Source organism: Sarcophilus harrisii, chromosome 3, assembly GCF_902635505.1.
Source record: "Sarcophilus harrisii chromosome 3, mSarHar1.11, whole genome shotgun sequence".
Taxonomy (NCBI): Eukaryota; Metazoa; Chordata; class Mammalia; order Dasyuromorphia; family Dasyuridae; genus Sarcophilus; species Sarcophilus harrisii.
In genome coordinates, this window is record NC_045428.1 from 465,973,391 (window position 1) to 466,205,090 (window position 231,700).

Below are 231,700 nucleotides of genomic sequence, written 5' to 3' on the forward strand. Positions count from 1 at the left end.
CTTGCTCCAGGATATTTAGAGTTTTCCTATTGCCTTTAGGAGATTTTATGTGAATAGAAACTTGATGTAAAGAATCAAGAGCATAAAAATCCAGAAAATGTTGCTATTGAATCAACTCAGGAGCATTTTCCACTGATATTAGTGTTTAACACACACTTTAAAACAACTCCAATAAGCTTAGACAGAATTGTGGTTAGGAAGACCTTGTGCCATCTTATTTATTGGATGGAGTTTCCCTTATTGAGAATTCCTTACATTTATGGAATCACAGGCCTAGTCTAAAAACTATACATAAGTATGAGTGTTTTACAAATTAATAACAAATTATGAAAAGTTAAATAATTTGTCCTAGGCCCCAATGCTAGGTTGTCACCTAATTCTTAGCATTTCCACTAATAGGAACTTTCTGAAATTTTGATGCACAGGAGACCCATGATACAGAAGGGAGACAGTCCTTTGTCCAGTGACAAGACACACCATTAGTATAATTTTACATTGGTAATATAGATAATAGTAATAAAGTTGAATGAAGGATAGCTGAGTTTCTGGGAACATAAAAATGCCTTTGCAAGCATTTTAAACAGAAATGGTACCTATTGGATTGAAAAGTACTTTCTGTCCAATAATTCATTCTATCATGGGATAACTAATCCCACTTCTGTTGTAGCTGAAATGAAAAAGCATGATGAAGTTGTGACAATGAATCCCTGGAGTTCACATCTAAAGGTTACCTAAGTAACTTTTGCATTTCTCATGGATGGGCTTTGTCCTGAGGCTTTTCTATTCTTTTATCAAATGCCTTCTCTGAATTTGTACAAACCTCATTAAGTTGTCATGCTGTCAAAGGAGAATGATCTCCACTTCTGAATTAACAATATGTTGACTTGGAAAAACATGACTTTCTCTTATGAGTTGTTATTGCCAATATCTTCAGTGAAGTGAGTCATGCTACTTTGGAACATGTCCCAAACAATAGAGAATCTAATTAATCATTGTGCTATACAGCTTGGAACTGAATATTAATGTTAAATATAAACTTAGCAAGACCTGTATTTGGATTTTCAGTCCCAACTACTTCATGTTGAACAATGCATTATTCTGTGGTAGCGCCCGATTCTCATCCTATAATTAAACTATGTTTTTTTAAGTATTAAAATTAAATTCACCAAACATATATTAAGATCTCATTTGTGGAAAATACTGTGTACATCACTGTGAAAGATACAAATTTTGGCTAAAACTGAGTTTCTGTCACCAAGGTCTTATAGGGCATCACAACAAATACACAAACAAGTAGAGTGTAAATAATAAATACATAAGAAAAGAATTGGGCACTGTGAGAAGTCTAAGTTGAATATTAATAGAAGGAAATTTAACATACAAGAGGGTGAGAGGAATGGGAGGGGAAGGCTATTAGAGACATAGTAAATAATGTAAAAACAAGGACATGGAGGTGAGGAAACATGTCATATTAGGGACAAAGCACATAGTTCAGTTATAGTATAATATAGACTAACTGGAAGTAAGTAATAGAAGATTAAACCATAAATATAGAATGATACCCAAACACACAGAGGGAGGAAGAGAGAAAATACAAACACACACACACACACACACACACACACACACACATATATATGTAAACACATACATATAGCATTTTTGTCTATATAGTATAAATATATAAACTATACATAAATACATGTACATATACACAAATATATATTTTTATAGACACATGTATTTAGGTGAGAAGCAGTATGGTATAGTTGTTAGAAAGTCATTCTTAGTCATAAAAAAACCTAGTTTATGTTTACTTTCTAATATATCTAGACCTGTGATTCTTGCACCTACTTCCCCCAAGTAAATCTACAAGATTATCAATGACAGGCAAGTTTGTATATTTCTAATAGCAAAAAGAATTTCCACATCAAGGAGGCTGCCACATCAATGAAATCATACGTCTAGATGAGATACACACACATGCCAGCACATGTACATTCATGCATGTATATTTAAGTTTGGACATACTGAAGTTAGCATGTTGGTTCAACATCCAGATGGAGATGTTTAATGGGTAGTTGATAATACTGGACTGGAGTTTCAGGTAAGAGTTTATATAGGGCTGGAAAAACAGACTTGTGAATCATCTTCATAGAGGTGGAAATTGAGCCCATGGGAGAATATGAGGTCACCAGGAGAGAAGACCTAAGGCAGGACCTTGGAGGAACATTTACAATTAGAGGAAGAGGTGATGATCTAGCAAATGAGACTGTAAAGGGGTCAGACAAGGAGAGGGAAGGAAGAAAATAATGGACTCCCCTTTATTTGATGTATTTATGGGAAGGCTGAATGACTGCCTAGGAAAACTACCAAGGGAATTCTTGATTAGTTGCAGCTTGAACTGAATGGTCTCTGGGGTCCCTTTCAACAATGACACTGCATTTCTGATTGTGCTATTCATTGCCACAGAAACAAAGGAATTGAGGATCCAGGAACACAGGGTGGTAATGGTTTGAAAAAACTGATAAAAGGTCAAAGACAATAAAAATTCAGAAAAGACTACTGAGCTTTTGCAATTGAAATCATTTGTGACCTCTGAGAGAGCAATTTCAATATAGCTGTCAGGTCAGAGGCCAAGTGTAGGGGGCAGGACCTCTGAAAAGGTATACTTAAAGCTTAGTATGATTGATTTAATCCTACAATAAGATATTAACTCAGTTGAATTGATGAAATAATTGGTTCCCTAGTGATATATTGATTGGCTTATACTCAGTATGATGAATTGATTTAATTGTAGTAGAGTGTTTAGGAGGTCAGAGTCAGACCAAAGAGGGAACAGAGACTGAGATGTGTAGACTGCTGACTGGCTGACTGACTGAGACTGCTGATGCAGACTGAGAGACTGAAGGAGACAATAAAGACTTTTGACTTTATTCCTGACTATTCTTGTGGTGATTATTCTGCTGAAACCAAGGCCAATTTGAGAGAGCTAGCCAGAACGTTATATTTTGGTGTCTGAACATGGATGTAAGGATTTATATTCAGCAGCTTGACTGACATCGATCATGAATTCAGTGGAGAAGTCCCTATGACCTGGAAACAGGGTAAGTACCAAACTAGACAAGCAGGAAATTTTGGTAAGGGCTAAACTAGTATTTCAGTTGAAATGGGACAAATGCTTAGAAAAAAAAATTTCCCCACCCCAAGGGAAGTGTGTAGAATGCTAATAAAGAACCAAGGTTTGATTGTAACTTGGAAGCAAATCATTGAACTCTTAGAAACATGACAGTGCACATCTTCTTGGTTCTCTAAGGAAGAAAAATTAGATCCAGATAAGTGGAAACTAGTGGGAGAGCAACTGATTGAATATTACAATGATAATGGTCCTGATTCAATTCCTGAAAAAAACATTATATATGTATATATATATTGTGTGTGTGTGTGTGTGTGTGTATACATACAACATAATGCAATTGGTTTTAAGGAATTACCTAAGTATTAGAATAAAGAAAAAGGAGAAAGAGCAGAAGGGGGATAGTATTGACAAAATAGCTGAAAAGCATGAAGAATAAAACAAGAAAGGAGTTAAGTACAGTACTGATGAAATTAAAAAGAGGGATAGTACTGACAAAAATAACTGAAAAGCATGAAGAATTAGACAAAAAATGAGTTAAGCACAGTACTGATGAAATTAAGGAATGTGGACTTCACAGCAGGAGACATTAGGGCATTACCCATCTCATGACCCTCCCTCAATTTCCCCTTCATGGGTGGAAGGAAAAGGAGGAGGGGGAAGAGCAGTGACACAATCAGCACCACCTATGCAGCAGCTTTGTCCACTCCCTATGACAGTTACAAAAGGCACTAGTTTAAGCTAAAAAAGGATAGCATACATGTGATTTAAGAATAAAAGCATACCTTGTGATTGAAGAATTTGATCCTTCAGGTCAAGCCAGAAGAAGATGCACTCCTTTTGATCTGGAAATTATCAAGATCTAAAAAAGGGTTGCACTCAATATTATCTTATGTTAAGATGGTATTAGAGAATTTGGCTTTTGAAATTTTAACCCCTAGTGATTGGAAATCTATAGCAAGGGCATATTTAGAACCTGGACAAACTTGTTGTGTCTTTTGGAGTATAGTGAACTCTGTAGAATACAAGATCATTGAAATAGGCAAACTGGAGTTAACATACCAATAACTTTGATCAACTAGCAGGTATAGGTCATTATGCAGACACTTTAGCATATTAATTACCCTTTGATAGCATATGAGTAAATTGCTGCTGCTGCTATCAAAGCATGGGGCACCCTCCAAGGAAAACAAGATAGAGGGAAAGCCTTTGGCTGATTTCATGGAACATCTGTTGACAGCTGTCATATAGCGGGGAAGCCTTCTCAAAAACAGAGCAAGGTCCAAATGATCCCTTTGCTGATTTCATGGGACATCTGCAGACAGCTGTCATACCAATTATTGGTGAAAATGCAGCAACAGGAATAATGATAAAACAATTTTCTAGAGAAAATGATAATGAGGTTTATAGAAGAATTATACTAGAACTACATAAAGATGCTCCTTTAGAGGAGATCATTAGACACTGTGCCACAGTGAGCACAAATGCCTTTTATACCCAGGCTATGATGCAGAACATGGGAAGATAGGGTCTCTTTTGGCAAGGGACTTCCAGAGAGACTCATCAATGCTTTCAATGTGTTAAGTAGGGCATTGAAAGCTCAATGTTGGTATAGAGATAGCGTGAAAAGACAGGGTGAGAGAATAAGACCCAAAAGCCTATGTCCAAAATTCAACAGAGGCTTCCATTGGGCATCAGAATGCAGATTGATTCAGGGAAACAAGAGATAGGGCACAGCTCCAGGGCCCCAGGCAAAAACCAAGTGGGGCATGATGGCAGCCGAGGTTACACCCAGAGAGTCTTTAGAAGCGCAGTACTCAGACATGACCAATCAGCCGAGAAGCAACTTGATGGGAGAAAGGGATTACATGATCAATTAGTCAAGAAGCAATCTGATGCAAGGAAGGGATTACAATTGGGGAGAACACAGGTTTAATAACCCAACAGAAGGGCAGTGTTCAGTGCAAGCAGCTCCAATATAATCACCAATGTGGACAGATACAGAAACTGGTGAATGGAAGGGACCACGTAGGTTAACACTTGGGGGAGAGGATTTGCTTGTATCTCTACAGATGGAGAAGGAATCAGTTGGGTGCCAACAAGCCATATTCACCTTGTCTATCAGAGAGAGACAGAAAAAGAGGAAAACCTCAAAACAAAGGAGAAAACTCAAGAAACATCGGGTGATTCCATCTCTGACTACATGTGCCACTGAAAAAGCATGATTGTTAATCCAATGTATATGGCAATTAGTTCATGAACATCAAAAATTGTTGATAATACTGTTATAGAATTTCAAAACCCATAGGAATTATTGGATTCCCCGAGATGAAAAATTGTTGATAAAACTGTTGTAGGACTTCAAAATCTGCAGGAAATCATTGGATTCCCTAACACATGATGAGACTATTGCAGGACTTCAAAACTTGCAGGAATCATTTGATTCCCTGACACATGAAGTAATGGATAATAGATTGGTTTTGGACTATCTCTTGGCTGAAGGAGGTGTATGTGTGATTGCTATTTATATACCCTCCATCTAGGACTTCTGAAAATCTTTTGCAATACTATGTTGATTCATATTGTTTATTATATCGCTATTGATTGTTACACCACACTGAGCCCTCAGCTGTGGGGAGAGCCATCACTACTAGCCTATGTTATATTACTATGTGCTTGTATAATAACTCCCATGCTGATGGATTTATGTATAGCTTTTTTAAGTGAGACCCTTCAGAAACCTGCTAATAAAATCTGGTTTGATTCTCCATTTCCCTTTGGTATTTTCATACCCTCTTTCTGAGAAGTCAGGGAGGGCATGATTACCTCCTTTTTGGGGTTCTTACCTCACTGAGAAGTCAGGAAATAGCATGACCACCTATGTTCTGAAACAAAAGAAAGCAGGAGATATAGAGGGCAGGAACTCTTAAAAGGTATACTTAAGGTTCAGTATGATTGATTTAATCCTACAACAAGATATTAACTCAGTGGAATTGATGAGATAATTGGTTCCCCAGTGATATAATAATTGGCTTATACGCAGTATGATGAATTGATTTAATTGTAATAGAGTATAGAAGAGGTCAGAGTCAGACCAAAGAGGGAGCAAAGACTGAGATGTGCAGACTGCTGACTGGCTGATTGACTGAGACTGCTGATGCAGACTGGGAGACTGAAGGAGACAATAAAGACTTTTGACTTTATTCCTGACTATTCTTGTGGTGATTATTCTGCTGAAACCAAGGCCAATTTGAAGGACCTCTAGAGAGCTAGCTAGAACATTACAGCCAAGTGAAAGTGGTTAATGCAGTAAGTGAATGTTGAAGAAGTGGAGGTGGCACAGCAAATGTAGATGGCTTTCAAAATTCAGCAGTAAAATGAAGACATGTTATAGTAACCTGAGAGGATTTAAGGGTTAAGGATTAGAGATACCAGAGTATATTTGTAGGCATCAGAGAAATCAAACTGGAAATGGGTTGGACCAAATAGCTAAAGAAATGTGTGAGAGGAAGTTGGAATCAAGAGAATAAATAAAGAGGAGCCCTGATGAGAGGAAAATTAATCAATTCTTTTGAGACTGAAACAAAAACAGAAAGAGAGAAAAAGTAGATAAGGGAAAAGGATGAAAGTATTAATAACTTCCATGTTCTTCATGAAATAAGAAGCAAAGATATCTAACAGAAAGTTTTTTTTCAAAGTACAGATTATAATATACAATCAATGAAAGATTACAACAATTTCTGAATATCACTGAAAACCAAGTTGACCCCAAAGAAGTTGAATTTTATTCAATAGGACATGATGATATTTGAACAAAAAAGTGAAGTGCCCAACTCTATGCAATAGAAAGATTAATCTAGTAGTGGTGCATGGGATGGATTGGAGAGTAATAAGCAAGCAAAGAAGCAAGAAATTCTATTAGAAAACTGTTGTATTAGTACAGGAAAATGAAAATGAGCAACTACCTAATGAGTAATAGCAATGAGAATAGATTGGAGAAGATTAATCTAAGAGAGATATTATGAATGTATAATTATATGTAGATAACTGATTGAATATGACTAGTGGTGGAAGGTGAGGAATAGAAAAGAGTAGGAAAGATATAACACTAAAGTTTTTAACATACAACACTGTGTATAAATGATGGTGACATTGCCAGAACCACTAAAATTAGGAGGATCAATCTGTTTTGAGTGAAAGATAAGAAATTTGTTTTTAGATATATTGAATTTTATACGCCAGAAAGATATTTATGTGAAAATGTCCCATATCTTTGGAGGTGTAGGTCAGGAGCTCAGGAGAAATGTCAGAATTGTGTGTGTGTGTTGTGTGTGTGTGTGTGTGTGTGTGTGTGTGTGTATGTGTGTATGGAATCATCTGCATAAAGTGTAACTGAAGTTATGGAAGCATATTAGATTACTCTGAACGGTCTACAATACTTTGCACTTAGTAATTATTTAGTAAATACTTTTTATTCATTGATTTCATAGAATTGAGAGGAGGAGGAAAACAATGATAAGAATGATAATAGGAAGTAAGAGGAGGATGAGGAAGAGAAGGAGAATGAGAAGAAAGGTCAAGAATAAAAGCATTGAGGATCACTGCCCTTCAGGGGTCCTAAGAGATTATGGAGATAGGACAGTAAGAGGGAGGGAATGGGTAAAGAAAATTTTAAGAGATCAAACAGTGCCTTGTGAAGATTTTTATTTCCCCTATTTTCTACCCCTTCCTCAATTCAAAACCCACACCATAGTACTTAATCTTGAAAAACTGGAGGTGAGTAAATGGAACACTATGGCCTGAGAAGTAGCAAGATAGGTTAAAAAATGATGCTCAGTTTCTCAGCAAGAAAAAGAAGGGTCAGCTATATAATGCAATGGATAGAGCACTGACCCTGATGTCAGGAGGGGTCGTCAGGAGGACCTAAGTTCAAATCTTGTCTCAGGAAAAAACATGTCCTAGCTGTGTGACTCTAGGCAAAGCACCTAGCCCCAACTGCCTTGCAAAAAAAGGAAGGAAGAGGGTCAAAAAATGATGATTGGATTCTGCTTGGGACTATAACTTTGGATAGCTTTGATTTACACTGTGACTTGGAAAGAAATATATTAATCACCAATCACAGTAGCAGCCAACTGAGTCATATTTAAAGAAAAGACAGTAAATCTGTTTATAGTTTCACTCTGAATCCCCCACTACCTAAATCCTCACTTGACTAAACAAACATGGAATCTTGGCATAGCATTTAGCTAGAAGAATCGCCTGTGATAACTATTAACAGGCACATAGCAAGGGGCAAAGAGAATTTTTGCAGTGACTCCTGCTAGGGAGAATAACCATAGAAGTAGAAAATTAGGGGATGGTTTCCAATAATTGAGAAAGGATTAATAAAAGCTAACATGATTTTATCACCTAATTCATATTCTCTGTTGACAGGATTACTAGACTGGGAGAATAAGGGAATGTTTCAGAGTTAGTATATTTGAATTTCAGAAAGCCATTTAACAGTCTTTCATGGTGTGCTTGTAAATAGGAAGAATAAGTAGTAGTAAATATGTGGGTTTGCAAATGATTGAATGTCACCAATTAATAATTTTATCCAGATTGATCTCAACTTGTATGGGGGGGAATGTTTCTAGTGGAGGGACCCAGGCATCTGTAATGGACCCTCTGCTGTGGACTATTTCTACTAAGGATTATTTTTATATGGATGATATTCTAATTAAATTTACAGATAAAACAAGGCTCAAAATACCTACAATTTTGGAAGATAACAGAATCTAAAAAGATATTAACAGACTACAAATCTAGTAGGATGAAATTTAATAATGGTAAAAGTAAAGTTTTAACCTTAGGTTCATGTAACCAATTGCATAAGAATTTAAAGATGAGATGTAACTATGCAATAATCTGTATGAAAACAACCTAGGAAAACAATCTAACAAAACTTAGAGCTCAATACCAAACATGGCAGTCAAAATGAGAAGTTGAGCTGCATTGGAAGAAGTACAGTGTACAGAACATGTAAGGTGATAGTCCTACCATCTTCTACCCTGCTCAGATCATATGTGGAGTAATTCATTTAGTTCTTTTTTTATTCATTTAGTTCTGAGACATTTTCAAGCTAAGATGCAGCTGACAGGTCAAAACTAAGAGAATGCAGGACTTGGAGACTATAACATAAGAGGAAATAAAGGTGTAAAAAGAAGATTTTGAGACATATACTGACTCGTCAAGTAGGTGAAAGAAAGATTAGACATGACCCTGGAAAACAGAAGTAGTAAAGATGTGTGGAAACTATAAAAATGGCAAATAAAGTCTAAATGTAAAGAAATACTTCTAATAATTAAGGGAAAGGGACTAGACCTCTGATTTCATTGCTATAGGAAACTGTCACATGAAGAAATTTCCTATACTAATGTTAGTTAGCCATTTCTCTGCAAATTAACGTCTTAGAAAATTGTCTCACTGAGAGTTTAATTAACTTTTCCAGAGTCTCATGGACAGATAATATATATGAGAGGTAGGACTTGAATTCAGGTTTTTCCAACTTTGTAAATAGTTCTTGATCCCTATTGTTGTTGTTCAGTTGTGGATTCTTTGTGTTCCCATTTTGGGCATTTTCTTGGCAGATACTGAAGTGGTTTGCCTTCCTCTCTCCTTCCTTTCCTTCCTTCCATCTTTTTTCCTTCCTTTCTTCCTCCCTTCCTTCTCCAGCTCATTGTTGACCCACTATACCACTCTTCTAATTATCAAAGTTACTCAAAAACTTTCTAGAGACCTAATGATTTCCCCTTTTGTGTATTTTTTAAGCAGAGCCTGGAGAAGATCTTGTTAAGAGTAATGAAAGAGGGATTTTTATTTAGGTATGTTTTAGACTGAATAGTTCTTGAGGTTTCTTCTCACTCTGAAGTTCTATGAATTTTGGGGTCTTCTCTTAGATAAACAATGTCTCCAAATTAAGAGAGGAGAGAGCAATCAGAACAGGGTAATTGACTACATGAAATGTAACTGTTGTAACAATTAATAGCTAACATTTGCATATTGCTTATTACATGATGGGTACTGTACTAAGCACTGTATGATTATTACTTTATTTGATCCTCATAATTGCTCTGGGAGATAAATACTATTAATATCCCTACTTTACAGATGAGGAAACTGAGGCAAAAGTTTGAAAAAGTTAAGGTCAGGCTTACATAGTTAGTGTCTAAAGCTGTGTTTGATCTCAAATCTGCCTGATTCCAGGCCCTGCACATTATTCACTGTACCACATGGTCCATCATAGACTTTCAGAGAGGCTTGCTATAAAGAGAAACTTCCTAACAATTTAAAATGGTCTCAAAGTGGAATGAACTCTCTCAAAAGGCAATGAATTTCCCTTCATAAAACAGGATCATTTTAAAGGTAAGAAAACCTCAGATGGTCTTCAGTTCAACTTTCCTAATTCTATCTCTATAATCCAACCTCTATCCAAAGTGGAGGAATTCCTTTCAGACTCAAAAGCAAAGATTCTTAACCTTGTTTATCTCTGGGTCCTCTGGTGAAATCTCTGGACCCCTTCTCAGAATAAATAAAATAAAAATTTACAAAGAAAACTAATTTTATTGAAATATGACTATATAATTATTTTAAAAAAACATTATTGATTCTAAATTAGGAATAACTATTAAGAATCTCTTGGATAGGGAGTCATCTATTTCTCTAAAGACTAGTGGTGACAGGGACTTCATTATTCCCAAATCAGTCAACTTTATTGTTGGATAGCTCAGATATTAATTCAATCAAGAAATATTTATTAAGCACCTATTATATGCCTCGCACTGTGCTGAGTACAGGAATAGTTTGAGAGAATTTATAATTTCCTCATTATAATTTATTATTATTATTACTTACTACTGAGTATACTATTCCTTACTAATCCCATGTGAGAAAATACCACCTACTATTACAAGTTGGCAACTTCTGTGAAATTTATACAAAATCTGATATCCTTAGAAAGTAGCCCAGAAAGCTGAAAGATTAAATGCCTTGATCAATATATGTCAGTTAGAATTTGAATCTAAGTTTTCCTAGACTCACAACTAGCTCTCTATCCACTATACTACACTGTCTATAGTGGGGATATAAATGCAAAAGTAAGTAACCTTAAGAAGTGTGCATTCATGACTAGGCAGACAGTCACAACATGTTTACAGATAATAAATACAAGATATTCACTTTAGGGAAGAGTAGTACTATCTGTGATTTCACTGCTATAAGAAACCTTCAGTGAGAAAATGTTCTCAATGAATACTGGCACATTCTCTGCAACTTATATTCTTGGAGAATTGTCCAGCTTTACATAGCCACATTTGATGGATCAGAGTTGGGGTCGGGGTGTGCTGGGGAAGTTTGTTAAATTTTCAGTGTAAGCAGTTATATCTTAGAAATTAGTCATCCCAACAAATCAGGGTTTGATTTATTGATTGTATTATTGGTTGCCTCAATTTTAAAAAAGTATTAATGAAATGCAGTGTAAACGTACATACATCCCTTCCCTTCCCCAACCCTACTGTTAAGCATTTACCAATATACCCTTGTGTTGCTCTATAAACATTTTACTTGAGCTCAGCAGGAGTGCAATACAAGACTCAAGGAATTCATCACTGAATAGAGGGCATCACTGTAGTTGGCTCCGTTGGATAGAGACTGAGTCTGGACTCAGAGAGAACTGAGTTCAAATTTGGTTACAGACACTTACTTTGTGGCCATGGAGCAATCACCAGTATCTTTGACAAGGAAACAAGACAGCATTGGTCCCATGGCTTAGGGAGTCACAAAGAGTTAAACAAACTTAACAATGACAACTGGAGGTAAACAATAATGATAGGCATTCACAGAGTATTTTTAGATTTTCAAAATTCTTTATAACCTTTATTTCATTTGCGCCTCATGGCACCTGGATGAGGTCTGAATCCATCTCATCAAGATGCCTCACATTATATTTCCTAAATTGAGTTGAAATCTATTTTTCTATTGAATCTGTCTTCTGTCTTTTCTATATTCCTAAATCCAGTCTCCAGGGCCATGCATAAAAATTCCATTCCACTTACTCCATGACAAATCTGTAGATATCTGAAAGCAGTGCTCTGCAACAGGCATTGATGGAGAAATACTGGAATTGAAATTGGAAGAACTAGGTTGAGGTCCAAAAAGAAACCATATGTAGCTAATTTTATACTTGAGATAAGAATATATAAAATGATGTTCCTTATGTGAAATACATATCCTTCTCTCTGCATTTTAATGTAATAGCAATTTAATAGAATTTCTGGCCTCACCATTTCATTAGAGTGTTGGGGATAGAAGCCAATTTGCAAGAAATTGTGGTGACAATCAGTAGTAAGGAAGTAGAGACATTGAGTATATACAACTTTTCCATGAAGTCTGGCTTTTTAAAGGAAGCAGTAAATGGGAATGGAACTAGTTGAGACATATGGGTCAAAAAAGTATTCTTTTGATTATATCCCAAAGAGATTATAAAGAAGGGAAAGGGACCTGTATGTGCACGAATGTTTATGGCAGCCCTCTTTGTAGTGGCTAGAAACTGGAAACTGAGTGGATGCCCATCAGTTGGAGAATGGCTGAATAAATTGTGGTATATGAATACTATGGAATATTACTGTTCTGTAAGAAATGACCAACAGGATGACTTCAGAAAGGCCTGGAGAGACTTACACGAACTGATGCTGAGTGAAATGAGCAGGACCAGGAGATCATTATATACTTTAACAACAATACTATATGATGACCAGTTCTGATGGACCTGGCCATCCTCAGCAACAAGATCAACCAAATCATTTCCAATGGAGCAGTAATGAACTGAACCAGCTATGCCCAGAGAAAGAACTCTGGGAGATGACTAAAAACCATTACATTGAATTCCCAATCCCCATATTTATGCCCACCTGCATTTTTTATTTCCTTCACAAGCTAATTGTACAATATTTCAGAGTCTGATTCTTTTTGTACAGCAAAATAACGTTTTGGTCATGTATACTTATTGTGTATCTAATTTATATTTTAATATATTTAACATCTACTGGTCATCCTGCCATCTGGGGGAGGGGGGAGGGGGTAAAAGGTGAAAAATTGGAACAAGAGGTTTGGCAATTGTTAATGCTGTAAAGTTACCCATGCATATATCCTGTAAACAAAAGGCTATTAAATTTAAAAAAAAAAGTATTCTTTTAGGATTGGTGAGACCTAAACATTGTTACAGGTATTACAAAGGAATCGATGAAAAGAGAGTTGCATGAAAGAGAGATAATGACTTGTGGAAGAGAATTTTGGAAGATGTAGGAAAGTAGGGGCACAAAAGGACAGTGTTAGATTTAGTAAAGAATTATCTTATCTTTCCTTCTCAAAAGTGAATGATAATTGAGAACTTTATAGGCATTAGGGAGGAGAGTTGAAAAAACTTTAATGTTCTACAATATTTTAAATAGTAGCCTATAAAAGTATAAACCTCTACTTATCTAGAAATAGCTGGGTGATACAATGGAAGACCTGAGTTGACCTGAGTTCAAATCCAGACTTAAAACCACAGTAGCTAGATGGAGACTGGAAAAGTGGTTTAATGAATATTTGCCTCAATTTTTTCATCTGCAAAATGAGAATAATAATAATAGCCTTTGGTGTTACTATAATAATCAAATGAGATAATAATTAAAAAGCTCTTTGAAAACCTTAAAGCACAATATAAATACCAGCTCTGTATTTCTTGTATAAAATGTATATAGAATATTTGTTAGCACTCAAGAACTTAGAGCTAGAAGGAATAAAAAATCAGTCCTTAGAAATTAGTCCTTCATTTTGTAGATGAGGGAACTGAGACTCTGAGCATTTAAATGATTGCCCAATGTCACACAGGTAATAATGAGCAGAACCAAGATTCAATTCTTGATCTTTTAATTTCAAATTCAATGTTCTTATTAGTTGGAAAATACAAGACTAGTTCTATTGAGGTTTATTATTAAGGTACTTTGACTTATGTACTAGGACTACAATTTTGGTAAACAGTGTTTCTTGGAAATGGATATGGATACCTGGAGATCTGTTCTTTTCAAGTGTATAAATAAATACATAAATGAAAGGAGAATCAAAAGTATACAATACAATAAATTACATACTTCTATGAAAAGAATACTTCCATTAAAATTTCTAATTGGTGTCTCTGTTTTGCAATAGAGTTCCAAATAAAACAAAGAAGAAAATTTAAATAAATACAAACTAGATATAAATAAAGGATTTTCTCATTAAATTCAGCTATTGTCCATATCTGCTTACATTAACTCTGATTTTTCTTTCTACTTTAAGGAAAATAAAACTTTATTTTGTTATGTTCAAGTAACAAGAGAGAAAATTCAGGGGACATGATAAAAGGCTTTAAATAATTAAAGGAGTCAAAGAGACAGAGCTTATTTTGCTTTGCCTCAAAAGGCAAAAATAGGACACATAGGTAAAGTTACAGAAAGACAAGTTTCAACTCAATCTGAAGACTACCTTTTTAATAATAGTTTTTTTTTTTTTTTAACTGAATGGCCTTCCCTTGAGAAATTATGAAGAAGCCATCACTGAAGATCACAAATGGAAGCTAAATGATTAGAATTACAGAACAAAAGGATTTTAGAGTTGGCAGCATATATTATAACATACTTGATAAGGAATCATATATCTTCCATTTGAAGATCTCCATTAATCTTTAATTTTTATAATTTTTTTCCTGATATCCATCCTAAATCAGTCTCTTTGAAATATCTATCCATTGCTGCCCATTCTGTCCTCTGGGACCAGAACAAATTCCCCACATGATAGCCCTTGAAATACTTGAAGACATCTATCATATCCCTGCTGAATCTTCTCTTTTTAACACTAAACAACCTCTTTTATTTCAAAGGATTACTTGTCAGAATTATTGTAGATGTCACTTCTGAATATAATGGACATCTCAAAAGTCTTAATGTAATTTTATGTTATTAAAAACTTAAAACTGCTTTAAAAATACTAAAATGTTGGGGGCACTATATTTTGAGAATTTTCAGTTCATATTCTATATTTTAAAAAATGAAGTTGATTCATTAATACTTAAATGCATTTGTAATCAACTTATGTGGTCACTCTCTCCAATGTATGTTACAGAAAATAGACACCTAATTACATCCAGACAATGATTTATTTAGCATGGCATGTATGTCATTGCGGAAATAAATTGAATCCTAGGCTCTAGCACAAGGATCTGGAGGCCCATGGCTCTTTGGCCTTTATACACTGTAATGGGCTGAGGCTTGAGTTGATGCACTGAAGTCCCAAGCACATGAGGCTAAATAGTAACTGGACTATACTCTGTTAATATACATACTTGGAGAAAGAATGGCCCCTGCCCACTCTCTGTGCAAGTCCTGATGTGTTGTATAGGAAATGAAGATTTTGGTGGGTGGAGGCAGGGAGACAGGAAGAGAGGTTGAGAGAGACTGCTGCCTGGGTTCTATGCTAGTGGTTGCTGGTCTCACAGCTTCTGGTCTGGCTAGCTTCTTAACTCAACTGCACACATTGCTATCGCCAATTCTCTTCCACCTCCGATTTTTCTTCACTGAGAATAAAGATTGACGATTTCTCCCTAACCTGAATTCCTGACTCTTAAAATACGCGGTCATCACAATACACTTTTTGCACAGTACAAAAGGGGAACAGGAATACATCAATAAAATTGTGACTGGATCAGTGCTTGTGCTAATGTTTTGTGATTGGGGAATATTACAGAAAACATTTGTAGGACAGGAAACTCAAAGGCATCAGTACTGAGAATTGAAACAGATAATCACAAAATTGAGAGCTAGTCACAAAATGTAGTAAGTATGTAGTAATACAATATACAATTATACTACAATAAACTGAACAATTCTCTGGTTTGTACCTATGGCTCAGGGAATCCACTGGGTCTGCCACTTGCCTTAAAAAAAATTAGATTTAGCCTCAGACATTGAAGGTGGGAATGATCTACTTGTACAACATTAGAGCACTTGGCTTGGGTAGAGCTGACCATTCTAGAAAAAAAAAAAAGGAAAACAACAAGTAATAAAGACTTCTAACAGGAGTATAATTCCCAGGGCAAGCATGATTTCAACAGGGGGAAAAAAAAAACCCAATATAACTATAGTTTTAGGAGGGTTTTAGGGGTGTTAAGTCTTTTGGCAATGAAGTTCAGGACTCTGGAAAACAACTCCTGTCCATCTCTTTAATACCAGTCATATGGATCAGGGAAGATTTATAAAGATATTTCTTTGACCATCTTCAGGTTCCAGGTCACTTGTGGAGATTTTCTAGGCAATGTTGCTAAAGCCTGCTAGTGAAAAGACTATAATTTAGCAAAACATAACATAATCAGATTGGCTTTCCAGTAAAAAAAAAAGCTTTTCCAGCTTTTCCAGTTCAGGGGTGAAAACGAAATCAGAAAAAAGATTATAAGAAGTCTACTTAATTAGGAATTTATAATTCACCTGAAACTTCAGATAATTTCAGTTTTTACCTAGTTGCTTAGAATAAGGAAGTTGACCACAAATTCATATTAAAATAATAAGATCTTCCATACGTGCATCCTATTATGGTAACTAAGAGATGTTTTCAATCTATTAATGAATTATTTATTAATATTAACTATTAATGAACAGATTTTTTAGTATTGTAAAGACAAAATTTTCACTGTTCCCCTGTCCTAATCATAGAATTTTACCATAAAAAGTAAAAGGAGCTCTTGACAATGGTACTTGGGTAACAATGCATAGTTATGACAATATCAAGACTGTTCCTTTCAGGGCACAGATTAATGTGTCCTAAGCCATAACAAGAAGAAAATTCCCTTAACTCTGTTAGAGTCCAGGCATCAATTCTATTTAAAAGCCAGCTATGTAGAAAAATTCAAGGTTATTCACAGCATATAAGAGACAAGATTGGAATTTACCAAGTGGGAAAATTTTACTGTTTAGAAAGGAAATAGTACAATGGGGAAACTGAGTCAAGAGAATACTATCTTTGCCTATGCAAAGTTGTCTCCTCAACTTCCCTATATACAGACATACAACTGTAGCAATTTATTTTAATTTAGTGGTTTATTTCCCCCAGTTACATATTAAAAACAATTTTTAACATTCATTTTTAAAACTCTGAGTTTCAAATTTTCTTCCTTGCTCCCAATATAGGGTATACATGTGTAGTCATGCAAAACATTTCCATAAAAGTCAGACTGTAAAATAAAACAGATAAAACAGCCCAAAACCAAACCTCAAGAAAAATAAAGAAAGCAAACAAAACAAAACAAAAAAAAGCATGTTCCAATTTGTATTCATCAGTTTTTTCTGTGGGTATGGATAACATGTTTTTCCATCTTAAGTCCTTCAGAGTTGTCTTGGATCACTGTCTTGCTGAGAATAGCTAAGCTGTTCACAGCTTATCATTTACAATATTGCTGTTACTTTGTATATGGTACATTTCACTTTGCATTAATGTTAAGGCCTTCCAGGTTTTTCTAAGGATATTCTGCTCCTCATTTTTAATACTACAATACTATTTTAACATAGTCATATACTATAATTTGCTCATTCCTCAATTGATGGGAATTCCCTCAATTTCCAATTCTTTGCACCCAGAAAAGTACTGCTATAAATATTTTTATACACATAGATTCTTTTCCTTTTTGTTTTTTTATCTCTTTTGGGATATACACCTAGTAATAGTATTGCTAGGTCAAAGAGTTTTATAGTCCTTTGGAGCATAGTTCCAAACTGTTCCACAGAATAGTTGAATCAATTCACAATTCAACCAATAATGCATTAATATCTCATCCCCCCCTCTACTGTAATAGTTCTTCTACCACACTCCTTTTGTACAGCACATGACATTCCTTTTGTATGGTGGACTATTAGCTTAATGACAGTTTAGAAATTATACCTGAAACCAAAATTCAGAACAAATCAAATCACAAGATTTTAACTCAAATAGCAAAATTTTCACTAATCAGAATTTCAGGCTAGGTTATTATTATTTTTTTCATGTTATAATAACAGCTAACAACGAACATGTCTTATGAACTTATGAATTTGTCTTTCAATTAAAAATTACAAATTCAATCATAAATGAAGAATAATCAATTTTGGAATTTCATAATACACTCAAGAGTCCCAGAAAAATACTGAGTATACTGTCTCCAGAACAACACATTTATATTCATTTTCCTAAGGCAAAAATGAAATCTATGACTCGAAGGTCAATTGGTTCAAAGATGTAATCTCAATAAATACTATTTATTAACAGATACAATTTCATAATTTTAATCAGTAATGATCAAATAATCTCAAACGAAACTCAAGGTCTTTACTATATGCAAACTTGTAAATTACCCCACTCTGACTGGGGGAGTTCCAGTTTCTCAAACTTTAGTACTTTAAAAGTTTATAATATATTGTCAATAGGGCTGATAAAATGTAATGAGAATAGAAAGTCTTAAGGAACCTTACAGATAAGGATAACTAGAGACCTTTGCTATTTTCCTTCCAACAATAAATAATTATTGTCCATTTTAAAGCAAAATATGTCCCATGAAGTATTCACGTTTTTCAGACATTTTGACCACATCCTTTTTAACAGCTCAATTCATAGTCTAATAGCATCCAGATGAAAAAAAAAGTTACTTTTAAAAAGCATTTCTGAAACAATGGTTTCTGAAATTTCACAATATAAGGAAAATCAGAAGCATAACAATAACAAGTAATATTGTGAATTTTTAAAAAAATAGAACACAAACCTTTCTAATAGTCAAATAATATTAATTCATTTAATGCATTTTCAAATCCTCATATAAAAAATCATCCATTTTATCATTTTTGGCACTCTATACTGGTTTCATTGAAGACTAATTTGGAGTACTTAATATGTACCAGGCACTGTGCTAAGCATTTTACAATTATTATGTTATGTGATCTTCACAACAATCCTGGGATGTTGTGCTATAATTGGTGCTATTATTGTCTCCTTTAAAGATTAGGGAACTGTAATAAACAGTTAAGTAGCTTGCTTAAGGTCCCACAGCAAATAGATTTCTAAGATTGGATGTGAAGTTAGGATTTCCTAATCTGTTTTTTTTCTTATTATATTAGCAAATGTATTTTGCATTAATCACAATTATCCAAATAGAAGAATGCATCTGACTCTAAATAACAGCACATTATAATTTAGTTTCAAGACAGATTTTGATCAAATCAAATCTAGATCTATAATATCTAGTGGTAATCATTCAAATCTCAGATTTTCCAAGGACCATTAGCTGCCAGAACCTCAAATTTCAGAGCCCACTACCTTAATTTAGATAATTTTCAAAGATTTATATTGACATTTTCACCTTCTTATAAACCTTTTTGGTTCTTTTAAAATCACCCAATGAACCTAATTGATTCCTATACTCAACCAAACCCTGTCAGATATTTTAATAGGATAGATAAAGTACACAACTCACTTTCCCCTGAGATACCTATTATTTCTTTTTTTAAAAAAATTCTCCTAGTTTTAATTCCCCAAAGCCCTGAAGAGGTGACAGAGGAGCTCCATATAGAAGTCTCACATTCCCATCTTCCTCCTTTGGAGCCAATTAAGAAATAAAGTTTGGGATAAATCTTTTGAATGGTCTTTCAAGGATAGAGTGTTAGTTATTCAAATTATTTTATGCTACAAATTCATTTTTGTGATTTTTATTTGGTAAATGTTGTAAGTTGATAGAATAGCATCTAAAAATTGCTAACAAACATTTCTCTAAAAGTTTTTCAAATAAAAAAAAGAAAAAATTAGTTACAAAATTCTTCTTATATCAAGGGAATCAAACCCTTTTCAAACCTCTTTTCAAAACTCCAAGTCCTTTATTTTATTTTTATAATAGCTTTTTATTTTTCCAAATACACACAAAGATAGTTTTCAACATTCACCTGTGTAAAATCTTGTGTTCCAAAATTTTCTCTTTTCCTTCCTCCCTCTCCCCTCTCCTAGGCAGCAAGCAATCCATTGTAGGTTAAACATGTGTAATTCTTCTAAACATATTAACATATTCATCATACTGTGCAAGAAAAATCAGATCCAAAGAGAAAAAAAGAAAAGGTGAAAAAGAAAAAAAAGCAAGCAAACAAACGAACAATAAAAAAAGTGAAAATACTATGCTTTGATCCACATTCAGAATCCATAGTTCTCTCTGTGGAGGCAGATGGCTTTCTTCATCAAAAGTCTATTCAAATAACCTTTAATCACCCCATTGTTGAAAAGAGCCCAGTCTATCACATAAATTTGTTATTTTTTTGTTCAATGTTTTATGTGGTCTATTCACTTCAGTTAGCATCAGTTCATTTAAGTCTTCCCCAAGCTTTTCTGAAATCAGCCTGCTCATTATTTTGTATAGAATAATAATATTTCATTACATTCATATGACATAATTTATTCAGCCAATCCTCAATTTTTCAATTTCTTGCCACTACAAAAAAAAAAAAAAAAAAAAAAAAAAGACTGCTACAAACATTTTTGCACATGTAGGCATTTTCTCCTTTTTTTATGATCTTGGGATACAGAAACCCAGTAGAGACACTGCTGAATTATGTAGAGTTTTATAGCCCTTTTGGGCATAGTTTTAAATTGCTCTCCAGAATGATTGAATCAGTTCACAGCTTCATCAGCAATGCATTAGTATCCCAGTTTTTCCCATATCCCCTCCAACATGTATCATCTTTTCTTGTCATCTTAGCCATTCTGAGAAATATGAAGTAGCACTTCAGAGTTGTCTTAATTTGCATTTCTCTAATCAATGGTTATTTAGAGCATTTTTTCATATGACTAGAAATGTCATTAATTTCTTTATCTGAAAATTGCCTGGTCATATTTGACCATTTAGCAATTGGGAAATGGCTTGTATTCTTATAAATTTAAGTCAATTCTCTATATATTTTAGAAATGGGGCCTTTATCAGAAACACTGATGTAAAAAAAATTCTCCTAGATTTCTGTTTCTCTTCTACACTAGGTAGTGTTTTGTTTTGTACAAAAACTTTTTGTGCCTCTCCAGGAAACAGCATTTACCTAGCAACACCTGCTTAGTTGCAGTATTCAAGGTTATTTTGACTTGGCCTTGAACCTCTCTAAAATGTTAGCCAGAAGCCTGGTGAAGACTAAGGAAGAATTAGGAATGAGTGTGTTGTGCATGTATAATTAATCAGGATGGCAAGAAGGTATAGCTATATAGTCATTGATTATTGTGTCTTGTGAACTTTACCTGTTCCCCTGATTCACTACTTTTCTTAACCAGTACCAAATGATTTTGATGATGGTTGCTTTATAATATAGTTTTAGGTCTGGTACAAGTCCTTTATTTTCAGTTTCCTTTATTTAGTGCAAACTTCAACTTTTTATAACTTTCCACCCATTGTCTTTCTGTCTCTCCTTACTTTAAATCTCATTCTTGTAATTTGTTTTCCTTCTGATGGACTTTATCTAAAGCCTACCAACTTTGAAACTAATCTTTCATTTTACAATGATTCCTCATTTTTATTCATCTTTACTATTAAGTTCATTCATATTTTTTCTCAGTAACATTCTAGTCTAACATTTCACTGCATCGCTGTTTTACATATGTTCTTATATAATAATAATTGCCAAACTTTGCATAGTCTATTTTAGTTTAGGTGACTTAACCAGTTTATTTAAACAATTAAATTCCATTGATTCATTACAAACTAATTTCAGTTTTGCTTAATAAGTGAAATCAGCTTCTACTAAAATAATACATCTAGCATCCCCCAAGAACATGAAAGAGGGATATGTACTGCTTGCACCTGATTTTATTCCCAACTGAAAACTTCCAAAATCCATTTAAGTATTACTATAATTTGAAAATTTGCAATTAAGATATTACATTTCAATTAAAATTAAGCCTCTAATTAGTTTATAATGCCATAATGTTCTACAAACAAAGGGGAAACCTTTCCTTCCTTATCTTGTGTCTCTTTATTTTTGTTATTTCAAACCTGACCCAGAGTTGGAAAGGTAGAGATAAAGGAAAAATTTCAGTAACATTTTCTTTATCTCCCACTGGATGTTTAATCAAAAAGTCACGAAAGTTAAGTCTTTGATGAATATCATTAATAGCTGGGAAAACTCTTTATTATGATGAAGTATTCCCCACCGAAATCCTCCAAGGTAAAAAGACCTCATTTGTATTTAGGAACTTTTGAAGCCCACCTCATTGTCTGCACCACCCCCTTCCTGGATTCCACCAGAAACCTCTCTTTACTTCTCTGATTATTTCCTGCAAAAGTGATTTCTTAAGAATACCACAGTTTCTCTCTCTTTTTTTTATTCCATTATACCTCTGACGAGGCCTTCTTAGAACTCTGTTCTTAGACATTTCCCTTCTGTGTGGGAAGTACAGTACAGATCCTAGGCCATGAAAAATTGTCCTAAGGAACTCTCTGCCAGCTTCTCAGACTTTCTTTTCTAAATGACAAGTTTTCCATGACTCCGGGCAACAAGAAATCTCCCCATTGTGCCTCTATCAAGGTTCTCTTACCTTCTTTGAAGCCTCAGTTTGCTCATTAGCTTTTTGTATTTTCTTTTGCATCACTCTCAATGTTTTTCCTAATTTTTCCTCTATCTCTCTTACTTTATTTTCAAAATCCCTTTTGAACTCTTTCATGGTCTGAATCCAATTCTTATTTTTCTTGGAGGCTTTGGATGTAGGAGCTTTGACTTGGTTATCTTCTTCTAAGTGTTTGTTTTGATCTGTTCTGTCACCATAGTAACTTTCCATGGTCAGAAACTTTTTCTGTTGTAATAGGTAGAAAACCTATTACTCAGCTTTTAATTCTTTGATAAAATAAGGTTCTGTTTCCAGGGTGGAGGGTGCACTGTCCTAAGTTTTAGGAATTTTGTGCAGCTATTTTCAATAAACTTTCTAGGGACCTGATCACAAGCACTCTTTTCTGCCCTGGAATTGTTAGGAGTATCTCTGACCTACTGTAGCTGTCAGATATACTGTGCTAAAGAAACAGAGTCCTGCTTTGCTGGCTCTGCAGTGGGGCCTGGAGCTGGGACTGGGGTTGTGCTGGTACAGCCTGTGCTAGCATTATGTGCTGAGCTCCCACCCTGATTCCACAGCCCTATTCTGATGACCTTCCAAGTTGTCTTTAGTGTCTCTGGACTGACAGGTCTAGAAATTGCCAGTACTACCGCTGATTCACAGGTCTCTAGATCAGATGCTACTTTATTTGTATGGGGCCTAGACTGGGGTTGCTGAGTCCAGGTCAGAGCCAGGACTGCATGCTGGACTTCCACCCTGGTATCGCAGACCTTTTCTGATGATCTGCTAAGTGGCTTTCAGGTGAAAAATGTCCTATTCCATCTTTTGGGATGTTCTGATGTTCTAAAATTTATTTAGAGTCATTATTAAAAGGAATTTTGGAGCAGTTTGAGGGAGAGTTTAGGTGAGTTCATGCTTTTACTCTGCCATATTGCCTCTGTCTCCTATCTCTGAAGCCTCATTCTGTAGGAAATTTGGGAAGTTATAGAGATACAGGTTAGATAGTCCTTTGTCAAAAAAAAAAATCCTTGGTAGAAATAATACCAGCATGTTCTGGGCTGTTCTGTGGGCAAATGTCTAAGGAAATTCAGAGTTCTTCTGCCAAAATTCTTACTGAAAAGAATGACACTCAAGAACATAAATAGATAATTTTCAGGTGAAAAAATTAAAACCATTTCTAGTCATATGAAAATTCTCTAAATCACTTTTGATCAGAAAAAAGAAGCTGTGAACTGATTCAGTCATTCTGGAGAGCAATTTAAAACTATGCCCAGAGTTGTTCTAAGACAACTCTGAAATACCATTACACACCTCTCAGACTGGCTAAGATGACAGGCAAAGATAATGATGAATGTTGGAGTGGATGTGGGAGAACTGGGACACTGATACATTGTTGGCGAAGTTGTGAACTGATCCAACCATTCTGTAGAGCAATTTGGAACTTATCCCCAAAGGGCTATCAAACTGTGCATATAATTTGACCCAGCAGTGTTTCCACTGGGCTTGTATCCCAAAGAGATCTTAAAGGAGGAAAGGGACCAGCATGTGCAAAAATGTTTGTGGCAGCCTTGTTTTTAGTGGCTAGAAACTGGAAATTGAGTGGATGCCCATCAATTGGAGAATGGCTAAATAAATTGTGGTATATGAATATTATGGAATATTATTGTTCTGTAAGAAAGACCAGCAGGATGATTTCAGAAAGGCCTGGAGAGACTTACATGAACTGACGCTAAATGAAGTGAGCAGATCACATGGCAACAAGAAGATTAATTCTGATGGATGTAACTCTTTTCAACAATGAGGAGATTCAGGCCAATTCCAATAGACTTGTGATAAAGACAGCCATCTGCATCCTGAAAGAGTACTGTCGGGACTGAATGTGTATCACCCTACAGTATTTTCACCTTTTTTATTGTTTGCTTGCATTTTTTCTTTCTCAGTTTTTTTCCTTTTCGATCTGATTTTTCTTGGGCAGCATGATAATTGTGGAAATATGTGTAGAAGAATTATATGTTTAACATATATTGGATTATTTGCTGTCTGGGGGGAGGAGATGGAGGAAAGGGAGGTAGAAATAATTGGAATACAAGATTTTGCGAGGGTGAATGTTGAAAACTATGCATATATTTTTAAAATAAAAAGGTAAAAATAAAAATACTTGTTTATATTCAGACAATTATTTATTTAGCTAGGCATGAAAGTACAGAAATAAATTGGGTGTAAAGCTCTTGGTCAGCACAAGGACCTGGCAGCTCATGGTTTTTTGGGTTTTTATGCAAATTTTACATAGTACAAGGGGGGAACAGGAATTTATCAGTCAAGCTGATTAGTATGTACTAATGCATAGTGAGTGGGAGTTTTACAGAAAACACTTGAAAGACATGAAACTGAAAGATATTATTGTTTAGAAGTAAATACTTATAGTCATAAAAAAGGATCACTTTGGCTTAACATGGCTGAGATTCTAATTAATTTCATTTTATAGTACTCTTATTCATGTCCTCCCATATCTCTCATAAAGTATTCATCAAGTTCTAAAGGCCTTCCTTTAGATTATTTAAATTTGATATATATATATATATATTTTTTTTTTGCTGAGGCAATTTGGGTTAAGTGACTTGCCCAGGGTCACACAGCTAGGAAATAAGTGTCTGAAGCTATATTTGAACTCAGGTCCTCTTGATTTCAGGGCTGGTGCTCTATCCACATACCAACTAGTGGCCCCCCTCTAGATCTCTTGAATGGAGCATGGATTGTACATCAGTTATCCTTTGCCCTTACTACATCATTAATTCACTTCCTTTTCCTTTCATATGTTTTATATTCTAACTCCTGAGCAAGTCTTCATTAATATTACTTTACAATATACTTAGACCTACCATGTGCTTTTCCTTTGATGTTTGAGTCAAAAATTTATTTCTCCCCACCAATCAATCAATACCCAACAAGCATTTACTAGTTATCTTGTAAGTGCGATGCACTTTGCTAAGTATTAAAGATAAAAGACAAAAGCAAAATTATCTATATCTTGAAGAATTTAATATCATTTTGGGGTTATTAAATAAGTGTGCACATTCTCATTTATATATTTATATGTGTATATATATATATATATATATATATATATACACATACATATATACATATACAATATAATTTGAAATGAGATGACATGTCCCAGGAGCTGTGGGAGGGGATAATTAGGAAAGCCTATTTGACAAGAGTGCTGAATTTGGGAAACAAGGGATTCTATGAAGTAGAAATTAGAAAAGAGTATGTTTCAGGCATGAGAAATCACCTGTGCATATTTTTCTTTTGTAGCATGACAAATATGGAAATATGCTGAGAAGAACTGTACATGTTTAACCTATATTGTATTGCTTACTGTTTTGGGGATGAGGGAAAGAAGGAGGGGAGAGAGAATAATCTAGAGAAGAATGAAGATGAATGTTGGTAACTATCTTTGCATATATTGGAAAAATAAAACACTATTTAAAAATATATTAAAAAACCATAAGCCTAAAAGAGGAAGAAGAAATAAATAGTGCAAAGGCACAGAAATGGGAAAGAGAAGATCATGTGTAAAAAAACAGCAAGAAGGATAGATTGCTTGAACCTTAGAGTGCTTGAGGGGGAGTAATGTATAATAAAACTGGAAAGGTTAATTGAGACCACATTGTGATCTGTATTAAATACTAAACAACTGGGTTTTATTTTATGCTAGATATAATAAGAAGCCCTAAAACTTTTGGAGGAGAGCAACTTGGTAAGACCTTCATTTGATTTTTATTTTTATTTATTTTTAGTAGCTATTTTTTTATTTTTGCTTTTTATTTACAAGATATATGCATGGGTAATTTTTCAGCACTGACAATTGCAAAACCTTTTGTTCCAATTTTTCTCCTCCTTTCCCCACCCTCTCCCCCAGATGACAGGTTGACTGATACATGTTAAATATGTTAAAGTATATAAGGTCTTCATTTTAAGGAAAATACTCTGGAAGCTGTGTAGATGATGAGGTGAAAAAGATAGATAAAACTTGAGGCAGGAATGGAAATAGTCAAGGCAGGAGATGATGAGTATCTAAACTAGAAATTAGCTATGTGAGTAGAAAGAAGCAATATATGTGAGATGTCTTAGAAGTAGAAATAACAAAATTTGACAATTTAATGGATAAAAAAGATAAAAAACAATGAAAAGTCAAGGGTAACATTAAGGATGTCTTCAGTCTGTCAGAGACTGAAGAACAGACCCCAATCCAGTGAAAGACTGAAAGAATGGAGAAGTCCTCAACAGAATAGGAAATTTTTAAAAAAGAGTTGGGTTTGGAATGAAAGAAAATGAATTATCTTTTGGCTATGACTTCCATGACTCATATTTATGCAACATCCATAAGAGAATATTGGTATTAAAAATAAACATTTGTTTCTGGAAGAAATTTAGAGTCATGAAACACACTGCTCAGTTTTCTAATTGGAATCTATCTATTCTCATATTCCAATGTCCTATTCAAGAGATATGTGCTGTTGGCCTGGATTTATGGTTTGTCCATCTAGCTTCTTCAAAATAGGTGTTTTTATGTATTCTTCTAGGCTGAAAGATTTTATGTGGTCATGAATTTCATGAAAATGGCTATGCAAAGTCACATGTCATCATTACATTATCATCTTCAAGCAGGAGCATCTGGACATCTCGTTTCCTCCATTACAATGATATTTGGTGAGCACATGCTCACTTTTAGTGAGCATATGTCTCCCTGTTTATGCCTTGTTAATACTGGAAATCAGATTATTGCAAAAGCTGTCTTTTGTTCTATTTCTAAAGAATACACTTTTTTTCTGGGGCCAAGATGGTGGATTAGAGGCAACTCAGCTAATTCAACATTTTCCTTCAAACAACCTTAAAGTAATACCTCAAATCAAACTTTGGAGTAACAGAGTCAACAAAAGATTTGGATGAGATATTATTTTGGTGAAGAAAGCTAAGGAGGTTGTCAGTTACATCAAAGTGGAAGTCTGTCCATAGTGCACACACCTGGAAGTACATTAGCAGCCACAGCATCAGCATCAGCCCAGGGGTCTCTTAATCTAATGATAGTAAGGGGATCACACAATGTCAGAAAGAAATCATAGGGGACCTTTTGCCGACACTGAATACACTTTTGATTGGCAATTTTATTGCTTATATGCAGTTGTAGATCACAATTCCACGGTGAAGCACTGAGCATCAGTCACAAGGGAGTAGGGGCCGTGGTCCCAGTTCCAAGGCAAAAAGAGTGATATAATTTGTGGCTGTAGAGGACTAGATAACCTTCCAGAATAAAGACCAGAATGCATTCCAGGAAATCAGTGACTATACTTCTTCCAAGATCACATACCTTGAAAGCACCAAAAACTTGCAGACCCCAAGAACTAGCTCTGAAAAGAAAAAGCATAAAAAAAGTCTGAAGCTGGTAACAGTGCCTTCTCATGCCCAGGTGAGTGGAACCCAATTTTAAAATAAAGTCTGAAGTAAAGAAATAAGCTAGAAAAGTAAACAACGGGGAAGGTGGGGAGAATTTGACCATAAGAAAGTACTACGGTGGCAGGAAAGACCAAAACCGAAACTCAGCAGAAAACAAGGTGAAAATAGACACAAAGTCTCAAAGAAAAAGAAATAGTTAATTGGACTCAAGCCCAATAAAAATTTTCTGGAACAGTTAAAGAAAGAGATAAGAGTAGTAGAGGGACAAAATGGGGAAAGAAATAAAACATAAGATATATGAGAAAATTACTAAAAGAGAATTGACATATTGGTAAAAGAGGTATAAAGAATACTGAATAAAACAAAACCTTAAAAACAAAATTGGCTTAATGTAAAAGAAGCACAAAAATTCACTGAAGAAAAAACTCCTTTGAAAGCAGAATAAGCCAATTGGGAAAGGAGGCACAAAAATTTACTGAAAAAAAGAACTTCTTAAAAAACAGAAGTGGCCAAATTGGAAAGAGGAAAAGGTAAGAAAGAAAAATCTCATTGAAGAAAATAATTCCTTAACTAATGATTCCTTGAGACATCAAGAAACAATAAAACAAAGTAAAAAATAAAAATAGAAGAAAATGCGAAGAATCTCATCATAAAAACACTTGATCTCAAAATAAAGGAATGATAACTTAAGAATTATTGGACTCCTGAAAGCCATGATCAAAAGAAGAACCTACCCATCATATTTCAAGAAATTTTCAAGGAACATTGCCACAGTTTCTAATATCCAGAAGATAAAAATAGAAATTGAAAGAATCTACCACTTTCCAGAAAAGGATATCAAAAAGAAAATTCCCAGGAATATTATACCCAAATTCCAAAGTTCTTAGGTGAAGGAGAAAATGCATTAAACATCAAAAAAGAAATGATTCAGATATTGTGAAGCCAAAGTTAGGATTATACAAGATTTAGCAACTTCAATTTAAAGAAACAGAGGTTTTGGAATATGATATCCAAAAAGGCAAGTACACTAGAATTACAACCAAGAATAACCTACAACTGATTATAATCCTGTAGGAGAAAGATAGATATTTAGTGAATAGAAAATTTTTAGTCATTCCTGATGAAAAGACAAGAGCTGAATAGAAAATATGACATTCAAACACAAGATTCAAGAGAAACATAAAATAGTAAACATGAAAGATTAATCCTGAGTCTCAATAAAGTTAAACTATTTATATTTCTATAAAGAAAGATGATCCATGTAACTTCTAGAAATTTTATCACCATCATGGCAGTTACAGAGAGTTTAAATAGAAAGAAGGCAGAAATATGTCAACTATTTTGTAATGATCTCTAAAAAAATAAAGGAGTAAGAAAGAGGATGCATTAGAAGAAGGGAGAAGTAGAATGGAGAGAATTTTCTCAAATAAAAGAGGCATTCAAGGACTGCACTTTTAAAGTGGAAGATGGGCTGGCAGTCAATGCTTGAACTTCATTTTCTTTGGAATTGGTTCAAAGAAGTTATTTATAAAAATGTAATTTACCCATTAGGGAAATAGGAGGAAAAGAGGATAAGAGAAAGGGCAGGAATAATAAAAGAGAGGACAGATTAAGGAAACCATAGTTAGAAGCAAAATAAACTTTTAAGAAGGGACAGAATTAAAAGAGAAAGTAAAGAAAAATGAAATGGAAGAAAATGGAATGGAGGGAAATACAATTAGTAATCATAACTTTGAATGGAATGGGATGAGTTCACTCATAAAACAGAAATGAACAGCAGAATGGATTAGAAATCAGAAACAATTATGTTGTTTCCAAGAGACACACTTGAAATACAAAAATACATATAGAGTTAAAATAATGGGCTAAAATACAATCTAATAGGCTTCAGCTTAAGTAAACAAGGCAGAGATAGTGATCATGATGTCAGACAAAAACAAAAGCAAAAATGACATAATTAAAAAGAATAATCAGGGAAATTACATTTTGCTAAAAATATCACAGAAAACAAAGTAATATCAAACATTTTTACATCAAGTTTCTCTGACAAAGGTCTAATTTCTTGAATATATAATGAGTATAGAACTGAGTCAAATTTATAAAAATGAATATTTCTAACTTGGTAAATGATCAAAGGATGAAAGCAGGTAGTTTTCAGAAGAAGAAACCAAAGCTATTTATAGTCATATGAAAATATTCTAAATCATTTGTTTAGAGAAAGAGAAATTAAAACAACTCTGAAGTACTACCTTACATCTGTTAGAAATGGCAAATGCTGGAAGGGATGAGAGGAACAGGTACACGAATGAAATGTTGGAGCAGTAAACTGGTCCAATCCTTCTGCAGTCCAATTTGGAACTAAGCCTGAAGATATATAAAACTGTGCACACCTTTCTACTCAGCAATACCACTCCTGGATCTATATCCCAAAGAGATCAAAGAAAAAGAGAAAGGGCCTCTAAACAAAAATATTTATATCAGCTCTTTTTGTAGCAACAAATAATTGGAAATTGAGGGGATGCACATAAATGAGTTGTGCCATATGATCGTGATGTATAACTATTGTGATATAAGAAATGATGAGGGACTGGTTTTGGAAAAACATGACAAGATCTATATAAACTGATGCAAAATGAAGTGAGAAGAACTTTGTGATCATTATGTACAGTAGCAGCAGTGTTGTAATGATGATCAACTATGAAAGATTTGGCAACTCTGATCAATACAATGATCCAAGCCAATTCTAAAGGACTTGTGATGAAAAAAATGCCAGAGGGATAATCAATGAACTTTGAGTGCAAACTGAAGTTTATTTTTTTCACTTTATTTTGCTTGCCTACTTTTGGAAACATAACTAAGGTCGAAATATGGCTTGCACGATTTCACATGTATAAATGATATCATAATGATTGTCTTCCCAGTGAGTAGGAGAGGGGAGAAGTGGGAGGGAGGGAGAAAATTCGGAATTCAAAACTTAACAAGAAAAGAATGTTAAAAAAGTAATAAATGAAAAATTCTTTCTCAAAAAATAGAAAGGAAAAAGAATATACATCTCCTACTAATGTAGAATGCATTCATGTCTTTCTGTTTCATTCTTTTCCATGTTTTCACATAAATCCTCTGAAGGTTATAAACCCAATTAACACACTGTATTTCCCTTTTTTAAATGTATCTTAGCATATCAATTTTTTGTCCTTTATTACCTTTAATTCTTAATATGTGATCTCCTCCAGGAATCTATGTGTATTATACAGTTTGTTGCACCAAAATTGTTATTGGTAACATGGCCCAGTTTTTTGAAACTTAATTCAATTGACCACACACCTTTCCAATGTTCTTTGACTTCTATGTAATTTCAAGTTCTTCAGAAACTATGGTATTTTCAGTCACATAGTATCCTGAGAATCAGCTCAAAGAGATCTCAAAACCCATTGAGTCCACTACCTTCATTTTACAGTTGACCCTAAGACCCAGGTAGGTTGAGTGTCCTGTCACAGGTAGAAAGCATCTGAGATGGAAGAATATGTATATTAAGAGATGGGTTTTGCAGAGGAAAATTATTGGGATCATTGAAAACACTCTGAAGTAATTCTTCCCACTCACTTGTAGACATAGCTCATCATCTATTTGCAATTCTTGTTTAAAATAAAATTGTACTCTGATGTTTCATGATGGCCTGGAGATGACATTGAGTTCATAAATGCTCTGATACTGGCCTTCAAGCTCTTATGGATCTTATAAAGCTAGGATGGATGGATCTGGCAACAGACTATTATTTATGAACCATGCTGGTGAAGTACAGAGATGCTTATCACCAGGAGGCTGACCACTAGGAGATTATATTTTTCTGGCCATGGCAAGTTTTTTTGGGGAAGACAATTTACCTATTTATCAAGAGTTAAGCTGAATCGTATGCTTGTGCAATGTAATCATGTAGTGAGTCAATTCAATGGAATGTGGGGTCAAATATAGATTTTATGTATAGTATAAAAGCATTATTTTTTTTCCTTTTATGATACAGGTCTGAGAATTTTATAGGCTAATTCCATAAAAAGAACAGAAAGCTAGTTTTTTTTCTTCCTATTGAATAACATAAAATGGTTTCTCTCAATACTGTACTGAGATGTATGCCCAATGTTTTGTTATAACTACATCAACTTACATGCCATAGAAGAAGTAACAAAGGAAATATTCTTTGTTCTATTTATACAAAGAGAAGATAGAATAGCATCATGATGAGTAGTTTCATAAGACAGAAAAAAACCTCAGAAAGAACAAAACAACCGAAACAGTGATTTTTCTTCAGCCTGCATATCTTTATTTTTTTTCTCTGATTATTCAATAGTGACACCAAAGAGAATAAAACTCTGCTACCTCATTGAAATAGGCACTACATTTTTTTACTAGTACTATAAAAGTCAGGATGTTTATTCATGATTGTATGTGTTTACGCATATGTTTGTATATCCAGATAACAGCCTTTAGTGAATATCAAGATAACTTATTATAAGCAAGCTGTCAAGTATGATATCCAGAGTTACAAAAGGAAAAATTCCATTACTTCTTGAATTCTTATTAGTTAAAAAAAAAAAAAACCATCAAACAACAACAGTAATAATGTCTGACTACATTAATATTCAAATTTGTGTTCAATGTACATTATTCCAATGAAGGAAATCTCTGGATTTCATGAATAATTATGTTATATTCTTTGAAAATTTTCCTAATTAAGGCACAATAGATAGTGCCTCCAACTACTTAGAATCAGTCATTGTGAGAAAATAAAAGCAGTAGAGAGTTGCTACTGAAAGCTTTTCAAAAGAAATAGTCAGAGGAAGCTAATATAGCCAGCTGTACAGAGCTGGGTATAAATGTACACTCATACTCACAGAAAATTGGAGTTCACTAAATCAAAGAAACTCAGTCAAACTCAACACCTTATTTCTTACTAAACTGTAGAAGTAAAGACAACTAGATTGGCAACTTGAATGGATATGTAAGATGGGAGAATAAAGAATCAAAGATATTTTGTTTGCTTAGTACCTTTCTCCTTTTTGCTACCCTCCTCTGAATTTGGTATGATTCCTATTTTTTATCCTTTTGAACTACTTCAAAGCAGTTTATTGTCTCTGGTCTTCAAATTCTATGACCCAAATTTTTGATTATCAAACTTGGCTGTTTTACACAATGATTCTGCCTCCTACCTGTAGTATTTCAATTTGTGATATTCCAAAGTAGAAATGTTAGATGCTAGACCAACCTCTGCACTACATAGGGTTTGTTGGAAGGGTAGAGGTGAAATCTCAAAAGGAATATTTTAAAAGGGAAGAAGAAAAATAAACTCAACAACCAAACCTTTTACTGACATTATTAATTACTGAATTTCAAAGTAGGGAAGGCATCTAGTCTTATTCATATCTGGACATGAATCCCCTTTACAATAACCCTGACAAGTGATCATTAGATTTTTTTCTCAAAACCCTCCAGTAATGCAGAAGCCACGGCCTTTTGGGGCAGTCTTTTCTACTTTTGGACAGCTCTAATTGTTTAGAAAGTCTTTACTTACTTAAACTTAATTTTTTTATAACTTTCACCCATTGATTTTACTCTACCCTCTGAGACCAGTTAGAGCAAGTTTCATCTTGAAAAACAATAATGTTCTCTAATATCTTTTTGTCTTTAGATTAACATTATTATGTTCTTTAAACAATCCTCATGTGGCAAGATCTTAAAGCCCTGAGTCTTCCATATTATGAGCAGTGGTTAGTGGATTAGGTACCATATTGCAAGTCAGGAAGACTTCACTGAATTTTTTTTTCATACAATAGTTACATGACTTCTGCAAGTCACTTAATCACCATAAGTCTAAGTTTTCTTAGGAAAAGGGACTAATATATCACAGGATTGTTGTGAGAATAAGATAAGATAATATTGCCAAGTGTTTTGCAAACTTAAAGCACTAAGTAAGTTTCAGTACCATTATTTATCTTGATTGCTGTCGCATTGGCAATTTTTTTCCTAATGGGGCACTCAAAACTAAACATAATACTCAAAATGTAGTCTAATTATGGCAGGATACAGTGGGCCTATCACTTTACCCTTAATCTAGATACTATTCTTCCCTTGGTGTAGCCTAAGATCCTTTGAAAAGTTTGGCTATCTCCATGGACTGTTGACTCAGGTTGAACTTTCAGTCCACCAAAACCCATGTCTTTTTCAAAGAAATTACTATTTGCTTATTGAAAATATTTAAATAAACATTACCTCAGGTTTCTATTGTATTGACTACTGTATTGATTCTAAAATGTAATTGATTTTACCATGTATTAATTTTATAATTGGGGTTGCATCTGCCACATTGCTCTATCCTTGAGTTGAGCTCAGGAATTTTGTTTTTTCTTTGTTAGTTTAAAGATACAATTAAAAGAAAAAATATCTTTCATACTGATAGCCCCTAGGATACTTGTACCATGCCCAAAAGATATGTTATCTGTCCTTAACAGTCCATGTGAAATTAGGGGAAATTTTATATCTCCCAAGGAGATGGCAAGTCTGAAAGTTTTGATTCTTTAACAAGAATTAAATGATGCAAACAAATACCTCAGAACAATAAATATTCCTTGAATTCAGAAAAGGGTGTGATTATCCTCACTTAAAAGCCATTTTGCCTTTTTTTTTTTTTTTTTTTAGTATAACCAATTATAATGTTCCACAAGTACCAAGACTGCCTTCTTTCTTGAGTGTTAACAAAGCATTCTCCTTTCTCATTGGAATCATGGCTTTAGTAAGTTGACCAATCTGACCCTTTTTGTTAACAATTAAACACATAGCTGTTTATAAACTGATTTCGTTCAGAATATATACCTCAGTTTGCTTTTATTAAATTTAATTGAGATAACCATGCTTCTTCCATCTTCTACTTAGAAAAATGATTTTCTGAACCCAAGTGTAAGACTTATTTATGCCTATTAAATATCATCTTATTAGACAGAGTCCATCCTTTTAGCCTAGCCATTGTCTTTTGGTATTTTGATTCCATCATCTGATGTGTTAAATAACACTCACCTGCTTTGTGTTATCTGCAGATTTAATAAGCAGGTCATGCATATGTATATTCAAGTCATTGATATACATTTTAAACATCAAGGGGCCAAACACAGATTCACTGCTACATGGGATAATTCTCTAATGGTGATATTGAACCACTCATGATCATTATTTGGGCCTGGTCCAGTTAGGGCAGGTAGGTGGTATAATAGAGTGTTCAATCTAGATCCTGGGAAACTGTTACTTTACTTTGCTTGCCTCAGTGTCCTAGTCTGCAAAGTGAGCTGGAGAAGGAAATGGCAAATAATTCCAGTATTTTTCCAAGAAAACCTCAAATGGAATCGTGAAAAATTGTTGGTTTTGAATCTAATCAACTAACTTATGACATTTTATTTTGCCCACAAGAAAAACATAATTTACCTTCCTAAAAATTTAGCAAATACTAAATACTTTGCTAATATTCAGATAAATTAACTAGATTTACATTTTAGTGATTGTCAAGAGATGTATTTCTATCTAGCTTTGAATTATATTGATTACTAGTGATCATGTCAAAAAAAAAAATAAAGGAAGGTTAATATGGCATGACCTGTTCTTAATGAAGTCATCTTGGTTCTTTGTGATCACTGATTTATTTTGCCACATATTCACCTTTAATAATACATTCTAGAATAAAATCAAACTCATTGATCTATGGCTTGCAGACTCCTGCAACAAAATGAACAATAGATTTGGAATCAAAGGATATCAATTTAAATCTCAACTCTTCTATTTACTACCCTATGTCACCCTGGGAAGGCTAGATCTCAATTTCCTCATCGATAAAATGAGAATTGGACTAGATTACTTTTAATAGTTCCTTTCAACTGTAAATCTATAAATCTATGATGATCTCTCTTTCCTTGACAGAAAACTAAAACACTGGCCTTTCTCTAATTCTGAGTTTCCTGTTCTTCACATTCTTTCAGTAGTCACTGCTTCAGTAATCACATATGGTAGTTCGGTATCTTTAAATGCCAGTTTATTTGGACAAAATGATTTAAATATATAAAAGTCAATTAGGATCTCATTACTATTTCTACTTGTCTTGGGTAACAATTCAATCATAGAATTTTTGGATTTTAAAAGGGAATGAGTACTCAGCTGATCCTACCCATACCCCAAAATGAATTCTCATTACAACCTACTTTATTATTAGCCATTTTTCTTCTGTCTTTTATGGGTCAAAGATAATTCTTTATGGGCAAGAAAATAGACTTAAAACTTCTAAAAAAAAAAAGTCTGAGCAGCTTTGTCCATTCTGTCATTTTTTATCACTTTTCCATTCCCCCCAATCAGTGACCCCCTTCTTCCTTTTATCCTCATCTTGTTTCCATTTACCTCTCCCTGAACCCTACCTTTTTCATTAATCATAGCTTTCCTTGTTAACTTTAATTTACTCTGAGCCATAGCTTTCTCAACACTTTTCTTACAAGACTGTTCTATGCTTATATATTAATTCTCCACAACTTTTCCTTGTTTCCATTTTCCATGTCTTTGAAAAAATCCAAATGGGTAGTTGAGTTCTGAAAACACTTATGCAGGTTTCTGTATATAAATCTCACTTTCCCTTATCCTAATTATCTTACTTTTCATTCTTGACAGCTTTCTATTTGAGGATATATTTGTAAATATTTAACAATCAGCTCTGAAAAATGTACACATGACACACTTTTAAATATAATCTGCATTATTACTATTTTTCTCCATTAAGTCCTGATTTGTAGTTTTTCAATTTCAGGGATGTAAATGCTCAGGTTGGAAATTTAATAAACTATTCTTGTGAGTTGGTATTAGCTAGTTCCATCATGTCCTTGTTTCTGTCCCTCTTAGGCAAACTCACTTTGTAGTTTCCCATAAGATTATAAATATGTTCTCCCTAAAACCTCTGAATTTTCTTTCCCAAAATTTAGGGTGCATGTCAAGTTAGGTCTTGCTTTCTTTTCTATCTCTATGATATATTCTAATAGAGGATGACCAGAAGTTTCCATTATTTCCATTTCAGTAGTCAAATTTTCCTAAACTTATTAAGAAAGGAAGAATAACTCAGAAACTGGTAAATTAAAGAAATCTGTATCAGGTGATAGAAATAGCCTCAAAAGAGGAAAAGCTTCTGAGTGTTTAGGGCAATGGAAAGATCTGTATATGGCAATGGGGAGGAAAGAATATTTCACCTGCCCAAAGACAGGGCAGAGGATGGAAGATATGAAAAATGAAACAATGTGGATGAGAAATGAAGGCAAGGAATGTTGTGTTTGGGGGAGATGATCAGAATTCAGTGAATATAAGAAGCTTGTGGGATTATGAAAAGACCTAGAAGAAAGAGTGGGTAGCTTATGATAAAATGAAGATTTCAGAGAGCATAGTAGAAGGGGCAGAGGAGGAAAGGAACTGGGGAGGAGTCAAGTTGAGATCAATTGGGCTGATAGCATAAGGAAAAACAATAAGGAAAAGGTGGTTGTTTTTGCCTTAGCAGACAATTCTGAATCAGTGGATCAGGGAAGAGAATGTAGGAGTTTTCCAACCATGAGATGAAGTAATAACTACAATTTTTGACTGAAGGCATTTGACTTCAGGATCTTGGTTCAAAAGAAGTCGCTGTTGGTACAGGTGATACTTGTACATGTAAATACAAGGGTGTTGATACTTGAGGAAGCAAATAATATGTACTAAAGATCCGAATCAGTAAATTCCTGATGATTAGGCCCCCAGGGATTAAGATAAATTTATATGCTCTACCAGTTCTATAATCTTATCCAAGCACACAACCAATGGAGAATGAAGGGGATTCTAATCCAGGATACAGGAAGAGGAGAGTGCAAGGAGGTATGCTTCTTCTCAGCAGTGACCCAAACAGTATTCTATGATCTACAGTGGAGGTGTCAAACACACTGTCCACATGTATGTGCATTTATACTCACACAAACATGTATAGGTTTTTTTAGGATTGGAATCTAACACTTCTGTTCTTGTACAAGATCAAATCTTAGAAAAACTATAAAATAGGCAGTTATCTTTCACATCTTCACCTTTCGCTTTTCACAATCATAATCTCAGAGAAAGCCTTTTTACCCTTTCAAAATTTATTGTAAAACAAAGGTTGGTAAACTTTTTTCCCCCCAAGGATTATTTGGATATTTAAAACATCACTCATGGGCCATACGAATTTGAATTTATAAAACTCAAGTGTGTGTGGGATTGTTGGACCTAACTTTCATATCATTATTGCCTGAGGTTGCCTTACCTGTGGGTGGGACATTCCTCACCCCTACTCTAAAGGAAGGCTCTGATAATAGTAACTGATACCTCCATTGGATTATTTGTGTCTTAAATAGTCAACTCTAATTGTGTATTCAAAGATTATCCCTGGGGGATAAAAAAATTAGGCAATCCTTTTAATAGGGCAAATAATTGTGGGGCTTAGTATTTCCCAGGTACCAGTGGAATAGTGATACACAGTTAAGTGGCATAAAGGATAGAACACTGAGCTTGGAGTTAGGAAGACCTAAATTCAAATCCTGCTTCAGACACTTATTAGACTGTATAATCCTAAATATATCCTTTAACTGCTTAGAACCTCAATGTTCTCATCTGTAAATAAAGCAGAGGTTAAGGGGGTAGATTTGATGACCTCTAAGGCCTTATTCCAGCTCCAAATCTATGATATTAAGTAGTCTTCTATTTTGCTGTTGACAGTCTTGCCCCTAGCCTTACCTTTAATTGTAGTAATAATAATAATAATAATAATAATAATAATAATAATGGCTTAAATCATATATATGAATTAGTAAAAAAAAAAAAAGTATTTATTTAGTATTTACTGTAAGTCAGACATTGTGCTAAGGCCCAGAAATACAAAGAATGGCAAAAACTGTCTCTGCCTTCAAGGAGTTTATATTCTAATGGTGGAGATCACATATAACTAACTATGTATAAAAGATATACACACTATGGAAGATATACACAACCTCATAAATGGTAGATGGAAGGTAATCTTAGAGGAAAGGCACTAACATTAAGGGGGACTGAAAAAAAAATCTTCCTGAGAAATAAAATTCTTCTATTAATCCTACATTTGTATAAATTCTGCCCATAGATCATAACTCAAACATATGGGTAAAAGGGACTTGCTCAATATTTCTAGCATAGGGACTAGTGAGAATTCATATTGAGTGAATGAGTATAAATGACTTTAAGCTATTCTATGATAATATATTAACTTTTTTCATGCTCCATTTTCCCTTCTCCAGATCAAGGATAAAATGTGAACCACTTGAGTTTAGGTGTGATTTAAGAATATGATTAAGGTCTTCAACATAATAGAAGATTTTAAGATAAGCTTGGAATGATCACTTCTCTTTATTCAGTCATAATAGAAGAACTTTGGAACACTCACTAGAACTCATAACTCAAGCTAGCACTTAGGTTTTTCCTACTCCTGACTTAGAAATTTTTGTGACACTGTATATAGGTATATTTACTCATAATAAATCATAATTTCATGACCCCCACATTGTTAGGAGACCCCAATGGAATTGGAAACCACAGTTTAAGAAGCTGGGATCTATGCCACTTTATAGAATACATCTAAGAAATTCATTTTGTCAAGAAATGATCAAAAGTTGCTTTCTATAATTTAAATGAAATGGATATAGGAATAAGTATTAAATGAACAATTGTATTAAAATAACAAATCAGTGTCAACATTAAGAAAATGAAAAGCAAAAAACTCAAAATATACTAGGGGGAGGCAATAAAACTAAGGTGGATTTTCGTTTTTCAAAGACATTATGTTCATATACACAACTATACTTTTACTACTATTTCTGAATAGGGAATATTCATAATTTTTGTAATAGGAAGTTAAGTTACATTTTTGCCTGGCCCTTTTTCCTGTTAAACCAAGGCAGGTGGTAACCGAGAGGAGCTGATGAGCCACAGGGGCCGTCTGTCCCTTCTTTATACTTTAGCTTAAGAGCCGGAGCTGGTCTGGGGGACCCCAAGAAGGCCCCCAGCATGCGGAGTGAGACCTGCTAGAACCAGGGGCTGTGGGACAATTGCCCCCCTGCCCCTCCCTCCTTCGGAGTGTCCCGGGGCTTCTAGGCGCCTCGGACAGTCCGTTCCTCCCGGGAAGGGGTAGGGCACGCATTGCCATAGCAACCGGGGGCGCCTCGGGAAGCCGCGGGAGCGGTGGCGGGCTGAGCCAGTCGGAGCCTGGCCCGTAACCGCCGCGGCCGCCGCCGCCACTGCTGGTGTTGCTCCGGCCGGGCCGGAGGGAAGGCTGGAGAACAGACGGGCCGAGCCTGGCCGAAGAAAGGACAGCCTGGGCCAGAGCCGGAGCCGGGGCCGGGGCCGGAGCCGGGGCCAGGGCCAGGGCCGGGGTCGAGGTCCGAGTCAGGGCGCGCTACCTAGAGGCTCACGCGGAGAGGCCGGGACCGTGGCGGGCTAGACCGACTTTACCCTTCTTCTTCTCCCGTCCTTCGGACAGCCTAGAGCTCGGGGCAGCCAAGGTATCTGGACGCGCTCCTAGGTCTAAACCAGCTCCCTAGGGGCTCCCGAGCGTCTCCGCTCCTCCCCGCCCTCAGGAGCTGGACAGGGACCCAGCCGGATAGGGACGTCCCAATCCCGGCCGGACCCCTGGGAAGCTGAGGACAAAGTTGGGAACTTCGTGCCAGTGAGGTTTGGGAGGTGATGCTGATGGAGCTTTGGAAACGTATAATTTGGACTTAGCCCAGGCCAATTAATGATCATCCTCCTCGTCCTCTTCCTCCCTTCTTTTCCCTCCTCGTCCCTCCTCCTTTCTCTTCCTTCCTTTCTTCTCCTCCTTAATACTTCTTCATCTTGGTCCTCCTTCCTCCTACATCTTCTCTCTTTCTTCTCCACTGTCTTCCTCTTACTTTATTCTTCCTCTTCCATCTTCTTCTCCATTCTCTTTTGCCTTAATCCTTTATTTCCTTCCTCCTTCTTCTCCCTTCTCTTCTTCCATCTTCCTCCTCTTTGATTGTCTTCCTCCTTCCCTATTTTTCCTTATTTCTTTTCTCCTCCTCTTCCTCTTCTTTATAGTTTTTTAATATATAGAAAACTATATATAATATTCTTAATTTCTTAATAAGCAGCACTTAGTGATATATTGCATTGCCTCACAAATTTAAATATACATATATGTATATAGATATACATGTATACATATACACACATGTAATGCTTGCTGGGACAAACAACTCTGAAATAAATAGGCAGTGGGTATTTTTAGAGTTAAGGGGCTTAGGTGACTTCTGAAGTCAGCTCTGAGAATGAACTTTCAAAAGTTGTAACTTTCAGTGACTATAGTGTACTTGAATTTGGACTCATATCTCTTGAGCCCCTTAGGTCAGTGTATTGGAATTCCAGAAGAAGAATAAAAGAAGTTTACATGAAGCTAACATAGCCTATAAGCTTTTATTAACCAATATATCAATAATAGCATTTATATAGCATCTTAAGGTTTGAAAAGTGCTATACATATTTTATCTCAGGTGGTCTGATATTCTAGGCACTGAGTATATACAAAATCAAGTAAAGTTTAGACCTTGCTCTCATAAAGCTAATATTTTATGGAAGTAAGTAACATGATAAATACAAAATAGTTAAATAGTTGGTGGTTAGGAAGGCAGGCACCAGCAGTTGGGGAAATCAGGAAAGGTATTTTATAGAAGTTGGTGCTTGAGTCTGTGAGGTAGAGTATCTCAGGTGTAGGGATGGAAATAGGAATATGTGTGTGTGTGTGTGTGTGTGTGTGTGTGTGTGTGTGTGTGTAAGAGAGAGAGAGAGAAAGACAGAGAGAGTATAACACAGACAAGTCCAATTTGTATGGACCATAAAATATGGTAAGGGGAGTACAAGTATAATAAAGCTGTAAAAATAGATTGGAGACAAGCTGTAAAGGACTTTAAAAGTCAGAGTTTGTATTTTGTCTTTAAAGCAGCAGAGAATCACTGCATTTTATTGAGAAGGGAATTGACTTGGTCAAATATGCAGTCAAAGAAAATAATTGTGGCAATTGTGTAGAGCTTAAATTAGAGGGGGAAAGACATGAAACAGGGACACTAATTCAAGCAGGACAGCAGTAATATACCCAAGAGGTGATGAGACCTGAACCACTGAGGTGGTAGCTGTGTGAATGGTGGAGGGGGAGGGGGTCAAATGAAAAGATGTTATAGAGTTGGTAATGACAAATTTTGCCATGATATGATGGCGGCAGGAGGAAGATGTGTCAAGGAGAATGAGACATTGAAGATAAAAATGAAGTTAATCTAGAAGATTGGAAGTCTTGATAAAAATAAAAAAGTCTGATGAAGCATTTGGGCAGAAAATTACTGACTTCTGTTTTGTTCAAATTGACTTTGAGATGTCTCTGTGACATCTAGTTTGAAATGTCCAATAGGAAGTTAGTGATGTAGGATTAGTGATGCGGACTAGAGTTCAGGAGAAAGACTGGGACTGAAAATATAACTCTAGAAGTCATCAGCATAGAGATGATAATTAAACCTATAAGAGCTGGTGTGGACATTAAGACAATAAAGAAAGAGAGAAGGACTCAATGCCAGAGCTTTGAGGAATATACACAGTAAGGGATGTGATAGAGATAATGAGCAAGCAAAGGACTTTGAAAAGAAGCAATTAGAAAGGAAGGAGAAAATCCAAAAGAAAATAGTATAATGAAAACAGTGCATCTAGAAAAAAGGTGCAGCACAAAGGTCAAGAAGTATGAGGACTAAGAAAATACTATTAGATAAAAAAAATTAAGATTGTTGGTAACTTTGGAGAGAACAGATTCTATTTGCTTGATAAAGTTGAAGGGAGGCAATTAAGGTAGACAGCTTTTCCTAAAAGCTTGGTTGGGAAAGGAAGTGGTATAGAATGTTAGCTTGAGGGAGGGGATAATAGAGTCTAGTGAAAATTTGAGGAAGACTTGAGCATGTTTGAAGAGGCAGTAAGAAAGAAATCAATAGCTAGGGAGAGATTAAAGAGTAAAAGCAGAGTAAGGGAAGGAAAGTGAGAGTGCAAGAAGGTAAGTATGATTGAGATTACAGTCTGATAGAGAAGATTGAAGGGAATGAGATGAAGGATACAGAGAGTTAAATGAAGTCACATAACAGTTCTGTTTTTAATACTATATTGAAGAGAAACTAAGTCACATTTTCTAAGGAAAATTTTAAATGAATAAGTTTGCCAAGAACTAGCATTTCATGATTTCTAGATTAATAAATATTTTAAACATTCTAAATTATTTTCTCCCTTTCTTAACAGGTTAAAAGATCAAGAAACCTGGGTAAAATGGAGTCACGACTTGAGATAGAGAATCCAGATCAGAATCTAATGGGGTGAGTGCTGAAGTCTTCTTTTGCAGTTGAGAAAGTTCTACTTCATAATAATAAGAGCTTACATTTAGATTACAGTTTAAAAATCTACAAAGTCTTTTTCTTCAGAATAGATCACTAAGTGGTATAAGCTATCCCCACTTTATACATGAAGAAATTGAGGCCCAGAGAGATAAACTAACTTACTCATGCACACAGTAAGTGACAGAGCTGAATCTTAGGCAAACCAAACTCTTTTGGTTTCAAGTCTAGCGCTTAGTTGTTTGGGATTTTATTAAAGGAGAAGCTTGATTGTAGTGAAAAAGAATAGTGATCTTGACCTAGGGAGACCTCACTATATAGTCTTGGCTTTTCCACTAACTAGTAATAAGACTTTGGGGAAATTAATTTAACTTTCTCAGAGCTTCAGTTTCCTTCATGTGTAAAGTAGGGATAATACCAATACTACATATCTTATGAGGCTGAGATGAAAAGATTTATAAACTACAAAGTATCATACAGCTGTGAAATACTTTTAAAATAAGGAGACCACAAGTTTTTTCACTGACCAGAATATAGCACTAAGAGTGAATGTTTGTTTTGTATGTATGAATATAAATATATGCACATGTGCTTCTGACATATATATTATTCTATAGAATACATGTGTAATATTAATTATATATATATATGAAAATAAAGTAAGGAAAAAAATATCATTATTCATCTTCCTGGCCTGAATTCTTGCTTTTCTCTTTCTCTCCCTCCCTCTCTTTCTCTGCCTTTCTTTCTTTCTTCTTTCCTCTCTCCTTCCCTCCCTCTTTCCTTTCTCTCAGTATATACCTTCATAAAATTATATATATATATGTAGGTAGATATATACACACAGAGATATAAATAAATAATTATGCACATATGTGTAAAAAGAGAGGGAAGAAAGAAGAGGAGGGAAATCCAGGCCAGAAAGGTAGAAAACAATGATAATGCTTTTTTCAAATTCAAAACAATTTGCAAACAAATCTAAAATTCTCTTGGGAACTTCAAACATTAAATCATAGAGTTGTTTGGAACTGTGGACTTTGATTCAACCATGTACTATAATTTAGCCAAAGATATAAAGACATAAAAGACTTAACCTAGAAGCACTTTGCCTGATCTTCATTCATTAGTCTCTTACCTGGGTGCTTGGATTTATAATCTCTGGCCATGACTAAGAGAATGTCAACTTGTCCTTGAGTCAAGGCTTTCTAATGGCCTCACTTTAGTAGAAAGGAATACAGCTGGCTATGAGATGACTTAGAAGATAGAAAGCCCAGAAGCTCAGAAAAAACTTGGCAAATGCACATCTAGCAGAGATTATCAACCAACAGAAATAATGAACCCAGCAGTGATCATGAGACTAATATAGGACAATATACCCAGAGATATTGAAATCGCTAGAGAATTTCAGCAGCCTTGAAGCACTGACGTTATTAGTTTTTAGGACAGTGCCTATGTCCTGGACCATACATGTCCTCCATATACATGCCTTCCATGTGTAATTTCTAGTTTTATGTGTTCTTACTTTATTGGTGGTGGTACATAACCTGTGGGGAGAGTGTACCCCATGTATAAGAAAATGGCTAGAATCTTGTCTTGTCACTTTCTTTGCTTCACTGTTTGATTAAATGGCTTTTGTTTCAATTGATGTGTCCTCTGCTTGATAAAAGGATGCTGATGTGGGAGCATATGAGCTATGGCTTTGAAAGGATGCTTCCAACCTGAGATAGCTTATATGGGAATAGAAGAAATTCCTTAAAGGCTATAGTAATTCAAGTTTTGGAGTTAAGTTTAAATGGAAATATTTCTCCAGTTATTTATGATAAAACTGCAAATCCTGTTTGTTAAAATCAACAGATATAATTCTTTATATTTTTTAAACAAGTGTAGTTTTATCTCCATGAGATCTTAAGATTCCAAAGTATAATTTGCTGCTAGATTATAACAACTTTGCCCAGAAGTAACTTTTAGTGTAGGTAGTTGGGATAATGACTTACTGGAGACCTTAAGCCCCTTTCTTCCTAGCACCTTTTTATTATTCCTCAACTCTGCCTCTATTTTTGGAGATAAAATTAACAGAGCTGCAGGTATGAAATGTAAGGAATGATGTGTTGGGAACAACCTGTGTAGTATTCCCAGTTCTTAATTCTATCAGTATCAATTCTATCAATATCAAGTATCTACAATTGCAAGGCACTGTGCTTGGGATAAAAAGGAAAAATGAAGCAATACCTTTTAATTGCTTACACTCTATTAGGTCATTGGTTTAGGAGGTGTCAGGGATGATCTCTAGCACACTATATGTATTAAGGTTTATAGCTTGAGGTCTTTCAGATGAAGAAGCTAAGTTTCAGTCTGAGGGGTGGGGAACCCCAATCTGGATCTATTGCTATCTGCCTTATTTCTGGCTACCTGATAGGATCTAGTAACTAAATATTTGTGATTTACATGTATATGTGTGTATGTGTTTGTGCGTGCGTGTGGGTATATGCATGTGTGTGCGCTCTATTTCTCACCAAAGTTCTGTAAAAGCAAGTTGTGAGATGAGAGTTGTTGTTAGAGGTCTCCAGAAGTACCTGCTTCACTTTCAATAAAAGTTGAGGTCAAAAGGAGTCTAAGAAAGCTTATTTGAGCTAAGTCTTGAATTAAGCCAAGGAAATAAAGAGGTGGAGGTAAATGGAGCAGAGTGTTACAAGTATGAAGGACAACCAATACGGAGACGTGGAAAGAGGAAATAATAGCACATGGCGGAGACTTGGTCTCTACAAGGAAGAGGCCAGCTTTCTACTTTGAGGAAAAAAGAACATAATAATAAAAAGATATAATGCCATGATTATATGTCATTGCATGTTCTGAGGTTTGTAAACATTCAGTGCAATCTACCAAATCCTCTCCATCCTAACTAGCATATAATGAGAATTGATTTGTAGAATGATAATTTGAATGCTTATTATGGCAGTAAAGTTGGCCATTGTATTTTAGAAAGGTTTTCAACTACAGTAATTGAAAGAAAACAGAGTATTCATTTAAACAGAATATCCTTTTCCCTGAGCTCTCTTAATTATTTTACATCACGAAAATCTAGAATTCAAGGTATTTTTATGCTGGAGTATATATCATGAAATGATACTGAAAAGCAAAGTGGGATAGTAAATATAACTCAACCCTTAGTAAATACTATAATTGCCTAGATAAAGTGGAGAAAGAAGTTCTAGCAGATGTGTATTTGGACTAAGAATCTCTCATTATAAGCCTGTAGGATGAAAGAGCTCCTATAGCTTTCTCCCATTCCCAGAAGACATAGGAACTCTGATATCATTCAATTAATGTTCATGAAAATACAAACATACAAGTATTGATGGTTTCATATCATAGTCAGAATGTTGTGACACCGACCCATTTTTTTGCAAAAATAATTTTCATTTCATTCTGTTTGTTTTTCCCTCCCCCTTTGGCATTTTCATTCCATTATTATAAGGGAATTCACTGGGGAAATGGGAAATAATTCCATTGTAAATCTATTGGTCACATTCTCTGCAATTTACAATTTTTTAAAGAAATTTCTGGCTCACTGAGAAATGTCCATGGGTCACACAGCACATGTCAGAGATGGAACTTGAAGCCTGGGTCTTTTTGGTTTTAAGGCTGGCTTCTTATGCTTTATCCCCTCCCTCTCAACAGGAACAGATAATTTAAAAATTTTTTTCTTTATGATTAATTATGCCAGAGCATATATTTTTGTCAGAGCAAGGGATGCCTGAATGAAAAATGTGTATTAAGCAATGCTGGAGAAAACATTCACATAGATAAGGTAGAACCATTTAAATATTTTAATATAACAAATTAAGTATCACATTTCTTCAGATACATGTTTCTGTGTAAAAAAGTGTTTACATTTAGCCTTGGAGTCAGGAAGACTTGAATTCAAATCCTGCACTAGTCACTAACAAGTTGTGTAGCCCTAGGTAAGTCCCTTAAAGCTCTTTCAGCTTCAGTTTTCTCATCTGTAAAATGAGATCTGTAAGTGTAACCTCTATCTTCAGTGTTATTGTGAGGAATGAATAAGATATTTATAAAGTATTTTGAGAACCTTAAAGTGCTATATAAATGCTAGTGATTTTACAAATTATACATAACATATTGTAATATATTTCACTAACCTTTAACTGAAAGTTATCATTTCCTGCAATTATAAAAGCAGACAAAAAATATTATTATGAGAAAGGTCAATAGTTTTCACCAGAATACCAAAAGGAGTCTTTGATACACACACACAAAAATTAAGAATGCTTGGTTTAGAGAGGGGGGAGGAGTAGGTGTCCCAGAGGAGGATAGAAAAAAGATATTTAAGAAAGATCCTGCGATGAAGACAAATGAGTAGGCAGAGAATACCACAACAGAGCAGTATTAGGAAAACCCCCTGGAGGAATAGTGTTCTGGAGGGGCTGGTAAACAGCATTACCCTGGAACAAGATGAAGAAGAATTGAGTACTGAGAAAAGACCATAGGATTTAGCTGCTTGAGAGATCATTAGTCACTTTGGAGAGAATAGTTCCATCAGAGTGAAGGGGATGGAAGTCAGTTGGCAAGTGGAGAAGTCTGAAGGCAAGTGGCGTCATTTTTTATGGGGAGTTTGGCAATGAAAAGGTAGAACAATATAAAATGATAACTTGAAAAGATGGTAGGGTCAAGTGAGACATTTTTCGGGATGGGGAGATCTGGGTATATTCATAGGCAACAGGGAAGGAATCAGTGAATAAAAAGAGAAAATTAGAATAAGAGATAGATTTTTGTGTAATTATGACTGAGCTTGGCATGAAAAAAATGAAAAAAAAAGTACCTTCTTTAATTAAAGATATAGATATTGCATGTGGTGTTGATGTGGCATTGATACATTGATTATTAGTATTAGTATCAATAATTAAAGTATTAGTTTTTGAAAAAATCTTTGTTAAAATGCAAAGGTGTGCTTGGAAGAAAGCATGAATAAATCTTAAAAAGAAAAGAGAGAAGGAGATGATCAAAAAGGACAAACTCACTAAAGAGCTAAGAGGAGATGGCTCATGGGGAGAAGAAGTAGAGCAGTTGGCTTTGGTAAAGAAGAACATCACTCCTTCTTTCAATACTGAAGCATAGGAGAGAATGAGGATGATATTAAAAATAAGACCTGAATTCTGTTTTACAACCATTCAGAACAATAAGGAGAATATTAGTTGGCCTTTGAAGCATCAGGAAATTAAAATTGTTGTACGTGCTGTGAAATATTCCAAGGAAAGTCCAGTCCTATCTTCTGATTCAGTTCTGGATCATTTTGATTCATATTTTCAAAGCTTATCTATGGTTTGCAAATTGATAGATATGGGAAAAATTAAATTGCATTTAAGTATCATTTTAATTGCTTCCAGAACTATTATCTATATATACATTTATCCTAATATCATAGATTTCTCATCAGAATATTTAGACTTTAGAGATCATTTAGCTCACATCCCTCATTTCACAAATGAGGAAACTGAGACCGAACATGACATAACTATTCTTATCAGAGCCAGGACTGGAACACAGTTCTCCTAATTTCTAGATCAGTACTTTTCTCACTACACTACATTTTGAGAACTTGTTTCTTGGTTATGTGATTTGCCCAGTGCTATCCAGTAGCAGCTAGATGCAACAGTGTATAGAGTACCAGTCATGGAAACAGGAGGACTATCTTGCTAGCTCTGTGATGCTGAACAGGTAATTTTTACCATTTTTGCCTGAGTTTCTCATCTATAAAATGAGCTGGAGAAGAAAATGGGGAGCTGCTTCAGTATATATGTCCAAAAAACCCCCAAACCAAATGGAATCACAAAGAGTCAAGACATAACTGAAAATGACTCAACAACATACTCATATTGAATTTACTGTTGAATATAATAGAAGATGTTGGGCAAGGTCTAATTTCTGAAGACTGATTTCCAGTCATCCAAGTAGATTTTCTTAATCAAATAGAGAGTTTTTTCTTAAGTAATTTATATTTTCTAATTTATTAAACATTTTTTTCTGATTTTATCTAGTCAACCTTTCAATCCCCTCTTCCCCCCGCCCCCCCCCCCCCGATTTTCTCTAGTTTAGTCTATCTCTTTATTTTTAAGTCGTGATCAAAGGTCTTTGGTAACTGTTGCTTTACTATAGTTTGAGATCTAAAGGCACTTTTCTTTCTTCATTTCTATCTGCTTTGAGTATTTCCCTTGGTATATTTTGGTTCCTCCAAATGAATTTTGTATTGTTTTATGGAGTTCTATAAAATATCCTTATGTAGTTATACATTATGTATCATAAATATATATTAGTTTTAGTTATAAATAATGGTTATAGCATTAAAAATGAAAATAACTTTGGTAGTATTTTCATTTTTACAATATTTGAATAGTCCCATTATGATTATTCCACATTCCTCTAGTTATTTAAGTTCTTTATTTAAAGAAGCATTTTGTAATTAAATCTGTAAAAGTATTTTGTGTGCTCAGATTTATCACCAAATATTTTATACATTTTGTAGTTATTTTGAATAGGATTTCTATTACTACCTCTTAGATTTTATTACGATTTATGTAGGGGGTTTTTTTTCCCCTGAGGCAACTGGGGTTAAGTGACTTGCCCAAGGTCACATGAAAGTGTTAAGTTTCTGAGTTCACATTTGAACTCAGATCCTCCTGATTTCAGGGCCTCTGCTCTATCCACTGCGCCACCTACTTGCCCCTTTTGTAGTTATTTTGAATAGGATTTCTATTATTACCTCTTATATTTTGTTATATATAATTTATAATGTTATTATGATTATGTGTATTATCTATGATCTATACAGATATGATTCTATAATCTGCAATTTTGTCAACACTATTGTCTCAGTATTTGCTGATTTCTTAGACTTTTCTAAGGTTATCATCACACATGGAAAACAACATTTTTTTCTACTTTTAATGAACTTACATTCACATTTTTAATATGAAGCATATTTAATATGTATTATGTCTTATTTCTTCATAATGGTTTATTAGGTCCTTGAGGATATTTTATTTTTTTGAGAAGCAACAGAATCTAATAACTTGACTTCAAATCCTCTCTCTGACACTTAATAGCTATTGAACCATGAACAAATTACTTAAACTCTCTGACCCTCAATTCTCTCATCTTTCAAGTGTGTATTATAATGTCTATAGTATTTGTCTCTCACTAAAGTTATGAAGCTTAAATGAAATGATTTATGTAAAGTACTTTGCAAACTTTTAAACACAATATAAATAGCAGTGTAATTACCACCTTTGTATCTCTTCTAGTACTTGGCACATAATAGGTGCAAAAACAAAAGTCTGTTGAATTAGTGGAAAAGGCTAGTCCTTTAAATTTGAGTGAAATTAAATTAATCATGTTTTTCTTTGGGCAGAGTGCTATGGGAAATACTGAAAGCGTTTTTTCCCTGAGTAGGGAGATAAAATAAATGTACATAAAAATTCATAATACAAGATAGTAAGTTGATAAGTCTTACATTAGTACTGCAAACAGTTTGTGTTAGAAAGATTCACAGAAGAGAGAAACCACTATGGGGTGACATGTTTGGAAGGCCTTTAAGGAGAAAATGACAGGAGCTAGTTGTGAGATATGGATAAGATTTGTGTAATTAGAGAAGAATAGAGTGCCATTTAGGCAGAGTGAATAATGTTAGCCAAGTGCTGGTATGGGATTTTGCAAGTGGTGGTTGTTGTTTTAATAGGATAGTGGATAGACAAGTCTGTCTAGAATAGAAGGATTTGTGTAGGATAGTATTTCACCATGAGTTTTGAAAGGTGGGAGGACAGAAAAGACACACTCTTCCCCTCTTCTTGTTTTCAAAAATTCTTTGTTATAAGATACTGCTTTCTGGGGTAGAGCAGAAAATGAAATATAGGGGAAATCTAGGCAATGGAAAGAAAATAAAATATAAACAAAAAAACAATTTTTTTATTTATATCAATACAAATCCTTTTTAAAAGAAAGGTAGAGAACAATTGTAGAGGATTCAGAATGCTAAGCTAAGGAGTTTAGACTATCCTAGAGAGTGGGATGTCACAAAGGTCTTTTTTTTGAGCAGGAATGTTCATATGAAAATGGTATTAAAAAAAAAAAACCTCAAGGTGATTAATACACATGATTACTTGGAAAAGCAAAAGATTGAAATCAGCTAAGGAGCTCTTAAAAGTGTGTTCAAAAAATACATTCATAAGGTGATAATCTCAGCTGGGGAATGGTAAGTGATGAATCAGTGAGAATAGAAAGGAAGGAATGGACATGAAAAACCTTATAAAGACAGAATCAATAGGATTTAATTATTAGATGATGGAAAAGAAAATGACACAAAGGCTTTGGAGAAAGTTAGTAAAAAGAGGAGATTCCATTTGATAAATGGTCAAAGGATATTGAACAATTTTCAGATGAAGAAATTGAAACCATTTCTAACCACATGAAAAGGAGCTCTAAATAAATATTGAACAGAGAAATGCAAATTAAGACAACTCTGAGATTCCATTACACACTTCTCATATTGGCTAAGATACCAGGAAAAGATAATGACAAATATTGGAGGGGATGTGGGGAAACTACATTGTTGGTGGAATTGTGTACTGATCCAACCATTCTAGAGAGCATTGGAACTATGCTATCCAACTGTGCATAACCTTAATCCAGCAGTCTTTCTACTGGGTTTATATCCCAAAGAGATCTTAAAGGAGGGAAAGGGACCCACATGTGCAAAAATGTTTGTGGCAGCCTTTTTTGTAGTGGCTAGAAAGTGGAAACTGAGTGGATGCCCATCAGTTGGAGAATGGCTGAATCATTTATGATATATGAATGTTATGGAATACTATTGTTATGTAAGAAATGATCAGTAGGATGATTTCACAGAGGCCTGAAGAGACTTACATGAATTGATGCTAAGTGAAATGAATGGAACCAGGGGATCATTATACACGGCAACAGCAAGATTATGTGATAATCAATTCCGATGGACATGGCTTTTTTCAAAATAAGATTATTCAGGCCAATTCATAAATTGTGTAATGAAGAGAGCCATTTATACACAGAGAGAGGAATGTGGGAACTGATTGGGATCACAACATAGCATTTTCACTTCTTTTGTTGTTGTTTGCTTGAATTTTATTTTCTTTCTCATTTTTTTCCTTTTCAATTTGATTTTCCTTGTGTAGCAAGATAATGATATAAATATGCTTGCCTATATTGGATTTACATATATTTTTACCATGTTTTTAAAAAAGAATATAATGGACTTCTATTGTGCAATAAGAAATGATGAACAAAGAGATTTCAGAAAATACTGGAAAGACTTGTACAAATTGATTCAAAGTGAAATGAGCACAATCAGGTAAACATTATATACATTATCAGCAATATTGTGAGATAATTAATTATGATTGACTCAGCTCTTCTCAGCAACTCAATGATCCAAAACAAGAAGAAAAATGCTATCCATAACCAGATTAAAAAACTGAAGGAGAGGAGTAAGGAAGGAGGAAGAATCCAAACACTGACCTAAAAGTTGTGGTATCCAAATCTCAGCACTGACACTAATATATTTTGTTTTCCTTATTTGCTTGACCTGAGACACCATGATACAAACTTTATTTCTCTCTTTAAAATGGCAGACTAAGACTTGGTACAATGCTTAAAAAGCATCAAGTATTTACTTCATATAAAACCTGTCATTAAATGCTGAATAGGCATTGCTTTGTTTTGATTAAATATATATATATATATATATATATATATAACTATATATGTATATATATAGTTAAGAGCTTACATATTAAGACCTCTCCTAGTTTGAAAATGTGAAAATCTATGAAAAATTGATGAGCAATACAATATATATCTGATGCTAAATTGTATAATATAGATGACTAGATCTTAAGTTAACAGAAAAAAATCATGTCTTATTTAATAATACTTGTATTCTTTTTAGTATTTAAGATATTACACATATACTATGTTGACAGGAGATCACACTTCTTTTCCCTGCTATATTTCTCCATCCCCTTGAAGATCTCATCCATTGCTAGAATTCTGATTTATCTTCATGGTTTCTAAATCTACATCTCCACCTTTGACCTATCTCTTGTATTTTAATACCAAACTTCAACTTTTTGTTGGGAATTTTCACTTGAATGTCTCATTGTTTCTTCAAATCCAATATGATCTCATCATATGATCATGGAATTTAACTTAAAATGAGACTTAAGAGGTCATTTAGTGCCATCCTCTTATACTATAGATATATTATATCTATAATGGAGAAGTAGCATATGTTGCTCACCAAATCAGTAGCAAATTTCCCCCTCCTCAAATCACCTCTTTTTTTCCTTCCATATCAACAAAAAACTGCAGGAGTCTCTAGAAATCATAATCGTCAGAATGACTAAAATGCTGAAAGAGGAAAGGAGAGGGAATAAGTATTTATTTAGCATTTATTCAATCCTGGTTGGGCAGCTAAATAGTATATTAGATAGAACCCCAGACCTGGGGGTCAGGAAGACCTGAGTTCAAATCTAGTCACAGATCCTGACTAGCTGTATGAACCTGGACAAGTCACTTAGCTCTGTTTGCCTCAGTTTCCTCATATGTATTGAACTTCAGAAGGAAGTGGCAAATCCCTCTAAAATCTTTGCCAAGAAAATCCCAAATGGGATTATGAAGAATTGATACAACCATGTTAGAATTAAGTTATATCATGTCAACTCAGTGGAACTGATTAGACCAGTACAACCTCAGATGCTCTGCCCCAGGTCACATAGTCTGTTTCAATATTTGGGGTGGATTCTCTAAATTTGTACATCTTGCAATTTTCTTTGGGTTTATTTCAATTCTGTTTTACTCATATAACACGGCATTTTCTCTGATGAGGACATGCTATGCTGGGTGGTCGTTTGCCAGTGTCTTTTATGTCACACAATCATTTCCATAATTCTTAAGAGAAACCTTGAAAATGTCCTTGTATTGTTTTTTTCTGACCACTACATGAGCACTTGATATGTGTGAATTCCCATAAAATAGTCTTTCTGGAAATCTTATGTTTGGCATTCAAACAATGTGGCTAGCCCCATAAAGTTGTGCTCTCTGCAGTAGTTTGAATTCTTGGCATTTTAGTTCAAAAAAGGACCTTGGTATCTTATTTCTGCCAAGTCGTCTTCAGAATCTTCCAAAGACAATACAAATGAAAGGGATTCTGTTTCTATGTATACTGTTCAGGTTTCACAGACATACAACAAGGAGGGTCAGCACAATGGCTCTATAGATCTTCAGTTTGGTAGTATGATACTTCTCCTTTTCCACACTTTCCTTTGAAGCCTTTCAAACACTGAGCTAACTCTGGCAACTGTGTGTGTTAACCTCGTTATCAATGTGTACATCCCTGGAAAGATCCACACCAATCAAAACTTCATTTGCTGTAACCAGTGGTCCCACATGTAGATGGTGTGCTGCTGGATGATGGAATACCTTTGTTTTCTTGGTGTTAATTGTTAGATCAAAATTAGCACAACCACCAGCATAATCCATACTTTGTTGCAACTCGGCTTTCAGAGTTTGCATTGAATGCACAACCAGTGCAAACAAAAAATCATGCACTAATACTCTCTTCACTTTAGTCTTGTCTTTTGTAGCTTTTTCAAGTTGAAGAACTTACCATAAATGTGGTAGCTGACTTGATGTCCATGTTCATCCTAATTGAAGATATTTGATTCCAAGACTGAAAACATCATGCTAAAAAGCATGGGAACAAGCATACAACCTTGTTTAATTCCATTGATGACTGGGAAAGCATGAGAACATTGTCCATTATCCAGAATGCAGGCAAGCATGCCATTGGAAAATTGACATAAATATGTATGAACTCCAGATGATAAAATTTTGATATAATTTTCCAAAAACCCTCCCTGACAATATCAAAACTTATAGTATCAAAGGCCTTGATTAGCTATTAAAAGATTGTGTTCTGCTCCTGGCATTTTTCCTGAGGTTGTCAAGCAGCAAACACCGTATCAAGTGTTTTCCTGGTCATATCCAAAACCACACTGGCTTTCAAATAGATGACCATCTTACAAGTGAAGGATCAACTGATTAAACTAACTGGAAAGAATCTTGCTGGCAATCACTGAGACCACACTGGTGGTTGTCACAGGACAACCTAGTCCAGTCCCTTTATTTTTATATAGGTGGACAATCGAGGCATCCTTGGTTCCTGGGGGATATCTTCCTCTTGCCATATAATACAGAAAATTTCAGTCACCTTTTGTATAAATAATGTCCCTCCCCATGTAAACCTCAGTTGGAATAGAATCAGCACCTGGTGCTTTGCCACATGGAAGGAGCCTAACTAATGGCATGCAGAACCTCCTTTACAGTTGGAACTTTAGCTAAGGAGGTACTAACTTCAACCAGAGGTAAATGTTCAATGGCTTCGCATTGATTTTGATAACCATCTGCTGCACTATATGTAAAGTCCAGACTAGTTCTCTGGAGGACCTCAGAATTAACCCAAGTCCTTGGTCTTAGTGGAGGAGAGAAGGAGGCAGGAGGGCCACATGGCTGGTCAAAGATGGAATCTGGGATCTGGCATCTGTCTGTGGCCGAGAGCTGTGGCTGAGAGAATGTTCCCAGTTGTCCCAGCCCTTAAATACTTTACTATGATTACATCACTACAACACACTGAGCGTGCGCAACCATTACCCACCATAAGTACTTTGCTGATCTAGATTTAAGTACATTTTTTCAGAGTTCCGGCCCTCTACAACTATGGAAATGTTTAGCCTATCTCTTTAAGACCATGTCTTTAACACTAATCAATGTGGCTCCATCAGCATTGAGTAGTTGAGATGTACCATACATCTTTGGCCTGTAAATAGCTTTCAACACATCATAAAAGTATCTTAGATTGTTACTATCAGCATGAAACTAAATTTTATCTGCCTTCTTACTGAGCCAAGAAACCTGAGTCTCTCTGAGTTTTACTAGAACTTAATTTTTTTATGGAATTAAATGCTGCCTTTCTTGAAATGGATAAACTTGCCTGTTGATACATCATATGGCATTCTCATTGTTCACTTAGCAGACTCTAAATTTCCCCATCGTTTTCATCAAACTAGTCTTGATGTTTGTAAATGTTCTGACTTGAATGAGCAAATGAAGTTCTGTTTACCAAATCTTTGAAAGTTCCCTACTCCTTTTCTTTTCCACTGTTGTCAACTGTGCATTGGTTCAACTTTCCCCTCCCAAGTTGGCAGCAAATGGTTGCACTAAGTGCTCTAATCTGTTGACATTTATTCTTCTGATAGTCATTTTCCCTTGTGGTCTCTGCTTTTAATTATAATATTTAAGTTGAGGAGCTAAGTCTGTGATCAGTCCATTACTCTGCACTATACATTGCCTTCATCATTCTCACATCCTGTCTGTCGTCGTCTTACTTATTTTATAATCTATTGTAAAATTTTCATACTTTTTTGATGTTTCTACCTCAGGGTGGAATTCCTATCTATCAAGGTATTTAGACCAGGGTTGGATAAGTAGATAATTTTTAGGACACCTTTTCTAGCCCTTTCCATACACCTGGAGGTTTGAACCTTAAAAGGCTGCTCAAATAATCAGTGGGCTGCCAAATCCCATTGCTGCTTCCAGTGAGAAGATGACCCTATACCCCGGGCTGCTGTGTGCAGGGTTGTGACTACAGCTCCCAGGGTATCTGCACCTGCTACTTCATCACTTATCTGCTGCCATAGGATTTTGAGGGTAGGCAGAAATGTTAAAATGGGACGTAGGAGATCTTTTGAATCACGTATAAATTGAATTAAAGTGCGGCAGAGTTACAGGAAGTCATCAGCATCTCTCTTCCAGACAGAATCAAGACAAGTAGTGATGATCTGAGTTGCAGTGGATGCCCTTGGTTACTTCAATGACTGACCGAACTCTAAGCACTGCAGGGTATCCACTTCAACTGTCTTCATGGCCATTGAAACAAATTGTTCTCATTCACCCAATTCATCAAGGGAAATCTTCACATGCTTGGTATAGACATTCCCTTAACTCACTGATAGAATCCCTTGGCTACTCTCAATCTGGTTTTAGCCCATCTGCCAAAATGGTTTTCTGGGGACTGTACATATTCTTGGAGTCATAGGTGAGAGTTAGGTAGAACAGGTAGACATCAAATGTGGAAAGTAGCCCCTCAAAAAGGTTGGCAGTCCTCACACTTAGATGTACTAGTCTTTCCTGAACATAACCTACATTCCACAAAAGAGTTAGACACAACTGAACAATATAAATGCTCCAGGAAACTTTGCTGATTACTTTTACAAATCTTATTTGATCCTTACAATTCAGAAGATAATTGCCATTATTATTATTATTTCTGTTTTAAGAAAATTAAGACAAAGAAAAGTCAGATACCTTTCCCCCAGTATCACATATAGTGTCTGAAGTAGGATCTAAAGTCAGTTTTCTTGACATGATCTACTTTTTGTCAAAGTACAACTTTTTCTGGAAGCTCTCTTACCCTTTGATTCCCTGTAATACCACATTATACACTACATTCCTTTTCTGTTATCTTTATTGGCATTTCTCACTGTGAGATTTCTTCATACCTTAATCATTAATTTTCTTCTTCTCTTTCTGTATATGTTTTACCCTTAAAGAATTAACAAATTTTCTCACCAACAATGGTTAACCACATAGATGAATGACTGTCACTATTCAGCTTTGCATCTCCTTTGATATCTGTTTTATCTTCAGTTATTCATGGATATTTCCATTAAATCATCCTACTGTCACTTCAGATGAATATGTATAACACCAAATTTTGGGATGGATATTGGATAAATTATCTACTCAATAGGTATTCATTAATTACCACTTACTGTGTGGAGAACACTGTTGTAGGTACTGAGTGGATAAAATTGGCCATTATCTTCATAAAACTTATATTTTAGTAGACTTATGATCCAAATGACTGTAAAAGTCAGCCAACAAGCATTTCTTAAGTGCCACCTATGTAACCAGGCATTGTGGGGATAAAAATAAACATTCAGTCCCTGCTTTCAAAGAATTCACATTTTAATGGGGAAGCCCACATGTAAAACATTGTACATATATATCATCCCAGAGAGGAGGCTCCAAGTGATGGGTGGAGGGTCTGAAGGAGAAGATTTGGAAAGACATCCTACAGAAAGTGAGATTTGAGATGAGTTTTGAATAAAGCCAAAGGGTAAAGGGGAAGAAAGAGAGAACCTCTTTTCAGGGTTCAGGGGACAGTTAGTGAAAAGACACAGAATGAGAATGCAATGTTGTATGTGAATATAATGTAATATTGTTTTGTTGTAATTTCTTTTTTTCTTTTTTATTGTTACAGTTTTTTATTTTCAAAACATGCATAAATAATTTTTAATATTCATACTTGCAAGACCTTGTGTTCCAAATTTTGTTCTCCCTCCCACTCACTTCCTTAGATGGCAAGTAATCCAATATATGTTAAATATGTGCAATTCTAATATACATATTTCTGAAATTATCATGCTGTACAAGAAAAATCAGATCAAAAAGGAAAAAATTAAAAAGAAAAAACCCCACAAACAATAAAAAAGTGAAAATAACTGTGTAGTGATCCACACTTAGTCCCCATAGTCTTCTCTCTAGGTACAGAAGTCTAGCTTCATCATAAGACCATTGGAACCAGTCTGAATCATCTCATTGTTGAAAAGAGCTATGTCCATCAGAATTGATCATCATTATAATCTTGATGTTGCTGTGTGCAGTGTTCTGTTGGTTCTACTCACTTCACTTAGCATCAGTTCATGTCAGTCTCTCCAGGTCTCTCTGAAATTATTTTGCTGCTCATTTCTTAAAGAACAATAATATTCTATAACATTTATATACCATAATTACTCATCCATTTTCCAACTGATGGATATCCACTCAGTTTCCAGTTTCTTGCCACTACAAAAAGGACTGCCATAAACATTTTTTCACATGTGGGTCCCTTGCCTTCCTTTATGATCTTTTTGGGATACAAGCTAGTAGAGACTTGTGAATCAAAGAGATGTGCAGTTTGATAATCCTTTGGCCACAGTTCCATTTTGCTTTCCAGAATGGTTGAATCAGTTCACAACTCCCTCAGCAATGCATCAGTGTCCCCGTTTTCCCACATCCCCTCCAACATTCATCATTATTTTTTATGTCATCTTAGCCAATATGAGTGGTGTGTAGGGGTACCTCAGAATTGTTTTAATTTGCATTTCTCTGATCAATAGTGATTAAAAAAATCTTTTCATATGACTAGAAATTGTTTCAGTTTCTTCACCTGAAAACTATCTGTTCATATCCTTTGACCATTTATCATTTGGGGAATAAATGGCTTGACTTCTTATAAATTTGAGTCAATTTTCTATATATTTTATAAATGAGATCTTTGCCAGAACCCTTAAATGTAAAAATTTTTCCCACTTTCTTGCTTCCCTTCTGATCTTGTGTGCATTGGCTTTGATTGTACAAAAGCTTTTTAATTTATCATAATCAAAATTACGCATTTTGTATTAAATAATGTACTCCAGTTCTTGTTTGGCAACAAATTACTTCCTTCTCCATAGATCTGAAAGTAAACTTTGCTCTTCTTAATTTGCTTATAATATATGATGGAATGTTGTATGTAGAAAGACAGGGACCAGAAAGGTAGGAAGGGATTAGGTTCTAGAGAACTTTATAAACCAAACAGGATTTTATATTTGATCCTAGAAGATATTTGTTCATAGTTCCTAAAGAGGATCAAAGATATCTCAGAGTGATATCTTGATTTGCACATGAAGTGGATTTAAGGGAGGGAGAGTGGCACATGAAGCCTTTAGAGTTTATTGAGAAGAGTAGTTGGGGGTAGGGTGGTGATTTTTTGAAAAATACATAGTTAGGTGGTTTAAGATCACGTTGGCAGTCAAATGAAGGACAGACTAGAGTGACAATAAACTATAGAGGCAGGGAGAACAAGTAGCAGGCTATTAAAATAGTCCTGACTTGAAGTAATGAGAGCCTGTACCATTGTGGTGATTGTATGACTGGAGAGAAGGGGACATAATAGGAGACGGATTGTGGTGATAGAAATATCAACTTGGCAACAGATTGGATATGGGGTGGTGGGGTTAGAGAACTGAGGAAACAAAGATGACACAGCTTTAGCCAGCCTAGGTTAACTGGGAGAATGGTGAAGCCCTTGACATTACTGGCTCATCTTCTGGCTTATTCCATCTCCACAAGTTGGTTGCCTGGATCCCTCAGCATGATAATATGACTGAATTTAATTCTCTGTGTTTAGTATACTTCCATCCCAGAGGAGCTGCTAAATTGCACAGTGAATAAAGCACTGGGCATGGAATCAGGAAGACTCATGTTCAAGAATTCAAATCTAGCCTCAGTCACTTAGTAGTTGTGTGAACCCTGGGCAAATCACTTCACTCTGTTTGCTTCAGTTTCCTTATCTGTAAAATGAGCTGGAGAAGGAATAGCAAACCATTGCAGTATCTTTGCCAAGAAAACTCCAAATGAGATTATGAAGAGTTAGACACAACTTGAACATTACCAACACACTAATTATTCTCCCCACCCTGACTGTCATTATTTAAATTTCACTTTTCATCCTTTACTACTTATTCCTGTAATCCAAGCTCCCCCTTCCTTCCTCTGTGAGTTGAGTGCCTCAGAGTATTTCTTTCTTCCCCAACTCTGGCCTTGTATCATATTTTCCTTATATGATCTATTCATCTGCTCCACCTCAGCTGCATACAGAGATGGTCATTTTGCTACTACTTAAATAATCTGTCATCTTTTCATTTTTTCTTCTGTTTTATTACTTCTGGCCCTGTTTTCTATCCTAACCATGATTGCCAATTCCTCCACCCCTCCATGTTTTCCCAAGTTACCATTTCATCAATTGCCTACATTCTCCTTTCTTCCCCATGTTGACTCTTTGGTGAATCATTTCAATTCTACATTATCCTCTACTCTTAAATCCTTTGTTCCCTTGTGATATCACTGATCTTTCCCTGACAGGCCCACCCTTTGGTCTCACCAACTGCTGTTTTTGCTCTTATTCATGTGCTGTTGAATGAAGAGAAAAATCACAAAATTTTACTCTACCCATACATGCATCTACTATCGATTTATTCTGTAATCTTATATGGATCCTCATTTCAGCAAGGCAATCATTTTAGACCGATCTAATTTTAAACTGTCCAACTTTCCAGATCTTTTCATCGCTCCTCAAACCTTCCATGACTACTACTTTCAGTTTCTTAGTTGAGAGTCTTACCTAACATTTTACTGAAAATATTGAGTCTATTCACCATGAGTTCTCCCTTTTCCCTTCCTGTCACATCACTTAGATGCCTTCCATTGCTCTCTATTCTTATATTTGTCTCATATGAAGCCATTCTTGTCATGGCAAACTCTTTTATATGCATATGTGACCAAATTCCATCCCATATTTTCTTTAATCTCTTCCCATTTGCTAGTTGTTTCCCTGATAACCTACCTACAAATACCTCCTTGGCTCCCCCACCAATTAAAAAAATCCTTCAAACTGAAAAAAACCCAGATGTCACAGTGATTGTTTTGATATCATCCTCACTAATTTATCAGTTTAGCTTTGTTTTAGATATATAGGTATATAGATATATCTCTGTGTGTATAATACTATGTCTCTTAAATGTTTTCTAATTGGAATTTTGTTTTTTTGTTAGTCTATTCTCCCCCTCCTCTTTAAATGTGGCTTCTTTTTCTTGATATTTAGAGAGATTTTTTCTTTACCTTTGTCATTCTGTAGTTTTATAATTATGTGCCAGAGTAAGTCAAAGTTAACATTTATTTTTGCTTGTACTTCTACTTAAAGTAGTCACTGTTTTAGTCTGCAGTGGAAATTTTTCTCTAAATAGGTCCTGAAATACAATGTCTAATATCTTTTGTGGGAGGACAGAATCCTTTTGGATACCCCTTAATCTGATATTTAAACTTCTTGTTTGTCTTCTATATATGTTTGTTCTACAAATCCTTATTTGTTTTACCAGTCCTATTGAAAGGCATTTAATAGCAAAACTATTACTTGTTGTAGATGATATGATGGTATATTTAGAGAATCCTAGAGAAGTAACTAAATATTACTTGAAATAATTAACAACTTTAGCAAAGTTGTAGGATATAAAATAAAGACACATAAATCATCAACATTTCTATATATTACCCACAAAGCTCAGCAGCAAGAATTGGAAAGAGAAATTTCATTTAAAATAACTACATATACTATAAAATATTTGGAGTGTCTACCTGGCGAGAGAAATCTAGGAATTAAATGAACACAAAGATACTTTTCACCCAAATAAAGTAAGATCTAAGCAATTTGAAAAAAGAGACACTAATACATGGTTGGTGGAGTTGTGAACTGATTCAGCCATTCTGGAGAGCAATTTGGAACTATGGCCAAAGGACTAATAAAAATGCATACCTTTTGATTCAACAGTATTCCTAGTAGGTCTATATCCCAAAGAAATCATAAAAGAAGGGAAGAGATTTATGTGTACAAAAATGTTTGTAGCAGCTCTCTTTGTGGTGGCAAGAAATTGGAAATTGAGTGGATCAATGACTGAATAAGTTATACAATATGTATATAATGGAATACTATTGTTCCATAAGAATTGATGAGCAGGCTGATTTCAGAAAAGAAACAAAAACAAAAACTGGAAAGAGTGATATTGAATGAAGTGAGCAGAACCAGAACATTATACATAGTAATAACAAGATTGTGATTATATGAAGTTTAACTATGATAGTTTATCCAAGACAATTCCAATAAACTTGAGTTGGAAAATGCTGTCCGTATACAGAGACTAGAACTATAAAGACTGAATGTGAATCAGAGCACAGTATTTTTGATGCGTTTTGGTTGTTTGTTTTTTCTTTCTAGTGGTTTTTTTCCCTTTTGATCTGATTTTTTCTTATACAACATGACAAATATGAAAATATCTTTAAAATGATTGTACATACATAAACTATATCATATTGTTTGCTGTCTTGGGGAGGGAAGAAGATAAGGGAGGGAGAGAGGAAGAAAAAAATGTGGAACACAGAATCTTCCACAAATGAATGTTGAAAATTTACATATAATTGGAAAAATAAAATATTAAATTGAAAAAAAAAAAGAAAAGCATTTGAACTGCCTATACAGTTATCTGTATAACTTTTGTATACATATGGAATCTCAAAATTATCTATGATTCTAGTTTTTCTAAGAGTATATTCAGTATCTTAAGGGTAAACACCAGTTTTATTGTTTTTCTGTAGTAGCCACAGTGCCTAAAACTAAACTGAGCACATACTCAGTAAGTATTCAATAAATTGACTGTTGAGTCTTGAAGTAATATGAGATTACATTTATTATTATAGTAGAAGCCTAAACTTTGGGCTTATACAGAACAGGTTTGATCCTGGGGCTTACTCTCAAAATAGCACTTTCTCTTTGTCTGGCATTCCCCACTCTGGAATTAACCCTGGGAAATATTTTTCTTTACCATTTGTATCTTCCAGTTCCCACAGTTATTTAGGTACACAGAAATGGCATAGGCCTGATTTAAACAAAGGAATACAGAGATAGTAGATGCCATTTAGAGAATATGGGTTTTTGCAATCTTCATTTCATGTGATTTTAACTGAAATCAATCCGTTGGGAAGCATTTATTAAGTACTTTATATATTATAGACATTCGTTAAGGTCTGGAACTAAAATGTCAAAAGTGAAACATTTTTTGCCCTCAAGGAACTTACAATTTAATAGGAGTCAACATATACTTAAAATTTAATAGTAGTCAACATACACACATATACTCATTTACATACATATATAAATATATAAACATGGTTTATGAAATAATTATTATTCAACCCCCAACTTAATTTTCCACTTTAAAAAAAACCCAAAAACATATCACTCTAAAAATCTGTGATCCAATCCCACTGGCCTAACAATACTGTGCTCTGTACAGTATTGTCTCCCTGCCTTTAACCTTCATTCTTCCTTCCTCACCTCTGCTCCTTGAAATCTCTGGTTTCCTTCAAGACTCAGCTCCACCGTTACCTATTATCAGTAGTTCTGGAATCTATGAACTTCAAGATGTGTGTACATATGTGTGTATATGTATGTGTGAGAGAGAGGTGGGTACCTCAGAATTGTTTTAATTTGCATTTCTCTAATCAATAGTGATTTAGAACATTTTTTCATATGACTACAGATGACTTTAATTTCTTCATACACATACACACACACATACACATACACATATACACACATACATACAGAGACAAACAGACAGACAGACAATACAGGGTAACTGGGTGACACAGTAGATAAGAATTCCAGGCTTGAAGCCAGAAAGAATCTTCTTAGTTTAAATCTGGTAATAGATACTTACTAGTTCTGTGGCCAAATCCTGGCCCTTCCCTAATCTAAGGTTTCACTTCTTTTTTGTTCTTCCTTGAATTATCTTTATCTGGGTGTGTATACACATGCATATAAAATATACATAGAATATAGAAAGAATGTAAGCAGCCTTAGAGCAGGGGCTATTTAATTTTTGTTTTGTATCTTTTAACCTCTAGCAAAGTACCTAGCACATAGTAAATAGTTAATTTTATTTACTCATTTTTAAATGTCTTTGAAATAGTCCCTTATAGACCTGTATGTGCCAAAATGTTTGTGGCAGCCCTGTTTGTAGTGGCTAGAAACTGGAAATAATGAATGGATGCCCATCAATTGGAGAATGGTTGGGTAAATTGTGGTATATGAATGTTATGGAATATTATTGTTCTGTAAGAAATGACCAGCAGGATGAATACAGAAAGGCTTGGAGAGACCTACATGAACTGATGCTAAGTGAAATGAGCAGAACCAGGAGATCATTATATACTTCAACAACGATACTGTATGAAGATGTATTCTTATGGAAGTGGATTTCTTTGACAAAGAGACCTAATTCAGTTTCAACTGATCAATGATGGACAGAAGCAGCTACACCCAAAGAAAGAACACTGGGAAATGAATGTAAACCGCATTTTTGTTTTTCTTCCCAGGTTATTTTTACCTTCTGAATCCAATTCTCCCTGTGAACAAGAGAACTGTTTGGTTCTGCACACATTTATTTTATCTAGGATATACTGCGATATATTCAACATACATAGGACTGCTTGCCATCTAGGGGAGGGGAGTGGAGGGAGAAAGGGGAAAAATCAGAACAGAAATGAGTGCAAGGGATAATGTTGTAAAAAATTATCCTGGCATGGGTTCTGTCAATAAAAAGTTATTATAATAAAAAAATTAAATTAAAAAAATAGTCCCTTATAGTCCCTTTCATAAGTTTGTATTATTCATTCCTTGTCTTAGAAATGTAATTTGTTTTTTAGTAATAATATATTTAGAAAAAATGTGTTTCCTATCACTAGATATAATTATTTGTTTTCAATAATAGAACTGTACTGATTTTGAGGTTTCAAAAGTATTTTGGAGTTCCTAACATCATCAGATGATATCTAACTATATATACAGAAATATTTTACTTTATATTATTGGTCCTGTTCACTAGTAGCTTTTATAAATAGTGTACCATTTGTGACTTGAACAAATGAGTGAAATTTATTTCCTAATTTTAGCCAAAAAAATTGGTTTTAAAGAAGAATATTTTTTTTCAAAAGCCACCAAATGCTTTGACCAATGACAGCATCCTTAGAATGAATATATACTTTACAGAGTGACTGTTAAAGGGCATTCTTCCTTTCAGTATATAATAGCTGATATTTTGTTCCTTTGTTTTTTAAACCAATCCTAATCTCATTACTTTATGATCAATTCTTAAACATGTGTAAACATAGCATGAGTTGGGTTTTCCAAGTGATATTTCCAATTAAAAAGGCATTTAAATGTGTAAGTCTTTCTTTTTCCCCTTGCTAAAGTAATTTTTCTATGTGAAGCCTTTTACTTACATTTTGTTCTAGGACTCTTTACTATCTTCATTTCTCTCTCCCACAGAACTTTGTCAAATGCTTTCTTTAAAAAATTGGACTTCACCTGTCAAATTTCCCTTCTCTCTTAGTCATCATATTTTCAAAGAATTCCAGCAAATAAATTACATGTTTTTTATTTTCAAAACATGCATAGTTTTCAACATTCAGCCCTGCAAAACTTTGTGTTCTAGATTTTTTTCCTCTCTTCCCCCCACCCTCTCCTTTACAGAGCAAGTAATCCAATATGTTAAATATATGCAATTCTTCTATATATATTTCCACAATTGTCATGCCACACTAGAAACATCAGATCCCAAAGGAAAAAAAATGAGAAAGAAAACAAAATTCAACAACAAAAAAAAAAAAGGTGAAAATAATATGTTGTGATCCACACTCAGTCCCCACAGTCCTCTCTCTGGATGCAGATGGCTCTCTTCATCTCAAGATCATAATGTTAAAGGCCGATTTTCCCCTGCTCAGTTTCAAAAATGGGTAGTTAAAAATTTGTGCTCTTCTCTGTTCTCTCATAACCCTCAAAATGTTTATGACCAATGTAGCATTCTTCACATTATAAATTTTAATAGAACTGTGATAATTAAAACATTTATAAAAGCTTTGAAAAAGAGAAAGACTCTGTTCACCAAAAATGTTTATAGAAGTACTTTTATAGTAGTAACGAAGTAGATGCAAAGTGTCCACCAATATGATTCTATATGTTTATGAAAAGTGGTGCCACTGATGAATTCAAATCACTTGGCCCAGATAAATTAACATTCCCAGGTACTGAAATCATAAGTGTAATTGCTGAGCGACTATCAGTAATCATTGAAAAATCATGGAAACTGAGAATGGTATCATAAACTAGAAGAAGGGCAAATATTCCAGATTTCTAAAAAAACTAGGGAGGAGAGGAACCAATAGGATCAGCAAACTGTAGGCTAGTGAACTTGACTTTTGATTGCAAAATGAATTATTGAAGAGATAATTAATGAACATTTACAAAAGGAGGAAGCCACTGCAAAAAAGATGGATGTCTTGATGTAGTTCCAAAAGATTCATAATGAAAAAAATGCTACCCACTTTCAGAGAGAGAGAGAACTGATAAATGCTGAGTGCAAATTGAAATATAATTTTATTTTCTTTATTTTTCTTGGTTTTTTTTTTTAAATATGGCCAATATCAGACACTTAACATGTCCTAGCTGTGTGACTCTGGGCAAGTCATTTAACCCCCATTGCCTCAGCAAAAAAAGAAAAAGAAAATATGGCTAATATAGAAATATTTTTGCATGATTTCACATGGATAATTGATATATTACTTGCCTTTTCAATGGAGAGTGGTAGAGGGTGGTAGGTAGGGAAAGTATTTGGAACAAAATGTTGTTAAAATAGTTTTTTTTTTTTTTTTTAAGAATACTTACATGATAATATTTCCTTTTTCTTAAAGTTATCATACTAATAGATCAGGGAAATGTTATAGGTAAGTGATATCAAACTCTTAACAGAAACAGAGGGAACTATTCCTAACAATAGGGATCCCTGTGTTTCTCAGTCTTCAACTTTTTTTGATGACTTCACAGCATTTAGCACCATTGACCACCCTTTCCTACTGAATACTGTCTCCTCTGTGGGTTTTCATAATACTATTCTCTTCTGTCTATTTTCCCTCCTACATGTGTGATTGCTTTTTCTTGGGTTTCCTTTGCCTCTTTTCCCTCTTTTACAAAAAACAATTATTGATTTTTTTGCATTACAAAAATGTACAAATTAACTTCCATTCCACAAAATGTCTCTCAACAAATTAAGAGTTATAGTGGGTAAAATATTGGGCCTGGAGTTAGAAAAATTCATCTCTCTGAGTTCAAATGTGACTTTAGACACTTGCTAGGTAGTTGTCATTTAACCTTCTTTATCTCAGTTTCCTTATCTGAAAAAATAAGCTACAAAAATGAGTTGGAGAAGGAAATGGCAAACTACAGTATTTTTGCAAGGGAGAGTCAGATATAACTGAAAATGATTCAGCAACAACAAAGTAACACAAGTAAAAATAATAATAAAATGATCTCATCTGAAAATGAATGCAGTATTATTCATCTGTAATATCTTCCCATCTTTCTTATTTTTATATGAACATAAATATATTTTCTCTCCTTCCCATCCCCAAACTCCCTGAAAAAAAATTCCTTATAACAATAAGTCAAGCAAATTCTCTCAAATGGCTATTTGTGTATGTATGTACACACACACACACTCTCACACACACACACTCAACTCACACACACATATATATATACTTGATGTTGCAAAAGGTGTGTATGTGTATATATATATATATATATATATATATATATATATTCGATGTTGCAAAAGAAAAGTGAATTTAAGAAGTGATTGTATATATGCAAATTATATACACATACACACATATATGCAATTATGTAGCAACATCAAGTATTCAAATTATTTTATTAATAACCTCTTTAATTTTTGCAATGGCAACTGTACACATTTGTTTGGCAACTGTACACATTTGTACCCATGTGCAGTAGGAAAAAAAAGAGGCATGATGGGCACAGGTGTGTGGAACCGCTGACAAATTAGTTAAATATAATGGTTCTAGGATGGTTTTTAGGGCAGTGAAAATGATGACAATGAACAAGCTCCCAAGCTTGTATTACTCATAGTTTCCAAGCTTAAAAAGTGGCTTGGCATAATTGACTGGTTGGAGACATTGGGGCTGTTGATCGATCACTATCTTCAATCATAGCCTCAAGGTTATGAGCTCTCCTCTGCCTGTAATGTTTCCATATTCCAAGACCTTTAAGGATCTCAAATGGTGCATGTAGCAGACAATGATGATGGATTATTTCAAGCTGATAAATTATTCAAGTTCACTATCTCCAAAACTATCCACCATCTGTGAAGGACAGAGTGGGAAGTGATTTTGAGGACTTCACCAGATCTCTGCATCTTCCAACAGCAGGTGCCAATGTTTCAGAGAGTTACCAATGTAGAAAGATTTAAAGCAGTATTGTATACAGCACAATGTCCTCTCACTGCCTTCTGACACAGTGGAAGATAAGATCCAGGTTTAAAAATGTTTTATTTGCTGTACAGTATTTATGATACTACAAATTTCATGTTAAGAAAAGTGAATATTGACTGAAACAAATTTTTTTTCATTGAGATGTTATCACAAAAGGTCACAGAATTTTAAGGAATTTTGCTAGTAAGAAAAATGTTTTACATGTTACCAGTTTTATTTTGTGTAATGCATTTTGTGAGTTTCTTCATGATTACCATGTTATGAAAAGTACATATTATCAGAATCTATGATTTTAAATAATTATATGCAAAAAAGTATATTCAGCAAATTCTAGCAAAAAGTTACAGGTTTTGGTGGTCATGGAAACCTAATTCTTATAGATTCAATGCGTCAGCATTTACATATTTAACTTTTGTGTCATTTTTAGGGAATTTTACCTCTGTTAAAGTTGATGATTAACTGTATGTGTGTCTATATATAGATACACATATACAAATATATGTATATATACATACACTCTCTCTCTCTGTATATTTACATATATATATATATATATATATATGTCTCATTCTGCATCCTAAATCTATCACCTCTTTGTCATGTTTTTATTGTTTTATTGTTGGTTATCTAAAATCATGAATGGTCACTGTATGATCAATAGATCATTGTTCTTATAATTTTCAAAGTTGTTTGCTTTTAGAGTGATGTGTTATATAAATTATTTTGGTTCTGGTCATTACTTTTTCATAAGTCAATAAAAGTCTTCAAAATTGTTCAATTTTTAATAAGTATAGTAAACTAAGGGCAGAACAATTTATATTGTAACATAAGTATTACAGAAAGGTATCTATTTTTTTCCATAAAGTGTTTCTCCTGGTTACGTCACCATGGTTCATTTATCATATATCTTAGTTTCTCCCCTGAACTCCACATCATCAATTTCCTTTGGAATATTTCAGACTGAATGAATTCTCTTTTCCCATAAATTTATCCCTATTCTAAACTTTCTATTCTGGTGAGAATACCAACAAAATTCTAAGCTATTATATACTTCTTAACCCAGTTATCATCTTTGATTCTTCACTCTCACTCAGTGAATTTCAATCCAGGGTTATCTCCAGTAATCTTGATCTCTCTCTTGCCACTGGGACCCAGATGGTTCTGAAGGGGAAAGTGAGGCAGGTAACCTTTCACAGCTCTCGCTCACTGAAATCCGACTTCCTTGTGTATCATGGAATCACTCCCTAATACCATGGTCCTCTTAAAGAACGAAAGACCAACAAACAACAGTTACCAAATCTTGTTGCTTCCACAACATCTCTCTTATATATCTGCTCTCTCCATTCACACAGGCCTTTATCACCTCTTGTTGGACTATTAATAGGTTTTTTAACTGGTTTGCCTATTTAAATCTTTACCCATTTGAATCCATCTTCCACACAGCCACCAAAGTGATTTTTCCAAAATGCAAGTCTGATCATGTCAATTTCCTCTTTAATAAACTCCAGTGAATACTCCCTTTTGCCTCTAGGAACAAATATAAACTGATTTGCTTTGCACTGAAAGCCCTTCACAAATATCAGCTAGAGTAGTATATGGGATAGAGGATTATACTTGAAGTTAGGATTAATGAAATTTGAATCCTTATTTAGATACTTATTAGCTGAGAGATTATAGGCAAGGCATTTAACCTCTCTCAGTCTCAATTTCTTTATCCATAAAAGGTGATGATAATAGGGCATATGAGAAAGATACATTAATGCATAGCATCTATACCTACTCTATATAATGGTTCTTAGTGAATAAATCAGAGGATCTCAATGCTAATAAAAGCAACATTTTTAATAAGCAAATAATCTATTATGCCACTTTTCCTGAAAGATGGGATTGACAAAACAAAGCACACATTTAGAAAGCCAACTATGTTGACAAAAATGATCAGCAAACCAGGATGCAGAAGAATAATTTCATGATCTTTCAAATATTTTAAAAGTCTATTCTATGAAAGGTTATACAATGCTGATGAAACTATTTTGTCAATGTTTGCTAAAGTCTACCTTAGTTAGGTTCTGATGGATTAACCTATATTTAAAGAGAGTAATTCAAGTTTAATATTGCTTCAAGCTTCCATAAATCAAAATCTTTAAGTAACAAAAATGAATTTCCTGTAAGTAAAGGTTTAGCAAACTCTTGAATGAATGGACAAATTTATTTCTGATTAACTTCATCATATTTTTGTATTTGCCTTAAAAAATATTTCAGACCCCTAGGTTCACCTTAAGCTATAGCAAGGTTGTTAGGTTCCTTTTTCGTGGAATTCTTTTAGTGATAGATAATTATAGAGTAGGATTTGAATTTGGTGTTTTTTTTACCTTCTTCTTGATTTAATATATGTACCAGAGTGTTATTCAGAATATGAAATGTTATGCTTGAGATAATTAGTATACTTAGCTTTTAATCTTGTTAAAATATTTAAGATGCAATTTTTAATGTTGATTTACTTAGATTCTAAAGTCAAACATAATGAGAAATGAGAGAAAACTGTGCAATATATTTTGGAAAAGTTTCCTTTGATTAAAGATGAGGAATGTGTAAATTTTCGGAATAGGTTACCAAATTAGCACCAATTCTCCAAGTGAATCTTTCTCACAGATAGAATGTTGATAGTAAATTATTGTCCACAAATAATATGAAATAGAATGAGTTAAAGCTGTGAGGAAGTAAATATCATTACCTTAAGTAGACAGTGCAGAAATAATAGATATTTTGAATACTGACAGAAATAATAGATATTTTGAATGCTGATGATACTAATAATTACCAAAAAGACTTTCTGAAGGGCAGAAAGAAAAACACTTTCAAGAAGAACATTTCATTCTGTGATTCAGTAATTAAAATTTTCATCAGGTATTTGGATATCTGGAGGGTCCGATAGGATTAATTATTGAATCAAAAAAATGACATTTTGAAGTTTTGAAGCTGAGGTTCCAGGTGTACATGAGTACATTTTAGGAGGACCATGAACTTGAATGGGGAAAAATTACATTTTTATTTTTATCAACCTTTAGCTGTGAAAGATAGCATTTTCCTCATTGATTTAAAAGCATTATTTCAGAGAAGGAATATGTCTTCGAGTGTTACCAGACTATCTAAGGGTAATTCACGGCACAAAAAAAATGTTTTAAGAACTCCTGATACAGAATGTCTCCCAAGTCAAGGAACTTGTTTGCCTTATTTTTTTTAAAAAAAAAGTTTATTTCATCACGTCCTTGTTGGGACTAGCAAGTCTTGCTAGAGAGAGAGCTATGACTGTCCATATTGGAAAGTTTGTACTTTGTAAACATTAAAACATTGTGTAAATGTAACTCTTGTTAAATGTTTACTGTCTCAGCTTACTGAATAAGAGAGTACTTCCAATCTATTCATAGGCATAATTCTCCCTGGCTGATAAAAATAGTGATGTATTATCTAAGATTATTCCTCTGTTTTGCTGTTACTACTGCTGTCTCTGGTATAACAAAAGCTCATATAGAGGTCAGAAATCTCACTGAGTCAGTCATCCATTTAATGCCTTTTTTACTTAAAGATACCAAAGAAAGGTAATATTCACAGTGTTCTAGAATGGATAAAATACTCTAATTTTTCTTGAGTTATCTCTAATAACTGGGATAACTGGATAGGGCTGTTCATCTGAGCCAAGGCAGCTACCTTCATATCTACAGTAGAGGCAGTAGGAAAGGAAGAAACAGTTCTGGAAGACAGACATATAAATGTGTTATTATTGATGTTATTTTTATAATCATTAATGTGATTGTTGTTTATACAGATTGAAGAAGAGCCCCTTAGTCCTGTTCAGTGATGACTAAAATAAAGGGAAGAGGTTTGTTAGTAGACTTATACACTGCAGACTTGAAGTCTACATTACAATTCTGAATACATAACATAGAAGGCAAGAGTTAAAAGATAACAGAACAGTCTCTTCTTAGCCTCAGTTCCCTTTCCCCAAACAAATGTACATATTTAGGATTAGAGGGCTTGAGAATAGAACCTTTTAATTATTTTTTTTTCTCTTAAGATTGGAATACAGTGTCCAGATGAGAATATATACATACTCTTTCCTCAGATTGAGTTACTCCAGAAGTTCTTTTGTAGATTCTTGATGTTTTGTTTTTTAATATCCTGTTTTATCTATGTCACAGTGAAGTTGACTGGTACTGACTTATTTTAAACAAGTTTTGACTAATGACATCAAATATTTATCAGTTTGCTATCATTGGGGAAGCTATTAGATTGGTAGTCAAGATATTTGGGTTTTAGCTTTGATTATACATGTTACCTCCTTTTCCTGATCTATAAAATGCTATATTTCATTTATAATAATAAGATCTAGAAGGAATCTTACTGATAATCTAACTGTTTTCCTCATTATGCAGATAAAGTAAGGCCTAGAATCTAGACAAGTTTTAGGCTCACCACAGATTACTCAGATATAGTAAATAAGCATTGCTAAGATTCAAAATTCTGGGTAAATATTTTCCTACTAAATCACACTGGCTCTTTTTACCTTTAAAATTCTATTATCCTAATTTCATTCAATATAAGAAAATGTACAAGATGACTAATTCAAGTTCTACCTTTTTCACAATTAGCATTTATACTTATAACCCATTTTAGGCTTAAACTCATCTAAAAATTTCACATTAATAATCTGTAGTTCTGAAATGAGCTTTAAGTTGGAAATAAATTGCTTTCCATATTTATTATTTGCTTAGTGGTAGAATATTTTGAGAAAATAATAACTGGAATTCCAAGAATTGAAATTCTTGGAATAATGCAGTAATTACTTTTTTCATGTTCACACTTAATCATTTTATAGTTTATTTTAAAATTTTTCTTTAATTTTTAGATCTTCTACATGTGAGGCTGAACTTCAGGAATTAATGGAACAAATTGACATCATGGTAAGCAACAAAAAGATGGATTGGGAAAGAAAGATGCGGGCTTTGGAGACAAGGTTGGATCTTCGAGATCAAGAGTTGGCAAATGCACAAAATTGTTTGGATCAAAAAGGTCAAGAGGTACTTTATATATATTATTTATATCTATTAATAAGCTGTTAACAAATCAATAATTCACAATTTTTATAAAGTGTTTATTATATAAGAACAAATGTTTGTTAATCATGTTATTTTTTTAGTTGTTTTAATTTTTTCAGTTACTAAAAATCTGCCTTTTCTCTCTCTGCCCACTCCAACCCCAGTTGAGATCAAAACTGAAAAAAGGAACAAAAGAACAGAAACCCTGTTGCAAAAAAATGTATTATCAAAGAAAACTTAACTTCTGCATTGACCATCTCTACCTTCTCTTTTTCAGTTTCTGTTTTTTTGTCTCTTCATATACATATACACATACATACTTATGTATATGATATGTGTGTGTGTGTGTGTGTGTGTGTGTGTGTGTGTGTGTATAATCTCCGAGTCTTTCACCTCTCTATCAGGATTTGGAAAGCATGTTTCATGCTTTAGTCCTCTAGAATCGTGTTTTGTCTTTAAGTCTCAAAGTTGTTCATCTTTTTTATTGTCATCACATAAATTTTTCTCCTGGTTCTGTTCACTTCATTCAGCATCAGATTATAGAAATCTTTCCAGGTTTTCTGAAATCATTCCCTTCATCACTTCTTAGAAGTACAATATTATTCCATCACATTTACATACCACAGTTTGTCTAGCTATTCCTCAATTTATGGTCACCTTCTCATATTCCCATTCTTTGTTACCTCAAAAAAAAGTTATAAATATTTTTGTACATCCTTATAGTTTCTTTTGCTTAGAACCAATCCCTACTTTAATCTACTTTTCCTCTAATACTCCCTCCCTTTCCTATTACTTTATTGAGTGAAATGTATTTTTTAGCCTCAACTATATGCAAGTATGTAAGTATTATTTTTTTCCTTTAACTAGTTCAGATGACAGTGAAGTTCAAATGGCAATCATACTCTCCCCACCTTTTCTTCCTTGTTTATGTAGACTTCTACTTGTACACTCCAATTATATGAGATAAATTTCCCTAATCTTCATTTCATCTCTGCCTCCCCAACAGTGTCTCCCTCTCTTTCCATTTTCTTTTAAGATCATCAAGACATAATAGAACTACTCCCAGACCTTCTAATTAGACTCCTATGACATCTCATGACAGTAGAATTCAAAGGGATCACATGTATCATGTCTCCAAAATAGAATGTAGGCAATTTATGCTTGCTCACTACTTTTTCATTGTTCATTGTGTTTACCTTTTTTATGTTTCTCCTGTATTTGAACTTCAAAGTTTCTACTCAGCTTTGGTCTTTTATGGTTCTTAGAAATCTTCTACTTCATTTTTTTCCCTGTAGGAATGTACTCAATCTTGCAGAATTAGGTTATTCTTGGCCATAAGGCTATATCCTTTGTTTTCAGAATATCATATTCCAAGCTTTCAGCTCCTTTGTATTGGTGGCTACTAAATTGTGTGTGTCCAGACTCTTACAGATTTGGTACTTAAATTTTTTATTCCTGGCTGTTGTACATACTGTTTCTTTGACCTGGAAGCTCTGGATTTTTGGCTTGAATGTCCTCACAAGTTTTTCATTTATGAGTTCTTTTAGGAGCTGACCACTAAATTCTGACTATTTCTACTTTACTCTTTAATTTTAAAAGACTAGGGCAGTTTTTTAATGACTTCTTGGAATATGATTTCTTATTTTGATCATGGTCTTCAGTTAGACCAGTGATTCTTAATTTTTTTCCAATGATTTATTTTCTAAGTTAGTTGTTTTCACTGAGAACATTCTATATTTTTTTTCTATATTTCCAGCCTTTTGACTTTGATGTAGTATTTCTTATTGTCTCATAGAGTCATTGGTTTTTTAATGGATTCATTCTAGTTTTCAGGGAGTTTGATGTCTGGGCAAGGCTTTGTGCATCTTGTACCAACCTGTTGATTTCTTTTCTAATTTTTTCTTCCATGGGTCTCATTGCTTTTTAAAATTAACTTTTTAATTTTTTTGTTTCTGTGAATTATGAATTATGTCACTTTATGATTTTGTACCCCATGCTGTTTTTTTTTTGTTTGTTTTTTTTGCAGTTTTGCTCATAGATGTATTGAAGTAATTCTTTTTCTGGATTTGTTTCTTTTGTGGGATTCTTTTTTAGTTTGCTCATTCTTCTGGATAATTTTATACTTTGGACTTGATATTAAGGCTAGACTCTGAGCACTTTTTGGAAAGAAAGTCTATATTGGTCTTATTGCTGCTTTCTTGGGAGTATTGAATATTGTGTTATTTCATGATCTTAGAGATAGGCTGGGACCATGCAAACTTTCAAAGCTTCCAGAGTAGCCTGATCCAGGGGCAGAGTCTAATCTCTTTCCTATTCTGAAATCTGCAAATTCTTGATTCAGTTTTGGTTGGGCATGAGTTAACAGTACACTACTACAGGGCTCAGCACTCTCAGCCAACTAGAAATTAATGCTGGTTCAGAGTGATAAAACTGTGGGCTTTCATTTGGTCTGAGATTCCTACCTTGGTTATTTCCCTGCTAGGTTCAGACCAGGCTAGAAGTTGAAACTGAGATGCTGATCTGCTCTTTGCACCCTACAACTTACTTCTGTAATTGCTTCTCTTCCTGTACACTGCTCAAGTTATTGCACCTGCTCCTTACCTACTGACTGCTCCCCATTACCTGAAGAATTAGGTCCCCTTCTCAGTCTACTCTGAGTCTATAACCCAGAACTGAGGAACACATGACAAAATTGTTAACTACTATACAAAGTATCAATGCTCTAGTTTAGGTACAAGACTTCTCTATTGTGCTCTCTTAGCTAGACCCCAATCCCCATTGTTGGAAGAATTTTATCTCCATGTGCAGAATTAGGGAAGATGACTCATGGTGACTTTTTTTCTTGGATTTCCCAATCAAGAATTAAATCAGATTCATTTTTGAGATCTGTTTCAAGGAATATAGGAGAGAAATTTGCTTTACCCTGCTACGCCACTATCTTACCTGTACCCCCACCCCTAGTCTGTACTATATATCTATATTTGTTAATGTTGTTGTTGTATGTGTATATATATATATATATGTAGATATATATACACACACACACAAACACATATATATGAGCATATATATATATGTGTGTATGTATGTATTTTTCCCCTAATTACATGTTAAAAAATTTTAAACTTTGTTTTAAGTTTGAATTCCAAATTCTATTCTTCCTTCCTCCTCTCTCCACTTTCTGAGACAAGTAACCAGATAAAGGTTATACACATACAATCATGTAAAATAATTCCATATTACTCATTTTGTACAAAAAGAGTCAAATAAAAGAAAAAAATAAAGTGAAGATGGCATACTTGTCTGTATTCAAACAATATCAGTTCTTTCTCTGAAGGTGTATAGTGAGTTTCATCATTAGTTTTGGGGCATTATTATCTTTTATCATATTATTGATAATAGCCAAATTATCCACAGTTCATCAAACAATATTCCTGTTCCTGTATATTTGTCATTAAAAAAGGAGGAAGGAGAGAGAGCATTTTGTGAGTAAAGAGAGCAGTTGAAGTTCCATTGGTGATCAATTGGAAATTTAAATCTAGGGTTAATTTTAATGACTAATTTTAAATGTGATGATAATGAGATTATACTGAACTTTTGTAATATATCAGCATGATATCATTCTAATAGCAAACAGCAGAGATATAATAAGATATAAACCAAGCTTAGTTTTTAAGAGTATAATTATTACTAACTTGTTTTGAAAACTGTATTACAAATATTTAGCTTGTGTTGATACAGGAGTTACATTTGACTTTCACTCTTTTTTTCAATTACTTCTCTTTTGCACATTTCCTATCCTATCAGACAAAACACAGCAGAATATTCAAATTATTATCTTGATACAGGTGGGGTTACTTCGACAGAAATTGGACAGTCTGGAAAAATGTAACTATGTAATGACTCAGAACTATGAAGGACAACTTCAAAACCTTAAATCTCAAGTAAGAAAACTTACTGCTTTCCTGTCATTATAAATTCATATAAATTTCATTAAAATCAGCATTATTTTTATCATTAGCAAAATTTGTCTGTCCTATAGTACTTATAGCCAATACCACATCGTTTAGCATGTAATTGTTCTTTGTTTCATGCCCCAATTTGTCAGCTGCATATCCCAATGCAGGTATAATGATCCTTAGGATCACTAAAAAATTGCTGTGATGTTTAAAATATTATCTTAGTTTTAAAAGCTTAAATTAATACATCTTACTAGGGAGTGAATTGCAAATAGGACAGGATAGTACTAATGATGTTTGCTACCCCTTAACAAGTTTGAGTTTGCAAAACTAACTTAAACAGTTGGTTAATTCCTTCAAATCACTATGCTTGGAATTTAGATACATGTTTTAATCCAATTAAACTTATTTAGTTCTCTAAACATAGAAATCAATTAAAATAGAGTATAAAAATTTAACTACTCACTATAATGACTAAATTATAAACAAAATCTAGATAGATAATATGGATCAATATTTTTTAAAAATATAAAAACCTAAATACAAAATTTTCTTTTTTTCATCTTATTTTTATGTTTTCTCACAATACTTAACTATTTTAATCATTGCTTAATGAAACTGGCTTTTGTTTTGTTTATTTTTTCTCATAACTTATCTTACAACTTATATTAAAAAGCCTCATACATCGTGATAATTTACATCCAACTTAAACTCTCTGTTAAGATGAAGAAAAACAATTAGGCATAAGTCTTGGCTACTAATTCTTTGTTCAACATTATAGACAATGATCTGTCCTACTAGTCCCCCATTTCTCTTCCATGAAGGAGGAAATGTTTCATTATTAAAAATGTCTATGAAATGTCAAACTTTCTAAGATGTATCATTATAACTATTCAGTAGTCAAAGATACTAAACTCTTCTCAGGGCAGCTAGTGATTTTCAGCCTTGGGCCTCTGCATTGAATTCAAAGATCCCATTAACAAGACTGTAATGAAGAAATGGACTTCCTTTGGCCAATGAAATTCCACCACTTTGGACATAATGACCTGAAGACTTTCTCTTACCCTTTCCTATGCCACTTTTCAGTAGTTCACATAAAAAGTGGTATGTGATATGAACTACTTGTATTATATTTTACATAACATTAAAAAAGCATGAGGAAAAATTCTTGCAAGTATTTAGATCACTTAAAAAACCATTGGTCTAAAATTGTTAGTAGATAAGTATCTGTGTTTTAGAGGCGCTGCAGAATACATGGTTCACATTGTATCTCACCAGAGGATATTAGCCTTAAAAAGATGTACTTGTTTGTCACTTGGCACATCTGAAAAATTGTTGAAAACTAAGGATGTTTCCAGGATCTAGTGGCTTTATTGGAAATTTATCAAAAATAATACTATCTTTTCAATGTCTCAACAATTTCATCTATGTGTATGTGATTGAGAAGAACCAAAAAAAGCAAAACAGAAGGATTCAATTATTGAAATGGGACCTCATCCTCCTTTTAGTAATTTGTTGTTCTACAAATTCACCAACATTGCCTTTGGAGATATAAAAAAAATCTTTTATTTGCCCAGGAATGTCAGCCTAGAGCCTAAAGAGTATCTGGAGGCTCGATAGAGTTTAGCTTTACAGAATTCTCTGACAAAGACATTCATTATCCATTCTATCTATTGATATTCACGACTGAAGTAGACAGTCAGAAGAATCAGGATTAAGTCTATAGAGCTTGATTCCAAATGGAAATGGACAGTAATTGATTGACATATCTAATAGGTACTGTTCCATGCTGCCAGTTAAAGATGATCACTGGCCAACTGTGTTCAAGGTGCTTGGTTTGTGGAAGAAGACAAATATTTTAGATGCAATTGTGCTATGCCATAGTCCCTATGTGTCAGAACCTAAGTGATTTCCATCACCATGGAAAAAGTGATGATGATCTATGTGACATGGAGGGATCAGAATCATTCACACACAAGTGAAGTTGAGAGACTGAGACTTCCTTTAGTCAGAGTGGCTTTAATAGATGTAAATGGACTGAATGATTTTTCCTAATTGTCCTTCAGTGATTGATAGTGAATGTAGTTGTAGAATAAGGTCTATAAAAAGGGATATAGGTAAAGAAAAAAAAGGCATGATTCTCTGAAAGCCAAACTTAGGTTACCTAGAGCACTATGCTGTTGAAGGATTGGAAGAAGTTGAAAATATTACTGTATTGAACTACAATTTATTCCTATAAGGGGAATGAAAAGGCAGTTGGTACAATCCAAAGCTCTACCGCTACATGCCTATTTAAAACCTCTCTGATATTCTAGACAATTGGTCCAAGAGAAAACTCTATAGAGTTTTTTTTGCAAAATATTGGTCCAAAATATTGGTCCAAGATTGAAGCAGATGTATATGAGAAATGTGAGATCTATGTTCTCTATATACAAAATAAAACACTACCTTTAGTGCTTTCTAGAAGAACTTCAAGACATTGGAATTGATCTGCATAAATTTTGTATCTATGGGAGCAAATAGAACAAAAACAGCATCTTAGTAATTGAGCCACTTCAGCCAATATGAACCTTCCTAAGGAGAAATAATAGTACTTCCACGGTAGGCTAGTACTGTTGAAGTATTTCTTTTAAGTATGCCTGCTAGGATTTATTCTGAACAAGGTCACAATTTTGAGAGCAAGTTACTCAAGGAAATGCTGTATTTAGCAGGAATCAAGAAATATAAAAGAAGAAGAAAGCATTTGTACACTACTTTGGTACCCTGAAAACTGAATGGAAAGCTCAGTGGCTTTTTTTAAATACATGAAAAATATGTCACAAAGTTTGCCCAATGACTGATTATTAATCTTGTTTAAAAGTCAGTGACAGAATAATAGAGACTTCTAACTAGTAAGGATATTGTTTGGGTGAGAGATCAGTTGAAGGCTAGCTACCTAGCTATGACTTCAGTTCACAAGAACTTAGAGAGAAATAGGTTGTACTACCCCAATGGCATTATGTTTGAGTTTGCTATGAGGACATCCAAATAATGAACATATTGCAATCCATTGCACACCATATCTTGATATTCAGAGAAAACATAAGGCCAGTGAAGAGCTATCACATTCCAAATAATTAAAATATATCACAGCCTTTTACTCTTTACATTATCATTGAAAAATAGGGATGGCAGTGATATTTTCTCTACCACTTGCTGCTTTTAGGGAAACTAGTTATGTTCCCTGATTAAAAAGGAGGACGTTGAGGAATAATCAGATTTCAAGAAGATACCATTCTTGACCCTGCTTTCAAAGTGATCTTCAAGTATAAGTCTGACCATATCACCTCTCCCCATCAGAACACACCTTCATGCACACACACACATATATATTCAATAAACTCCAGTAGGTCCCTTTCACTTCTTTGAGCAAAATCAAATGCTATGGTTGACATTTAAAGCCCTGAATACCTTGCCTATCCTCCTAATCTTTTCAGGTTTCTTACACTTTAGTTTTCCACATGCTCTTCGAAATAGGAATGCTGTTCTCTTCTCCCAAGAACACGCTTTCTCCTATTATGGAATTTTCTCTGACTGTCTGAAATGGCACATCATCTCTGCCTCCTGATTCCAAATATTGTCGAAATTCCACTTTGAATAGGAGGAACCCTTTCTCAATTCCCTTAATTCTTAATTCTTAATACTGTACTCCTGTATAGTAAATATTTCTCATTCATCCTCCACAAGGCTTACTGAGGAATAGTTGTTAGCATGTTTTCTCTCTCATTAACTGTTGATATTCTTGACAGCAGGGACTATTTTTTGCCTTTCTTTGAATGTTCAACACTTAATACAGTACCTGGTAGATATAATGTTTAACAACAATGACTTTTATTTATTGACTTCATCAGCAGCTATAGATCTAATGATCATATCTATGTAGGTAAATCCTAGATCCAGTCTAGGTTTTTTTTTAAAACCTTTTTTTAAGTTTAATGGTATTTTATTTTTCCAAATACACGTAAAGATAGTTTTCAATATTCATTTATGTAAAGCTTTGTGGACTAAAATATTTTCTTTTTTTCTTTTACCCCTCCCTCCTCAAGAGTGCAAGCAATTTGATGTAGGTTTAAATATGTGCAATCCTTTCAAGCATATATCCCTGTTTATTAGATTGGGCAAGAAAAATCAGACCAAAAGAAAAAAAAATCATGATAAAGAAAACACACAAACAAACAAAAAGGTGAAAATACTATGCTTTGATCCACATTCAGTCTCCATGATTCTCTCTCTGCATGCAGATAGCATTTTCTCTATTGGAATTGCCTTGAATCATCACATTGTTGAGAAAGAGCCAAGTCTATCACAGTTGATCATCACATAATCTTGTTATTTCTGTGTACAATGTTCTTCTGGTTCGGCTTGCTTCACTCAGCATCAGTTCATGTAGGTCTTTTCAGGCTTTTCTGAAATCTGAAAGTCTGCTCATCATTTCTTATAAAAGAATATTTCATTCATATACCATAATTTAGTCAGCTATTCCCTAATTGATGAGGATCCACTCAGTTTCTTGTTCTTTGCCTCTATAAAAAGAGCTGCTACAAACTCCTTTTCCCTCTTTTATGATCTCTTTGGGATACAGATCAAGTAGGGACATGGCTACACCCAAAGGGTATGTATGCACAGTTTTATAGCCTTTTGGACATAGTTACAAATTGCTCTCCATAAAGGTTAGATCAGTTCACAATTCCACTGACAATGTATTTTAGTGTCCCAGCTTTTCCATGTCCCTTATCAACTTTTATTATTATATTTTTCTGTAGTCTTAGCCAATCTGTTAGGTATGAGGTAGTGACTCAGAATTGTATTCATTTGCATTTCTCTAATCATTATTTAGAGTATTTTTTCAAATGACTATAGATGGCTTTAATTTCTTCATCAGAAAATTTTTTGTTCATATCCTTTGATCATTTTTCAATTGAGGAATAACTTGTATTCTTAATAAATTTGAGTCAGTTCTCTATAGTTTAGAAATATGGCCTGCATCAGAAACCAGTCTTTTTCTTAACCTCTAACTTCAGATTACCAATGTGGACTATGGGCATCGTTACCTCTACCTGTTCCAAAGCAGAACTTGTTATTTTTTCTTCCAAATCCATTCCTTTTCTGAACTTCCCTTTTATTGCTGAAAGTACCATCATCCTTCTAGTTATCTAGCTTTGGTAACGTTAGTGACTTCTCATCCCACAAATTCAATCACTTGTTCAATCTTGTTTCTTCCTTCACGACATCTCTAGTTTATATTCCTTTCTCTTTATTCACATAGCAACCCTTATAATTCAGACCCTTTGGGCCTGGACTATTGCAATTGCCTCCTGATTTTTTTTTCTGCTTCAAAACTCCCCTTATTGTAACTCACCCTCAGCTGCTAGAAAAATTTTCCTAAAATACAGATATGACCATGTCACCTTCCTGCTCAGTAAACTCCCAAATGTCCCATTTTATGTCTAGGATCAAAACAAATTCCTGTCTTTAAAATGCTTCATCAAATGGCCCTTCCCTACATTTCTACAGTCGTTACATAGTACTCCTTTCCCTTCACTCTACAACCTAATCATACAGGTCTATTTACAAGTCTTCATACAAGATTTCCTCCTGTTTCCATGCCCTTGAACATTTTCATCCTCATGCCAAGAATGCTCTTTCTCCTCATATCTCTCTTAGAATCCTTGGATTCTTTCATTTGCTATAGGAGACCGTCCTCAGGAGACCTTTCTTAGTCTCTTTAACTCCCATTGCTTTCCCTGCCAGTGTTACTTTGTATCTGTTTTTCAAGTGTCTTGTGTAAATACATGCATATACATATATATGTTCATGTTATCTCCCCTGATAGAATATAAATCTCCTGAGTATTTATGTTTTTGTATTTCTAGTGCCTGGCTGATGTCTGTTATAAGTCTTTTATTTGCTTGTTGATGGATTGCTCACTATAGAACTTTGAGCAGATGTGTCCCTCTTTTTTTGTCCAAATATTGTTCTTTTTGTTTTACTGTTAAGTGCTCTTAGAATTTTAGGACTAAAATTAATTTTATATAGTGGTATGTTGGTAAGTATATAACAACTAACTCCATAAAAATGGATATATGACACATTTTTACATTTTTAGCTCTAGGGCTAAACAAAACTGGTCCCTGTTTGGTGACCCCTGATCTAGACAATCACCAGAACCGTAAATCAAGTACTATTTGGAGCATTTATAGATTTCGTCAGTGTAAATACTTATACTAACAATTAATAACTAGCTTTTTAAAGCCAATTATAGCTGATTTTAGTACAGTGTTTGTCTTACCCAGTCTTTCTGTAGGCCTTTCCCCCCCCCTTGCCACTGTTATTTTGTGATGTTACACTGACCATAATCATTTATCATCTTCTTCCTTAGCAGCTTCTTCCCTAACATTTTTACTAATGATTTTGCTTTAAACAATGGTTGTCTTTATGCCCTCTCTCTAGTTAGCAGGAGAACTGCTGAGGCAGTTTCTGGGCATTTTTGGCTTTTCATGGAACAGGTATTTTTATATAACTTTAATTTCTTTTAAAAATGGAGTAATCAAAATCAATGTATTTTCCATTATCCATTTCTCATTTTCTAGTATCAGCAACTTGTTTGTATAAAGCTGCTTAAATCTTTTGCAATTGCATGAAATATATTCTTCTCAGCTTTATAATTTCTTCTAGTTTGATATTGATTTTGTCTAAATCAGGTTCTCAGACTTTTTAGTCACAGAACCTATTAAAACACTTAAAATCATTGAGGAGTTTTTGTTTATGTAGGTTCTTATGAAAATAGTTTTGACTTCATGGATTCCTCCAATCTCAGAATTTTGATTGAAAATACCAGCAGTTATATACTTTGAGAACCTCTATTCTTAATAGTGACAATACTTCATACAACTAGCTAATTAATGACTTCCATAATGGTAATTAGTCCTGTCTGTTAAGACACTGTCTACTTCATTTTCTGTGATGTTGTTCAGTGCTCATCAGGTCAGAGACTTGACATTGACTATTTGGATATATTGTAGTGGGGATTTCTTGATAAGTTCATCCCGATGGTGGTCACTGAGGGTACCTTCCATACCTTAACTTTTGTAATTCTAATGCCCTTAAGTACTAATTTTGAAGAAAACACTCAATTCTCAATAATGCTTCTGGGGAAGTTTACACTTTGGACTTCTTAATTATATTAATCTGAACACTGTTTTCTAACATATTTTTCATTATGTCTCCCTGTGCCTGCCTTTACATTGAAGTCATCAAGTAGCAGTGTATATGTTGACTTGTTTGAAGTATAATATTCAAATTACTTTCATAAGTTTTCTTCTCCTTTGTCCCCTTGTGCTACTCTTGTAGAGAACGTTCCAGGAATCAGAAATCCTGTTATAATAGCAATGCTCAAGCTTTCCTAACTATTCTCCAACATTGGGTAACCAGTTCTTTCTAAATGAATATTAATATGGTAAACATTATCCCTGTACCACTAAAAGGGGAAAACAAATCCCAAGATGTAAGTCCTGTATATTTCTATGGGATTTATTGAAGCATATGATGAATAGGGGATTCAGGGAGCATGAGAGTTGCCAAGGGCTTCTTGGCAGGTGCTTCCAAATTTCAGAGTATATTCTTCTGGGCCTTTAGCATTTCTGTTCCTCTGCCAATACAAGCACCAGTATCTTTGTGAGGAGAGAAAGATAATTCTTTGGCAGCAAAGCAATTTGAGGCTGGATTGCTCTTGATTATGTAGAGAGAAAAATTCCATTTCTGATGTCAATCCTTATCAGTAAAGTCTTTGATCTACAAGTTTTCTTGAAGATTTATGAGTGTTCATTGGCCAGGGAGCTTCCTTCTTGGGACAATTTTTTCCATATTTGTGATTGATCTCTGGGACAGTTCAAGCTTGACATAAATTCAAGACACTCAGCAGCTTCGGATGCAGACATGTTTTGGAAAAAATCTATGATGGGTGATTCCTGAAATTAATCTAAGGAAGATATATAGTCATTGACAATAGGAGATGATGGTGGTTATCTCAACATTTGGTCGAATGTACTGGGCTTGGGTACTAATAAGTTTACTGAGAATGACCTTGATAGAAGATACTGTTACCTTAGAGAAAGGGTGGCAGAGCAGCAAAACTTGGAAGAAAAGAATTGGAAGAAAGGCATTAAAAAAAACCCAAATGCGCTTTTGACAGGCAAATTTATGAGGGGATAGTCAGCTATGCTTCAAAGAAAACTATTCTTAACATGAAGGTAAAAAAAATTATGGTAAGCTATACTTTAGACAGTAGGAGTTTCTGAAAATGGGCATCCCATTTTCAATTTCAATAGTAAACAAATAATAACAATATTTGTTTGAACCATCACTTAGCCTCACTTTTTTTAGGTAGAAATTCATATATCAGCAGCACATTTAACTATGAAGTCACAATATTAAAAATAAGGTCTTGAAAAAAAATAAAACCCAAAAGACGCCTTTGCAATAGATATTAAGAGTAAATAGATATGATATTTTTCATGGTATTCGTTTTGCCCATGAGCACTAGAAGGCTAGTATCTTAGGAAATTATATTTTCTGTTGTCTTTGGATATGATATGAAACTCCAATTTTTTCATTTATTTTTCAAAACAGAACCTCTGAGTTGCCATTTGATTTAGTTACAATTTATGTTTCTGGTTTTGTCTCTAATAAAAATACCTATATATTCTCAGTAGTATTCCAACTCATTAATCATTGGATAAGATTTCACATTTAGAATACTCACAGATAATTTTTATAGAAGATCTAAAGAGTATAATTTTTATCTTACTCTGTCACCTTTTTCACTAGTTGAATACTGTTGTTGAAGAAGTCAAAAGGGACAGTGCTCTCTATTCTACTTTTATCTTTTTGTTCACTCCTCTTTAGTCGTCTTTGCTCTTTTATCTATTCTCTGCCCACTAACTTTGGGGGTCTCTCTATTCTATATGACTTCTTTTTTCTCAAATCTCAGTTGGTGATCTCACCTATTCTCTGAGGTTCAGTAATCATTTCTATCATTCCTAGATCTATTGTGCCTAGTTCTGATCTCTCTCATTGCTTATGGGAATTTCTCAGCTATTTCACCCCAAATTGATTATATTTCCCTACAAATTCATACTTATTCTGAAATTCGTTATTACTATTGAAGTTACCATCATCCTTCTAAGTCACTCAGATTCACATCTGTTTAATTCTCCCTTCTTCACACTCAGTTATCCTATATATTCAAAAGCTTGCCAAATCTTGTTTCTATCCCCACAACATCTCTCATAAATGTTTTCTCATTCACACAGCCACCTCTTAGTTCAGGCTCTTATAACTTTTGTGCTCTTGTCATTACAGTAGTTTTACAATTGATTTCCCTATCTTCAATCTTTATTCAATTCAATCCATTATCTATACAGTTGCCATACTTCTTAAAGTATAGGTCTCATCTACTAAGTTCCTGTGATTCCTTATCAACTATAAGAACAAATATGAACTCTGCTGTTTGACATTTAAAGTCTTTCAAAACTTGGCCTGATATAGTAGATGAAGCAACTGGACTTGAAGTCAGGAAGATCTACCCATACACTTATAAACAAGTCACCAGGGCAAGTAATTTAATCTCAATCTCCATTTCCTTATTTGCAAAATAAGGGAATAATCTTATCCTTCCCATAGGGTTGTTGTAAGGATAAAATGAGAGCATTTATGAAGTGCTTTCCAAACCTGAAAGAGTTAAGCATTATTATTATCTTTCTAGTCCTTTTGCACATTTAAAAATATGCAGTATTTTCCAGCCAAACTGACTTTGTATTCCTCATGTATGGCTCTCCATCTTCCCTTTTTTGTGCCCACAGTTCCCCATGTCTAAAGGTCTCTCCCTCCTCACTTCTTATTCAGAGAATCCATGATTTCATTCAAATTGTAATTTCTATGGGAACCTTTTTCTAATGGGCAGTTATTAATATTTCCCCCAAATTATCTCATATAGATTTTGTATACACACACACACACACACACACACACGGCCCAAAATTGTATCACACCGATTTTTTTCTCCTTGGTCTTTGAAAGCAGGAACTTTTTTCTATTGTCTTTGTATTCCTAATATCTGATACATAAGAGGAACTAAATAAATATGTATTAATTGATTCATTAATTCAGAAGCTACATAAACTGCATTACTATCATCAAGGTCAGCAATGATTTACTAATTTGCCAAATCCAGTTGCCTCTTCTGACTCCTCATTAACTTTTCTAAAGCATTTTATATCATTGATCACTGGCTCTTTGATATTCTCTCCTTCTTTATATCCCTTTATATTAAACTCTTATGGTTTTCCTTTTACCTTTCCAATGACTATTTCTTTGATGTCTTTTAACACTGCTTCTCCATCTTCTAACCCTCTAAATATGAGTATTATTTAAGGTTTTCTTTTTAGATTTCTTGATACATTCTCTTTTGAAATCTCAGTTGCTAAAGCATTATTATTTCTATGCATGTAGCTCCCAAATATGTATTTTTATTCCATACTCTTTCCTGAGTTTCAATATGTAACTTAAATTGCTTGCTGGACACATCTACCTTGTTATTTCACTGAAACCTCAAACTCAACATATCCAAAGCTGAGTTAGGGTAACATTGTGTGTTAAGGAGGCATCCTCATTTGTAGAAAAAATTCAGGAATCATAGTGGGGAAAATAGTGGTGAGCAATTGGGTGAAGATCAATAGAAAGAGGGAAATAGCTAATTTTGTCATCAAAAGTAATACACACTCCCTAAAAAGGAAAAAGAAGCAGTAAATCAAGCAAGCTTGATGTACAGAGTTTTATGATATAGTAGTGGCAGAAGACTTTAGTTACCTAGATATCTAATGAAATTCTCTTTGTCTTCCAAAACAGAATTATTAATTACTCTCAACATAATAATTCTTCAAAAAGTTCATTCAGTCAACAAACATTAAGTGCTTCTAACCTCATTATTCCACCAAAACTTCTCTCTCCACAGTAAAAGTGATTTCTTAATTGCTAACAGTAACCCTTTTTAATCTTCATTCTCCTCAATCTCTTTGTAGTTTTTGACAGTGTTGATCACCTTTCTCTTTTGCTTGTTTTGTTGTTACTATCTTTAGTTTAGGTTTTCAGGACATTATTCTCTCCTGGCTCGCCTCCAGTCTTTTGCTGGATTCTTATCCAGATCATGCCCTTGAGCCATCAGTATCTCACAGGGTTATGTCCCTGTCTTTTTCTTTTTTCCCCATATACTATTTGATTTAGTAATCTCATCAGTACCCATTTAGTGATGATCTTTATTCTGATGATTTTCAGATCTAGCTAGTCTGCTTCCACTTCTCTGCTGAACTTCAATCTCACATCTCCAACTGCCTTTCATCTCAAACTGGATGTTCAGTAGATCTTAACTTAACATATCTAAACTTAAACTCAACATATCTAAAATTAAACTTAGTATTTTTCTCTTCCCTTCCTTCTACATACCCTGTAGAGGGTATCACTATCTTCTCAGTACCTCAGATTTAGTCTTAAGTGTCTTCCTCAGCTCTTCATTATTTCTGTCACCTCTCCAATATTTAACTTCTTGCCAAGGACTACCAAATTCACCTTTGCAACATCTTTCAAAATACATTCCTTTTCTCTTTTCTGATTCTGTCACTACTTTGGTGTAGGCCCTCAATCTCATACCTGGATTACTGTAATAGCCTGCTAGGGATCTGCCTGCATCAAGTCTTTTCCCATTCTAATTCATTCTCTGTTCAGTCATCAAAATTATTTTCCATATCACCTCCTTCTTAATAAACTCCCTAAAATTTCCAGGATCAAATGCAAAAGCCTCTGTCACTCAAGTTCCTTCATAACCTAACCCTCTCCTATTCTTTACAGTTTTTTTTTACATCTTATTATCTACCATGTATTCTTTTGTCCAATGATACTGACTGTTCCACAAACAAGGCACTCCCCATCCCTTAGTTCTAGGCATTTTCTCTGGCTGTTCTCCATATCTGTAATATTCTCTTTCTTCATCTCTATCTATTGGCTTCCTTTCAGTCCCAAACTCCCATCTTCTATAGAAAATCTTTTCCAACCCCTCTTGAGTATTCTAGGACCTTCCCTGTTTAATTATTTCCTATTTATCCTGTGTATAATTACTTTAAAATGTATTTGCTTGCTTCCTCTCTCTTCTCTCACCACCTTACACTGTGAGCTATACAGCAGCAACTCTTTATGCCCCTCTTTTATTCCCTCAGTGCTTAACACAGTGGCTAGCACTTAGTAGACATTTCATAAATGTTTCTTGACTTACTGACTACTTATTATATGCCAAATATTGTGCTAAGTACGAAGTAAAGACATTTTGTGCAAAAAAAAAAAAAAAGGTCATATAAGATATATAAAGTGTAAGCTTTTTTTTTTGCACAAAAAAGGTCATATAAGATATATACAGTGTAAACTTTTTTTTTTGCACCTTTTGCACCTTTTTTTTTGCACCTTAGTGTAAACTAAAGGTAATCTCAGGAGGGAGATACTACCAGTGGAGCATGGGTGATCAGAGATTTGTAGAGGGTCAAAGAGATTGGAAAAGGACTCCTACAGAAGGTAGAATCTGAGCTGAGTGCTGAGAAAAACTAGAGTTATAGTTGAGAAAAGCAGAGCCTTCCAGGCATGGATAATAGACAACAAAAAGCCAGAGTTGGGAGGAGTATCATGATCACAAAACAGCAAGAAAAAAAGCTAGTACTGTTGTATTGTAGAATATGTATATTGCAAGAAGTCTGAAAAGGTAGGAAGGGATTGGGAAGCCACTTGAGGTCACTGATCAAGAAAGTAGCATAGTCAGAACTACACTTAACAAAAATTACTTGGACAGCTGAGTGAAGGATAGATTAGAGGAAAAAAGAGACTTAAGGATCTTAAAAAAGACCAACTCAAAGGCCATTGCAATGGGTCTAAGCATGAAGTAATGAGAGCCTACATCAGGATAGTGGTAGTGTCAAAAGAGAGAGAAAGGGATTTATTTGAGATATGCTGTGAAAGTAGAAACAACAAAACAACTGTTTGGATAAGTGAGGTATAAAAAAATGGTCAAAGATGAAATTGAGATTGTGAGACTGTATAACTGGGAGAATGGTGGCCTTCTGGATTTGATTCTCACCACCAGGGTACTAATTTCTGGAATAGAAATAAAGGTAATCTTGGGGAGAAGTGACCATTTCTTCTTAGAATTCTTAGAATTTGATCAAGCAAAGAAAGACTAGATCTCTTTTGGCAGGTACTTTTGATTTGAAAGGAACAGATTTCAAATGATTCAGAGAGAAGGATAGGATCCCATGGATTAAAGCTGCAGAAGTCATCTGGTTGTAAAAGGAACAAGCATTTATTTAGCACCTATTATGTGCCAGGCTAAGAACTGTGCAAAGAACTTTACAGATTTTATCTCAACTGATCCTCACAACAAACCCAAGACATAGATGCTATTAATATCCTCATTTTTACAGTTGAGAAAGCAGATTAAGTGAGTTGTCCAAGGTCACACAGCTAATACGTTTCTGAAGCTAGATTTCAGTTCAGGTGTTCCTGACTCCAGATCAAGTGCTTTATTTACTGTATTACTTAGCTGCATCCTGTCACACAGAACCTGTCTGAAGAAATTAATGTGTGCACTGAGAATTCACCAACCAACTTAATTTTACAAGATTATAAAAGAGGGAACCAAGGAAACACCCAAAATGGTATATCCATAAATATGGAATTATCTTACGAGAACAGGGGACAAGGAAGTCAGAAGCGATAGAACTTTGCTTCAGGTGCATAGGATGATGCTAACCAATAACCACAGGGCCGTGCATTTTTATTTGTTGTTTTCTTTGTTCAATACAATGACCTTTGCTTTGGAGACATAGAGGGCTCTTAATGAATTCAAGTAACCAGCCCCACGTAAGCTTCATCCCTCAAGTACCTAAAAACTTGATGTGATTCCTGAGTGATTGCTGAAGGTCTTTTAATGATATTTGAAAGATTGAGGAGAACAGGAATGGTATTCACAGGACTAGAGAAGGGAATTTTTAATTCCCCATTTTTAAGAGGAGCAGGGAGAAGAGGAAGAGAGTGAGAGAGAAAGGGAGAGAACTGTATAAACTATAAGTCAATAAACTTGGGGAAATAATTTTTGGGGAATTATTTCAATTCTTGGGGAAATAATTAAATATTACTCTTGGATTCAAGAAAGATTAAAAAAGAATAAGTAGAGAGCAGTTGATCTCAAAAAGATACAGAAATTTTGGTGATATGAGATGAGTTTACATAAGTTGATGTGAGTACAAAGTATAATCGTCCCATATACCTATACCTTCTATTGATATTATTGGATAACTTGCTATGGGATTTTCTTTTGTTCTCTTCTACTTTTGAGTATGTATACATATATTCTACTGCCACATCTAGAATCAACTTGTTCAATGTCAGTATTTAATGACATTTTTTAAGGGCCGACTTAGGCCTATCACATTCCATGATTCTTACCTTTCCTGTTTCATTTAATTGAATGGAAACCAAAGTTCCATCATTGGAACTGAAATAACCTAGAAATATCCACCATTTTTTCAGAGTAAAATCAAAAGTTAAATTTTTTTCTGAATATATTACAAGCTAGTTTTTCCATAGATCTAGTTATTGAAATAAAAATTGTTAACACAAGATGGCAGTAAACAAAAAATTTTTCAAAATATTGTTTTAAATATTATGGGATTCCTAAAATATAGTTTAGAGAAATTTGAAGGAACATTTTACAATGATCATTGTTACAAGTTAATGGTGTTTCAGATTTATGTCAAAGCTCAATTGTGTTCAGCTTTAGTAACTTAATTTCAATAACTGGTTCTTGGTTAATACATTGAAATGCTTATGCTTTGCAGGATTTGCCAATTATGACAAATTTTTAAGTGCATTTGAAAAATCAAGCCAATTTATGGTAGGGATAGCAAATAGACTTTAAATATTAATATTTCCTTTTATCGATAGTTTTCTAAACTGACAAATAGCTTTGAAAAGCTGAGATTGCACCAAATGAAACAGTGCGGGACTCTTAAAAAAGATGAAATTCCATTTGAATTGAGCAACATAAACCAAAAATTAGAGGTAAGATATATGTTCATAATTATCTTCATTTATCTTAAAGATTGATTTTTGTTGTTGGTTGTTAACATTGAATGTACTATATGGAATAGCTTGCTTATGGATGGTAGCAAACATCATTCTCAATCAGTTTTGCTCTGAGTATATTCTTTTTAGTGTATGTCCCTTTGGTGAATTAGAACAGTGATTTGATATATACTTCTGAATATTATCAAACCATTTTTTCAGAACCAAAACAAAAGTTCTTGGAATCAGTAAATATGGAATATACTTCAGAAATATTTAATTAATATTTAATTAATCTCTTCATGTCTGTGTAATCATTGGGTACTGAAATTTTAATGAAGATATGTAACAGTTTTTAGGACAGAATTTGGCTTGTAGTTTTTTGAAAGATAGTAACACTTCACAGTATTTGATAAATGAAGCATACCACAATATTCATGAATTGATGCATTCTGTTCCCCTAAAATTTGCATATGGCTCTTCTACCTTGCCAATTTCAATCAATATCTATAGCACTGGTATGGCTAATGAGATTTCTCAAATATTTGCGAATCATTGAAACCTTGTAGAGAAATGATATATTCAAATATTTGTGTGCTTTAACTGAATGTAATATATTTCAAAGAGAAACCTCCAATACTGCTTTTCAAAACATTGTTAACATGGTATAATCAAACTATGATTAAAGAGCATTTCTCTGCTAAAACATTATTTGACCACAACAACTATGATGTTTATACTGGTGTTCCTATGGACACTTATAACATTATTTTGCCTAACATTGTGTTTTTCTCCATGCCAGTGATTTGTGTTAAATGAGGTATATCCATTGATAAAGATCAATTAATTGTGTATTTGGCTAAATAAGTCTTACATAAAAGAATTCAATAGACATAAACTATAAATCATCTGAAGCAGACTTTTGAAATTAGCTTTTTGAAAGCTTTTTAAAATTTGACTTTATTTTACTTCTGGAAGTCCTGTTTTCCTCACAGAATCATAATCTGGAACCATAATAAAACCAATGGTAAAAGATGGTAAACCATTTTCACTTGACATACATTTGTCTAGATGTTAGCCAGATAAATTGATTATAGAAACAGTTTATATATTTCTATTTGCTTATAACTACTTACAAAAGTAATTTTTTAGGGCTGAGCTTCTGTGGGTTTAGTATAAATCTAAATACACATTTTGTTTGGAAATATCTATTTGTACCACTAGGGGAAAGGGATTTATTTAATTGGTGTAGGGAATTCCTAGTATGTAAACTCCCATAAACTATGGAGCTTCTAGCCACTTATCCTGGAATTAGTTTTTTTGTTGGACCCTTGCTTCCAATTCAATTCAGTAAATATATATTAAGCATCATAATGTAAAAGCCACTTGGTCACTTGTAGGATTACAAAACTACTGGGCTAAAGTCCTGACTATGGTATTTGGAAGACTGAGGGGAGCAGAAAATACTTGGTGGCTTACAAGTCCTGTAGTATGGACATTTCTAATCTTTTTCATAATTTCATCCTCTTAGATATCCCTGTATCATGATTGCTTAGGATATGAATTTAGCACAAAGCTAACTAGGTGATCTCTAATGTTTACCAATGCTCATCTTCCTGCTGAATTATAAAATGTCCGAGCTGGAACTAATTTTAAAGTCTGGTCTAACTTACTGTTGTTTCCACTGATTCTTCTGATTCCTCCTTGACAGCAATGTACAGGGGAGGAAACAGACCTAGAGAAGGGAAGCTCTTTCCATAAAGTTACCCAGTTAGCTACAGCAGGAGATCATATTAGAAAAAGAACGTCCTGATCCCCAGTAGCTCCGACTAATGTGAAAGTCAAATAACTTTTAATTAATGTCTTCATTTGTACAAAGTTAAAAATTCTACTGACATAATTAGGTGGTATTTCTATCTTAATTATATCTAGATAAATATCATTTCTATTTTATTCATAATGTTGAAAAAAATACTTAAGATATATAAGCTCCAATTCTGTCAGGACTAAAGCATTTATTTTCCAAGGCATACTAATATTTATCATAATTCATTGAAGAAAATATAATCACCTTAAAAATATTTATATTTTTAGGCATGTAGTTGACGAAGCACAGCTCTTCTTTACTTTGTCATAATATAAGCATTTAATAATAACCATAAGGAAGATTTACAATGAACTTTCATGTTTATAAATTACTTAACACTCATGATCTCATTTGATCTCCTATAAAGAACCACAGTTATTTTATTATTCTCATTTACAGATAAGAAAATTGAGGTTAATGATGGTTCAGTGTTTTCCATGTCTAGGCTCATTCTACAAGTCATGAGGCTAAGTGAATGGTCATTTTAGGGAGCTTGTGCCCAAATCTTCCCTGGAAACTTCCGGGGGCTTAAAGTACAATATGACTCAGTAAATGAGCTTTAGGGAAGATGACCAGAAGCAGCCAAGAAGGTTACCATTCCCAATGCCCAAGCAGTGAGCCATGTTGTCCTGGAAGCCCTTGCAAGTTTCCAGGGGGAGATTTGGGTGGGCACATCATGGGATAACCTCTCCGAGCTCGTTAAGCCTCCTTACACTAAGTGGTATCAAAGATTCAAACTCGGGTCTTCCTCAACTTCAGATCTATCACTTTTCTCCCTAACACATGCTGACTCCAAAAAATCCACTGAGATTTTAATGGGACTTCTTAAAAACTCTGTACTATTCAATTTGAAGGTGTTTGATAACAACAGTGATTTGTATTGGAACTTGTGGCTATGTGAAGTAAAATGGACCAAATTTTATTACCTATTATCCAAAATAATTCATTGAAAACTGTGAAACACCTTGTTCTTTTTCTAAGTGTGATATAGATTTCATTTTCTAACTCAGTATATTGATTCTGCAACCAAATTAAAGTAGTGCCAACATATGTAATAGCTGAACCAAATTGTAGCCCTGACAATCCAATCATTTCAGTCATCTTCATGATTAATCCCAATGATTGTAACCAAATGGACTGTGTAGCAAACTACACCTATTAAGATAACCAATATAATCAGATCAGTCATGCTGCAGACTGGCCATTTTATGTATAATTTAGTCTATAACCAGACACAGTTACTATGGAGTTTGTTTCTACCATATCGTTGCTATAGTTTTATTTCCAAATTTTAGCAGAAATGTTTTAATTCTAGAAAGTGGAAACAACTGTAAATGTCAACCCATTCATTTAGCCCACAAGCATTTATTAAGCACCTACTCAATTGTCCAACACTGGTATAGGTACAGTAGAAATTTTTTTTAAAAAGACATGGTTTTTGCTTGTAAATGGTTTATACTTGATTTAGGGAGATAAGATGTTAGGGCCACCACCAGAAAAAAAAATTTGTGAAATAGGTGAAATTTGTCTAATAGTATCTAGCCGATGTTTTCCAAAAATTTTGCAGGATGTGAATAGATGACTATATACTCTGTGAGCAGAGAAAACTGCTTGGCTAGTAAATCAGTCTTTCCCTATTTAATGGTTCCTTCTCTACAGACACACTAATGCCTCTCTTATTTTTAAATTTTCACTAGATTTTAAAATTCTTCTACTTACTATTCTATATTTCCCTTCACTTTCTCCCCTTAGCTAAACTACTCAAAAAAGGCATCTATCTATACTAGCTGTCTTTTCTTCTCTCATTCCCTTATAAGCCCATTCTGGTTTGGCTTCTGACCTCATCGTTTTCAAATGAAATTTCTGTGTCTAAGGGATCTCTTCCAGTGATCTTTTAATTGTCAAGTCTAAAGGACTTTTCTGAATCCTCTTCTTTACACTGATAATTTTTTCTTCCAGAATAATTTCCTTTCTCAGGATTTCTCCTCTATATTTTACTATTCTTTCTTATTCTCCTTTTACTGGACCTTAATCTATGTTATGTAGTCTTTTTTTTTTTTTTTTTTTTTTTTTTGGTGAAGCAGTTGGAGTTAAGTGACTTGCCCAGAATCATACAGCTAATATTTAATGTCTGAGTCCGGATTTGAACTCAAATCTTCCTGAATCCAGGGTTGTGCTCTATCCACTGCACCCATCTTGCTGACCCCTATGTTATGTACTCATATGTGGCTCTGTCCTGGGCTCTTTTCCAAGATTCTGTTCTGGGCCCTCTCAATTGGTGATCTTATTAATTCCCATGGATTCAATTATTGTCCCTGTGCCGATAATTTCTAAATGTGTATATCCAGCCCTAGTCTCTTAGCAACTGATTATTGGATATTTCTAAATATATGTCTTAGAAGCATTTCAAACTCATCATATCTAAAACAGAACTTATTTTCTTCTCCCCCCAAACTTACCTCTGTCTGAACTTTTCTAGTACTATTGAGGGCAGCACCATACTGTCACTCAGATTCATAATCTTGATGTCATCCCAAGACCTCACTTTCACCCATTTATCTAATCAGTGACAAATCTTGTTTCTACCTCCATGACACCTCTTACATTCTCCACACTCACACAGGCATCTTTCTAATTCATACCCTGCTCTCCTTGCCTTATATCTCTCCCCACTCCAACCCTTCCTTTACACAACTACCAAAAGGATTTTGCCAAATTGTGGTTCTGATGATGTCAACCACCTACTCAGGAAACTTAAGGGATTCTAGGAACAAATACAAACTCCTTTATTTGGTATTTTAAGTGCTAAACAACTCGACCACTTCCAGTGTCACCTTTCTTCTAGACTATTCCCCCTCTAGACTATTCCCCCTTCTAGACTATTCCCCCCCAAAAAAATCCCCCTCTTCCCCCCATGAAGCCTGTGGTCCCTCACATTGTGCTACCTGGTATTCCCCTCCCACAATACTCCTGTTTCCTATCTCCATTCCCCAGCCATCTCATATGCGATGTGTTCTCCCTCCTTATTAGAACCCCAGAATTCTTTTTAAAATCTAGATTTAAGTACTATCTTCTCCATGACTTCCATGACTCCCAGTTTTAGATACCTTTCTCTAAAAGTTATCTTGCATCTATTCTATTTGTATTTTGTATGTGCCACTTTATATATACATACATACAGAGAGAGAGAGAGAGAGAGAGAGAGAGAGAGAGAGAGAGAGAGACTCCCATTAGAATATAAACTGGTTTTTGCTTTTAATTTGTATCAACAATAATTAGCACATAGTAAGCACATATTAAATGCTTGTTGATTATTTACTAATAAGGAATCACAGTTTGGCCCAAGAGAATTAGGGTGCTTACCCTTCTTCTCCATTAAGAGAGATCATTTGTTCTAAATCCATACAGATGATCTGGACTAGGTTCAGTTCTAAGGCAGTCTGGTCTTTTTTTTTATTTATAAGTTTTTTTTGATTTGCAAAACCTTTACTTTAGTGCCCTGGAATGATTTAACTTAAACTTGAGTTTTGGTTCCTATTTCAAATAGAACAGTATAAAATATGAATCAGGTATGAGACAGATATATATTTCCTACACAAAAAGGAAATGCTAAAATACACAAAGATATAGCAAGCACTGACAAGAATTTAACAAACAGTAACTTGTAACTTTTAACTATTTTTACAATCTGCCAAGAGATTGAGTCATATACATGAAAACAAAAAGCAGTTTGTGGGAGGACTGAATTAAGTGTTGCTATATCTCACCTCAAGTACTGTCCCCAGACTTCCCTGTCCATGTCTTCTGCCACACTATGCCAGAAATTGAGTTTATTGAGTAGCCAATGGTCATTTTCTAAAAGAAACACAAGACTAGTTATTTGTCTATACAGCTTTGACCAAGCATTCCATGACTGTCAAACCCTTGGACTCACAGGGTGACTTCCAAGCTTGGCCATGTTCATCTTAGTATCAATACTTGTTCACCTAAGATCAAGAAAGAGCAAACATTAAAAAACCACAACCTCAAATCCAGGATCAGGCTTTTTTGGGCAGGACATGGGCTTTAGCCATTATGTGATCACATAATAGCTGGGGCTTCCTTCCCCTCTCATTAATACCTCATGGGCAAACCCAGAAGGTACATAATGTCACCTGAAAAGCAGAAGAAATCAAGGATTATGGGCAGAGTCACATATCTTCACTACTCCTTTTATTAAAGGCCCACTGAGTCATTGGCTTTTCCAATTCAAGGACTGATAAAGGGATTGTTTGATCAAAGTGCCAAACTCATTCAGCATTGATCTGCTAGAAACAGAAAGGTAAGCTCCGCTCATGCTCTGTGTAACCATTGGTTACAAATGATTGAAATCCTAGCATGATTAAATGATTGAAATCACAAGTATGCTTATTGTACTTCAGTTCAAAAAAAGTTCTTTGTCCTCTCATCTCCGTAGTTGTTGTTCTTCTGACACTTTCCCTTCATTGGTGACTTTTAAAAATATTTTTCTCCAATTATATGTAAAACAATTTTTAACATTCATTTTTTTTTTTTTATTTAAGTTTGAGATTTTCTCCCTTTTCTCTCTTGCTTCCTAACCTCTGTCATTGAGAAGGCAAGCAATTTGATAAAGGTTGTATGCAATCATATAAAATATATTTTCATCTTAGTCATTATGAAAGAAAATAGACCCAAAAAACCCAAGAAAAATAAATAAAAAGTATGCTTCAATCTGCACTCAGATGCCATCAGTTCTTCAAAATGGATAGCATTTTTCATTATAAAATCCTTCAGAACTGTCTTGGATATTTCTGAGAATAGCCAAGTCATTCACAATTATACAGTATTGCTATGTTGTATACTTTATACAAAATTCTCTTGCTTCTTCTCATTTTACTTTGCATGTAAGTCTTAAGTTTTTCTGAAAGCTTTCTGCTTATCACTTACTATAGCACAGTGGTATTCCTTCACAATCATATACAGCGATTTGTTCACCCCAGTCCCAGTTGATGGATATCCCTTCAATTTTCAATTCTTTGCCACCTCTAAAAGATATGCTGTAAAAAATTTTGGACATATTTTTGTCTTTTTGAGATACAAATAATGGTATTGCTTAGACAAAAAGACACGTGTGTGTTTGTGTATATGTATATATAACCATACTATAATAAGTATACATAAGTATGTCTTAACGGTAGCTTGCTTGGGGGTAATGAGAGAATGAAAGAGGGAAAAATAATAAAGATGTGCAGCAGAGAACCAAAGAACAATTTACAAGTAAAAAAGTAATGGAAATTCATGAATATAATTTTTTCTACATATATATATATATTTTGATCTGGTAATTTGTTATATATTTTGAATTCTCCCTTGTGTTTTATTGGGTACATGACAATATTCTCTTTTGTTATGCTTTATTTTGTTTTGTTTTCCTTTTCTGTTTTTCTTTCTTTCTTACTGTTTTTTTTAAATAAAATAAACTCTTGGAAAATAAAAAAAATTCCCAATTATGATTACTAATTGTCTATTTCCCTCCATCCTATTTTCTTTCTCTTTATCTCATACTCTCTCTCCTTGCATCTTAGCCATTTTCAAAAATGTTTTGTTTCAGACTTTTGCATCCCCCAATCTGCATTCCCTTCTATCAGCTCCACATTTCCCTCCTACTTTTCTGTATGGTGAAAACTTTCTGTACCCGAGTAAACATATTCATCCCTTCTTTGAACCAATTTCTATGAGAGTAAAGTTCATGCACTCCCATACTTCCCCCATAATCCCTCCACTGTAAAAGCTCTTTTGTATCAGATAACTTACCTCATTTTACTTCTCCCTTTTTTCTTCCCCCAGTGCATTTCTTTCTCATCCCTTTATTTTTTAGATAATTATCCCATCATATTCAAGTCATACCTGTGCCTTTTGCTATACATACTCCTTCTAACTACCCTAATAAAAAGAGAGTTTCTGGGAGTATCATTTTCCCATGTAGAAATAGAAATAGTTTAACCATATTAAATCTTTGATTTTTCTTTCTTGTTTACCATTTTATCCTTCTCTTGAGTCTTGTTTTCAAAAGTCAGGTTTTCTGGTCTTTTTCATAAGGAAAATCCTGAAATTTTGAAACTCCTGTATTTAATTGAATATCAACTTTTCATCCTGAAGAATTACACTTAGTTTTGCTGAGTAGGTGATTCTTGGTTATAATCCTGATTCTTTTGCCCTTCAGAATGTCATCTTCCAAGCCCTTTGATTTTTTTAATGTTGAAACTACTAAATTTTGTATTATTCTGACTATGGATATGATATTTCAATTGTTTCTTTTTGGCTGCTTGCATTATTTATTTGCTTTTGTGTTATTTCCTTCTTGACCTTAAAGCTCTGGAATTTGGCTATACTATTCCTGGGATTTTACATTTTATGATCGCTTTCAGGAAGTGATTGATAGATTCTTTCTCTTTTTATTTTATCCTTTCATTTCAGAATATCAAGGCAATTTTTCTTGAGAATTTCTTGAAAAGTGTCTAAGCTATTTTTTTTGTTATCATGACTTTTAGGTAATCCAGTAATATCTTTATGTTATATTTTCTGGGTCTATTTTCCACATGAGTTGCTTTTCAAGTGAGATATTTCACATTTTCTTCTATTTTTTTCATTCTTTTGATTTTGTTTTATTGTTGATGTATGTAAAGTCATTGGCTTCCATTTGCCCAATTCAAATTTACTTATTTTTATTTTTTAAATTTTGTATCACTAATTTTATTCTATCAAAATCAAGAATTTAATTGTATCTAATTTAACTAGTTTTAAGATTATTTTATTTAAAATACTTTTCTCCAATTTCTTTTTCAATTTTTAAAATTTATTTTAAGTTAGCATGTACATTCATTTTTTATTTATTTCCATATGAGTCATGTCAGGAGAGAAATAACAAGACAAAAGGGAAAAATCAAAAAAAAGAGAGAAAGTATAAAAATAGCATATGTTGATCCACATTCAGCCTCCATAGTTCTTTCTCTGGATGTGAATGGTGTTTTCCATCCAAAGTTTATTTTAATTGTCTTGGATTGCTGAATTGATGAGAATAACCAAATTTATCATAATTTATTGTCTCTTGTTTACTATGTAGAATGTTTTCCTAGTTCTGCTTGCTTCAGTCAGCATCAGTTCATGTAAATCTTACCAGGCTTTTCTAAAAGTAGTTTGTTTATCAAATAGAACAACATAGAACAATAATATTCCATTTCTTTCATAAGTCCACAACTTATTCAGCCATTTTCCAATTGATGGGCATCCATTTTCCAATTCTTTGATACCATAAAACAAGCTGCTACATTTTTGCACATTTATGATTTCTGCTGGATCAAAGGTTACTTTTTTTTTGCTTTCCAGAATACTTGGATTAGTTTATAACTCCACCAGCACCCCATTAGCGCATTATTTTTTCACTTCATCTCCAACATTTATCATTATCTTTTCCTGTCATTTTAGCCAGTCTGAGAGGTGTGAGGTGTGGTACCTCAGAGTTGTTTTAATTTGCATTTCTTTAATAGTGATGTAAAACATTTTTTTTTCAAATGACTATAGATGGTTTTAATTTCTTCACCTGAAAATCCTTCATATCCTTTGGCCATTTATTAATTGGTGAATGGTTGTATTCTTATATATTTGAGTCAGTTCTCTATATAGTTTAGAAATGAGGCCTTTATCAGAAACACTGGCTGTAATTTTTTTCCCCCAAACTTTTGCTCCCATTCTAATTATTGAATTGGTTTTATTTGTACAAAAAAGTAATGTTTGGGCTAGCTTTCTGGAGGTCCTTCGGATGGGTCTTGGTTTCAGCAGGATAAACACCATGATCAAGAATAGAGACTAAATTCTTTATTCTGGCCCAACCTTGATCTTAGTGCAGGAGGCATGAGGCTGGTCAGAGATAGAATGTCTCTCTTCCAGTTCTTCTTAGCCTTTTATATACCTTATCATTACAGCATACTGATTATGTGTGAACTTAGAGAACCATTACATCACCATACTAAATACTAAGTATATATGTGAACTAGAAAACCATTATCTCATCAATTGCACTAGTTAACACCTTGTTTCAAGTATACTTCTCCAGAGTTCCAGCCCTCTACACAAAAACTTTTTAATGTAATCAAAATGATCATTTTGCATTTTATAACTTTAACAGTTTCTTCTTTTGTCATAAATTCTTCCTCCCTTCTCCAAAGATCTGATCCGTGATAGGTAAACTATTCTTTGCTCTCCTAATTTGCCTTCTTATCAAATGATAGATTATTTATAGTTATTTATTATTGTGTCCCTAATCTATTCCACTGATTCAACCAAATAAGGAGACTAGTTTGGTAAAATTGTTATTTTTATTATATTAGCTTGAGTGATTGATAATTTTCCAGTTACTTAGGTTTGGCTTTATTTGTGTGAGAAGTGTTTTATAATTGTGCCCATATAGTTCCTGGGTTTGTCTGGGCAGGTAGATAGCCAAATACTTTATTTTGTCTACAATTATTTTAAATGGGATTTCTCTTTTTATCTCTTGCTCTGCTGGGCTTTGTTGGTAACATAGAAATGCTAATGATTTATATGGGTTTATTTTATATCCTGTGATTTTACTAAAGTTGTTAATTATTTCAAATAGGTTTTTTTTGGTTGATTCTCTAGAATTTTCTAAGTATAACATCATATCATTTGTAAAGAGTGATAGTTTTATTTCCTCATTGTTTATTTCCTCATTGTCTATTCTAATTCCTTCTATTTCTTTTTCATTTCTTATTGTTGTTTCTGCAGTTGTTTTCAGAGGTAATTTGAGTACCAGTAAATTTTTGGTTCTTCCAAGGTAATATGATCTAGGAAGAGGTGTGTTTACTATTTTGCTAACCTGCACTCTAGTCTGGAGGCAACTACAAGCATCCATTTTCATCTTGCAATTGTAACCAGGGTGCCAGCTCCCCTGGGGCAGCAAGCTCTGGTATACTAGTGCTGCTCTTCCCTCACCCTGAAATTAAGACCCAAGATCAAACCAGAGTCCTGCCCCTCACGGAAACCCTGTAAACTCCTTCTGATCAGTTGTCTGACCAGTGGACCTTATTATCTCAGTGGACTGAGAAGTTTGGAAACTTACTGCTACCACTGATTCAGTTGCTCCCAAGAAACAACCTGTTCTGGACTTCTCTTCACTCTCATCCCAGTGTAACAAACTTTTTCTGCCAATCTTCTAAATTGTCTTGGGCTGGAAAATTTCTTCACCTCATCCTTTTGTGGGTTCCATTGCTCCAGAATTTTGGAGGCATTCTTTAAAAGTGTCTGGAGAGAGGTTTTGGAGAGAGCTCAGATATGTCCCTGCCTATTCTCTGTCCTCTTGGCTTTGTAGAAGGTTGCCTAAACTTCCATTTCTTAGATACCTCATTTTTTCGTTAGGCCCTTAAGAGTCTGATTTCTGTATCATCACTATATTGCAGTGGTGTCCTAAAATCAAATGGCCCTTGTAATAACAACCAAATGTCTCTTTTTTCAATCTTTGTCTTCCTTTATTGCTCTGAAATATTTGTTAACATGGTAACTAAATAATTCACTGGACTCAGAGAAGCAAGGTAAATAACTGAAATGTTTTGTTGTGAATAATCATGCCACAATTCTGGCACATGATTGTGCTTCACAATCAGAGGAAAATGTGATGTGTCTCTTTTTTGTCCTTTTCTCTCACTCCCCTGGAAGTCTCATGTACTACAATTATGCTTGTTATCTACTCCAAAATCAGTTCATCTAAAGGTGTTGAACTAATGATGATTTAGTAATTCAGTAATCCTGAACTGCATATCTATGGAAACATTTTAGGACTACAACATTGCTCAAATATTTTTCATTCATTATAGTTCCACTGGCACCATAGAAACTTTCCCCGCCTTGGCCCATCAGACTGAAGGAATTAGTAGAAGTTGAACCCAAAGTTCATGAAGCAAGCTGTGTTTGCAAAAGTGGTTTTTCTGCAAAAGTAGCTTCTTAGTTTAACAGTATCTAGTCTTCCACTATTACAAGCAGGGGCATCCATCTCTCATTTGAACCTACTTTCATATCTTTTCTCATCTTTAATGGGTGATAGAAGACACCAACTTTCTCTAGACAGTGTAATTTTTAGAAGGTAAAAAAATTAGATAAATTCATATGTAAATAAAAGTATTGCTATTCAGATTTTGTAATTTGCACTTATTCACTATTTTATTAGTATCCTGTATATACAGAAAAAATGAATTAAAGTGACAGTCTTATTTTAAAAAAAATTACATGATAAATTTTTCTTAATAAAATTTTGTTTCTGCAACATATTTTCCATCAAAATGATTTACTGAATTATTTGTAACTAGCATAATTATCAGAGTTTTTTAAAAATAATTTCAAAAAGTTATGTTTTATGCATGGATTTACAATTGAATCTTAAAACATTTTATGTGTGGATTTAATTGAATAGGACTTCACTGGATTTCAGACCCAGTGACTCCTAGCTTTTTTTCCCTACAAAAACAAAAACAGAGATCTGATAGTCATTCTAGGTAGAGAAGAATCCCCTATGCTTTCCTTTATTCATGGAAGATCAAACAAGTAGCATGCCAGTGAAAATTATTGAGCACTTATTTTGCTCAATACTATGAGGAAAAACAAATAAATGGGATATGGTTGTTACACTTAATTTTGATCTAATAGGTAAGATAAAGAAATATATGTATGAGAAAGGAGAATCATGTTTTCTCTGCCTTACACACAAATAATGACAGTTTGAAATAGAACACAAGTAGTGCAAAACAGTAGTACAAAGTTCTACAGAGTTATTAATAAGAGAATAAGCCAGGGTGATCAGGGGAGGTTGCATGAAGAAAGTTAACCTGATGCTGAGCATGGAAAGCTAATCTGATGCTGGGCTTTGAAAGAGAAATTTTATCAGTAGGTAAAGGATTAGTGGGGGGAAGGGCATGGATTCTGGGATTATGGAGCAATATGAACAAAGACATAGAGGTAGGGAAGCAATAAGACATATTTTGGAAATGGACCATTGGATTTATGAAAGGAATACCAAATTTAAATAATCAATTTTTTTTCAGTAGACAGGAACCAGTAAAACTTTTTGATGGGAAAGAGAAAAGACATTGAAGTTTTACTTTTCAGAAAATAGAATTGTCATGACAGAATGAGTCATTATGCAATTTGCCTCAAATTTATCATTTCACAAAACTTCTGTTTATTCCTTTTTTTTAAAGGAATTTAGAGCAAAATCCAGAGAATGGGACAAGCAAGAAATACTATATCAGAATCATCTGGTTTCTTTAGATGCCCAACAAAAATTATTATCTGAGAAGTGTAATCAATTTCAGGTACAATATTTAAGCAGATCTTCTGAATTAAAAGACATTAAAGGTTAAAACATGGCTATCATTTATTACTTAGCATGTAATTCATTGAGTTTGATACCACTCCTCTATGTTATTCTCTAAATCTAATTTATAATAAAAATACTGACCCATGCTAATAGAAGGAGTTTACTTATTTGGGAGTTTCCTATACCAATAAGATTGCAATCTAGTTATCTATTCTCTTTGTAATCTTGTGTCAGAATTTTCTGGGACAAAAAGTATTCCTGTACTCTTTGATATATTTTCCAATTTTTTTTGACTGAGAAGTCAGGAGAACATAATGAAAAGATATTAAAGAATAGAAGTGCAAAGTATTCATAGATGCAAGAAATGTTTTGAAAAATCAAAATAAAATGTGGTGATCTATTAGATATTGAATAGAAGAGAGGGAGAAGTCAATGGATAACTCCTAAGTTTTAAGCCCAAGTAATTGGAGGAAGTTATTAGTTGGCACCATTAAGTTAAAGAGAGCATTTTTGAAAAGGAATTGATTTAGGTATGTATTCTGTTTTAGGGTAGGGTATTGGAGTATGAGAAACTTTATTTTAGACAAGGAAACTAATATTGGGTTATTCAGATGTGGAAAAAATCTAGAAAATATGTGGGATTAGAAATGTCAGGCTGTGGATCTAAAATTTGGAATTATTCTCATAGAGATTATAATGAATCTATCGTGACATATGAAATCTCTGAGTAAATGAATTTAAAGAGACAAAGGCAAACTGCCAAGGACCAGACCATAAAGAATAGTTACATTAAATTGGTAGGAAGAGTAGTAGAAGACAAAAGAGTTTTCAGATTCAGAGTGATAAGAAACTATAAGGTCCAAGAGAAAATTTTGAGAAGCGTGATAACCTGTTTCCTTTGTTGAAAGAGGGTTAAAGAGATGGTGAACTTTTAAAATTTAAAAGTTTGTTCTGTTAGGAAGTCATTGATAACCTGCTAGAGCACAGAAGAGTGAGTGGTGAGAAAATACTATTATCATTATAGGCCAGTTATTGAGAAGTTTATTAGTAAAAATAAAGAAATTAAATTATGGATATAGAATAGTTATCAGAGCCAAATGAAGATTTGTTTGTTTGTTTTTCCAAGATGGAGATAATTATGAATATTAAAGGGAAAGAAAAAAGAAAGAAGAAAATAATGGAAAGGGTAATGTTGAAGAGAGAGCAGATAAGGGAACAAAGTATTAGAAAAAAGAGAAAGGAGAGACAATAGACAGATTAAAGCATTACCTTTCAAAAATAATAAAATTGTCAGAATATTTTATCTAATAATTTTTTATACTTTTTATATTTTTGTCAGTTTAAAGATGTCTTTAATTTTTGTACTTTTTCTTGTCTTACAGAAACAGGCACAAAGTTACCAATCTCAACTAAATGGGAAGAAGCAATGCTTAGAAGATGCCAGTCTTAACAACCCTGAAATTGCTCGGTTGACCTGTGAACCAGATATTGGTAGTGACACTGTTGAAAGAGATGAATTCATTATTGAAAAACTGAAGTCAGCTGTGAGTGAAATAGCAATAAGTAGGAACAAATTACAAGATGAAAATCAGAAGCTCCTGCAAGAACTGAAAATGTACCAAAGACAGTGCCAGGTGAAGAAATGATTGTTTTTGTTTTAACTCATATTAACTAAAAACTAAATAAATGGTGACCTCAACAAAATCAGAAACATAGATTGGGAAACTACTTTTAGAGAGCATGTGTGCATATGTGTGATGTTTACACACGCCTGAGAGGTCATCTAGTCCAACCTATACCTGAACAAGAATTTGTTTCACATCAATATGTATACATGTGGTCATATAGAACCTTATGACTTGAAAATGGGAAGACGAACCCATTATCTCTCTAGATAGACTAATCCAATTTAGGGCAGCAAAGATTATTAATGTCTTTTCTAACTTCAGGCAGAAAACAGTTTGAAAAAGAAATCATAGAAACAAGAAAGCACATAACATTTTCAGAGAAAATTGAGTAAGCCAGTTTAAGAACAGCACGTTAGCCACTGTACTACACTGTCCCATGTTTTTGCATTAAAATTGGATAAATTCCTGATGGTGGAAGGGGAGGAACTATCTAGACTCAAAACAAAGTTCAGTACTTTTGGTAAATTTAGAAATAAATGCCCAGAATAATATTTGTACTACTTTAGTCATTTCCTTTCTAAAATGTAGGTATTTTTTATTCATGCTTTTTAGTTATCCTCAAAGTAGATCCACAATGAATAACATTCAGATATTTATAACTGGATTTTTGATATAGAATTTAAAAATTACTTGTTCCCTATGTCATCTACCAGTTGGATTAAAAAATTTGAAACTATTTTTATTAATTATTTTTAATATTCTTTTAAAATTTTGAGTTTCAAATTTTCTCCTTTGTTTCCATCTCCCTTCCCCACCCACTGATGAGGCAAGCAATATATGTGAAATCATGGAAAACATTTTTATATTAATCATATTTTTAAAAAGAAAAATAGAGGAAGTGAGAAAAATTTACTTCAATCTGCATTCAGAGTTCATCAATTCTCTTTCTGGAGGTAGATAACATTTTTTCATCAAGAGTCCTTTGGAACTATTTTGGATCATTATATTGATCAGAATAGCCAAGTCTTTCATAGTTGATCATCATTACAAAATTACTATTACCATGCATAGTGACCTCCAGTTCTTCTCACTTTACTTCATGTTTTTCTAAAACCACCTTCTATCATTTCTTATAGCACAATAGTACTCCATCAAAATCATATACTACAATTTGTTTAGTCATTCTCTAATGATGAGCATCCCCTTGATTTCCAATTCTTTACTACCACAAAAAGAACTACTATTAATATTTTATACTCCTTTTTTCTTTGAGGGATGTAGACCTAGTAGTGGTAGATTGTTGTATCAAAGCCCTTTGGGCTTAGTCTCAAATAGTTTTCCAGAATAGTTAGACCGGTTAATTCCTCCACCAGGAGTTCACTAACACAGCTATTTTTCCTTCATTCTTTCAAGCATTTGTAATTTCTGGTAGGTATGAAATGGTACCTCAGAGTTGTTTTAATTTGCATTTCTCTTATAATGCTTCTAGAGCATTTTTTCCATAAGATTATAGATAGCTTCTGTTTTGGAAACTATCTATCCTTTGACAATTTATCAATTAGTCATTTACTTTTATAAATTTGGCTCAGTATATAAACTCAATATATGAAGTCTTTATCAGAGAAAGTTACTTTACGTTTTTTTGATATTACTTCACTGTCATTGATACCATTTAGCAAAATGAAGTTTCCATGATTATCCCTTTTAATTGTCTTATTTATTTTTGTTTTGGGTTTCTCTGAGGTCATGATCACTATCCCTGTCTTGTTTACTTCAGTTGAAGCTATTAGATTCTGCTCCAGTTCTTTATTTTAACTTTGCATATGTCTTTCTGTCTTAAGTGCATTTTTTGAAAACAACATATTGTTGCATTCTGGTTTCAAATCCAGTATATTCTTTGCTTCCATTTTATGAGTGAGCTCATCCCATTCATATTCACAGCTATGATTACTGTGTTTTCTCCATCTCATTTTCTTTATTCTTCTCCCTTTCTATTGTTATCTTTTCCTTCTCAAAATTTTATTTGGCTTCTAACAATTGCCTCCCCTAATAATTCCCATTGTTCTGCCATTTCCAACCTTTCACTATCCCCTTTCCTTTCTTCTTATAAAAATGTAAGTTAAATTTTTATATACACCTAAGTCTGTATATATTCTTCCTTCTTTGTACCAATTCCAATAAGAATGAGGCTCAAGTATTGCTCACTACTCTCTGTTCCATTGTCCAGATCCACTGTAAAAATTTGCTCTTGCATGCTTTTTTATGTGAGAAAATTTTCCCAATCTACCTCTTCTTCCACCTTCTCCTAGTGAATCCTTCTTCTCACTTTTTAAAAGAGAGCATTCCAACATAATCAATTCATACTTATGCCTTATATTATTACTTTTTAATGTTTACCTTATTCTTCTCTTAAGTCTTGGTTTGAATGTCATAATTTCTATTTAGCTCTCTTCTTTGATCAGGAATGCTTGAAAGTTCTCTATTTTATTAAATATTCATTTCCTACCTTGCAGGATTATGCTCAATTTTGCTGATTAGGTTATTCTTGGTTCTAATTGTAATTCCTTTGCCTTCTGTAATATCATATCCTAAGCCCTGCATTCTTACACTAAATCTTGTGTAACTCCTGATTGTAGCTCCAAGATATTTGAATTATTTATTTCTTGCTGCTTGAAGTATTTTCTGTTTGACTTGGAAGCTCTGGAGTTTGGCTGTAATATTTTTGGGAATTTTCTTTTGAGTATCTCTATTTGAAGTCAGTGAATTCTTTCAATTTTATTTTACCCTCTGGATCTACAATACTGTGGCAATTTTCCTTGATAATTTCTTGAAATGTGATGGTGTCTTTAGATTATCTCTTCTTTATCTATTTTTGGGTTAGTTGTTTTACTAATGAGATATTTCAAATCTTCTATTTTTTCATTCTTTTAACTTTGTTTTATTTTGCTTTGATGTCTCATGGAGCTATTAGTTTCCACTTGCCCAATCCTAATTTTTAAGGAATTATTTTCTTCGCTGAATTTTTGCACCTCCTTTTCCATTTGGCCAATTCTATTTTGTACTCTGGTCTTTCCCCAGAATGTTCCTCTAATCTCCTGCAGCCTCCAGGGATAACATTCCTCTTTTCTTAGGAACTGTGACCAGCACCCCATTCCTTGTGATTGACCACCAATGTTCCTCAGTGCCCCAGAACTGTGCCTCAGAACTGGGTGTATGAGCAGTAGAGTGGCCAATCAGTATCGACCATATCCAATGCTAGCAAAAGGTCTCCTGTGAGGTCTTTCTGACCAGTTTTCCAACCCCTTTACTCTCTGGTTTGAGAACTCCTGAAGCCACTCTTACCACTGTTGTTGCTGCAGCATGTCTGGGCTCCAGATAAGCCTTTACCCAAGTGCCACAAACTTCTCTTGTGTTTTCTTCCTCTTTCACCGGGAAAAAAAAAAATTAGCTAATTCCAGACCCTTGAATAATATGTAAATGAACATGATAATACTTGTTTACAAAACTCTCCATAGAGGAAAAAGTTATGTGAATACAGAAGATGTGTTCCATATACATTCTGATACAGGAGGAAGTTGAGATTTGATCAATTTCTTAAGGAAGAATCTTTGTTGGAAAAAAAAAAAAGATATGTTGTTGGTGTCTCTGACTCAGAGCATATCCTTCTAGGTTTCATCCTTAGTAGCATATTTCTTAGGATAGTCATAATATTTGTTATGCTCTGCTAGTTATGTCTTAAGTGACAAAAATCAAATTATAGAAAATGGGTGAAAGAATGCTTAGGTTCATATCATAAAATAAAGTATTAACTCAAGCAAGAAATGGAGTTATTTGCTTTTTTAAAATGAAGTTCAAAGAAAGCCCTAAAACCTGTACTTTTCAATACATGAGTAAGAATGAAAGCACTTAAAAAAATTATGGCAATGTTTGACTATATTCTTAAACTAGAGAGTGGCATTTTTCAAAGAATGTCATCATTAATCAGTGCTCTTGAAGAATATGGTCTTTCCTATATGAAGAATAAGTTTGTCTTTTCTTGACATTTGGCAAACAACTCAATAATTCAACAGGATTCCCCTTGGTATTACTGCTAGAAATTCTGGTTTTTTCCTCTACCCCCTTTTTCTTGCATCTGCTCTTAAACCCTCTTTAAGCTGTTCTGTGGCTTCTCTTTTATGGATCAGTCTATAATTCCTTTAATAAGGTTTTGAGTTTCTGGTTTTAAGTTTCTATTACCTATTCTTTTCTTATATCTTCCCTTAGCTACTTAAAATACTCCCAAGGAGGGTGGGCATCATCTGCCAACCAGGCCTATAGATGCATGCATGTGAATGCACATTAGCAAAATAAATGTTGTTGTCAAACTTTTTTTTCCTTTTCTTAAAACTCCTAAAATACTTAAGACGTGGGTATATTTTACTAAGGGGAAAAACTCAAGGTTTTTGCCACGCACCTCCAAATGTTGAGAATAGTTCCTCAAATTGCATTATTTCTATGGAGGAGACCCATCTTATTGCTGAATCTCCTTCCATCCTACCACTCTCTTTGCCAAATCCCAAAACAAATCCTAAATTTGTTTTTCATTTTCAGTCTTTAATTTATCGTCTAGGTCCTGGAAGACCAGCCAAAACCTTTCTTTTCTTCACTACCTAGAGTCCATAGATGCTAAGAGTTTCCATAATTGGACATAATTTTCTAACCTCATATAATTATATAATTTTCTGATCTTATTTACTATCTTCAGTCATTAGATTTTATTTTCTTTTTATTGTAGGATCTCAGTTGTTCAAAATACAGGATTATGTCTAGTTTCATTAATTAAAAAAAAAACTACAAGTCATTTTACTACTATGCTGTCTCCTCCACTCTCCTTAATAATAAATTTCTATCATTCCCTGTTGAGCTTGCAAAGCAAGAAGTTCCTACTTCAGTTTCAGCAGCTTCAAATCAGATTAAGTTTCTCTTCTATTTCACATTCTTCCGAGTTTGGTTCATTTTAAAACCACCCCCCCTTTCCTCAAAATGTTCTTACTGGTGGAAGACAGCTAATGTGACCTGATTGTGGACTGATTCACAATTTGAAATGGTAGTTATACTTCTTTCCCCATTTCTGAGTTGATATTTTTGTAATAAGGTCATCCCCTGAACAAATTTTCTTAAAAACACTAGTCTTAAAATTTCTCTTTAAGCTTTGAGGAACAAACCTCAAACAATAAAACCTCAGAACATAATAAAATCTTGCACCATCCATCAAAATTTTGTTGAGTTGCATAACATATTCAGAAATGCATAATTATATTTTTAACCATTGTGAACATTTGGGAGAGAATGTAGTACATCTGAACAAATTTAATGCATAGAATGTCAGCATTGAAAAGGATCTTGGAAATCAGTCATCATTCAACCCTCATATTCAACCCTCAAGTGAATAATAACTTCTCTGACACCTTGACAAGTGGTCATACAACCTCTGCTTGAAAGTGTCCAGTGACAGAAAATTCATTGTCTCCAATGGTAGCCTGCCCAGGCTTTCTTAAAGCCTATGGCAGTTAATGCAGGTGGAAGTGACAGCAGAAGGAGTGCTGCAGGCAAAAAACCCAAGCCCCATAGATTCAGTGGTAGTTTAGGAAGCAGCCAAACAGGGGGAAAACTTCCCAGTTGATGGAGGTCAGCCCTGGCAGGCAAATAATAGAGCATAAAACTCATAAAACAAAACACTCAAAACACTTCACCCTTTCCATCTTTGACATCTTATGACAAATTAAACCTATGTTCTTTGTTTACTTTTTTGGCCTACAAATTGGACCTCCCTTCAAACCAGTCCTACCTTATACCTTTTATTCAGCATTTCTTGTTGTGAAAGTACTTCAGGCCTATTTTTCCAGGTCATTTACTTGTCTACCCATATCCTCATTTTGATTGGTATGTATTCCTAACCTCTGTCTACACTGGGATTCTCTCCCCATCTTTTTTCATGCCCTACCTCTACCTGCCCCAAGTAAGGGAGATTAGTCAGCACTATGGACCAGTGCTCTCTCCTGAATTCAGCCCCAGTAAGAGTCAGTGTAATTCTGTCACACTACCCTCAACTTTCCCATTTTCGGGGACAGGAAACTGAAAACTATGATGAGAATACTGTCAGAGCTTTCAAATATACAGGTCCAATATACCCTGTACCTTGAACTAGGCAATCCTGTGGCAGGCAGGATGATCACATTGCATGAAGATGATGTCTGATTACCAGCCTAGCTAGCTCTCTTCACTAGGAAATAGAACCAAGCTGCTCAAGTCTACTCCCAAGAAGGTCTTTCATTGGACGCTGGATTTCCTGGGCTCCCTGATTAACTGAAACTCTCTTATTGGTGTATGCCCAGGTAACCTTTCTGATATCCTATCTAATGTGGCAAGTCATCAGTTGGGTTAATTCTAAAATGATAAATGACAACGCCATTCTAACAAACTTCCAGAGCTTTCTATAAATGCCATGAAGTTCTTCATGCTATGAAGGTCTTACTTTCTGCACAAATAATCAACCAATGACCCACTGACTGTAGTATGTCATGGCTTTTACTTTGTGTCTTCTAAATCCTAGACACTGTGCTAAAAGCTAGAGGTACAAAGAGAGGCAAAAGACCTTGAAGGAGCTTACACTCATTAGGAGAGACAACAAGCAAACAAATATGTACAAACAAGCTAAAATACTTGAAAAATAGGAAAGAAGCACTAGAATTAGTGGGAAAGGCTTCCTGTAGAGGGAAGTTGAGACTTCAATGGAAGCAAGAGACACCAGAAGGAAAAGATGAGAAGAGAGAGTATTCTCGGGATGAAGGACAGCCAGAAAAAAAAATATCCAGAGTAAAGATATGTAGTGTCTTGTTTGTGGAACAGCAAAAAGACTAGTGCCATTGGATCAAAAAATATATGGGAAGATGTAAGATGAAAGAAAAAATAACACGGTAATGGGGGGGGGGTAGGTTATAAACATAAAACAAAGTATTTTGTATTTGATCCTAGTGGTGATAGGGAGCCACTGGAATTTATTGGGGGCAGCTAGGTGGCACAGTGGGCAGACTACCAGATCTAGATTCATCTCACCCTCAGACACTCAATAGTTGTGTGACCCTGGGCAAGTCACTTCACTCTGCCTCAGTTTCTTTCCCTGCAAAAATGAGCTAGACAAGGAAATGGCAAACTGCTCTAGTATCTTTGTCAGGAACACCCCAAATAAGGTCAGAAAGAGTCAGGCACAATGAAAAAAGCACAACAGTAGCAACAAGAGAGTTTATTGAGTATGGGAGTGACAGGGTGGTTTTAAACTTTGCATGGAGGATGGACTGGAATTGGGAGAAATGTGGGCGGACTCACCAGCAGACTGTCGTCTAGACATCAGGTGATGAGGACCTGCATCAGGATAGTGGCATATCAAAGTGAGAAATGGGGGCATATTTGAGAGAGATGGCCAAGAGTGAAATTGTCAGCCCTTGGCAACAGGTTGGATTATGGGAGGGAGCTGGTAAAATTGAGAGGAGTCAAGAATTATGCTTCAGTCTTGAGCTTGGGGAACTGGGAGAGTAATGGTGCCCTTGAAAATAATAAGAGAATTTGAAAGGGAAGATGATAAACAGAGGATGATAATGTTTGGTTTTTTTCCATCAAGATTCTTAGAATATAGTAAGACAAGAGTGGAACTTTAATGACTTGCTTTGTGGCAAATGCACGTACTGAGTCAGAATTATGACCCAAGAAGGGAGTTCTGACACCCCTCCTAACTCAAACTTCCTCGTTTGATTTCCTAAGGATTATACCCCCAGAGCCTAGCCCTTAGTTTGTCACATTTTCAAGTGTCTGGAATATGACTTTCTAGACAGAGGATAAGGAGGATTTCATAAGCAACATGATCCCACTATCTAGCCACCTAGCCAGGGAGGGGAGACATATTAGGCAATATCATTGTGAAGGGTTTCAATTGTTGTCATTTTATCAGTCATCACAAATAAACTCAAGTTTAGGTATCCAGATTTTCTGTTTGGATAATGGAGAGCGAGTCCCTGAGCCATGGGAATCTCAGACAAATAAGATGATTACTTACATGGCTTCCGGAGATGAATAGCAAAAGACTGAAACCATGATATAGAGTTATTCAAGATGAAGTGGGTTCAGTGGGAAGAGAGATTCTGAATCTAGTCAAATCAAGTGTATTTCTGGACTTTCTGGAATTAGATCATTTGGAGATGAAGGATAAATAGAGGGGGGAGAGAGATTTAGTGAAATGTTAGAGTGCTGCTTATCTTGCAACTCCAAATGTATTTCTCTTCTGGAAAAGTCCTAGTCCTAAAATGATGCCGAGTATGGAGGACTTTAGGATTCTAGAAAAGTGGGACCTACTAGAGAAGAAGGAAAGTTGCATTTGATTGTTCTGTGTTGTTGGGATATCTTTGTGTTTTCTACTTTTATTTATGATGATCTATGAAAATTTTGCATTTTTCTATCATCTGTGGGGTAAAATAAAGACTGTCCTATATGTCCTATACCTAACAAATACACTGGCTACACTGAGTTTCTTATAAGATCTAGAGAATTTTTTTTACCATGCCAGTTATACTCAGAGATTTCCCCTTGTAAAGTCTTGGTAGAAACATAATGAGCCAATTGAAGATGATAGAAAGATGACAGAAAAATCATATAGGATAAATGAGGGGAAGACATAAGGTCAAAGATTGCTCTGGAATATAGTATCACTAGTTGGATATCAAGAAGCAAGGAATTGACATAGTGAAAATGTTGAGATCAGTTCAAGTTTCATAATATAATGAAAAGAGACAAAAGACCTGAGTTCTGCTTCTTACTATCTTTGTGACCTTGGTCACATCACTTTAATCCCTTTAGGTCTTTATTTTTTTCCATAAAATGAAGGTTTTGATTCTACACACACACACACACACACACACTTATGTATGTAATATTTCCACCATTCCTTCCATTTTAAATTCTATGATTCTTTGATTACATTTACTCTGTAAAAGACAGAGTTTAAAAAAGATCTTTAAAAAAGATAAGTAACAGTATGAGTAATGATATCCAAATAAGGGAAGGATTTCCTAGAAGATAACATTTGGTTTATATAATTTCTGTGGCTCAACAGGTTGAAATTATTTTATTTATAAGTATGTTTAACTTTATTCTTTACAATACAACTTATAAACAAGTTATTCAGTGCCTTCTTTTTCTCTTCAAAGTATATTATACTTGTATTCTAGATCTTTATGGAAATAGATTTAGAACTAGAAGGGACCTTGGAAGCTATTGAGCTCAACCAAGTACTTCATTGTAAAGCTGTAGTGCCATATATAGTAACAAAGCCTCTCTTTGAGCTCATATGTTCTGATTCTAAATGAAGTGTCTTTTCTGCTGCACCATACTTTTGTGTTTTGGGATCCATGCAATTGGAGTGGATAAGGAGGGGAAATGGAGCTAATGCTCTGCTGTAATTCAGTACAATTAAGATGTAGGATCAGCCTCTCCACCTCTTAACCCCTACCTCCTGGATCAGTTAATTACTGCATAAACTGATATCCTGTAAACTGACATTAACTGCAAAAGGACTATAGCTTTATTTGGATTTGGGATTGAAATGAATAGCAAATAGCTTTTTGGTTTGGATTAATATATAGAACCATGCCATTCAGACTTGGACATCCCTAAATTTTTATATCTTCAGGAATTCAGTTATTCAAAATCTTTTGGATGGGGAGAGAGAAGAAAGGATTAAGGAAGTAGGAGAGGTGGAAGTGTGTTCTTACATGCTTTAGTCAAAGCCATTCTCCAGCATTTGAACTGAACTTCCTGTTTACATAAACTTGAGCATAAGGAACTAGAGAGTTCCTAGAAAATATAAGTGTCATGATTGAGAATAGAGGGTTGGTATGAATAGAATTGTGAAAGACAAAGAAAGCATACGAGTAGAGGTAAAGTACAGGGTTACAAAAAATCTGTAATAATTTTTGGAAATTATGAGCTTCATTTTATCTGTTGATTTTCAGCCCTAACAATATGCCTTACAAATCTTTGGCACTTAATGTTTTAGTTGATGAATTTTTGCCATGGAAAAGGCTTTTAAGGAATTAAAAGATAGTTCACCCCCCCAAATTACCCCAGGCCCAAAAATATGCTTTGTTGTTGAAAATTTCAACATAGGAGTTATCCTTTTCCAAGTTGGCCCCTCTGCCAGTTACCTGCAACCAAAGAACCCAGTATTGTATGTTGTGGAGGGAAATGAAGCTAGACATGAAGACAGTTTGGTCTTGTAACCTGGAAAGCATCAAACACTCCATAATTGTGTAGACCCATGAACACCTTCAATGTACTAGAAAATTCAATTAGCAACAGATAAAATAGACACTTCTTCAACTGGTTTAATTTCTCTATACTATACATTCAGACCACCAAAAATAGTAAGCAAATGTCTTGTTATGGAAGCCGGAATACCTACCATCACCCTTACCCTCCCACAAGCCTCCTATGCAAACAATATCATATATAGATAATTCTTTAGTAATTAAGCTGGTCTGACAGAACCCATTCTCAGGTCCAGCTGTCCACTAAACAAGAGAAGTCATTCTCTTCCCTGGCGGTGATGGGATCAACATTCGGTGGATTGCTTTGCCTTTGATCCCCTTGAATGCTTAATAAGCAGTCCTGAGATTACCATGACAGCAAGCATATGAGGCACACAGGGTTATTCACGACTCTCCACATTATCACATGGTAATTCTCAGGGTTCTATCTCAGACATGTGAGCTGGTTCATTCCTGTTTAGTTTTCATTCCTGTTTAGTGAAGAAACTGCCCAGGCTATTACAACTATTTTTAATCTCTCTATGTCCCTGATCAACAGCAATGATGGAATTTTTCACTAAGGTGCTGCCCTTTCTGGTTTACAGTTCCATGTTGATGGCAGTGAAAACCCTCATGAAAATGGTTCACTTTATCTAGCTCCCCCAAAGTACTAAGGGAGTCTGGCTTTCTCTCATGGGAACTTTCCATCTGCTCAGTATTCTCTCTCATCTCAGGCCATCCTGCGAGCCCCAATTTGTTTTGTTGTTGTGGTCCTCTTTTCCCTGATATCCAAGTTAGGTTTTCTCTCTTCACTACCTATTCCTACACCCCATTGGCTATTTACTCCAAACCAGTAGCCAGTTTAAAAAGACTTAGCAAACAGGACACTAGAGCCTCTTTGTCATTAGAAGTGCAAAGTAACTTCACTTAAAATAATTTTTTCATTGTTTGCTCACTTGCACACACACCTACTATGATGCCAACAGTAGACAACTGCATGAAAGCACTGGAGGCAAACAAGTACAGGGTGATTTACAAGATCTAGGGTCAACTTGGTTCAATGGAAAGAGTCTTGGATTCTGAACAGAAAGACCTGGGCTCAAGTCCCAGTTGTACAGTTTACCATCTGTGTCACCTTGGACAAATAGTATAACCTTTCTGGGCCCCTTATCTATAAATGGAGGGTGCTGGATTTGAGGCTTTTGAGGCTCCTTCATGTATTGGATCAGTGCTGTAAAACTGAAATACAAAGAGAATCCCTGCTGGGTACATATTGCTTTATAAAACTAATCAGCACTGAGCTTTATTATGTTTTTATTTATGATGTTAAATATTTCTTAATTGCATTTTAATCTGGTTGCTGGCTATACTTATGAGTCCTGCCTTTGATAAATCTCCTGCAAGGAAGAGAAATGGAAGAGAAATGAACGGACCCTGGAATGAGGAAGAATCATCTCTTAAGTTCCAATCTGGCCTCAGACACTCACTAGTTGTGTGACTCTGGACAAGTCATTTAACCCTGTTTGCCTCAGTTTCCTCATATGTTAAAAAAATGAGCTGGAGAAGGAAATGGCAAACCAATCCAGTATCTTTGCCAAGACTACCCCAATGGGGTCACAGTGGATTGGACACAACTGAACAACTTTATGTTCAAGACACTCTGCTGAATGTTTTTACAGATATTATTTCATTTGATCCTCACAACAACCCTAGAAAATACGGGCTGTTATTACAGTTGGAGAAAGTAAGGCAAATAAAACAAAGGCTAAGTGACTAGGGTCACACAGTGTTGGAGGCTGGATTTGAATTCAGGTTTTACTGATTACAGGCTCGGTGCTCTATCCACTGAACTGCCTATAGCTACCTATAAATTTAAAATCTTATGATCTCTAAAGTTTCTTCAAATTCTGAATCTATAATCTTATGTCCTGCACATCCAAAATACCTAAAATAATCAAGCTGCTCACAAAATCCCATGGAAAACTTTGTAAGTAAAAGATCAGATTTGACTGAGTTGTGATATTTCTGGAATGACTTTGCAAGTAGTTTGAGCAGAGAAAGAAATTTTCATTCAGAAGGTCATTGGGTTTAGAATTGGAGAATTAAAGAACCTTTAGTCAAATGTTTTAATTTACATATGAGGCAAAATGAAATTGGAGAACAATATCAGTAATACATAATTCATAGGATTGTGGCAAGGTCCGAATATAATTTTCTATGTAAAGCAAACTACATATATATATATATATATATATATATGTACATATACATATATACTTATTATAGACAAATCTTAATAAATTATATATTATGATATAATGTCAATTATAAAACCCCTTAAGGGTAGCTAAATGGTAAATAGATAGAGTACCAATCTAGCATCAAGAAGACTCATCTTCATAAGTTCAGCCTCTGACATCAGTTGTGTGACCCTGGGCAAGTCATTTGCCCTCAGTTTACCTCATCTTTAAAATGTGCTGGATAAGGAAATGACAAACAATTCTAGTATCTCTACATAGAAAATCCCAAATGGGATCATGAAAGATTCAGACAAGACTAAACAACAGCAATGTAGCCCTTTATCAGAAAGGGGGCTAATAGAACCAGATTTCCAGAAGATGGGACTGAAAAATGACTGGAATTAGAATTACTCTTTTTTTCTGCCACAATTCAAACACATCTTGAGTTTGCAGTCTACTAAAAGCCACAGATCTTTTTTTAAAAATTTTAATAATACTTAATTTTCTCAATATAGTTTTCAACATTAATTTTTGTAAGACTTTGTATTCCAAATTTTTCTCCCTCCCTTCCTTTACCTTCTCTCTACCCAAGACAACATAATCTGATAATAGGTTAAATCGGTGCAATCCTTTTAAACATATTTCCATATTTGTCATGTTGTGCCAAAAAAAAAATGAGACCAAAAGGGAAAAAAGATAAGAAAAAAAATAAATAGAAAAGGTAAAAATACTATGCTTTAATACACATTCAATCTCCATAGTTCTCTCTTCATGAAGATGGCATTTTCCATCCCCAAACAACTAAAATTGTCTTGGATCACTGCATTATTGAGAAGAGTCAATTCATCATAGTTGATCATTATATAATCTTATTGCTGCTGTGATCAATGTTCTCCTGGTTCAAGCCACAGATATTTTTTAGAAAAACGTTTGTGTTTAGTCATTTCTACCCTTTCTAATGATAATTATTTTTTAGAACCCAAATATGGGACTCTACATTTCCCCTTTTAAAACTCACTTTATTGGATTTGCTCTTATGTTCTATCCTGATTTTATCATACAAATTATTGGAGATACCTCTCAATTGTGCTAGTCCCCAATTTGGCGAGTGTGATACTTGTTAGCTTTAAGTCATAGATATGGATATTAAACAGTGCAGGGGAAGCCTAAGTACACTCTTCTAGAGACTTCCTTCCAACTTGATATTAAACCACTCTTTTGAGTCCACCTGTGCAACTATTTGAATCTACCTAATTATATCTCATTTTCTTATTTGTGATGGCCAAACTTGAAATTGCATGAGATAATTTATCATATGCTTAAGCCTGGGTAAATAATTTTGAGGTCATTCATTATCAGTCTAATAACTATTAAGAAAAAGAGGCAGACACAGAGGCAGAGAGACAGAGACAGAGACAGAAAGACAGAGAAAGGGAGGAAGAAAGAGAGGGGGAGATGTTATCACTAGAGCTAATACAAATTAAAACTATCCTTTTTCATAATACGTTCTTTAAATTTGAAAGGAATTGAAGTCCAGGTCAGTAATCGTTAATTTTCAAAATGATCTTTTCTCCCTTTTTTTGAATAGTGAGACCTTTGCCCTTCTCTAAATCTGAGATACTGCTTCTATCCTTTATAATCTTTACCATGACACTGACCATGGTTCTGAAGCCATGCTAGTCACTTCTTTCAGCACTAGCAAGTTGTTCACCAGGACCTAGTAACTTGAGTTCATCTAGGGAAGCTAATAACTCTCTTATTATAACCCTACTTAACTTGATATCAAGTTTCTATGATATGTTTTTATTGTCTTTCTTAGATTTGAGAGGCAACATAATATCTTAGTGGATAGAGAAAAAAAGAGACTCCAATTTCCACTTCTGATATATCCTGTTAGACTCTGGGCAAGTTCCTGGTAGTCTCAAAAAAGATGGGACTATGGCCTACCTCCCAAGGGGGCTAATCATGAGGCTTATCTTCAATAAAAATATACTTAATATAATCTTCTCACAGTCCTCTCTTCCTCCACCTCTCTTCTAGGTTTAATTTCCTATCTTCCCTCATTCTTTACTAGGTATTGGCTTCCTAAAGGCAATTATAGAGGGGACAGAGGTATAAGCAGAAAATCATCTGAACCCTCATAGTAGAAGTCCCATAAAGTGCAACTGAAAAAAATCCCACCATTCCTTATCCCCAGATCACCTTGGGGCTTTGGCAGGTATATCTTGGAGAATAAATGAGTTCTAGCTCTCAAGCAATGATTTTGTAAGAGTCTTAACCTCACTTATTTTTATGTGGGGTAGGACAGAGTAAATTATTCAGGATAATCAAGCATGAATGGATTGCAATATATGTTACTAACTTTATTACATTCTCTTTCCCCCAAAACTCATCCATCTCCCAAACTTTCCTATTTCTATCAAAGTCACCATCATCCTCCCAGTCACCCAGGTGTTGGTATCTTTGGCATAATCTCAATATCAAGTTCTGTTCCTCATTTTCACCCCACATACCTAGGCACTTGCCCAATCTTCTTGTTTCTACCTTCACAACATCTTACATCCATATTGTCTTCACCATTTATAGGGCCATAATCCAACTTTAGGCCCTCATCACTTCTCAAGTGGTACGTTAATAGTTTCCTGATTGTTTTCCCTGCTTTCTTTCCTCCAGTATGTACAGAGGTTTTTCAAATCTAAACTTATTTAACTTATTCTTGCTTCTATTTTTCGTACATTTTTGGTTGGTCAGTGAGTTCCTTGTGAAAATCTATATTGGTCTTTTTTAGATATCACTCCTCCTCTTTCCCCTGGCAATTTTTTTTTATTCAAGGAAGTAAATTTGACCTGACATCATTGCAACTTGGTACAATGAGATGGTGACTCAAATATAGCTCTGGAAGAATAGAAAAGGATAGATAAAAGAGAAGAGTATAGTAGCATTTTAAATTTACAAGATATAAAGAAACTCAAGAAACAAAGCAAGGAATCATGGTAGAGAACAAGTACATAAAAATCACAGGAGACAAAACAGAAGTGGTTTTGTTAAAGTATTTACAAAACATTTGGATAGAAATAATAAGTTTAGGAACTAAACCCATGCAGCAAGTACTTATTAAATGCCCACACTGGATGGTGGGGCTTAAAAAAAAAGAAAAGCCAGTCCCTATCCTCAAGTACTTTTCATTTTATTGGATAACAAACCAGTTCACAAGTTCTAATGAATGAAGCTACCATGTGCACAAAAACTTCATCTAAATTTTTAATATTTCTTGGGTGTAGCTTTCAACTTGCCTCTCTATCAATGAGCCAATCATTTGTCCCTCACTTTAACTATATTACTAGTCATATTAGTAAAACATAAAGTCACATCTTCGTTGCTATGTCACTATTTAATTCATCCCCAGGCCTTTTTCATGTGGTCTATTATTTATCCCTAATATTCTCTATTGTCTGTATTTCTTTTCATCCAAATATAAAACTTAACAAGTATTCCTATCAAGGTGTTGATAACTAGGTATAGTTCACAATGTCTAACCTTTTTAGAGCTTTTGGATCCTAATTTTATCATCCAGTAAATTGGCTATCCTTCCCAACTTCAAGGCCAATTCACAGATTAAGAAACATTTGAGGCCATCTATGTTTTCAACTTAATCCATTAATAAACATGTTGAACACTAGAGGACAAAGGACAATTCCTGGGAGTACTCCACTATGATCTACTTCCATGTTGATGGTAATCATTATCATCATCACCAATATTAATATATCCCTTTAATTTGAAGATTCATATATATATAAACTCATTTGAATCCCCAAATGACCCTTAGTACTTTCTTAGATATTTCTTCTACTCTGATTAAACTTTCTTCCTTTCTCAATCTTGACTACATATACTTAAGTCAGGTTAAGCTTCATACTGTTCTGTGTTCTTAATTCCTTCTCTCTCATTCTATAATCCCCTTATCCCTTGCCAAACTTTAGCTTTAAATTCCTCCTAGCATTTGCTTCCTCTATGTATGCTGTGGTATGGATCCAGAAGTCACATAACACTGCTTAATGCATACATTACAAATTCATGTTGTCTTCAACTTCAACTGAGCTCTCACTGAAGCAAGGCAATCCATTTAGTCTTCCCTAATTGCTCTCTAACTCCCTGCAGAAGCTATTCCAAATCTTCCTCTTCCCCTTTCCTCCTTACTTTTCCCTATTTACTCAAGTGCTTTTCTTTCTACCTTAGAACATTCCCACATCTTGCTCAACTTCAAAAAAATTTAACTACATCCTACATCTTCTTTCAAATTCACATAACCATATTACCATCTACCCCAAATCTTCCCTATCTGTTCTAAAAGGTTATTGTAAAAGACTTTACTAAGTGCCTTGCTAAAACCTAGGTATATATTATATCTATGACATTTTCCTCATCTTCCAGTCTATTAACCCTGAAAGAAAAAGGAAATGGGGTAAATTTGGCATGGCCTGTTGTTGATGGATCTATAATGACTCTTATTAGCAACTTTCCCTTCTACATATTCAACTTCAGTTAAATTTGATTCACCAAACATATATTAAGTCCTTATCCAAAGGAGGCTATTAGGTGATGAGCAAATGTTCTAGCATAGTATTTTTATTATTAAAGCTTTTTGTTTTCAAAACATATACATGGATAATTTTTCAACATTGATTTTTGCATAGCCTCGCGTTCCAAATTTTCCCCTCCTTCCCCCTACCACCTCTCTTAGATGGCAAGTAATCCAATATATGTTATACATGTTAAAATATATGTTAAATCCAATATATGTAAACATATTTTTACAATTACCTTGTTGCACAAGAAAGATTAGATCAAAAAGGAAAGAAAATAAAATGCAAATGAACAGAACAAAAAGAGTGAGAATATTATGATCCACATTCAGTTCCCACAGTCCTCTCTCTGGGTGCAGATGGCTCTCTTCATCAAAAGATCATTGGAACTGGCCTCAGTCATCTCATTATTAGAAAGAGTCATGTCCATCAGAATTGATCATTGTATAATATTGTTGTTGCCATGTACAATAACATAGCATTTGTTTAAAAGATTTTATTATTAAAATAATTTAAATGTTGCTAGCCCTCAATTTTATTATCTTTAAAATAGAGATCTCCAAGGTTCTTTCTAGCTCTAAAATTCCATGACCTTTGTAACTTATGACGTAGGGCTTTTCTAATGAATTAGGAGACCTGTTTTTTAGAAACTCCTTTGTCATCAATGTATGACTGAGGGCAAATAATTTAAATATTCTGATCCTCAATTCCATCATCTTTAAAATGATGGGATAGATCTACATGATCTTTAAGGTTCTCTCTAGCTCTAAAATTCTGTGATTTTTATCCCAGAACTTTAGCAATACAGAATTCTTTAAAATCTGATTCTTATTTAACAAAAATGTTTAACAGTTCATTTTTAAAAAAGTGGATTATGAAATATAAAATTATTTTAATATATTCCACAAGATCATGAAATCTTAATATTACCATTAAATCATTTTGGTTTTTTATTTAGACCATGGAAGCAGGACTCTCAGAGGTAAAAAATGAATTACAGTCACGTGATGATCTCTTGAGAGTTATAGAAATGGAACGATTACAGTTACATAGAGAATTATTGAAAATAGGAGAGTACCAAAATTTTCAAGATAATCCAAAAAGGTATGTTCTTTAATTCCAATATTTATTTTTAGAGGCAATCATTAAAGTCATAGTTTTTGTATGTTTCTTTGGGATTTATTTGATGTAAGAATAAAAAAAATCCATCTGCTAATTTATATGCTTATAGATAATACCATATTGGTAATTTAAATATATATATATATATATATGTTTAATATTAGAGATTATACAATATTGGTAATTTAAATATATATATATATATTTAATAGGGGGCAGCTGGATGGTGCAGTGGATAGAGCACCAGCCCTGAAGTCAAGAGGACCAGAGTTCAAATCTGGTCTCAGACACTTAACACTTCCTAGATGTGTGAACTTGGGCAAGTCACTTAACCCTAGTTGTCTCAGCTGGGGAAGTCACTTAACCCCAATTACCTCACTACACACACACAGACACACACACACATATATATATTTTTAATAGTTGGTTATTTAATCTTCAGTTTTTATTAAAAATGTTGGATTTAGCCACTAGATATTAGAATATATCTAAACACACATTTCATTTTAGTAACAAAGTATCTCAACATCTTTTTTTTTAGTGGGTTTTTTTTTACTTTTTGTATGCAAGTTGATTAAGTAGTAGCAATTTTTAAAAGATTTTATTCCTGCTACCCTATAATTACCAATCTTTATTTCACAAATGCTATTTTGATTTCAGCCTTTATATCCATTGCCTTGCCATGTCACACTGAAAACTCATTAGCTTTTTACCTATTTAGAATCATACAATTATGTGGATATACCAGGTTATACAGAGAAATTTGGACAACTAAAGATCATAAAATGTTTTTACTTATGAATAGGTAATTTAACTGCTTGATTTACATTTCTCTGATATGTTGATTCTCATTAGTGCCTTTTCTCAGATTGAAAAAGTTAACCCAGGATCAAAGTTAGGCTTTTAAGAATAACAGTTACATGGTAAAATGGTATTTTTACTGAAAGTTCAACATTACATTATAGAGGTAGTAATTATAATTTACATACCATGAGAAAGATAGTAAAGATCAATCTTACTTATAGTTTTGAAACACGGATGAACTTTTTGATAAACTATAGCTCCTTGGACAAACCCTGAGGTATCCTCAATATTAAATGGCAAGATGTAAAAATTATGTCCTGGAATAACAATTTACCAGTATAGAAGGAATTCTATTTAGTCTTTGCAACAAATTATATAATGGTAATTTATCAAACAATCAAATAATCCATTTATTTAGTGTCTTATATGTACATCATAGTCATTCATTCCAGCATTATCTCTAACCATGGAATCAAATATTTTTTTTGAGGAAAAGTTGAGGTAACTGGTGATGTTTATTTATTTGTAACCTTTTGTAAATTTAGTATTTTTAAATTTCCCCCCAGTTATATGTAAAAACAATTTTTAACATTTGTTGAGTTCCAGATTGTTTCTTTCCCTTCCTCCCTTCTCACCTTACCTCATTGAAAATGCAATGGATTTGATATAGGTTATACATGTGTATTCATGCAAAACATTTCCATAATAGTTGTGTTGTGAAAGAAAACAAACAGCAAAAAAAAAAAAAAAAAAAAAAAAAAGCCTTCAAGAAAAAAATTTTTAAAGTATGCTTCAATCTGTATTCAGACAGCATCAACTTTCTGGTTATGATAGCATTTTTCATCATAAGTCCTTCAGAGTAGTTTTGGATCATTGGATTGCTGAGAATAGCAAAGTCATTCACAGCTGATCTTCCCACAACATTGCTGTTACTTTGTACATGGCACATTTTACTTTGCATCACTTATGGATGCCTTTCCAGATTTTTCAGAAGGTATCCTGCTCTCAAATATATTTTGTAAGCAAGACTATGACATTGATTTCAAAGTGTTAGTGATATACCCCTTATGTTGCTGATTTTCCCTTAAAAGTTTATTTTAGATTTATCATTCATGAAAGAATTTGAAGACATATTTGTATTTTCAGTCTAGAATTCTGAAGATTATTTGCATATTTTTACATGTTTTACATATTTTAACATATTTTAAATTAACTGTATAAAATAGTATGTTTAAATGCTCTTAGCATAGTGCCATATATGCAGCAGGTGTTTAATAAATGTTTGTTGATTGAGTAATAGTCAGAAGACTGGGCTTCTTGCTCTATTTATGTGACTATGGGCAAGACAATCCTTTGGGGCCTCAGTTTTCTTCCTTTTTTTTAAATATGCATTTGCTTCACTATTTCTGAATTACATTTAAAATGTTTTTAACATTCTTTTTTAAATTTTGAGTTATAAATTCTCTCCCTCCCTCCTGCCCTTTCTATTCCTTGAAAAGGCAAACAGTATCATATTGATTATACATGTAAAATCATGTAAACATATTTTTATATTAGTCATGTTGCAAAAGAAAACACACACAAAAAAATCCTCAGGAAAAATAAAGTGAAAAAAGTATACTTCAGTCTGCACTCAAAAGTTTATTAATTTTCTCTTACTAAAAATGGATACCATTTTTTATCATGATCCTTTTGGAATTGTCTTGGATCATCATCTTTTACAGTTAATCAATTTTCAATCTTTATCACTGTGAAAAGATCTGCTATAAATATTTTTGTACATATAGGTCTTAACTTTTTTCTTGGATCTCTTTGCGATTATGGACATAAGCAACAGTATTGCTAGATCAAAGGGTATGCACAATTTTGTAATCTTTTGGACATGATTTCAAATTATTTTTCAGAACAGTTGGGCCAATTCACAAACTTTATCAACAGTGCATTGGCTTTGGTGACCTGTTTTCCCATATCTTGTCCAGCTTTTGTCATTTACCATTTTTGTCATGTTAGTCAATTTGATCAGTGTGAGGTGCTATCTCAGAATTATTTTGATTTTCATTTCTCTAATCAATAGTGATTTAGAGCATTTTTTCATGTCAATGGTTTTGATTCTTCTGAAAACTATCTGTATTCTTTGACAATTTATTAATTGTAAAATAGCTTTTATTTTAATAAATTTGGCTCAGTTTCCCTATATAGTTAAAAATAAGGCCTATATCAGAGAAATTTGTTGTAAAATTTCTTGCCTGCTTTCTAAGTTTGATTACATTTGTTTTACTTATACAAAACTTTTTCTATTTCATGTACTCAGAATCATCTGTTTTACTTCCCATAGTTCCATCTTTTTTTTTATTTGGTCATAAACTTTTCTCTATATATAATATGACAGGCAAACTTTTCTTTTCTCACTTAAATTACTTATGGTATCACCCTTTATGTCTAAATCATTTGCCCATTTTGACCTTATTTTGAAGACACTGGTTTATACCTAGTTTCTGCCATATTTTTTCCCAATTGTCCCCAAAGTTTTGCCAAATGGTAAGTTCTTGCTCCCAAGGCTTGGATCTTTGAAATTATCAAATAGTATATTATTATGATCATTTACATCTGTATATTGTGTACCCAACCTATTCTTCTGATCTTCCAACTCTTTCTTAGCCAGTAAAAAGTTGTTTTGGTGATTTTTATTCAGTCATTTTTCAGTCATGGTCAATTCTTCATGACCCTATTTGAGGGTTTCTTGTTAAAGATAGCAGAGTGGCTTGCTAGTTCCTTCTCCAACTCATTTTATAATTGAGGAAACATAAGTAAACAGGGTTAAGTGACTTGTCCAGGGTCTCACAACTAGTAAATGTCTAAGATCAGATTTGAGCTCACAAAAAGGAATCTTCCTGATTCCAGGCACTCTATGTATGGTAGCCCTGTGGCCACAAGTTATTTAACCTTGTTTATCTCAGTTTCCTCATCTATCCATCACCTATGATCCTACTTTAAATTCTTCCCTTTACAACTCATCCCCATGAAGTATTCAACATCCTACGTGTGAATAAGTGAAATATCTTTTTATTGCCTGTAAATACTGATTATGTTCATGAAAGCACTATGTATATCTAAAAAACTTTACTAGTGAATGAGGTCTGGATGTTCTAGAGTTTGAATTCCTATTGCAAATGTTTCCAAAGAACTACTGAATTTACCCTACAAAATTGTTACTAAATACAGGTCTTCAATGCATCAGCAGATTATGACTTCCCCTGATTTGGGCTACTATGAAGCAAATATAATAATGGTAACGGCAAATCAGGTTGTTTGACCTTTATTCATTATTTTATTTTAATTTGAAGGCTTGAGCCATCTTATTCACACATCCTCAAAGAACCAGAAAGAAAAAAGAAAGAACTATTCTCCTTGACAGCTGACCAGGCAAATCAGGAAAAGGAATTGAACAAGGTAAGAAAAATTAGTTGAATTTTTGAAGGTAGGTCAAGATGTCTGTCTCCCTCACATTGAAAGCGGAGAAGATTGCTTTTATTTCTTCCTTCAATTTTCAATATTTCTTCAAATTATAGCCTACGAAGTGTCTGCTTCCAACATTTCTTTGTCTCTTTCATATATGCAGAAAAATAACATAGCACATCTTTAGCTACTCATTTCTTAGCTTTAGAGAGAATACTCAGGGATACCCATAGTCTCCTGCAAAACCATGGGACAAGTACATGAAACATTCATCCAGAGATGATGTGCTTCCATTTAAGGGAATAGACATTCTCTATTACCCTTCTGGTAATTATTAACTTTCTTTCTTGTGTCATGGTACATTGCTTCCTATTCTGTACTCTGAGATCCAGACAAACATCTCTCTCTCAGTTCCTCTGATTCCATTTCTCTCTACATCCCCTCAGTTGCTAAAGCCTTTATTGCTTGATTACCTTACATATTTAGATTCATGGTTCTTTTGTATATGTTTGTACTAGTGCATATTGTCCCATTACTCTGCTCCTTCTTGCCCCGCCCCAAACTCAGAATGTTAGGGAGTTTTTCTTCTGAAGAGTAGGGATTGTCTCCTCCTTTGTACTTGTATTCCCCATGCCCAGCAGAGTGCTTAGCACATAGCCAGTTCTTGATAAATACATGATTGATTGATTGATAAAATAGGGATAGGCTTCTCCCCAAGGGTTTATAAAAGCTTAATCTCTGATCTTTGGTACTAAGATTCAGGCATGATATACCTTGTTTTATGATTTTAATTGGCAGTTAAAAAAATAACTGGAAAAAATATAGCATAGCACTAATATCAGAACTAGGCCTCCATTGAAGTCCCTGTTTTAGGCTTCTTATTGATTTCTTGAAGACTCTGACATTGGAGCATAAGTTCTTTTTTATTATTTAATTTTTCCTAATTATATGCAAAAACAATTTAAACATTTTTTTTTAATTTTGAGTTTCAATTTTTTTCCTTAGCTATTGTCCCTTCAGCCCCTGCAATTTTACATAAGTTATAAGTATACTGTCATACAAAACACATTTCCATATAAGTCATGGTGTGAAAGAAAAACAGACAGGAAAAGAAAAAATGAAGAAAAAGTGTGCTTCAATCTGGAGCACAAGTTCTAGAAGTTTCAACTATCCTTTGGCCATAAGCTTGGTAAATGATGTGTCTATTATCAGAAAACCAGCCTCCCCAAAGAGCAGGGGTGCCCATCATCAGAGTACAAGAAGCACAGTGACTCTTAAATACTAACAGTATTTAAGCTAGTAATGGAGGAGGTTAGCACACTCTATTGTGGGCCTTTCCAAGTCATCCAGTTTCTCTCAACTGAGCTCTATTGCATCCCATGGTTCAAAAAAAAAAACAAAAAACTAGTGTATATTAATGCTAAGCTACACAGGAGGATTTTTAAAACTTTTGATGAGAGAAATATTGTAAAATTGGAGGGAGGCAAATTGTCCCAATTCTTCCAACTATAGGACCCTAGGCTTGACATGACAGGCTCTCAATTTGCTTGATTTGATTTTTATTTGATTTTTAGGGATATAGATTTGGCTGAAGGACTTCTGAGATTCCCTGAAAGCCAAAATACAGATTTTTGAGCTCCTAAATAGTATCTTTTATATTATTTTCTGGTAAAAGTTATTGTTGGTGATATACCATTACCCATTTTCATCCACCATATAGCTCTCCATTGCCTTTTGGGTCACATACAATTTGTTAAGGTTTTTTTTTTTTAGGGAGGCAGGAGAAGCAATCAGGACTAAGTGACTTGCCCAGGGTCACACAGCTATTATGTGTTTAAGGTCCTATTAGAACTCAGGTCCTCCTAACTCCAGAGCAGGTACTCTATCCACTGTGCTACCTAGCTGCTCCCACATTGTTTTGATTCCTTAAAAAATGTCAACAAATGCGCTAATTTTTAAAAAATGTAAAAAAAATTAAATAAAAAAATATTGCTGGTATACCCTAACATTCCATTTGGTAAAGGTAAAATAAGCAAATTCAGGTGTGGTTAATCTGATTCTTACATTCATGGAATTAAGTAGGAAAATAAAACTTAGGGTAATATAAGATCCTATTGATATAGTACTATTTGTTATTGAGACAAAGATTATGATGGTCAGATCCCTTTATATTCTTGGAAAATACTAGATAATCCAATAATATGCAGGAAAGATAACAAATGAATTTTTTAAAAATAATTTTATCTTCCATGAAGTAACTAGTAGTAAATTTGTATTCTTTCATAGTTAAACCAATTCTAAAAAACTCTTTCTATGTTGTGTTTTATTTCTAATTTCAATTCTCAAAATACAACTGCTCAAAGTTATTTCATTCTGAAATAAGCATTTTCAATAAGACCTAAAGTCATTTGCAACACGAGTATATTAATCTTATTTAGAAAGTAATTTTAGGGGCAGCTAAGTGACACAGTGGATAGAGCATTAGCCCTGAAGTCAGGAAGACCTGAGTTCAAATATGATCTCAGACACTTAACACTTCCTAGCTGTGTGACCCTGGGCAAGTCACTTAAGCCCAATTACCTCAGCAAAAAAAAAAAAAAAAAAAAAAAAAAAAAAAAAAGTAATTTTGCCATATAGAGGAGGTTACTTTTCAATTTTCATGTTGTGAGAATAATATAAATAATATGGTACTTTTTATACTACTGCATTCCTTTTTATAGCTTAAGCATTTAATTTAAAAAACAAATATATGAAGGTAAATTCAATAAAACGTAATATTTTTATTAGTGAGGTAGATGGTAAAAATTAATCCTCTACCTTTTCTTCACTGCCCTTTTTTACAGCTTATATGAACAGCAAGAAATGATCATAAAAGAGCTTTTTATTCTTATTCTTTTTCTTTTTCTGGATTTTATTGATTTCTCTTTTATATTATCTACTAGAGAGAGGTATCAATGTCCTTCATAAGCCCAAAGAGAGTAATAAAGTTTAATTAATTGATCCACCCCCTCCCCTGGTTTCACCACTTTTATCATTTAGCTTCTTTTTGTAGGACCTCTCCCCTTATAAAAACCCGAGATTATAGGTTTAAAGCACTTAACACAATCCGTGCCTGTCATGACAAGCTTAATGAAAACTTGATTTTTCTTTCCTTCTTCCCATCCCTTCCCAGAGATAAAAAGTCTTTTTATTTTTTTCCCTTACTCTCAGTATAGTTGGGGTTTTTGAAGTTAGACAATTTACAGACAAAACTGATGATGGTTCAGTGATTTGGAATATAAAATACAGTAGTAGAAAACAGAAGGACCAAGGACTGGACTGCAAGGAGTCCCTAGGTCTTATGTATAAAGATTCTGGGCAAACAATATGCAGGCTAAATGGGGAAAGGAGGTTGTTAGGGTGAGGAGCAAAGTTAGTTTAGAATGAAAAATCTTTGTGCAAGGGATCAACACCTGGACACTTAATTTATTATAATTTATAAATGAATCTTAAAATGAGATTAAATTCTTTTAAATATGCACTTTGTTTAATATATTCTTAAATCTAATTTATTAGACATGAAACATGAAAATCAATGTGATGCATTTAATCACAAACATGAGACATATTTTTTCTTTTCTTGAACAAATCAGCTACAGATAAGAAATAATCTTTATCAAGAAGAACAGTCCCCCAACTCTGAGCAGGAAAGAATGAGGACTGAAATCTCTGATCTGACAGAAGAGCTTCATCAGAAGGAGATCACTATAGCAACTGTCATGAAGAAAGCCGCTCTTCTGGAAAGACAGTTAAAAATGGAGTTAGAGATAAAAGAGAAAATGTTAGCAAAACAACAGGTATGCAGAATGTCAGGGTCACTCTAGGTCATTCTCTTCCATCATAAATATTAGAATTTGTTATTAACTAAAAAAGACATTTAATTTTGTGCTATTAATTTCATTTGTGCCACTATCATATGAAAGTAATACTAGATACAATAAAAAAAAATCTTGGAACATAAAAAACAATTGAATTAAATTCACTAATGTGAAGTACTTTCCAATAATTAGTTCTTTGTTTACATCCTGTAGCTGTGTTCAAAGATTTGCTGATTTTGATTTCTCTATTTTTATTAAAATTTCTAACTTTTAAAATAATCCAATCAATCATAAGATTTGTTTTATTAGATTTCCTCCCTTGCTCCTGCTCCTACACTTCTTTATAGTGTTTTGTCTTGTTTTGCTAAAAATATTTTAAAAGTGAATATTAGTTAAGATTTATTGAATACCCAATGGGTAAACAATGATGCTCAAGGAAACAAGAAAACTTTGAAATTCCACAATTAACTATTGATATTATAGTAAATAACTTTAAAATGTTGTTTACTTAATATTAAAATCCTTTCAGCCTCTCATTCCCCTTTCAGTTACATAATGAAAACTCAGCTTTTTCTATGCTCCCCTCCCCAAATTCAGCAGCTTAAGAAGGATCTTCCTACTGAATTTGTGAAAATAGGAGGTAGTCCAAAGAAGAAATTGAGACACTTAAGAAAAGTCAGGTTATTAATAACATAGTTAATTATCATCAAGAGTACCATTCTTTATAAACAAAAATAAGACATATTATTTGCTTTGATCTAGATTTTAATAAAGTGATTCAACACTGTGAAAAGGAATGCAGAAGCTGATATCATTATGACCTTATTTAAAAAACAGATTTAAGAGAAATACAGTAGGAAAATATTATTGTCCTAAAGTAGGTCTTATAAAATAAAATAATTCAAATTAAGAGATAAAATTCTCGAGGAAAGCAAGGAAAGTCAGAACAACAGAACTTTAAAATTTTATATGGTAGGGTTTTGCCATATAATGTAGTTGGGTTCAAGAGACAAAAAGAATATGAGGGTGAGATGACTTTGTTAGGTCGCAGGATTAAAGCAGAAAGAAACCTTAGATATTGAGCCCAGCATTCTCATGTCAGACCTGAGAGGGAGAATGGATGGCTGATAAATAACAAAACCAGAATTTGGACCTTTGTCCTTTGATCCCAGATCCATTGTCTTTTCCATCATATCTCTGTGCTTTCCCATAATTTCACATCTATTAGAAAAGAGAGGTGACATACAGAAAGTTTAGACTAGAAGAGTAATAGAGAATCTTATGAATGTTTAGTTTTTATTATAGAATTAATCAGGAAAAGGAGGTAAGGTGGGAGCCAGTGAAACTGTAAAAGTAGGGCAAAGGGAAAATGTGTTCACAATGTAACAGGAGAACCTTAACAAGTATATTCATCTTGTTTCAGTTGTCAGATATGAGATATAAAGCTGTCAGATCTGAAAATACACATCTGAAAGGAATGATGGGAGATTTGGAGACTGGAAGATATCTGGTAATTTATTAAATGTGCCACACTCATGGCAGTTATTCAGTGTAATTATGTATATCTGCCTATAAACATTCTACAGAGTTATAAGTTATGAAGAGATGATTAAGGTTGCAAATACTCTTGCACATTTGGGTCTTAATCCTCATTTAGCTTACTTTTCCTTATATGCTGGAGGATTCATGTTTTTCAGTCAAGGAGAGGAAAGAAACCTTCCCTGCCTCCATCTTCCTTATTCTCTTCCAAGACTGGACTGATTTCTGGTCCAAGAATAGAATTGCAGAGCTCTGAGCCTTTCAGGTTTCTACAGCAAAGACGTCAACTCAGGATGCTTTTATTACATTTATTGCTGACTACTAAGGTTTTGTTGATTTTGAAACCCAATAAAGGAAACCATTTTATGGTATAAAAGTGAGAAATTTTCATTTGCAATCTTTTTTATGGTATTCTAATAAGTAACAATGGATTATTAATACTCTAAGAACCACCTTAGATGTGAATTAAAAATGTGTATCCAGTTGGGAAATACTACTATCATCACAATAACAGCAACCAGTCTTAAACTGATTTCTTAAAACTTGCTACCTTTAATTTCCATGACACTTCACTTCACCAAGACTCCTCCAATACTCTCCAATTATTCTTTTGTCTCTTGTTTCCTCTTCCTTCTGCTCCAGGGATATTCCACCAAGACTCACTACCTGGTGGGGTTCTTATGAGTATCAGATGAGATCAGATATATGTCAAAGCATTTGTGACTTAGTAAACATAACATTATTAAGGTTTAATTCTTGAGTCTCTGCTTTTTCTTCTCTTTACTTCCTTCTTCAGATCCAGGCAAGGTTCCATTGATCATTTCTCTATGGGTGACTCCAAAATCTTATGATTCCAATATTTGCCTTTTAGTTAAATTCCAAATTCACATCTCCAGCTTGTCAATGGAACATTCCCATTGGAAATTCATTGCCACATTACAACATGGGCTCTAGCAGAAATAATTTTTCTCCTACTTAAACCAGTTCACTTTTCCAACTGGAAAGAACACTGGGCTCAAGAATCAAGAGATCTGGATTCTAACTGTATGGCCTTGGCACACTCATTTTACCTTTTCTATCAGTTTCCTGTTTTGTAAAAGAGAGATCATTGTATCTGCTTTCCATAACTATTATGGTTGTTAATGAAGTAATGCATGTGTGAGTGCTTTCCAAGCAATAAAACACTATATAGATGCAAGACATTATTAAATTGATGCTTTCCTTTCCATACTGCTACCAGCCTAGTTCAGACCTTTATTGTTTACAGCTGAATTACCACAATAGCTCTGTCTGTTTTCTTTGCTCATAATCTCTTTCCTTCTTGAGCCTTTCTTGTCTTTACCTACAAGATTAATCTTCCTTAAAAATATATCATTTCAGTTCTCTCTGATCAAGATCCAATACTAGATCCCTATTGTCTATTATAGAAAGTCTAAACAGGAACCTGACTTCAACTAACCCATCCAGTCTTATTTTTTCTCCATTATCAAACACATGCCCTTTGATTTAGTTAGATTTGATCTTTTGATTGTCCTGTACATGTGTAGCTTTTTCTGTATCCAGTATGACCTTCTCCACAAAATGTAGGATGATTACTATAAACCCATCTCTTCATTCTCTGAACTTCTCTAGGAGTTAGTCTACATTACATAATTTAGCACTAAATTATATGCAATCTTTTATTTTTTTCTAAGTAATTGTTTTACATACATCCATTTTTGTCCCCTATTATGACTGAAGAGTAGAGACCATGGAAACCATCTTAAATACTTCTTTTGTATCACCCCATCATACCTGTGACAGAACTTAGAATGAATAGACTTAATTGATTGATATTAACACTAAGATTACATAAATAAAAATATTAATGAAGGACATTATTTATGTCATTCAAAAGATTAGCGTAAAAATGATATCAAGTCTCATAGCCTCCTATATCATATAATTATAATTTATATTATACTATTTATTGTTGTATTATTCATATAAATTTTCTCTTCCCAATGAGATTATAAACTCCTTGAGAGAAAAGGTTTTGTATTTCATTTCTTTTGAATCCCCAAATAAAAATGGGTGAAAAGAAGTTTTCAATACTTTAAGTACTTTTCTGTGTTAAAATAATACAATTTAATATTTAGTCTTTTGTGAAGTAATTGTAATTGTTAAATGGAAAATACTAAATAAAAAAAATACTAAAAATCAAACATTACAGTTGGGAATTTCAAATCCTGTAAAAATGAGTCTCAAAATACTTACGTAATTATTTTTAGGTCATTTAAGATATGTGATAGTTGACTATTATTAAGGTAATAATTATGTCATATTTTTCTGGTTCTAGACAAGTGAAGTTACTGATGTTAAGGTAGGCCAATTTTATTTAACTATGTATGTTAAGTAGCTTTAAAAAATTATTCTACCACGTATCTTGCAGATTTACACTTTAATAATAGGAGTCAAAAATATCTCTATCATACAGGAACTTATGGAATATTTATAAGGCACTAGATACTTAAGTTAAGTCCCATTTCCCTATGGGCAGTGTAGCTATAGTCACTATTCAATAGTTTTACTTTTTGTTTCAGAGAGATGCTTAGAAAAAATAATAGAATCAGTGATGCCATATAGTTCAATCTGTGACTGTTGTGCACAAATTTTACTGTAAAAAGAGATTCTACTGGCTTTACTTCTCCACTCTTGGCAGATAACCCACACAGAATCAAGTTCATTATATTAGGATCCTTTTTCTGTGGGTCTCTATTTGTACAAAATGCTATTATCTCTTAAGTTTCATTAGTTAAGAAAGATACAGTAAAAACTCATTAAATCAGATCCTACTGAATTCACACTTTGCAGGAATTTGAGCTTTTGCTAGGTTGGTTTACTGTTGCATTGATGACAAAGTTTGTTAAGCAAATTAATAGTATGGCAAGATGCTAAGGGATGCTAAAGCTTAAACTATTCAAGAATATAAACTGCTTTCAAGTACATTTATTTCTGCTAAACACATATATTTCCATGCTAATAACTGATATAAATATATTTGTAATGCCAGTTACAAATCATTCATTAGAACCAATCCTAAATGGACATTTGCTAGGTGCCATTTTATCAGAAATAAAGCTGCATTTCTCTTTCTTTAAAGTTTGAATTTTATTTGCTTCACTTATTCAAACTGGTCTTCTCCCCAGTTATTCCTAATTAATAAATAACCAAATCATTTTTGGCATTTCTAGAACAAAGACATTTCCATACCATATTAAAGAAATCATCCGAAAATTATTTGGGTACTAACTCTGCATGAAAAGCTACTTTGCAGAATTTTTACTGTAATGAAATACAAAAAAAAGTCTATGAATTTATACAATAATTCTTCAGAAATACTGGTCTGTTTATTTCTGTATATTTTCAGATGATTTTAATCTAGTTTGCGAATACAGACAAAGTTTTTTTTAAAAACTAGAGAACAATTCAGGAGCAAGAATAAGAAAGTTCTAAGTATAGACCAATTATATTCTCAAAGAAAAAGAAATAAATTTTCATATGTACTTCACTACTTTGAGGCAGCATATTATTATGGAAATACTACCAGATTTGGAATTAGAGGTTCTAATTCTACATCTGATACTTATTGTGTGCCCTTGTTTAATCCCTTTGGATCTCAAATTTCTCATCAGCAAAATATGGTTATTGAATCATGGGATTTCTAAAGTACCTTTAAACTTTAATTCTATGATCTTGTCATAGTAATAGTAGTCAATGGATTTGTAATTTCAAGGTTCTAGATATTTTCTCCAATGATGAAGATCCAAACCTCCACCATCTTTCTCATCCTATATAGCTCCTGTTTATGTTCTCCCATAAATCTAATTATAGAGGTGAGGCTCTACCTAACTTGCAAGGGAATATTCTTTCAATGTCTTAACATTTTTTAGATACTAGAGTAAATACCAATTAGATACCTGATTCAATACCTATCAGAATTGCCATATGTTTTTCTATTCTATTTTTTCTATTCTATTCATTTTCTATTCTATTTTCTAATATTTTCTGTTCTATAATATTTCTATTATTTCTATTCTATAGAAAACTATTCTATATCACATATCTTTGATGTGATATCTTTTATATTGTTTCTTGTATGCAATTCATCACTGCTAATATTTGTAGTCTATTTATGCCTACCACATATCTCTCAATTGCCCTTTGGAATATACACAACTTTGATTCTGAGGAGATTGTTATTTATATAAATCACAGGAATATTCCATGATTAGAAGAATTTAATGTATTTTAACATTGATATATTGAGATTTGGGGGATCAATGAAAGTATGATATGATTTTCCAGATGCAATCCAACCTTCTCATTTCCTTTTACATAATTCTTGATACTTCTCATTCAATCTGCAGCATTTGTCCAATATTTAACATATGTGTTCATCTCTTAAGGTATGTACATGCATACATATGTATACAATGATATATATATATATATATATATATATATATATATATATATCATTATATACCAGTTAAACAAAAACACATGTATACATATAAATTATGTCCCTAAAATCTTAGTGCAGTTTTAAACTTATCAAAGCATAAGCATTAATGTAAAGGTTAAACAAAGTTTAAAATTACATTAATACTTCTAAGGATAAAATATATGAGTATATGTGTATTATATACATATGAATTATTCAGGATGCTACTTATATATATTTGCATATTATAATCTGGACAATACACAATCCTCATTCATTTAGTTTTTCTTGCATGAGTTGGTAGGCCAAACAATTAAAGGATCATGATTATTATTAGAGGCTTCATACAAATAGCACAATGTCATCTGCATATAGGAGCAGCCTCATTACAGGGAACCTTCTATTTGGATTCTGTGCTGGATATCCTCTTTTGACGCGCATGGAATGTGTCTCTCTTTTTTCTGTTTTGCTGGATAATCAGAACAAAGTTGTCTCAATTTTTACATATACAAGGAATCTTGTTGAAAGAGAATCTTTTAGGCTGGATTTTCCTTTACCAATTCAAATACTTTTAATAGTCTACGAACAATAAACAGTGGAACTTGGGAATCCTCTGTACCTTTATTAATCAATTTATAACTGTGAATATATGGTCTGTTATAGAATATAATTTGTGAAACCTGACCTCTTCCTTTCTCTTTATTTTCCTCAAGGATGCCCACAGCATACATATATACATATATAGCCCATTCTGTTGAAATGTTTTACTTTGGTAATAAAGTAGACATATTGCCAACCACTTTAATCATGTTTTTTCCTAATCATTTAATTCTTCCCTTTAAAATAGATATTGTATTCTGATTCCACTTAAGAATATAAACTCTTTGAGGTCAGGGACATTTTGCCACTTTTAATTTAAATCCTTTAGCCTTACACTTAATACAAATTTAATAATTCTTATGATTCTAAATGAGATGATCTCTAGCACAGATCTCCCAGTGTAGACTTGATCAAGTCTAACTATTTTTTAATCTTTAAATCTTCATTCAGGCACATCAAAAACTGTAATGTCAACGTCCAAACATGATAGTTCCCTTGTAACCAATAAAAAATTTTTTTGTTATAGATTAGTTCTTCTTTTTTCTTTTTGGTCTGCCTATTGGATTGCTTCCAATTTTGTCTTTAAATGCTCTTAAGATAATGTCTTGTGTATTGGGCTAATAAGCTTTGGACCAATTCATTCTTCCTTATTCCACTTCTTTTAGTTTTATGAAGCAACATTGGCTTATAATCTTCTACCGCCCTTAACTGTAAAAGTTTTTTAAATTAAGCAATATTTATAAGGCCTTGTAGGGAACTGATTTTGAAGTCAAAAGAACTTTGTTTAAATGCTATTTCTGCTCCTCACTACCTATTTGATCTACAGCAAGTCACTTCAGTTCTTCTAGACCTCAGTTCCTCATCTGTAAAATGATAGATAGAGTGCCTTCCAACCCCTCATCTGTGTGTTTGATTTCCTAGGCTATTTTGGCCTCCTCATTGTGGCTGTTTCTTTTTATCAATTAAGTTTCTACTATAAATGGTGATAGTGCATGTCAATATCTGCCCCTTTATTCATTTTCCTGTCATAACAAGTTTGTTTAATTATACTCCATATCTTTAACTTTTAATTTGAAATAATTTTGATCCTTTCCAATAAATTGAGGGTCTATATAGAGATGCTCAATTGAAAAATGATTCCTATATTGTAACCAGTCCTTTTGCCAGTTTAAGATAGATATAGTCAATCTCTAAAGCATATTTCCTTTTTTTTCTTGGATAATGCAAGAATTTGTTTTCTGTGACTTTATTTGTAACAGGTTTTGTTTTTCTTGCCTTCTCAACTGGTGTGGAAGAGATAAGAGGAAAAAGAGAATTTAAATTTAATTTAAAAAAATACACAGTCAGTCTTATTTTGTATAATGTTTTTGTATAATGTTATGCTTGAATTATTTAGCACCATCCAATTCTTAACAATAGATTACACTTTACATAGAGTCTTATTCATATTATCTCATTTGATACAACATCCCTAAAAGGAAGGTTCTCTTATCCTCATTTCACAGATCAGAAAGCAAAGGCATCAGACAGAAGTTTGACTTGTCCAGTATCACTTAGGTATTAAGTGTCAAATACACCTGACAACACATCCATCAAGCTATCCTCCATCATACTCTGCTGCATTGTGCATGGTTTTGGGTGAGGGGGTGGTGAGGCTGGATTTGAATTCAGCTCCTATCTACTGTGTTGTCCCTATATATTTAACTGCCCCAACACTGCCTTTCTTAAAGAAAATGTTATTTATAAAGTTAAGACTTCTTTATGGTCTTCATACTTCTGTTTTCTTTTGTTTCTTGGTTCTGAGCCATATTTTCCTATTATCTATCTCATGCTCACTTTGAATCATATTTAATACTCAGTGACTTTCATGCAATGTTTTTATTGCATCACCGATTTAGAATAGAGTAATTTTTTGAGGAATATTTTTGTTTCCTCATATGTTGGTGCCTAAAATGCTGTTATATTTATCATAGGTTTTTTTTTTTTTATTTATTCTAATCATGAGAATGAGGTGACTTTGTATACCAGGAAATGAGGTCTCTAGTTGCCTTTGGCCAGACAGCAAAATTTAAGCCTGTCAATTCTTTTATTTGCCTCTCCAAAGATAATCAGTGAGTTCATCCTTCTATTTAGCCACAGCTGATCTGTTCCTCAAGCAGCAGATAACAATTAGTTGCTGGGACCCCAATGAAAATCACTCCAGCATGCTAGAACTTGCCAAAGCTTGTGTTCTAATGGCAGAACCATCACAAACACAAGGTCAGAGTAAGACTTTTGGATGGTTTTTGATGCATCATATAAATGATTTTGGATAGTATATAGTATTTATCAAAATTACAAATGACCCAAAACTAGAGCTGGGATGGGAATAGTAGACAAAATTAGGATTCTAAAAAGTTTTGACAAATTAGTGCCTTGAATTAAATAGAATTAGGTGAAGTTTTATACTTGGGTTAAAGAAATCAACTTCACAAGCACAAACTGGACATGTAATTGGACAAGTAGTTACTGGAGACATTTTAGTAATCTGCAGACTCAACATAAGTCAACGTGTGATATGGAAAACAAATAAACTAATGACATCGTAGGCTGCATTAAAAGACCATAGCTTCTAGGAACAATAAGAATATATAGAGAGGGTTGTGTTCCTACTGTTGGATTCCACAATTTAAGGAGCATGTCAGCTATCTCCAGACATCTTGAATCTATATTTTGCCACTGGACTTTCAGTGGCTCTGGAGGGAAAGTGAGGCAGGTGACCTTGCACAGCCCCCTTCACTTAAATCCAATTCATTTACATGTCATGGCATCATCTCTCTGATGTCATGGTCCACGTTGAGGTTTGGTTAAAGGAACTGGAGATGTTTAACAAGTCTGGAGAAGAGAAGTCATTTAGAAAACGTTGAGATTTATTTTGCCCAGAGGGCAGAACTAGGAGCTATCTAAAAGTTGAATGGACTGCTTCAAATGACATTGTGCATCCCCTGGATGAAAACTCAGGGGATGCACAATGTCATTTGGGGTAACCATTCTTTTTCAGCTTTAAGTGGTATTGGATGGCCTTCTATAATACATTTCCTGTCTTACTCTTTAAACATTGGAAAAACTCTGATTTTTACTCATCACTGCAATCATCATTCTTAGTTACCATAATGAAGACTAAGGTCATACAGTCATAGATTTATTCTTTCAGCAGTAGATCAAAAAGTGCTATACAAATTAATATTGGAAAGTACAATTAGTCTTTTGCAGGACATTCTCATTTTTCAATACAAAATTCTTTATGAAGGACAAATTTTGTTAAAAGTTTTGGCCCTATCAGTTGAAAGTATTGCCACTTTAAGAAATCAGAATGAACACATCCTGCAAACAACTGCAAACAGAAAAGAGAAGGCTTACTGTGAGTCTTAACCCCACCAAAATCAGTTTAATCTACTGTCAGTATTTTTCTTTTTATTTAATATTTTCCCCAATTACATTCAAAACAATTTTGTTTACATTTGTTTTTTAAAGTTTTGAGTTCTAGATTCTCTCCTTTATCATTTCCACTCACAATTAAGAAACCACTTATGAAAAAACTAGATCTCCTGCCCTAATGAAAATAATAACCCTCAAGAAAAACTAGTTAAAAAAGAGAGAGAATGCTCAGATACAACTAGTTCTTTCTCTGGGTATAGATAGGATTTTTCATCATAAGTCCTTCAGAATAGTTGTGGATGCATTCTTCCAAGTTTTCTGGCACTTCTCTTGGCCCAGCTTCTCCCATCTACCTTTTTTTTTTTTTTTACTCAACTCAATAGATCAAATACATAAATGAAGAGAAATGAATTCTGATCTGAGTTAATGTCCCTGTATTATGAATTCTGTATTTAAATGATTCTTACAGTCCCACCTTTGTTTCATATCTTCTTCTTTTCTTTGTATTCTTCTTTTGTTAACACTGTATACATAAGACTATATTCTTGCCACCTTTGTTAGTTGATTCATCACTATCCTTGGTGTCCCAGGACTGATACATTTAAATTTTATTAATTTCTGATCTTGATAAATCAAACAATGGACTAAAGTCCTAAAAGTTTGGATCCCATGATTACAAATAATTCTTTTAGTAAAATTTCCTTTTCATCAAAAAAAAATTTCCTAAACATGGAAGTATATAAACTCCCCCAAATTATTCATTTTTCAGAAGAGTTTCAGCTCAGAGAGAACCCTCATGGTTAATTTACTTCAGATGGAAATAGAAAACTAATTAAACATTTTCTGAATTCCCTTAAGTTACTCATTATACAACAATTGCAGTAGAAGAGTGTAAGACCTTTATGAAAGAAAACAAAGAAAACCCCATAAAATTTTAAATTGAAATATATTTTTACTGGTATTGTTTCACAACTGATAATATTTAGATGTACTTATAAACAAATAAAACATAATTCAAAACACTTTTTTTACTTTCTCTGGGTCTCTCTAAGTAATGCTGGATCCTAGTTGCCCCTTTATCCCTAATCAACTTACATAATTATTTGTATACTTAACATAACCCTATTATATTATATTGTAGATAAGCTTATTAGTGTTTTACCCCCCCAAAAAAATTCTATCATATGTATTAGATATGTAACAATGTTTAATTAAAGGCTCTTAAAGGAATAGAACGATTGTTTCTATGAAACAGTGGAGAGTCAGAAGGCTTGTGTTTGAATCCTGGCTTTGTTCCTTACCGTCTCTTTGACCTTGCCTTTCCCACATCAGTGATTATTTGAAAGTGGCTCTCAAAATTTATATTTGGAAAAAGGATATTCTCAACTAGAGGTTCTCATGATGTTCCCAAGACCCCTTCAAAGGATCCATGAAGTCAAAAGTATTTTTATAATAATATGTAATTTCTAACTTAAATATCAGTAGATAATAATCCTCATAAACAAGCTCTTTGGGGGTCTGGGATCTAAAAAAATTAAGAACTACTGTTTTAAATTCAGCCTAAACTTAAAGAATTTCACCCCCCAAAAAAGAACATTGGTATTTTCATGTTCATCTTTACTTTAATCTTAGTGAAATAAATTATTCCATTTCTTATAGACTGGATTACAAAAACCTAAAGCTTCCAAAAAGGACTAAAAGAACTTTATTTACATTTTTTCTACTAAAATAGAAACCTCATGAAAGGCCCTAAGTATATATTATACTAAAGTGTCTGGAGTTACAAAAAAACAGATGGCTGATAGTGATATAATGGTGAAGCTACAAAGCCAGAGAACCAAGTTCTGATCACAGTTTTGACACTAGTTAATTACATCATTTAAAGGAAATCACTTAACATCTCTGGGTCTCAATTTCCAGATATAGAAAATGGGAAGGGGGAAGTTGAATTGAAAGATGTATGGAGTTTCTTCCTTTAGCTTAAAAAATAAGAATTTTTCATGTGTGTATCAATGAAATATGGAGCATACAAAAACATTTAAACTCATCTTAATTCAAGTCTATCTTATTATAGATCTTGAGAACTATATGAATATACTAAATTTTACTGTTTTAGTATGTGTTTAATAAACCAATCAACAGACATGTATTAAGCTCCTGTTTTATACTAGACACTTATTTTAGTTGATGGAAATACAGAAAATAAAAAGTGAGGGGAGTTCTTGTCCACAAAGACCTTACATTCTATACATGTACAAAATAGATACAAAATCATTTATAGGAGAAAAGATGAAAGGTCAGTACTTGAGCAGAGTTAGAAAAACTTTTGGATTCTTAGTCAGCAGACAAGCCTTTGTAGAGGCATGGAGTTGGGAGATAGACTGTCATGTACAATATATTATTCTGTGCAAAGATCAATTTAGCTGAATTGTTCAAAGTGTAGAAGGAAATCAGAAGCATTTATTACTATGTGCTATAGGCCCTGTTCTCAGTGCCATAGACATAAATAAACTAGAAAGAGATGTTAGGGACAAGTTAAAAGAGTTTCATCATTTTAGAGATAATAGGGATCCATAGTGTTTATTGAATAGAGAAGTAATCTAATAATATCTTTACTTTAAGAAAAAAAGACTCTGATAGTTGTGTGCAGATGATTTGAAAAGAAGACTAGGTAGGGAAACCAAGTAGGAGGCTGTAATTATATTCCAGATGAAAGTGATGAGAACCTGAACTAATGATGGTGATTGTTATTGTGAATGGAAAGCACTAGGAAGATTTGAGAGGAATAGTAAGGGCAGACACAATAAGATTTGGCAACTGATTGCATTTGTGGAATAAGGGAAATTCCAATGAATCCAGAATGACACTGAGTTTATGAAATTGGTTGACTAGGGGAATGCTAGTGCCCTTTATAGATATAAGTTTAAAAGAATAATATGTTTAAGGGGAAAGATGAGTTCAATTTTGGTTAAAGTTTGACATATGGGACAAAAGGTTTGACATAATCAATAGATAGAAAGGGTTGCAGGATTAGAGCTAAGGAGAGTAATGAGGTTAGATATATAGATCTTGAACTCATCCACACAGGGATGTTACTCAAATTCATGGGAGGTGATGAGGTTACCTGAGAAAGGGTGTAGAAAAAAAAGAGGACTCAAGGAGAGCATTCACAGTTTATGAATATATTGTGCTTGATGATCCATCAAAGGAAAAAGAGAAGAATGGGGTCAGAGGGTAGGAGGATGACTAAAAGAAGAGAGAATGTACAAAATGACAGTAGGTAGACAATTGTATTAAATGCTGCAGAGAGGTCAAGAAGGATGAGGACTGAGAAAATGCTAACAGCTTTTTGGTAGTTAAGAAATCATTGCTAACTTTAAAGAGAGTAGTTTCATAAGGATAGAAGCCAGACTACAAAGAGATGAAAAATGAATGAGAGTGAAGAGGAACTGTATAAAGATGACAAATGTAAACAACTTTTACTAGAAGCTTATTTGAAAAGGGCAGAATGTTAGCTTGAGGCAAGGGTGTGCTAGAACTAGCTTTGAATTGCTCCAAATGTAGACTTGGTTTATTGATTTGTTGATTGTCTAGACTTTAAAAAATGATACTAATGCAGATTAAACTTTAAAATGTATGACTCTTTCCCTGTTTGTCCCTCCCCTCCCCTCTCCCACCCCAATCCCACCTCTCACACATACCCTGCAAAACCTGGTTGTTGTTAAACATTTGTCAGCACACCTCTCTTTGTGTTGCACTTTAAATAATATTTGAATTCAGCTGGAGTGCAATAGAAAGCTAAGGGAAAGAAGTCCACATAAGGCCTGATGACTATAAACTAATAACAGCTTGTATAGGTTTACAAAATGCTTTATATTTGTTATCCCTATTATCTTGGGAGCCTCCCAACATCCAGAGTCAAGGGAAGGATTTAGACTTATTTGTAGTTAATGAAAAGGGAACTAATAGATGGTGAAAAAAATCAATGAGATGATTCTGTGGACAATCTGCTCAAGAAGATTGGAGAGGAAGAAATTGAGAATGTTGGTATTGGCAAGAAGGGCCAGAAGGAAAGGAATAGAGGATAATGTCAAGACATTGTGAAATGTAGAAAAGGTCAAAAGAGAAGGCTCATGGTAAATGACCTTTGTTTTCTTTGTAGAGTATAAACTGAGGTATTCTGGGAAGGACTGGCTAGGAAGCACTAGCTAGAAGAGTGAGTTAGAGAATCAATTAAGGAGGAGTTAAAGGAGTATCTTACCATGTTAAGAACTTAGTGAAAATGAACATAACTTTACAATTAGCAATCTATAAGACTTTCTGTGCCCATCACTCTCATGTTATGTGAATTCATATAGTAAAGAAATAATTACATAGGTAACATAGGCAACATCTTTGTCCTGGAAGGAAAATAAGTGGTAAGCTGTCATTCTCTATTATACATATCCTCTGGGGGGAAGTGGGGAATAAAGTCTTCAGATGGCATGCAAAAGTAAAATCAATTACTAATTGGGTTGATATTTACTTACCAGTATACTTAACCTAATAAAAATAGTAATAAAAGTCATCTAATATTTTATTTCCATCCTCAGAATGTAGATTACTGTAACAAGGAACATGCGAGGTACACAGCTTCTATTAACAAACTGGAGTATGAAAATGAAAGACTTCGAAATGATCTTGCCAAACTTCAGGCTAATGGAAAAACACCATGGACCAATACAAATGCATATGATGAAACAGTAAGACAAGCCTATCAAGCCCAAATAAAGATAAAAGAAAATGAAGATAGGTATGCATTTTAAATTGAATATGCAATACACATTTTTCATAAACTAAAATATTAAATTTTAATTTTAAAGAATTCAAACTATGATTTCCCATATTTTTGTTCATTCACCTTAAAAACTAATTCATGATAATGTATTAAATTTTAATTTTAAAGAATTCAAACTATGATTTCCCATATTTTTTTGTTTCATCTTGAAAATTAATTCATGATATTGTAGTCAAATACTAATGTTAACTCTGTTTTTACATAACCCAACGATCCAGGCTGAAGATGTTACTGTAGCAGATATTAACTTATCCAGATAAGATAAAATTTTAGTGTAGAAAGGATTGAACAGTCGCTAAGGAGGTATCAGTATGATGTGTGCTTTGGATTGTTATTCTTCTAGTGGTAAATGAGATAGTCATCCCACTTTTGACAACTAATCTCCTCCATCAGTTCACTGGAAAACAAAGGTGGTGTTTTTTTCTTTTCTGGGTGAACTAGCATTTATGAATATTAAGTTACAACATCTTATATCTTATTGGTTCCACCCTTTAAAAAAATCTTCAGCCTAAACTATTTTAATATGGCAGCTAGAGAAGGGAGAATAAATTTGTTCAATAAAAGAATCTTAGGTCTAGAGGATTCTCAGGCTACCTTCTAGCACATTTACAGTTTTTGAGTATCAATATCAGATGCTGTATTGACCTTGATATAGCTGCCCACAAGGTCATATTTAATACCAAAATACAACAATAGTTCTATTACTTACTAGTAGAATAATTAGTAATTTATTTGAGCAACACTTGGTCACTTGAATTTACTCACACTCACTGCCTCATTAAGCTCACTGCTTCATTTCTTAGAGGTAGCATAGCACAGTGAATCAGAGAGTTTGCCTTGGTGTCAAAAGGACCTAATTTTCAGCCCTGGACTTAATACATAGGGGTTCTATGACCCTAGGGAAGTCATATAAATGATGATTGCTTCAAAAACTCTCTAAAACTCTTTTAAATTGCAGAGTAGGTGCCAGCCTACATTGGTGGAAACCATTCCCTACTCAGAATTTGTCTATGTCATAAGTGTCTACCATCTGAAACACAAAACTAAGTGTTAGAGGGGTATCTACTGCTTTCCCACATGAAAAAAAAAAAAAAAAAAAAAACTAGGTGTTATAGGTATGTACTGCATTCCCATTAACTCACAGTCTCTGGATAGATAGATGAGAGAACAGAATATGTATTATTTGCTTCTACATTCATAGTTATTAATCTTACAAGAGAAAAGTCTCCTTCGTGGTTGACCATGCTCACTAGACTCTTAGCTAATTGTTTCTTCTTGTGCAAATGCCACTTTTCTAGATCACAGGATCCCAAATTTAGAACTAGAAAGGTCTCTGAGATCATCTAGTACAAATCCCTCAACTTGTGGATGAAAAAACTGAGGTCCAAAGAACATCAATGACTAGCTTAATATCATGCAGGTTTTCAGTTGCCAGAGCTTGTAACAGTGTATGTAGGTAGGTCAGCAGATTACTTAGTAGGAATGGTGAACAAAGGTCAAAATTATTGGCAGGAATGCATAATAAAGGTAGGAGTTAAGAACAAAAGAGCTAGGCAATAGCCCTGAGACTTCTACCATCTCTTTTGTTCTTGCCCCCAGAATGTTTTGTTTGGCAACCACAGGAGAAAGGTGGGAGCTAAGGGAAGCATCATCACAACCACACAGCTCCTTTCCAATTCTGGGGGTGGGCAAAGTCCCCCAAATTGTTGAGGGAATGCAGATTGATAATCATGGATCTGACATGAGTTAAAAGGTATTTCTTAAATCCAAGTCAAATACTTGGTTGGACCTGGCAATTTGAGTAACAACAAGAGAGTCAGTCAGTCAAAAATAAAAAAAAAAAACAAAAACAAAACAAAAAAAAAAACAAAGACATAATCCAATCTGATGTTTTTTGCTGACTGCCTAGCTGTGTGCAGCTGTAATATTTTCATGTCCCAGAACAAGTCAGACTAAAGGAGTTTAACCCCAGCCAGCATATGGTAGCAGAAAACAGCAAATAACCCAAAATGGGAGAATAGCCGAAGACTAACAAATGGTAACAAGAATGCAGATCAGCAAACATTGCAAATCTGCAAACATTACAACAAGGAACCAGCAGGGGCAAGATAATATCTAGCAATGAGCAAAGGCACAGAGCCCAGTAGAGAGCAGCATTATGTCGTCATCAAAAACATCACTGGCTCTGCAGCACTGGAGGTATGAGTTGCAAGTCATCTATATGTTTGCCTTACCACATATATCCCTGTGTGAATGCTTCTTCATATATGAATATCCAGGTTTCTTCCTTGGTCATAAGTGTTCCCTGCTATATGTACACCCCACTGGAGATATGATAAACTGTGAAAAATTATATCCCTTTGCGTTTGAAGGCATCTTTTCTTGTTAATTTGTTACATTGTTGATTAAATGTATTTTGATTTAACAAATTTATCATATCAGCATAACTTTGAAAGAGTAAACATGGGTGGGGGCTCATGAGTCATAGTTTTAAGAAGATACTAAACCATAAAATGCTTCATGACAATATAATAAAGGAGATAGCAGAGGGAAAGGTTGTAAATAATGATGTTAGCAAAGGTGAAATCTTTTCAGTTCTTGAGCAAAACAAGCAAAGAGTAAATCTGTAGGGTACTCATCTGCCAAAAAAAAAAAAAAAAAAAAAAATTGACATTTATCCTCAAAAGAACAAATAACATTTGAAACATATACTTTGTGTTCAGTGTAAACAGATACTGTGGATACCTGTGATCTCTTAGCAGGTAAATATATCCAGTTACCCAATTTTTCTTTTCCCAGCGTTTTCAAATAAACTTAACACATTTATTAATCACTTTTATGTGTAGAGCAGTGTGTTAACTATCATTTGAAATACAAGCATATATAAGACAGTGTCTTCTAGATAGGAATACTATGAAGGCTCATAATTAATCTTTCTGCTTTTCTCTATATCTGTAACAGCATTCTATATAAACATTTATTGAATGTTTCAATATTCAAATGTTAAGAAACATTTGTTGAATTTGGGGTTATTGGAATCCCTGTCCTCAAAGAAGCTTATCTAGTAGAGGGACAAGATATATAACATTTATATAAACATATATTTATATGCTTGTATTTACATATATACAAATAATTATAATAAAATAGAAAATGATATGTACATAAAAGTAAAACAAAAAATGTTAAGTGAAGTCTGAGCTGGAAAGTACCATTTCTGGCTGAGGGAATTAGGGAAGGCATCATTGAAGATGTGGCATTTGAACTGGGTCTTAAAAGATGGATTTTGACAAGTTGGAAGGAAAGGTTTCTCATATATAGAGAATAGCATAAACAAATATAGGAAAGTAGAAGAATATAATACTGGCTCATAGATTTAGGGTTGAAAGGGATATTAAAGAGCACCTTATCCAACACTCATTTTACAAATGAATAAATTGAGGTCCAGAGAGGTTAGGTACCTTTCCCAAAGTCAGATAGGTAGCAAGTAATCATCCCAAATCCTGCCCAGCACACCACAGAGCTTCCTGTAGGAATTACAGTCCTTTTTGTCTGAATTGTAAAGTACATAAATAGGATTAGAGTGAAGTAAAATTATAAAGGTAAGTTCATGCTAAACTTAAATATCAGAGGTAGGAGTCACTAAGTGTGGAGTTGGGGGAGAAGGAGAAAGAGAGAGCCATTGAAGGGTTTTGAATGGAGGAGAGAGCAATTGAAGGATACATTCTATAGAAGGAAAATAGACAGCATTGCTGGTGTCCAATGGATAGTAATAGGAGCCTATATTATGGCTGTGACCTTGGCAATTGAAAGGAAGGCATGGGTGCTAAAGAGAATAATAATAATAATGGCTAACATTTGCATGGTGATTCAATCATTTAACCCTCATACCCCATGAACCAGGTGACTTGACATTACTATACCCATTGTTTGCATACCTGCAATTTCACTCATGTATGAAACTCCTAGAAAGGAAATTCCCTCCATCATAGCAAATTGGTATTTGTACTGCAGGTTATAGTCTTGGAATTGCCAGGGCCACTGAGCAGCTAAGTGATTCGTTTTGTAATTACACAGGTGAAAACTGAGCTCAGATTTTCCTTACTCTTAAGATTGGCTCTCTTCCTACCTTTTCTCTCCTTCCCTCTGTGAGTTTGTGTGTGTGTGTGTATGTATGTGTGTGTGTGTGTATGTGTGCGTCTGTCTCTATTTTTCTCCTTCTCTCCCTCTCCCCCTTTCTCTCCCTTCTCCTTTCTCTTCTCCCTCCATCCCCCTCTCAACCTGTCTCTGTTTCTCTCTGTGTGTATTTCTCTCTCTGTCATCTATGTAGTCTGTCTCTCCGTTTTTCTGTGTTTCTTTCTCTCTCTCTCTCCCCACCCCACTACACTCCTATTTTATAAGTAGGAAAACTGAGGCTCAAAAAATTAAATGATTTGCCCATGAGCAGACAGCCAATAAGTGTTGGAAATGGGCAAGTCTCACCTGATTCTAAACTAGTGCTCTCTCTACTATACACAACACAAAGCTCTCAAAAGATACTACAAATCAGAAATTCATAACCTGAATGTCAGTAAGCTTGTTTTTTTTAAATATGTCCACAACTGTATTTCAATACAATTGGTTACCTTTGAAATCTTTAAAACTTATGATTATTCTGAACAAGGGTACCATAATACTAAGGTCTAGGAACCTCTGCTGTAGAGGCAGTATTCCATTAGACATGGAAGATGAGGGATAAGGAATAAGACTTAACATATGAGTGAGTGAATAGTGCTTGCATCTACAGTAACAGGAAAATAAGACAAAATAAATATTGATTTTTCTATGCAATAAACTGTGTCAGGGACTAGGAATAAAAGGATAAGAAAGACCCAAATAATCCTCAAAAGATGTTTACAATAGACAGAGCCAAGATGATGAAGAAAAGCCAGGAAGTTGTTTGTCTAAAATATTCCCAGTATCCCTCAGAAACAAAATTAAATCAAGCCTTTAAAAGAATTCTGGAGCAACAGAATCCATACAAAAAGACAGAATGAAAAATTCTCCAGCCCAAGATAACTTAGAAGGACTTCAGGAAAGGTTCATCTCACATAGGTAAAAGGGGAGTGGAACCCAATGTGAGGCTCTTAGCCACAGCAGAGATCAACATGTGAGACTCTGAGTTCCTGATTCAGCAGGCCAGTGGTGAAGCAAGTTGTCTGTAAGGCCTCTAGCCCTAGTGCAGCAAAATACCAACTCCAGAACCCAGGGCACAACAGGAGCAACTAGGCCAGGTCATCCTTGGACAGAGGGTAAATTGCCAGCCTCAGAGCAAAAGAAAACCAATGGCCAGGCCCTGAATCCTCAGAAGTTTGGGACAGTGAGTTGAAGGACATTTCTCTTCATTTTGAGACAGAAGAAATGAAATAGAGCAAGAGGGAGAACTGTGTTAGGCTTCTCACCTGATAAAAGCTTTGGGAAGCCAACAACGATGGTCAGAAGTCAATCTCAAAATATGTCATTGAGGAGAAGATGCTAGAAACTGTTCACATTGGGTAGGAGAAGTAAAGGGTTTTATCATGGATTCTCAGTGCTCATTGCTAGATATTATCTTGCCCCTGCTGGTTCCTTGTTGCAATGTTTGCAGATTTGCAATGTTTGCTGATCTGCATTCTTGCAAATCTCCAGAGCTGAGTGCAACCTTTTAAAATGAGCAAAAAAAAAAAAAAAAAAAGGACCCCGATCATAGAAAGCTACTCTAACAGGGAAGATCTAAATACAAACTGAGAAGAGAACAATGGTGTCAAAATTACTTCATGCAAAAACTGAAAGGAGAATATGAACTTGTCTCAAGCCCAAAAAGCTCTCTTAGAAATGCTAAAAAAAGGATTTTAGAAATCAAGTATGGAAGATAGAAGAAAAATTGGGGAAAGAAGAATTATGCAAGAAAATTATGAAATAGTAGCTTGGAAAAGCACAAAAACTGACTGAAGAAATTGGCCAAATGGAAAAGTAGATTATAAAACCAGCTACCAAAAATACTTAAAAATTAAATTGGGCAAGTAGAAGTGAATGATTATATGATACATAAAGAATCAGTCAAACAAGAACAAAAGAATAAAAAAAAAAGAGAGAATGTAAAATAGCTCAATGTAAAAAGAATTGACCTGGAAAATAGATCCAGAAGAAGTGATTTAAGAATAATTGGGCTACCTAAAAGCTATAAAAAGAGAGAAAGGAGGGAGGGAGAGAAAGACAGACAGAAATCGATGGAGACAGAGGCAGATAGAGAGATTGGACAGCATTTTTCAAGAAACTATCAAGGAAAACTACCCTGATATCTTAGAACCAGAAGGCAAAATAGTCATTGAAAGAATCCACTAATCACCTTCTGAAACAGATTCCAGAATTTTAAAGTCAAAGAGAAAATCTTGCAAGCAGCAATTCAAATGTCAAATTACATAGGACTTGGCAGTTTCAACATTAAAGGATCAGAGAACTTGGAATATGATATTCCAGAATATAAAGGAGCTTGGATTATAACCAAGAATCAACTATTCAGAAAAATACAGCATAATCTTCTAAGATAAAAGATGGATATTCACTGAAATAGGGAACTTACAAACTTTCCTGATAAAAAGACCAGAGTTGAACAGAAAATTTGATAAAAATTCAAGACTCAAGAAGAATGAAAAGGTAAACAGGAAAGGGAAAAAAAAAAAACATGACATTCAATAAAGTTAAACTGTTTATATCCCTAAATGGGAATATGATACTCATAATTAAGAGCTTAAGAACTATATCACTATTAAGGCAGTTAGAATAGTATACTTAAAAGGTGTGAGTAAGAACTTGACTTTGATGTGATGATTTTTTAAAAAAGGATGAAAGAATCAGGATCATAATGGGAGAAGAGTATAGGGGAAAGGTAGAATGGAATAAATTATATCACATGAAGAGCCATGAAAGACCTATTGCAGGAAATAAACGAGGGGGCTGGTGAGCATTGTTTGAACCTTACTCTAATTGTATTTGGATCAAAAGGTGAATAACATGTTCATTTGGATAAAATCTACCTTATGTTAGAGGGAAATAGAGGAAGGGAGGGGAAAAAAGGGGATGATAGAAGGGACAGCAAATTGAGGAAGGTGGTTAGAAACAAAACACTAGTGAAGAAGAGACAGGGTGAGAGAAAAGCATAAATGGGGAAACTAGGATGAAGGGAAATACAAAGCAATCTTAACTATGAATGTGGTGAATGGGATAACCTTTCCTATAAAATGGAAGTGGATAGCAAGCTCAGAACTAGATAAAGCCAACCACAAAAGAGATGTTAAGAAAATGAATAGAATTTTAGAAAAGTTAGATATGAAAGACTTCTGGAGAAAACTGAATGGGGATAGCAAAGAATACATATTTTTCTCAGTGACAATTTACATCTACACAAAGACTGACCATATATTAGGGCATAAAAAAAATCTCAAATGCAGAAAGGCAAAAATATGAAATGCATCTTTTTCAGATCATGATGCAATAAAAATTATATTGAATAAAGGACCACAGAAAGATAGATTAAAAATAGGGAATTAAATAATCCAATCCTAAAGAATGAGTGGATCAAACAAATCATAGAAACAATTTCATTAAAAAATGACAAAAATGATACAACATAGCAACATTTATGGAAAGCAGCTTTGACAATACTTAAAGAAAATTTCATATTTCTAAATCCTTACATGAATAAAATAGAGAAAAATCAAATCAATGATTTGGACATGCAATTAAAAATCTAGAAAAAGAACAAAGCAAAAATCCCTAATTAAGCACCAAATTAGAAAATTGGAAAAATTAAAGTATGATTAATAAACTTGAAAGTAAGAAAACTACTGAGCTAATAAATAAAACTAAGAACTGGTTTTATTGGGGGAAAGACAATTAAAATAGATAAACTTTTGGCTACTTTGATTTTAAAAAGAAAACTAAATTACCAGTATCAAAAATGAAAAGACTGAATTCATGATGAATGATAAGAAAATTAAAGCAGCAATTAGGAGCTATTTTGCCCAACTGTATGCCAACAAATTTGACAATCTAAATTAAATGAATATTTTAAAAAATATAAATTTCAGATGAGGAAATCTCACAGATTGGGATGTGAGGAACACATGAGGAAATACAGTATTTAATCCCATTTTAGAATAGATGAGGAAAATACAAATGAGGAAATACAGTACTTAAATAATCCCATTTTAGAAAAAGAAATTGAAGTCATCAGTAAACTCCCTCAAAATATCATCAGGACTAGGTAAATTTACAAATAAATTCTACCAAACATTTTAAGAACAATTCTAATACTATATAAATTATTTGGAAAATACTATAAAAATTATTTGGAAAAATGAGTCCTACCAAATTTCCTTTTATAACACAAATATGATGCTGATATCTAAACCAGGAAAAGTAAAAACAAAATTATAGACCCATTTCCCTAATGAATATTGATGCAATTTTTAAATTTTTAAATAAAATATTAACAAAGAGGTTAAAACAATTTTTTACTAGGATAAAACACTATGGCCAGGTGGAGTTTATGCCAAGCATGCAGGACTAATTCAATATTGGAGAAATTATCAGCATAATTGACTATCAATAACCAAATTAATATCTCAGATGCAGAAAAAGCTTTTGACAAAATACAGCATCCATTCCTTTTGAAAAAGCATAGGAATAAAAAGAGCTTTCCTTAAAATGATAAATAGTATCTATCAAAAGCCATCAATAAGGATTATCTGTAAGGAGGTTAAACTAGAAGCCTTTCCAGTAAAACCAGTGAAATGATGCCCATCATCATTGGTATTATTCAGTATTATACTAGAAATGTTAGAGTTAGCAATAAAAGAAAAAGAAATTGAAGGGATTAAAACAGGCAATGAGGAAACAAAATTATCACCCTTTATAGATGATATTTTGGGGTAATCTTAGTCAATTAAAAATTACTTGAAATAATTGCCCACTTTAGCAAAGTTGCACATAAAATTACACAAATCATCATTTCTACATATTATCAACAAAGCCCAGCAGCAAGACACAGTAGTAAATGACTTTTCTAATCTGTTATTTGATAAACCTAAAGAGACTTATTTGACAAAAATTGATAGGAAAATGTAAAATAATATGGCAGAAATTAGGCAAAGATCAACATCTCACACCATGTTCCAAGAAAAAATCAAAATGGAAAAATGATTTAAACATAAAAGGTGATAACAAAGCAAATTAGAAAAACAAGAAACAGTTTACCTCTTAGATTTATGGAGAAGAGAAGAATTTGTGACCAAACAAGATATAGGGAACATTATGAAATACAAAATGAGTAATTATGATTGGATTAAATTAAGAATTTGCACAAACAAAACCAATGCAACCAAGATTAGAAGGAAAGTTAAAAAGGTTTTGTTTTTTTTTGCAACAGATATTTCTCATTCCTCAAATAATATAAACAGTTGAATCAAATTTATAAAAATACAAGTCATTCCCCAATTGATAAATGGTTTAAGGATATGAACAGACAGTTTTCAAATGAAAAAATTCAATCTCTATAAAATCACTTGACTAGAGAAATGCAAATTAAAAGAATTTTGAGTTACCCCTTCATACCTACCAAATTGGTTAATATGACAGAAAAGAAAAATGATAAATGTTGGAGAAGATGTATGAAAATTGGGATACTAATCCATTGTTTATGTAGTTGTGAACTGATCCAACTATTCTGGGAAAGCAATTTAGAAAGATGTCTAAAGGGCAATCAAACTGTGCTAGTTTTTGATCCAGCAACACCACGACTAGGAGTGCATTTCAAAAATATTGTAAAAAAAAGTAAAAGGACCTACATGTACAAAAATAGCAGCTCTTTGTGTGTTGGGAAAAAACTGGAAAACGAGGGGGTGCCCATTAATTGGAGAATGGCTAAACAAGTTGTGTTATATGACTGTAATAGAATACTATTGTGCTATAAAAAATGATAAGCAGACAGATTCCAGAAAAACCTGGAAAGACTTACATGAAATGATTCTGAGTAAAGTGTGAAAATCCAGGAGAACATTGTACATATTAATAGCAATATTGTGCGTTGCTCTTCTCAGCAATACAATGATCCAAGACAATTCCAAAAGACTTGTGATATAGAAGGAACTTTCCAGAGAAGACACTGTGCTGTCTGAATGCAGATCAAAGCATACTGTTTTTACTTTTTGTTTTTTGAGGGTTTTTTGGTGGCTTTCCCCTTTTCCTGTTTCTTCTTTCACTACATGATTAATGTGGAGATATGTTTACATGAAAGCACATGTATAACCTATTTCAAATTGATTGCCATCTTAGGGAGGGAGGTAGAAGAGAAGGAGGAAGGGAGAAAAATTTTAGAACTCAAAATGTATTTTTAAATGAAAGTTGAAAATTTCTTTACATGTAATTGGAAAAAAATAATATACTCTTTCCAAGAGAAAAAAAACATATACATACATGAAGTTAATACAAGAGAGGTGAAAAAGCATGTATGCAAAAACTATAATACAAAGGACAGCATAAGCTCAAAGTAAAGGAAATGTACTGGGAAACTCTTTTAGTCAAAAGAGTCAGGAAAACCTTTGTGGAGAAGAGGTATCAGTTGTGGATCTTGAAGGAAAAGAGGGATTTCAACAGAAATGAGGGTGGGAAGAGATTAAATTCATCCTAGGAATATAGACAACATGAGTAAAGACATGGAGATAGAGGGCAGAATGAAATTAATGGAGAGACATTGTTTGGCAGGAATTTATAGTATGTAAAGGGAAATAATATGAGATAGGACTAGAAGGGTAGTTTGAAGCTGACTCTGGAACATAGAGTGATAATGAGCCGAATCAGGAATATCTGCCTTCCAATTTGGCTTTAGACACTTATTAGCCATGTGACCCAATGCAAATCACTTAATCCTGTTTACCCTAGTTTCTTCAACTGTAAAATGGGACTAACAATCATACCTTCCTCCCATTGTTATAATGATCAAATGAGATCAAAAGGGCTTACCAATAGTGCTTGACACATAGTAGGAACTTAATAAATGCATATTAATAAGTCCTTCTCTTCCTTCTTTCTTTTGTTACTTCCTCCTTTCTGTCATTCCTTCCCCCTTATTCTCCCTCCCTTCCCCCCTTCTTCCAGCTCTTTTCTCTTTCCTTCTTAGTTGGCAATAGGAAGCCATTGAAGATTTTTCACTACAGAAGTAGTGTAAATAGAATGATAAATTAGGAGGATTATTCAAATAATGTTGTAATCAATTAATTGGAGTAAAAGAGACTGGAGGCAAAAAAAAACCCCAAAACAGGGTTCTTTTCAAATGGTTTGGAAAAATGAAAGTAAGAAGGTAGATAAAATATATAATGTGAAAGGTAAATCCACAAGACTGGATAATTAACTGCCAGGATAAAAAAAGGTGTTGAATATAAAAAATTGGAGGAAGACCCCAAAGACATGTGCTTGAGAATCTGTGAGAATAAAGACATCAAAATAAACAAGGAAGAAAAAAAAAAACTTATACAGGAAGGGTTTTTTTGTTTTTATTTTTGTTTTTTAGTGGGGGGTAGTCAAAGAAGATAACTAGTTCAGTTTTGGACATGAATTTAAAGTAGATGATATCTAGATGGAGCTATCCAGCAAGCAAATATACAGCTAGGAGGAGATGTCCAGCTGAGAGAGATTTATTTGAGAGTCATCTGTATAGAAGCAGGGGGGTTATAAAGGGAGAGAGGAATGAAGAAAAGAGTCAGTGACACTACTGAGACATCCATCTCTAATAGATTTTAAAGGAAGATAAGGAGCCAATAGAGACAAAAATAGTGGGGTGGGGGGAGAAAAAGAAAATCATTAGAGGGAAACATCACAGAAATTAAGGAAATAGATCAAGAATTGTTGACAGCACTCTCTTCCTGAATATTCCCTCCTGTCTGAACATTCATAGTTTAGCTCTTTCTTGATTCTCTATTCACTTGCCTAACCATTACTTCTCAGTCTTATTTATAAACTGGATTATACTTCCATACCAAGCCCCCTAACTAAGAGTGAATCCCCAAAGTTCTGTTTGGCTCTTTCTCCCTCTATACTCTCTAGGTGACTTCATTAGCCATTCATCAGAATACAAACATCATCTCTATGTAGATGAATCTTCCAGATCTATGCAGCATGTCTCAAAAGTCTTACATAGACTTTTGGGACATCTTGTACCTAATCTAAACATGTCCCATAGCTATTACATACTTAACATATCTAAAATTGAACTCGTTGATTAAAAAAAAAAAACAACCAAACCTCTTCTTTTGTGAACTTTACTGTTTTGTCTTTTTTTTTTTTTTTTTTTTTTGGAGAGTATCACCTTCCCTCCAATCACCCAGCTTCATGACCTTAAAGTTATCTGGAACTTCCCATTTTCTCTCAGTCCCCAAATCTAATCAGTCATTGGGTCTTGTGATTTCTACCTCTACAGCATCCACACATCCATCCAGGATCTTATTAAATGTCCTGTATGCAGAGAACCTTGTTTATAAAATAGAGGGGAAAAATAGCTATTTGTTTGTAAAATACTTAGAAAACTTCAGATGAACACTGCCATCACAGTGCCGAGCATTCTTATTTAAACCAATAAGATTGTTACTGTGCAGTTGAAAAAAAAACACACAATTTGGGGCAGTTTAGATTGTTCTTTCCTCCTTTCCAAGCAAAGAGGAATGTGTTAAAAGTGCCTAACAAAAACATGACAGTAGAGGCTAAAAAAGCCAGGATGAGACGCAAAGCGCTCAGCAGGTGATGATCTTAATAAGCAGTTTGAACCACGATTCTTGCTGCCGAGCTTTGTGTCCTGCCAGTTTCAGTTGTTGAAAGTTTCATTAAATTTGTTTTAATGCCTTGTCTGATTTCCCTGTTCTTCAGTGACCTGATTTTTAAGAGAAACAGCATTTCAAATGTACTGAATACATTATTACTATGTAAAATTCACTATGGGAAAGAATTGTTTGAGATTCAAGGGCCCTGAAATCACCAGTAAAAAAGTGGAAAGTAGATGTTGCTCAATTAATTCTAGTCAGTCCAAGTACCTCTGCAAAGATGAATATTAAAAGCTAAATGGAGCTGCTGGTGTAAGTTCATAAATGGAAAATAATTAAGAACTATATATTTTCAACTTTCAATCAATTTCAGCTGTTTTAAGGAAGAAGAAAATGCCTTTCAGTCAAATTTGTTCTGTTAATATGTCTGATGTTATCTATAAAGTATAGAATTAAAAGAAGATTTTCTCTGCTTTTAATCATGATGCTCTTTCTTGGAGGGAGAGTGGTATTTTGTTTATTTCTTTTAAGTCATTTCACTGTTGTTGGAAGTGTATTTCAGACCACTTGTTTCTGTTATTAAAAATGAAATAGCTACAGTTGTGTGGCCTGTAATGGGTCATTTAACTTCTCTGTGGTCTTTGTTTATCTGGAAAAATAGGAGTGTGGACAAGATTATGTGTAAAATCCCTTCAACTCTTACCTATTGTGTAAAATTTCAGAAGCAAGGGGAAGGCTTAAAGTTTTCTTTTATTCATTGTTATTGTTGTTATTTAGTCATTTCAGCCATGTCTGACTCCTCATGACCCCATTTGGGATTTCTTTGACAAAGATACTGGAATTTTTTGCTATTTCCTTTTCCAGTTCATTTTCCAGATGAGGAAACTGAGGCCCAGGTTAAGTGACTTACTCAGGGTCAATATGCTTAAAGGTGAGATAAAAAGAAAGTCATTGCAAATTATTATTAATTGATCATGCTATACTTACCACTGAAAGTATACAAGTATACCAGAATTTTTAAAATGTTGTCACATATGAATTTTCAATGTTTACAATGACAACTTTCATGCTGATTTGAAAGTTATATGTATTTTTTATATTCAGAGAATCATAGAATTTACTGTATAACTAAATGTAATTGCCAAAAAAAGTAAGTTCAACACTAAAGATCCACATTAAAAAAAAAAAAAAAAGCATTTGTAACTTTGAAAGGTACATCACATGCTAGAAAATACAATAATCATGTTAATCATTAAGATGATTTTAAGACCATTGAATATACCTAGATAAAGTATAAAAGCAATTCATTTTTATGTTTTAAGAATTTGGAGAGACAGAAATGAGTTAGCATAAGCTAACCTGAAACCTAATAAAGTCAAAACAGTAGCTTCACTTAGGATAGCTCAGGAGAAGGAAATCGCATGGTCCAGTGGGACAAGAACTGAATCTAGGATCACAGGAGATAGGTTCGATTTGATGAAGAGACTAAACTAGTTTGCCTCTAAGGTTTCTTCTAGCACTAGATTTGACATCCCATTTCATTCTAGTCTATAGATATGAATTCAAGATTATTCTACCCTTTATGGAGTTAGCATCTTATTAACATCAAGCTTCCGTCTACCTTTACCCAAAGATTCTGAGGATTCTGGGCCATGTTTAGGGTACCTCAAAAGCATTATTGTTGCTAGTAAGTGAATCTAAGGTGTCACATTGCATTAGCCTCAAAGTGGATTTGTCATGTGGAAGACCTGAGATTGAATCCTGCCTCAGATAGCATATTAGCTGTGTGACCCTGGCCAAATCATTTTACTTCTCTCAGTCTCAGTTTCCTCATCTATAAAATGAATATAATAATGATAAATTACCGCATAGAGCTGTTGTAAGGATAAAAATTAGATGGTACTTGCAAAATACTTGTAAAGTTTAAAGTGATATATAATTGCTAGCTATTGTTGTTGTTATTATTATTATTGTTATTTTTATCTTAGGTCACTAATACTTGGAAAGTGACCTTAAAACTCTCATTAGCAGAATCTAAAATCAAACTGGATGCATTTAGACCAAAGTTCTTCTAGAGTTCCAACTCCCATCTTAAATCCTTTGCTTAGGTGGTAGTACCTAGGGAGGTTACTACCTCCTCAATTCTACCTCTTAGAATTCTTAACTTTCTTCTAAGTACAATGAAAGCCACACAGCACTACCTCTTGGAATCACTTTGCATGTACTTTATATTGGCTTATTGGTGTTTATGTTACATTTCCCCAGTAAAATATAAGCACCTTGGGGTCAAGAACTGTCTCACTTTTGGCTCCCTATCCTCAGAGAGTAAGAACCCAATATTTTTTCTTGTCAAGAAAAGTTAGAATTGGACAGATTTGCTAAAGCTGTGGTAAACAGAAACAGAATATACTGGGAAATTCTAAGCCAACTGAGGATCAACCCAAATCCACAAGATTTAATTACAACCAGCTTCATCTTAATGATCTCAGGAAATATATAAAGTTTGTGAAGCAACATGATGGAATGGAAAGTATGATGATTGAATGTCAGGAGAGAGATGGGTCTCAATCCCATCTTTATCATCGTTCACTGTCAGACCAGAGGCATGTTAAGTAGTGTCTCTGAGCTTCAGTTTACTCTCCCAAAAAATGAACAAGAGTGTTTACATTACTTAAAAGTGTGTTTTGAAATAGCATTTATAAAATAAATAGAGCAGATAGGTGGCACAGTAGAGCACCAGTTTTGCAGTTAGAAAGACCAAGTTACTAGTTATGTGAACCTGGGTAAGTAATCTAACCCAGTTTGAAACCTAAGTGTCCTCAAATATAAAATGCCAGAGAAGGAAAAGCCAAATCACTGTCAATATCTTTATCAAAAAAACCTCATATGAAGAATCATACCCGACTGAAAAAATACTTCAGCAGCAGCAGCAACAAGTAAATCTGAAAACACTCCATAAAATCAGAGCTGCTGTTACATCAGCAAATTGCTACTACTTTACATTAAATTCCCTCCGACACTAAGACTGAAAAATCCATGCAGTCTCCAAGGTGAGGTAGAAAGAATCTAAATATTTTTGAAAGATGCCAGAATGTGAGATGTAGAAATAGTTCTTTTCTTTTTTTCTTTTTTTTCTTTTTTTTATTTAATAGCCCTTTATTTACAGGTTATATGTATGGGTAATTTTACAGCATTAACAATTGCCAAACCTCTTGTTCCAATTTTTCACCTCTTATCCCCCACCCCCTCCCCCAGATGGCAGGATGACCAGTAGATGTTAAATATATTAAAATATAAATTAGATACACAATAAGTATACATGACCAAACCGTTATTTTGCTGTACAAAAAGAATCAGACTCTGAAATATTGTACAATTAGCTTGTGAAGGAAATCAAAAATGCAGGTGGGCAAAAATATAGGGATTGGGAATTGAATGTAATGGTTTTTAGTCATCTCCCAGAGTTCTTTCTCTGGGTTAGCTGGTTCAGTTCATTACTGCTCCATTGGAAATGATTTGGTTGATCTCATTGCTGAGGATGGCCAGGTCCATCAGAACTGGTCATCATATAGTATTGTTGTTGAGGTATATAATGACTCCTGGTCCTGCTCATTTCACTCAGCATCAGTTCGTGTAAGTCTCTCCAGGCCTTTCTGAAATCATCCTGTTGGTCATTTCTTACAGAACAATAATATTCCATAATATTCATATACCACAATTTATTCAGCCATTCTCCAACTGATGGGCATCCATTCAGTTTCCAGTTTCTGGCCACTACAAAGAGAGCTGCCACAAACGTACGTGCACATACAGGTCCCTTTCCCTTCTTTATGATCTCTTTGGGATAAAAGCCCAGTAGTAACACTGATGGATCAAAGGGTATGCACAGTTTGATAACTTTTTGAGCATAGTTCCAAACTGCTCTCCAGAATGGTTAGATTCGTTCACAACTCCACCAACAATGCATCAATGTCCCAGTTTTCCCGCATCCCCTCCAACAATCATCATTATTTTTTCCTGTCATCTTAGCCAATCTGACAGGTGTGTAGTGGTATCTTAGAGTTGTCTTAATTTGCATTTCTCTGATTAATAATGACTTGGAGCATCTTTTCATATGACTAGAAATAGTTTCAATTTCTTCATCTGAGAATTGTCTGTTCATATCCTTTGACCATTTTTCAATTGGAGAATGGCTTGATTTTTTATAAATTAGAGTTAATTCTCTATATATTTTGGAAATGAGGCCTTTATCAGAACCTTTGACTGTAAAAATATTTTCTCAATTTGGGACCCTTTAACATGAGCTTGACAGCTCGTCTGTGCCTCCATAGATAGAGGAAAGAGAGATCCAATGAACCCAGAAGGGATCCTTCTGATGTAATTCAGCAGAAGTTCAATCAACAAGCATTTATTAAACAATTGATAGGTACCAGACACTGGGCTGGACTCTGGTGACACAGAGGCAAAAAAAAAAAAAAAAAAAAAAAAGCCTGTACTCAATTTGCTTAGTGCCCTGGAAATGGCAACCAAAACAGTTTGGAATACCTTAAGAAATAGAGGTTATAAAAGTAGCCTTTAAATGGATGAAAAACATATTTTATAAGAGGTGGTTTTTATGAGCTTTTGTGTAGGTAGCTATATTCTATGGCTTTTAAGAAATAAAGGGAGTTTTAAAGTAAAAATACATTTTATTTTGAAGATTTATAATCTAGGCTTCCCTTTAGAAGGTCTCTGCATTTTATTAAACTTGCAGTGAAACAAGGCTAATGCATTAATTCTGGTCAAATACACAAGAATCAAGGTGAGTAATTGAGACAATTATCTTGGTAATTTAAGATAAATTACAGTTTTTCTTTAAATCTCTAGATAATTAAAGTAACAATGTTTTGTTTTACTTTATAATTGCCTTAATTCTCCAATGATATTTGGAGTGTAAATATAGCCTAATTCAAATGAAAAGATTCGACTTTAGATTATATGCAGATGTACTGTGCAATTGTTATAATTCTATTTGAATTGTGGAATGTTCCTTCTTATTGTGCACATCATAAACCCTGTTATTTCAGTTTAATTTGCTATTTAGTTTCCATGGTAATTATGATTTTGGAGAATTGGAGAAAAAGATATATTTCTGGATAAATAAAAAAGGAAAACATGTTGGGGTTTCTTGAATGTACTTTATATTTTTCTCACTTAACTTTTATTGCTGCTGTTTTGCATAAGTTTGAAGATGTTAGCATAATGAGAAAAATATATGTACATAAAGACTATATACATATATCTGCTCTGGGTAAAAAAATGAAAAGAATTTTATAATCTATAATTTATAATAAACTAAAATGTGCTAGTCTTGAAATTAGTATTTATCCACAGGGGAATTACTAGTTTCAAAAATGGATTTTTCATATTTTCATGGTTTTCAACCATTTTAATTAAATGCAACATCATTCTTGCACATTGGTGCTCAGAAAGATAGTTACTTTATTCTAAAACAGGACACACTAGTGGTAACTTCCAATAAATGGCAGGAATCGCTCATAAGCTTTTCTAGTACACAGAGTAACTTAATAAAATTTAAAATCTTGAAATTGGTTGTCTATTTGGGTTATCTATGTTTAATAACAAGCAGAACATTCATTACAACAAACAGTAAATTGATCTTAAAAGTAGTTTGACACAGCTAAACAAAAGCACCAAATAAGCAAAACATAAATCTATTAAGGAAGTCAATGAGGTTAAGTAATATTAAGGACACTGCTAGAGAATTAAATATCTAGTATGGACCTGTCAAAGGCAATAAGCTGAACTGCTTTAAGCAGCTTTTTTTTTTTAAATTAAATTTGTGTTGGAGTTTGCAATTGAATGGCAATAAGATGCAAAAGCAAAAACATAAAAGGAAGTATAAGCTTTCCCATGGCAGAATTTTTTTTACTATGATAAAAGTTCACTATTTCATTATTAAAGTGTTTTGAAGCCTTAAATTTTAAACAAAATAGAAAATTCATGCAGGTTTTTAATATCTATTTCAAATAAATATCTAACTGAAGCAAATATTTTGTGGTGTTTTCTATTTAAATCACTGGGCTATTTAACTTCAATTTTACATATTTGTATAAAGAGATTTTACACAAGAACATGATTTGTTGACCACCAAAAAAGAAAAGAAAAGCTAGTATTTGGAGTGTCATATACTGTGCAAAATGTTTGACCTTTAAATTAGGTTTGACTACTACTAACAAACAATTGAACATGGTGTTGTGTGTATGTGTGTGTGTGTGTGTGTGTATTAATTATACTTGAATATATATTTTACTATTTGGAGAAAATAAAGGAATCCATATATAAGTAATCATTTCTTTACTCTTATTTTTAATGAAGAAAGTTTATAGTTGCAATTTTTGAGTACTAAGCTTTCTATTGTAAGTTTTAAAAGTTCTTTAATACTCCAATAAATGGGAGAGAATAATTTTTTAAAAATCCAATCTAATCTGGAGTTCAGTAATAGCATTCAAAGAATCCTAAAGGAAAGGAAAGGAAAAGTAGCATACCACAGTTCTTAGAATATAATAGACTTAATATCTGCTTTTTGATGAATGAATAAATCACTAATATTTGAATGGATTGTAAGTAATCTGTAGCCTCACCTAAGACATTACAAGGCTTTAACCATGTTGCTGTTCAATTTAATCATTCTATCTATAAATATTAATCACTTCTTTTGTGCCATAAATCAAATAGTTTAGAATCAAACAATAGAATGGAATAAAATTGAAAACCAATAATATCAAGAGGTTGACATGATACCATACATGATATCTAGGATCACCTAGATGACCCCTCCAATCTCATCAGTAAATCTTTTGAGTTTATGAAGAGAAGGGAAGAAGTATTTACTTATATAGCATCCACTTTATGCTAGATACTACGATAAGCACTTTTTAATCAATTATCTCATTTTATCTTTATCTTTAATCTATGATGACTTTTTAGAGTTTTACTACTTTCAGATTTAATTTCTTTACAAATGAAGAATTGGTGGGCAAGAAGAGAAGGGGACAAATATACTCAAGGATAAATGTGATATAAATACAAAAGACGACAATTAAAAGATAAAAGTTTTATTAAGTTTATTAAGGATGTTTTATAGCAAGGTAAAAAGAGAAAAGTTTTGATATGAACAATTTTTGAAGGTATAAGCCACCAAAGAGATATAAATCCTACAAATAAAATAGTAAAAATACAGCCGTAACAGTGACAATTCCCCCTTCTCTTGTAGACTTATCCAAGACTGTGAACCAAATTTAGGTGTGATAACCACATCATCACCTATGGTATTTCCACCCCAATGTAATATGTTTTCTGTCAAAGATATTGCAAGTCCTTTGGAGAATGAAGATGGAGTCTATCCATTGGTGAGTTACTACTTGTTTGAATTTTTCTTCTTTAAAAGAGTGATTGCTATAGATTCCAAATCTCACTTTGGAAAGTTATTGTATGACCACATCATTTAAATCAATTTCCTCATCTGAACGGTAGGAATAATATTGTTTATACTGCCAACTCTAGAAGCAGGGGATAAAGGATTTTCCAAATCTAAAGTTCTATATAAGTAGTTAATTTTGTCATGATCAAATAGGGAAACTTAGCTATTAATATTCTACAACATAATTTGGGGCCATTTTCACATAAAAATGAACATGTTATCCACAAATTATTATTTATACCTATTTATTAAGTTGTATTTGTATTAAAAGAGTTGATTCCTTGAATAAAACAAGTTGAAGATACAGTTCCTTAGGTAGTATCTCTATATGAAAGAGATAACTAACTTAGATTATATTGTTCTCTCATGTAGTTGAAATTTATCCATTTCTCTTAGTTATTCATTTTATAGTGGCAGCATATGAGAAATAGGACATTGATGGATAATCTGAGAGTTGTCCAGGAGCTTCAAGCTACTTAGTTGAGAAAGATTAGATGCCATATTGAACGTTTTTAATTGCCAAAGCAGTACTGAGACAAAGCACTAGTACTCATTTCCTGTACAGTGTTAATATCAATTGCTCAGTCACCCAACTCTATGAAAATATCTGCATATATTTCTGTTTTAGTAGTTAATGGAAAAATCTTATTAAATATAAAGAAAAATAAGTAAATGATATGATCATATACCTTCTTTTCATAGTATTTGTTTTTCAGAGTTGTGTTTTTCCAGAAAATAGTATTTTTCTTAGTAAGTTACATTGACTTTGAAGTCTGTATGTGTAGCATTCAAAACATCTTTGATATCTTAGTTAATGATTTTTATAATACTTCTCCATGGAATACAAGTATTTCATGCAAATGTTAAAATCAGCCAGGGCTTAATTAGATAGTATATTATAAGAGCTCAGATATACAGTAAGTACCTTTTCTCATCTGAAAAGAAATCTATTCTGATTATTTTTGGTAGTCATAAGGGAGATGGAAAAAATTGAGATAGCATGCAAGGAAGAAGAGATCTTAATCCAAAACCTGTTGTGGTTATGGATCCTTAAAGATCAGAAATATAAATAATCAGTTATATTTTTTATTCATTTCCACAAAACAGCGGTTACATTCTTTGAAGAAAAAAAGTAACTAACAAAGTAAGCAAAATAAACATGCCCCCTATTTAAGCTCTGAAAACCATTATGGGCACTTTCTAAATACTATAATAGAATAACTCTCTATTGATCTTTGTTTTCCAAAAATTAGCAAATTAGCTTTTCAAATAATAATAGTATCAATTCAATTTATTAATGGAATATTGTACCTCTAATATCTCTTCTGAGCTCCAGTCTAATGTTGTCATTGAACAGATCCAACCCATAGGCATTTCAAATTCATTCTGTCCAAAATGGATTACTCCACACTCGTTTGCCCTCCTTCCAGAGTCCCATGTTTCTGTGAACAAAATCACGCAGTCTTCTTTACCTTATCATTCTTTCACTACCTGTCCATTCCTATTCAGTTAGCTGCTAGTATTGTCAATTCCACAGTAGCTTTTACATCCATTCTCTTCCATCCACTTATACAGCAGCCACATCAGTTTAGTCCCTTATCACTTTTCACCTGTAAAAATGCACTCGTTTCTTCAATTATCTTCCTCTCTCCAAATCATCCTCTGCGCATTTGCCAAAATAATCTTTCTGAGCACATATCTGGCCATGTCATACTCTGTCTCAAATTGCTTAAGTGAGTCCTCATTGTTTCTAGTATAAAATAAAAAATTTTCTAAATAGCTGCAAATGCCCAGAGAAAACATATCTAGAAACAGTAAGAAGTTGCAAAGAGTGAAATTTTGGCTTGATAAAAGGAAGAATTTTCTAAAAATGTCAAGTCCTTTGCAATTTGGATCCAGTCTGCTTTGCTAGACTTATTTCACATTACCCCCTTTTAGATACTTTATATACCAACCTAGCAGGCCTACTTTCTGTTGGCATTTCATCTTTTATATCTGGGTTTTTGTATAGTCCTTACAAATTGTTTGCTAGAATATACTCCATTCTTGACTCCACCTCTTAGAATCTTTAGCTCTCTTCTAGACTCTTATTTCATATGCCACCTCTACCTCAAAGCCTTTCTACAGCTCTCTGTTTCTGTCTGTCTTTATCTATCTCTTTCTCTCTTTTAAAATTATCTTTTATATGCCTATCTTTCTAAATGCTAAATGTACCCACAGTAGAATGTAAATACCTTGAGGATGACATTTTTAAAAAATTGCCTTGTATCCCTAATACCTAGCACATAACAGGCCCCAAATTCTTGTTGTTTGAAAGGAAACAATGCAATCCCTATAACATCTCTCATATATGTTCTCTGACAACTTTTTAATCCCAGAATAGTAATACGAGTTTTCAGGTATCTGCAGGATTATCATGTGGAAGACCTGCTCTGTTTAACCCTGGTGGGCAGATCTTGGAGCAGCACCAGAACTTGCTAAGAGGCAGATTTCAACCCACATAAAGAAATATTTCCTAACAATTAGTGCTGTCCAAAAGCTGAATAGGCTTCCTTGGTAAGACTTTCCCCATTCGTGAATGTCTTCAAGTGGAGGCCACTGGATATTGTAGAATTCACTTTCTGAGATAAAAATTCAACTGAGTTTTATTCAGTGATGCAATTACAATCCAGGTATTGCTAGGTATTGGGGAGATAGAAAGTTTAGATGAGATTTAACTTTCATGGCATTTGCAGCTTAATAGAATGGTAATATGCATATAGATAATTATACATTATATATACACTATATATATACACACACTATATATATATACACACGCACACTATATATATATGTATATACACTATGCATACATGATCAGTGCATTGGAGAGGTAAGAAAGTGCTTCATGGTACTTAAGATTAGAGTTGTTTTTTATATGGGATCTAAGATAAGCTTCATGGAAGAGATGGCATTTGAGTTGATTTTTAAAGCACAAGTAGAAGTTAGTAGGTAAAGATGAGTAAGAAAGACCTTGCAGGCATGGGATGCATATAATCAAAGCAAAGAGGCAAAAAATGTTCAGAGGAGACAGTGGTTCATTGTGTGGACTACTATAGATTGTGAGAAGGAAACATAATGTGAAATAAGGAAACATAAAGCGATGTTAGGTTGTAAAGAGACAAGAGTGATGGGCATGGATTCAGACCATAACCAAGTCACTTTTAAAGCCTCAATTTCTTCATCTTCAGATGATGATACATTTATACTACTTACCTCACAGAGTATTGTGGTGAAATTACTTTGTAATCCTTAAAGTGCCATATAGATATGAATTGTTATAACATCAGGTAAAAGAATTTCTATTTTACTTAGTAGTCATGAGAATCCCTGAAGTTTTTTGAACAGATGGGTGACACAAATAGAACTATAAATATAGAACATTAATCTTGATATTTTAACAGTGGAGCAAATGGTTGTTGAATTGGGTAGAAGAATCAAGGAAAGATTTGTTATTGTTTTTTACTTGGGGAGACTTGAGCAAATGTAAAAGTATATGAAAGGGAACAAGTAGAAAAGTAAGACATAGAAGATAAATTAAAAAGTAGTTGACTGCTATAGAGCAAGGTCTTACAAAAATAGAAGGCAATGGAATTGAGCGCAAGGAAATGATTTGATCTTCATGAGGAGAGATCACTCTCCTATTGTAATCAGACAGAATGAGGAGACAGTTTCTGATGATGCCAGGAAGGAGTAATAGAAAAGTTAAAAAAAAGGAGCTCCCCTCAGTGAAATAGGAAACTAAGTCATCTTTTCAATATTGGGGATGGTGTTATGTATTTCAGGATCAGAAGAGGGAAGAAAAGGTTTAGAAATGACAGAGAGGAAGTTGATAAAAGTGATTTGAATAAATAATGGCATGAATAGGCTTTTCTAGAAGCTATAGAAATCATTCTACTTTATATGTTTTTGAAAACTACTCCTATGTAAAAAAAAAAAAAAAGTTTTATACAGATGCAATGGAAGCTATAGAAATACAGAATAGGAGTAAATATCAGAATTATAAGGTACTTTAGAGGCCATTTATAGTCCAACTCATACCTGAGTAAGAATTCCTCTCCCCCTAATCAGTGATATTTTCTTCAAGTCCTCCAGTAAGTAGACATTCCCTCCATTTCACTCACACTTACACTTCTTCTAAAAGTGGAGTGCATTTTACATTTAGATAACTCTTGTTATTAGCAAATGCTTCCTTATATCAGTCCAAAATTAGCAGCTACAAATTCTATCCATTGCTTCTAGATCTGCCTTCTGGGCCTAAGCAAAACAAATCAAATGCCTCTTTTGTGTAAAAATATTTCACATAACTGAAAGTGTAACACCAGAGAAACTGAGGCAAGCAGAGATTGGTTTTTAATCTTTAATGTGGAGTTAAGCTAGCTGACCAGATGGGACTCTTGTCCAAAGCATTCCATGCACATAAACCAAGGCAGGGAACTTTATATAGGGTTTTAGCTAACTAGGGTTTGCAAACAGAATACACAACCTGAATATACAATCTTATAGGGAAAACAAAAGCAGATAAGGGGGAAAAGAATACTGGGAAAAGGGAGGATAGACAAGCCATAATTCCAGGAAAGGATCATAACTTAATCCTGACAGGATAGGGGTCAAGCTAAGAAGGTCAAGGGCAGGAGACAATGAGGTGAGGGGCAATACTCAAAAGTAGGGGGAATTACCTTAGCAAGGAGTTTATGACATAATGATATGTAAAGGTGGTCAGAGCTTCAAGGTTTTTCCTGGGCTCTTTTTTAAACTCAGTTCTCCCAGTCTTAATGGCAAGGAAGGAGGCAGGGGTGGCTATGGCCCATTATCCAGCGCTCAACAAAAGCAAATATTGTGCAAACCCTCCTTTCCTATTCTGTGTGCTGTTCTTCTGGTTGAACATCTTAAAAGGTATTAAGGAGAAAAACAATCAACAGGATTTTGTGATAGATTGAATATTGAGGAAGGGATCAGAGTAAAAAATCAAACATGATTTCAAGTGAAACTGAGGAATTGAGAAATTGATAGTCCTAGTAAGACCAAAAAGTAAGCAGTTAAGTTCATAAGGTAGTTGAGCTGGAGAAAGGATTCCAGTGGGAAGAGGGAAAAAAATGCCCCAAATCAAAACCTAACCAAAAAGGTTTGTCTTACCTTCAAAGGGGTTTGTAAATCTTCATTCTTAGCTAGACATTATATTTTCTTCTTATAAATAGATAAAGGACCAGATAGATAGAATAGACCAGAGACTACAGAATAGAAAAAGAAGAGTAGAAAGTTTTAATTCTTATGAAATATATCTTTTATTAAAAGCATAAGTGCAATAGTATGGAATCTTTTTATTGTTGCTTTTTTACTCTTGAACTTTTTATTAATTTTTTTCTTTCTGTAAATTTGGTAACAAACAAGCTTCAAATACTTAAATAGCATTTTTGCATGATCCATTGTGAGGAGGGATTAATTGTCTAGCCATTAGGCCTTTCTAATCTACTTAAGGGCAAAAAATATATTTTTCCTAAAATTCTGTCAAGGGGAGCAGGGAGAGGGGGAAACCATACTTACTTGTGAAGCTATTTATTAATAAATCCACAAATATGTATTAAGAGCCTAGAAGGTGCTGGATACTTTGTTAGGTCTTGTAGATGCAAAAAAAATTAAACAGTCCTTTTCCTCCAGGAGCTTATATTCCAACTGGGAAAATGACATGTACCATAGAAATACAAAATATATACAAATATAATTTCTTGGTGAGAGAGATATTAGCAGATGGAGAAATCAAGACAGACTTAATAGGAATTAACACTTGGGCAGAATTTGGAAGAAAGCAAGGAATTCTAAGATACAGAGGTGAAAAAGATCATCATTATGGCCTGGGGGGACAGCAAAGAAAAGAGTGGTTAATGAAATGTCATGTGCAAGAAGGAATAGTATGCCAGTTTGCCCAGCATAGGCTAGTGCCACACTAATAACTGCAAAGGGTTTTCTGTGCTGGACAGAAGCATCTGCTGGGGGTGAGCATTGCTCCTAAAATAAAATTTGCATTGTATCCTAGGAACAATGTAAAACCATTAAAATGTGCATAGGAGAGCAAGGTGGTCATACTTGTATTTTGGGAATATCACTGACATCTGTGGAAAGTTAATTGAAGTTGAAGGAGATTGAAGTCAGGCATATCCATTGGGAGGCTACTGCAGTCATCCAAGTGAGAGGTAGTAATAGTTGTGTGAGTAGAGAGCAGATGAACATTAGAAATGTTCTCAAAAGAACTGGTAGGTAGTGCAGTGGATAGAACACCAACCCTGAAGTCAGGAGGACCTGAGCCAAATCTGACCTCAGATACTTAACACTTCCTAGCTGTGTGACCCTGGGCAAGTCACTTAAACCCAATTGCTTCAGCAAAAAAAAAAAAAAAATTCTCAAAGTAGAATCCACAAACCTTGACTGGATATGAGGGGGGTTAGATAGGGTTCAGGACATAGGAAGAAGATGAAAAAGTTGAAAATTCTTCCAACATTTCAAAGCTAGGTTAAAAAGGGAGTCCCTGCAAGAGAAAAATAGAATTTCAAAAGAGGGAAGGGATGAGTTTTGGGGAAAGAGTTCTGTTTTGGACATGTTGAGTTTTAGAGGTTTATAGCACATCCAATTGGAAATATCTAATAAAGACTTAGGACTTAGGACTAATGATATTGTGGTCATTTGTAGAGAAATAATCATTGAACTCCTGAAAGCAGATGAGATTAACTGATAAAGAAAGAAGAGGGCTAAGAACAATCCCGGCTTAATTATGCCCCAGTGAAGATGCAGCACATGAATGATCATCTTATAACCATTTAATAAAAAGTGGTCAGACAAGTAGGAAGGGAATCATGAGTAGGCAGTGTCTCAGAAGCTCCCCACTTTACCCAAAAAAGAATATTTAGGAAGATAAAGTGGTCAGCAGTATCAATTGCTGCACAAACTCAGGAAGGATGAATAATGAAAAAAGACCTTTAAATGTAGCATCTTGAAAGTACTGGTAGGCCAGTTTCTGTTGTGTGATGAGGTCATAAACCAGATTTCAATTTTAGACATGAGTGAAAACAGAAAAATATAGAGATGAGAGCAGACAGTTTTTTTTAAGGAGTTGGGCTATGAAATATAATTATTGAGGGAATGATAGCATCAAATACATTTTTTAAAGAAATAAGGAAGACTTGTGTATGTTTGTAGGCAGCAGGGAAGGAGATGGCAGACAGAGCCTGAAGATTAGAGAAATGGGATAATTGGGGGCAGGAGACAATATGCAAAAGAAAATGGGAGGGAATGGGAGCAAAGGTATAAGAGGGCAATGGTGAAGAGAAAGACCATCTCGTTAAAGACTGGTTATTAAATTATTAAAATTAAGGATAAAAGAATAGGAGATGATGTCAAGGTGTTTTAAATGTACAGTATGGGAGAAGTGGAAACTCATGGTCAATGGCTTCTTTTCTCAATACGGTATGAAGTAGAGTCTCATGTTAGACTTAGGGGAAGGGATGGTATAAGGAAAAAAGGCTTGGAATATCTATTGTGGAAAATGCAAAATAGCTGTAGTACCTAGGATACTCTTCTCTTATACATCAAGTTCTCAAAATAGCTATCCCAGATTCTCAGTACTATGGGTCCTAATTTTTCTCTGGACAACCACTGGAAACAGTTCAAAGCAAAGAGATTTCATGAAATATCACTGTAGTAAAAGTGGCAACAGGGCATTCCTTCCATATCCCTATGGCATTTTCTCCCACAAATACACATACTGTCAGTGTTAGAGAGTGGGCACAATGGAATCACTCAGAGGGGCACAGACATGTGGGAAATACATGTGGCCAAGGCATATATGTAAAAGGGCAGTTATCTCATGCCTCCAACACAGAAGAATCACCACTGTCTTCTGATTATGTCATCACACTGCTCACCTTGCCAAATGTATGGCTTCCACTGGATACTGTTCTGCTGGTCCCTACTGGTCAGCTGGCAAATTTGAGCCAATACTTTTTATCAGCCAAATGTTAATTCTGATGGTCACATGGTGGCTGCTGGACATGTAGTTTTTTTTTTGTGAGCATTCCTTTCTCTTACTGGCTTCTTGACTCATATCTTCAGAGCCACCCTTTGGCCACCTCAGTTCCAGTCTAATAAAGTGGCTAGAACTTCTTCTTGATAATAGAGATTGATAGCTCTTTAGTCAGAATACTAGGTATTCTGACTACTATTGACAAAAGCCAGGAATAGTGCTCCCAATTCAAGATTAAGTCTTTTTTTACCCTATGTCTGAGGTTGAATTCCTCTGTTACAAACTAGTTTATGATTAAACATTCCAGGATTCTCTCTGTTTAGCATGTAAATGAATTTGAGCCAAAAAAAAGGGGGGGTGGGGAAGCTAAGGTTGTCTACCCATATATCCCCCATGCCTATCTTTATTTTACAAATCTGTGTGCACCAAAATCCTATTGCTTTGGTGTTAGATTTTGGCCAGCAGAGTAACCTACAGTGTCAATTGTTCATCTAAGTTGTATCAGACTCTCTGTTACTCCATTTGGGATTTTCTTGCAAAGATAATGGAGTAGTTACCTCTCCAGCTCATTTTACAGATGAAGAAATTGAGGAAGCAGGGTTAAATAACTTGCCTAGGCATCATAGCTAAAGTCTAAAGCTGAATCAATTAAGGAAGAGTTAAATGATTGTAGTGAGGGCTTAATAACACAAAATTTGGATGGATTCAGTTGGCACACTCTTGCCCACCTGATTGGCTGTGGAGGAGAAGTGGAGAAGATAAATAGAGGTAGTCCAGGATTGGGATTCAGCAAGGTATGACTTATAATGATACAAGATGATAAAGAATTCAAGAGCAGAGAAATAGATTTAGGAGGGATAAAGTATAGGGAGAAATGTCATGAAGAAATTTGTTGGAGACATTTCAGAATTCTTAATTATAAAAGTAGACCATCTTAATTATGAAAGTGGGTTGAGTGGCTACTGTGGAGTGAATCATAAACAATAAGGGCAGTGGTCCATGACAATTATATTTAGCTTTTATTATGAAACATACCTTTCCCAAAGGAGTAATAAGTTATTTTCTGTTTGTAGAAGTCTTCTTAAAATATATACTGAAAGATTTTTTTTTTACTTAGGAATTTTTTTTAATGAGAAAACTTAAGTTTGCCAACTAGTAATGTACAATGTTGAGAGGTTCCATTACAGTGATTATTGTTTTTATTCCAATTATCTCACTCTTTCCAGTTATGCAATAGTGCCTGGGTTTCACAAAAGAGATGTCATATTATATTCTTAGATGATGTAATGCAAGCTATGGTCTTTGTTAATATTAACTTTGTAAAGTATTTAGCTGTCTCTTTGGGATAAAATGTGTCATATAAATGTGTGGGGGGGGAATAATCACATTGTTCTTTTGTTTCTCAGATGACTTTTTTTTTTTTTTAATTCAGTCTCCCCCAGAGATGTCATTCCCTGCTTCTTTGGCAGCACAGCATTTCCTTATGGAAGAAGAGAAACGGGCGAAAGACCTGGAAAAGCTTTTAAATACACATATAGATGAACTTCAAAGACATACAGAATATACTCTCAATAAATACACTAGGCTAAAACAAAATAGACATATATGAGCTTTTAAACTTTTTTTGTTTCCCTCTTCCCCCAAGAAAAAAAATTCTAGCAAAACATTTGCAAAGTTGATGAATGAAATTGAAAAATCTTGTTCTGTTTTCTTGAGTAAATAATTACTACAAGGCAACTAGAAAATAGTAAGTATTTTGTTCTATAAAGCTGTTTGCTTTATTGCATTAATGTCCTAAAGTGTTCTGCAGTAGAGTTGCCATAAAATAAACATTACTACTATCACAGAGACTTTTCCAGTCTAAGGAATATCTTGGAATTAACTATGCAGCTCTTTTCCCACTTGAATCATGTACACTAAAAATCCATTTCCTCTGCAATGAGAAAAGCGAATTTAAGGATGGAGGAGCATTTTGAATATAAAACAATCTAATACGGCTCAGTTGAACTAAAATTGAAAATATAAGATTTTTTTCATGTGAAAAAAATATTTTGGTGTTTGTGTTACTTTAAAATATGAACATTTATTTTCATAGAAAATACTGACGTGTTCCTGATGTTGCATTTCCTTTTCTAATGATCCTATGATATTAACATTGTGAAGATCATCTAAGATGCTCAGGGCACATTTCAAATGTGCCACATTAAAGGCTACCAGAATGAAATACTTTTTGTTACTTCATTGTCTACGTGAACATGAACAGTAAAATTAACACTATAAAGAAATATCTACCCCAATTCTATTTCACTTTCTAAAAATATCCTTTGGACAGGAGTTTGACTTTCTTAGTACCAAAATGATTTTCCTGCAAAGGCTATAAAAAAATGCCCAGGTGGCTACCACATCTACTGGGAGTCACAATGGAAAACTTATGGGGGGAAAGCACCATTATTTTAATGGTAGAAGGCTTCAATTCATTCTGCATAGTAATGAGGAAGTGCAGATGTACACAGACAGATGGTTAACACCACAATATTATCTCAGCCATATTGTATTTACTATATGTTTGATGGTATAACATCTAACTAGACTATATCAACATAAACTTTACATAAGAAGAAAAATAAAAGTTATGGACACTTTTCATTTCCTGGTTAATTTTTTGTAACCTTAGTACAAATAAAGCAAATTCAGTTGTCAGAGTTGTCTTTGGAAGAGTAAAAAGCCTCAACACATATTTTCCTGTACCCGAAATCTGTACTGGTATCTTTCTCTTTAAAGAGTAAAGACACTTTAATTAGAAATTTTTCTGCTAAAATAGAGATCTGAACAATTTTCTCTCTGTAGAGCTCTGAATTTACCAGAGTAATTATTCTTCTTAATGTGCTAACTAACCTTTATATAGAAAGATAACACTAGTGACACAGTCTTGAGGGTAATGACTTTGAATTTTTTCCCTGGAGGTAGATTTATATTGATGAATCTTTTTTTTTTCTGGTTTGATCTGAAAAAGAACTTCCTTTATTAATCCATTTCTTCATGATTTCTTAATCCCAGTTTTCCTGGATCACCTTTTAAAAGGAAATATGGTTTAAAGTAGAGTATTTAAAAAGGTCTTTCCTTCCTTTCTCTGAACCCTTAGGTGTATAATAGGGTACAAAAGTTGGATCAAAGTGATCCCAACCAAACATGAGGGCTTGAAATTGAGCAGGGATAATTGGTAGGAAGATGAAAAATAGTACCAGGTTGTTGGACTTCAGGAGAGCAGCTAAAAACATATCCAAGTATTTTATGTCCCACTTCTTTTCAAGTGATAGTGAAAAGTGGCAGGACCCCCAGAAAATCCTTGGTATTCAAATTCAGCAGGATTTCATTAGACAGACAAAAGCTGTTTTCCCTTATCTCCCTCAGTCATAGGAATCTGGTAACATTCACTATTCAAGTCTAACACTCAGAACTACTGGCTGCTCAGCAGTTAGTTGAGAACATTGTAAACTCATAGCATGATATGTTGATCTGCCTTAATTCTTTTAAGCATAACATATTAGGTACTTAATAAATACATATTGACTTGAAGGAATAACATTCTTACTTTCCCAATCTTTCCATTCTGTCATTATGAGTGACCATACAGACTCTGGAACTCAATAATGATGCCATTGATTAATAGCTCCTTTCAAGTGGTCCTTGAAGTCTTCCATCTATGATAGAATTTCCAGAATTTTCCAGAAGTCATTAAAAAATGTCAAGAATTGTAGAGGTAAATGATGTTGATTGGATCTTGGGAACATACACATTCTCAGTCATGCTATGAACCACCCCCTTCCCCATCAATCTAAGATTTTTCTCAGTTACTCTTCTATTCATGAATAGGATCAGGGTTCTTGCAGAAGGTGAGACTCCAGCTAAGTCTTGAAAGAATTCAGGGAAACTAAGAAGTAGAGACAAGGAAAGAGAGTTCCAGGCATGAGGGATGATGAAAAGTGTAGAGTTGGGAAATGAAATATTTTGTAAAATTAGAAATAACAAGAAGATCAGTGTCCTTAGATAATATATGTGGGGGACAACCAAGATGGTGGAGAGTGGACAGGACATTGCCTGAGCTCTGCCCAGTTTCCCTTAGAATTAGTGCTATATCAAGCCTCTGAATGGATTTTGCTGTGACAGAACCCACAAACATTCAGAATGTACTAATTTTCCAGTTTAAGATATCTTGGAAAGACTTCAGGAAAGTTCTGTCTCAATCAGGAGGAGGGGAGGGAAAAGAGGAGAAGCCTGCAGCCCAATACAGGCTTGGGGAGGTCCTACGGGGAGGCCTAGTGTGGGGAATTCAGCAGGAAGCTCTTAGTCAAAGTACAGCAGCATTGGTTTTTGTGTTCTGGTTCAGAAGGCCAGTGGATCAGTAGGCCAGCTGTGAGACCTTCAGTGCAAATACAGAGGGCAAATTATGAGCTCCAGAACCCCAGCATAACAGGTGGGACTTGGTCAACCTCGTCCTGTGCTCCTACAAAAGAGGCTTGGGACAATTTTCCCCTATACCCTAGGAGCAAAGATAGTTTTAAAAATGAGCAGAAAAGCAAGAGTCCTGATCATAGAGAACTACTATAGACATAGGGAATATCAGAATGTAAACCCAGTAGAGTACAACTGTGCCAGAAGACCTACAAGTAAAGCTCCAAAGGAGAATATAAATTGGTCTCAGGCTCAAAATGCTCTCTAGAAACAGCTCAAAAAGGGTCTTAAATGAGAGAACAAAAATGGGAGGGAATGAGAGCTAAGCAAAATTATGAAAGTTTTGGGAGAAAAAAAGCAACATCTTACAAAAGAAAGCACAGAAACCGAAGAAAACAACTCCTTAAAAAGTACATTTGGTAAATGGAAAAAATACTGAAGAAAACTTATTTTAAAATAGAATTTGTGAAATGGAAAAAATTTCTTGAAAACTAGAATTGGCCAAATGGGGAGAAAATCCACTGAACAAAATAATACCTTTAAAAATACAATTCGCCAAATGCAAAAAGAGATAGTTAACCAAAGAAAATAATTCATTAAAATTTAGAATTGAAAAATTGCAAATGAATGATTCAATGATGTTAAGAATCAAAATTTTAAAAAATGAAAAATTAGAAAATGTAAAATAACCTAGAAAATAGATCCAGGAAAGACAAGCTAAGAATTATTAGATTACCTGAAAGCCATGATGGAAAAAAAAAGCCTGGGTAACATCTTTCAAGAAATCAAGGAAAATTGCCCTAATATCCCAGAGTCAGAAAGTAAAATAGTCATTAAAGAATCCACCAATCACCTCCTGAAAGAGATCTCAAAATAAAAACTTCAAGGAATATAATAGCTAAATTTCAGAATTATCAGATCAAGCAAAAAATACTGCAAGTAGATAGAAACAATACAAACATGGAGGAGCTACACACAGGATCACCCAGGATCTAGCAGCTTCCATGTTAAAGTATTGAAGGACCTGGAATATGATATTACAGAAGGAAAGAAGCTTGGACTGCAGCCAAGAATCACCTACCTAGCAAAATTAAGCTTTATCTTTTAGGGGAAAGATGGATATTCAGTGAATTGGGGAATTTTCATTATGAAAAGACTACAGTTGAACAGAAAATTTGATTTTCAAATGCAAGACTCAGGCATAATAAGGTAAGCAAGAAAGAACCAAAAATGACTGTAAAATGTTTACATCCCTACATGAGAAGATATTTGTAACTCTTGAGAACTGTTTGTTTGTCAGGGCAGTTAGAAGGGGATATGTTTAGATAGAGGGTGTAGGTATAAGTTAACTTTAATGTGATGATATAAAAAAAGAAATTAGAGGTGGAAAGAAGATTGTACTGGGAGAAGAGAAAAGAGGAGATAAAATGGGGTAAATTATTTCACATGAAGAGACATACAACACCTATTATAGGAGAGGAGAAAAAGGGAGGAGGTGAGCATTGTTTGAACAATCTCACCAGATCTGGCTCAAAGAGAAAATATCATATATACTTAATTTGGTATAGAATTCGTCTCACCCTATGGGGAAGTAGGGAAAAAGGGAAAGGAAAGGGGGAGGCCAATATAAAGGAGGTCAGAAATAGAAGGGGAACAGAATAAGAAAGAGGGGGGCAAAAAAGGGAGAGCAAATTAAAGAAGGTAGAGTACAGAAGCAAAACACTAGTGAGAAGGGAAACGGTGAAAGGAGAGAGAAAAGGATAGTACAATATGTAAAGGTATGTAAGTCATTAAAGAGAGTAGAAAGATAGAAAGAAAACCAAAAAGGTTATAGAGGGTTTGAAAAGCTAAACAAAGAATTTTATATTTAATACTTGGAGGCAATGTGGACCCATGTTTTAAATAAAGGTGATGCAAGATCAGACTTTGTGCTTCATGAAGATCAGTTTGACAGCTGAGTGGAGAACGGATTGTGGTAGGAAGAGACTTGACGCAGACCAGAAACAACAAGAAGGCTATTGCCAAGCACCAGGGTAATGGCAGTGTCAGAAGATAGAAAGAGGCATATATGAGACATGTTCTGATGACAGAAATTATAGAACCTGGCAACTAATTGGATTTTGGAAGGGAGCAGATTGAGGACTTGAGGATAACATGTTTGTAAATCCGAGTAACTGTGAAGGATGGTGATATACTTGACAGTAAAAGGGAAGTTAGGAAGAGGAGAAGGTTTGGGAGGAAAGATAATGTGAGAACAATTTTTGATCTGTTGAATTTAATATGTCTACAAATGGCAGCTAAGTGATGCTGTAGATAGTGCTGGGCCTGGAGTCAAGACTCCCCATCTTCCTGAGTTCAAATCCAGCCCGCGTGACACTGGGCAAGTCACTTAATTTTGTTTATCCCAGTTTCTTATTTATAAAATCTGAAGAAAGAAATGGCAAATCACTCCAGTATTTTTACTAAGAAACCCCCAAATGGGGTCATAAAGCGAAACAACAACTAAGACATTTGATGCATTGGATAGAGCATTGAAAAAAGGAAGACCTGAATTCAAATCCCTCTTCCCTTACTTAGCTCTTTTACTCTGTGTAAATCAGGTAAATTGAGCTTTGTCAGCCTTAGTTTCCCCACTTATAAAATGGGGATAATAATGCCTATCTCCAAGGGTTCTTAGGAAAATCAAATGAGTTAACATATGTAAATCACTTTGCAAATCTTAAAAAAATATATTTAAATGGTAGAGAAGATGACAATGATAGTTATAATGATGATGCTTCTTGAGGGGAGGATCTATTTTTCCTTTTTTTTTTTTTTTTTGGTACAGCCCCTGAGACGTAGTAAATGCTTAATAAATGCTTGCCCTGAGAAATAATTAGGAGCACAACTTAGATCTCTGTGCTCAAAGTGACACCAAATTGCTACCTACTAACCATAAATATTCATGGCATTGTATCATCAAGGTGGTATGGTGTCAAAGGCAAGTTTCCTGAAGTTCTCTATTTAAGTAAGCTCCATTCCTTTGCATCAGTATCCTGTCATTACTGTATCATATCTATGACACATGCTGTCAAGGTATTCTACTCCAGTTAAGTGTATACCTTAAAAAAAAATAGCCATAAATAGATCCCTCTGACTACACTGCTAGCTAATTGATTGATAGCTTGTCCTACAGGCTGAGCCCATGCTTCATTGCCGTGCCACCTGAAGAGAGGGTTTTTAACTCACCAGCAGTCCTCTTACATGTTTCAAAGTCCATTTTCTCTGATTAATTTTATATCATTCAGTATTTCCCAGCACCTTTCCCCCAGAAAAAGAGTTTAATAATTTCTAAGTCTTTGCCTTTTCCAAGTATTTTTTAGAGGATGTAGGAAGACTCCTTTCTGAATGTCTCCCCAAATTTATTACATCCCATCCCTAAGGAATCCATAGCAGTATATAAAATTTTTTCTCTTGTAGCCTCCTTATATATAGTATACAGGCACTTGCCTTTAGTGAGGGTCTATTCTTAAGCAACAACAAACTCTTAATAAATATTTGAAGAACAGAATTCAGGCTTATCTCTAAGTCCACATTGCAAAGGCTGTTTTTCTTTGTTGCATTAAGAGTATCTAGCTCCATCTCTACAAAAACAAAACTCAAAGCACCATTAAGTTCTAGGCTCCTTGACTCCAGTCTTCCATCCTGGGATCTAACCATTAACCTTATTTGAACACTTTGGATGACTGATTGCCAAACATCAAGAACTGTTAAATTCCTGGACTTAACTTTTTTTTTTCTTTATTCTACTTTAGTATTAAATAAATAGTGCTGCCATACTTTAAATTGATGTGGTGTGGTAGAGGAGAAAGAAAACTGGGTCTAGGATCAGTGGACCTGCGTTCAAACCATGGATATCTTCTAAGTGGTATGACCTAATGCAAGTCACTCAATTTCTCTAGATTTTGGCCTCTTACACTCTAAAATGGTAGCCTCTAATACTTCCAACTCTAGATCCACAATCTTTCTCCTTCCATTAAAATAAAATAAAACAAAACAACTATTCCTAAAGGCAATACTCACCACCCTCCTTGATTCCATATTAATTTTTCATTCATTCACTAAATTAATGTTTAACACCTATTATGTGGGGTGAATTTGATGTAAAAAATAAAAAAGCCTTCCATAAAACATTTTTAAAGCATAACTAGGTCACCAAATTTACAGAAACAACTAAGATTGTATTAAAATAATAATAATGATGCAATATATCAAAATATATGGTATTCAGTTAATGCATTGTTTGATACATTTATTTCCTTGAAAATTTATATTAACTAAAGAAAAAAAGAATAAAAGACAGAATTGCCGTTAAGCATAAATGAAGAGGCCACTAAGATCAAAGTAGAAAACCACAGAACTAAAAGTGGAAAAACTCCACTGAATTAATTGAGCTAGTTTTCTGCAAAGAATAAAATCAATAAACTACTCGCTAATTTAATCACAAAGAGGGGAAACAAGTTAGCAGTTTTTTAAATGAAGAGAAATTGTACTAGTGAAATAAAATTATTGAAAAGTATTACACACGATTAAAATAGCAATAAAACATATTGTAAACAAAATGGATAAATGCAAAATATAAAATGCTTAAATTGAAAAATAGTCTAAATAAACTAGTAATAGAGAAATAAATCAAACCAGTGATTAACAAACTTCTATGCAAAAAATGAAAAAGAACCAGCTGGCTTCATAAATGAATTCTGGCAAACTTTAAAGAACAAATAATTCTAATGACATATAAACTGCTTTTGAAAATAGGGAAGGATGATAACATTCTGTCCCTGTTCTTTCTATAAAATAAATATAGTTCACAAACTATGGGAAGAAAAAGCAAATAAAGAAAACTACAAAACACAATCATGCTAATATAAAACTCTCAATTAATTCAGTAATATATTAAAAGTAATATATCATGATTATGTGGTTTATGTCAAAAATAGTCTCAATATTAATAAAATCATCATATTTAATAATAATAATGTATCCCTATATTAATAGATCTGGGAAAAATGCTTTACCAAAATAAAACACATTTATGTTAACACAAAAAAGCACAGGATTGGAAGAATTTTTTTTCTCTTCATATAATAGATTGCAACTATTTGAACACAAATTCAAATTATATGTAAAGATCTCATAACTAACATTACTTGCTCTCATCTTTATTTCAGAAATTTAGGAATGATAGCTATAGAAATAATATAAGAAAATCAAAGAAGTAAGCATGGACAAACAAAGTTTAAAAATCTGTATTTGTAAATGATATAATGTATTTTTTACATTACATTATAAGTTACTTGAGGGCAAGGAATATTTTTGGTTTTTATATGTATCATAGTAACAAATGCTTCCTGGATAATTGATTAACTTAGAAAACTCCAAACAATCAACAAAAACATAATTTAAAGGATAGATTTTAGCAAAAAAGCATATAGCATAAACCAGCAGCAAGGTTTCAGATAGGAAGATGGTATAGTGCATAAAGAACAGGAGGTGAATGAAGTCTGGAAGTCCAAAGTTTAAATCCTGACATAGACACTCCTGAGCAAGTGACTTTATCTTTCTCAGCCTGTTTCCTCAGCTATAAAATGAGAATGATAATAGCATCTAACTCACATGTTATGAGAATCAAATGAGATAATAGTTGTAAAATACTTTGCAAAACAAAGTGCTATATAAATTGTAACTATTATTAGATGTAGAAAAATATTAAGCATTTTATATTATAATAAAATCAATAAAACAGGAAGAAGATATGTTTTAATATGATTATGAAATATATTAAACATATGGGAACTTTTCTAATTATATGTGATGTATTAATTCAACCAGAAAACCATTTTAAAGAAATGAAAAGCTAAACCAACAATTGCAAAGAGTTTAAATGCCCATGGTCAGAATGAGCTAAAATAGAGAAAATACTTTCCAAATTAACGTATTTATTTCTATGCCAGTATTAAATATTTCCATCTCTTTTCATGTTTGCCAATTTGTTGGGTCTGTGATAAAACTTCAGAGCATTTAGATTCAAATCCTAGCTGTGACACTTGCTATTTATGTGACCATAAGGAGTTAATTCAATTAATCTTACAATCTCCATTTCCTCATTTGCAAAATAAAGGTATTTGATTAGGTGAAATCCAGGAACATGGTAGATCGAAATCTATGATTTTTATGATCCTAAGATTTACATTTCTCCTACTATTAATGATTCGGAATTGCAATTGTATGGTTGTTAAAAATTCACAATTCTTAAGAGAACTATTTGCTCATATTCTTTGATTACTTATACTTTGTGCAGTGGTTCTTAGTTTTATATAACTGTTAATTCCCTGTGTATAATATGTATCAGACATACTTATGAGAGATATTTGAGGGGCAGCTAGTTGGTGCAGTGGATAGAGCACCAGCCCTGAAATCAAGAGGACCTGAGTTCAAATTTGGCCTCAGACACTTAATACTTTCCTAGTTGTGTGATTTTAGGCAAGTCATTTAACCCCAACTGCCTCAGCCAAAGAGAGAGAGAGAGAGAGATTTGAAATAAAGATTTCACCCAAAGGCTGCCCTTATTATCCTTGTTTCATTGATTTTGTTCATGTAAAGTTTTTCAATACCATGTAATTGACATTATCTATAATTTAATTAATTACGTGATTAAGAAGTACTCACCTAGAGAAAATTATGAAAGATAACTAGTTATCTTCTAAAATTTTTATAATGTGAATGGTTATATTCAGTTCTCATAATCATTATGGTTTTATTGTAGTATATTGCATAAGATGTTTCAGTTAAAATCCTTTCCAGTTTTTCTGGTAATTCTTTTCCAATAAAAGCTTCATTCCTAATAATTTGTTATGTTCCCTGGTTTATTTAATACTGACTTAACAATTAAATTTAATTGTTCCAGACTCTTTCTCTGCTGGTCTTGTCTAGTGGCCTAATTTTCGAACTACTTTCAAATTGTTTTGATGATTCCTAATTTAGAACAGAGTTTGAGATTTGGAAGTTATTTACTCTAATATCCCTGCTTTTTAAAATTAATTTAATTAATATTAATTTGATTATTTAACTTCCAACTGAATTTTGCTATTTTATCTAACTCTATAAGCTGTCCCTTTGGTAGTTTCATTAGTATAGTTTTAAATTTATAAATTAATTTTGGTAGTTATATATTATTATTTTTATAATAATCATAAGCAATGACTACAGCTCCAATTAAATGTATTTCTTTAAAGAATACTTTGTAATTATATCTCTAAAAGTCTTAAGTATTTCTTACTGTACTGCTGCTGGTATATTTTATGCATTTATTTTGAATAATATGTCTGTTTATCACATTTTTTCCTGGATTTTGTTTTTGCTAGTTAGAAATATCATTGATTTTTAAGAATGTATTTTTATATCTTGCTTCTTTATTGAAGCTATTAATTATTTCATTTAGTTTCTTTGCTGATTTTCTGGGATTTTTTAAATAGTTCATCATATTATCACAAAATAGAGTCAATTCTGTCTTTTCTCTGCCTTTGTTAATCCTTACATTTCTTTCTTTTGTTCCACTGTACTGCTGCATTTCTAGAACTGTGTCTAATAAGAGTAGGGAAAAGAAACCTCCTTATTTTACAATGTTTTTTGGGAAAACTTCTATTGGTTTTCCATTACAAATAATGTGTAGCTTTTGGTTTTAAATAGCATACTTTGATAATATTATTAAAATGACCCCTTTATGCTTGTGGTTTACAGAGTTTTTAGCATAAATGAACATTTCATTGTATTTTGTCAAAAGACTTTCTCTGTACCTATTGTTAAAATAATGCAGTTTAAAGAAACTAATTAATTTAGTTGTAACCAATTTTGTGAATTGTTTCTCTAGTATTGAGGAGATAATGTGCTGTGGCAGAAAAAGAACTAACTTCATATTCTACCAATTTCAAATTAGTCAAACTAGTGTGACTCAGGTCACTTAACATGTCAGTGCTTCAGGCAGCTCTCTAGGATGCTAAATTTAAAATAGGTAGTGATAATTACAGATAAAAGGTGTTTCTTAGTGAATTGTGAGAAAATGGCAATGTAAAACCAAGAAAAGCCCAGATCCCCATAAACAGGCCAGTGCTATATTGTATAATATGTTGGTCTAAATCTATATTCTGTAAAAATACAGAAGTTCTAGAAATTCACCAGATAGAAGAATGACCAAAACCAATAACAATGACATGGAGATTCAGCTTCTTCATTCTGTCCAGGACTGTACAATGACACTCCCAGAATGCAAAAGTAGAAGAAAAAACAAGCTGGGGTAGGTAGGAGGAAGGTGAGAATAATACCCAACATGGTCAGCATGGGCAAACCAAGCAAACCATTCCTGCAAGAGAGAGGACCACGCCAATACATAGCACAAGGTCAGCATCCCCATCCATAGAAGGTGATAGGGAAAGACCAGTGTTGCTCTAACCTCAACCATAATAAGAGACAGAGTTAAGCCAAGATTCAGGCAACTGCTGTTGACCCAGAACACACAACCTATACCCAAATCATCATCAAAAGACCTGGACCTGAATCACAGCAAGAGATAAGGTCAGAAAACTCTTGCATAAGACAAAGCTTCTTTGGTCTTAGTAAACTAAAAATTAAACAACACCTGTAGGAATATGAGAATATGGAGTTTGATCCAAACACAAATCTTCAGTCTAGAAAATTAGACTAGAGACAGAAATAAAAAGAAGACAATTATTGAAATATTTCAGAAATACTTTCACTGAGAGAACTGAAGAGATAAACTCTGGAAAGAACTCTACAAATCTAAAAAGAGCCTCCCCCACCCCGGGGGGGGGGGGGAGGATGTCCTGGTCACAAGACTGCAAGAGTTACCCAGAAGAAGCAAAATGAGATACAAAGTTGTAGCAATGGAAAGCAACAAATAGTAAGGATAATTAATCTCTTAGAATAGACATTGGTAAACCTTATTCAAGAGTTGGATTCCTTGAAAATTAAAATAGCCTGACAGAAAACAACTATTTCATGAGACAACGAGGAATGTAAGAACAAATCCAAAGACTGAGAAAAAGAAGAAGAAAACCTAAGGTATATATTGTCCTGAAAAACAGTTCCAAGAGAAATTATCTTGAGAATCTCACTGGACTATTGAGAGTTATAAAGAAACCATCATTCAAAAAGTCTTTAAAGACAACTGTCCAGTTCTTTTAGAACTTGATGTTAAAGTGAAAATAGGAAGAATATTTTGGTCACTTCCTAAAAGAAATATCCAAATGAAAATTCCAGGAACATCATAGGCAAAATCCAGAACTTCTAGGTCAAAGAAAAAAAATACCATAAGCAGCTAAGAAGAAAAAATTCAACTAAAAAAGAACAGTCAGGATTATACAAGATTTAGTAGCTACAATTAAAAAGAAGAGAACTTGGAATACAATATTCTAAAAGGCAAAGGAAACAAGCTTACAATCAAGAATAATCTATTTCCCAAAAGTGTGTACAATCCTAAAAATGGATTTTTGATAAAATAGAGAATTTCTAAACATCCTTGATTTAAAAGGGGGGGGGGCAGAACTGAGTATGTCACACACACACATACACACATACATACACACACACACACACACACACACACACACACACACACCCCTCATATATCCCCACTCAATAAACTCCAGTGGCTCCATATCACCTCCAAGATTAAATACAAAAATTTGAAGCCCTTCATGCCTTTCCATTTTTTATTATTATATTATTTATGCCATATTCCCCACCATACAATTTTTGATCCAGTAATATTGGTTTCTTTTCTGTTCCATAAAGAAGACATTCTATCTCTGAGCTCTGAGCTATTTCTCTAGGTGTTTCCCATCTCTAGTTGCTCTCCCTCCCAACTTACTTGACTTACTTCTTTTCAATCCCAAATAAAACTTCATCTTCTACAACAAGTCTTTCCCAACCCTCATATTTATGCTGTCTTCCATCTTCTATTTGCTTCCTATTTATCCTATATATAATGTGTTTGATATGTTTGTTTGCACGTTTTCTCTCCCATTAATTTGTGCTCCTTAAAGGCAAAGACTATCTTTTGCTTCTTTTTTAATCCCCAGAATTGTAGCACAGATCCTGGAACATAGCAGGCACTTAATAAATGTTTATTGATTAACTGAGAAGATATTTATAGTGGAAACAGAGAAGAAAAGAGAAATATAGAAAAAAAACACATTTTACAAACCAGAAGGTAGGATGTGAGGATGAGTTATTTACATGCAACCAGGAGGAAAAGAAATGTGTCTCCTCAGAGCCTTAATATCTTTAGAGGTGATTTTAAAAAAACATTATATAAAACAAGCAGAGGACCTGGGAGTGATTATATTTTGATAATCTTAGAAAATTAAAAATACGTGTGCAAATGTATGCAAGGAGGAGGAAAGGTAAAAAGAAGGAACTCATCTCATATAATGGGCAGATGAAGGAAAGGAATAAATATTTCTGCAGTCCGTATTGTAAGCCAGTCATTCTGCTTAGCACTTTACAATGTTTTCTCTTAATCCTCATAACAAACCTGGGAGGTAGGTGTCATTATCCACATTTTACAAATGAAAGCATCAGCAATTCACTTAACCTTTACATCAGTTTTTTTCCTTTAATATTTATAAAAATTCCTAGCCCATAGTAGGTATTCGCATTATATAAATATAATTACTTCCATTTCCTTCCTATAACCAGGTATGATTAATACCAGAAGTGCAAGATTTGTTTTATATTTTTAAAAAACTCTATTAGCACAAAAATAATAAAAACTATAATATCATATCATTAGATGCTGAAAAAGATTTTGACAAATCTAATACCCATTTCTCTTTTTTAAACAAAGGAATAAATAGACTTTTCTTAAAAATGGTTAGCATTATTCAGATAAAATCAAAAGCAAATATTTTATGTAATAAAGTTTGGAAACTTTTAAAACATATTCAAGAGTAAAGGAAAGATGCCATTGTTTATCATAATAAAGAAGGAAATAAGCATTTATTAAGCACCATGTGCCAGACACTGTGCTAAATCCTTTACAAATAGTATCTCATTTAATCCGTAGAGCAAGCCTGGGAAGCAGGTGTTATTATTATCCCCATTTCTACAACTGAGGACAATAAGCAAGCAGAGGTGTTTACTTTCCCAGAGTCACAGAGCTAGTAAGTGCCCAATGCCATATTTAATTCAGATCTTCCCAACTTCAGGATCAATGTTCTGTCTATTCTCTGGGCCACCTATCTACCTTTAGCACTATATTAGCACTAACATTTGTTAGCTATAACAATAAGAAAAGAAAAGAAAATTGAGGGAATATATGAAAAAAAGAAACAATTATTATTTTTTGCAAATGATTTATAATGATTTACTTAGAGAACCCTAGAATTCAATTAAAAACTAATTGAAGCTATAACTTTAGCAAAGTTCCATGATAAATGATACACAGAAATCATCAGCATTTTTGCATATCAACAAACCCAGTGAGAATAAATAAATTCATTCAAACTAACTACAGAATATATAAAATACTCTTCAGTCTATCTACTAAGACACAAAGTACAATGTAAATAGAACTACAAAATAATTTTTATAGAAATAAAGATAGACCTAAATAATCAGAGAAATATTAACTACTCAGGGGTAGGCTATTCTAATATAATAAAAATGACAATACTAGCTAAATTAATTTACTTATTCAATGCCATACTAATAAAATTATCAAAAAGGTTATTTTATGCAGGTAAAAACATTAATAATAAAATCATCAGAAGTACCAAAAGATAAAAAACCTCAAAGGAAATAATGAAAAATTGAGAAGTTAGGGTACCTAGCAAGCACCAGATCTCAATTATTATTAATCAATCTCATTATTACTACAAAGTAATAATAATCAAAACCATTTGATATTTATTAAAAAATAAAGTTCATCATAGGCAAGTAGAATACTATTTTATAAGCCTGAAACCATAGTTACTAAGGTAAGAACCAATTATTTGATAAATTGCTGGGAAAAGTAATTAGAAAGCAATTTGGCAGATATTAGGTACAGACTAGTACTTTATACAATATGCAAAAATAAATACCAAATGGATACACAACTTAGATATAAATGGTGACATCCAAAACAAATTATCTTTCATGTGTACAGATAGAGGAAGAGAACATGACTAAACATAGAATAAAGAGGGTCATGAAGGATACAATGCACAAAAATAAAATCAGTGGAGTTAACATTTGAGAAGAAACTGGTAATTAGGAAAAATCTTTGCAACAAGTTTCTCTGATAAAGGTCTCATATTCAAGATATCTAAGGAGTTGATTCAACTATATAAGAATGAAAACTTTTCCACAACAGATATATGTTCAAAGAATATAAAAAGGTAATTTCCAAAGAAGAAATACAAGATGTCAAACAAATATATACAAAATGCTTCAAATCAGAAATAATTAGAAAAATGTAACTTGCAGGTTCTACCTCATACCCATCTGACTGGCAAAGAATGGATGCATGAATAAAGTATTAATTAAACACTGGATAAAGCTCTGTTCTAAGGACTGGGGATACAAATAAAAAAGACAATCCCTGCTCTCAAGAGACTCATATTTTTTGGAGAGATATCATATATAGAGGGTTTCAACTGCAATTCAAATGGAAAGAACTCATGGTCCTTGAGATGTAACAGTAATGCAGATGGCAATTAGCACAGAGATGTGCTGCAACTGGCTTATACTATTTCAGAAGAATCCATTTAAAAATGTTCAGTATGAGCATTTGTATTTTAGAAGAAAATGACATAGATCAGGTCTTGATTTATTGTCTTATTTATTACCTAAACTTAAGAAAGTAATGGAAAAAATTTAAAAATTCAGATTATACTTTAAAATGATCTGGTTGTTAACATTTACCAGTACCTCAGTGGTAATGCCTCCTATTTAATATAATTTTCAGTGATAAAAGCTTATCAATGACTGATGTTAAACCATTTGACAATGTCAAAAACTTTGGTGATGTGAACTTTCTTCTCAGGATCCTTAATAGAGTTGACAAGCTAAATTTCCTAGCATTTGCTTCGCAGGATTATGACAGAAGGCATGAAGCTAACAACACTGTCATTTCCAAGGCTCTTGGAACCACGGTCCTGCGCTGTATCTCTATCAGGGATCTGGGGAGATGGTCGTGGTGGTGGTTTGACCTGCCTAGCAAATACTATCTCCCAACTCTCCCCCAAAGTACTTAACTACTTGGCTAGGTTAGCTTCCCTATCCTGTAAGTGGCAATTTCTGGGGATGACTGGCCCCTTCTTCACAGGAGTTACCCCCCAATGATGACTGTGAAAGCTAGACTGAAAGTAGGTCAAAAACAAAAAGAAAAGAAAAAGGGAGAACAACAAAAATGAGCACAGTAATACACTGTTGTATGAACTATAAGTTCTAGCCATTCTAGAAAGAAGTTTGGAACTATGACTTAAAAAGTCATTAAATTGTACATATACTTTGACCTAATGATATCACTAGCAGACCTATACTCTCAAAATATAGTAGAATGAGAGAAAAAAAAAACATATATTCAAAAATATTTATGAAAGATTTTTTTGTAGTATCAAGGAATTGGAAACTATGGGGGTATCTCTCTACTGAGGAATGGCAAAAGTATTACATGCGAATGAAATGGAATATTATTACACATAAGAAATAAGGAAATGGATGGTTTCAGAGAAATCTGGTAAGATTTACATGAAATAATGCAGAGTGAAGTGAACAAAATCAGAAAAACAGTACATAATAATGATATTATAATAACTTTGAAAGATGAGAATTCTTATCAATGGAATAATCAGTTATGATTCCAAAAGACTAATGATTAGGCATACTACCCACCTCTTGACAGAGAGGTAATAGAATCAAGATAAAGAATAAGAAATACATTTTGGGAATCAGCTAATATGAAAAGTTGTTTTACTTAATTATTCGTATTTGTTACAAAGAATTTTTCTTTTTTATGATGAAAGAAAGAGAAGAATGAAGAGGGATAAGAATAGGGGAAAAGAAAAAGGATCCACTGAAGCATCATTTTTATAAAAAAAAATGCAGAGATTTCTCCAAATGGCAAATGGTCAAAGGATATGAACAGCTAGTTTTCAGAGGAAGAAATGAAAGCTATCAAGTCAAATGAAGGAAAAAATGCTCCAAATCATAAATAGAAAAAAAGCAAAATAAACTAACTCTTAGTTACCACCTCACATTTGTCAGGTTGGCTAAGATGACAGGAAAAAAAATGACAAATACTGAAGGGGAAGTGGGAAAATAGGAACACTAATGCATTACTTGTAAACTGGTCCAACCATTCTGGAGAACAATTTAGAACTATGTTCAAAGGGTTATAAAACTGTGTATATCCTTTGATCCAGTAATAACCCTACAAGTCTATACCCCAAGTAGAAAAAGTTTAAAAACTTATATATATATATATATATATATATATATATATATATATGTAAACAGCTTTTTTGTGATAGCAAAAATTGGAAACTGAGGAGATGCCCATCAATTATGGAATGATTAATGGAAATTATGAGATATGAATAGGTTAGAATAAAATTTGCTATAAGAAATGATGAAAGGGATGGTTTCAGAAAAAATCTGGAAAGTCTTCTATGAACTGATGCAAAGTGAAGTGAGCAATACTAGGAAAACATTTTGCATAGTAAAAGCAATATTGTAAATATAATAAATTGTGAAAGACAATTACTGTGATCAATACAATGTTCCACCACAACTCCAAATGATTCATTATATAAAATGTTGTTTGCCTCCAGATGATCTCAGAATGAAGACTAGAGTACATTTTTGCCCTTTATTTCCCTTGCCTTTGGGGGGTGCAGTGGGGGTATGAAAACATAGTTAATGAGAAAATGTTGTAATGAGTATTTTATTCCTTGTCTTCACAGTGGTTGGCAGAGGAGTGAAAGGATGGAGAATACTTGGAACAGAAAATAAAAATTAAATTTAAAAAATGCAGAGAAACAGAAGGAAGGACATAAAGAAGAATAAGAGGGAGAATATCTTTGAAAACTATAGATTGAACTTAGATACTTTAGGAAATGACATATATTTGGCATTAAATTTTGCTTAAATTCAAAATACAAACACAAATTAAAAGAAAAACAAAAAAACTTAACCTTTGCAACTTTGGAATAAATGATTATAGTAGTAAATCATTTTCTTTAAAATTTTTGCATCAGCAGTAATGAACAGAACCAGCTACACCTAGCAAAAGAACACTGGGAAATGAGGGTGGACTGCTTGCATTTTTGTTTTTCTTCCCAGATTATTTACGCCTTTCTAAATCCGATTTTTATTGTGCAAAAAGAGAACTGTGTAAATATGTACACATATATTGTATTTTAGATATACTTTAACATGTTTAACATGTATGAGATTGCCTGCCATCTAGGGGAGGGAGTGGAGAGAAGGAAGGGAAAAGTTGGAGCAGAAGTGATTGCAAGAGTCGTTGTTGAAAAATTACCCATGCATATGGTCTGTCAATAAAAAGCTATAATTAAAAAAATTTTTTTGTATCAGTTTGTCTGATGAAGGTCTCATTTTTCAAATGTAGAGGGAACTGAGACAAATTTTTTTTTTTTTTAAATTAAGGGGCAACTAGGTGGTGCAGTAGATAAAGCCCTAATGTCAGGAGGACCTGAGTTCAAATTTGATCTCCGACACTTAACACTTCCTAGCTTTATGACCCTGGGCAAGTCACTTAATCCCAATTGCCTCAGGGGAAAAAATTAGAGCCATTTCCCAATTGATAAATGATCAAAAGATATGATCTATGCTCATCAAAGGGCTATAAAATCATGCATACTCTTTGACTTAACAATGCCACTACTTGATATGCATCCCAAAAGATATTTTAAAAAAAGAAAAGAAAAGGAAGATGTATAAAAATATTTATAGCTTCTCTTTTCTCAAGGCAAAGAACTGGAAATTGAGGGGATGCGTATCAATTGGGGCATGGCTGAATAAATTATAGCATTTGATTATGAATACTATTTTTCTATAAAAATGAGAAACAAGATGCACTCAGAAAAACCTGAAAAGTCCTCCATGAGGTCATGCAAAATGAAATGTATTACATACAAAGTATTAACAATGGTGTATGATGATCAGCTGTGAATGATTTTGCTATTCTCAGTACTACAGTGATCCAAAACTATTCTGAAGGACTAATGAGGAAAAATGCTACTTATGCCTAAAGAACTAATTGTGTCTGAATATAGACTGAAGAATTTTTTTTAACTTAATTTTTCTTGAGGACTTTTGGTGGGGGAGGGGAATCTGTCTTCTTTTGCAAGATGACTTTTATAGAAATGTTTTGCATAATTTCGCATGTGCCTTCTCAATGGGGTAGGAAAGGATGGAAGGAAGAGAATCTGGAACTTTTGCCTATAATTATTTTATTTTATTTTTTATATTTTTATTGAAGTTTTTTATTTTCAAAACATATGCAAGGATAATTTTTCAACATTAACCCTTGAAAAACTTTGTGTTCTAAATTTTCCCTCTCTTCCTCCCATCCCTTCCCCTTCCAGCTCTGTCTTATCTATTACATAATCTTTGATTTCATATGCAAGTTATTAATAAAAATGCTAAACAGCATAAAGCCACACACAAATCCCTGAGGTACTTTACTGTAAACTTCTTGCCACACTGATATTAAACCATTAGCAACTTTACTCTTGAATTCAACCATCTAGCCAGTTCTGTATCTACTAAATTGTATTCAGATCTTATACATTTCTTTAATGTCTCCCCAAGAATAGTATGAGATGCTTTATAAAAAAGCTTTGCTAAAATTTGAAACATATCAAGAGCAACACTTTATATAGTAGTTTAGTAATACTGTCAATAAAGGAAATGATACTATTCTGAAATGACCTATTTTTGATAAAGACAGGCAGGTTCATTATAATCATGGCATTGCTTTCTAGATATTGGTCAATCATCTCTTTCTTTCTTATTTTTTTTAATAATAGCTTTTTATTTTCAAAATACATGCAAAAATAATTTTCAACATTTACCCTTGCAAAGCCTTGTGTTCCAAATTTTTCTCTCTCCTTTCCCCCACCCCTTCTCCTAAATAGTAATTCAATATATGTTAAACATATGCAATTCTTCTATACATATTTCCACATTTATCATTGCTGCACAAGAAAAATCGGATCAAAAAGGAAAAATATGAGAATATAAACAAAAAGCAAGCAAAGAACAAAAAAGATGAAAATACCATCTTGTAATCCATACTAAGCACCCCTAGTCCTCTCTGAGTCCAGATGGCTCTCACCATCACAAGTTTATTGGAATTGGCTGTTGTACCACCGTTCCCTTTTATTATTCTGCCAAAATTTCCCTAAATTGTTCTGCCTCGGTTTTCCTAATAGTCCTGCCTCAGTTTCCCTAATGGTTCTGTCTCAGTTTCCCTAAATTGTTATGCCTCAGTATCCCTAAATTGTCTTGCCTCAGTTTCCCTGAATTGTTCTGCTTCTGTTTCCCCAATTGTTCTGCCTCAATCTCCCTGGTGGCAACCCCTCTTTCGCTCATTAGAACTGAGATAATTAGAGCAGTGGAGATCTGACATTCCCAAAGATAAGACTCCAGATGTCCTATCTCACATACCTAATTGGCATTGTCTATATCTCTAAATTTCAGACTGCCTGACTCTAGTTGGACACTCTTAAGTCTTCCCAATTAGTAAGAATTTAAAGTCCTACCCCCAACCTGTCTGAATTGGATTGATGGAGATTCCTGCTCACCAGAGTTTGGACTCCACACTGCTTTGTCTACATGAGCTTAGAGCCATATATGTGTCATTGAGAACTCACATTCGATGCTAGATGCTTTGGACATCAGCCCTGGGGGCAACATGCCCCCAGCATAATCTCTCCCTCTCAGAAATCCAAATAAAATATTAAAAACTCTCTAATCTCTATCTTGTCTCAGTTTCTCCAGCATTACAGGCCTGAATCACCTCATTGTTGAAGAGCCAAGTCCATCAGATTGATCATCACATAATCACGTTGTTGCTGTGCACAATATTTTCTTGGTTCTGCTCACTTCACTCAGCATTAATTCATGAAAGTCTCTCCAGAACTTTCTGAAATCATCCTGCTGATTGTTTCTTTAGAACAATAATTCAATCATCTCCTTCAAAGTCTAGTCAAGACTTTTTTTCTAGGAACCAAAGTTAAGCACCAAAGTCAAGCACATAGGCTTATTAGTTTGCATATTCTAATTTCTTCTTCTTTTAAAAATTTGGGCAATATTTACCCTTCTCCAATTTTGTACCTCTCCTGTTTTCCATGATTATCAATGGTGGTTCATCAGTTACATCTGCCAGTTCTTTCAAGACCTCAAGATATAATATAATTCTTAAAAGTGAAAAAACTCACATGTACAAAAATGTTTGTAGCAGCCCTTTTTGTAGTAGCAAGGAACAGGAAACTAAGTGGATATCCATCAGTTGGAGAATGGCTGAATAAATTATGGTATATGAATGTTATTGAATATTATTGTTCAGTAAGAAATGACCAGCAGATTGATTTCAGAAAAGCCTGGAAAGACTTACATGAACTGATGCTGAGTGAAATAAGCAGGACCAGGAGATCATTATATACTTCAACAACAATTCTGTATGATGATCAATTCTGTTGGACCTGGCCATCTTCAACAATGAGATGAACCAAATCAGTTCCAATAGAGCAGTAATGAACTGAACCAGCTGCACCCAGCGAAAGAACTCTGGGAGATGATTATGAACCACTACATAGAATTACCAATCCCTCTATTTTTGTCCGTCTGCATTTTTGATTTCCTTCACAGGCTAAGTGTACACTATTTCAGAGTCCGATTCTTTTTGTACAGCAAAATAACTGTTTAGACATGTATACACATATTAAATTTAACTTATACTTCAATATATTTAACATGTATTGGTCAACCTGCCATATGGGGGAAGGGGTGGGGAGAAGGAGGGGAAAAGTTGGAACAAAAGATTTTGCAATTGTCAATGCTGAAAAATTACCCATGCATATATCTTGTAAATAAAAAGCTATAATAACAAAAAAAATTTTTTTTTTCTGCTTAGGCAGCCATTTAACATTAAAAAAAAAAAAAGAGTCAATGCTATTTTAGCATGTATTTTGAAAAATAAAAAGCTGTCATTATTTTTAAAAAAGAGAATATAATTCTATTTGTTTACTTCCTAAACATTAAGCCTTTGTGCATAGACATTTGAGCCCGTTAGTTTGGGTACTACTTTATTTCTTAGATTTTATCTCCTGTGAACTTCTGGTTATCTCAACTACTTTGCCTATTTTGTGACAACTTTCTATATACTTTACTTGGAGAAATATGTAGGCAGTTTTCTTCCTTCCTTATCTTTTTTTTTTTTTGTTTAAAGCCCTCTGGGTTAGACTTGAAAGACAGCTAGCAAATACATTCTTAGCAGTCTGTTAGGTATACTTCATCTGTGGCCAGAAATCTGTCATCCCCAATATTTTAATCCATTTTCCAGAAATCTAAATTCCATTTTCAAACACCACCTTCTTATCAGACTCTTCTCAATTCACCAAGTAATTTTTCTCTTCTGCATCCCTTGCCTTCACTGGGCAAAAAGGAGAAAACTTCAACATGTGCTCCATAGTCGTCAGCCTATTGCTTAATAAATACTTCATAATTATTAGTGGTATGTTTTAAATATCTGACATTTCTGTTCATATGAAACACCAACCATCAAGATCCCTTCTCTTTAGAATGGGGCTCAGACTACTTTTAAGCTCTCATTGTATAGCTGGCCCTTTTACTCATCCATTTTCAAAAATGGAAAGATCATTTCTTCTTCTCTACCCCAGATCTCTCTCTTTTTTTCCAATTAGAAAAATGTGAGTTCTGTTCCCTTTAGAAACACTTTATTTTCCAGGTATATCTGAGTCCCTTCTCCTTCTTCTCCAGAAAGGAAATCAGCCTGCACAATTTAAGCAACAGTTTCTAACCTGTGACATAAATATAAACATCATACACTTAATACAAGTGATGTGCTTTCCTTCCACTGCTTTTGTTCTTTTTCTCCATAGTCCTCCTTCCCCTGTTTTTTGAAAGAAGATGAAAATCATTATTCCTTCATCATTCACAATCAACTTAATTGGAGCACACATCACCTATTCAATTAGTCAATCACATAATATGCAGCTGGCTCTGTGATAGGTGGCATACAAAAAAGAAAAATGAAATAGTCCTTGCTCTCAAGGAGCTTAAATTCTTTTGCCCTCCATTTTTCCTTAATTTCCCTTCCTTATTTGTGCAATTTCTCATTACTATTGCCTTTCACAAAAGATAATGCTTTATTTATAGGAATCATGGAATATAGACCCTTCTCCTATATAATCCTTAATTGAATGCATTACTTCAACTCTTTATTTCCATATCTTGATTATTTAATTTCCCCTTAAATTTTTAGTTCTTCTTTATCCCTTGATGATACCACCTTCCCCCAATTAGCCCATAAATCAATATTTCTCTAAAAAAAAACTTAATGTAATTAATCTTCATAATTATGCTTTTGTTAACCTTTCTTGGCCTTCTCCTTTTGGGGGATATTTACACATTAATCTTCTTACCTTTCTTTTTGTTATAATAGGAAAACATGGAACATCTTTGGGTAACTGTGAGTAATCTTATCTTAGTGGAGAGCACTATTTGTGAAAAGGAGTTAACATGTGATAATATGTGATAATGTTTTGAAAATATGCTGGAGCCATACCATGGAGGCCTAATGATGTTTATTCTTTATTCAGTGAACAAGATGAATCCATTGAAGATTTCTAAGAAGTGATATTATCAAAAAAAGGATAACAGGAAGATTATTCTGGAATCACTGTAAAGGATGGGGAAGAGAATTGAGATAGAAAAGAACATTACTGTTAGGACACTACTTCAACAATGCAATGCAAGTAAGAGGTAATATAGTTCTGAACAAACATTCTGGCAGTGGAAATGGTAGAGGCAATGGGTTGGTTTATAAGAGAGAATCTAAGAAATAGGACATGAAGATTAATTAGATGTGCGGAATAAAGGAGAAGGAAGAGTCACAAATAACTATGGTTTGCTAATGTCACTGACTAGGATAACTGTGTCATTGATAGAAATAATAATATCAAGCAGAGAAGAACAAAATTTTTAGAAAAATGAAGAGTTCAATTTTAGATATACTTAGCTTGGGACTCAAATGAAACATCCAAATGGAACTGTTGAAGGTATTAGTATAGACTTTAGAGGAATGATTGGGACTAAATATGTAGGTTTGGGAATCAGGCACCTTGGTATTAGCTGAAGACAAGGAAATTAATTATATCATCAAAAGAGGTCATAGAGGGTGTTTTTCACATCCCTTCCTGAGAAGTCAGGGAGAGCGTGATCACCTGTGTTCTAAAAAAAAAAAAAAGAAAGCAGGAGATGTAAAGGACTGAAACTCTGAGTTGATGCACTGGGATCAGACAGCCGAAAACTTAAGGATAATTACCGATTGGACAATATTAGCATATGCTTGGAAAATGTCCCTTCCCACTATTCTGTGCTGGCTTGACCTTTTGGTGTCTACAAAGAATTGTAGGAGGGATTAGGGGGTGGAGTAAAACAAGCCAGAGTTACTTTGGTGGTAGACAAAGAGAAGGAAGATCATGGAGATCCTGCGTCCATTCCCTTCACTTCTACTCATAAAAACCAAGGACTTTTGTTTATCCTGACTCCGGCTGATTCTAAGGTATGCAGGGTGCTAACTTGGTCCTCACAATCAAGAGTAGCCTACCATATATAAAATTGCTTACAATGGTTCCAATTACTTCCAAGTGTAGTGTAAGATAAGTGAAAACTTCAGAAAGTAAGGGGGGAAGGTAGAATTATTTACCTATCTAAATTTCTTCTCCCAAATATAACATATATAGTTTTCAAAGTGCTTTCCTCATGACTACTTCAGCAATCAATCAATAAACATTCATTTAAGGACCTACTGTGTACCAAGTAGTATGCTAAGTTCAGGGGATTCAAAAAGAAGCAAAAGACAGTCCCTGCCTGCAAGAATCTTACAGTCTAATGGAGAAGATAACATGTAAACTAAGCAAGTTATATTTAGGATAAACAGGAAAAATTTACATAGCAGGAAGACAACAGAATTAAGGGATTAGATAAGGCTTCCAGTAGTAAAAGATGGGATTTTAGTTGGAATTTAAAGAAAGAAAAGTACAGAACTCTCCCTCCTTGTGACCTTTCCTTCAGAAGAGCAAAGATGGAAATTGCTCAGGAGTTTCCTCTCTGTCTCTATCTGTCTCTCTGTCTCTGCCTCTGTCCCTCCCTCCGCCTTCTGTTCCTCCTCCTTCCTCTTCCCTCTTCCTCCCTCCCTCCTTCCCCTCCCTCTTCCCTTTCCTGCCCTCCTTCCTTCCTCTCTGTCTCCCTCTCCCCCTCCCACCTCCCCTCCCTTCTTCCCTTCCTTCCTCCTTCCTCCCTCTTCCTTCCCTCTCCCTTCTTTCCTCTCTCCTCTCCTCCCTCCTCTCCTTCCTTCCTCCCTGCTGCCTCTCCTCCTCCCTCCTCCCCTCCTTTCTTCCTCCTCTCTCTCTCTCTCTCTCTCTCTCTCTCTCTCTCTCTCTCTGTCTCTGTCTTTCTCACTCTGTCTCTCTCTGTCTCTGTCTGTCTGTCTGTCTGTCTCTCTCTCTCTCTCTCTCTCAAAAGTCAGAGTTTCTCATACTTTCCAACAGCCTGAGCAAATCTATAAGTTGAGATAAATCACCAGAAAGTTCATCCCCAAAAGGCTTTTGTTGAGAAAGTAATGAGCAGCCACATAGTCTTAAGAACAGTTGTTGAGCTTCAAATATAATATTTGCAATTGAGAACAATATAATGAATTTGTAGCTTAGGAGGAGTTGCACCCAAGAGCCTCAAAAGAACAAGTGAAATAAATATTGGAATCTCAGAAAATGATCTTCAATAAATCAAGAGAGTCAAGAGGAATCTCCAGAGCCTAGAAAACAAACACACAGAGTTTGGTGCCTACAATTAGGAAGGAGAAAGAACAAAAAGGGAAAGAGCACATTGTAGAGAGGAAAGCTCCAGATGTGGAGTGAAAGGACCTTAATTTGAGTCCCTGACTCTTATTTACCACTTGGGTGACCTTAGGCAAATCATTGAATCTCTGTTGAGCCTCAGGTCCCTTTTCTGTAAAATGAAATTGGACAAGATAATCTCTAAGATCCTTTCTATCTTTTCTAACATTCATTTTAAAAAAAATTTGAGTACTAAATATTCTCTCTCCCTTGCTCACACTGCCCCCCCCAAGTAAGCAATTTGATATAGATTATACAAGCTCAATCATGCACAACATGTAATATATTAGTCGTGTTTCCACAACTTATCCTTCATCCTTATTATGAACCTCAGTTCCTTTACCGCTCATTATTTTCCTACATCATCTCTAGATTTTCTCATCTCTACAATACCTTTTATGCACCCTGGCTTTCCAAGTTTCCTGACTCCTATAAGCGCCCAAGGTAACACTGAGAGAAAGTCAAACAGACATGTGGTAGACATATGTCAGATAGATATGTGGTAGACAAACAATGCATTTATTAAATATTTACTCTCTTCCAAGCACTGTGCTAAGCCATAGAGTTATAAATTCAAGTAACTAAGACCTCGAGGAACTTAGATCCTGGGGGAGGGGGGAAAAGACAACAACATAAAAGAGAGCTGAAAGCGGCAGGGGTAGAGGAAGATGAACAGCATAATTTGGAGCTGGGAAGCAAGGTAAGGCAAAATCTCACCAATCAGAGCGCAGAATGATTCTCAAAACAGAATCAGTGGGAGGTAGGGGGAGTGAGGAGGATGATGGTTGGAATGAAAGTTGTAAAAGTTACAGAGGAAATATTACTTGCATTGATAGAGGGGATTTACTCATCCAATGGACAGTGGGACAGAATTACACCTGTAAGAAACACCACATAGAAATAAAATCACAAATTTAAACTACTTTTAAAAAATTTTAAATACTTTTTTTGATATATTTTGTTTTAATCATACACTATTCCGCTTAATCTTCTCAAAGAGCTATCCCTATATAATAATTTTTTAAAAGAGGGAGAAGGTTCTTTAAAACTAATATAACTAGAACACAGACATTTTATTCAATGTTGCACACCCAATAAATAAATAAAATATGAATATTTTAAAAACTCCCCATCCCTTTATCCAGATGATCAGAAGTTTAATTCTTGTGTGGATCATGATTTCTAACTTTGTGGGGGGAAGCCATGATGTTGGGGGAGGCACCTATACCCTTCATAAAATATAAACTTCCCTACCATTTAGCCTGAGGACTCTATACCTCATTTTCAGGCTGTTCTTTCTCTTTTGGGATTTTCCATCAAGTTTCACATTCTCCACAAAATATTGTCTTTGTTATGGCCAATTCTTTCTTCCTTTCCTTTTATTTTCCCTTTCTCTTCTGTCCCTTCCTCTTCCTGTCTTCTGTTTCTTATCTTCTTTAGTCACTAGTTTGGGACTTAGAAGGTGTACTGAATTAGATAAAAAACAAAAAACAAAAAACAAAAAACAAAAAAACCTTGAAATGGAGAGGCCTCCACTATTACTGTGAACTTTGTTGTGTGTTACTTGTTAACTTGAATTATATTAAAAGTGAAATAAATATTTCTGATACTGGAAAAAAATATTATCCACAAAGAAGATGGCCATTTATTCTTACTTCTCTTTTAGGAGGACAACCTCATTTGTTTTTATTTCATAGGATATAGTTTTGATGACTTTGCTACTGTTGTTCTTTTCATTTCATTGCTGTAGTCTTTGTATATATCGTTTTCCTGTTTACTTAGTTTGGCATCAGTTAATATATCTTCTCATGCTTCTCTGTACTCATCATAGTTATTTCATACATCATCTACTTTGTTTTCAATTCTTTGGTACTCCAAAAGATGTTGCTATAAATAGTCTTGTGTGTATATAACCTATCTTTTTTGTCATTGACCTTCTTTGAATATCTACCTAGAAGTAGAATCATGTCAAGGAACATGAATCTTTTAAATACATTCTTATCAAAATTCCAAATTACTTTCAGAGAGGTGAACTATAGCTCTGCCAACAATGCATTAATGTGCTCTTTCCACAAACACTTCAGCATTGGCTATTCTCATCTTTTATCATATTTGCCAATTTTGCTAGTTATGAGATGAAAGAAATTTTGATTATTTTAATTTTTTACATATTATTTAGATTGTTTTTTCATGTGGTTATTAATAATCTTGCATTTTTATTTTGAGAAACATTTGTTCATACCTTTTGACCACTCCACTTTTGGAGAATGGCTTTTGATCTGATATATTTCCATTAGTTACCTATATAATCTTAGTATCAGACTGCTATCAGAAATATTTTATATAGAGATTTCCCCCAGTTGATCATTTTCATTTTGCTTTATTTACATAAATTTTATTCATGTAAAAATTTAAAATTTGAAGTGATAAAAAGTATGTATTTTGTAATTGCCTTTATCCCCTATCTATAGCTGGGAAATGTAGATTTACTTCTCTTTTAATTTGTTTTCATGTAATGTCTTTAATATTTAGGTAATACATATTTTGAATTTATTACGGTATATGTTATAGACTAAAAAATGTTAAAACTTTTTGTTGCTAATCATATCCACCACTACATGATGCTGTTTACTTATCCATTTATTATTATTGTCTATTTACTTCTTAGAAAAAATACTTGACTGACCTGACATTTTCTTCTCCAGGATATCCCCATTTTACAGATGGGGAATTGAGGTAAATGGGGGTTAAATGATTTGCCCAAGATAACACTACTAGTAAGTGCCTGAGGTCACATTTGAACTCAATTCTTTTTGACTCCAGGCCTGGCACTTTATCCACTGCATCCCCTAGTTGCTCATGTTAAAAGTACTATAAGTCTGAGCCAAACTAAACCACTTGCTGATCTCTCAAAAATGTTTTTCTCTTGTCTGTGCCTTTGCTGATACTGCTCTCTCTGCTTTGTGTCCTGCCCTCATCTATATCTCTTGAAATACTACATACTCTCCAAAGCCCAGCTCAAGTTTTATCTCTTTTATGAAGCTTTTTCTGCTTCTCCTTATCTAAATTTTACCCTTCCCTCTTTAGAATCCCTATAGAATTTTAGTAAAACTTCTCTTATAAAACTTGCTATATTCTGCTTCACATTATAGTTATTGTTTTAGCACAACTGGGAAATACAAGGTGGCAAGAAGCAAGTATAGTTGAAGCAACTGCCAAGATGTTCCCTAGTGTTTTTCCATGGCTGGAATTGGCCAGTATGTTTAAACCATAGGGAACAATCCATAATACTGATGTTTATCCTTTGATTTTTGAGATTAACTCCATAATTCCACTGTGATCACAAAGTGAGCAAGTTACAGACTTTTTGAAAATAAGTCTCCAAAATCATGAATTCCCTAACTAATTTTCTTGTCTGGGTTCCCCTTGGGTAAGTATTATATGTCCACATCAATACAGGTCAAATAGTAAACACTTAATAAATGCTTTTTTAATTTATTCATTTGGAACAACACTTGTATTCCTTCTAAGAAGTTCTGGCATATTTAAGAGTATAAGTTCTGGCATATATAAGAAATTATTTTTCTTCTGGTATAGCAGTCAAACTGAAAAACATGACAAGGAGATTTTAAGTGACCCTAAAAATTACACTATCATCTAAGCATTACCTGAATCCTGGCTACAACATCTCCAAATGTGGATTAGAATAACAGTTCAAAGAGTTCTGTTCAAGACAAAAGAAAAACATACATACATATAAAATCAAGCTAAAGAGACAAGAAAACTAGTCAAATACAACAGTCTATATTGGTACCAAACTATCAAAGTTAAAAGCTTACCTCTAGTAACAACCAGTTTAGAGAATGTACATCAAAGAGGAAGTTGTTTGAGTGTTTGTTGGGAAGATTTTATTAGTAATAATTCCTTTAAATGTATTTTAAAAAGAAAAGAGTGCTGCTCTTGGAATTAAAAGACTCTATTTTTGAATTCTGGCTTGTATACACCATTTTTCTGCTATCTTCACTAATGTTTGTGAGGAAAGTGTTGTGTAAACCTTAATGACCCCAGAAATGTGGGATGTGATTATGTAATCTCCACTCTTGATAGGTAACTCCCTGTTTCCAAAAATGCACATACCAATTTTGGACAGCTCTAATTGTTAGAAAAATTTTCCTTTTACTGAGTTGAATTCTTGAGGTCAAGACCATGTCCTATCTTTGTCTTTGCATCCCTGACATTCCTTAGCCCAGTGGTAGATATTAAAAAATACTTGCTGAATGAATGAATCGATAACGAGTTGTTTTTTTTTTTTCTGTAACTTTGCAATGATGAGTTTTTATTCCAGACAAATAAGGATTAAAAACAAACAAAAAACAACAATCCTATACTTCCCCAAACAGAAACTTAAAAACTTCATAACTTTCTTTGTGTGGTATTCTTTTCACTATTGGCTCATATGTCTAGCATAATTTATTTCAGCTTACTAGATAAGTATTCATTAAATGCTTGCTATGCTATATATAAGGCACTGGGGGGTCCAAAAACAAAAGGAAAAATAAGAAGCCCTTGAGGCAATTACAAATCCTAATGCCTGTGCCATCTCCTCATCTGTCCCTGAAACACACTCCTGCCCACAAAAAGTGCTATCTTCAGATATATATAAACCAATGATGGAGAATAATATAAGGCTTAAAAAGTAACAGAAATTCAGTGTCAGTGGCTACATTATCATCCTTACTTATTTATTAGAGAGAAAGCTTTCTGTAATTTATGACCTCCCATCAATTTAATTCAGTTCAGTTCAAGAACAATTGTCCTTACCTCCTACCACAAAGGTAATCTTGATATTTTTGTTTATTTTACATAAAATTATATAGGCATATCTTTACACACACACACACACACACACACACACACACACACAAATAAATGTTATCTGCCTCATTAAGGGAATATTCCTGCTTTCTCTTTGTATCCCCAACATATTGCCTGGCTCATTGTAGATGCTTAATAAATGTTTGTTGATTAACTCAATAAGCACCAATTATGTGCAAGGTTTTATTCTCAGGTCCTACACTGAAGAAGAACAGGAGGACTTTTTTTCTCCTTGTATCAAAAAATACAGATCGTGGTCAAGTCTTCTAAAATATGATCTTTTAATACTAGTAATCTTGAGATAAGTTTCTAGTTTAGAGGAAAGGATTGTTTATTTGGAAAATATTTCTAAATATGGAATAACATTTATTTGTGATTCTGGATCTGTGCCTTAGCAATTTCTAAAAAATATTTAATTCATTCCTTGAAGTATTTTCATTATTTCATCCTGCCAGAAAATCGATTCTTTCCATGAAATAAGCATGAATGGAAACATTGGCCACTGCATTTATCAAGTGCAAGATAGCCTAATTTTACTCAAAGGTACTGATCTGGTCTGAAAGGATCAAGTTTCCAATTCCTTAGGAAACATGCATCCTTATATAATGGTATTCTGAGCTCTGATCACTATTTTTCTCCTGTTCTCCAGATCAGTGATGCATGTATCCCACCTCACATGTTAGCCAGAGATGAATTTTGCTTTAAACAAAACTTCACAAAGTGATGATCTTCACTTTAACTGAGCTGGTCAGAGCCACTGCATACATGACCAGTATGCTTTCCCAGCTCATGAGTGGGAATGACATTTCCTAAAGTCCATGTTTGCCTTTGGCAAATGAGTATTCTGAATCTTTTCCAAACTACAACAGACCTCTCTCTGTGTCTGTCTGTATCTCTCTGTCTGTGTCTCTCTCTTTGTGTCTCTGATTCTCTGTCTCTCTCTATTTTTCTGTCTCTCCCTCTCTCTTTCTGTCTCTCTTTTTTTCTGCTTCTCTCCTTTCTGCTTCTATCTCTATCTTTATTTCTTTGTCTGTTTCCCCTGTTTTTTCTCGGTCTCTCTATCTCTTTGTCCATTTCTGTTTCCCCTCTATTTCCTCTCTGTGTCTCTCTTTGCCTCTCTCTTCTCTCTCTGTCTTTGTCTTTGTTTCCTCTTTTCTCTCTTTCTTTGTCTTTCTCTCTATGTCCCTATCTTCCTCTCCTTTTTGTTTCTATATCTTTTTTTTTCTTTTTCTGCTTCTTTGTTTCCTCTATCTTTGTCTCTATTTTCTTTTGTCTTTCTCTCAGTGTCTCTTTCTCTCCTCCCTCTCCCCTGATTTGAAATGGAGTCTTCCCTTTCCTTTGCTTGACTAATCCCATTCATTTCATCTTTATCTATTTCTGTCTTATCTAACAAAGTAGTTATGTGCATAGTTACATGGCATCTCTCTTTCTCATCACCTTCACAGTCTTCACTCATTTCTTCCCTTACAAATATTTTTCTCTGAGGAAGAGAACCTGACATTTTCCTTACACCCCCATGGCCAAAACCTCTAAAAGGGAAGACAGCACAAGATGGATGGGAGGCTTTCTCAAATGTGAAGTTCTGATGATAAAATCACAAATATCCTTTTCATCCTTTGTGGGCACGGATATATATTTTAAGTAAATGAGTCACCTGAAGTTTTTTCTTTCTTTTTTTTTTTTCCTGCTGCCGTGAGCTTCTGAGCTCCAGAGACACATCAAAAGACGAAAGAGGGGCAAAACCAGGAGCTGTCCCTGGGCAGCGCTGATAGGGGAAGCTACGAATTCAGATATTACTTGGTTTGATATTTGACCTGTGCTTGACCTTTTTCATTTTTTACCTTGCGATGAGACAACCAATAATCTGTTAGGAAGATAAATAATTTGCTTGGCTCACCACCACCACCAACAACAACAACAAAAACAAGAAAATATGTAATCAATAATTGCTGAATGAATGAAAGATTGCTTTGAAAGATCGTCAGAGAAGCCTGGAGCAAAGTCATAATCCCTCTTCCCACTCCCAGCCCATTTCAATGACCAGCTGTTTAAGACTGAAGCAACAAAAGTAAGGCAGACTTTGTTAAAGCTGCTGAGGAGATATAAGAGCAACAGTTATCCCAATCTGAGCTCTGACATCTCTGTTTTTTTAAGAAGCCTGGGGTGAAGGAGGGGGAGGCAGCAACAGCTTAGCTTCAACTAAAGCATAGGAAAGCCTTAAAGAGCTCTCAACTGATTTTCTTGGTGCCTGACTATTCCAACTCATCTTAATGGCTGCTCACTTCCTGCAGTCCCCTAACCATCCGCTACATCCTGATAGGTCCTGGACTTCTTGCCTTTGCTTTAATTCTCTCCAGTGACGAGGTAATTCCCATTATCAGCTCTCTTGCTTGCTTGAATGTCAACCTAGTGCTTGGCCATTCCTTTTCTCTATTCCCCATCCCCCTAATCAGGACTTCAGCCTGGTGGCCAGGTGCTTTTTTGCTATCTCCTCTCCTAGTTATATTATTCAAGCCTGGGTCCCCATGCACTGTTCCACAGTACCTAGCAGGTTCTCTTCTCTCAATCCTCTTTCCCAAACAGCACTCAAGTATTTACTTTACCTGGATGATATTGGTTCACTGGACAGGACTACAAGGAAGTCTTATCTAAAGTACGGAAGAGGTTCCAGATCACAGACATAATTCACAATATAGTTATAATAGAGGGTATCTAATCATCTTTCCAGTAATCTAAGACTCAGAACACACATGGGAATAATAATAGAGTCCTAGGAAATATGAAAGACTGAGAAAGGGATGGGGAGAAGATGGAGTCAGTGATGTCAATTTAGCCCAAGCCAGAACATTCATCTTCCACATGCTGTTTCCCTTTGGGAGAATTCAGATAACATTACTTCCTTTTGGGGAAAAAAAAATCCCAATAGAATCTTCCCTGCAATAAAGTAAAAATTATAGGTGGCTGTATGCACCTACTCTCAAGTTAAGGAGACCCAAAGAAAGCTGAGAAGTGAGACCAAGAACAGCAGTTCCTACATTCAACAGAACAGACTAAGTGACTGCACCCATTCATATGTGAATTGATTCTCTTTATCTTCAAAATGGGAGTCACTGAGAACTAAGCTTCTAGAGATCTTTGCCTTCATCGTTCCTTGGGAGGTTAGAGCAGAAGTTGATGTGGTTTACAAAAGTGGTAAAAAGTATCTAGCTCCTGGAGCTGAGTAGTATAGTATTAAAATGATAAATTCTCAGCTAGAAAAGTGATGGGTTCAAGGAAGACTAGTACCTCTGGTGTGAAGGCAGCCAAGTCCTTTTTATAAGGCTCCTTTCCATCTTTGGCACCCACTTGACCTACCTAATTCTCACCTGTGGCTCCAAGAAGCTACAGTATGCACAGCAGCCACACCCCAGCAGCTAAATCAGGTTAGGGGTGACCAAAGGATCTCTTTCCCTTAGTTTTTTCATCTGTAAAATGAAGAGTAATGTGGTAGCTATGGATAGCCTGCAACAGGTACTTTGCTAATAATAATCACACTGTCCTTTGGCAGAATATCAAGATTCCTAGATCCTTTTGCTTGGATTTGATGGGTGAATTCTGTAAAATCTTTTTGTTTTCCTGAGGATCATCTGGAGTCTGGTTTCATGAGTTATTCAAATCCCTCTTCAAGTTTTAAAAAGTATTTATTATGTACATCAAGCCCATGCTAGGTACTGAAGAGTGTTACAGATTTAGAGCTTGAGAGCTAGGTGACAAACCTACTAGCTTCCAGTTTGAGAGGGCACCTAGTCCAACCTGTTCATTTTACACATGAAGAAATTAAGAAGGAAAGAAAATACAAGAGGACTGATATACAGAATTATAATGCCTAGGGAGGAAGGGAAAAAACAAGAAGGTAGAAATGTTACTGACAAGGAACATTTAATAATGGTGATAATAAATAGGTTGGATCTAATACCCTATACCAAGATAGGGTCAAAATGGGTTCATGATTTAAACATACAGGGTGATACTATAAGCAAATTAAGAGAACAAAGAGAACCTCTCAGATCTGTGGAGAAGGAAGTAACCTATGGCCAAGGAAGAATGACAGAACATTATGAAATGCAAAATGGATAATTTCGATTACATTAAATTGTATAAACAAAACCAATGTAGTCAAGATTAGAAGTGAAGCAGAAAGCCAAAAAATTTACGCCCAGTGTTTCTGATGAAGGTCTTATTTCTAAAATACATAGAGAATTAACTCAAATTTGTAAGAATATAAGCCATTCCCTAATTGATAAATGGTCAAAGGATATGAACAGGCAATTTTCAGATGATGAAATTAAAGTCATTTCTAGTCATATGAAAAAATGTTCAAAATCACTATTGATTAGAGAAATACAAATTAAGACAATTCTGAGGTACCATTTCCCATCTCTCAGATTGACTAAAATGACAAGAAAAGATGACAAATGTTGGAGGGGATGTAGGAAAATTGGAACATTAATGTATTGTTGTTTGAATTGTGAATTGGTCCAACCATTCTGGAGAGCAATTCAGAACTATGCCCCAAGGGCTATATCCAGCAATGTCACTACTGGGTCTGTATCCCAAAGAGATCATAAAAAAGAGAAAAATATCCACATGTGCAAAAATGTTTCTAGCAGCTTTTTTGCAATGGCAAGGAACTAGAAATTGAATCCATGTCCATCAGTTGAGGAATGGCTGAATAAGTTATGGCATATGAATGTAATGGAATATCATTGTTCTATAAGAAATGATAAGCATGCTGATTTCAGAAAAGCCTGGAAAGACTTGAGTGATCTGATGCTAAAAGTAAGTAATACCAAGAGAACACTGTGCACAGCAAGAACAAGATTATGGGATAATCAACTATGATGGACTTGGCTCTTTTCAACAATGAGGTGATTCAAAGAAATTCCAATAGATTTGTGGTGGAAAGAACCATCCACATCCTGAGAGAGAACTTTGCAGACTGAATGTGGATCAAAGCATAGTATTTTCACTTTTGCTGTTATTGTTTATTTGTTTGTTTGTTTCCTTATGTTTTTTTTCCCTTTCATCTGTTGATCTGATTTTTCTTGTGCAGCATAACAAATATGGTAATATGTTTAGAAGAATTGCACATGTTTAACCTATATTAGATTATGTGCTCTATAGGGGAGAAGATTGGGGGAAGGAGGCGAGAAAAATTTGGAATACAAAGTTTTGCAAAGTTGGATGATGAAAACTCTCTTTACATGTATTTGGAAAAATAAAAAGCTATTAAGAATTTTTCTTAAAAATCAGGGAAAAAATAAATAAATAAGTTGGCAGGCAAATACTGTAATAAGAAGTAGGAATCACCAAGGTGAGGAGAGTATATGTAAAGTTTCAAGAAGGACACTGGACTAACAAGTTTCATGGAGTTCTGAAAAACCTTGGTTTCTAAACCCTAAGTATTTTTACCTTTTGATACTTAAACAAACTACTCCAATATCTTTGTCAAGAAAACTCCAAATAGGATCATAAAGAGTCAGACATGACTGAAATAATGAACAATTGAAATGACTGAATCTGCTCAACTTCATCTTCACCAATTTGGAAGTAAGAAAGTTTGCATATGACAGTTTCATATTCTCTATGCATCTATCTGATTAAGCCATAGATACAAATCTAAACCATTTATAATTTCTACTATTTACAGCCCAAAATTCATCCTCCTGAGCTTGGCATTCAAGGCCATCTAGAATCTGGAACTAACTTGCCTTTCTAGCATATATTTGCAGACAGTACCTTATATTTTGGAGAAGGAAATAGCAAACCACTTTAAGTGTATTTGCCAAGAAAACCCCATGAATGGTATCAGTGTACTCTGGCCCATGGGGTCACAAAGACTGACTGAATGACTGAGCAATCCCTCATATTTGTCCCTCATTTTTCCCCTTCATTGTCTTTGCTGACGTGATACCCAATGTACAGAACATTCTTCTCTTTCATTTAATAAAAGCTTGGTTCAAATACTATGGTCCCGGTGAAGATTTCCTTGATTTTGGCTGATATTTCATAAACTTTTTGTCCTCTCTCTTTTGGACTTCATATACATTAGTTTATATCGCCACATGACTGAGATCCTCTTTGTAATCACATGTTCCAAAACAGAAGAAATTCTGTCATGTCTAAATTATGTATCTCTACTAATACCTACCTAATAGAAGTTGCTTAGGAAATATATTTTTAATTGAATACAGAATATGAAGAGCTCTATATAAATGAATTTAGAGGAGACAACATCCCCCCTTCATGAAGCCTATGTTTCAATGGGGGAATGACAAAAAAATTATGACATTACACAATAATGATTTAAAAGTACAGTAGGAAAGGTAAAAACAAAGTCCTAGCCCCACTACTTCCTCTAGTGGAATAAATGATTGATTTATTCCTCCTGCCATAGAGTATGTGGTGAAGGGTAAGATGAGGTTAGGTCACCAAAGCAGAGTGGATCCAGATTGTGCTGAGCCTCGAATACTATCATAGAGATCTGAACTTGAATTAATTCCCACCAGGACTAGTCAGAAACACCTCAGTTCAAATCCAGCCTGAGACACTTGTGTGACCCTAGGCAAGTCACTTAACGCTGTTTGCCTCAGTTTCCTCATCTGTAAAAACAGCTGGGGAAGGAAATGGTAAACCACTCTAGTATCTTTGCCAAGAAAACTCCAAATAGGAGTCACAAAGGGTCAGACATGATTGAAATGACTGAACGATAATGAACATGGTGCTGAAGACAAAAAAACAAAAAACAGTTCCTTAATCTTAATCTTCAAGAGCTTTCCATACCCAATATTATACACGTACTGTTTATGGGATACATATGGTTCTGTATATATTTTAAAATATATTTGTCCTAAATACTTTCTAGCAACCAAACAACACATATTTATTGAGTGCCTACTATGGGCAAAGCACCACATTTTCCATCACTTGACTATGAAAAGGGCTGGGCTTACAAAAGAAGCCCCTTAAAGATTTGTGAGGTTTCTCATGTGATTTCCTTCTAAATGAGCTGTACGATTGAGTTGATGCCTGGAAGGTTAGGTATAATTCTTAAAAGACTTAACATTCTGCAGGAGTATAGGGAGTGGGAATGTGGCAAGCTTCCCTTTGTTTCAATTATAACTGGAATATTAAGTGGCAGAGGAAAAAGCAGTGAGTTACCTCCTTATGTTAGGGTGAAAGCAAACAACCTTCATTAAATAAAGGGAGCTTAATCGCCAGACAAGGGGAGAGTAACCTCTAACAAAGAGCTGATGGAACCAGGCAAACATTACCTTTTGATCAATGTTCTCTAAGTTACACCCAATAGCAGCAGAGAGTATTAATAGCCTTTGGGGAAAGATTGGATCTTTTCCAAATAAGTGATGGGCAAAGAGATAATACTGATGACCCATTTGAGAGAAGCGAAAGTTGTAGACAATTGCCTTAAGTAATGAAAAAATACTTAGAGTAGATGGGATAGGCTGCCTGCTGAATTGCACAACATCCTATAAAGAAAAGTTAAGATCCTTCTGATGGAGTGGGTTAGGCAAATCTTTTGTGCATGCTGTTTGAGCAGAATTACAGAGTCCTCATCTTTGAAACAACAGGATGGAGTAGGGAGGGTGGTGGGGAGCAACAAATAATAGCACTGAGTTAGCTCATATTCACTACTGCTTGGTGAATCTGCTTCAGATTTAGGAAGAAGCAACCATTTTTCCCAGTTTAAGAAACAGATTATAAAGATGAAAAAACCAAAGTAAACCACAGATTATTTCTTAATTACCTTTAGCCAATTCCCTTCATTATGGACAAAAGTAAAGTTCAACAAACAGTAAACTTCAGCGATGATCTGTTTCAAGTTATACAATACAATAAATCTGTAATAAAAGCTTACTATATGCCAGACACTGTTCAAATGGCTAGCTAGATCTATGATCTTTTGAGTTAGATTAGAAAGGATTTTAAACATCTAGTCATAGTGTCATTTTTGGAAGGGACCTCCAAAATCTACTAGCTCAATTACCTCATTTTATGGAAGAGAAATTGAGGTACAGAGAGTAACTTTTTCAGAGTCCCATAAGTGCTAAGTGGCACTTGTAGGATTGTAATTCAAGTACCACTTTTGACTATCTGTTTGGTTGCTCCTCAGTCTCCTTGACTGGATCTCCTTCCAGGTCACATCCACTAAATGTGAGGGTTCCTCATGTTTAATTAGATCAATATGAATGATTCTCAAATTGATTTTTCACATCCCAAACTCTCTCCTTATCTCTAGTCTAATGTCACCAACTGATTCTTAGACATCTCAAACTTCATATACTGCAGACATCTCAAACTCAACAAGTCCAAAATAGAATTCATCATCTTTCCCCAAACACTCCCATCTTCCAAGCTTCCCTATCTCTGTGGAGAGCATCCTCCTCCTCTCATTTGCCTAGCTCACAATCTTAAAGCTGCCTTCAACTTCTTACTAGGATTCACTCACATAATTCAATTTGCTAATCCAGCCTTGTTTCTACCTTCACAACATCTCTTATACATATACTTATTCCCTTCAGCCACCTCCCTGGTGCAGACCCTCATAAACTCACAGCTTGGCTGTCTTCTGGTTGGTCCCTCTGTCCCAAGTTTCCCCTCACTTCAGTTCATTCTCTACTCACAAGGATATCTTCCTAAAGCTCAATTGTGACTATGTCACTCCCTCTATTAAATTCTAAAAATTTTCTGTTACCACAAGTATCACCTACAACATCCTTTGTTTGGCTTTAAAAGCCCTTTCCTACCTTTCCAGTCTCTTATATTTTACTTGCCTTCACATACTCCTCAGTACAAATACACTGGTCTCTTATTCCTCATACAAGAAGCTCCATCTTTATACAATAATGGTATTGGAATGCACTTCCTTCTTATCTCTGCCTCCTTCCCTAGCTTCCTAAAATTTTACCTTCTACAGGAAATCTTTCCCCAACCCTTCTTAATTCTAGTGCCTTCTCTCTTTTATTTCCTAGTTTTTCATATTTTAATAATTTATGTTTATTAAATAAATTAATTGTTTTAGTAATTTATTTCCTGGTTTTTCTACATATAGCTCACTTGTTTTCACATATTTATTTGCTTATCTGCCCCATTAGATTGTAAGCTCTTTGAGGGCTGATACTATTTTGGGGGGCTCTTTTTTATATCTGCTGTACTTAGCAAATTGCCTAGCAAACAGTATGTGTAATGTTTATTTACTGACCCACTGAAAGGCTTTTTGTCATAGAAAAGTATATTCCATTTCACAGGGTGATAGATGTAGAGCTGTATAGAAGAGAAATTAAAATTATCTGTTCTAACTCCTATCTAACATCAAAAAGGTCCAAGGTCACAAAGATAGTCTGCCTTCAACCTCAGATCTCATGACTTCAAGTTCAATGGTCTTTCTATTGCCCCAAGCACTCTCCCTCTTTATTAAGTTTCTAGAGATTTTTGGCTTTTAACTTGTGTGTAGAAGCTGAAAATACTATTTGGAGCTATGCAGCTCCAGTATCGAGAACTCACTCATTCCATCAATCATAACATGCCAAAGGGGAGAAATTACAGGAAAGTATGGATCTGTGTGACCCAAAACAGGATTTGATCAATGAAACTAAGGCCAGAAGCAATGAGAGTTAACTCAGGAATGCCAATCTCCCTCCCATTGCTCATGGCCTTAACAAAATGCTAACCTTTTATTAAGTATTTAAAATAAAATGTAGGGGCAGCAAGTTGGTGCAGCAGATAGAGCACCAGCTCTGAAATTAGGAGGACTTGAATTCAAATCTGGTCTCAGACACTTAACACTTCCTAGCTATGTGACCCTGGACAAGTCTCTTAACCCCAATTGCCTCAGCAAAAATAAATAAATAAAACTTATTCTTTTTTTTTTTTTCTTCTATTAGTCTTTTCTGGATCTATACCTCTCTTTCTATCTCTACCATCCCATCCTCCTAATCCAGATCTGATTTTGGATTGTAACAAATAAAAACAGTTAAACAAAATCAATAATTAAAAAAAAGTGAGAGTCTCTGACCCTGTTAAGCCATAGTCTGTCTCTGCAGGCCCTTATTGCTTTGCCTAGAGGGGAGAGATCAGAGTCATTATGTTTTCCAGGACCATCATTGGTCATTACAATTACTCAGCAATGGTAAAATTAGTTGAGATATTAAAATGTCAAGCCTTATTCCTCAATTCCCAAACAAAGAATAAGATTTAAAACATCCTTAGCAATCTTTCAATAAAATTTCACTAATTTTGACTCTCCTACAGGAGGAGTAAAACACTAAGATCTGAGCATCTGCAAGTGTAAGGTAGGGCTAGGACTGACAGGATACAGGCAGAACCTAATGTGAGCTGGGATTATGGGATATATAAGGGTAAATTACTGGCCTTTTACAATTTGCTTGCTTTGCAGATATTAAAAAAAGATTTGTGTTAAGAAAATTGATACAGTCCATTTGTGAAAAAAGTTTTACATAAAATGGTAATAAGAAATATAGACTATGTTTAGGACCATATAAAGAATGATCCCACAGATGAGTGCACTAAAGGCAGAACACTAACTGGTATTATGGTCTATCAGTTTATTTACATGTAACTGTTTGTAGAGTTTTAAAATGTATAACTGAAAAAAATTATAAATCAAATAACTCTTTGAGGACTGAAGTACTTACCATGCAGAATTGATGGAAAAATCAAATGAGATAATGTATACGAAGCATTTTGCAAACTTTAAGGTGCTATATCAATGACAAATATTATTAATTTTTCCCAAATATCTGTCAACCAACTGGCAACAATGTGCAGCAATTTTTTATTGTCCTGCAAAACTTCTAATACTAAAGATTTTTGCTTCATAAATTCTAAAAACAAATTTTTAAAATTACCTTTACTTTTTCCTCTCCTTTGACCTCTTGTTCTGTTTTTCTCTCCTGTTCCTGTTTGTGTTTCTTACTTTGAGCTATTGAGATCTATTTAACTAAAGCTAGATAGGGCAGACTAACCTGAGATATTTGCAATTTAAGTAATTCACCAGTTTTCAGTAGAATTGGGATTGAATACTTTTTTAAGTTCTTTCCACTCCTGATATTCTATCCTTTCCCTCTGTCCTCTGCATTCTCAGCAATTAAGCTAAAGACATTTCCTACTGAAGGTAAGAGGTCTGGCATGGTCTATTCTGAGAACTATTCAGATATTTCTATATATACATCACTATACAGTGGAAAAAAGTGTTGGCTCTTGAAACCAATCTCGGTTTGGTGGACCTCAGTGTGTGGCTCCAGTTGAGGGGCCTCAGTTTCCTTATCTGTAAAATGGGGTTCAAGTGATACTGTTGGCCTGATATAATTTTCTGCATATTTTTCAAATTGTTTGTAGACTTCCATATTAACACTGAGTCTACACTAGGAAAACAGAACTGAGATTGTCTTTCGGTTACTGTGAACTCACTTAGCATAGAATTGGATATGCAATCTTTTTAAGGCAACTGAAATTATGGGATCATAACTGGCTATAATGCATGACCCTTTGATTCCCCTGGAAGCACCATGTCTATTGATCTCTACAAGTTTATGTGACTCCTAGGTAAAAATCATCTCTCCTTCTAAGCTTTCCAGCAATCAATTGCCCTTTCCCAAACCTAAAATGTTGGAGAACTTGAAAGAAATGGAGGGAGGAAGGAAAAGAGAGAGAGAGACAGAGACAGAAAAGAAAAAGAGAGAGAGACAGAAAGACAGAGAGAAAAAATCACAGGAATGTTGACCTAAAATTATAAGACAGATTTGAGTCCAATCTTATTTTACAGATGAATAGAGTAAGAGAACCTAAAAAAAAAAAAAGTTACTTCCTCGAGTTTACTTAGGCAGTAAGTAGCAGAACTCAAATTCAAATTCAAATTGCTCAAAAAAAAAAAATCCCCCCCCCCCCCCCCCCCCAAAAAAAAAAGCAAAAGCTCAAAAAAGCAAATCCTCTGAATCTGAGTTCATGGCTATTTGTACCATATCATATTGTCTCCCAACTGTTCCAGAATTACTATCCTACAGAGCATCAATGATAAATGATCATCCAGCCTCTACCTGAAAACCTCCCTTTGAAGAAAAACTAGTATCCCAAGATGATTCGTTCCAGATCTTTAGAAAGTGTGTGTGTGTGTGTGTGTGTGCAATGCATGTGTGTTTTAATGAAACCTGCCTCTCTTCAATTTCTATCCATTGTTTCTAGTTTTGTTTTCTGAAAAAAAAAAAAGTATAATCCCTCTTCTTCATGTCAATCCTTCAAATGTTCAAAGACCCTTTTTCTATTCCTCTAAACTTTCTCTTCTCCAAGCTAAACATTCTCAGTTCCTTCATCTGATTCTTGTATGGGATGGGATATAGATATTTCATAATTCCAACTCCCTCTAGATTAATATTCTTGCTAATATGTTCCAGAACAAACCTAATCCTTTTTCATAGACCTCTTTCAAATATTTAAAGACAAAAAAAAAATGTTCTACCAAACTCAACTTAAAATCAGACATATCACCCCCATTTACTTTAGATGGTCTCCATTTAATATAATGTTCAGACTTTTACTATCTTGGTAACCTCCTGAACAAATCCAAATTTGTTAATATCTGTGTTAAAATATGGTACCCAAGATGAAATACAATACTGTCCAAGGTTGTCATTCACTTTTCTTGATCAAGTTGATCTACTTCTATTAAGGCAGCCAGTCTAAGAGCACATGAGTTTTGGAGACAACTTGAGCTTCTCACTGGATTGGCTCACACTGAACTTGCTGTCAGCAAGCTGATATGCTAGTGTAAGTCTTCTGGTTGGCTAGGATACACAGGAGAACTGTGGGTGCTCAGGAGGAAAACTCAGAGACCTGACGTTCAGCTTTGTCTGACTGACAGCATGCGTAGGAAAAGGTTTCCAGTTTTTCATTTGGGTCAAAATGTTCAAGATACCAGCTAAAGGTGAAATGCTTTAATGTTCAAAAGGTAGAGTTTGACTACCTTGTACACAACAGAGCTTTGCAACCAGAGTGACACCTATCAAAATTCTCACTGCTATAAAACAGTTAGAGACTTGTAAACTTTATTCTCTGAAAAAGATCTATCTCCTCATTTATAAAGTGGTTTTTTTTTTTAACACTAGTGAATTCTGACATGATCTTTCCTTTGAAATTTTCTCTGTAATTGATTTTGATAGCTTGATGGATCAGTATGACAGCACTGGCTGCAATGACAACCTTAGGTAATGAGTATTTTTCAGAACCCAAAGTCCCAGGCATTACTGAAGAAACCCCAGCATGACTTTCTGGGGAAATGCTTCTAATAAATCATTCAATTTTGCCTTGAAGCCAGTGCATGATTGGGTACAATTTGGGAGTTGATGTCTCAAATCATTTCTCAGAATACTAACATGGGAGCAATATTTACCTTGAGAATTGTTATAATTTCACCCAGCAAGTTCACAATCAATTCACAACTGAGCACCTGCAAGAAGATGCTCATATCAAAGTCATGCTGATTTTTTTTGGTAAACTTCCAATTCACTTTCCCCAAATCTATCCTGTAAATGCCCTTCCTCAAAGACTACAGCCAGAATTGACTAAATTTGTAATGCTGCAAAATAAATAGGAAAGAAGATGAAACACTCACAGAAGCTCCAATTAACTATAAAAATAGCAAAATACTGGAAACAAAGTGTGTTCTTATGGATCGGAAAATGGATACATGAATAGTATATGTATGTGATATGATACTGCTACACCATAAGGATGATGAATATGAAAAATTTGGAGAAACATGCAAAAACTCCTATAAAGTGATGCAGGGAGGAAAAAAAGCACAATATACATAAAGACTGCAATTACATAAATGAAAACATCACTAGAGGACAGACAATAAAACATACCTTCCTTCACTGGGTTGTGGCATGTAAAATTGGAATGACCATTTCCCCTATTTAAACAAGTAAAATCTCTTGGATCATGTGATTTTTACTGAATGAGGAGCCCAACATGTGCAGAATGTTGCATACATGGTGAAAAAACTATGTTTCTTATGTTATAAAGTCATGTTGTGGTATATAAGGGTGAGTAGATAGATATGATATTGAAAAATATTTGTAGGATGAAAAAAGTATCAATAAAACTCAAGAAACAGCGTGTAACAGGGGGAAGAGGAGCCTTAGATCCAGAAAGGCCAGAATTCAATTCCTTCCTCTAACACAGACCAGTTATGTGATTGTGGGACAAGTTGTTTAACCCCTCAGTGCCTGAAAACAACAAATAAGCTACCGATGAATAACTACACTGAAGTAATTTCTGAAGTGGGAGTTCCCTACCTTCATGAAAGCACAAGTCCATGTCCCTCTCCTCTTCCCCCTAAAAAAGTTACCATAAAAGATATGTTTGGAAAGTAATTTTGTATATGGGGTACATGTATGTGTGTTTTACTCATATGATGTGTGATATATCCTGTTAAACATGAGAAGCAGCATGCACAGGGGAAAAAATACAATTTGGAATCAGGACATGGGTAGAAATCTGGCTTTGTCACTTATTACCTACCTGCGGGACCTCTCAGGCAAGTCAGTTTCTCTATCTGTAAAATGAGGGACCTTCAAAGTCCAACTCTATATCAATGTTTAATTAACCTGTCATCCTAAGATATGCTATTCAATTCAACAACAAACTTTTACTAAATGCCTTCTGTGAGCAAGATATTCTTTGCTGAGAACATGGAAAATGAAAAATAACACATCTTTTATCCTCAGGAAGATTTCAATCAAACAGGTGAAGACAAATAATCTTGGAGCAATTATGACAATTAGAACTGATATGACATTTAGGACATCACCAGGATACTTATGAGTGGCAAAGTGGTTTTGAATAGAAAACATATCAAACTGAGAATATAAACTTTAGAAACTGCAAAATGTTCTAAGATTCTTGACATTTTTCTACTATTGCTGAACCCTTACCCCCTTTCAAACTTTTAAATTCTAAATCTGTGCCATGTAAAATTAGAATGACTCTGTTTCCTGTGTTTAAACAAGTAAAATCTCTTGGTTCATGTGATTTTTAATCTGATTTTTTAAACATGAGAGAACATGTAAGGAAATTAATTGATACAGTGCAAGATAGATTCTGTGATCATGACAAGGGAGAGGTCCAAAATACTATAAAGAAAATTTGAGTACAGTTACAAGAGGGAAGGTTTCAGTGGATATGGATAGATATGGATGATTCCTAAACTAAAGAGAAGAATCTCAAAATAGGAAGTATATTCTAGCCATGGAGGAAAAACAGAAGGGAATTAAGATAAAATTAGAAGGATAAAGAGAACAGTGGCTAGTCCAGTTTAGATGAAGTACAATATGAGAAGTAGATGAAATAAGACTGTATAGGAAGGTGGCAGATTATGGAGGACCTTCAAAACCCCCTGATTAAGAAGCTTTTATGTTAAAAAGAAATAGGAAGGGAGAAGCTCTACCAACCATAATTAATCCCAGTAAAGGAAACAAGTACAGCATGGGAAGAATAGCAAAAATATAAAAATAAAAAGACAGCGAATAATTGCTAAGAGAAGATTTTAGAAAAGGAATCTTAAAAATCATCTTGGCAAACCCTTTCATTTTACAGACACTGAAATTGAGGGCCATGAGGTTAAGTGATTTACCCAAAATCAAATAGGTAGTAAATCATCAGAGAGAGGATTTAGAGTCTAATGGAGTAACTCAGGAACCTGTCCTTGACTCAATATTTTTTTAACAAGAACTGGGTTGTGTAACCTTAGTCAAGTCATGTAACCTCTCAATACTTCCAAGTAATTTTCAAGGACTAAGGGGCTTAGATGAAGCTGCCAGAGCAATGCCCAGCTAACCTGTTGTATGACATTCAGCATCTAAAACAATCTTGACAGTCTAAAACATTGGGCCAAAGCTAGCAAATATAAAATGCTGCTCCTGGGTTTTAAAGTCAATTTCAAAAGTACATAGCGGAAAAGCATGGCTAGAAAACTAAGCTTAAGGCTTAGCACAGTGCCTTGCACACTGAAATAACTATAACAAGGACAGCTAACATTTATGTAGCATTTACTTCGTGCCAGGCATTTTGCTAAGCTCTTTACAATTTGATTTAACCATTAGAGGCACTTAATAAATGCTTATGGACTAAGGTGAAAAAAATTCAGAAGTTTTAATGAATCACAAAAACTACATATACCAATAGTGTGATAAAGAAACAAACTAAAAAACCCAATGTTATTCTAGAGTATTATATTGTCTAGAATGAGTGTGATGAATGTCACACTGTATGCTGCCCTGGTCATTCAGTCAACAAGCATTTATGGAACACCTACTACTTGCAAGAAGAGGTAGCATAGTGTACAATAGAGAGTTGACTTTGCAGTCAAGAAGATCTGAATTAAAGTGCTACTCATTTACATACTACCTGTATGATGTTGGTCAAACCATGTAACTTTTTTCTCAGTACCCCAATCAATGATCTAATATCAAGTCATAGAATAATTGTTCTGCATTGGTAAAAGCAATTTACTCATAAAGAAATCCTATACCAGTGAAATTATATGTTCATATTAAAAAAAGAAAAAAGTGCTAGAAACTAGGATACAAAATCATCATCTTCTTCATCATCATTTCCACTCTCAAAGAGCAAACATTTTATTGGTCAGATCATAGGTGGAATATTGTTTTGGCTGCCATGTTTTAGAAAGCACTTAGAGAAATTGGAGTAAATTCAGAAGAAGACAAGCACAATAGTGAGGAATGGAGACTATGACGATTGATTGAAGGAACCTGGGAACAATGAATCTGAAGAAGATTAAAGGAGGTAATAGCAGAATCAACAGCAATTAGACTTTTTCTGTTTGGTTGCACAGAGCAGAACTAGGAACAATAGGTGGAAGTTACTTAGAGACACACTAAGGTTAAATTTAAGAGATAATTTTTAAACAATAAGAGTTATCTACCAGTAAAATCAGTTGCCTGAGAGTAGTGTCTTTCTATTCCCTTAAGTTCTTCAAGGGCTTGGATGTTATTGCAAAGAATTATTGGTTGGAATGGATGGCTTTCAACTCTTGGATTCTGTGTTTTTGCCAGACTATTATGTTAGGGATATGACAATGAGAGGAGTCACAACCAAGCAGTACCTCTGGTAGGAAATGAGTTGAATGGATTTCTGAGCCCTCTTTATTTACTTTAATTAATAATTTTTTCATAAAGGTTTTTATTTTTAAAAATAAGCATAATTTAAAGCATTCACCCTTGCAAAACCTTGTGTTCTGAAATTTTTTATCTCCCTCCTTTCCCCCTTATTCTCTCCCCTAGGTGGCAAGTAATCCAATACATGTTAAACTTGGGCAATTCTTCTATACATATTTCCACAATTATCATGCTGCACAAGAAATATCAGATCAAAAAGAAAAAAGATGAAATAGAAAACAAAATGCAAGCAAGTAACAACAACAACAAAAAAAACCCAAAAATGTTATGTGTGATCCACACTCAGTCCCCAAAGTCCTCTCTCTGGGTGCAGATGACTCTCTCCATCACAAAACCATTGGAACTGGCCTGAATCATCTTGCTGTTGAAAAGAGCCACATCTGAGACCTCTTTAAATGAGACTCTGCAAGTTTTATTTGCTCCACCCTCTAGCGCTCCAATCAGAAGGACAGAAACAATTAAGGAACCTGATGAGATATGAATACCCAAGAGAATGAAATCTCTATAATGGGTAGACTTTTCCTGTAGGATGAAATGGGGCATGGAAGGGAGAAGGCATCAAAAGGAATTAAAATCATGTAATGGAACTGGGGAGCAGAAGATAGGGGATTAGAAAAGAACTGGGCTAAAACTAGGAGACAAGTCAAATTCTGAGTTCTTTGTATCACTGGGAAAGTCATTTGTTTTTTCTTTCTGATCTGTTTCACTTGTAAAATGAAGGGCTTGTACTGTTTCCTAAATGCCTTTTAGCTCTCACATTCTGTAATGCCACAGATGGTGAGAATTAAACAATGAATCTATAAATCTGCTTCTTTACCAGCTTAATAAATGTATTCTCTTTAGTTCATCCTTTGTTGCTCATTGGTTGACAAAACAAGATGCACAAGACATTAAGCACCTTTCTAAGAAACAACTGGAGAACTCCAGTTCCCATTTCTTTACATAAGTATCATTGCCTAAAAAGAAATTTCCCCGGGAAGTCAAGGAAAAAGAACAACAACAGCAACCTTCCCACTAATTAAAGTTGTCCTTAAGTGGAATGAACTATTCAAAAAGGTGTAGAATGCAATTTCCAATACTCCAAGTAGAGTCTGGGTGGCCATTTGTTAGGAATATGGTGGAAGGGATTCCTGTCTATGTGCAAATGATCTCTGAGTTCCCTTCCAAGTTACTCCTTTCCACAGATCTCTAATTTAGTCAGATCTATGAGATGTCAAGTAGCCTCACATGCCTGTGTCCTCAGTGGTGCATACCAAAATAATAGCTCATTTATATCCGCTTGTAATTGTTTATATTTAAAGTCATTGATGCAGATAGATAGAAAAAATATTTATAATAGAATGTATTTCCTTGTCAACTGACTTGCTGGTTTTTCTAGTTTGATTTCCTGTGCAGGACTTTTATTTGGTAGACTTCTACTAAGGGAAGGATGAATAAATGTGTTCCTTTTCTTAACTCTGTTGTTCCATTATTCTAGTCATATCCAAGTTTTTGTGAGCTGATTTGGAATTTTCTTGGAAAAAATACAGGAATGGTTAGCCATTTCCTTCTCAAGCTCATTTTTCAGATGAGGAAACTAAAGCAAATAGGGTAAAATGACTTGCCCAAGGTCACACAGCTAGTAAGTGTCTGAGGCTGAATTTGAACTCTGGAAAAATGAATCTTCCTGACTCCAGGCACAGCACACTATTCCTTGTGTCATCTACTAGTCCCTTTTTTAACTGGAAGTGTACAAAACCCCAAGAAACTTTGTGGATAAATGTCAGAAGGTCTGCAAACTTGAAAAGGAGAAAAACATATCTTTAATTTAACTTATTTCTAACTGAAATGTAGCATTTCCTTCAACTGTGAATTTTTAAAAATAACCCTGAGAAAGGCTTGTCCATAGGTTTCATCAAACTGTCAATAGGGATGCAAAAATAGGAGAATCTTTGTGCTCAGGAAATTTTTTCTTTTTTTTTTTCAGATATAGGTTGACATGGTCACTGGGCTCCCTTCCAACTTTCAACTGCTGTGATTTCCCCTTATGTCCTCCAGTGCCTCATTGTGGCATGTTGATCTTGGGTTCCCAAAATCCATGTCAACTGACTATGGCAATACTATAGAACTGAAAATATTTCCATTATGAGGCCTGGGATAGAATGCAGGATAATCATCCATGTATACACTTGGCCAGATTCAGAGAAGTTAATCATCAAATGGTAAGCTACAGAGTGGCAAATTTTTTAGTCAGATAGTTCCATTAAGGTGTAGAAAGTAATGTCCACATAAACATGGGGCTCTAATATTCCTTCCCTTGCTGGGACCAGGAATGATCCACTTCCTGTTACCATCTCCCTTCCCACACTATGTGTTGTCTTCTCTCATGATAAACTTCTTGAGGTCAGGGACAACTTTGGTTGCTTGTCTTTAGGTCTTCCAGTATTTTGCATGATTTTTGGTATAAAGAAAGTACTCAACAAATGTACTCATATACCTTTCTACCCACCTCTATCTATTCATCTATTTAACCATCTCTTTCTGTCTCTGTTTCTGCCTTTCTCGAGTAGTCTTGCCTAATGAGTTCTCAATGACAAGAATTACCCGGAAAGGAATAAACTTTGAACAAAGCAGAATATTAAACAACCACACAACTTCAGTTTTTCTCCCCCCATTCCTTCTTTAAAACATAACTGATTAATAGAAGGGTAGCAAGGCCTTGAAAACTCCTGAAAAAGAAAAACTAGAAACCTAACAAATAACTTCCAGTTGGCAACAGAGAAATCCAAGTTAGCAAGCCCCTTTCTCAAGCGAATGCAGGTATAGTCCAGGAAGATTATGTCCACCCTTCCTTGGTCCACCAATATGGGCTTTCAGAGATGAGGTTCATAGGAGGTCGAAGTTGTGTGTGACCTGGGAGCAAGTCATGACCTTTTTAGGTATCAGGAGCTCATATATAAAATGAGGACTTTGGATTCTGTCTCTGCCAATTTACCGTCTATGTGGCAAATAAATTTATTATCTATCCTTCTTTGATCATTGCAAAACTCTAAAACAGGGATCCTCAAACTTTTTAAATAGGGGGCCAGTTCACTGTCGCTCAGACTGCTGGAGGCCCGGACTACAGTAAAAGCAAAAACTTTATTTTGTGGGCCTTTAAATAAAGAAACTTCATAGCCCTGGGTGAGGGGAATAAACGTCCTCAGCTGCCGCATCTGGCCCATGGGTCATAGTTTGAGGATCCCTGCTCTAAAACTTACAGTGGACAAAGAATCCATCCTGTGGAA

At 34.2% G+C, this 231,700-nt stretch overlaps 1 protein-coding gene and 1 long non-coding RNA gene across 13 annotated transcripts; one reads left to right on the forward strand and one right to left on the reverse strand.

Annotated features, from left to right (window-relative positions):
• The first annotated feature begins 40,473 nt into the window (after positions 1-40,473).
• DEUP1 (deuterosome assembly protein 1) lies at positions 40,474-181,278 on the forward strand. 12 transcript variants are annotated; one of them, XM_012545092.3, is made up of 15 exons: positions 40,476-40,833; positions 43,613-43,686; positions 74,756-74,927; positions 78,794-78,889; positions 93,980-94,096; positions 107,231-107,344; positions 108,732-108,983; positions 127,096-127,241; positions 131,408-131,513; positions 135,152-135,355; positions 136,800-136,886; positions 139,254-139,277; positions 150,011-150,210; positions 170,362-170,497; positions 180,057-181,276. In XM_012545092.3, the coding sequence occupies exons 2-15, from the start codon at positions 43,640-43,642 to the stop codon at positions 180,231-180,233; spliced, it is 1,878 nt and encodes a 625-aa protein (XP_012400546.1). In that variant the 5' UTR covers positions 40,476-40,833; positions 43,613-43,639; the 3' UTR covers positions 180,234-181,276. The 12 variants fall into 12 exon arrangements, with proteins under 12 accessions (XP_031816848.1, XP_031816846.1, XP_031816845.1 ...); XM_012545093.2 differs by lacking the exon at positions 40,476-40,833 and adding an exon at positions 42,805-42,929 and having other exon boundaries at positions 180,057-180,233; XM_031960986.1 differs by lacking the exon at positions 107,231-107,344 and having other exon boundaries at positions 40,475-40,833; positions 180,057-180,233.
• Positions 86,409-100,119, reverse strand: LOC116422498. Its single transcript, XR_004233179.1, has 3 exons — positions 99,901-100,119; positions 99,734-99,821; positions 86,409-86,921 (listed from the first exon to the last, which is right to left on the reverse strand). It is a non-coding gene; the product is annotated as an uncharacterized LOC116422498 (long non-coding RNA).
• Positions 181,279-231,700: the final 50,422 nt, after the last annotated feature.

What these genes read in the sequence shown, in the direction of transcription:
- DEUP1 (XM_012545092.3), top strand. Translation starts at nt 43,640, where the DNA reads ATGGAGTCACGACTTGAGATAGAGAATCCAGATCAGAATCTAATGGG. An exon ending in ACATAAACCAAAAATTAGAG is followed by an intron (nt 94,097 to 107,230) that starts GTAAGATATATG and finishes TTTTTTTTAAAG; the next exon opens with GAATTTAGAGCAAAATCCAG. An exon ending in ATAAAAGAAAATGAAGATAG is followed by an intron (nt 150,211 to 170,361) that starts GTATGCATTTTA and finishes CTTCTCTTGTAG; the next exon opens with ACTTATCCAAGACTGTGAAC.